The 237,596-nt window shown below is 41.0% G+C and overlaps 6 protein-coding genes across 8 annotated transcripts; 3 read left to right on the forward strand and 3 right to left on the reverse strand.

Moving 5' to 3' along the window:
* Positions 1-392: 392 nt before the first annotated feature.
* On the forward strand, positions 393-52,889 carry STRBP (spermatid perinuclear RNA binding protein; the record flags this gene model as incomplete). 2 transcript variants are annotated; one of them, XM_084238280.1, is made up of 17 exons in its annotated part: positions 393-554; positions 6,731-6,951; positions 12,536-12,701; positions 16,010-16,154; positions 23,097-23,188; positions 23,720-23,815; positions 25,354-25,465; positions 26,108-26,205; positions 26,419-26,530; positions 29,917-30,009; positions 30,412-30,611; positions 35,496-35,654; positions 39,410-39,544; positions 39,764-39,904; positions 43,064-43,187; positions 47,640-47,684; positions 52,795-52,889. In XM_084238280.1, exons 1-17 carry the CDS (start codon positions 492-494, stop codon positions 52,887-52,889), a joined length of 2,097 nt encoding a protein of 698 aa, XP_084094406.1. In that variant the 5' UTR covers positions 393-491. The 2 variants fall into 2 exon arrangements, with proteins under 2 accessions (XP_084094406.1, XP_084094407.1); XM_084238281.1 differs by lacking the exons at positions 393-554; positions 52,795-52,889 and adding an exon at positions 50,312-50,388 and having other exon boundaries at positions 6,737-6,951.
* On the reverse strand, positions 24,091-24,536 carry LOC311174394 (cytochrome c oxidase subunit 7B, mitochondrial-like; the record flags this gene model as incomplete). The annotated part of the gene is made up of 2 exons (XM_084238719.1): positions 24,091-24,403; positions 24,520-24,536. The coding sequence occupies 2 exons, from the start codon at positions 24,534-24,536 to the stop codon at positions 24,091-24,093; spliced, it is 330 nt and encodes a 109-aa protein (XP_084094845.1).
* A 16,993-nt stretch (positions 52,890-69,882) lies between the features above and the next one.
* RABGAP1 (RAB GTPase activating protein 1) lies at positions 69,883-187,974 on the reverse strand (the record flags this gene model as incomplete). 2 transcript variants are annotated; one of them, XM_084238283.1, is made up of 25 exons in its annotated part: positions 69,883-70,005; positions 71,091-71,288; positions 72,445-72,516; positions 73,080-73,163; positions 73,886-73,990; positions 80,993-81,103; positions 81,522-81,614; positions 91,399-91,527; positions 91,778-91,819; positions 93,650-93,793; positions 94,369-94,494; positions 97,491-97,565; positions 102,662-102,775; positions 136,745-136,895; positions 140,549-140,642; positions 145,724-145,898; positions 149,698-149,867; positions 150,781-150,883; positions 151,567-151,633; positions 152,251-152,361; positions 156,067-156,224; positions 156,779-156,953; positions 160,898-161,102; positions 162,010-162,244; positions 187,825-187,974. In XM_084238283.1, the coding sequence occupies 25 exons, from the start codon at positions 187,972-187,974 to the stop codon at positions 69,883-69,885; spliced, it is 3,210 nt and encodes a 1,069-aa protein (XP_084094409.1). The 2 variants fall into 2 exon arrangements, with proteins under 2 accessions (XP_084094409.1, XP_084094408.1); XM_084238282.1 differs by having other exon boundaries at positions 150,766-150,883.
* GPR21 (G protein-coupled receptor 21) lies at positions 126,368-127,417 on the reverse strand (the record flags this gene model as incomplete). Its single annotated transcript, XM_084237159.1, has 1 exon — positions 126,368-127,417. The coding sequence occupies one exon, from the start codon at positions 127,415-127,417 to the stop codon at positions 126,368-126,370; it is 1,050 nt and encodes a 349-aa protein (XP_084093285.1).
* Positions 187,975-221,766: 33,792 nt separating the features above from the next.
* ZBTB26 (zinc finger and BTB domain containing 26) lies at positions 221,767-223,092 on the forward strand (the record flags this gene model as incomplete). The annotated part of the gene is made up of 1 exon (XM_084237465.1): positions 221,767-223,092. The coding sequence occupies one exon, from the start codon at positions 221,767-221,769 to the stop codon at positions 223,090-223,092; it is 1,326 nt and encodes a 441-aa protein (XP_084093591.1).
* A 3,824-nt stretch (positions 223,093-226,916) lies between these two features.
* On the forward strand, positions 226,917-229,369 carry ZBTB6 (zinc finger and BTB domain containing 6; the record flags this gene model as incomplete). The annotated part of the gene is made up of 2 exons (XM_084238454.1): positions 226,917-227,002; positions 228,089-229,369. Exons 1-2 carry the CDS (start codon positions 226,937-226,939, stop codon positions 229,367-229,369), a joined length of 1,347 nt encoding a protein of 448 aa, XP_084094580.1. The 5' UTR covers positions 226,917-226,936.
* Between the last annotated feature and the right edge of the window lie 8,227 nt (positions 229,370-237,596).

A 237,596-nucleotide genomic window follows, 5' to 3' on the forward strand; every position in this document is an offset into this window, starting at 1 on the left:
TACTTTTCCAGGTGGTACTTTTTGACTAAATCTTTGTTAATATATCTCCTTGAGTACAAGTCGGCAATATATCTCCTTGAGTATGAGTCGGCCTGTTGCCACATTGAGGCTATCAAGAGAGTCACTTTTCTGGCCATATCCCTTAGGCTCTTGGACCTTTAGTCAAAGTATATGTAAGCTTTTAGTTTGAAATGAGGTAATTTTCCACCATAAAACTGGTCCCCTTTTTGTCAGTAACATGTTTATGTACTCTACACTCAAATATGAAACTAACCGTAAATAAGTATTTATGAAAAGTTGTATATTTCTTTTCTTTTGCAGGTGTATTCCAGAAAAAAAGTCTTTAAACGTCTTTGCTGCATTGACTCTTAGCTGTCAGGGTATTCAGGCTTATGAGGAGGTATTGTCACACAAAACAGTGTCTAGTGAAGACGACGAGAAAGAGGGGAAAGGATCATCGGAAAAAGAAGCTAAAAACACTATAGAAAACCATGGTAGGTCATTACTTATATTTCCTTGATTTGGTTACAAAGGATCCTAATAGCTTAAAATTGAGTGTTAACAGTTGAGGGCAAGTGAAACTGGTGTTAATTTTTGGCTCTCACACATCGCATACAAATGGCACTCTATTTAAACAAATCAAGTGAGTTCAGATTTATTATGAGCCCTTTAAACCACCAGATGGAGCCCCATGAGCCTGCAGGCCATCAATTATTAAATACAAAGAGGGAATGCTCATGAATAATATTTTCAAATAAATCTGGCATTAGTAAACCATACAAATGGCTAAGGTCACCTTGAACTTGAAATAATGTAATTTTCTTTAGCCTTCTATCTGATGTTTCCCATGGAAATTAAAAATCTTCCATCATCCTTTAATTACTGATATGAATGGGGAGCAGTCTGTAAAATTGTGTGAGTATATCACTTAAAAAACCATCTTTCCCCACTTTTTAAAATAATACGATCAAGTGTTGAATGTGCTGGGGGCACTGAATGTTCTGTTCTGTTGCCTAATTTTTTTTTTTATTTTTTTTAATTAATTAATTTTTTTTTTTTTATAGAGGCATGTTTTATTTATTTGTTTGTTTATACAAGCACTGGGTACAGTCAGAAGCGCGGGAGGGTGAGAGAATTCACCAGAGCCAGAGCTGGGAGCAGAGCAGGTAGAAGGACTGAAGTACACTGCTGAGGGGAGCAGCGGGCCTGGCAGGAGAGGTCTGCGTGCCATGTGGGACCCTCCTCCGGTGGCCGGGGAGCAGCCGGGGTTCGAACCGGTGCCGCAGAGGCCGGGGCAGCTTCGCAACCCAGCGCTCAACCGCTGCGCCACCGGGGAGGCCCTATTGTTGCCTAATTTTTTAATTGGTAAAATGGGCTGAATTTTTTCCCTCTAGTATTTTGGTTCTGCAGGATATTGTGTGAATTTCCCCCATAGTATAACTTAGAAAAAGCTTATAAAAGATGTTAAAAGTGAGGGAAAAGGCACAAAAATATTAATAATCAGCATGCTTGAAATATGTTGTTTAGCAGATCTGATGGTATTTCTTTAAATGTTATTTGGTTGAAAATTTACTCCCCTAAGGATTATAATTTAGTTGACTTGCTTTTTACAGAAGAAATTCTATTAATATGTTCTGGCTGGGGTCTCCCTGGTTTCACAAGGGGTTAAGTCTCAGCACTATCAAGCTATTGCCAGCCATTGCAACAACAGTTCGATCTCTGGCCAGGGAGCTCTAACCCACATGATGCAGCAGACATTTCATGTCTTACCCACTGCTCCCCTCAGCAGTGTATTTCAGTAGATCTGCCTGTTCTGCTCCCTGCTCTGTCTCTGGTGATCCTGTCACCCTCTCCCTCAGCAGCTCTGGTTTACACCCTAGTTCTTGTATGCATAAATAAAAATAAATCTTTATTTAAAAAAGTGTTCTGGATGGTAGGAAAAAATGTTTGCTTGGGGTTCTCTCTGGTTTTATGGTGAGATGTAAAAAACCACTGGATTTATGTTTCTTCCCATGTAAATTATTTGCCTCTTCAGGTAACTTATTATAGACTTGATTAAAGAAATGCTTTAGATATATATATTATTTGTCGTAGCCAATGCTTATTAATTTTAAATTTAGTTTAAGTTTCTTGGTGTAGAAATTTTTTTTTAAAGATTTATTTATTTATGCAAGAGCTGAGGTACAGGTCAGAGGTGCAGGAGGGCAAGAGAATTCACCAGAGACAGAGCGGGGAGCAGAACAGGCAGACGGACTGAAAACACTGCTGAGGGGAGCAGCGGGCGAGACAGGAGAGGTCTGCCATGCCAGCCAGGAATCGAACCCTCACTTCAGAGGCTGTGGACAGCTTCGCAGTGCTGCTCTCAACCCACTGCACCACCGGGGAGGCCCCTGGTGTAGAAATTTTAAATTTAACTTATAAATTCAATTTTCCAATCTCCTTTTGCTTTGCTTCTTAGTACTGAGATTTGAATGAGAACTGTGTTTCTGCATAGTTCTTCCAATTTTAAGTTTTTAATATTTTTTAAAATATCCACTTGGAGTTTATTTGGGTAAATAAGATTCCAGGTTTTTTTCTCTTTTTTTGGTAATACCATTTATTCAGAAAAGTGTGATGCTTGTCCTGTCATATCTAGGAAGCTCTTGGATTAACTTTGGCAGACTATGATTTGTCAGAGCTGTATTAGAGATTTATGTTATGTGGCAGTATGTAATTTTGCTGTGGTGAGGCTAGTGGTACTTGAGTCTAATAAACAATCTAGCATCTCCAATTTGTTATATGGCTCTTTTGTTTCTTTGTTACTTATGTTGGGATTTATATGAATAAAAGCTCATGAAGTGATTAAAATTTCTTTGTGGCAAAAGACTTCAGTTGGAAAACTGGTTGGGGATGTTGAATAAGAAAGAAATATAGGGCCTCCCCCAGTGGGACAGGCAGTTGAGTGCAGCATTGTGAAGCTGTCCGCAGCGTCCGCAGAGCTGGTTCGATCCCGGCCAGCTGGTGAAAGTCCCACATGGCATGGCAGACCTCTCTTGCGCCTGCTGCTTCCCTCAGCAGTGTATTTTGTCAGTCTGCCTGTTCTGTTTCCCGCTGTCTCTGGTGAATCCTCTCACCCTCCCGCGAATCTGGCCTGTACCCCAGGTATGTGTGTGTGTGTGTGTGTATGTATGTATGAATAAATAAATAAAATCTTTTAAAAAAGATAAAGGTAATTTCTTAAAGAAAAAAAGAAATATAGATGGATGATATTTAGGAAAAAAAGCTTTGTGATTGATTTTAGTCCAATATTTATATGATAATTGAGGATTTCAAAGAATTTTTAGTTATAGTTTACTTCACTGTACAGGGAAGAGTGATTCTGTAATATTCATTTATTGGTGCCCAAATTTCAAGTATTGATATTCACAGCAAAGACTTTAAACAAAATATTACTGTTTATTAGCCCCTAATTTCATATAAGACGCTGTTGCTACCTTTTTAAATGGAATACTTTTGGCTTAATGGAAACTCACCAACTTATCCTTGTTCATTTGGTTATGTACTGGTACAAATGTCTGAATGGTATTTGTAAATTTGGAAATATTCAGAGGTTTTTTTGCATGTGTGACTCATCTGTGTGAAGGAGCTACTTTATTAAATTTTCATGAAATTCATTCTATTTCTGGGCTCTACTCTGCTCTAGTGATTTCTGGGCCAGCATGTCATTTTAATTACTGCTTTTAAAATTTTAGATATTTTGTTTTAGAATAATATTACCACCCCATCCATCTTTGTAAAATGTCTTTTGATATTCTCAATCTTTTTTTTTCCACAAATGGGCTTTGAAGTTATTATTTTTAATAACATTGGTTGTATCATTATATAAGTTTCAGGTGTGTGCAGCATTATCAATCAGTATCTGTATGTACTACATTATGTTCATCACCAAAAGTCTAGTTTCCACCTGACAGCATAGAATTGGCCTCTTTTACTCAATTTACCACCCCCTTCCTTTCTGGTAACCACTGTTTTGTTTTTGTAGTCTAAAAGTTTTGTAGGCTTTTTTGGTGGTTGTTGGTCATTCGTTTCTTTTATCTACCACATATGATTGAAATCATAAGGTGTTTTCTCTCTTATTTTACTGAGCATAATACATTCTAGGTCCATTCAGGTTGTTGCAAATGTCAGGATTTCATCTTCTTTTTTTATTAGTAGCTGAATAGTATTCCAGACCACATATTTATCCACCTATCTGTGGATGGGTGTTTATGTTGTTTTCAACCCTTCATTATTGTGAACAGTGTAGTGAACATGGGGTTCATATATCTTTTTAGTGTTTTCATATTCCTTGGCTAAATACCCAGCAATGGGACAGCTAAATCATGTTATTTCTATTCTAGATGTTTTGAGGAATCTTCATACTGTTTTCCATAATATGTGCACCAATTTACATTCCCATCAACAATGTATGAGGGTTCCTTTTTCTACGCATCCTTGTTTCTTTTCTTTTTAATAAAAGTCACTAACAGTTCGTGAGGTCCAACACATGTGGTTTGGGTTTGCATTTCTCTAACGATAAGGGCTTCTGAACATCTTTTCTCTTGCCTGCTGATTATCTGTATGTCTTCTTTGAAGACGTGTCTGTTCTGATCCTCTGCCCATTTTTTAACTGAATTCTTTGTGTTTTTTGTTGTTGAGGTTAGAAGTTCTTTATAAATTTTTGATATTAGTTGTCTGATATATGATTTGCAAATATCTTTTTCCTTTCAGCAGGCTGTGTTTTTGTTTTAACATTTTTTTCTGCACTGTACAGGAGCTTTTTTATTTTGGTATAAGTTGGTTGCTTTTGCTCTTGTTTCCATAAAGACATTAATAAGACTGATGTTGATCAAAGACATCTTTACAGACACATCACCCAAAGCAGTGATAGTGAAGGCAAAGATAAACAACTGGGACTACATCAAATTAAAGAGCTTCTGCACAGCAAAAGAGACATTAACAAAAACAAACAGAAACCCCACCGACTGGGAGAACATTTTTGCACACAACACTAATGAGAAAGGACTTATCAAAAAAATCTACAAAGAGCTGATGAGACTCAACAAAAACAAAGAAAATAATCCAGTCAAAAAATGGGCAGAAGAACTAAAAAGAAACTTCTCTGAAGAGGAAATGCAAATGGCCAACAGGCATAATGAAAAAATGTTCAACATCACTGTAATCAGGGAAATGCAAATCAAAACTAAATGAGATACCATCTTACACCAGTGAGAATGGCACATATAAAAAAAACTAGCAACAACAAATGTTGGCAAGGTTGTGGAGAAAAAGGAACTCTCCTGCACTGTTGGTGGGAGTGCAAACTGGTCCAACCACTATGGAGAGCTGTGTGGAGATTTCTGGACCTACTAAACATAGAGCTTCCATATGATCCAGCAATTCCACTCCTAGGTATTTACCCAAAAGACACAGAAACATCAATTCCAAAGAACACCTGCACCCCTATGTTTATAGCAGCACTATTTACAATAGCTAAGCTTTGGAAACAACCCAAATGCCCAAAAATAGATGACTGGATCAAGAAGATGTGGTACATATACACCATGGAATGTTACTCAACATTCAAAAAAGATAAACACATGCAATTTGCAGCAACATGGATGGCGCTGGAAGGGATCATGCTCAGCTAAATAAGCCAGAAAGAAAAAGAAAAATACCACATGGTCTCACTCATAGCAGGAATCTAGAAAACTTAAATATGGGACCAGGAAAAAGAATAACTATAAAAAAGAAAATATCAAAATCAACAAACAACTATGAACCAGAGACACTCTATGGGAGGTAGGGGGCGGGGAAAGGAGGAGTTGGGGTCAAAATAAGGGGGTTGTAATTGTATGGGGAATATAAAAATAAAATTTAAATAAATTAAAAAATAAGACTGATGTTGAAAAACTTGCCTCATCTATATTTTCTTCTGTGTATTTTATGGTTTCATGTCCAGTATTCAAATCTTTAGTCCATTTTTGTATGACTTAGTCCACTTTTTATGTGTGGCTTAAGGTCTAGTTTTAGTCTTTTGAATGTTTGGGTAAGTTTTAAGTAAACCATCTTGAGGGAATTTTGATTGCGCTAGAATGCATTTGCAAATAAGCTTGGGAAGTCGGTTCTTTTACAATATGTATTTTTCCGTTCTGGAATTGGAATGTTTTCTACTAATTTATTTTAAAAATATAGCCTTGAACCAAAAATTTGAACAAATAGTGAAAAATACTTTAATTATCCATAGTTTTATGGTAGTGTTGACATGTAACTTTGTATTTTTTATTATTACTGTAGTATGAAATCTCAACATTTCAAGGTGCAAAAGTATCCAGCAATTTAGAAAGGGGGGCAAAGTATTATGAGCCACTGTCATGCATTTCTAGGCACTCTCTGTAAGCTAGGAAGTATCTGTTTCTTGCAGATGTGTAATATGAATGGTCTTTCTTGAAGTGGCATTTAAAACATAGAGGTTCAGATAAAAGGTAGTGTATACATAATGAGTGTGACCTGGGTGACCTTTGCCACAACATAAATGAAAAATCTCTAAAATTTTCCAGCATGGGGTTTTACATCTCATTCGTAATCAGTTTTTTATTGTGCTCAAGTATTTCGTGTTTGGCAATTAATGTTATGAGCCAATTAATGTTTGATGCCATCCTTTTCTGTAACATTTCCTTTGTTGAAGTAATTGTTTTCTCTCTCCTCACAGAGATCTATTCGATCTTTTGCCAATGATGATCGCCATGTTATGGTGAAACATTCAACAATCTATCCATCTCCAGAGGAGCTTGAAGCTGTTCAGAATATGGTGTCTACTGTTGAATGTGCACTTAAACATGTCTCAGACTGGTTGGATGAAACAAATAAAGGCACAAAAACAGAGGGTGAGACAGAAGTGAAGAAGGAAGAGGCCGTAGATACCTATTCCAAGTGAGTGTGGCCTGACCTTTCAGGTGTTTTGCTGTAATGCCCAGAAAAGCCCAGGGTGTCTTCCCACTGGATTATAAGTGGTACATGGGTTTTCTCCTTTATATGATTGTAAACAAAGGAAGTAAATATGAAATTTTTCTGAGTTAAAACTTAAAGAAAAATGACTGAGCCAGAAAAAGAAAATGGACCTGTTCAGAATGCCTTTTGAGAGAGAGTGTTTACCAAAACCTTTACAATCTTCTCCTTTGGAGGTTGTGCTATGTCATTTTTTTCATGTGTTGGTTCTGCCTTGTAAATTCTGAAATAAACAGTAGTGTTTTTAGCTCTGAGAAATCATAAAATGCCATTTTTGTCTGGTATTTAAAAATCATAGTGTAGAAAAAAAGAGTATAGGAAAATGTGTATTTTTTACTTTATTTACTTTATTGAGTCCTGGGATTCAGCACGGTGTCTTACATAGAGTCTCATTGGATAGTTGTGCAAAGTGAAGTTCTAATGGGGGTCTTTCAACAATTGTAGCATGGAGTCATACTTTGAAACTTCTTATATCCTGTTAGGCCTAGAGTTATTGTTTAGAGCCATGTCATTATGATTGAGAGTATGACTTCCTTTGAAAGAGAAAGCTCTTTTGACTGTTCTGTTTTAATTGACTTAAAAGCATTACATTAGCTCCAACTTATAAGTTGAGGCTAGAGGTTACAGAATACCTTACCGCTTTCAGTTTAAAATAAATACGATAAATAAAGATTAGTGGAAAGGTATTGGTAAATTGATTTCCTTCACATGAAAGATAATGTGATCCTTTCATCTTCAGATGAAATAGCATCAGTTTCCAATTAATAACATAATACCTTGACTTTGCTAACTATTTATAGGTAGTATATAGATTGTGTCAAGTCATAACCTTGTCAGCTTGAAGGTTCTTGGCAGTAATTGAATTTTTTCTTGTATATAATGGCTTTAAAAAGTATTCTGTCAAATTTGGGGGTTGTGTTAATTATGTAATAGTATCCAGTAATCTAACTCTGTATATCCCAGTTCCTGTGCATATTAAATAGTCATGCATTTCATTTTTAAAATTCACTTTGAAATTTTTTTTTAAAGATTTATTTTTATTTTAATTTAATTAAATTATTTATACAAGCACTGGGTATAGTCAGAAGTGCGGAAGGGTGAGAGAATTCACCAGAGCCAGAGCGGGGAGCAGAGCAGGCAGAAGGACTGAAGTACACTGCTGAAGGGAGCAGCGGGCAGCGGGAGAGGTCTGCGCGCCATGTGGGACCCTCCTCCGGTGGCCGGGGAGCAGCCTGGGAATCGAACCGGCGCTGCAGAGGCTGCGGGCAGCCTCTGCAGCCCAGCTCTCAACCGCTGTGCCACCGGGGAGGCACCACTTTGAAATTTTAAAACTTTTTTTATTGTGGTAAAATATATGTAACATAAAATGTGAAATTTTTTGCCAGTTTTCAGTGGTTTCATTTTCAGTGGAGTTCAGGCCTTTTAAATCCATCTTCTGTTGTTTCTTCCCAAGGCAGAATAGACTTTTGCAAAGCGCTCCAGTAGACTTTTGCTTAACTGGATCAAGTCGCTGTATGTTAAAGGTTTTAAAAAATGATGTGCTCCGTGCTTTCATGTAGATTTTTAAATATAGCTCTATATGTGGAAGCTTTGATCATTTCTGTAAAATCTTTCCATATTATGGAAAGATTGAGCGCCTATCTGTGCTTCTTACCACTGGTGGGACTCAAGGAGTGCAGAATATTTGTATCCTTATTTTGTATAAACTGGATGCAAACTCATCTTCCAAGAACAGAACTGTGTTCCAGTAATAAACATGATAGTGCTCCTAATATATGCTAATTTCTTCAGAGAGCATGAAGTTGGGTGAGGGCTGGCTTCTCTTTGTTAAGTATTAAGTACCTTGTGTTGCCAGGCACTGTTATACAAGCGTGTTGTCTTAATTTACCTTTTCACACCTCAAAGTCAAAGAACTTGTTTAAGATCCTACTATTTGTACTGTTAAGGTTGTTAGGACTCTATTCTTAATTTAAGCAATGCCCAAAATTTGGACCAATTGCTCTAGCCATTCCTACCATATTCATATTCTTCATTCAGACTTAGTACTGAATTAAGACTTATTTTCTCTGTTTAGTCATGCTGTCTTCTGTGTAAGATCAAGTATATCATAATCATGATAAAGAACATAATAAGCTGCTAGTAAAGACTAATTAATAATAGCTACCATTTATTGAAGGCCAATTATAGTACCAGATTATTTTTCATATTATCTTAAAACTAACCTATATAGTCTTTATCATTATCACCCTCTGCCACCTCCATTTGATTTTCAAAATTTCCACTGCTTCAGATTTGCTTATGAAAAAAGTGACTCAGAATCATTAACAAATTTTAACTTAAGGTCACTGAATGGGTATAGATGGTGGAGCCAGGATTCATATTCAAATCTCTGGATCCAGTTATCTTACTATCTATGCTTCAATATTCTCTGACTAAAATGTGGCAGTACAGAGAGATTATTCACTGATTCTGGGGATCAGAGAAGAGCTTATTAAGTAGGTAACATTTGCAATGTTGAGGGTTTTGGCAGGCAGTGAAAGTGTGGGAGAGAAAATAAATCAGTAAAGTGAGAAGTATAGGGATTATTTAAGAAATAATAGTTATTGCTTATTGAGTTATTTATATAAGCCAGGGGTTGGACTAAGGTCATTATTTTCATCAAATTAAAAGATGTTCTCAGCATCTCTCTGTTATCCTTTCTTACAAAAGAGAAAGTAGGCTCAAAAGGATCCATTAATTTGTAATTTATCCAGTGTCACATAGTATGTGGCAGAGCCAGTATTTGAGCCAGGAAATCATGCTTCTTTCTGAAATGCTGCCCCAATATGCTAGTGTCTTCATGTTCACTAGCATATAGGTAGAGTGACAGCCATGCAGAGCTTCTGTAATGTTAGTCTGGTTGTTCTATGCTGAACACAGTATACAGTACACAATACAATAGATTGGAGATGGCAGAGGTGTCATTTAAGGCTAGTCAGGAAGAGGTTACTGAAGTAGTTTAGGTGATAGATGATTAGAACTGGAGAAGAACCTAGTTTGAATGCAGTGGTTGGAGGGTGATAATGGAGGCAGTATTTATAAACTATGATTTGGAAGAATAAAGAAGATGAGAGCACAGGAATAAAGAAGAATCAAAGATGACCAGTTCTTTTCTTAATATTAGATAATTCCTTATATGTGGGTCACTTGCTTTAAAATGCTTTTTTTTTTAAAGATTTATTGATTGATTGATTTATACATACATACATACAAACACTAGGTACAGTCAGAAGCGCGGGAGGGTGAGAGAATTCACCAGAGTCAGAGCAGGGAGCAGAGCAGGCAGAAGGACCAAAGTACACTGCTGAGGGGAGCAGTGGGCTGCAGGAGAGGTCTGAGCGCCATGTGGGACCCTCCTCCGGTGGCCAGGGTGCAGCTGGGGATCGAACCAGTGCTGTAGATACTGCGGGCAGCCTCGCAACCCAGCGCTCAACCGCTGCGCCACCGGGGAGACCCTGAAATGCTTTTCATTTATTTCTATACTGCACCACCTTTATAGTTTTCCATTGAGATAATGTTTGTTGAATCTGTTAAGTGTGCTGCCTAGCTGGACAAGTGGCTGGATTATTTAAACATTTGTCTTGTTTCTGTTGTCACAATTTCTTTCTCGCCTTCTCCTTTCTCTAGTTTAGTCTCAACTCCACTGACTTTTGCCTAACTGTTGATTCTTTGCCTCTAGCTGGAATGACCTCATCTCTGTATAACCACGTCAAGACTACTGAAATCAAGCTTTCAGGTTGTCTTGCTTGACCTCCCTCCCTCTTTTGAGCTTGGGAAGCAATTCTAATAATGTAAGAATCTGAATGCTATGGTCAAGCCAACTTGAATTTGAATCCAGGTTTTACTATTTTACTCTCATTATGAACTTGAACAAATAACTAGCTTTTCTGAGGTTCACGTTCTTGTCTTTCAAAGGCTTGTTGTGAGGTTTAAATGAGAATTAATGGCTTGCAGTTCTCACATTTTACGTACTTCCCCCTCTTAAACAGGTCACGGCATTTGTGTTTAACTACAGTGTACATCTCAGGAGCAGGAGAGAATGACTCTCATGTAACATGTTTTCCGTACTCAAACATTTGCTTACTTGTTGAATGACTGCTAAGCTGAGTTAGTTACATTTTCACTTGTGATTAAAGAAGATGAACTGATAAAAAATCTCAGTATTAAGATCAAGGATAAGTTGCTAACATTTTTCTTTTTTTTTTTTTAGTTTTTAAAAAATGTTATTTATTTATGCATACAAGAACTGGGGTACAGGCTAGAGGTGTGGGAGGGTGAGAGGATTCACACGGAGTGGGGAACAGAACAGGCGGATTGACTGAAATACACTGCTGAGGGGAGCAGCGGGCAAGTCAGGAGAGGTCTGCTGTGCCATGTGGGTTGCTCCCTGGCCGCGGAGCTACAGTGGCTGCGGATAGCTTCATAAGCTGCATCTTAACCCCTTGTGCCACCAGGGAGGCTCGCTAACATTTTTCTTAGGCACCATTCACGACGATGTCCTTTGAGTGTTCTTTTTTTATTTTCTTTTCTTTTTTAAAATTTATTTATTTATTTTTTTATTATAAATTTTATTTTTATATTCCCCATACAACTGCGACCCCCTTATTTTGACCCCAATCCCTCCCCTCCCCGCTCCCCACCCCCCATAGAGGGTCTTTGGTTCATAGTTGTTTGTTGATTTTGATTTTTACTTTCTTATAGTTATTCTTTTTCCTGGTCCCTTATTTAAGTTTTCTAGATTCCTGCTATGAGTGAGATCATCCAGTATTTTTCTTTTTGTTTCTGGCTTATTTCGCTGAGCATGATCCCTTCCAGTGCCATCCATGTTGCTGCAAATTGCATGTGTTTATCTTTTTTGAATGCTGGGTAATACTCCATGGTGTATATGTACCTTTTAGTTATTCAATTTAGAATGCATCTTGGTCTGTTCTTTCCTCAGTTCTTCATTTTTATCACATTATTCTGCTTTCCCCACAACCTTTGGGAGATTCCTAGAATCTGAAAATTACATATCTATATAGAACCTTAGCTCATCTAGCTGACAGCTGTTTTTTACTTTTATGCATACTGAGCAAGAGATACCACTAGTTGTGGAGTTCAGGTCTTTTAGATTTCTACCTTGATTCTCTTTCTCAGTACACGTTATCAAAGATTCTTAATTACTGGCAAAATAATAGAGGTTCTAAAAATGTTTGAAAAGATGTTTAAGGGATACAGTACTTTTGGATTTTCTAAGCAATACAGATGTAATAAAGAATTGAAAGACCTATAGTCTGAAATACACTCCCTATTGATTACTTGGGAAAGATATTTTATGAGCCCTTAAATCTGAGTCCTACTTTTGAGGAATTTCAGATGTCTGTAATTACGCACTCCTTTATCAGTTCTGTGTGTATCCAGAAAGCCAAGTAATGAAGTTATAGTTTGGGAAACAGGTTGTAAAAGTAATCATTCAGATTTTTATTTTTAGGGATCAAGGTGGTCGGACATTGTGTGGTGTTATGAGGATTGGCCTGGTTGCAAAAGGCTTGCTGATTAAAGATGATATGGACTTGGAGCTGGTTTTAATGTGCAAGGACAAACCCACAGAGACCCTGTTAAATACAGTCAAAGATAATCTTCCTATTCAGATTCAGGTGAGTACAGTTTAATTGCACCTGTAGGAAAACTTGTAAAAAGGTGAAAGTAGATAGTGACCTTGATGAATTAATAACAAGGGATTGTCATTAGTAAAGGATAGGTACAGACAAAAGGAGTACCACTACTCTGGGTCAATGACTCATCATCAAATTTAAAGCAAACTTTGGTGATTAGATATATTTACCAAATTAAGATTGTTATTAAGATACAGTCATGAATTTTTCAGTTGTATCTTGCTAGGAGTCTGTGTTTTCTAGACTAGGTCACTCATCATTATAATGCAGGAAAGAATTAAAAGATCAGAGAGCCTAGACAACTGGAAAATTTCATAGGTCATAACTTAAAACTAAAGGCTCAGAAATTTAACAGTCACCCATTCATTCTATTAATGGAAGAAATATTTCTGATTTCTGTTCACAAACGTTTTTTATATTGGGATGCATTTAGAAAATTTTAAGGTTGATGTGCTTCATAAAGGATGCTCCTATCAAGCTCCTCAGGACTGAAGGCAACCGGTTAGCCTGGAGCTCTAATCTTTCTAGGACCTGCTCTGTCAGCTTACTCTAAGGTCCAGTTGCATCATTGATTGGGAAACAGATGATCTTTCAAATGTGTTATCTCTGGTATAATTAGATTATATCTTATTGTTAATTTCATGTCCTTATATCCGTATTACATAAGTAGATATCAGCCTATAGGATCCAAACTTTGAGTTGTTGAATGCTCTCTTTTCTTATGTTGGTTTCTTTTATTTGTATTTCTTCTAAAAAGTTTTTGTCCTCCAAGTAATCTGAATTCAAAATTTGTTTTCACTAGCTTTGGTGGTGAATTATTTTCTGTCCTGTTCACCAGTTGATCTTCAAAACTATTGTCCTTATTTTTTAATCTATTATTTTTGACATTCAAATTTGTGTTACTTGTTCACATGTTCCCCTATATTGTTTGGAGCACTATTTTATCATTCTGCCTTAGCTCTTAAGATAGGATTTTCTAGAAATGTTTTCTGTTCTTTTATAGGGTTAAATTTATTTCTTAAAAATTAAAAAAAATTCCTTTTGTGTTTATTTGGAGAGGGAGAGTGGTAAGCAGCATGGAATCCAATACAACTTTAAGAAATGAGTGGCTCAGTAATGGGTTTCTGACTAATTATACTTTTTGCTTTTGTTGTAGTGAATATTATTTATCTTAACTATAATAAAGTAATAGAGGTTCGCGTATATTGGAGGCATTTTCTACCGTCTCCTCTTTCTGTTTGCTCTCTTTGGTGAGTCCTGTTCTTATGAGAGTGGTTGTGTTCCGCGGGTGTGTCAGGGTGGAAAACAGTTGGGAGCCAGTGCTGTAATAATTGAAGTTCTTGTTCTGAAACTTGATCACATTTCTCCATTATTAAAGATAACAGGAGATTAGATCAAGCTTCAGTCTGCGTTAATAAAGCTCTCTCTGTGTAGAGAACAACCATGTGAACTTTGCATTATTTCTCTCCTGAGTGAGGATCATTATTTCTGGGCACCATAATTTTAAAATGTTGTCAAACTAGCAAGTATGCAAGAGAACAACTCAGGAGAGAGGTCAGGCCATATAAACCACTTCAAATATGAAGAGCCTAGGACTAAAAAAGACCTAAATGTCTTCAGGTCTTTGGAGGGCTTGTTGGATGAAGGTAAGAGAGAGCTGAGCTCTTAAGATCACTGGTGGGAGTCATAACAAAGGTATTTCAGTTTAATGGAGCCAGTGGAGTTATTCAGCAATGAAACCAGCTGCTTTGTATGGTGTTTAGGTCCACATTTATGGTTACTTGGGATAAAGGTACCCAAATGGGTATGTAATTGTCAGCTATCTCAGATTTAATTGTATACACACATAGACCACTATCATGCACATAAACACAAACATTGTTATTACTAATAATATTTCAGGAAATTATTTTGGGTATAATTTCTGTGTTTACTCCTTGTTTGCCCCCCTTTTTTTGTGTTTATGTGGAAAACCAATCTTTGCTGCCATATCATCTTACTTTCTTTTGTACCATCTCCTGAGCACTTCCTATAGCAACTTTCAACTAAGTACCTTAAGTAATTGGAATTGTACCATACCTTTTTCCTCCATACATACACTTTTCTTGATTTGAAGACTTCCTTGAACAAGGGATGACCAAAACCAGAAACCACTTACAATTAACCTAGCCTAAACCTCATACCATATGTCTGTCACCTTGATGCATCTTATGGTAATGTAAATGAAAAAATACTAGGTTCAACTCATTTTCTGATGAACATCTGTCATGTTCTTATAGTAATGAAATAAATGTGAACAGTTTTCTTTTTTTTTCTCTATATTCTAGTTTATTTTTTCACAAGGTCTGCCTGACCTTTCCCTTCCTTGGTTTCCTTTCCTCTGTTCAAACTTAGAATGATGTATTTTCTTTTTTCTACCTTCTTTGGAATATTTAGTGGTAAATATTTTAATGCACACAATTCAAGATATCCTAGTGTTGCCATTCAATTGTTTCTATGAAGTAGTAGATACTAAATTTCACCGTCAACAAAGATCAAATTATGTGCTTAATGTATAATGCTATATTAAATGTAATATATGATTCTCTTAATAGAGGATGGTCATTTTGTGGAAGGGTCTCAAAATATATGTGTATAATTGTATGTTCAAAGAAGTACTGTGTGTTTTTCAGTGAATTTCACATAATTTATCCCACATGATAACTCTCACTAGGATGATCTCTGAGGCCTGTTGTCAGAGAAAGGGAGGCATATTATTTGTTTTACTAATTTTTTGCTGGTGAGTGACTGTAGAAATATTTTTTCATTCGTGCTTAGTTGATTCTCTTAAAATAGCTATATAATCTTATAGAAAAATCTACATACTCTTAATGCCCTAGCTTGTATTTAGACTGTTCTTTCAAAAAGGTACTGGTTTAAGAAAAGCATCTGCAGTGATTTATTATTCTACAGTAGTTCTCTGTAATAATTTTAAGAACAATAATTGATGCTTTATCATTTAATTAATGCTGCTGCTATTATTTTTAAAATATTAGGAAATGGTTTTAATATCATTTCATAATTATACATGTTTGGCATTGTGGTTGCTTTTTGAGGGAGGGATGGAGAAAGACGATCTGCTGGTAAGTTGAGGGGAGAGAGAATTGTTATCCCTAAGCTAAAGAATTAAAGATTTTATTCTTTCAGCACAATAATACTAATAGTTAATAACATTTGAAAACTAAGGGGCAGACATTCATTTTTTTAGATTTCACCTAATTCGGTGTTTTTGAAATCTTGGTGACTTTCAGAAACTCACAGAAGAGAAATATCAAGTGGAACAGTGTATAGAGGAGGCCTCTATTATAATTCGGAATACAAAAGCGCCCACATTAACTTTGAAGGTGATACTTACATCCCCTCTAATTAGGGACGAATTGGAAAAGAAGGATGGAGGTACACACTACATAGATATATATATATATATATTTTTTGTTTTGTTCATTTAAGAACTCTCTTGAATGCTATGTTAACTATGTTTCATGGATTTAAGAAATAACTCTTCGTTTTATGCCTCTCATTGTATTTTAAACATCTTTGTTTCTACATAATCACTGTATTTTGTGAAAACGTATACATTCAAAATATAAATTGTTAATTCAAAAACCTGTGCTTATCATCTTGGTCTTAACCCTGCTTTAATTTAATTTTGTACTATTTTGGTATTCTGTTTTACTATTTTTAGTATTGCATTGTTATCGGTATCAATCAACCTATTCCTGTAGTTCGGCTTAAAGATTTGATTTCAGGATTAACTGTGATCTAAAACAGTATTGTTTCAAATTTATTCACTTTTTTAAAAAAAATACTCATTTGCACATTGCTCTTTGATTTCTAATAACATATATCCTTATAAGATTTATGTAAGAGATAAATTGGGAGGTTATTTTTTATTTTTTTTTTTATTTTTTTTTTTTATTTATTTTTTTTTTTTTTATAGAGGCATGCTTTATTTATTTGTTTGCTGGTTTGTTTGTTTGTTTTGTTCATACATGCACTGGGTACAGTCAGAAGCACGGGAGGGTGAGAGAATTCACCAGAGCCAGAGCGGGGAGCAGAGCAGGCAGAAGGACCGAAGCACGCCGCTGAGGGGAGCAGCGGGCGGCAGGAGAGGTCTGCGCGCCATGTGGGACCCTCCTCCGGTGGCCGGGGAGCAGCCGGGGATCGAACCGGCGCCGCAGAGGCCGCGCGCAGTTTCGCAACCCAGCGCTCAACCGCTGCGCCACCGGGGAGGCCCGGAGGTTATTTTTTAAAATCAATAATCTTTAGTAAATTTTTTTCTAGGAGTTTGAGAACATGTGAACATTTTGAATATGATATATGTGGGGATCATACTTTAGAACTTTCTTCTGAAGTTAGCAAAGAACTCTCTATAGCACCGTTGGCCTTAATAAAAGTAGAGTGAGAAATCCATTTACCTTTGAGAAGTAATATGGAGTTGGCAGCTACTTCTGATGTTTTTAATCCTGTCAAGTTAACTTGTTTCTGCCTCTTGGTCCTGTCTCTAGAAACTTGCCATATGATATTTCTTCTGTGTCAGACCTTTGACCAACTGGCTTTTCTCTATCATGACAGTTTAGAGGCAGTGTGGCCTATGTGGGGACTGCCTGTTGCTTTATTTTTTCCATCACTAAATGTTCAACACATTGCTTACTCCCCTACCTGAAATGCCGGTACAGTAAGAAATATTGGTCAGTTTCTTAATTTTTTTCAAGTTGATCTTTATGTAGAAAAAACATGCTTCGTACCAGTGAAGTTGAACTTGGGGTTTTGGCACACATGACTCATAGGACCTCTTAAAGTAAAAGTGATAGACTCTTTAAAAAAAAAGTTTTGAGTAGCTAAAATCAACTATACCATACCCAACAGATTTAAACTAGACTCATAAGTCATTTTTTAAGATTAAAACGCAGCTAATCTTTAATTGGGTTTATGCCTGTACTTTTATTTTTAGGTAAAGTATCTATAACACTTTTGAAGAACCAACCTTAAATGACTTAATTTCTTTAACAGCTTTACAGTTCACCATTAATTAGAACTATAAAATGATTTCTGAAGTATCAAGATAATTCTGTTAATTCTGGTAAGCTGTGTTCTACTTCACCCTCTAGTGTAAAACCAACCATTTCTAAGTATACTTACAAGTATAGGTATTCTTAAAAATTATTTGAGTTTAAAGAGATGAGAAAAAGATTGAAGTTGCCAAAGACTCGTTTTATTATATGTTTGCTTGTAGCTGTAGGTATTCCTTCCATTTCTTTTTCGAAAGTATTAAGAGAACAGCAGGCTTTTTTTCTCATGATTTTGTGTACTTACATGAGATTTTGGCATAGCTTTGTAGTGATACCCTTAAGCTTAGTCTGATTCCTTTGTAACTTTAATTTTTGTTCAGAAAAGTGAGTGCATCCTTAACTAAAAAAGAAGTTTTAAGAATGGAATTTATAATAAATTAGAGTCATAGTTTCTCTTCAAGGTATTTGGGTTACTGAAGGACCCCAAGATCTCTTATCTCTTGGTCATGAGCTGAGGCTCACAGTTAATGTTAACATTGTGTGGGATCAGGTGAGGTGTACGAATTGGCTTGCACCTGATGTTTTACACCTTACTTCCTTTCTTTACAAATGGCAATGAGATTTGCTTTGCCTTTGTTTTTAACCTCCCAGCTCTGTTGACTCACTTGATATCCCTCATAATTTGCTCATTTTGTCTAACCTGGGCTATGTCAAAGGCAGTTTCTTGTTTTGCACTAGCAGTTTTGCATATTCTTGGGCAACTTTGAGGCTCCTGCATAACTGAGCATTTGAGACCTAGGCTGTACAATTTTATTGTACCTGTTCCTCATACTAGACAGCTCCTTCACCTTTGATGCAGTTCTTTTCAGCTGTGTAAAAAGAGGTGAAAGCATATGATTCCTTGGGTTCCAGGAATTTCTAGAACTGAAAGATACCTCTTTTAAAAAACCTCTACTCTCTTAAAATGTAAAAAATATACATTGTTACTTTTTTCAAGAAAACATTTTCCTATAGCATCTCAACTTCTAACAGACTATTCATAATATATAACTCTTGTCATTTCTGTTCCTTTTCTTCACTGTCCACATATTTGGATAAAATCTAAAAAAGGGAAAGTAGCATGGTTAAGAGCAGGTAGAACTGGAAACCTGGGGCAGCTTAGAGCATCACACTTAACCTCCTCAGGGAGTAGATCTGACTTGACTTGATTCAGATCACCAGTAATGTTTTCAGTGTCCAAAAAACATAGTGAATTTCTTTAGTATTGTTTTTTATTTCACAGGTGATTTCCTCCTATACTGTCAGTTTCTTTGCATACTCTAAACTTTTACTTGAAGGTGTTTACTGCTAAAGAAGATAGAGAAGAAAAAGCACAGGCCTTGGTGCCTGGGTTAACCCCATTAGTTACTATTGCTGTTTGACCCTGACAAGTTTCTTCATTTTAAAATGTGGGTAATAAATACCTTAAAAAGTTGTTTGAGGTTAAATGAGAGAATTTATGTAATGTGAGCTGTATAATATGCAGGACAAGTTAGTTGATCAGTAAATAGTGATAGTTACTCAACTTACTAAAAAGATTTGCGGTGTAAACTTATTCAAACAACCTTGTGTTAATGAGAATAATGTATGTATGATAGGTCTGAAGAACTGAACCTAAACAGTGAAACTTTTAAACACCCATTGAAGTGTAGTGTTAGAACCAGTGAGCTATATTAGCTGAAGGGCTTCTAATAATGAACTTGTTTATTACATAGCTTATGATTCATTGAGGGTAGGTTTCTTTTTCCCTCCCTCTAGTCTGTATCCCTAGCACCTGGAATGGTGCCAAATACATAGTAGGTAATAAAAAAAAGTTTTAAAATAATTTTCATAGCATCTTGTCAGATTAAATAGGACTGTATGATGTGTATGTACCAAATGTTAACAATGGGCAACTCAGGACTCAAGCATTATGTGTTTAAGATTTAGCTCCATTAAGGTTTATTTTATGTTGTGTTATAAACTCTTTCTCATACATGATTTAATTTAACTTACCAAAAACCCTATGAAGTAGATAATTGCCCTGTTTTATAAATTAGGAAAGTCACAATTTATCCAGTTCCTCTGACTTCCCTATTAGTGTCTGGGATGAGTGTAGGAACATTGTAGCTGATTTAGTTACTCTGCAGCACACAGTATCAGCTGCTTTTGGTGCTAATGATTTTAAACCCAAAGTGTATTTGCTATATGGGTGATAAATCAACTGTTTATTATAGTTACATTACAATTTGAAACTAGGTGCACAGGGAAACTGCTGAGTCTTTTAGACTTAGGCTAAGACAAACCTCTGCCCTCAATGTTGTGGTAGATTTCAGGGAATTGTAGAAAAATTGCCAGTCTGTTTTCCATGTGTTGGTACCAATGCGAACGTAGCAGAAGTTCACTGACGGTGCCCAGCTAGGGTGAGGCATTAGATTCTCATAGTCCAGAGAACATGACTAGGATTATAATGATGCTGCAGGCTTTTTTCCTGCCTTCCCTAACTTGTAGACCTACACTAGCCAGTGCAAAACCTTTAGCCCTTATCTTTTTAGTGGCTACCTACTGAGGCATTGTCATACCAAGCAGCATTGCTAACATAACTTAGGAGAACAGTACCCTCTATACTATCTTAGTGGTACAATTACCTACAGATTATTGTGGCCTTATGTTTTGCCTGAACAGTACTTAAAGCATAATATCCACTTTCTACAAAATCTCAAGGAATTGAGAGAAGGGGCTGCCAGGATATCTTCAGGCTAACTGGAAAATTCACCATGAACTCAGTAACTCAGTTTCATCGAGATGGTCAGGGAGACCTACATCATAACCCAGTTCAATTATATTATCTTTGAAGAGCTCAGGTTCTAGGTATAGAACTCCTATTTAACATAGTTATGTACTGGCTTTCCCCACCCCATTTCCAGCCTAGAGGCAGAGAGTTAGCTTGCACGTAAGAACTTGAGAGAAACTGACCAACATTTCCTGCAGTATAGTGTGTTTCTGGTCATTGATCTAACCTCTAACCAAATAAAATTAGGCATAGTAGACTTTTCTAGTTGATTCCATTTTTCAGAATGTTTTATGTACCTTCATGCTCTGATGCCAGGTCACTGAGCATCAAATTTTTAAAAGCTGGTTTTCTTTGCTTTTGGCATTTTTGTCACTCCTCAGTGCCCCCACCCCCATGCTATTTCTTGCCTGTTTCTTGTCACATAGGGGGAAAAAAAAGACTCATAGTTCTGTTGTCTCTAATTTGAAGACTTCAAGATGCCTTTTTTAAAATAAGAAAAGCTTTGCTTCCTCACAAAATTGAAACACCTACATTAAAATTCATATAGAAATATTAAACTTGAGATTCTGCTAGAAGTAGCAGTGTTTTCCCAGCACCAATTCTGTGATTGTTACATTAAATAACGTTTTTCTTAATGAATGAAAATACCTAAAACTGTATTCTTATATGAAGGGAATAGGCAAGCAGGGCTCAGAGGTAGCACTGAGGTGCTATATAAAGTTACATTGTTTAAAAACAAGTAACTTTGAAGAAGACAAAATGAGATGAATTATTACATCTCCTCTGCTGTTCCCACCTTGTGAATGCTGAAACATTTTTGATCTTTTGACTTGTTGACTATCAGAGCATGAAGAAACATGGCCATTCTGATGCTGCTAGAAAAGGGAATCTGGGGCAAGTCTTCTTTTTCACTGCTTGTCCCTTTCTTTTTAGTAGAATCTTCTACCTCAAAATGTTGACTGCCTGTAGCAAACATGTCTCTTCTGTCTTTTTACAAGTTTATGCCTATAATTTGACTCTGGGCTCAAATAATATATCTCAGTGTTTTGCCATTGTACCCTTTTACAAATACCTGTGTTGTGATGAGAGTGTGATGCTATTTATAAGCTCTGACCTCTGGACAAAAGTACCAGAAAATTCAAAGATTTGGGTTTGCCTTCTCTTTCCTACCCACTCTTCACTCCTCTTTTCCATTGCCCCCCTCTTCCTAATACCTCTATTTGGTCAAAAGATAAAATAAATCTTAGCTTGCGTTGCTGTTAAAGACTGAAGCCTTAAAATGGTCCATATCTTTTCTTGAGATTACATCACTCAGCAGTCAGTCAACGTTTGACATGTCTAACTTGTCTGATCATTTATTTATAGTAGTTTGTTTTTATCTGGTACATGAGCTTCACACAGATGCTTGTATTGATCACAAACATTTCTATATAAAAACATTACAATGAGTCAGTTACATGTTTTGTGTCATTTTTATAAAGACAAAATTGAACAATTCCAGGAACTATATCACCATAGTATATTTGTTTCTGTGTATACATAAATCCATTATCTTTCTTTTTGAGTCCTCCCATTTTATGAGTAAAAAAAAGGGTGTAATGGATTGAGACGCTGTGTTGTGAATTTGTTAAAAAAAGGTTAGTTTGTAACAATTCAGGTATCTGCTGTAAGCTCACCTGGTCAGAAAATAAGTGGTAGCACTCCAGCCTTAGAATGCTGCAGCCATTAATCACATGTTTAGTTTTTAATCTTGCTGATTTGAGTTATCTTAACTTTAAAATGTTAAGGCAAATCTAATGGCTGTAATTGGGTAGTATTCTTTACTGCCTTTTTATAAAAAGGTATGTGAAACTTAAAATGTATTTCCTATTTGTAGTTTTAATCGTTTTGGTTTAGAAAGGTGAGAACTCTTAGGTAACATTTATAGTTTCCACACTGAAGTTTTAATGGTTATCTTGTTGGATAAATTTATTGTTAAAAAAAAATAAAATTGCTGTGGTACTCTTGGTGTATCTCATGATATTCTTAGTGCATTTCAAATGGACTACATAAGAGGGGCCCCAGTTTTTCTTAATAACTGATTAGCAATTTAAACCCATTTTATAGAGAAGTTGTTTTGCTGTTCGCCTCAGATTTCTGTTCTTTGCATACTGCCAAAGGAAAAAGTGCTAACTACCTATTTTCAGCCCTGTGATGTCACATATATTTATATATGTATATATATATATATATGCACTTAATAAGACTCCAGATTATATGTTACAGCAGTCATTGTTTGCTGACAGATTCTTTAGTGCTCCTGTGGTGCTTGTGCATAGAACCGCTCTATGACTTTTTACTTAAGTAATCATAGTGCACTTAATTAAAAAAAAAATAAAAAATCTGAACCTCAGAATCTTCTGGGAGTCTTATTAGTTCACTCAAATGTTGCTGTTTATTTTTATTGTTTGGTAATTTGACAGGAATCCCTTGGTCAAACTGTATCTTATCTTCTTTATCCCATTTTCCCATTAGAAAAGGTTGCGATGAAAGATCCTCCGGACTTATTGGACAGGCAGAAATGCCTGAACGCCTTGGCGTCTCTGCGACATGCCAAATGGTTTCAGGTTGGCTCTTTGTTATTATCTTATTGTTTTTGTAGCCTTGTGCAGGTTTCATTTAGAACACCTGCCACTTAATGATTTCTGAGTTACATGTAAAATGGGGGTACTCTTTACCTAATAAGGTTATCGTAGGAGTAAATGAGTTAATTTAGGTAAAGTGCTTAGTATACTTCTGCTATAGTTAATGATGTATTTATTATCTTATAATCATTTTTGGTTTAGTATTCTAAAGTTCAGGTTATGACTTATACAATAAAAACATGGATGAGAAAAGCTATAAGTTAAGATAGTTGCCTGAAATGGAGTTGCCATGAGGCCATGAAAGCAAATTTAACAATGTGCTTTCTTTACTATAAAAATCTACCTTCTTAGCTAGTTTTTGCTACTTTTAATAACTTGATTTTTTGGTTTGCTTGACAATTGATGAGTTACTGGCTAATCAGTATTCACTTTAAAGAACCTATCCATGATCACTGTGCTTAAAATGAATATGGAGTTTCAACAGGAGTATTGGAATCATTTTGTTTGTTTTAGGCAAGGGCAAATGGATTAAAATCATGTGTAATTGTCCTCCGTATTCTGCGTGATTTGTGCAACAGAGTCCCTACGTGGGCACCATTAAAAGGATGGGTAAGTACTTAAACATGATTAAAAGCAAATTCTGAAGCTATATAGTCAGATAAAATTCTGTAGAAATTACATGTTACTGTAAAATAGCTATATTCTGAGCTAGATAAGGTGTGCATTTATTTTTGTTATGGAAAAATTATGTACTTTTTTTTTTTAAAGTTTCAAATGTACTTTATTTCCTTAGTAATGCCATATTTTAATGGATACAGTATTTTTACTTGGCATCAATTATAAGTTGATTTTGAAACAATTCAGTGTTACACCGGCTGGGATGATTACTGATCTCTCCATTCCTTTGGGGTGACTCTGCCAACAGGGGACAGGTTCCATTCTACTCCAGTTTGTGTTGCTGTATATGTCCACACAGCAACACAAAAAGCAGCTCCACTAGCTAATACTGCATTACCATATTTGTCATGGAAATCAGGTGTCCGTTTCTGGTGGCTCTGTCTTGCCATCATTTGCTGAATGTTTCGAACTTGGAGACGACTTAGTGCTTTTTTGGCCAAGGGAAACACCTTGAAGTTGAAGAGAATTGCGACCACTGCAGCGGCTGGCGCAACTACACTAGTACCCTTGCAAAGAGCTCTGAAAAAAATTATGTACTTTTTATATGAATTTTTTTAATGCATATAGCCTGTCTCATCTACCTCATCATATTCGTGTTACAACTGAGATATTTTTCTGACAAAAAGGCTCTGTACCTGTTAGAAGTGTACATCTTCCTGTACTTTTTTTCTGCACTGGTGCGCTTTTCACCTACTGCCAATGAAAGCTCATTTCAGTGCTACTTTCATTAAAATAAAAATTATCTGATATACCGACAAAAGACTCCCATACCCACTTTTTTTCTCCTTGAGTGTAGACACTGAAAACCAAGTTCATTTCAGTAATTAAGCAAATAGTACCCAATCATGGACATAGTTTATATTGCAAAACTTGTTGAATTTGAAAATTATTATGCCTGATTCAATCCAGACTACATAAGAACATTAGAAAACAAGTAGCGTTGAAAGGGGCCATTTTCAAACGAACATAACAGTTATTTTTTTGAAAAAGTATCATGAGTTTTTAGTTCATTCAATATGGAGATTGGGTACTTCAGTTATTCTGATTGTAGACTTGGAGCAGGCTTTCTGAAATGAAGTCTTATTGTGGTTTGAGAGCTGCCTATGTTAAGTGGGAGATAGGTGGGTCGGGTTTGACTATTAATTAGTTATTACTAACTTACATAAAGGCTTATTAAATCTTTCTTAAATCAATTAGATGATCACATATTCTTAGGCATTCCTTTCAGGATAATGGAAAAATAAAGTTTTTGAAGCGAAGTAATTTCAATATCTTATCTCAGAAACAGTTGATCTAAAAACTCTGACAAGTAAAAGTTGATTATCAATGAGAAAAGTAATTGGGACCTAAATGTTAAATTGATGTTCACCTGTTTGGACTCTGTTGTAGATAGAAATGTCAGCTCACATTTAACTGGAATCCTTTTAACACTTGGTGCATGTACTAATTTGTAATTTAATATCTTCTAGCCACTAGAGCTTATATGTGAAAAGTCTATAGGTACTTGTAATAGACCTTTGGGCGCTGGGGAGGCCTTGAGACGAGTAATGGAGTGTTTGGCATCTGGAATACTACTTCCTGGTAAGGGTTTCAAAGTCTACAGGCAAAAGAATCAGAAAAATCTCAGTTTATTTTTCTAAATATATGCTAAATCTGTGCGCTGCACAGGAAAATGATGCATAGGAGTTTGTTTTGCTTGGAATTTTAGCAACTAGAATGTTTGAATGTTGGAAAACTACTTTAAACTCTTTCAATCATTATAATTTGTTTTGTATGTACTAACATAAAAGGTACTAATAAGTTATTGTGTCTGCTACAAATTTCCTTTACCTTAAGCTCTGAATTTGAATATGTAGATGTTTGCTTGAAATGTTTGAAGTTCATTCTAATTGTAGTTTGTCATTTAATTTGTAAGTATTTACTATGTAATTAAATATGTTATTCCCTTAAAGATTTGGGGATAATTCATCATGCTATTTCTAAATTCCCAGAGTAAGGCGCAATTTGGCCTTAGATATACAAGTTACTTCCAGTCAGAAAAGGACAATTAAGTGTCAGCATTGAAAACGACAGCCTGTCCTTTTCATTCCTTTTAATTGAGCAGATTTTTAACCTACTCTGCCCCCAAACCCCAACTCCCCCCCACCCCCCCCAGCATTAGTCTGTTGAATTCTGAACTCTGTTCTAAATAGTTCCTGTGGTTCTCTTTTGCCTTTGCCATAGGGGGTCCTGGTCTTCATGATCCTTGTGAGCGAGACCCAACAGATGCTCTGAGTTACATGACCATCCAGCAAAAAGAAGATATTACCCACAGTGCGCAGGTAGATTGGGGCATATCACTGTGATCTATTAAAGGACTATCATTAACTTTGTTTTCTGAATTGTTCTGTTTAAACACATTATCTTGCCTGTTGCTGGGAAGTTTTGCCATTATAATTTCAGATTATAATCAATTTTTTTTTTTTTAGCAAGATTTTTAAGAACTTTATGAATGCCCGTTGAATTTTGAATAAATGTAATCTTTTATTCTTTAGCATGCACTGAGGCTATCAGCCTTTGGCCAGATTTATAAAGTGCTGGAGATGGACCCCCTTCCATCTAGTAAGCCTTTTCAGAAATATTCCTGGTCAGTTACTGATAAAGAAGGTGAGTGAAAAGTTCTTTATTGGCGTTGGAAATGGGCAATGGTGGAGAAGGTCATGGGCTGCAACTCTTGCTAGAGCTGAGGGAACATAATAATTGTTAATCCAGTTCATGTATGAGAACATTTATTGCTTTTCTTCCTAACTTTTTTCTCTTCTGTTCCATCTGTGATATCAGCCTACTCTTACTTGTTCTTATTAGTGATGAACTTATATAGCTCCATTGGCCAGATTCCATTACTTCATAGACTTAGGGAACATACTTTGAGAACTCTTGGTTTAAAGAAAAGAGGAAAGCCATAAGCTAGAAGGCGATATTATCACTGTCATTGATTAGTTTGATGATATTTGGCATCATTGGAAATACTGTGTAACCAAGAAAGCAGAAATACAGAGGAGGAGAAAAGTGTGTCAAAAAATTCAGAACACTCTTCTATTTGTACTAGTCTGTCTGAACTTGGTTAGTGTTTCAGCAGCAAGAACACAGACTTTGGAGTCAGTGTAACTGGGATCCAGTTACTTACTTGGTTTTATACTTTGAGATTGGCTACCTTCCCTTGCAGGTCTTTTTATTTTTCATTTCTAGAATTTTGGCTGTTATATAGTTTCAGATTTTCCTACTAGAAATAATATTTTTCCTTTTTTTTAAATATTCTAATCATTTTTTTACATTGTGAAAGGACAGGTTTATTAGGAAAAAGAGAAAGAAAACTATGCTTGCCTGCATGGTTACAGGCAGGCAGCCTACTCATTCTTTAATAAAGTTTGGTTTTTGAAAATGCCATTATTTTGGACCTATTATAAACAGACCTGTTGGTCTGTTTCTGATTGTCTGGTCCTTCCCTTGATTTTTGATCACAGTATCTTGTCATCTCATGTACCTGGTTATTATGAATGCTGAAGATTTAAAATGGAAAAGTGTAGAGAATTAAAAGTCTAGAGTAATGATATCTTCTCTAGAGAGGATTTACATTTGTTTCTGGAAGATGGCTGGTAGAGTCATCAATCCTAGATCATCTCAGTGCAATCAAGGGGTAAGATTTGAAGCTGGTCTTCAGTCCTTTTAAGATCCTGAATATTCCTGCTGCTGCTTCTCGTATGTGGCATTGCAGGGGCCTAACTCAGTGTAGGTGGTCTTGTCAGGCCTTCCCTTCTGAATAGTCTTCAAGGTTTAGTTTTTGACACCTGATACCTGAGTGTCTGTTAAAGTACTTTAGAGGTTCAGTACTGAGAGGGGGCTTTTGGATTTTGTCAAATTCCCTTAGGGGTAATGTGGCCCCCAATGCAGGGCTTCCTTCACCTCCCAGATGCTGACTATATAAGTTCATAATTCTTTATTTTTCAGAAATAGGTATTCATTCTACATTTTATCAAGCTTTTCTAAATTGCTCTTGTTAGGAGAATATTTTAATTACTTTCCCATACTGGAGGTGGAGCCTCCATTTTATTTTGTAAAACTTTCTCTATTGAAGTAGTGGCAGCTAAGATTGAGGACTACTGCCTTTTAATATCATCTGACTCTCTTCATCAATTACTTCCATCCCCTCCTAGTTCATGCCTCCTCAACCACTCTGGTGTTCATGTTGTTTCTGAGCATCTTCCTGCCTTGAGATCTCTGTACTTGCTCTTTTGTCTGCCTGGGTATCTTTCCATAAATAGTTGAATAGCTCCCTCTAACTTTCTTTAGGTCTTCATCAAAGGTCACATTATCAGTGATACCCTTCTGACTTCTCTGATGAGCGCCACTTACAAAATAGCAGCACCCTCTCCCCTTTAAGCCTCTTATTTTTCTCCACTGTGCTCGTAACATGTTATAATAGGTTTCTACTACCATATATAAGCTCTTTGAGAACAGAAACATTGTTTCATTTTCTGTTACATTTCCAGCACTTAGAATTGTCCTGTACATAGAAAATACTCAGTATTTGTTGCTAAATGAATATGTGGATGAAATTATGAGAATGATCAAAGCTCAGGCATCCTAGGGTACTTGTGAGGATTACATACATTAACATATTTACACTATTAAGAAAAGTTACAAGCATATAGTAAGCAAATCACATATTATTTAAAAAAATGTTTGCCTCTCAAATGATCACTTCTCATTTTTGGATCTTGTGGAGGTTGAAAACTACTTGCTTTTTTCCAAACAAGCCTGTTTTCCCCCTAATTTAGTGTTATGATTAGACACAGATTTTACAACCCTTTTCTAATAGCTGGGATGAAAGACTGAATCTTAATCCATTAAACTCTACTCATGTGGCTGGAGGATTTAAAGAACAGATCTACGCATTTAAGCCAGCTTATGATTTCCAGGCAATCTTTAATGTAACTTACTGATTGAAGAGTGATTGACATTGTATCTTTTAAACTTTTGTCTTCTAAAGACTGTATTCTGGAAGATAGGCACACTGTGGTTTTATGGAATGCAAATGAAACATAATAACTAAGTAGGTATAAGCTATTACTGTCTTCTGTTGAAGAGAGCATCAAAATTGATTGACCTGAGTAGTGAGTATTGATTCAAGCAAATGCTGAAGTCAGTGTTTACCCCAAGGGGCAATAAATCTTGATGATCAGAGACTATATAGTTAAATCTCAGTATTATTGCAGAGTTTCACTAAAAGTATCTGGAAATCTTATGGCTTGAATCTCTTAAGCATAACTTTTCCTTGAAGAAAAACCCAATAGCCTTTTTTTAAGTTGAGGACAGAGTTCTATAAAGTTCTTAGGCAGGTGATAAGCTTTTATTTTCTTTGTTTTTAACTTGGATAGCCAAAACTCTTGTCTTAGGCCTTCCAGGATTATTAACTATCTGTTTTATTAAAGAAATTGATTAATGTCAGTTCAGTTAGTTTTTTGTTCCATACCAGTTATATTATTTCTAAGCCTTGGGTTAGATAGTTTATAAGACAGAAGAAGGAAATGTCTTTGAATTTCATTGAGGACTAAGGAAACACAAGCTGTATATATGAAATAGGCAGTGACACAAGATCACTTTATATTTAGATACCATAGAAACCCTTCATAGAAATATTGAAAAATACATAAGTAAAAATAAATCTTACTACCAGGGATAAACTTTAACATTTTGGTATCTTTCCAGTTCCTTTTCTGTTCATGCACATGCAGATGTGAGTATTTGCATATATATAAATGTATGAATATACAAGAAGGTAAATATTCATAAAAAGGGGATAATTATTTTAAGGAAGATTCCCTTTAAAATATTTGCTCTTACAAGATTCTAAATATGATGCTGATCAATGAAAGAGTCCTATGGTTTTTGTGATTGCTGAGATTTTCCTTCCTGAACATACTAAATACACTTGATAGACTAAGAATCATCATTGTTTTGACTGATAATGAATGTTTCATAATTATTTTTAGGTCCTGGGTCTTCAGCTCTGAAGAGGCCATTTGAAGATGGATTAGGTGATGATAAGGATCCCAATAAAAAGATGAAGCGAAACTTAAGGAAAAGTATGTAAAATCTTTATTCTTTTAGAGGTGAACTGGAAACAATTTATAGTCTCAGACAGGAAAATAAAAATTACAAAGTGAAGAATTTGATTTCAATTGGGTTTTTAAGAGTAGATATTAACTAAGGAGTCAGTGATCGAAGAGCTTTCTTTTGTTTTCAAACTTCACTGCTTATGATAATTAATATTGACAAACTAAAATTAATACAGTAATCATAATTTTGCAGTCATGTTAGCATAAATTAGAAGTGATTATTTAATTATGAAGTAAAGTTAATTTGTATATGTGATTTGAAATTGTTTTTAAAACCTGGTGAATTTATAGTGGTTACTTGGAACTTACAGATCCAAAGGTTTAAAGTGCAATGGTCTAATTTCTGTTCTCATTTCTCTTTTTTAACAGTTTTAGATAGTAAAGCAATAGACCTTATGAATGCACTAATGAGACTAAATCAGATCAGGCCTGGACTTCAGTATAAGCTCTTATCTCAGTCTGGCCCTGTCCATGCCCCAGTCTTCACAATGTCTGTAGATGTGGATGGTACAACCTATGAAGCCTCAGGACCATCCAAGAAAACAGCAAAACTTCATGTAGCAGTGAAGGTACAGTATATATTTTACTTAATTTTAATAGTGCTTTGTTATTTTGTATTACAAATAGGTGCTTATTTTCCTGTAGTAAAAAGGAGTTTTCAAGATTTTTAAAGATAATAATATATAGACTTTAGTCACCCCTGGATCACAAAATTTTTCTTTTATGGCGATAAAATAATATATATTATACAAGATTTAGAAAGCACACAAAAATAAAGACATTTTTAAAATTTCAAAAGCCTATCTGTAAGAGTATTGATATTTACATCTATGTTGGTTTATTTACTTCTAGTCATTTTTTTGCTTCGTTTTTTAGGTTTGAACTCACGGTGTATATATAGTTTCATCCTCTGATTTTTCTTAGGGAATAAGCTCCAAGTTAGAACCAATCAACCATGCATGTACATTTGTAGAAAACTCCTAAATATTGGAATCTCTCGGAGGACATTTGACATCTTATAGACTAATATGAAATTACAGAGATCATACAGACTGAACATTAGTTGTGACTTGAAAAATGTTTTGTATGTAACAGTATGGCATAAGCTACAGTTCGCCTGTTTTCACTATCATTCCACTTTACAAATATTATAGGTGCAAACATTATCCTCAATGCTAAAATATAGCAGTAAACAAAATGAATTCCTTGCTCTCCTGAAGCATTCTAGTGTGGATAAGATGGGGAGACAGACAAGAAATCTACAGATGAATAAATTATATGTGGGTCAGTAATAAGAACAATGCAGAAAAATAATAACTAAGCTTTAAAAATATAAGGCAGTATATTATGTTCTGCCTTGTTTACAAAAGGAGTACTTCAAATATGATGAAATAGTATGAGTTTAAAATAAGGTAGGAAAAGAAAACCAAGAATGAGGAGGGAAAAAACAGTAAGACTAAAGATACAGTTCTTAGACTAAACCTTAGGGGAGAAGCCAAATACGGCGCAAAAGTGAACAATGGGGCCTCCCCGGTGGCACAGCGGTTGAGCGCTGGGTTGCGAAGCTGCCTGCGGCCTCTGCGGCACCGGTTCGATCCCCGGCTGCTCCCCGGCCACTGGAGGAGGATCCCACATGGTGCGCAGACCTCTCCTGCCGCCCGCTGCTCCCCTCAGCAGTGTACTTCAGTCCCTCTGCCTGCTCTGCTCCCCACTCTGGCTCTGGTGAATTCTCTCACCCTCCCGTGCTTCTGACTGTACCCAGTGCATGTATAAACAAAACAAACAAACAAATATAATAAATAAATAAAAACATGCCTCTATAAAAAAAAAAAATGTTTAAAAAAAAAAAGTGAACAATGATGTGAGAAAATAAATTGTAAAACCAAAAAAAAGAGGGCGCCAAATTCCTCAATAATTAAGATTTACCAAAAAAAGGCAGTTCTTTGTTATACTGTATGCTGAGAATGAGTTACAAATTTAGATCTAATGCATAACTATTGAAATAACAATTCATTGCTGTGACAGAACAGAGAGTCACAGTTGTTTTGATATGAAGATCAGGTAGGCATTCTTATTGGCTAGGTCTCATTAAAAGGCATAGCAGTAATGTATTTTAAAGGCTTTTGTGATGCAATGACACATTCTGTGGGTTTTTTAAATAATAAACCTTAATATAAATTTGTGGCCTCATCTCGAATTTGTAATGTAGTAAAGTTTGGGAGTCAGTAGAGTGGAATAATTTGCAATATGACAGGATTTAGATTCTATTTGTAACTTATGGTAATTCAATGGTAATAGCTGTTACAATTAATACCTTAGTGTGCATTTTTCCAAGCCTTATTTTGTAAACCTGCAACTCCAAAATCAAAAAAGCACTGAAAAAAAAGTTTCCCCCTATGTTTGATGCAAATTCATTTTGAGGGGGAAACCTAACTTGATGTGGATCTATTTTTAGTATTTATTACTCCAGTTTGTGTGAGTATTTTATAAATTTTTTGTATACACTTAAGGTAGGACCTGAGAATTCACTGGGAATTTGGAAAATACATGGCAAATGTATTGTTTTAGTTTTCTCAAAATAGTCTGGTCCCCGAGGGTTTCAGGTAAGGAATGGTGAGACCAACATAATATGTATATGAAAGATAAACTTAAAATAAGATCATGTTTTCTTTATTCATATAAAAATAGAAGTTATTTTTCTAGTTGTCACAAAGATTGCCCTCATTTTTAGTGATGGCCTAATTTCATTATCAGTTTATCATAATGTAATTAATGCTTTTAAGAAGTAGATGTTTGCAGTTAATTGCTTTATATCTCTTTAAAATTGTGTGATTATCCCCTAAAATAGATTCTGTAGTTGGAATTACTAGATCAAGAATTGAATTACTAGATTCAAGCATATTTGGATGATCCATTAATTCATTAAATATGTATTGATGTTCCTATGATAAACCAGGGGTATATTGCCAAATTGCCATCCATAAGGGTCACACTACATGTTGTAAGTTCTGTTTACAAATGAATTTGAGAGTTTTATAGCCAACATGTTTAAGAAAGTACGACTCCGTAGATAAAATTCCTTGCATTCCTTTCTTAGTAGCGGCTTGGTGTAGGGGTCTGTACCTATTCAGACAAATCACCAGTGAATCAAATCAAAACGAAACAAGACAGTGGCTACACTTCCCTTTTTCTTCTAGTCTTTTTTCCTGATAGTCTCCTACCAAGGACATCTTTACAGACATAATCAGGCATATTCCATGAAAAGAATCTTAGTCATTGTCAGCTAGTCCGCTAGAAGGTGACCAGGAGTCAGGCTCTTTGGCAAGTTTCTTGAAGCTGTCAGACCTCTATCATACAAAACCTGTGAATACTACTTTTGAGTGGAGCTCCATGGGGTAAAATGTGTTTTTAAGTGCTTGCTTTTCACTCAGCCTTGACCTTCAATCTTTGACGATATCTTCCTTAGTCTCAACACTTTTTCTAGGAGAAAAAAGGCATAGTTACATTGGTTTCTTGTTCTTGGGAATTACTGTTTTTTTTTTTTTTTTCCAGCTCCATTGATGTGCTTATTATGCTGTGTTTGCCAGATACTTGAAAACTCATATTTCTGTGGTATATCAGTTTTTTGCCCTTAACATTGATTCCAAACATGCTTTTGTTCCAGATATCTGAGATATCCAGATATCTCCATACTTTTATTTTTACTTTGTAGTACATGTTAGTTAAGAGCCCTGGGATTTATCTTTAGAAAATGACTTTGAGATTTTTGTTTGTTATACCATTTGTACACTATAGCCCTATGATTTTTCATCAGTTACATAATTTACAAATACATTGAAATGTTTGCTGCAATAACAAATACATGAACCTGATTAGTGAGAAAAGGGCAGAGAGAAGGTTAAAAAAAGATAACTCACAGAAGACTGTTTTAACTACCTTAAAGCTGTCCAGAGGCCTTAATTTTTATTAGAATAAACAAATCAGATTTACCCGTGACTCGTCTCTTATTTGTGACTCTCTCAACTTGCTGTGTTAGCTATGTTAATTCCAGACTGATAGTGCTTCTCTCAAACCTGAGATTTGTCATGGAGATCATATTTATAGGACTCAAGTGGTAGAGAATGTATTTTCTTCATGAAATATTGACAGGGATATAACCAAATGATGTTAGTATGTGTAAAACACTACCTGAGCACTTTGAGAACTGTAGATGTTTAAAAAGCGTTCTTGGCTTTATTCCCCATAAACACTGGAATTTATGATTTGAAATGTTCAGGAGGATACCAGATTCTCCATATGAACTGGGTGAATTCATTTCAAGTTTTTTTTGAACATTTTTTTTTTGTTGTTGTTGTTGTTAAGAGTAATACTATTTTATTTACACTGGCAGAATCCTTATTCAAGGTGCCATTCTTTATGAAGGTAGGGTTGCCTTGCCTGGCTTGTCATTGTGTGGCTACTGTAATATTTTTATTAGATACCTATTTGGTGCAGTTGGGAGTGTTAAGAGATAAGATGTTGCTTTTACACCTCAGGAACTTAATCAAAAGCTGAAAGAGATACAGGGTTCATTAGGAAACTATCTTCTGATATAACCCTCTAGATTGGTAACTGACAATTGAATGGCAACCTGTTTGAAAGAGGGTTATAAAAATGCTAGTGAACGTATTGTGTTGTGGACATCTAAAGCAGAGTATTACCTGGAAAGAGGTTTTAAATGCATGTTTGCAAGTGTGCCCATGTACATAGACACGTACATACACACTGAATGCTTTATGTAAAAAAACGCCAGTCATTGAATGGAAATACAAAATTGAACAATTGGAGGTAGCTATAAACTAACTAGGTCTTGAGAGATAGGGATGGAAATATAAACTTCAAATTGTTCCTGGGTTATTTTGTGTTGAAAATAACCTAGACAGTCTTTTTTCAAGTCTTGATGGTTTCAGTTAAGGCAGAGGTGGATAGCGTGAGATGTTATTTTGTAAATTAATAGGCAAATTGGTTCAAAGGTTAAAATGAAAACTTGATTTCATTTCAATCCTAGAGGACTGAGCCATAGAATTTAGAGGTCAACTAATCTGTTTTCCTGTTTTATAATTGGAAAATTGTCAGACGAGAAATGTAGATAATTAAGGCCCTTAGTTTTTCCTTTCTAGTCCAGCGTATTTTTTACAGTGTGTTCTTTCACTTTCCCCCTCACCTCTTGGTTGAACTTGAATTTTTATTTCTCACCTCCAAATTAAATGAGCCAGGAGTAACATCAAGTTTACATTCCTGAATTATATGAAACCTAACTATTTTGGAGGATGTTGTCCTCATTTCCATGGTGATGCTCTGGTATAAAACTTGTTTACCCAAGGATTTGGTTATCCTCGATATTTCATCTATTTTTTTTTTTTTGTGGTCTCTGGTGTTTGAATAAAAGTGTATCCCGATGTAATTTGCTACAGGTGTTGCAGGCAATGGGCTACCCAACAGGCTTCGATGCAGATATTGAATGTATGAGTTCCGATGAAAAATCAGACAATGAAGGCAAAAGTGAAACAGTGTCTTCAAACTCAAGCAATAATACTGGAAATTCTACAACTGAAACCTCCAGTACCTTAGAGGTATACTTCTATGTCTCTCTCCTTAGGAAAAAGTAATGTGTTCATTGTAGAAAATTTGAAAGAAAAGTATAAATGAGAACGTGTAAAGCATATACAACTATGTATTTTCTAGAGGCAGCCATTACTAATGTTTTGGCTTACTTCCATACAAGAGCTTGGGTACAGGCCAGATGTGCAGGAGGGTGAGAGGATTCACCAGAGACAGAGCAGGGAACAGAACAGGTAGATGACAGAAATACACTGCTGAGGGGAGCAGCGGGCAAGACAGGAGAGGTCTGCCGTGCCATGTGGGATTCTCGCAGGCTGGCTGGGATCGAACCCGCACTGCAGAGGCTGTGGACAGCTTCACAGTGCGGCGCTCAACTGCCTGCACCACCAGGGATGCCCCTCCATATATCTTTTTTTATGAGTATTTTTATGATGCCAATCATATTTTCATGTAATTTTTTTCTACACTTGATCTTAGCCAAAAGGCCGAGAAGTGATCATGTAATTTTTTTCTTTTTTTCACTTAATTCTAAAAAAAAAGTCCATAAGCACCTGTATATTGTACAACATGTGACTATAATCTAATTTAACTAGTGTCCCTTTTTCCTGGTCTTGGAAGTTACTTCCAGTATTTCATAATTATAATAAGAGTGTCAACAGTGAGTGAAGAGTGAAAGTCAAAAGATCTAGTGGAGAAAATCTAGGATGATTTCAAGTTTATGTGAAGCTGTGGGGGCAGTGGGTCATCGTTGGATTGCTCAACCCTGAGAAAGGTAAAGCTTGACCTAGGATGTTCCTTAGACTCCCTGTAAGTCCTTACCTCTGAGCGTAGTGTCACACATAACAGAGTGGGACAAGATCCAAATGCTGAACGTATGCAATGTATTTGCAAATTCACGGAGTCCTTTATATTGCATTCTACGCAAGGAGAATTGACTTTAACAGAAGACCTCGCATAAATACATAAGTGTATATATATTTATATTGTCACTTGTAAGAATGAATATTTATTAAAGACTTAGTGGGTGCTCTCTCTTTTTTTTTTCCCAGTCCATAAACCCCTTTTAGTACCTGTTTACTACCAACAGCAGCAGAAATTGTATACAGAGCCTCAACTTGCTTTCAGGCTAGAAGCATGAAAGAAATGGTCGTAACTAATTGTAGTGTAATATGATAAGTAGTGTGATTGACAAATGAATCTAATAATGTAAAATTTCAATTGATTGTAAAACTTACATGCAAAATCAAAGGGAGTAAATTGTGAGCTAGGTTTTAGATACAAGTAGGATTTTGCTATGTAGGGAAGAGTTGGAAAGACGGCATTGTGGACCAAAGAAATAGGAGGTATAGAGACCTGGACTTGTGAAAATAAATGTTTGAGAAGTGCATGTAGGCAAGCCTTGAGGGAACAGATGGGTGTGAAGGCCTGTGAAAGCTGTTTGTCTCTTCATGTACTACTGTGGAGGATAGAAGACTTGGCACCTGGCGTTTGAAAGGACAAGTCATTCACTAGTGGTTGTCACAGGCAGGACAAAATGTTTTGCTGGTAGTGTAGATGAAGGAGCTCTGTAGTTATGAGGCTCTGACTATTAAAGGTCAAAGGGCATTAGGGGGCCTCCCAGGTGGCGCAGCGGTTGAGCGTTGGGTTGCGAAGCTGCCCACGGCCTCTGCGGCGCCATTTCGATCCCCGGCTGCTCCCCTGCCACCAAGGAGGGTCCCACATGGCGCGCAGACCTCTCCTGCCGCCCGCTGCTCCCCTCAGCAGTGTACTTCGGTCCTTCTGCCTGCTCTGCTCCCCGCTCTGGCTCTGGTGAATTCTCTCACCCTCCCGCGCTTCTGACTGTACCCAGTGCATGTATAAACAAAACAAAAACATACAAACAAACTAATAAATAAATAAAACATGCCTCTATTAAAAGAAGAATATTAAAAAAAAAAACAAAGGGCATTAGGAAGGGGAGAGTAATGTGAATTACACTGATAGCTGTGATAGTGAATGCATCTCTGTTTTGTTTTTGTATAATGTAGTAATTGGAGAGAGCTTTATTTTTCATTTAAAATGGTAGTAAGTGTTCAGAAATGCAAATATTTTGTCTTGACTTATTTTTATAAAAGCAATTTCATATTTGGAGAGCAGAATGTAATTACCATATACCTAATTTCAAAAATTACTCATTAACTTTTAAAGATGGAGACTGGAAATTTGCCTTGAAATTTTAAAAATGTTGATAATAAAAACTCTTCAAAAAGTGATATTTATTGCATGAGACCCAGGAATGGTTATTCAACTTCAAAAATTGTACAGTGAGTTTCATTTCTACGCTATCACCCACTTTCCAAACCAGAGTACTTTACCAGAAGAATCTTTGCTGTCTGTTATATTTATCTAATATTGGATTGTCAGAAAAGTCATGACATATTTTTTCTATGTTTTTCAAGCAAAAATGCTTCATGACTTTTCTGATAATCCAATATTGTACATATATACACACACACACATAATATATAAAAAATTGTACATATGTATGTACACACATATAATGTATAAAATATATGATTCTTTTGGGCATTCTTTGTACAGCATTTCTTGAGCAGTTATGTTTGCTTGAGCAATGGCAGAATTATAGACGTGATCTCTAACCTCAAGATCCTCAATCTTTGGCTATCTCTCAAAATTTATTTTGTGGCTTGTTTTATTTTTGGTGCTTGTCTCTCTTCATTTGAGTCTTCATAGTCTTATATGAATTACTTTTCTTCTCTCTCCCTTGTCTTTCCTCAAATCACTACCACTTCTAGAGTGATTTTTCTACAATACAAATCTAGTCATTAATTTTTCCAGATTCAAGGATTTCAGTGGCTCCTGGTTGCCCATGATAAAGGAAGCTCATTTGCATGGGATATGGCCCCAACAAGGGTGTTTCTTGTCAGGTCCTGACTTCCTCTCCTCACTCCCTTATATAGTAAAACTGAACTTCTGGTTTCCAAAAGAAACATTCTTTCCTTCTTTGGGGCCTTTGCATGACTTCTTCTTTTGTCCAGAATGCCTGTCTCCTCAGGTTCCCTCTGAGGTTTGTTTGCTGTGTACCTTTTCAGGTCAGATTTGCATTTCATTTCCAGGAAAGCTACCCTAATTGCCCTAGAAAATGATTTCTTTTGCTATGTTTCCGTAACATCTATCTGTTGTATGACAGACATTGTTTTATAGTGATTATATCTGTCCCTTCCACTATAGTCTAGCTCCTGTGGGCAGGAAATAACTGCTTTTATTGTTATTTGTAAATTCCAGAATCCTTCAAGGGAGGTTGAGAGGTGCCTAAGAATATTTTTCTCCTATCTCCCTAGTTGCATTATTTCTTCTTAGCCCTAAAGTTGAAAAACAGTGAGCTCTCAGGTATTATGTGAATCTCAACTGTTCTGCCCACTTTGTGATTTAGGGTACTATTCTTAGCTCATGAACAAAATGCCACAGATTAGAACCTAGAGAGCCATGTAATGGCAAGGCCATATTGCTCTTAAATACCACACTGTATGAACAGCTCTGCTTCAAAGGCAGGCTGGCCAGATGATGACTTCAGTAGTTAGTGCTTATGGAGTGTCCATGTCTTTGAAGGTATTTTGTCCTTCATATTTAGAGGTGATCATACATCCTAGCTCCTTACTGCTTTAAAGTACAATTTTTGAGCCTCCTTTTCATTAGAGACATTATGTACTTATACTAATAAGAAATTTAATGCCCTAAAATCTTACTTGATTGAACCTCTTCTCAGGTAAGAACTCAGGGTCCTATCCTCACAGCAAGTGGCAAAAATCCTGTAATGGAGCTCAATGAAAAAAGAAGAGGTCTTAAGTATGAACTCATCTCTGAGACTGGTGGAAGCCACGACAAGCGCTTTGTGATGGAGGTATGTACTGAGATACAAACCAACCATGTTTTTTTCCTTCACTGACATAGGGTATCCTGAGCTTCATGTAAACAGTTTACATATGTGTAAACATAGAGACTGAGTCAGTTCTTCTGGTATTATTTGACTTTTGCTGTCTTCTGTGGTAAAATACATTTAAATGAAAGCTATGTAGAGAAATTGCTTGAGATAATTGCAGAGTATTATTCTTGATTTTAGGTAGAAGTAGATGGACAGAAATTCAGAGGTGCAGGTCCAAATAAGAAAGTGGCAAAGGCAAGTGCAGCTTTAGCTGCCCTGGAGAAGCTGTTTTCTGGACCCAATGCAGCAAATAATAAGAAAAAGAAGATTATTCCTCAGGTATGAGTTAAACATTAAACCTTTGTGATACCTTTGAAAATTATTACTAGAATTAATTTTCCTTTAATTTGTCTGTTACTGTAGTTTTTCCTGAAGTTATTTCTTTTTCTTGGATTTGACAATCTTATCTTTGGATTAGGTTGTGAATAATATATGATCAGTGGTTCTCTGTTCTGTGGCCTTTGTAAGCAAATTATATATTCTACTAAAGGAGGCTGTTAGCAGTGTTTTAGTTTATTCTTGATGTAGAGTGTTGAGGAATTTGCACTTTAATGAGATATTAGCCTTTGTTTAGTTTAGGGAAGCTGCCAAGGGCACTTATGGCTTACTTTTATCAGATTTGCAGATGCTCTTCCATTTCCTTTCCAGGTTTGTCCTTTTGCATTATTTATTTTGGTTTTCCTTTGGGGGTACACAGTAGAGCATGACTCTGTATTGCTTGTCTGTTCATTACTGATACTGAAAATGTCGGTGCTGCTGAAAACCCAGGATTGTAGTAAGGTATTTAGAAAAGATAGCCTCCTAAGTCCATTCAAAATATTTTCTAGATGTAAACCATGTGCATGATTTTGAGAGAAAAAGAGATATATAAGTAAATATAAAACCAGTGTAGTAATGTCTGAGTATATTATATGACAGAGACAAATCAATTAAAAATGTTAGACTAGGGGGCCTCCCTGATGGTGCAAGGAGTTAAGTAAGACGCAGCATTATGAAGGTATCCGCAACCAGTGCAGCATGAGTTCTATCCCCGGCCAAGGAGAGGTGACCCACATGGTGCAGCTCTCCTGACTCGCCCGCTGCTCCCCTCAGCAGTGTATTCCAGTTGATCTGCCTGATCTGTTCAACTCTGTCTCTGGTGAATCCTCTCACCCCCAACACCTCTCGCCTGTACCCCAGTTCTTATATGCATAAATAAATAAATCTAAAAAAAAAAAACCCTGAAATGTTAGACTAATAGAAGGAAGTGTAGATTATTTAAGATTTTGTGTTAAACAGTTTGTTTAGTTTCTTTAACATATAAGTCCATTATAGGAGGATAGAGTTTATCTCATTTTATAGCTGAGGTAATGCGGCCCAAAGGCATTACGATGCTGCGTGTAGTAACATGAATGCTGGATGGTAGAGGTTGTCTTTGAAAAACCAGGTTTTTTTCCTGCCAGAGACCAAGGGTGCTCTATCATTGCCCATTATATCCATCTTAGAAATTTGTTTTGGGTTCAGTTAAACTTCTTGTACTTACCATACTGTTTAAATTCTGAGATTCAAAATATCAAGAAGGAAAGTTAACTTTTACCGAGATATTAATAGAAGTGTTTAAACTGTAGTGGTACAATGTAAAAAGAGAATTAGTAGATTTTCCTTTCCTGCCATGATATCTTCTAATTTTTTTTAAAGATTATTTATGCATACAAGAGTTGGGGTGTAGGCCAGAGATGTGGGGAATGGTGGTGAGAGGATTCACCAGAGACAGAGCCGGGAACAGAACAGGCAGATTGACTGAAATACACTGCTGAGGGGAGCAGCGGGTGAGACAGGAGAGGTCTGCTGCGCCATGTGGGTCAGCACCTTGGCTGGCTGGGGATCGAACTCAGGCTGCAGAGGCTGCAGATAACTTCACAGTGCTGAAACTTAACCCCTTGCTCCATCAGGGAGGTCCCAATATCTTCTAAATTATTATAGAGATAATTGTTATCTTGTTTGTTTTGTGTGTATGTTTTCCATTGTCTACATTTTGTGTTTGGTCAGTTAATTTTTGTGTCTTAAAGGGGTGTGTGAGGTACTTGCTAGGTCAGCTTGGTTCTAATAGACGTGGACTTGGCTTGTGTTCAGTCTCTGCTGCTGCCAGGTTGTTGCTTCCTGACTACTTTGACTAAGCTGTGTTAAAAAAAAAGAGTGTGTATGAGGTCCACTCATTTTTAGAAATGTTCCATACTGGAAATTATAAAACTCATGTTCATGTGCTTGACACCCAGGAAGCAGTCTATTTCAGATGTGTGGGTTAGATTTTTTTCAGTCCAAAGGAAAAATGGCACTATCCCTGTGCATGATACTTTCAGCCTTGAAACTGTCTTCTCCGCAGTCATACTAGTAGCCATGCAGGCTTTCCTAGGAGGAAGAAAAGATGATTTTCCAGTGTGAGATAAATGTGTTTGTGCTAGATTGGAGCTATCTGAGGAATTGTTTGCTTTACTGGACATTGAGCTTGAGGCTCTGCACCTCCTTCCTTACACCTTGGTTTTTTTCTTAGAAAATTTTAATAGTTTCTGGCTGGAGTTTTTGTTGTATCTTATATTAAGAAAATAAGTGTGGTACTTACTTTGAAACTAGATAGTCTTTTGATTTTCTTAAAATTTTGAATTTGGATTTCCAGATTTGGAAAGGATGTTGAAGTTGTGTTTACTATTAACTTATTTCAACTTTTTGGATTTTTATATCTGTTTTCTCAGTTTCTCTTTCTACTCCAAAAATAAGGGGAACAATGTAGGATCCTAATTATCATTTTACAATTAATGGAGAGACTCCTATAGGGAGAGATGATGTGACATTACCAGAGTCCCATGATGTTTTCAAGCAATAATATAGATATGGTGTTTATTCGTTTAGTAATTGATATGCATAAACACAGAAGAAGAAGCAGGTTCAGAAAAGTCACATGATCTTCCTGAAGTCTCAGTTACTTAGAGCAGTAACTGGCACCCACATCTTTGGTTTTCTTGTCATACTCTTTTTTAACTCCACTCAGGTACACAGCTGATTCTCGCTGGTTTATTGTTGCAGTGACTTTGTTTGTGGGTGGAGAATTCGTGGATTTTGACTTGGGCTTAAAGTGTCTATAATTACTTCAGTCAGACCTAAAATGACTTTGGATGTAATTTAACTCCTGAAATTTATATATAACAAATTAACCCTTTTTGGGTAACTCTAAAATGAAAAGAATTACTTGCCTCCTTTTATATGTTCAGTATATTCTCCAGAAAAACTATGTAAAGTAGTTGTCCTTTTCACTTTCCAGATGGTAAATTGACAGTTTAGCAAAATCACGAACAACTCAATTGTCTCATCTACGGGCCAAATTTCTTGTAGCAGTTGTACAGGGATGTAAGGTAATAGTTCTTTCTTCTCTCAGTAATGAAAATGTGTCAACATTTTTAACAGGCAAAGGGTGTTGTGAACACAGCTGTGTCCGCAGCAGTCCAAGCTGTCCGGGGCAGAGGAAGAGGAACTCTAACAAGGGGAGCTTTTGTTGGGGCCACAGCTGCTCCTGGCTACATAGCTCCAGGTATAGTACACACCTTTAGAGGTCTGCCTTCTATTCTGGGTCAAAGTTTGAAGAACAGTATCTCCTTTGTTTTTCAGGGTTATGCACAGTCTCTGGAAATACAGGTATAAGATGGGTATGCACAGAAATTCAAAAGAAGGAATCTATGTAGAATGTCATAGACTTTGTCCTGCAATATGTTGAGTGACTGAAGGCTTCCTGGAGTGTGGTGACAGTTGAGGAATACTTGGTTGAGGGAACATTTTGACAATAAGGAAGCTAAGAGATATTCCCAAACTGAGAATGTCAGCTGTCTTAGCATGGTATAGTCAGTGGGACTACAGAAGACAGATCGGGTATAACAGGAAAGAAAAATTGCTGATAAAAAGACTGACTTGGGGAAAACCTATGCTTAACTCAATGTGTGAGAACCATCGGAGACTAAAGTACAAAGGGGATTATTTATCCAGAACTTTCCGGATAGCAGATACTTTCATATAAATGATTCCGCTTGTTTTTTAATCTTCACAATGTTTCCTTAAATAGAAATTATTTCCATTTTCCAGGTTAGGAAACTTAAGGTTGAGGGAGATGAGAGGCAAGTAGCCCAGTGTAAGACATCTAGTAAACAACAAAGATTTGAAAGTAGGTGGTTATAGTATAGCATCATGAGAGCATGTAACTGAGAAGTCTGAGGTGATCTCTTGGGTTCTTTAAGGCTTCCCTGAAGAAAAGACTTGGGTTGAGCTTTCAAGAATGAGCAAGAGTTAATTCAGAGAAGACTGGGATAAAAGAGTGTTGTTGTGTACAGAGGGAGCGGCAGGTGCTGAGACCCAGGGGTGCTAGTGGCAATGAAATTGTCTCATTTGAAGAATTAGAAGGTCAAAATATGGTGTGAAGAGTGCTGTGGAGGTAGGGGTAGTAGGAAGTGGTTTGATTAAAGCTCGGCTCAGTCCCATCCTGGAGGCCGTGACTTGGACTTTGGTCTTAGAATCCTGTGTGTAGTGGGAAGACACACAGGTTTCTGAAGAGAGAAGTGACAATACCAGATTTTATAAAGATCATTTAAAGTGTGGAGATTACTTTGTGTGGACAGAAGTGGCATGCAAGGCAAGTTAGAAGGTTACTGTCAAGTAGTAGGCCAGACAAGAAACAGTGGTGGTGTCTCCTGTGGGTGACAAGAAGTGGATAGATTGAAGGAGTACTTTGAAAGCAAAAATGATAGTTTACGGTGGAAAATGAAAAAAGGAGCTGGGCTTGATGATGGTGCCATTTAAAATAACAGAAAATGTTAAAGGATCAAGGGGGGATTGTCTGTGGGGGTTGGGGGGGATTTAGAGTTTGATACAGTCTGTGTCCAAAATTAAGACATTCTTTTATCTGTTTCCATTGAAATTTATTTTTTTTGCCTCTTCCAATATATATATATATATATATATATATTTAAAGGTTTACTTATTTATACAAGCACTGGGTACAGTCAGAAGTGCGGGAGGGTGAGAGAATTCACCAGAGCCAGAGCAGGGAGCAGAACAGGCAGACTGACGAAGTACACTGCTGAGGGGAGCACCGGGCACGGCAGGAGAGGTCTGCGTGCCATGTGGGACCCTCATCATGTGGGACCCTCGTCGGCGGCTGGGGATCGAACTGGCGCTGCGGAGGCTGCAGGCAGCTTTGCAGCCCAGGGCTCAACCACTGCACCACCAGGGAGGCCCTGATTTATTTTTTTTAAAGAGTTACTTATTTATGCGTATAAGAACTGGGGTACAGGCCAGATGTGGGGGGAGGGGTGAGAGGATTCACCACAGACAGAGTGGGGAGCAGAACAAGCAGATCGGCTGACATACACTGCTGAGGGGAGCAGTGGGCGAGACAGGAGAGGTCTGCTGCACCATGTGGGTCAGCTCCCTGACTGGGGATCATACTTGTGCTGCAGTGGCTGCCCATAGCTTCATAGTGCTGTATCTTAACCCCTTGTGCCACCAGGGAGGTCTCCCAATGTATGATTTAAGGAAAGCATCTTTTCCTCAAACAGAAACAGGCACGTTACTGAGATGAATTTTTCTTGCCTTTGATTTTGTTCTAGTGGTGTTTCTTAGTGGTCTGTGGTGCTTGGTCTTGGAACATCACTTCTAGCTTGAATAGTGAGCAGCCTGTCTAGTGGCAGGAATCCTGATTAGAATCACTTGTGCCTGCTTGTTCCTATGCTCTTTTGCTCTATAGTACCTTCTTTCTTTATTATTGAGGTGACATAGATTTACTACTCTGTGCATGATTCAGGGTGTAGGATCACACCTCTTCAGATGTTTGTTACCATACCCACCCACCACCACTTAACTTTTTTTTTTTTTTTATAGAGGCATGCTTTTATTTATTTATTTATTATATTTGTTTGTTTTGTTTATACATGCACTGGGTACAGTCAGAAGCACGGGAGGGTGAGAGAATTCACCAGAGCCAGAGCGGGGAGCAGAGCAGGCAGAAGGACTGAAGTACACTGCTGAGGGGAGCAGCGGGTGGCAGGAGAGGTCTGCGCACCATGTGGGATCCTCCTCCGGTGGCCGGGGAGCAGCCGGGGATCGAACCGGCGCCGCAGAGGCCGCGGGCAGCTTCGCAACCCAGCGCTCAACCGCTGCGCCACTGGGGAGGCCCATTAACTTCTTTATCATTGTATTAACCTCTGTGCAAGGTCTGTCTCCTGATGAACTTCTTTTCTAGCTAGAGAAGAGTCGTTTTAGATTATGAATAGGTTATATGACATTTGTAAAGTATATTCTGTGTATCAGGGAATGTGATTAAGTATTTTTACAGATAGGATTTAATTCCCCTGCCAGCTGAATTACTGCAGCAATCTGTCCGCTCACAGAAATTAAATTAGAAATGTTTTCAGAGTACCTTGGAAGAAAAGGTGAAGTCAGGATTAGGGCCTCTGTGGCCTGACCAGTGGCCACCTTAGTAGAGTTTCATCTCTCATTTAGGAGGTTCTGGTAAAACCCTAGAAATTGTAGCTGTACCAGCTGCCTTTTCCTGGAATAGATTTGATGCGCAACCTTTTTTAAGCATTAATTTCTCTTGGCCTCTGTTCCTGTTCCTGTTCTATCTCCTGTTCCTATTATTTTGGTTGCATTACATCCTCAAGAAATATACGATTTAGTGAGTACTGACGACTGAGACTAAGTTGTACTGCCCCAGTTTTACATGACTTCAATATAGAATATAAAAGTGAAACATTTTCATCTTTAGGAAATGTTTCATTAATCCCTAAAAGCACTTTCTTTATTCAACATACATTTTACCTCCAACATGAGATTTGGTACTGGGCATTCAAAGTGGATGACTAAGACCTACCATCTACCTCAATGAATGTCTGGGGTAGGAACAGACACTTGAGTAAACAGCATGTGGTATGATGAGGTGGGCAAAGGAGTCAACTGCAAGGCTGGAAACTTCATGGAGGAGGTGATATTTGGTCCTACTCTAAAGGATGAGTTGCAGTTGGTAATCTGGAGGAGGAGAAATCAAATCATTCTGAGCAGCAGAAATGGTTGTACAGAAAGGGGTTATAATGTGAAAGAGCGTGATTTGTTTGGGTACGTTGTGGAAGGGCAATGTAGGTCTTATGCCTTTGTTCTACTTTAAAAAAATAATGTCCCCAGAGATTTTTGTACCCGAGTGATTTTATATTTATATACTTTTAAGTTCTTTTACTGAAAGAGTAAAGATTAAAGTTTCTATTAACATAAAATTTGTAATCCCTAAAACACTGTAAGGCAACTTGGGAAGTTTCCCATTTTGCACTTACGGAAATGATCAGCAGTTGTTTGTGTAAGGAAGTAGAGCCACTGAACTAATTGGTTCAGAGACTTCCGTGTTCTTTGTACTTGTTTTTATTGATAGCCTTTTTCATGGTACCAGATATACTAATGTCAATTTCATTAACTTCTGTCAATTCATATCAGTTGAGCTCCTATCAGTTGTGTTCATACCTCAACCCATGGCAGTTGAGGCTTCGACCTACTCTGTCACTGCTTTCTGACAAGTTCTGTTTTCCAACTTTGAGAAATTGATAATTTGAATAGTTCTAAGTATTTTCTTCAACAAATTATATTTAGTGCGTGGTTCCTATGGGTTAGACACTGCCAAGTTCAGGTGATGCAGAAAGTTGAATTAAGACTTGGTTTCTGTCACTGGTGAGGAACACAGACAGGGAGTTGATTAGTTACAGTGCAGTGGTGAATACAGTGAGAAGAGGCCGAGGATATTCTGGGAGGTCAAGAGAACCTGTCGGTGGTGGTGAAAGCTGCTGCTCTAAGCATGTAGGAGGGACTTGTAGGCTAGGGCCATTGTGGGAATGGTTGTGGTTCCTTCAGCATCTGGAAGAAGTACTCGTGGCCTAAGGTGCTTGTGAACGAGGCCAGTGTGGACTGATTGCCCTCTGTCCTGGACTAATCTGCTTTCTTCTTCTCTGATCAGGCTATGGAACACCATATGGTTACAGCACAGCTGCCCCTGCCTATGGTATGTACATCATCTTACTGACTTCTCCTGTTAGCCACTTTGTCACAGCAGTCCAAAGCACAGTTTGTGTCTAGGGTTTCTTTAAATGAATTGGAGGATCTCAGACCTATTCATTCTAGTGACCCAACTTAAATTCCCTTTGAAAATGCCACAACCTTGTGGTTCTTGGTTTGGTTGGAGTTGCTCTTCTCTCTGCTTTGCCTGATCGAAGGACTGCTTGTTCTAATTGCCTGTTTCTGACCATACTGAAATTAAATATTTTAATTAGTTCTTCTTACAGCCAACCTATACTCCATTCAAAGGCTACTGAAGGGCCATCCCCAGTTTCTAGTGTGGCCGCCTGCCAGTTATATAGCTGCATTTAAGTTTCTGGTTTGAAATTTGTGTGAACTGTGGGTGTTTTGAGTTGGGAATAGGAAATGCTTATTTCAAATTTGTAGTCATCATCTTTTTTGCATAAATTTTGTTTTAAAGGGGAGCAGATGGGTCCAAGAGAGGAGATGATAGGAGGGGGTATCTTCAGGAGTGTTACTTAAGTTCCCATTACAGAATGTCTGTAGTACATGTTAGACAATCACAGGAATATCTCCCTCCAAAAATAAAAAATAAAAGCAAATGCTAAAATGAATCTTAGTGGCCCTTTGGATAACTTTTGAATGAGGTTTATGTGGCAATGGAGGCAGTAGGTTTGGAGTCAGTGATATGCTCTTTTAGACATTTTTTCTAACTCAGGTGCTACATGTTTATAGAATCAGCCATCTTCAGGATGTTTGTCACTGAGAGAAGAGAGCGAGTGTGTGTGTGCATGTAGAGGGTGTGCGTGCTTTTTCAAATGTAAGCGTGCACACGTGAGTATATGTGTATCAGTGCAGCCCCAGGCTGGGCATGCATGTACACAGGAAGGGAACACCTGGAATGCATTGCTATTTGTGGCACTAGTCCTCTACATGAGCCTCAAGATCTTTCATTATTATTATACTTTTTTCTCTTCATGCATCAGCTTTTCCATTTTTGTTTGGATGAAAATTATGGGTCCTTAAAATGCTGCTAAGTTGAAGATTCATTTGATTTCATAACTGTAGAAATAAGTAGAAAGCGAATAGTTTGATCATTTTCCCCACTAAGACAGACAGTTTATAACCTGGAAAGGTATGAAGAAACTTCAAGGGTCAGTCTTTTGGGCTGAGTTTTCTTTAAGGGAAAGTGGAGTCTGGAGTGTCATCCTTTCCCTGAATGTCTTCTCTGGCACCCCCAGGTTTGGTCACCTCTTCCCCATATTCTCAGATATGTGGGGATTAGGAACTGGGGACTCATCCAAGAATATACTTTCACCCAGAATTTCTTCTAACTTCAAGCTCTCTAACTTTTTTTGGATTTGGTCCTTTGCTTTTACCACTCAGCCAACTTCTGGGTATCCCAGCCAGTGCATCCTTCCTGTGAATTAGGTCTGGTCAGTTTATCCAAAAACATTTTGACTCACTAGACCCATTGTCATAGGTTCTATGTGAACATCAAAGCATCTGCCTCCTGTGGCAGGTTCTTAAGTCTGTGTCTTTCTTAAGACATAAGAAGTCACATTCTTTAGTACGGGTTTGCAAGAGCTGACTTTCCCCCTTTTAAATACATACATATATATATATGTATATATATATATTAAATATACCCTACATATAGGCTTGAAGCTACATTCATGTTTTTCCTCAATCTTTTTAATTTTTCTTTCTTGTTCCTCCCTTTCCTCTAACATATTTTCACCTGTGGCCTCTGAGGCCCCACTTCAGAAGGCTCCTCTCTTCCATGTGCCATATAACTGACTTCCAAAGCTGGTGAAAATTGATGCCCCCATTTTTCACATAAAAGATTTGGTTTTTAAATGTTACTGTGATGCCAACCTACTAAAACGATGCTTTATTTTGGCTGTAAGGTAAATATGTCTTTTGGCCTTTGTAAAGCTGTTGCATGTGGGGTAATTTCCCTCTGATCATCTGGTGCTCTTGAATACCTGCTGTTGCTGCTTTGTGATTTCTCCATAGGTTAAATATTAGACTAGAAATAGGATTTCAAATCATGTTTGAGTATGCAGAAGTTTGTGAGGCCACAAGAACTTATTAATTACAAAATTAAGAGAGTAATTAATCTTTCCAGATTTGCCATGCCAATATTGGCAATAGCCACGATGACAATTAAGCTCCTGGTCACGTGGGAACTGAGGCCTGCATGGAAAGCTGTGCTTTGACTCTTGACAATCCCTGTTTGTCCTGCAGTATGTGATGTACCACATTGAAAACTAATATGGATTTCTAGAGTCACTTTAGAAAATGAATCAATAGCATTGCTTTTGATCGTTAGAATTCATGGCAGCTCACTGAAATGAAATTGCTTTCTGAATAGCATCCTTCTTATGTTGTAATCATCTTAATTTTGAGTTGAAAATAATTATCAAAATATTAAGAGCAAGTTCAAAATAGGAGATCCCTGAGAGACTTGTGGGCCTCTTCCAAAATGGTTCATGTTGACTGACTAATCTGGAAAGGGTTAATGATAATTACTGTAAGATATTTTTTACCTGAAATTTTTATTGGATTATTAAACTTATTTGGAGTCCTCTCCGTTTCTTTTCTCTGTAGGTTTACCCAAGAGAATGGTTCTGTTGCCCGTTATGAAATTCCCAACATATCCTGTTCCCCACTACTCATTCTTTTAGCAAATGACAGAAGCTAATTCCTATTGAACAACAATACCGTACAATACAGAATGTTAGAGAAAAAGCCTTTTTATTCTGCTTTCTTTGAACACATACTTGATCAAAATTATTTGTAAAGAACATCTTTCCTACTTTTTGATTTTAACAAATGCAAATTTAGTTCTCTAAAACTTGAAAACAAACAAATAAGAAACTAGTTCTGTGAAACGGTACCTCATTTCCGGAAAATAACTTATACCAGCCCTTCTGTTCTAGGGAAATAAGTCTAGCAGTTCAAAGTTTAAGTTTTAAGAGGAGTATCAGATTATGTAAAATTAAATTTGTGAAGGATGTATAGAGTCTCAAACACTGATCACAAATAAATGGCTTTGTTGTAACACAGAGTACTGCCTGGTTCCTGATGCAGTCACTGGTCCTTAGGCCGATTGATATGTGTTTGCCCCCGGGCACTTTAATTCGGGCTGTAGTTATTTTTATTAATAGAAACTTTTCATTTAAACTTTGTAAATAATAAAGTGTGTAATTAAAGCCAATAAAATATGGGTTTGGATATTGTTTTAGCTTATTATTTTTTATATGTTTTGGTATCAAATTACAAGGGACTGAAAACTAATAATAACGTAGCCCTAGAAACCCATTCGTAAGCAAACCGCTAAAACAAAGCAAAGGCGATTGTTAGTTTGAGTCAGTCCACTTACTTTGTAAGCCTTTCGTACTCCTGTTGTACAAGGGCACGTCCATGATAAAGGTATATTCTGTTATGCGAGCATCGCTTATTAAAATGATGGCACTACCCAGAGATGGGGAAGGAGGAATGTGATTACTTTAGTTTCCGAATTTCCAAGTTTTAAAAAAATAATAAATTAATCGATCAATCACCCTCTTCGTTCTTGTGGCCTTCTTCACTCTGTAAGATACTGTGTTCACTCCCTGACTTTTTTCATGCAAATAGAAGATTAGCTATTTTTCTGGGATTCATTGAAGGGTCTTGTTTCCTCTTCAATTACATCAGAATCTAAAGCAGCAACAGGGTCCCCATAAAAACTTGCTCTTTGATTGTCCCAGTTCTTGTTGAGTGCTGCTGTGAAAAGTGACAGGTTTCAACCATGGGTCAGCATTTATTTTTAAGATACCTGATTAAGTTGGTGAAAATGATCAGTCAGTAACATTGTGCTGTTCTGTAAAGGGTGCAGACCTAAGTCTTCCACGTGCATTCTCACCTTGTTTGGAAAGCCTATGATGTTACTAGAAGGTAATGGTTTCATTAAGGTACCCACCCCCATGACGGCAATAGTGTGTCCCATGCTGGTGTTTACAAGTTGCTGTGTCTTCAAATTGGCTGTTTTTAATATGAATTAGCTTTCCTCTCCCCTCTTAAATTTTGTTTTTCGGATCAGAACAGTGCCCAGAACGGGCTTCACAAATATGCAAATTTATGTACCAGCTTTCTTTGGGACCACTAAATGAGAATAAAATGGCAGTGTAAAAACAAATGCTAAAAAAAATTGCTAAAAATGCTAGTGTCATGTCTCTGATGTATATTTATTAAACAATAATTTTATTACAAAATAGTTTGTTACCTTTGTTCATTGACCTTTTTGTCTTTGTTAGTGGTGGGTGATACTTTAATAAAACCTCATCACTTGCTAGAAATAGCTGTGAACTTACCATTCTCATCCTGCGCATTAGTGGCTAGACATAACCGAGAGGCCCACCTCCTCTGGGAGTGTTCATGTTTCATTGATTCGTTTTGCTGACCTATGGATGAAACAGAGCCATCACTGAGAAGAAAAAGCATGGCTGGTAGTGTCCAGGTTTTATTAATTAAACATTTACAATAGTGCTCTCTGTTTTTGGAATACTATTAATTGGCAGCTGCAGCTGTATTGTTACTTGAAATTGATCATCAAATTTGCATTCCAAGTTGGAATCTCTCTGGAGATTTCTCTTTAGAAAATTATTTCGAAGTAGCTGACTCAGCTTTATAACGTAACCCCTCAATAATGGCAAAAAGGGAGCTGTGCTGTTTTCCACCATGATGGCAGTCATTTCAAATGGTTTCTACCAAGTCTTTTTTTTTTTTTTTTAATTTTGTTGTTTGTTGGAAGTTACTAACCATGTTGTAAACCTGCCCAGTTGCTGCAAACTTTTACATTTCTCTGCTTTACTTAAAATAATTGAGCTGTCAGTCCTTTGTTAGAAGTGGTAACCATGCAAGTTCAACTGTTTAAATTTTGTAATGAATTAAGTGTCCCTCCCCCCTTTGCCCTTCCCACCCCTCCATTTTGTAATGAAAATTCCACTTACAGCTGAAAGAGCAGAGAAATATAAATGAAGCTCTTGGCTTCACCAAATTCTGTGAAATTAACACGAAGTTTTGCTTCTCTGCTCTTTTCTCCACTGTAGGTGGTTTTTTCATTGACAGCCCCTATTGCCAGCCTCTGAGCGTCGCACCATTTATTATTCACTTGGGCCCTCAAGATTTCTTCTCTGACTTCTAGAACCATCAGGTTGTCTGGCTTGAAATGGCAATTCCTATGTCTTGGTCTTAAGAGCAATGTGACCCCTGAGGCTTTCCAGCTTTCAGATACACCACTCTGACACCTTCTTTTGGAAAGCAATGACTGAGCATTTTAACGAAGAGCAATACTTTATTCAAAGCCACGGTGTCTGTTTTAAAACTTTTCCTTTGGAAACCTAGCAATATCTGTACTCACCCCTCCTAGCGTAGTCTCTTGTCAGGGAGTTTACAGACCAATGTAGAACTTAGAATTAGTGTGTGAGCTGTGCAACCTTCAGGCAGTTTTTAAACTTTTTTAGCACATAAATTGATAGTTGCATTCCTGACTGTGTCAGCTAGTGCTATTATAATTTCTCAGAGATAGGGGTCCTCCTTGAAGCCATATTCTTTGCATGGGGGCTGGTGTCCAGCCAGGGATGTGGCCTGCAACCCGTTTCTCAGGCTGCAGGAGCACCCCTCTCTTCTGCGAGGTAACTGGTCCAGTAGATTCCCAACATACCTCATGCTGACTAGATTCAGCGCATGGCGCAGGGTGGTAAGGAGCCGTGAAGGCGTTTGCAGTGTCACTCAGGTTGTTAACCTGGGGAACAAACCACTGATAGATTTTGCTGGTGTTAGCCTTTTCTTCTTTTTTAAAAATTTGGGTGAATGTTTGAAAATCATGAGTCAGTCACCGTTATTAATTGAAGAGCTGGGAATACCTCGTTAATGTATTTTTAAAATTGGTGTTGGACCCTCTGTGTATTTCAGGTTAATACTTTTAAGCAGTTTTCAGCACGTTTATCTCACTTTATTCTCGTTCTCCTCGGACCTTCGTAGCCATATCACTTGTATAAAATAGGCTGAGATATAGTGACTGTAAGCTGTGGTCTCAGTATACAAAGGTAAGCTCTTTTATTTTCTGATTAAAGAGAAAAGTAATTAAAATTCAATGAACACAACATGCATATATGACAATCATATATGATGTATTTGATCACTTAGGTCTTATGTCATCACATTACCTTTAAAATTTTTATGATCTAAATGTAAAATAGTTATTTTTCAGCATTTGTTTTAATGCCCTTGTAATTACTTTTTATTCAAGAAGGACATTTCACTTTTGAAAAGGTGTGTGTGTGTGTGTGTGTGTGTGTGTGTGTGTGTGTGTGTAGAAACTTAAGATGTAACATAAATGTGAAGTACACACCCGTACCTGTTTAAATAAAAGAATTCAGTGGTGGGAAGGTTCACGAAGATCATTTAATGTCAGGGCACACTCTTTTTGGCCAAAGTGCTGGAATTTCATAAGCAGCAAGATTGGTAAGAGTGCTGGTAGGATCCATTTTCCTGTAGATGTTACACAAAGTGTAACAAATCAAGCTGTTATAAATTGAGGAGCAAAGTGCCAATTTCTCGAGGAGAGAAATTTCTCTGAGAAATTAAAATCTCTGATCTGTGTTGTATGCCCCAGTACAACAGCAGCAAGAAGCCATAAATTTTAAAAAAGCAATAGAAAATGAAGAAAACCAAAATATTAAGGTAACTATCGAAAAATTATAGTCAACTGAGTTGATAACTATTTATAGAACCAACCTTGACAAGATTCAGAATGGTGTATACCCAGTCTGCAGAGACCAAATAGACTTAGGCAATTCATCCGTCTCTTCTAGGTTAAGTAGCTAGTTGATTTCCGTGCCCCCCCACCTTTTCAACCATTGTGGGGTTCATATAAAAGATGTAGGGTTAGGCCAAAATTTTTAATAAGGTTTGCTTCGTTTAGAGTGTCCCATAAATGAATTTCATATATGTTAGATGTTCTATGCTAAAGCTGTATTTGATATATATAGATTAAAATGAATTTTATGTTTTATATTTGTCTCTAAGTAGCAGTTTTCTTTTTATTACTAACTTTGAAGGTTGCTGGAACAACCCCCCCCCCCCCAATACAGAATCTGTATGTATGTTGAATGTGGCTTTGGCATCTATAAACGTTTGTACGAGGTCTAGCTAACTGGTACCAAGTATATTCCAGACCTGATCTAAAAGCCGAGTGCCCTTATGTGTCAGCTTCTTCTCTGGGTGCTAGTGAGTCAGAGGTTTGCCCCAGTGGAAGCATTGTAAGTCTGAGTGACTCTTTGCTGGTGGAATTGGGCCTACTATAAATATCCCAGGTTGGGAGGCAAATTATGCATTAGCAGTGTCAAAGATAATTAACGTAGTTAATAGCTTATTTATGAATTATTTAATAGCATGGGCCCTCTGACATCACTGAAATGATATCATTTGAAAATTCACTTATTTTAAATACTTTCCTGGCAGTTTTGAGCACTTGAAACCAACTCTGATTTATGTTCCTGGACCTCTATCCAAATATGCAAACTTATTGAAAGGAATGACAAATACCCCATCCCTTTGTAAAGCGATTTTTATAGCAGAACAGAGAACAAAGTGGTTAAACACACACTGCGGTTTTTTTTTGGTTTTTATTTTTTGGATGAAAATGAAGGGAATTTTATAATCAATCAATCATAACTTCCCTGCTTCTTGGATTTCATTAATAACCACAGTGAAAGAAAATCTTCAGTAGTGAGGGGAATGGACTAGGAGATCCCCGCCCCCAGGCCCCCAAGCAGTTAGATTTCTAGCACTCTAAAGCCCCCAAGCCAGGAGTATTCAGAGCAGTGAAAGCTCAAAACAACCTGCTCTGTGACCAGTTTTCTCGTAACCGCCACACTTCAGTGTCTTCTTGGTGGTGGTGAGATAAGAACAGGGCTCTTATGAAGTTGTCTGGAATAAGAAAGGTTCTGTTGTATTCAGACTGTGCTCCGTAACTGTCTGACGCCACGCAATCCAGTGAGCATGGCTTTCTCAGTGTTACTAGGCCTGGGAGATGGGTGGTAAGTGAATAACAACTGTGAGCCCAAAAACTGTCTACTGCTGAGGTGAGTTCCAATATTGATGTTTCTCTCTTCTGGTAATTTATGGAGCTTAGAGCTAGATTTCTTACATAAGAATGAGTCCCTTTCCTAATAGCATCTTCCAGAAATTCCCGTGGAGTTAGTTGTAAGAATAGATACCCTTCCCCATGTTATCCTTTTAGGTAGAAGCTAACATATTCCATTGATGCTTGATGCAGTGATCTTTAGAGAGTTTTAAAAATAGCCCTACAATGCAAATTAGGTTTTGGAAGCTTTAGAGCACAGCTAGAAATAGGGAATGGAAACCATGAGGGAATCTGTACCAAAGCATTTCTTTTCCTCCCGCAGATTCCCATGGGTCTTGGGACCTAATTGAGTTAATACGTATACTTTGAATGGTACCTGGCACATAATAAGTCCTCAGCAAACTGTTGACTGTTCTGGCTGTGGTTGGCTGAAGTGGCAGGAAGTATGTGTGGCTGGCAAGGCTGAGCTGACAGGTAACTGAGAAGCTGGCGCACGGCCTGCTTGTGGGGAGATGAGGGAGCGAAGCTGTGCTGGCTCCTTAGTGCTGACAGATGTGGGGCGCTCCCAGGTACAGGGAGGGGCTCCTAGCACCAGGAGGTTAGGCGGGAAACACTTGGTGAGCACTGGCATGGGGAGGTCATTGCAGGTCATGCTCATGTTCCAGTGGGGTAGTGAAATCATTGGCCAGGTTGCCACCAGGGGCTCATAAATAGTCACTTTGGGATTTGAGTGTACTTGGAACTTAAGGGCTGAGCTTAGACTATCGGCCTGCTGATTCCACGTTTCTTACCAGTGCAGTACTAAGAAAGAAAGTGTCTTTGATTATCACCCAGCATTCAGAGGTCACCAGTGTTTGGCAGGTAAAGAGCAAGTCATAAACCACAGAAAACAAAGAGGAGCCGGAATGGTGTGGGGGGACTCTTGCAGCCTGTTTCTTCCAGTTTGTTTTGACACTTTGGGAAAAATACCCATACTCATGACCACGAGGCCTCCCTTCTGTCTGTTACTCTTAGAAGAGGCATACCTGTCTGTCTGTCCATCCATCCATCTGTCTGTCTCTGTCCATCTGACCATTTACCTGCCTACGTAGGTAGGTTGAGAAGTTGCTTTTCAGCAAAAGGAAAAGTGAGTAGATGGTGAAATTGCCATTTTGGGGAGTGAGTACAGGATGCCGCTCACATTCCTTCCTGCTTGCCTGTGTCTGCAAAGACTGTAGGAGCTTCTGAGAAAAGGTGGGCAGAATGTCCCTGTTTCTTGCTAGGAGGTGAGCTGAGCATCTGATTCAGATTGAGTTCTGTGGTGCTCCAGGGTTGTAAAAACTGTGTAGACAAGGATTGAGTGTTACCTTAAGCAGATTATACAGATTTGCATTATAGCCAAGAGACTTCTTAAATATAAGAGATATTGTATAATGTCCTGGCAGAAGTTAGCCCTTCCTTAGCTGTGGCTGCATGGTAGAATCATTGCCTCACTGAGCCAAGTTTGGGGGAGCACCCTCCCGCCCACTTTTTTTTTTGTCTTAACCAAGTCAATTGTTAACATCTTTAAGTATTTGGTTTTTAAGGAGGGTCTTGGTCTCTCCTGGTATGATTCTGCCAACAAACCCTGTTGCCGCCATTGGCGAGTAGTGTGAAGGTCTCCGCCATCTGCCTAGGGGGCATCAGCATGTCTGCTCCGCACATCCTCACAGGAGATGCAGGCTCCAGGGTCACCTGTCCTGTTGCTTACAGCAGGAGGAGGGCGCGGGATGAACCCAGCTGCTGGGAGGACGTGGCTAGGACAGTCGCCTCTGTGGGTAAGCTTTTCCTCTTGATCCTTCTGTACAGTTTGGATGGTGTTCAGTGTCAGCTGAATGCACCAGCAATTAAAGAAGCCTTCAGTTTAGGTCATTTGGGGTTGTAGGCAGAGATTGAAGCAGCAGGAATGGAAGAAAGAAAAGAGGGACAAAAGATGCTAAAATGGGTATCTTGTGTGTCCTTGGCATGTGGACATCCTTTTTAATTCTCAGCCTTCTGGGAGGTGGTATTCCTAGTTTGCTGATTAAAAAAAATCTGAGGCTCAGAGTTAAGGTAGAACCAAGAACGAAGCCCAGTCCTGCAGTGCCAGACCCTCTCCATGCACGCCGCCACGATCTGGAGCACGCGGGGACAGGCTGGTGGGCAGGACTGGTGGAGCCGCAGGAAGGGCCTGAGCACAGGCGAGGCCATGCTGTCAGGTTTGTTAGCTCACGGGCTCTCGTGCAGCCGACCCTCCAGATTCCTGTGCGGCAGCTGGGCTTTCTGACTTGGTTATTTCAGACCAGATACCCCTTCCTAAAATAGGGCTTTTTTTCTTCTTCTTTTTTTAGAAGTGTGGCTGTATAAACAGAGAAAGCTTTTGTGTTTGAAGCTTGTTTTTTTGTTTGTATGTCAAGGGGAAACTGAGTTACATTTTTTCATTTAGCTAATGGCTTCTGAGTCACTCTGTCCGGCCCGAGATTGGTGATGGGGAGGTCTTAAAACATCTGAGGCAGCCTCTGAAGGCTGGTGCGGGTTTGGCTTCCTGGGTGGAAGGAGCAGCAGCAGCCAGGCCTGAGTGGTGACCATAGGGAGAGCAAGTGCTAAACAGATGGGGAGGGTAGCTGCTGTCTGTGGCCTGTTCTAATCACTGGGATTTCCTCCTACAGTAGACTTCAGAGGAGGCTGTTGGCCAGGAGTGAGCGGGCTGCCCTGCATGGTGGTGGCCCTGCCTGGGGAGCCTGCTGCTCGCCAGCCGCTCTGCTGCACTTGTCTGCTGCTCTCTTCCCAGCAGACGCTCCCCAGCTGCTCCCTCGTGCCAGCCTGGTCTCTGCTTAGGGGTAGCTGAGGGTGGGGATGGGTACAGGTCTTGTTCAGAGAAGGGTTGCCGACACCCCGGTTGTCGTCGTCATGGCAGTTGACCCTCTTTCTGAGCAACCTGCCATAACCCTGGAGGGAGGGGAGCAGCAGGAGGCCCATGTTCTCGAGCAGCAGTGGGAGAGTGAGAAGAGCTCTGCTGGCAAAGGCCTTTCGCAGTCATTCTTGCACTGCCTGCTCTGCCCATGCAGACAGGAGCAGCAGCGATGCAGGGGTGCTGTGCCCCTCATACGGATAATAATCTGAAGCCAGAGACCTCTCTGAGCCACCCGGTTGTTTGTGGCAACACACTGTGGCTCCTAATTACGGCTTTATAACCACTCTGAAAAAAACCACATTTCCTCTGCTGTTACTAGGGAAAAACAGAGAGCCTTTCTTAGGGATGACTTGAATTCCACCACAACTGTGGGATCTAGAAACGGTCTCCTTTCTTGGAGGAGGAGCTGGAGGCTTAGACAGAAATGACACCGTGCGTGAGTGCACTGAGCCCACGCTCAGCGCTGGCCGCTGTTCTCCAGTCTAGCCGGTGCCAGTCCTGTTCCAGCAGTTTGGCTGCAGCGCCCTCGCCTCTCTGTTATACTCCACGTCCCTTTCTTCTGGAACATGTTCTTTGTTCCCATCTTCCCCTGAGCCTTCTTCTTTCCACTTAACCCCGGGGGGAAAAGGAATCCAGACTTTTGAGGCTCATTTTTCCTCTGATTCCTTTGAGAGAACTGTGTGTTCCTGGCCAAGGGGCTGACTGGCCAGCCTTGGGCTGAGCAATTTTGTTCTAACCTGTTGCGCCGTGTCTTCATACTGTAAGGAAGTGCAGATCCTGCCATCGCCAGTGGAGGGGCCCCGCGGTTGGACATGGGAGGGTGTGCTGTGTGGAAGTGTGATTTCTGTGTGTCATCTGTGTTCTGGTTGGTGGCTGCGAGCAGTTCCTGGCCAAGCCTTCGGCATGAGCTCTGACCCAAGGGGAGCCTCCTGGTTGGCACTCTGAGCGTGCACTGACCCCGGGATCTCATGGCAGCCTTCCGTCATGTAGACAGTTGCCAGAGTTGTTCAGCTTTCTAACAGCCCTCAAGCTCTTGGTGGGCACAGTAGGGGAAATGTGGTTATCATCTGGGAGGCGAGAAACCTCTGGAAGTTGGCACCTGGGGAACTAAAGAAAGCTGAAAGCGCTTCACAATGAGATGGCAGGACTGGGATTGTTGAGGCTGGTAAAAGGGAGACCTGGGGTGAACATGGGTCTTTCCAAGTCGGCTGTTTTAAGGGGCTATAGTTACTTGCTGTCTGTGGCCCACGAGGATAAAGACAGTTACAGAAAGCCCTTGGGCATTTCAGGCTAACTTGGCTTCCCACAGGGGTAGGGGGGCTGCCTTGGAGAGTTGCGCAGTGAGTCGCGAGTGCCATGTGACCTGGAGCATGTCAGCAAGAAGACATTGGTTTGGATGGTGACAGGAAATGTCTCCGTGGGAGGTCAGTTTGGACTTAATGCCGTTGCCACTGGTGACGTGGCCAGAGCTCATCTCCCCTTTCAGGCACGTGGTTTCTTGGAGCAACACTCATTATAACCTACTGTTCACCAGGCTGTGTCGAGGGAGAAGGAACAGTTGGAGAAAACATGAAGTTTCCACTTAGACAGCTGAGTTGAAGGTGAACCCACTGACCACAGGAAGGGGGAGGCGGCGGCTCTGGGGCTTGAGCAGTATCAGAGCCGTCTGAGGTCTCCCGTCTCCTGGAGAGGGTCGTGCTCGCTGGCCCAGGGCTGGGGCTTGCAGGCCACATCCCAGGTCTCCCAGTCAATTCAGGAGAGGTGCCAGGCTGGTGAAGAGACTGGCACGCAGGAAGAGACGTGCTCAGGGCCCAGCAACGTGCAGAGGGTTTGAGGGCTGATGGAAGGGGCAGAGGCTCCTGTTGAGACCGTCATCTGAGCTGGATAGGATCTGTCTGCACAGTGTGAGGTTTCGGGACAGCACGGAGCTCCTTGTCAAGGGACCTCGGAGGGTGAAAGGCAATGGGATGTGTTGTTTGGGCCCCATCCTGAAAGGCCCTGGGTGCTGTGCCCTTCCGTGATGACAGCCCTTCAAAACATGAGGGAATTCTGGGGGTTCATTTGCACAACTACACAGGGAAGGACAAGGGCAGAAAGCAGAGGCTATTGCCTGGGCGAAGGATGAAGGGGAGGTAGCCCGCAGGGAAGAGGTCGAGAGTCAGCGCAGGGTCTCCTCACAGGCCAGACTCCTCTCCTGAAGTGAACCGGAGGGGGCGCCCGCGGGCCATGTGGCCCAGCACCTGCGAAGGGAAGTGGTACCTGCCCCAACAGGATTCCTGCTGCTCAGTAGGCGACTGAGGAGACCGTGTTGCCTGGGACCAAGAAGGCAGGAGGAGGAAGATGCTAATGCCAGGAAGGAGGTGACAGGAGCGGGGGTGGGGTGGTGGATGGAGAAGGGGCGGCGGGCAGAGGGGTGAAGCCTTGCAGTGTAGCAAGACCATGTCTTTGGGGTTCCGAAATGGAGTCTTGGTAAACCAGATATGTGGGTGGGGCTGTGAAGCCCCTTCTGGTGCTCTCTGGAAGATCTGGCAAGGGGAGAGCTTTGCTGGCTGGTCTGTCAGCATCTTTCTTCCCCTTTCCCTGGTTTGCTACTCTGCTGGGTTCATCGCCAAGGGGAGTGACGGGTAGTGGGTGTTTGTTCACACGGAGGCCTTCTGCCTTTTGAAAAACAGTGTTTTGATTTCTTTACCTGGACGAGGGCTGGAGCTCCTGGGGCAAATCCGTAGAACATGGTCTTGGGCCAGGGGAAGGTCAAACCTTCTCTAGAGTCCTTCAAGGAAGGGAAGCTGTGAAACTGGGACTGAGGGATTGCTTTGGGCCTCAGTGCTGTTTCAGTCCTGCCACCTCAGGTGGTCCTGGACGGGTGGTCAGGGTCCCTGGGAGGAGTCACGCACGTTCTCTGCCTGTTTCTGTAGCTCTGCTGGGGTGGAGGGTGCCAGGTGCAGGAAGCCGTGGTCCCTCCCCTTAGGCTGGCTCTGAAAGGCTACATGCAGACTGCCTGTCGCCCCAAGGGACCACAGAGACACCACTTGTCTGCACGTGTCAGTGCGGGAATATATGGGAACTCTGCCTTAGATATGGTGTCACCAACCTCTGTGTGTGAAGGGCCATCTTCTAAATCTCTCAGGTTTGTGACGTTCGCTCTGTCACAGCAACTCTGTAGCCTAAGGGTAGCTGTAGTCAGTGTGTAAGCACTTAGGAAAACGAGTAGTCGACTCCTGCCTTCAACTATAGAGATTACTCATCCTCCGGCTTGTGACTGGAAACTTCCATCTGCCTGGACCCATCCATTTCCCATGACAGCTTCCTCAGCATCTTTTCTGTGAGCCCCTAGAATGAGGAAGTTGCTGGCCCTGCCCACAGCTCAGGTTTGAGAGAGAGGTGGGCACTGACAGGGAAGCGCCAGTGTCTGAAGAGAGGAGATGGGAAGGACTGAGGGCAAACCAGGGCTCTAGGAGGAGGCAGCTCTGGAGAAGGGATGCAGGCCCTGGGCTGGGCTGGGCTGGGCTGGGCTGGGGCTGTGAAAGTGGTGCTCAGGAGGATTAGGTGATTCCAGATGCTTCTTGGGAGTGACACTCTGGTCATGAGAGGCCCGATCTGTGGTGATCACTGGCATCTTTCAGTTTAGTCTGGACTTTTTAGCCCAGAGAATTGGATGGTTTTTCTGGCACTGGCTTTAGTGTGCCAGTGAGGACCAAAACTTCTTTTGGTATGGCAGAGCCTGACAGGATCCTCCATTTTCAGGCTTTTTCTCTCTTGCTCTCCTAAAGGCCAAGACAAATGCAATGTTCTGTCTCAAATCTTAATGTTGGCCTGGGGCCTTGGTATGTGAGAATAAATTGCTAGAGGCCCATTGCTTCAGCATTGAATCCTCCGGCAAGAAAGCTTTATGAGCAGATTCACTCCTCCCTGTATGTTCCAGGCCAGCACACGGGCGGGTCTTCAAGAAGCTGAGCAGACAGTCTGGCCTCTTGAGAAGCCTACAAACTACGGAGACAAGCTAAGTGTAACAAGTCGTAGCAGACACTGCCCAGGGCATCACCAGCTGCTCTAGGTCAGGCCTGACGTGAGGCAGACACGGTGCCTGCCCCAAGGTGCTCAGTGTAGTTGGGGCCAAAAACCCACTACAGCTGTACACATCTGCAGGGCTTCGTGCTCTGCAAGTCCCTTCTCCACCAGCGAGGTGTCCCCGGCGGAGCGGCCCCATCGCTCCTGTGTGTGAGCGGAGGAGGCAGTGCAGGCAGCGAGGACAAGGTCAGTGCAAGGACAGTGCAAGGACAGGTGGGGCTAGAAAAGGAGCCCTTGCGTGTGCACAGCTCGGGCTGGGCTGTGGGGGGACTGGCTTCATGGGCGCCCAAAGTGGCGCCCTGCTTGCACCAGAGGCCATGGGCCTGTGGACAGACTGGCCTCTGGGGACCAAGTCTGGAAGTGAGGGTGTCGGTGCTGCCCTGAGCAGCTGGGAAGGCGTGTGGGAAGGGGGTGGGGCGCTGCAGGCAGGAGCCACTGGAAAGAAAGGCAGGGAACGGAATGCTGCTGCTCAGCCACGCTCTTCTCCTGGAGGCGCTGCCTCAAGCTGACCTCTGGTCTCGGCTCTGTTGGAGGCCGGGACGCTCGGGTTTGGTGGTCGGGTCTGGCTTGTCATCTCGAAGGTGCGCGCCCGTGTTTCTAGTGCACGCCTGTTTCTAGAGGCTTTTCTCTTCTCATGGGTAGGGTTGAACCGCCTGTGCCGGAGGTGCCGTCTGCCCCAAGGGATGCCCGACGTGGCCCGTCAGGAAACTGGGTCCTCACCGTGGCTTTCATGTCGGAAGGCACGGGCTCTGTGGCGCGTGAGCTGCCCAGGCCGTTGCCCTCTGGCCGCCATCCTGCCTTCACGCCGCCTTCTGCTGAGGGGCACAGGTGGTTGGAAAGCGCCTTGATCTTAACCTAACTCTTGCTGCTGCTGCGGGAGCCGGGTGTTATCTGACGGCTCTGCTCGTGGGGATGAATCAAGGGCAGGGACGGGTTTTAGAGAGCTGAGGAGAACACCCTCTAGCCCTTCCTCCCCCCGAGTCTGGGAACATGTCAGTTCCCCTTCCACGTGGCTCGTGCTCCCGCCTCCTCACAGACACTCGTGGGGCTGAAGGAGTCTGGTTTGCTTTTGGTGGGCGCTCCCACTCGCTTGTTTGTGCCCCTCTCAGCCGGGAAGCGCCTCCTCTCTCCCGCGCCCCCCCGCGGAGACGACAGCCAGCGCCAGTGTAAGTCCTGATGTGGCTTTTAGCTGGGCAAGCCCAGGTTCCAAAAATACCTCCTCTCCAGCAGCTGTTAGCGGCACCCCTTTCTCTGACCATGATGGCATCTCGTGCTCAGGCGGGGTTCACACCCCGCCCCTGCTTGGCAGAGGGGACACTGAGTGTTGCTCGTTCCTCCACGTTGTGACCGGCCGCAGCTGTGGGAGGCAGCTTAGCACCACGACTGCCCCCTTTCCCAGAGGAGAGACTCAGATGGCTAGCGCCCTCCTTCCTGTGTCTCCCGGAAAAGGTGGCTCTGGCTGTCTTGCGAGCTGTCTGCAGCCTAGAGATGGACTTCCTGAGGGCTTGAGGAGGTGGGTATCTTCCATCTGGTATTCTTCTCATAGTCACGGGCCACCTTCCATGGGCAGACTTCACATTCTTGGCCTTTGGCAGCACTTCTGCTGTTCCCCCGAGGATCTTTTCCCTCAGTCCTTTCGTGCAGCACCCTCTCAGCAGGGCCTCTGTGCTGAGGCTTTGGTCTCTGTACATGACTGGGCTGTGGTGGCTGATTGGGGCCCAGCCACAGCTGCAGAGGACAGGTCTCTAGAGGTCACTCTGATTAGGGCGAGAGCACTTCAGTAGCCTGACAGGCCCAGTCCCAAGGCTGCTCGTGGCAGGAGCCGGCCGTGCATCCTGGCCCATATGCCCAGTAGTTCCCGCACAGCCTGGCAGGCCTTGCTCCTCACACAGCCCAGGCAGACTCCTCCTTGTCTTGGAAAGAGGCAGGAGACAGCCTGTCCAAGACCAGAAACTCTGGGCTGTTCCAAAGGGAGCATCCCTCACCAAGGAGCCAGGTAGCCCTGCTCAGCCTCAGCCCTTCCTCTGCCCCCGCATGGGGGTACAGGAGGCAGGGAGGAGGCTGAGTTTAGTTGTGGGCTGAACGCCTTTCCCTGCAGCACGGTGCACACACGACACTGGACTCCTGGCTGTGGCTTGCTCGCTCTGGTCTGGTGATGGCCAAGTTAGTTTTTAGCAATCTATTTAAGATGCCTGTCTGTACCTATTGACTATGTTTTCTCTGAATTCGCGAGTGTAAATAGTATAGTATGCAGTGCAAAGTCCTTGGCAATAACTCTATGTTGTGTATGATGTTGAAACACATTGGAAAGCGTGGCCACCATGGACTGTCCTTCCCCTCTGGGGCAGTGCTTACATGTGGGACTCTGAACTTTAAACCTGCAGCGTGGTCGAAGCCGCAGCCTGCGTGCGTGGACTGGCACCAGCGCCTTGCCAAGAGATGCCTGGCCTTCCCCCACAGGGACGCTGCCACCCCGACGCCCACAGTGGCTCCTCCGTGCTAACTGTGCTGGACGCTGCCGTAGACTGATCTTCCTGTCTGGCTGCTGCAGTGTGTCTGTAATGCCCTGACATGTTACACTTTCCGCATCTGGATGAATAAAAATAAAAGCTTCTGTCTTAAACAGCAAAGGCCTGGACTCTTCTCTGCAGGAACTGCTCTGGCGCAGTGAAGGCTGCCTGGAGGACACCTTCCCAGCCCTGGCCAGCTCAGTGCGTGTTGCGGGATCGTCCCTTCACAGAGGGGGTCCTGGGGTCTCCCGGTGAGGGCCAGTGTGCTGGGCATTGGTGCCAGGGCCTGAGTCCTGTGTATGGCCCTTAAAACCTTGCTTCTCTGCTGACGGTGCGGGAAGGTCACTCAACCCTGAATTCCGGCCGGCACATGGCACGGTGAGTGGTAAGTTACTAGTGCTGAATTTGAGCTTCAGAATTGACTAGATTTTCACATACCTCACTCACCCCTCACAGCGGTTGCCCAGGGTTGACCTGACCCAGCTTGTCCAGACCGAGGGCTCAGGAAGAAGGGAGAGTGGAGCTTCAAAATGGCAGCAGCAACTTGAATCCAGAGCTGCAACTTCCTCCGGCTGCTTCCCCAGGAACTCCAGGAGCCAAGGACCACCCTTGGCCTCGGGCCCCCGGACGAATGAGGACAAAGGAGGTGTGGGCGGTGGGCTCAGGGCAGCGGTCTTAGGGGGAGCCAGGCCAGGCCCCCTGCCGCCCTTCAGGTAAGTGGGGAGCTGCGTGGACAAGGACCACGGGTTTCTTCACGACTCGGCCCACGTCCTCCCGGCACAGCGTGGATGGGTCTATCACCAGGTTAGAATGGACTGAGGCGCTGGCCGGGCAAGCCCACCACTGCTCCCAGCCTCATGCCCAAGTGTGCCCTTTAGAAGGGGAGCCAGGCTTGCCCACAGGTGGCACAAGGAACAGCTTAGCGAGTTGAACTGGGACTAGAGGGAGCGAGCAACACCGTGTCTTGCTGTGGGCCCTGGTGGGAAATACCGAGACCTCAGAGGGCGGGCTCAGGGGCCAGGCTTCCCCTCCCCCTGCAAGTCTGGGAAGAACGTCGCTTAACTCGCAGGGGCATCTGATGACTCGAAGGGAGAGAACCCACGAGAAGAGTCGAGCCCACGAGAGGCGTCGGCCCCGCACAGCTAAGAAATCAGCAGGGTGACGTGAGAAATCAGCAGGGTGACGTGACTTTCGGAACGTCCCCGGGCGCCGGGCGGGAGAGGGGGTGAGCGCCGTGTGGCCCGGGCCGGGGACACGGCTCCACCCGGGCCAGGGGCAGGTACCGTAGCCGAGCCCGCACCCTGCTCTTCCCTCCGTGGTCCTGACCTCACGTCTTGTTTCTTCACCTTCCCGTACTCGAGACTCAGGCCCCAGCTGCGTCTCAGGAGGCTGCGCCCGTGTCAGGACCCGGCCTGTCCGAGCAGGTGAGCCACTACAGCCCCGGAGCAGCTCGTCCCCAGAGGGCAGCAGCTCTTTGGGCCAAAAGCTCCTCGCTCCTCCCCCCCCCCCCCCCCCCCCGCAGACTTTTTCCCGTGTCTGCGGAGTGCAGAGCTGGAGTGGTGCCCCAGGTGTGCCTGGTTGCGTTCCGCCCCCATCCCTGCTCACTCCCTCCTGGGGGGCTTGCCTTTCACTCTAAGCCACCTCCTCCCCCCTGAGAGTTTTTAACAAGCTTCTGGGGATCAGCTCAGGTGGAGTGGGGCCAGTCACGCGCTTCCACAACCCGCGAGCAGCCCCGGGACTTGTGTCCCCAGCACGAAGCCTTTGCTCCTCGGCACTGGAAGTGCCCACTGCACAGCCGGGCTCCTTCGAACCTCCGCGGGCTTAGCTCTGCTTCTCCCCACCCCAGCAGCACCCCATTACTAAACCAAGAGCCTTTTCTGATCCTGGCCTCACCCCAAAGGAGACCTTGCGCCTCCTCAGGTCTAGGCTCCTCTCCTGACGTGGCCAAGGGTTTTCAACCAGGTGATTTCCCACACCCCACCCCTGGGATGACTAGTCGGCACTCCCTGGGGGTGACGTAAGGTGTGTGCTGAGGATGCTACTGGCACCTACTGGGTGGTGGCAGGTGACAGCGTGCAGCACAGCCCGAGGCCAGGGGGCCTGTGCCCCACCCGAACGTGGACAGCGTGGCTCCCCTCGGCTCACCAAGGTTTGCCTTTCCAGTATTTTCCCCCCAAATCTGTCCTTTTACTCAAGACACTAATTCCTACCAGTCCTCCTGCCCAAAGCAGCAACAGGAAATGTCCCCAAGGTCGTTTTTTAGCAACACTGGCTTAAAACTCTCCCCTGGTTTCCCACCATCGTTTGTCTCCTTGGACAGGATGCCCCAACCAGCCTGCTTCCCCCTTTTGTGGAGTCCGCCCCCATCACAGCGCCCCGGGCCTCTGCGCCCTGAAAGCCGGCGGGAGCCCGCAGGTCCGTAGGCAGGCCGACTGCGCGCATGTCTCCCTGGGCCAGGGTGCAGCTACCCCGAGGAGCTCTGCTGCGTCTCGACCCTGCTGCACGCACGCCCCTGGGACTGGACCCGGCCAGTGAGGTGGACCCCAGGAACGTGCCTTCAGCCTGGCAGTGACAAAGGGACCACCCCTGTGCTCTGGAAGCCCTGTCTGGACAGGGGACACGCACCACCTTCCCTCCAAAGGTGGGGTCCTGGAGGGCAGGCTGCGAGGGGAGGGGAGCAGCGCCGCATGAAGACGATGGCCCAGCCGGGAGGTGGGAGGGCTGCCCGTGGAGAAACAGGTGCTTTCTAAAGGTATGTCTGCCCCTGCCGCCGCCCCTCCTGCGTTTCAGCGAGGCGCAGTGGGACCCAGGCCCTCCGCCTGTTCTCGGCTCTTCGTTTCCCTGGTCGGCATTGTCTTTCGAGGCGCACTTGCCTTGAACACACGGACAGTGTGTTGCCTGTGAGCGTAGCAATGTGCTTCTCAGACAGGAGCAGCGCTCACGACGCAGGCACCGGTGGGTGCTCGCACGCACCCACCTGACGGCAGCACAGGGCGGGCAACACGTGACGATAAAACTGGCTTTTACACAGCAGTGCTGTTTGTACCAAAATATTTAATGAATATGCTGTTAAAATAAAACCAACAAAAGAAATAGTAATACAATTTTACTGGTTTATATTTCCTAAAGTTGACACACTGACACTACCCTAGCACAATGGCCACGCACCGCGTCCGGATGGGCCTGCAGGTGTTCTGGTAACAACCAGAAAGACACAAAGTGGTGGAAGGGGGGACTGGGGAGGGTCGGGGTTGCCACGTGTTAAGTCTCCCTTAGCACTGATGACCCCAGCAAGCGTTAGTACAGTCAACAGGGAAAGAGATACGAAACCACCCACGTGTCTTTATATACAAACCAGGGCCTCGGGACCAGCATGCCCACGCTGCGCGCCGAGCGCCGCCGCCATCCGTCTGCGAGAGCCTGTCGCTACATAAATTAAAAGGTTTAAAGGTGCTAACCCCCCATTCCGTAGTGTTGACGTGAGAACGTGCCGTCCGCCCGGACAGTGAGGTCTGCACCCGGCCACGCTCCGGGGGAGGCCCAGGGGACGGGGGCTCATGGCACAGACTCACACGGACGCCCACACACACAGCTTCCCGTCCTCCTCACTTACACGACCTGATGTGCAAAACCACTAGGAACCTTGACGTGAGGGCGCTCGCGCTGAGGAACGGCAGCGCCCGGCCGGACAGAAACCAAGGGCCCGATGAGCACAAGCGCAGTTGTGCAGGTCAGGCCTCGTCGGGGAGGTCAACACTATCGTCGAGTGCCTTGGGGCAGGGTCCTTATATACACGTATGTACACGCACAACACGGTGAGGAAAATAAGCTTTGTCCACGTGATGACGACTCCAGTCTCACGGTCAGTCAAGTCACCCGCCCCAGCCCTGGGAGTCCATTTGGCAGCTACCACTAAAAAACAACAAGAACTATAAGAGTTGCATAGAATTGACCAGAAACGTGAGTAATGCCAAACCCAAAACCTACGCCTCGTCTATTTAACAAAACTAGGTGGCTTCGACTACAACCATGGACCCTCCTATGTCAAACAAAGTGCTTCTGCATCTCTACCTGGGGACCCTCTGCCGGCACGGAGACAGATAAGACTGACTTGAATTACTGCGCCCCTTCCCCCCGCCCCCTATATATATATTATATATATATAATATGTATATTTAAAAAAAAGATTAAAGGTTTAGAAAAAAACCCAACAGCCTGAAGGATCCCCAAACTCGGACAGCGTCCACTCAGCCTGCGGGCTGGGCGCCCGGCTGACCTCCACTGCGACGTGGCCTGGACGGTCACACAAGGAGTGATTTTTCTAGAGCGTGTCCAGAGCGCTGGCGCGTGAGCAGGCCTGTTAGTATCAGTAGTGAGGAGAGCCTCCTCCGGAGGCCGCCTGCTCCGCGCGCTCCGGGCCGGCGACCTACCAGCATGCCTCTCTGGTCTGACTTCGCCACATTCTGGTCCTGGACATGTCACGGAATCACACATCTGGCCAAAGAAGGCAACAAAAGGTGTCGTGTTTTCTGAAGATGTCTAGAGGCAGCAGCTGCTCTCAGCAAGTTTCCTTTCCTTGAACCCCGGTTGCCGTCTTTATGGAGCTCAGCGTTCGGTTAAACCACGTCTTCTTGGCCGCCTGTACCTCGTTTAGGGCGAGGCCTAAGTGGTGCTCCAAGTCCTGCAAGGGGAACGGCATGGGTGAAGACGCGGGGCCGAGACAGGGACTCGGGCTACATAGACGGCTGGAAACGCCCCCAGGCTCACACTGCATAGAAAGACCAGGAATGTCTCACATTGGGGGCTCTTTTTCAGTTAAGACCTCATTTCTTGCCTAGCTGCTGTGTTAAAACAGCCTCCCCTTCGCCCACCTGCTGCACACTAGGCAGACAGCGAATGCCCTGACTAGGAGGGCATCGCTTGTCCACTTCCAGCAGGAATCTTTCTAGTCGAGACTTCCCGGCACAGCAGCCGTGCTGTGGCGCGCCCCTGCTCATCCTCCATGGCCCAGATCCTGCCTCCTTGGGGGCCCCTTCCCGAACGCGCTAGATGGTCACACAGCTGCACGCTAGCCTGGCAGCCCAGCACCTGAAGCCAGGTGTGGCGACGTGGGGACCTACGCTCTGCACTGTCGTCCTACACTTGCTTCTTCCCCAAGGCTAGTGCCTCCCGAGGGCTCGCTCGGTTTTGCTGTGGCGCGAACTAGCAATGCGGGTATCGTGAGAGACGACCAACAAAGTCGTGGTTTCATCTGGCATGAAGACGCGGATAAAGCTGGTTAGGTGACAGAGCAGGGACAAGGGACAGGCGGCAGAGGGCCCCCCCGCCGCTGCGCTCAGCCTTCTCCAAGGGACCCTGAACCACTGGGTGGGCCTTGGCGCCGCTGACACATGAGCAACCGGCCGTGTAGAGGTTAATGCACCAACCCGGTCAGCGCTGGGCGGTACAGCTGCCATCTCAAAGCCTGTTTTCCCTATTCCACCGAGAAGATTCCAAGGTTGATGGGTCATTCTCAGGAAAAAGTGCGGCCCTCAGAACGGGACAAACACTGACCCGACCTCCGGTGGCAAATGATAAGTAGTGGGCTCCTTCCCGTGAGGGTCACGGTCGGAGTTTAAAAGGGGAGAAAACCCAGATCTAAAGGTCATTTTCGGGGCTTCTACTCTCCCAAGCCCACGCTCCGGTCTGAGCCCCACTGTGCGGAGAACAGGCGGCGCTGCGGATGGGGGGGGGGTCGCGCGGGGGGCGGGCAGGCCGTGTGGTTACCTGTATCTTACACTCAGCCTCCACCAACTGCAGCTTGGTCTGTGCCAGTTCCAGCTCCATCTCTCTCAGCTGGTTCTTGAGTGTCTCCTTCTCCTCATCCGTGTCCTCCCCGGACACTTCCTCAGCCGAGCTGACACCCTTGATCCGCCCTTCTTTGTTGAAGAACTCCCGGCAGCGCTCACAGTCGTCCACTTTTTGCTGCAATTGGACGGCAGTGTAAGAGGCAACGAAGAGAAACTGGCCCTTTAGAAAAGTGGGAGCAGCCTCAGAATTTTCTGAGGAATTTCTCCTGACATGGCACGGCCTAAAGGCTGGGCGAGCCGGGACACAGAGGGTGTCCACGAAGGAGGGTCCCAAATCTACACGCATTTCATCAAAATAAGCAGCCACTGACAGCCTATGTTCCTCCAGGCAAATATTCCGCCAGTGAGGCCATCAAGTGGAAAACAGGTCCCGTTTTCAGAGATGGAAATGTAAAATGAAAAAATATTTTAGAACAAGTAAAATTTTATCTATGACTAAGAAAAACAGACTGAAAGGCTATTCGCCCAATTAACAAAGGGGATGTCCTCTGCGGCTGATAACATAAGGGTGTTTTGTCTTCCTCTTCTTTTCCAGGGAACATTATTACTCTTAGAGAAAATATTTTATTTCAAAGACACAAACTGCTGCTCGGACACGAGCTACGTCCTCGCGCTCAGGTGAACCGTGTCTGTGGACAAGGCCGTGAGCACAGACTCGCCCACGCTCGGTCCCCTGACGGGGCCATAATAAAGCAGCTTTCAGGAGCCCGCTCACCTTCGTGAAGTTTCGCAGGACTCTCGATCCAGTTTCAAAGAACATCAGGTTACTAAAGCCCCCACATTGGCAACGTAACCTTAAAAAGTCCTCGCTGTATTTGGAGTCAAAATCTCAGCAGAAGGAATTCCGCTGGGGTGGGGAGTGAGCAGCGTCCCGTGATTCAGAGGGGCTCGACGGGGGCCTGAGCACCGCAGTCTCCCCCTGAGCAAAGCCTCCAACTTGCGGGCCTCCCCCAGCTCAGAGGGCACTGCCCGCCCACCACACCGGTGCCACGTGGGCGCCCGGGGGCACTTTCCTCTCGGCGTGTGCAGTCAGGTCGCCCAGAGGAGGGCGTCCGGCGCGCCAAGGGAAAAGGCACTTGCCTCTTGAGAGCTAAAGCCAAAGCACTCTGGCCTGCCTGGTACTTTCCTGCGGAGGAGACGGGCCTCGACACAGCCCTGGCTGGCGTCTCCCACCTAGGAAATCTGAGTAAACGTCCCCGCCCGGCATCCGCTGTGCTGAGTGAGTGCAGACATGACACTGGGGCGCGGTCTCCGGCAGCTACACGACTTACCCGGATTTTCTCAATTTCCACTTTGTTAGCTGTCTGCTGCTTCTCTAATCTTTCACTCAGCTGAGAACAGATCTAAAGAAACAACACAAAACGACAGTCACTTCAGCCAGGTCACCATCTGCGTGATTTGGGCCCAGGACGAATTCCACGGAAGACGCATGGGGCCGTGGGCGACGGGGGCAGAGGGCCCTGGTCCCCGTGTCCACTGGCCTGGACTCGGCCACCGCCCCGCGATGCCCTCGAGAGCCAAGTTTCTGAGGACTTGCCAGATTCATGAACCAGTGAGAGATGCCAGGGCAGGAAGAACGAGACCCACTCAGCCGTGTCCTGAGCTCACCCAGCCAGGGCGCGATCACGTGCCCCCGGGAACACGAGGCCGGATTCTGAATCTGAAATGCCCCAGAACCGAACGCGGGCTCGTCGGCGAAGCACCCGCCCAGGCCCGCTGCAGACACGACCCCTGGCAAGTCCTCCTCACGCCCTTCCGGCAGGGGCCGGCGGCCTTCTCCCTGTCACCACCCTCCGCCAGGGCCGGGACTGGTGACACGGCCGGGACAGGCACAGCAGGTGTCAGCACCCGGGTGTGGGGGGACACTTCCCCCAGGCCAGGGGGCCCCACCTGGGCTCGGACCCACCTGCTTGTAGTCTCCGATGATAGAGCTGTTTTTCTTAATCTCTGACTCTGCCTTGTCGAGTTCCCGACGACACATTTCTTTCAACTGCAACATTTAAAAGAGCAAACGTGAGTTTTTAAGGGAAATTTACAGGAAGCTCTGAAACTAACTGCTCGGAGCTGGACTTGGCCCAGTGTGCCCGCGTGAACTCTAGAAGGGCCCTGATCCGCCGCCTTCTTCCTCCCTTGGCAGCAGTAACCCCGCTGCTGAAGCCAGGAGCGCGAGAACGGGCACAATTTGGAAAACATCAAACCACATTTCCGCCTGGGGCTTGTGCTGAAGCTCCTCCTGCCAGTGCTACCCAACCTACAGCCAGAGCTGGGCACTGGCACAGGCCAAAGCCAGACCAGAACGCCCTGCCACCCGCGGCCTGCCTGTGGCTTCTGCAGGAAGTGCTCGCCACCGGTGGCCGTGACTCTGACAGGCGGGCACGCCCCTTGGGGGGTGCAGTGGGGACACAGAAGGGCAGCCAAAGCTTGGCCTGTGGCTAACAAGTCTGTGCCCCCCCGACTAAGGATAGCTGGCTCAAAACAGACCTTCCAGAACCTGCTTTGGGGGGTGTGTGTCCATGGGCAGGCAGGGGAGAGGCCGGGAGAGTGATGCCGGCCTCCCCTGGCATAGCGCTACCGCTCCCGGGCATCTCTCCTGCCCTGCGCAAGGGTGGGAAGGCTGTCCCTGGGTAATTCAGTGCCAGCGGGAAGCCACCAGCTGAACTGTTCTCAGGCATCTGAGACGCAGGACTGGGGAAGGAGCCCAGCTTCCTTTACCTGCGCTGACTCTTCTTCTAGCCTCCTTTTCTCTTCTTCCGCATCAATCAGCTTCTGTTTGGTCATAAGCAGCTCCTTGTTCAGCGCGTCTGCCTTCTCCTCGGCCTGGAACAGGAAGAGAAGCTGTCACAGAGAGAGCCGAGAACCGGAAGGAATTCCACACATCAGTCCCGCCCCGACGGCGAGGCCGGGGCACCGAGGCAGAGCAAGGAATGACGTCCGGGGGACGCAGGGACGGGACTCACGGAAGCGCCTGCGCCTGCGGCCCAGAGGTAGGCCGGGCCGTGGCCGGGGGCTCAGCCTCCGGCATCAGGCATCCCGAGCTCAACGCCCACCCCTGATGGCCACACGCCACGCGGACAAGCGACAAGAGCCTCTCCGGGGTGAGGCTCGCCCGCGAGGAGTGACCAGAGTCCTGGGCATGGGCACTCTCGGGCCATCCAGGCGCGTCGCTCTGGCACCGCTAAGACCCGCTGCTTTTCTTCCAACTCCCAGCGCTCCCCTCGCCGTCACCCCTGCAGCCCTGGGTAAGGCCACCCCTTCCCTGGCTCGCTCGCTCGCTCGGAAATGGGCACCCTCCCTTCAGAGTTTCCCTAAAGCGTGCGGGGGCCTGGAGGGCAGATCTGGGGCCTGGCGAAAGGGAGCCCCCGTGCCCGACGGTGCAAGGGTGACCCCGGACGCGCGCCGGCCCCCAGCCGCGGGTCATCTGACATGAGCCACGGTGCCGGCTCCCGCTGGCCGCCGGAAACTAGTCCTCCTGTCACCCGCTGCGGGCCCAGCGGCCGCGGTCCTTCCCCGCCCCCTCCCCAGACTGTCCTCGAGGAAGGGGTTCCAGGAGGTCTGGGGGCCGGGGAGGGCAGCCCCGCCACGCAGCTCAACGTCATGACTGGTGAACTGCACGTGCAGCCAGGGGGGCCCAGAGCTGAGGCTTGTCCCCCAGACGGTGGCCCGTCCCCGTCTCTAGCACCATCCCCCTCTCTAGCTCAACCCGAGATGCAGCCCAAAGGGGAACGCAGGAGTCAAACAACAGGGAGATGAGCAGCAAGGAGAGCAAAGCCCTGCCGCAGACTTCGTTTTCCTTGAACCAGCAGAACCCCCTCCCCACCGGGAGTCAGGCCACATCTTCCAAGAGGGCTCTGGAGCCAGGGTACCCCCTGGCGCTCGCGCCTGCTCCCCCCCACTGCCGCAGGGACAGGGGACAGGAAGCCTGCTCCTGAGAAGTGCGGCATGGCCCTGCCCCCGCTGATGCGCAAGCTGGGGTGGAAGGGACCCCCCAAGCTGTCATCTGACCCGGGTCACCGGGCGTGAGGCCGGCCTTCTGCCCGGCTGACGCCACCGACACGTGTGTGGGGAGAGCATCTGGTGACGATAAACACGAGCCCAGACTTCCACTTCTGGTCGCGAAGACTAGCAGGGACCAGGTTTACCCTCCAGTGTCAACAAAAAACTGGACAAAACATTCGAAACTATATTCTGACGTGAAAACAAATGAAGAATGGTGGTTCCAGACGAAGGACAAAAACCAACAAGGTGACTCCTGGCACCACCTGAGTTTCTGCCTGGAGGGACATTCTGGACCAAGAAGCACCGCGAGGGGCTAAGGAGGCAGAGCTGGGGGGGGGGGGGCAGAGAGGCTGACGTGGCTGCAACCTGGGGCAGAACTTTGGAGACGAGGCGCCCCAAGCAGCTCACTCGATCACAGAGGAGATAAAGTGAAACCATAAAGATCTCCAGTGAATTCAAGGGCAGAAAAGGGAAGGAAACAAGCAAGAAAAAGCAAGCGGAGAACAAAGAGCAACGGGGCAGACTCGCACCCACCCAAATTAGATAAAGTACATTAAGAATCCATCAATTAGATAAACAACTTCCCTAAACGTAACTGGCGTAAACATCCCAGTTCTCACACACACACAGCCAGCCTGCGTGAACGTGTGTGCACACACTGCTTTGAATTCTCTGGGATAAATCGCCAGTCATGCGTAAACGGCACATGTACGGTCAAGCTGATTTAAAGACTGCCAGAACAGTTCCCAAAGTGTTTGTGTGTTTGACTTTCTTACTGGGAGCCAGTGGCTCCACCTTTCTGCCAGGACTTGGTATTGTCACTCTTTACACTCCAGGAGTAGACAGTGGGATTTCACTGGCATTTTAATAGGCATTTCCCTTTTAACTAATGATGCTGAGCCTATTTTCATGTGCTTTGTGGTAATTTTATCTATCTATCTATCTATCTATCTATCTATCTATCTATCTATCTATCTCTTTTGTGGTATATCTTTTACTCATTTTACATTAGGTTGTTTGATTCCTCTATCTGATTATAATGTCATTGTGTATAAAATTTCTGTACACAAATGTTTATCAGATAAAGATATTGCAAATATTTTCAAATAAATAAATAAAAAGAGAGTCTCAGACTGAATTTAAAAAGCAAGATCCAATTCCACGTGGGCTATAATACACCCATTTTAAATATAAAAACACGGATATGTTAAAAGTAAAAGGGCAGAGGACCTCCCGGGTGGCGCAGAGGTTAGGTCTCGGCACTATCGAGCTATCACCAGCCTCTGCAGCACAAGTTCGATCCCTGGCCAGGGAGATACCCACCTGGCACGGCAGACCTCTCCTGTCTCGCCCGCTGCTCCCCTCAGCAGTTTATTTCGTCAGTCTGCCTGTTCTGTTCCCCACTTTGTCTCTGGTGAATCCTCTCACCCCCCCATACCTCTGGTCCACACCCCAGTTCTACACAAAAATAAATAAATCTTTGGAAAAAAAAAAGTAAGAGTGCAGAAAAGGACATGCCATGTAACAGCAAGGGAGCTGTTATCAGTTACAGATGAGGGAGATTTCAGAAGAGAGGATTCCCAGGCACCAAGGGGACATTTCAGAGCTTTAAGAGTCATTCCAGTAAGCGAATGTGATCAAGATGTATGATAAATTCACATTACAGGAAATAAAGACTACCATTATTAAAAGAAAAAAAACATACACCACTAAAGTTTACACAGTGCTCTCTCAGTTTGAGCAAGAGAAAAGTGCTAAGTCTGTGGCAGATGTGAACAGTGTCACCCCACATGTCAGAAATGACATGTACAGAATAGTCCACCCATAAGAGAACTCACACACTTCCCAAACCCTGTGGGACATTCACCCAAATAGAGCCAGCAGTGGGCCCTAAAATAGGCACACATATATTTTAAGAGAATTAAAATCATACAAGATTTGTACTCTGATCAAACTAGAATTAGGAATCAACAACAGAAAAATTCCTGGGGAAAATCCTTACGAGTTAAAAATTAAAGAACATGCTACTAATTAACTCAAAAAGAAGAAATCACAAGAATGGAATGAAAATGAAAAACACATCGGAATGTGTGGGATGCGGCTGAAAGAGTGTTTCAGGGAGATTTACAAGTTCAAATACTTATTTTATAAAAAGGCCAGTCCAAAACCAGTGATTCCTCTTTAAGAAGCTAGAAAAAGGAAATTAAACCAAAAGAAAGTAAAAGGAAATAATAAAAAGGAGCAGTCAATGAAGCCTAAGCTTTTGAAAAGGCAATACAATTGGCATACTCCTAGCTAGATCAAGGAAAAAAAGACAAATTATTCACAGGTCCTTTAAATAGCAAAAGAATAAGGAAATGTCAATGACTACGCCAAGACATTCGACAACTGGGATGGTAATTATTGAAAAATACATGTTATCAAAATGGACATAGGAAGATTTAGAAACTTTGAATACTTCCGTATCTGGAAATAAATTTAAATTCATAATTAATTTCCCTCCAAGAAAATCCCAGCCCCAGGAAGCTTCACTAGGGAATTAAATATTTAATCAAGGAACAATCCTACTCAAAGTCCTTAAGAAAACAGGAAGGGAACCATGCCGGCTGATCTGAGGAGGCCGGCAGTACCCTGTTATCGAAACCAGACAAGAACATTAAAGAAACTCCAGAAAGATATTCTTCATGAACACAATGATCTTCAGTAATAAATAGAAACCCCCAAGTTTACTAGGAATGCAAGGTTGGTTATAGCCATTTAACTTGACTGCAGTAACAGGCTGAGGAGAAATACCAAGTTAGCGCCACGGCAGACGCCGGAAGAGCGCCTGACAAACCCACGCAGGCCCATGACGAGAGTGTCGGTGAGCAGGAAGAACTCCTCGGCCTCACCTGTGACACACCAGCATCGAAAACAAGGCCACGAGGCCTGCCCTCACCCTTCCACACTGCTCCCAGGTGCTAGTCAGCGCGGGCAGGTAAGGGGGAAAGGCAGGAGCTGAAAGGAAGAAAAACTGCCTTTCTTCAGAGATGATCGTGTGTGGAAAATCTTACAAGAGAAACAAAAAAGCTGCTAGAATCAAAACTGGATTGAGCAAGGCCACAGACCTTACATGTATAAGGTCATGTAAGTAACTGTATTTCTAGAAATCAGCAATAAATAACTCGAAAATACAATCAACGCTGCCCTTTACAGCAGAGTAAAATATATGCCAAGTCTGACAAAGGGAAAACGAGAAATCACTGCTGAAAATGAAAAAGACCTGAGAAAATGAAAATTTAGAAGGAAATTTAACGTTCATGGGTGGAAGGTTCAATTACTGTTTAGATGCTTGTTCTTCCCAAGCTGATTTGCAGATTCAATGCAATCTCACTCCAAATTCCAGAAGGCTTTTATTTCTAGAGTTTGACAAGCTGATTCTAGTATTTATAGACATGCAAATGACTCAGAATAACCAAACAATTTTTAAAAAGAACAACAACGTTGGAGGACTCGCATACCCAGCGTCTAAGACGGCGCTGCAGTCACCAGGCAGTGGGGGGCTGGCAGCAGGACAGACGCGTGACAGATGGGGAGACAAACTGAAGAGACCCAGACATAAATGTCAGCTGAGTCCTGATAAAGAGCCCGTAGGAGCTGAGCGACGTGCTCAAGGTCACAGAACCAGCATCAGTGGAGCCAGAACTCAGGCCCAGTGCGGGGGGGGGGGGGCGCCTGGGCCTGCTCCCCGCACTCTCCCAACACACGTCCCAACGTGGAGAGCACGGTGAACTGGGGGCCATCCCGGATCACCTGCCTTGCACAGGCTCCCTCTCAGCCTGCAGCACCAGTCAGGTCTGGGCATCACTCCCACTTCACAGAGAATGCTTGGCCGGGGTCACCCAGGGCTGACGAGGAAGCTCTCCATGCCTGCAGCGTGACGAGTGATGACAGTGATGGACAATTAGATGGAGACACAGAGTGTAATGACCATCCCCGAAGATGCACTGAACATTTCTTTCAAAGGCAGAAAGGGAAACGAGTTGAGAGAGTCCTTTCAACAACCTGAGTCTCCAAAGTGAAGAAAACAAGGTGGGCGGTTCCTATCCCCTCACTGCAGAACTTTGTTGATTTCCCGGGGTGACGCTAAAGAAACCAAAGACGAGTGACCTGGGAAGGGACTCCGGGCCCATCTGCCTACCCGGCATTTGCGGGGGGTGGAACCCCAGGATGGTCTCCCTGCCCTCATGGATGTGGGGCTGCTGCTCTCAGTGAGTCAGGAGAATGGGGTCATCCAGCCCCTCAGTAAGATCTGAAGCTGGCTGCGACCCCCCAAGGTATGGAACCTCCTCCTGCTTCAGGCTCCTCACCAGTGACGTAGGGATCATAATCACATCCCTCATGCAAGGGGCTGCCGTGAGGATTTAGTAAAATAAGTTCAACACAGCCCAGGCGGTGCCGAGTGCTGATGCCCGGGGAGCGTGGTCTGTCCTGGCCAGTCACTGCCCTCCTGACGCCAGTGGTGAGCCCTGGAGCAGGGAGGTCTCGCGGTTCTGGCTGCTGAGGGTAAAGACCTTGAAACACCTGCCTGCAAACACTGGTGAAAGCAGCCGGCCCAGCGTCACATGCAGTTACTTGGCACTGACGATCGGGTAACTCAGAGGAAACTAAGCCTGCCTGTGCTTATTTTTTTCCCTTGTGGTGCTCTTCACGTACCCCAAATCCTGTCATTCTCACCGTACCCTGGGACACGGCTGTTATGCCACGACATGTTACAGGGCACCCAAGGTGAGCCGAAAGGGGCACAGCTAGTGTTAGAATCTAGGTCTGAAGATTTTTGCTCTTACTCTATGACTAAAGAGAAGCAAGAAGAAATGGCAGATACTGCCCTTCTCGCTCCAGCTGACATGTGAACCACTTTGACTTTCAAAGCACAGACTTCCAAAGAAACACACCAGCACACACTTTGCTGTCCGTGAGATGAATGTCAAGGACCTCATGAAGTCCACAGACCCTCCGGGGTTGAATACATCACATAAGGCCCCATAAGCCCTTAGCTGCCTAGTCTACTTCTGCAAGCTGAGGAAAACTAATGAGCAGAAAAGCAGTCTTTGAGGCCTGACGAGGAAGTCAAAGTCAGGGGTTGATAAACTCCAGCGGGCCACATCTGGCTGCCACCCATCCCTGCGGCGAAAGCGCTACTGGAGCGGCCACGCTTGCGCGTGCGTGGTCTACGGGAGAGCCACTGGGGTGAGGTTCAAAGCCCCGCTATGTACTGACCGTTCCTTTACAAAGTCTGCCAGCCTCTGACCTAAAGCCACGAATGAGAGACTACAATTCTTCTAAGAGAAGTTTGTTACAGAAAATGCCAGAAAAGCCATCATCTCCAAATTTTTAAGATCAGGAAGAGCAAAGGAAAACACAAAGGAAGAGCAAAGCTTCTGCCAACAGGAGCTACTGATGGGGTCAGCTGTATCTCCGCTGGCAGCCTGACTCAGCAGCCTCCGAGACGCAGAGCCCCACGGTCTCTCCCTGTTTGGGGGCAAAGGGAAGGAAGCCATAGTGATGTGCGGCTGCCAGTGGTGATGACCTCTGAATGAGCCAAAAGGTCTTTCAATCAATGAGAGACACACGAGACCAAGGACTGCCGGAACACCCCCTGCGGTGGGGAGGGCTGACGGGACAACGGCCCTCTCCGAAGGAGAAGCGGGACAGAGAGCGGCAGGACAAGCCCGTGACGAGGGAGACCGCAGCCAACCACGCAGAATGACACGCACTGAGGGGGCTGTGTGTTAAAGGAGAAGCTGCCCAACTGACTCGATCCCGCAGGGGAGCTGGACTTACGTTGTCCAGGTCCTTCCGCAGGGCAATCTTGCTGGTCACCAGCTCGTGGGCTAAGTCGTCATTTTCCTGTTCCAGCCTCATGTTCGCTTCTTGTAGACGCCTATTCTCCCGCTGAAGGGGAGAAAGAAACCAGCAGAAGCCACATAAAAATCAGATGAAATGATAAAATTTTCAGGGTTCATCCTCCAAACTCATTTCTGAGGCCTACGGAAATCCCAAATGGGAGACATGACTAGTCCTAGTGTGCTGCGCTTCAAGACTTTACTTTCTCCATAAAGAAACACTTAACTGAGTCAAGTGACCTTGTCAAGCAGCTACTTCTTATTAACTGTGACGAAAGGCCACTGAGCTGTAACAAACCAGGCAGCTGGTGTGAAGTAAAACGTATCTTGCTTTCTCATTTGCAAACTCAAACTGAAACTTGGACCCTGAAACAGTGCAGCTGAGTTTTAAGACCTCAGCAAATCTAGTCAGGGCACAGGCCCACCAGTGAAAGGGCAGGAGGCCCTCCCAGGCCATGGACAAGCACCTCAAATCGCTCGATGGGGTCTTCCTGCTGGGCCTGCTGCTCCCTCATGGTGTGATACTCCTTTTCATATTTCTTCAGCTTCTTCTGACTGATCTGTAGGACAAATCACAGCACAAATCAAAAAGTTTTTGAAAACAGGGGCTTCCTCAGGGCTGCAGTGGGCATCCTCAGCTAGCATGGAAGTATTTCCTGTTTGGAGAGGCAAATTTTCAGCATGGGGCATATGCCCAGGACCCAAAACTCTTTCTCAGTGACCCCTATTGTCCAGGATTCTGTCGGGGGTATCTGGTTTCTAGTAACCAGTGCTAGCATGGATACCCCCCAGGTAGCCCCACCTACCTGGGTTCTGGGTTGGCCGCACCTCATCACTCCTTTTATTTAGCGCTTATCAGCACTGCTGCGAGGTGCTTTAAATCTGTGGCCTCACGGCTCCTCTACACGCGACAGCACTACCATCCGCACCTCACAGGCAAGTTAACTGAAGTAAAAGGTGCTTATGTAACTTGACCAGGACAGTCCATCAGGGCCCAGCAGATCTGGGGCTTGATTTGAGGCCACTAAGCTCCCCCAGAGTCCACGCAGCAGCCCCTCACTCTCCTGCCATCGCCCTCTTCCCCGCAGGCTCAGCCTTCCCACGGGCACGATGCTCTCTGCCCGGACAAGCAGTGACGCTGACTACTAGGCTGTCCACGTTCTCTCAAGCCTCTTACCAACCAGTGCAAACCACAGGCCTGCATGCTCACTTCCGGTGCTCCGCGGCCTCGCTCAGCAATAAAAGCTCTCAGTCAGGCTTCGCCGAGGCTGCCTGCCAAGCACCCTCCCGGAGGCGACCGCTGCTTTCTTTATTCACTCCATCCAGCGGCCCGATCGCTCCCCAAAACACTTCTCTGACACTTTTGTTTGATTCCTTCCTCTAACCCACGAACCCACCACCTTTGGTGTTTTATTAAAAGGCAGTTACAAAATTATGAACTCGCACAGTGGTAAAGATGCTCAGCGGCTACGTGCAGCTTGGAGAGTGATCATGAAGCCGGTGCTCGTCCCTTCCCAGAGCTTCAGAACCCCAGCACCTCGCGGCGGACTCGCAAATCTCACTTTCCATGCTCCCCCCACCCCCGGTTCTAGGTCAGCAGGAACCCCAAAGCCAGTGTAGTCCAGCCTCCTTATTTGACAGATGAAGAAACTGAGACTGAGAGGGGCAGGCAGGCCCACGTCTGCGCTGTTGGTGTCAGCGCCCCAATCCCTCTCCCGCGACGCCTTCCCATCCTCCCCAAGCGGCTGGGGTTCTCCTCACCGACTCTGCCCCCTGCCCTGCTGATGTTCACTGGGCTGACTCAGAACATCTCCGGGAATCTGGCTGCCTTCCAGGGGGAGGCGGCCAGGAGCACAGCGCGCTGCCCGGCTGCAGCCTTCACCAGGACGTCCATGAGCCCTCAGTGAGGCCACAGTCCAGGGAGCGACATCTCTAAACCCAGGTCTTTTGCGGTTTTCAGGCCAATGTCAGGGTAAAAGTTGATTATGTGCCCAAGTGATTCACAGAGAAAGGATCTAAATAAAATGTCTGTGTGATCAGTAAATTTACAAACAATCCTAACATCAATCAGAGGAACAGAAAATAAATGACGCTTGTGGGCAGCAAACGCTCCCTCTCAGAGCTCAGTTTGGGGAAATGACAAGGGAGCGAGTGGACAGCAGGCGCCCCCTAGTGCCTGATAAAAAACCAGACTCGGCTACCAAACAGTCTGTCATCAAGAGCCTCCAGCTTTTCATGCTCAAGCTGGGGTGCGGAGGAATTAGAACCCCTACCCCCATAAGCATAGAAGGCTAATTGCAAAATAATTTCTTCTGCACTTCATGAGGAATTTATAATTTCTCATCTGCAGAGGAAAGGCCTGACGTGCCCTCGGCACAAGGACAGTGGGTACGGCCTGTGCCTGGTACACCCCGGGCTTCACACAGGCACCCTCGGCTGCTTCTCCTGCTCCTGTGACAGGATGCAGGCATTTCTTCCCTGTGTTTTCTGCTCTGTGCATGCATGACTTTGAAAATATGTTATCATACAGTTATAGGAGTTATTTTTATATTTTACAATGTAACTATATTTTTATAAATATGCTGTTGAAGAACAAATCGCATAATTATTCTGGGTCTAAGCAGCGCCACACCCGGTTCACCTGTGGTCACCTGTGGGGGCAGAGGTCTGTCGCACTCTCCCCAGACACCGCCTCCCCCACCAGACAGTCTCTCCCCCGCGGCTCTCGCTGCGTGGCTACATGGAGACAATGCCCCACGTCCATCTGCGCAGGCCCATGCGTGCACTTGCTGGCCTTCCCCGAGGCCACAGGCCACACCCGCTCTGCTCACCAGCACCGTCCAGCGCCCAGCGCACGCGTGGACCGTGATGGGGACGTGGTAACCGGATGCTGCACACAGCAAAGCTGATTTTAACCTAATAAGGATGCAGCAGGGACAGTTATTGCCCAGTATTGCGCACTGCTACGTGTGGTATTTTTTGTAGACATCAGCAACACAGAGAAGTTCACAGACTGCAGTGTGCAAACCCCACAAGGGCAGGGCCTCGCGTTCACTGTGAAACTACTGAATCAACCAGACGTGGTCCCCTCTTCAAAGTCCAGGGTTCATTCTAGTTCTTACTTATACAAATAACATTTGAAGTGCACCCAGGAAGCAGGGAGGCGACGGGATGAGCCCCACACACCCCCTGCTGGTGCCTCCTATAAGAGGGCCGAGCCTCAGCATCTCCTCAGGCATTTTCACTTTCAAAGAAGATTAAATTAGAAATTTGTTGTTGGGCCTCCCCGGTGGCGCAGCGGTTGAGCGCTGGGTTGCGAAGCTGCCCGCAGCCTCTGCAGCACCAGTTCGATCCCCGGCTGCTCCCGGCCACCGGAGGAGGGTCCCGCATGGCGCGCAGACCTCTCCTGCCGCCCGCTGCTCCCCTCAGCAGTGTACCTCGGTCCTTCTGCCTGCTCTGCTCCCCGCTCTGGCTCTGGTGAATTCTCTCACCCTCCTGCGCTTCTGACTGTACCCAGTGCTTGTATAAATAAATTAATTAAAAAAAAAAAGAAATTTGTTGTTTAGATATTTACACTTGTTCTTTAAAGTGTTCTTTTGGGGAGGGGGCGCTCTAATAATTTCCTGGGACTGAGTCTGTAATTCAGGTAAAGATAATATTACATCTCACTGCCATTAGCACAGTGGCTCAGGACACTCAGGGCAGCGCCATTCTGCAAGGCTCCTGAGCCACAGTGCCCAGAAAAAGCCCCGTGCCCATACAAGAGCACAGACACCAACGCTACCCCCGCCCACCCCGGCAAGCAACCTGCTACTCCCATTTCAGAGGGTTCATCGCTCCCTGAGGCCCAGCCACAGGTCCAGGCTAGGAAACTTTGAATTAGAGAGACGGTGGAGACGTGGAACACGGCGGTGTGGTATCTGGTGGAAGCACAAAGCTGGGCCAGAAACGCCTCCGCCTGGGCCGCTCACCCGCTACTGTCATGGGAGTAGATTGTGATCTCTTCTAAAACCTGCGCTCCTTGCCCTGGGAGAGCTGAGCCTCATCCAGCTCTGGAACGGCCATCAACCGCGGGAACAGTCATCAAGCTCGGGAACAGGCAGGGACGAGGCCCACCCAGGAGAGGCAGGAGTGACGGTGCTGCCAGTGGGCTGGGAGTGGGGGCGCGCTCTGCCGCGACGAGCTTGGGTTCTCCAGGTGGACAGGGGACGGGGGAGTCTGGCTCTGCCAGGGGCCGGAGGACAAGCTGTCTACACTCGGCCTCGGCCACCTCAGCTGGGAGAATCCCAACAGTCCGGAAGAGGACGACAGGACACGGCACACATACTTTCAACAGCGCGGGTGAGCGCCTGGCACCAGTGAGGACTCTGCAGTCAACAGCAGCTACTCCTCTCACTGCTCTCTGCAGTGGAGTCTCCAGTGGACAGTCAGCCTCTGAACATGTGCTGCAAATAACGAGCCTTTAAACAGAGTCCATTTAACGCACAAGAGCAGGAAGCAGACTGCTGGTAGACGTAGGCTGATTTCCAAGTTTGGCTTAAGAAACTGTGCCAGGGGTCACCTCCCCACTGGGCTGGAGGTGAAAGGCATCCAGCAAAGGTGGGAAGCCGAATATTCGCTCTGCCAGGCAGGGCAGGGCTGAAGCAGGTTGTTAAGGTGGCTGGGGGGCCAGGGACAGATCCAAGCCCCAGAGGCCTCGCTGCTAAATTAGAAAGCCTGTCTTCTTTTAGGACACCTGTGCAGGGGCTCTGCTTTCCAGTTACTGAGTGACAGAACCTGAGATGACAAAGGCCTTTCAAGAGAACAAGATACTTCCCAACCATTTTATTTAATCCTAGAAACAGGGATTATCATCCTTGTTCTAATGACGGTGAAGTGACACCTTCCGAGGTGAGTGACGCGTGGGGTGTGGGCCAGCGTGCTCAGCAGCACGGGCATGCAGTTCTTGCTGCTCGTGTGCCATGTCCGGTACTGAGCCCGGCTCGTGGCACCCGAGGAAACGTGTGATTCTTGTGGGCTTGCACTGACTTAAGCAGTTCAAGTCAGAGGAGAGCAGGGGAGGCAGGACACTGGGGTTTGAGAGGACAATGGCCGTCGGAGGCGCAGCAGCGACTCTGAGGATCTTCCTTCTCTCTACAGCCTGGCGGTGTTCTCCTCCTCTGGTCACTCAAAGCGCAGGGCAGAGTGAGAGCGAAGCCCGTGGGACTCTGAGGTCTGCACTCATAACCTCATGAAACAAATCCATGGTCTATTTAATTTCTGAGCCTTTTAATTTGTTCAAACAGTTGAGACTCAACTCTATCAACGATGGTGAAGCAGAATTAGGCGTTCCTGTTCTACCATTAGAGTGTTTTTCTAAAATATAAGAAGCAAATTAGTAGCAGGGGGCCCAACCAGATAAGGAGCAAGACCAGCTTATTGAAAAAAAGCAGTGGCCACTGCTGACCCTGCAGCAACTGCAAAATGTAGGGCTCCCTGCAGAGAGAGAACAGTCACTCGGAGTCTCCTCACCTAACCCCGGCAAACCCAGCTTGGCCTGGTTACAAGATCCCCGGACTTAGGGGCAGTGTAGAGGAAAGCTCAACTCTGACAGACACCGAGTCACCCTTCATTACGCTGTCATCACATGACAGCCATCGCCCAAACGGTCCAGTACAGGTGGCTCTTGTCCATCTATCCAATTCCCCATCTACAGTAAAGCACGCAAAGAGTGAGCACTGATTTTAGCATCTGAACTTCCTGGGATCCTATCACTTTTCTCTGAGCTTCAGGACACACGTGTGTAAAATGACTTCACACGGTCACTGTGAGGGTGAACTCACCGCGTGTGCATGATTCTGCCAACACAGCAAGAAACTCGACTGGTCAGTCCCTGCCATCCCAGCTTAAGCTCCTAACTCACGAACTCCACGAGTGATCCGAGCAGAGAATGAAGTTCAAGTTAGTGGTGCTTTTAGCTCATGAATAAAAAATATCCTGAGGGCAAATAATTTACCAAATGCCAAGTGATTTTCTGTTTCTCCAAATAACAAACGGTTGGGATTACGTTTGCCGGGAGATGCTGCTGTTTGGTATTTGTGGTGACATCTTTTCTTACAGAGGCTGAAGTCCAGCACACCCCCTTTTTGCTGCAAGAAAAAACTGCCGAGAAACGAGGGTTCGGAGATTTCACCCCAGGGTGACTCTGGAGTAAAAGAGCCAAGTCTTCAGGTTTTAGCTAAGAAACCCACCACCACATCTCTTTTCGCATCACTCCTGCCTCCTCCAAACTAGCCTCAGAGAGCTGATTTGTTCTCAGAAATCCCTGTAGAGACAAACAGTTGTTCTCACATATTTCTTGAGTCAAAAATTTAAAGGACTGAAAATCTATGTTTTCCACTATATCCCTCTATGAAGTGCTGGCACAGCTGTGAGTATTAAAGGGGGGCAGAGCTGCTGGGGCCATTCATGATCTTCTAGAACAATCCACTCAAGTAGATTTCATACCAGAAGTGGAAATGAGTTTTCTACCTCGGGACACTGACCCATAAGGAGGGAGAAATTCAATGGACAGCCACGAGTTTTGATGTATGTTGTTAAATTTTCGATTAAGAGCAGGAGGGCCAAAACCCAAGAAATAAATATATTAGTCCTATAAAAACTAAGGAGAAAGAAGAAAAAAAAGGGAGAAGTGCAAGAAAAGAGAGAGGCAAGTGATGGCAGACACAGAAAGGGCTACGAGGGCAGGAAGGCGCCGGCCAAGAGGAATGCAGACGCCCACCTCTGGCCACTGCAGACACTGCCACGCGGAATGTGTCTCCACCAGAGGAGCTTCCCACGAGAGGAGCAGTGGGTGGAGTTGACGTGTGGTGGCAAAAGGTCCGATCTCCACCAGGGCAGCCGTCACTGTCCGGCCAGTACAGATGGCTAAGTCGCTAGACTTCCATGTGCCTCAGCTGCCACACTTGATTTGCACAAGGTATTGTGAGGGGCAATTAAGATGCTTATAGGAACACACAAATATCAGAGATTACAACCACGATAACACAATTGTTAACACTGTGCAGGTATCGTCTATGAGGAGTGGCACATGAGGTCAAGAATCTCCAATTCCCACCTTAATAACAAAGTACACGTGAGTATACCTATCAGAATCTTTTGAAAATAAAAAGGAATGGGATTTCAAAATGTTAGTGTCTCTAAATTCTACCTCGAAAGTCCAAAAGCTAGTTTCCAAATCATTCACATAGCAGGATCCCCTTTTTCCATGTCGAGAGGGGGTACCAAAACCCCAGGTGAACACATGCACACGCTGTGTGAATGAGGCCCTCCGGCCATGCGTGGTCCACCTCACGCAGGGCTGCTGACTGAACAAGCCAAGGATGGTTCCTATTTTTGAGCTGGCAAATTAACAGTGTGACTGAGGTTCTTTGTCAACAACAGCACAACTATTTCTGCACCTCCCTTCACATTTTTTGGTATTAAGTAGAGCTACTGGAGCATAGGGAATCCTCACCGACTAAACTGCACACACCACCTCTCACCTCGAAGCAGGAAACCCCATTCTTTCATGTCCTGGCAAATGTGTGCTTTTGCCATGCTTTTAAGTCAGTTTCCAGAAAAATGACCATTCTTCTCACCCAAAACCATGTGCAAGTAGGAGAAACCATCCAAAGTGCACCCAAGTCATGCAGCGTTCTCCGGGGCTTTTAGGAATTTACCTAAGTGCAAAATAAGTGTGTTGTGCAGCCTCATTGACCTTACACCTTGAAAGCATAGGCAAGCAAAAGAGACATGAGATACCTCCCGTCAGGACTATGGAAATAAAGGATCCATTTATTATTAAAGTGTTTTAAGCTAATGAAAACTCAAAAGATAAACCTTCAGGGGAAGCTATTTTTAAGTCTTACCCAAATCCATGTTAACTCTTTCTTGTTGTAAAACACTTAGTAGAAACTCAAGAGTGTATTCATTTATTTGCTCATTAACTAATATTTACATATCAGATCTGGTTCTTGTGATGAGGATTCAGCAGTAAACAAAAGAGAGAAAGTCCCTTTGTGAAGAGCTTAATTCGAGTCGGGTTGGGAGGTTGAGTAAAGACGACAGATTATGCAAGCAAACATAAAATTGAGGTAGGCAGCTATAAAAGACAGGAGAATAGTAAGGTGAGGAGGGAAGGTGTGACAGGTTGGAGGGAGCTGCTACTTCAGACAGTGGAATTAAATGGCATGGGACTTAAGCCTGACCTGGAATGAGGTAGGTGACTGAGAAGCCACACAGACATCAAAGAGAACATTCCAGGCAGAGACCAGTCAGTGCAAATGCCCAAGGGGTCAACATGTTCTGCCAGGATACCCAGCATTTTAAGTGGGAAGGTCGGAGGAAGAAGCAGTGGGACATGAAATCAAAGAGATGGCCAGAGGTCAGACTGTGTCAGTTTCTATAAGGCAAGACAAGAACTCTTGAGTTTTATTCTGAGATAAGAAGCCATTAGAGGATTTTAGGTGCGAGAGAGCGAGGAATGAGAAAGGCATGGAGAAGACTACTGTGAAAACAGGAAGACCAAGGACCTACTGGAAGAGGCCAGAAGAATAGAAGTGGTGATGGCAGTGACAGCATGTGCTGGCGATGAAGGTGGTGCAGAAAGTGGTCAGATTCAGAACACAGTCTGGTGACAGGGCTTGGATGAGGAGGGAGACAAAGAGGAGTTGAGTGGACAGCCAGGTTTTGGGCCTGAGCAAGCAGGTACCACAAACTGAGGTGGAGACACTGAGAGGGGAATAATCTTTGAAGGGAAAAAGTCCTGACCAAGTTAAGAGCCAGCATCCTCGTTTGCTGAAACAAGTGGAGGTGGAAAGGGCCTCAAATAATCTCAGAGCTCATTTGGTTTTGTGCTCCTTGCGCAAACCCATTAATCCTTGAGATATTACCAAGAAGTGCTTGGTTTCTGCTTGAAAGACCAGGGAGGAAATAATCCCAGGAGTAGCCATCATCTCTCAAACCTGCAGGAATCGCCAGGCACCGGAAAGCACTAACACCCATTGCAGTGAATCCTCACACCCAGGAAAGCTACCCACAGTCTCTGGCACATGGTAAAATAGCAGCAAATGTTAGTCATACCACTTGTGAAATACATAACATTTCAAGTTAAATAACTTTAATGATTAATTTCTAGAAGTTCTATTTCCTTGTTTTTTTAATCTCCCATTCCATTTATATTATAATTTCTGTTGTTCCTCATTTTAATAGGTACAGTTTCGGTGTTTGTGGGTCACAAATAGGGCATTCATCCCAAGGTCCTAAACTTCATGCAGAGGTTTCAGTCTCAATTGCCCCTGAAAGCCCAAAGCCCCAATACATGTCCACGTGATTATCAGGCCCTAATACCCAGCTCCAGTCCCACATCCCTCTGTGATGAGGCTGCTCTACCAGTTCACATCAACTAGCTTCAAGCTCCTTTATTTCAGGTCCCTGCATATCTTCTTTTTTAAGTTCATCCACGCATGTAAACATCTCTTAGATTATATTTTATTTAGTATCTCCAAGGGCTTTTAAAAAGGTAGCTAGCTCAGTCTGCCATATAACCCAACGAAATGTCCGGTATTACTTTACAGACAATCAATTGTGCCTTAAATAGGTAAAGAAACTTTGAGCTTAGATCTCTCTGATTCCAACTCCATGCTCTCTATTCAGGAGACATCTGCCCTGACACACTGACCCCAATTGCACCCGCTGGAGTCACATAACGTAATTAGGATAGTCAGTCTTTCACGTATCTACAATGATCCGACCACAACTATTCTGTCACCAACTGGCCTTTATCTGCAAATATCAAACAAAATCCCTCAACCACATTTTCTTCTTTAAGCACAAAACCTTATTATAACATAACACAAGGTGATGCTACAACTTTTTATATTAAAAAAAAAAAAAAAACACCTCACAAATCATAAATGCCCTTGCAAGTATAAAATGGAGTGGGTCTCCTTCATGTATTATTGGTTTCATTTTAGGGAATTTCTGACCGTAACAACTAATACCGGAAATCAGAGGGCAGCACAGGAGCAGCCACGAAACAGGAGTCCTGCCACTAGCAAGCTTTATGACTGTAGGGGCTACAGCTTCTCGGTGTCTTGGTTTGTCTGTAAAAGGAAATACCTTATAGTTCACAAGTCGGGGATGAGGTGAGGGGAAAAAGGCTGTGAGATTTAATGTACAGAATATATGAAAATACTTGGGGAAAAAAGACATAGTGTAAAAGAAAACATTATTAATAATGTGATCTAAATGTTAATAGTTTGATCAGAATTATGACATATTAGCTGAACCAAAGAATCTAAATGAGTACAAAAATTGCCTTACCTTCATATTGCATGCTAGTTCCATTAGCTTTTTCGCATTTTCTTCAGAACGGTATCTCTTAGGAAGCTGAACCCTGAAGAACTTCAAGGCACCTTCAAAGTCTGTCAATAGCAAGTCATCCTTGGAAGTCTTGAGGAGAAAAGGAAATACAATCATGTAAGAAAAGGTTTTTTTTTTTTGCTACGAAGATGCATAAGAAGCATTTTATAATCCCAACAGAGGCTTGGAAAATACTTCTCAGCCTTTTCTGGAGCTGAACGCATAAGTCCACTAGCAGGGACAATGGTGGACAGAATGGCCGCTGAGAATGAGATTAAGACCAAGATATTGCAAATACTGACTAGCGAGCAATGCTAGGCAACTAAGAACAAAAGTGTACCTTTAGCAGTCCGAGGGCGACATTAAAAATGACACTTATTCCCTAAAAGAGAAAACACAAAAGAACATTTCAGTATTTATATCTGGGATATTACTGTTGGTCCTTCCACAATTTTAGAGAATTGTAAAAACATCGAGTATCTTGAAAATATCTCAGAAAATACAAATCACATGGCTACCACTGAGAACCATTTAAAATAGACCCAGTCTCCCATTTTTTTCTGAGAGAAGAGCTTCTGTAGCCCCTCACTCATGTTCAACAAGAAAGGACGCCTTTCCAAAGTACGCTATGCTTCCAGTACAAAGCACCACAGTCATAAAATCAGGCTCGATCAGGAATAACTCCTGGGGGCCCTTCTTTCGCTCTGCTGCACTTCAAGTACAGACAGCCCTCTGTCCGTGAGCTCTGCACCCCAGAGCTGAATGTGCTCTGGATTCCCTCCAATCTGCCTTTCTTTATCTGACCATTCTGGAAGGGGAGCTGGGGGGAAGGATAGATGAGAGGAGGTACAACATCTGCTGATCAGTTAAACTATTTAAGTTTCTGGGGCTCAGTTTCCATAATATTCTCCTAAGGGTTTTCTGAACTCATTAGAGCAAAAGATCATGTAAACTATTTAGCCTTTAATTGGGCCCTTAGTATCCACTTACAAGTGGTTCTTTTATAATAGAGAAAAGCAAGATAATTTAAAGGTTTGATTTTAGGAATTGATTATATAAATTATGATATACCCAAACAATGAAAAATTTCACTGCAAGAACAATGCTATATTTGGGTAAGGTTACTTCGTATGTTTCAAGCTGACAAGAGGTCAGCTTGAAAAATTTTAAAGAAATTCTTTAATGAATTTCTGTATCTCTTAAATATGGTATAATTAAACAAAAAAGATGGCACAGATGTCCATGTGTCTACAGATGTTCCAGAACATCTATAGACATTACCAAACTATATATATAACAATCGTATTTTAAACAATGCACATGGAACTATAATTGTATAATATTCTGTATTACATTAAATATTACATTATATAATACATTCCATTATATAATATTCCACATTAAAAAACCACTGCATACAGAAGCCAAACACATATATATGAACAAAACAAGGCTGAAAGAATATGAAGCAGAGGTGCTCTCTAGACAGTGGCACTAGAAATACTTTAAGGACTTTTTGCTTGTGTTTTTTACAGTTTCTATAATAAGCATGTATTACTTTGGAAACTAATGACTTCTTTCTGAAACAAACCCAAAACTATGCAAATACTTATTTACTCTAATATTTATTCTTTCAATAGCAGACTCCCAGTTGTTAGCAAATTCCTACTCAGCTTTAAAAAAAAATACTCTCTTGCGACTGCATGTGCTCACGGACCTAAGTTCTGGCCAAATTCTACCAAGGAAAGGTTAAGTGGAAGGAGGGTAGAACTTCCAGAAGTTGCTTCTAAAAAAAGATGGATGCGCCCTCTCCATCTGCTGTTCCTCCCAGTGCGAAGAGGGTGGAGGGGCTGGGGGACTAGTCAACCCTCAGGTCTCCCGAGAGGGCCACCACCCACCCCTGACTTCTTTCACATGAGAGAACTAAACCTCTGCTGTCTTTAGTCACTGTTATTTTGGGCTTCTTCATTAAATGCAGTCAAATTTAATACTAATTAAAACTAATGGCTGATAGGTGGGTGTGTTTTTTTTTCCCTCTCTCTTCAAAGCAAGAGGCACCTTTAACAAAATGTGATTATTAGCTTTCGCCCAAAAAAGAGACACTTCAACCTGGATTTCCCAGAACAATAACGAAGAACAAATTGTGCTTTCACAGAATGACACAGGAAAGACCTGGGATGCCACGCCCAAGTGCCGTGGCCCGTATACGCACCTCACAGAGAAGCAGGTCGATGATGTGGAAGACCATGTAGAGAGGGAATTTCGCTGTGAAAAGCGTCAGAAACCACTGGGAGGCATACATGTGTGCTTCGAGGCTGATATCCAGGAAGTGGTTGTACAGGTCAGGAATGTATTCCTGAAATAGCAAACTAATTAGTTTCGGGCACATATGCAGTTGTTCAACTCCCACACAGGAGGCTCATAAATCTGCCACGAACAGCCCCAAAAAGTCAGATATTTATATTTTCCTCAAACCTCCAAAGTGTGCAGAGGAGCATCCATCATCTCCGTTTAAACTGGCACTCAGTTCTTTTCCTAGTTCACAGACTAGCTCTAAAGGGGGAGTCCCTAGAATGGCAACAAACATTTGGAAGGTTGTTTTCTTGTTCTAAGTTATGAAATATTTGGGAAAGTTTGTTTCACTTTTGTTATGCGGTTCCTACCCAGTCAACTCCAGAACCTTGGTGAATATTTCTTGACTGAGTTTTCTAAGTTACAGGCCCATAGTCACCTAACCTGTATGTTTTTGAGATTGAAAACCCAGAACACACCCACCAGGTTCACACCCTGTTAATCTTGCATCTTCAACACATTGTCGGAAATGAAGGGATGGCCAAGGCGATCACACCGCTCCTTGGCACCACTCCATCAATCCACTGCTCCTCAGTCCTGCCCTCTTACAGGTCAATGCCAGCTGGCTTCTCTTTTTACCTGCATGAGGCGCTCTAGTTGGTAAAATTTGCAATGTAAATCTTCAAAGTTTTGCTTGAAAAGTTCCCTGAGGCCATAGTCAAACATGATCTTGACCAGAACACTGAAGGCCTGTTCTTCAGGCATCTGTAACAGACAGGGAGGGGGCGGATAATAAGACAAGTACACAAGTTTCCTCAGTATACTAAATTCATTCCTCTGTCCTCTTATCTAGACACCAGGAAATTGGGTGGATGCAGTAACGCAGGCCAGAGCTATGCTTTGTAGCATTCACTCCCTGCACCAGTATTTACTGGCACTGCCAATGTGGGACATTGCCCCTGTCCTGGGCAGCCTCCCTCACGGGTGCACAGAACAGGAATACCGAGCAGCTAAAAAGAAAAGTGGGTGCACAAGGACAGGAAAGCTTTGGTGTGCTGAGGAGTCAGGGACAGGCTCTGCAGGGCGGTCAGGACCTGAACTGAGTGGGAACAGGCCAACATGCCAGTGGAGATTTCCTATTTCCCACATCCTGAGACCTTGGGTCACTCATTTTACCTCCTCAGCTGCTAGTTCATTTTAGTAAAAATGTTTTTCTTCCTCATTTGTTAGAGATATGGCTAGTTAAAGAAGAACTTACTTATTCTAAGGATTGTGTAATGCTTAATATACCACGATACACTTGCGGTGGAGCCTGAAGTATTATAAAAATCCTGCTTTACTTATATTTACAGAAACTAGCCATTTATGATAAAACTTGCATTTTCCATGGCTTTATGGAAAAACACTCCTCCAAGAAACTGGCAAAATGTCTAGTTTTCAAAATAGGAAAAAGTACTGGAAATGTTATTTAAGGCTTGGTGTGACTGTAGCAAACTTTCAAAATGTCAAGAAGGTAGGCGGGCTTCTGTGGAACAAGAAGATGGAGGTGGGCTAAGCGCAGAAGTCACTGGGAATAAGGCAGCGCTAAAGAGCAACTCAGATTAAGCAAAAAAGAAGAAAAGCATAGCGAACGATTATTAGAAAGGTAGGGTGGGGGGGGGGGGAGAAACAGACCTCTGAGGTCTTTGTCATGAGGCAATTTCACTCCTCCACATGCTGAAGGAGACTTTGGGTAGCACATCTGCCCCCACTCAAAATAAGACTTATGTTAACACCATGGCGAGCAGCATGGAGTTCAAGCCAAACATTACAGTACATCTGAGAGAGAAACCCATACGAAAGGGGTTGGTCTTAAATGGGGATAAATGTCCTTGAGATGAAGCTGAGAATAAATCACGTAGGCTTCTGAGACTTTGAGATATAAAGTCTAATTAAAACAACAAAATTTAAAAACCATACTTCATGATCCATTATTAATTAGCCCGATTGTGCTAATCATTTCAAAATGCACACATATATCAAATCATCACACTAAGTGCCAGCATGCATGCGTGCGCTCTCTATTTATATATATATATATAAAAATATAAATATATATATAAATATACAAATACACACAGACATCAGTTGTCAATTACACATTTAAAAAGCCAGGAGAAGAAACCTGATCTCTTTATTAATGTCATAGGTTTACCATATTTTTATATGTGAACCCAAGTTAGGTTCACAATAAGACAAATCGTGGTTTTTCTTTTACTTATAGTGCAACCAACACAAAATGTTCTAAACCTTTTCAAAAGTTTTCCTTTGCTTAGGCAAAAAATCCAGACTCCTTAAAAAAAAATCCAGCCCCAGGCTGGTCCCACTGTCCTCTCCTCATATCTTTCACTCATGCGTCCCTTCCACAAGCCACGTCCCTTCCATGAGCCCAGTTTTCCCCATTCCAGAGCTTCCATATATTATACTATTCCCTTTGCTGGGAATGCTCTATTCTCTACTTTCTTGCTTTTAAATGGTTTTATTATTTTCACAACAATGAAAAAACAAGTTAGATACAGAAGAGTATGAAAGAAATACCCCTTCTTGTTTTTTAGGTTTCACCCTAAAGGTCACCTTCCCAGAGAAAGCCTGTCATCTTACATAAGACTCCCTCTTCATAATCCTGAATCAAACTTTTCACCAAACCTACACTGTATCCTTGAAATTACTGATATAACTATGTGACAGGTATTCTGCTAACAGCTTAGTCAGCTCCACTAGCTGTGTCCACGGAGGACTCGCTCCTGATCTCCAGCGCAGTTTTAAACCATAACAGGCACTCAGAAGCTCTCTGGAACATCACCTGTATGGCACTTGTGTCAAGGATTTTAACTTGAATCATAAGGAAGTTATCAGGCAAATCAAGAATGTGGATGCTTTACAAGACAATTTGCTTGAACTTCTCAAAACTATTGATGGCTTGAAATATACAAGAAAGGCAAGAGAATAGTTTAGACTAAAAAAGAGAGAAATGACAACCAAATGCAGTGCTTGAATCCTCAGAGTTAGAAACAAAGGCTTCACAGGGCTTTCCTGGGTCAACTACTAGAGGAAACTGAACGTGGCTGTGAGGCACTGATGAGCCACATGGAATCTCTGGATGGGACTGTGGTTATGTCCTTAGGACATACACGCTCAGTATTTCAGAGTAGAGTATCTTGATGTTTTCGCCTTAAAAAAAAAATTGAGATTTTTTTTTAGGTAAAAAAATTGTGTGTAAAAAAGATAGAAAAAGCAGTGTGGAAAAATATTAATTGGTAAATTAGATGAAAAAGTATAGGTGTTCAATTTTTCAATTTCGCTGTGGCTCTGAAGGAACATCAATGACTTACAGGCTAAAGGTCTCTGATGAATGAGTGAATGATGGAAGGAAATGGCACCAGAGGAAGCCAATTTCTGTGCCTCCCCCTCCCACTACAAAACATAAATCCCAAAACAAGTATTAATGACAGTGGCCGCTTTAGATAAGATAAAACATTGCCAAGAGTCCAAAACCAATATTCAGTCTATCTACCACCCTGTACTAGTTTTCAACATTGTCATTTATTCTCAGCATGTTTCGCTTCCATGATGACACTGAATTAAGGAATGGCTTTCCACAGAGGAGTAAAACTCATGCCCTAGAGTCTGGCCAAAGCCAATACAGAACCAGACGCAAGCCCAAGACCAGTGTGAGCTGAGGCAGGCCAAATGTAAGTCGTAACAGAGACCCAATTACTCACATGGAGAAGCAGAACAGCAGCGAGAAATGACTGACCCTGGCAATAGCCGATTTCTTCGTCATACACGGAATACGCCTAGAAAGAAAAGGAAAAGGAAACGCATGTGGGTGCTCATGGGCCACAGCTGCCCTACAGAGTCTTGTATGCAGGAACCTGGAAGACACTGCCCATACCCCACAGTGACATTCCGATGGCAGGGAGTCATGTCAGCATTTCTTTCCAATCCCAACTTTTTCTTTATATGATACAGTTATCATGCCCCTTTTTGTAGCCAAGGAGTAGGGACAGTTAAGCAAAAATGACTTCAGCACAAAAAAAAGATTGTAGTATCTCCTTATCTTTGCTCATGCTGTTCCCTCTGTCTGGGAAGTCCTCATTTCTCTTTTCTGTGTGAAAAATGTGCTCTAGACATATTCTGTTCTCCATAGCCCCCTTTCTGTTCTCTATGGCACCTGCACCATATGTATGGTTACTAGAGCTGTGTTTCAAATGCCCCTCCTCTTGACTGGACTGGAGCAACATAGGGGCAGAAACAATGTCCTGTTCAACCCATCCAAAACCCCAACAGAGCAGGCACTCACCAAGCCCTGCTAATGTTATTCATTTTTCTTTCTGGGAAAAAGACTTTTGGCAAAGACAACAAAATACAATTCTTTCCACAATGCCAGTAATAACTTTTCTGATAAGAGGGATTACTCTGAAACCAGCTGTGGGTTTCTCTGGAATTCTTATTTTTGTATTTTTCTTGGCAGATGATAACTAACCATCTCTTCTGAACATTATCTTTAATAGAATATTGACATCTAACATTCCTTGTGGTTTACTCTTTGGTTCTTTAGCTGTTTTTTAAAGCGTTGCTTTTATGGTTCATATTTGTATTTCTTAGGCAAGGTGTGATGAAAAGAGGAATTCCGATGGATTCAAATGCTATTTCCTTTTTGACAAATTTATCTCTGGTGAAATTCCCTTTATTCGTGTGCGTGCGTGTGCGTGTGTGCGTGCATGTGTGTGTATCTGTCTGTCTCAAGGTTCCTGAGCCTTAAAAAAGCAATTTACTTTAAATTTAGGTATGTTTGCAATTCTGCTCATGTAACTAACTGATGCTAATGCTTATTTGATGACAATTAAGTCAGTATATACCCATTTTGGGCCTCCCCTGGTGGGGCAGCGGTTGAGAGCTGGGTTGTGAAGCTGCCCGCAGCCTCTGCAGCGCCGGTTTGATCCCCAGCTGCCGACAAGGGTCCCACATGGCGTGACAGACCACTCCTGCCGTGCCCGCTGCTCCCCTCAGCACTGCACTTCATCAGTCTGCCTGTTCTGTTCCCCGCTCTGGCTCTGGTGAATTCTCTCAGCCTCCTGCGCTTCTGACTATACTCAGTGCTTGTATAAATAAATAAATAAATCTTTAAAACACACACACACACACACACACACACAAAATAATTGTGTGTTCATGGGCCTCCCCGTTAGTGCAGCGGGTTGAGCACAGCGCTGTGAAGCTGTCCGCAGCCTCTGCAGCACAGGTTTGACCCCCGGCTGGCCAGGGAGATATCCACATGGCGCGACAGACCTCTCCTGTCTCTCCCACTTCTCTCCTCAGCAGTGTTTTCAGTCGTCTGCCTGTTCTGCTCTCTGCTCTGTCTCTGGTAAACCCTCTCACCCTCCCGCACCTCCGGCCTGTACCCCAGCTCTTGTATGAATAAATATTTAAAAAATTATTTTAATAATTATGTGTTCATAAATTCAGGGAGCCTCTAATATAGTCTCATTGTATCTCCTACTTCATCTGTTTATCTGGTAAGAGGGCTGGAGAATGAGAGACATACAGACTTATCCAAAGACAAGATGTGCAGAGGGCTTTCAAAATCATTTGTTTATAATAAAACCAGGTAGCCTCTGCAGCTATCAAATTAATAAAATAACTAAATAAATAAAAAAAACTAGTATTAACACCAATGTTGTTGAGACTATTAAAAACTAGCATAAGATATGCCAACATAGCTCTTTGGAAAGCAGTTTGACAACATCTGTGAAGGAATCAATCAACAATTGACAGGCAAGAAAGAACAGAGACGTCAGGGTTAGGCAGAGTTGGGCTGAAATCCCACAACTGCTAATGTCTGGGTCTGTTACTTATATTCCTTGTTTGTAAGATGAGAATAATCATGGTATTTATACCACGGAGTTGATTTATTACTCTCCCTTCTCTCATGTAAAGTGCTCAGCATGTGGCTCGGTCAATTATGTGCCAGGATAAAAATGTACTGAATTTCCAGAGGTAGAGTATGGAGGGAAGCTCATTTTACACGCCCATGGAAAAGGACGAAAAAAAGTACTTGATACATTTGAGAAATGTTTGAAGTGTCAGGTTCATGGAGACCATAATGAAATATGGGGAAGAAAAATCATTTCATTAATTCACTGACATTTAATGAGCACCTTCTGTATACCAATCACTGTGCCATGTGCTACACATGCTAACATATGTAAGAAATGATTGCTTTCCTTCAGAGTTGGGACATTTAACAGGTAAATCAACCGGAGAGAAGTCCAATGTGGTTGAAGTATAAAATATTTAGGGAGTAAGTCAGTATATATTACAAAATACTAAGCTAAAGAAACCAGCATCAGAAAATAAGGAATTTTTATTTCATTCTGTGGCTCATGGCTTTAGCGGAGGACACTGAAACGATCCAGTTCTGGAGCTTCTATGGAGAAAATAATAAATAAGCTAGCACCCCTAAAACGGGAACACTAATAAAGGTAGCTTTTGTAAAAGTATGAGCAACATATGACAGAGACTTGTATCAGGGTAGTGAGCAGAGACAGAAGCTTGGCTACAAGAGATCAGCCATCAAATTCAATGTGACCAAACGAAAGAAATGAAAACTAACAGAAAAATGATTGTATCTTTAACAAATGGCAAGAAGGAAAAAGGAGGAACGTTTAAATTAAGAGATAAAACAACTCAATGTAATATGGATATTACTCAATCCTGATTCTAACCAAGTGTATTAAACTACATTTAGGGAAATCTGAATATCAGTGACTACTGGATGGTACTGATGGATAATGATCTTAATTTTTAGAAAAATGTAGTGAAGAATTTAGGATCACAATATCTTAAGATATGTTTTAAAGTACATCAGGAAAATTTTTGAAAGCAACAGAGTACTATGCCAATAGATAGTAAGTACTAAATCTGGTGGGGGATATATACAAATTAATCATACATTGAAATTTAATCTATGTTTGAAAATTTTCATAATAAAATGTTTTTAATAAACTCTGTGGTTAGACTTGTGTGTTTGATGTATTTGACAAGTTTCTGGATGGAGACCAATGAGCAGCTAGAAATTTAGGCCTTGAGCTAGTGCAGATTTGGGAACATCTGGGCAGTGTCACAGCGAAGCTTGGAGGTGAGAGGGTCACCGGGGGAGGAGGTGCAGAGTAACAGAAACGGCTGGCTGAGGACCTGGAGAAGCCCTGTTTCGGAAGCAGGCAGAACGATGAGATCATGAAGAGGAAGGATGGCTGTTAGAGAAGTGAGAGCATCCTGAGAAGGGCGAGGAGTCAAGAGCAGACGAGAACTGCATGAGCTAGAAACCAGACAGTAGGGGCAGGAGGATGCAAGGACTCAGAGGCAGGGAGTGTGGAGTTTCCTTCTGGGAAATCTTGCAGGGAGGGAGGTGAGAGCTGGAGGGAGGGAGAGGAGGGTGGGAGAGCTGGACTGGCTGCTTAAGTGGGAAGTGCAATCAAAAAGGAGCCATAACAGGCTGTTTGGAGAAGAGTAGAAACCAATTTTGTGCTTCCTATAGGGACATTGAAACAAGCCCAGGAAACATATCTCTAATTTCTACATGCCTTCATAGTTAATTTTTTTTAAGATTATTTTTATTTATTCATGCATACCAGAACTGGGGTATAGGCTAGAGATGTTGGGGGTGAGAGGATTCACTAGAGACAGAGTTGGGAGCAGAACAGGTGGCTCTACTGAAATACACTGCTGAGGGGAGCAGTGAGCGAGACAGAAGAGGTCTGCTGTGCCATGTGGGTTAGCTCCCTGGCAGGGGATCGAACTCAGGCAAAAGTGGCTGGTGATAACTTGATAGCGCTGAGACTTTAACCCCTACACCACCAGGGGAGGCCCCTGCCCTTATAGTTTAAAACTCAAGCTAACCTTTATTATTAACCAGTCCTAAAACAAGTGGTTAAGAGTCTCCCCTTTTCAATCATAACATGTAAGTCCCTCATGGACAGGTTTCATGCGTGTCTATGCTTCTCACATATCAGTAGATGTGAAATAGGCACTTGATTAGTTTTGGGGAGAAATATTCTGATACAGAGGAAGGCTGGAAGAGCTCTGGTTCCTCCTTTCAGACAGATGGCTCCTCAGTGCCCGGCCCTACTGAAAAACAGATCACTGACAGTGAAGAAGCTGTCATTTCCTTTACAGCTTTCAGGGACAGACCTTTGAAAGACGTCAGTACTTCCCAGTACTTATCAAGTGATGAATGTCTACCTGGACATGGGCGCTCACCACTGTAGAGTGTGTCTTAAGTTACAACGTCACCACTTGTGTGAACAATGAAAAGGAGTTTACAATGTGACAGGAATCACGAGCTTTTAACATAAAACCAATTTTTAAAACTCTAAATGTGGAGCCAGGGGATTGTCACCTGAAAGTCCTATATTAAAAGGGTAGCAGGAACAGGGCCTCCTTGGTGGCTTAGGGGTTGAGTCTTAGTGCTGCCACCACTGCAGTCTGAGTTCAATCCCTGGTCAGGGAGGTGACCCACACGGTGCAGCAGATCTCTCCTGTCTTGCCTGCTACTCCCCTCAGCAGTGTATTTCAGTAGATTCACCTGTTCTTCTCCCCATTCTGTCTCTGGTGAATCCTCTCATTCCCTGTACCTCTGGCCTACAACTCTTGTATGCATAAATAAATAAAAATAAATCTATTTCAAAAATAAATAATAAAAGGGTAGCAGGAACATGGCCACCTTATTTCCAGTTATTTCCTGTTTATGAGTCTAAAATTGTGCTCTTACCTTTGATGTTAGTCTTTTCTCTCCTTTTTTACAAATATGATCATATACTTTATCTTTTGCTTAATTTTATAGAACTAGAACCAACACTCAAAAGTGAGTCTTTTTATCAACATGAAATACCTTGCATATTTTATATAAGGAATCTTGTCCATCTCCTCCTGTGTCCTTAAAGTAATCATGGGCTGGAAACGTCCGGTTAATATCCCGGGTGATGGCGCTGTCCTGGGGAGACTCCTGTGGAAACATAAAGAAAGAGGAGATTTCGTTTCAATCATGCATGTACTTGTTTGAGTTTATGCAATTTATCTCATTGAAATGCTTTAAAATATTGCAGGGACCTATATACATATACACGTGCCTAGAGTTACTATTTCTTCGGGGACCAAACACTTAAAAGCAAAATCAAGTATTAGGGATTAAAAAAAAAAAAATGGGAGAAAAGCAACCCATTTCACTCTACACACGGCAAGGAAGTGTCCCTGTTGCAAGGAAGTGCAGCTAGTGATTTGCACTTTCCATTGTAAGAGGGAAAATATACTTTGCAAAATGGATTTCCCACAGGAAAAAAAAACTCAACCTAATCACAGAAGAGAAGTGAAAGCATTTCCATTAGAAAAAATTGAGTACAAAAATTTGTTATAATTGATTCTTTGGCAGGAAGCCCATGTGTTAGGTTCTCAAATAGAAAACAGGATTCCTTTTACTGGGGTCTATCCTAGAGGCATTTGGCATAAAAATGCACACAAGCAATGTGCTCTGTCTAAAACCAGACTACCAAATGCCAGGGAATCCAAAGAGGCTACAAAAAGTAGCTCTTACTTTTGCCAATGGAGAAAAACTGTTTCCTCTTATATAACGAGTTAATGAAAACTGAATGTCAACAATCCTTCATCCAACTATTTCTAATACCTTCCTCTCACTCCATTTTATTTGCTCACATGCTGAAGAACCGGAGCACAGAAGCATGACCTCCCAGGTTAACAATGTGCTGTCTTCCTAGCTCAGACAATACTCTCCATTCTGCTTGGTGAGACATATTCAGAGCACCATCCAAGAGTCGGATGCTCCTGTTTGAAGATGAAAATTGCGCATGATAGTCTTCTCTTGTCTAGTAATTTCTCTGTTTAGCCTTTGGATAATCGTGTCCCCGGAGTCATAAATATTTTACTTGTGTGATTTCAACGAACTTTAAAGTCTAGGTTCTCTCTTAACCAGTAAATTATTTAAACCTTTCAAGATATTCCTAAACTGCTTTCCAAAGAACTTTTCTGGGCTACATACTATTACTTTTTAACAGCAGGTAGAGCAGCTCAGAAACACAGTAAGCCCAAACAAACCTCAAGGTGAGACAGAAGATAACAAATGACTGCCTGTTTCCAGTTCTCAGCACAGAGAGAGAGAATGGAAACAGAGTTGGGGGTGGGAGTGTCTCCCTGAGGGGAAGAGATAGCGTGCAGAATTTGGGGAAGGCAAGGCAACTGGAATTTGGAGGGCAAGAGTACTGGACAGGAAAAGGTGAACAAAAAGAGACCTGCAGAGTTATCTGTCCACATTGGCTCTTTCAGGTCATGAATCATAAAAGAAAAAATAAGCTGAACATCATTAAAACTAAAATCTATGTGATACTGGAGTTATAGCCAGATTATGTATCTCTGAAACCAAAAAAGGAAACAAGTTTGTGATTTTCTAAAAAGGGGAACGGTAGTAAAAGACTGAATAGACATGTCACAAAAAAAAAGATACGTAGATGGTACATGTGCATGAAAAAATTTCATTATCATTAGTCATGAGGGAAAAATAAAACCACAATGAGATTCCACTACACACCCACTAAATGCAAAAATTAAAAACACCCAAGTGTTGGTAAAAAGGTGTAAAACAATCAGAACTCACACATTGCTGGTGGTAATGAAAAATGGTACTAATATTTTGGAAACAGTTTGGAAAGTCCAATAAAGTCAAACACATACTCACCATACAATTAGTGATTCCACGCCTATGTATTTATCTCAGAGAAATGAAAATATAAATACATGGAAAGACTTGAACTCAAATGTCCATGGCAGCTTTACTGGTAATAGTCAAAACAGGAAACAATACAGATGTACTCCAATGGGCAAATGGGTAAATAAATTGTGATACATCCATGTGGTAGAATACTACTCAGCAATAAAGAGGGAAAACTATTGAAACACATGCCATGGATGGGTCTCAGAAGCATTATACTAAGTTTCCTTCAGAAAAAACTAAGTGAAAGAAGTTAGACCATCTTTTATAACTCCATGTATATGAAATTCAAGAAAAGGCAAAATGACATGTTTGAGTGTGACGAGGCCAGGGTTAAAAGGAGAGACTGATTCTTTAGAGACATGAGAGAACTTCTGAAGTAATGTAAATAGCATTCATCAAATATATGGTGATAATGAAAATGTATTGCATAATTCAGTTAAAATTGGTACATTTTATTATATGTAAATTACATCTGAATAATAGCACTTGTAAATGGAAAAAAGGATACTCATACAAATGAAAAAGAGACTCAGAATGATTCACAAACCTTTTCCATTAAGAGTTCCTACTCCTACTTTAGATGCACAAACAATAAAAATGATGTAAATCCACATTTACCCGAAGACCTTAAAACCAAGGTCAGCTTAGAGTCAGACATTTCTTCTGGCTCATTCTCTCATTAGCTAACTAGCTTTAGGTAAGTTTCTTATGTGCCCTGGGTAATATCTACCTTATAAAGCTGTAGTGAGGGTTACATTAAATGTCTATATAAATTATTCTTTTTTTAAAAAGATTTATTTATTTATGCATACAAGAGCTGGGGTGCAGGAAAGAGGTGTGGGAGGTGAGAGCATTCACCAGAGACACAGTGGGGAACAGAACAGACAGACTGACTGAAATACACTGCTGAGGGGAGCAGTGGGTCTGCTGTGCCATGTGGGCCAGCTCCCTGGCCGGGGATCAATGTCATGCTGCAGTGGCTGTGGATAGCTTCATAGTGCTGCGACTTCACCCCTTGCGCCACCAGGGAGGCCCTCTATATAAGTTATAAATAAAGTGCTTCTAGCAGAATGTCTATAGAAGTATATAGAAGACACTTGATAAAAATGAAAGGACACAAAATCCAGTGCTCCTGAGAGCTGGGGCACAGATTCACACACATGCTACTGATCTACAGAATAAATACACATACACATATGGGACCTAAAATAGATATTATTTTAATTTTGTCTATCTTACCTTCCTTATGAAATGATTCATCTTGGGATAGAAAATGTGACTCAGTTTTGTTACCACTACAGAGTCTAGCTGAATGCATGGCACATAGTCAATGCTTGATAAATATTTTAAATAAAAGTGCAAGCCCTTTTTTAGGATGGAGCAATGGCAATGCTCATGTGACATGAAAACTGGCCTACCCAACACAGGGTGTCTAATACTAACACTTAATTCAAGCCCCATGTGACTGCGGCACCAAACTAAATCAGGAATGAACCTTATCAACTGAATAATTCAAATGCTTTGCCAGCTAAATATCTGAAACAAACCAAAAATGCTATTAAGGTTGACTCATTAGTTGCCTTCACACTGTGTAAAATGCAAGCAAGAGAAAAAAACTCTGCTAAGCGAGAACAGAGATTATATAGAAAGTAAAGACTTTTGAGTCAGCTTAAAATGCAAAATAAATCAAATCTTTCTGCAATTATCAAGAGAAATAACAAGGAAAGAGGACCTATACTAAAAATATATGCTAAGTTACTGTATGTTATGGGATTTCTTTTTCACCTAGGATCATCTGAGCTCAGTCATAATTTAACAAGCACATATAATGTGAAATAACAACACAAACACACAGACCCACAGGTGTTGCAACAGGAACTCTGTGAACACAATGAGGGATACAACAGTCGGGGAGCAGGTTTGCAAGGCAAAATTCTGCTACTTGAGCACAAGTTCTTATGCCATGTATTGAGAGCACATAAGCTAGTAAAAGCTGATCATGTGACAATGCTATGAGGAATAAAGTCTGGAGGGTGGGACAGGAATGGGGGACAAAGTTTTATGAGGGACAGGGAAGAGGACATCATAACCATGCGATCTGTGTATGGTCATTTGTGCCAGCCAAGTATTTGATGTCATCACAGGCAGTTACTCTGATACCACCATGGAGACAGTCACGTAATCAGGTCAACAGTGGCTTAGGTGCCCCGGGCCTGCCTTGTGATATGGGCTATACTCCGCAGGCAGTCGAGGAATGTTCTGTTTTGATTTGCAGATAGCAAATAGGTCACAGTAGCCCATGAGTGGCCAGGTAGTAGCCAGCTCTTAGGAGCCCACACACAGGCATACATTATTTGCTAGGAAACTAAGAAATCTTTATCACTAATAAATCTATAATTTTAAAAATCCATAATTATTTCATAAATAGCTCACATAATCAACAATGTACTATAAACAGTCCCAACTTCCCATTTGAATCCACAGTGTAAGGAATACCTCACTGTGAGCATCATCAGGAGACAAAACAGACTGGGCTATATTAAGGTTTAATTTTTTCTGCTTCTGAAATACAGCATTAAGAAGCATGCAAGCAGTGTATGTATCTGAAAAGGAACTATATCAAGAACACAAGAAAATACGATGTAACAAAAGAGACAAAAATCCGAGCAGACACTTGATAAAGGAAAATATAAAAGTGGCAAATAAGCAAGTGAAAAGGCACTGCCAAATAAGCCATAATAAATGGAATACTACACAACAGTGAAAAAGAGCAACTAGTGGCTCCAGGTACAAGATAGATGGACCCGGAGGTGCCTGATAAGTGAAATAAGTTAGGAAGATAGATATTGGATGGTTTCAGTCATCTATGGAATATAAATAACCAAGAAATATACACTGGCAAAATACAGTAGGAACAAATCTTGAACTCAGTGGAAGAATTTAATGGTTATCAGAGGGAACAAACTGCGGTAGGGGAGGGAAGTAGAGGGGTATTGGCACAGGTGGTATGGTGAAGGGTGAGTGGAACATACACATATGGAAAAGCAAAAAATGTAATCCCAAAATTAAAAAACAAATATTGTATATATAAAAATATACAATAAAGCCAGCCAAAATGATTATCTAGGGGAATCATTTCTTGTGCAAGGAAAACAGGACTACTACCTCAAACACTCAAAAGGCAGTAAATCAATTAAATGAGGCTCTGAAAAATCTGAATTATAATTTGAAAGACTGAAGAGGATACAAAAGCAGCATTAAGCAATTTTTGAAAGGATTTGAAACTCGGTGGATGGGGGGTGGAGGAGAAGAAGGGGGATTTGAAACACTAAAACAATGAGTAAGGTAAATTTTAGTGTGATAACACTTTGTAGAAATGATGAGCAGATGTATTTTTGACTTACATTCGGAGTGCAGCTATAAGGAATTAGTCTGGGAAAAAACAACTGCTAATTCTATTCTTGAATATGGCTCCATTTCTAGAGAGGATTCTAATTTTTTACATTCAGGAATTTCATGAAACAACAAAGCTCTGCAACACGCTAAGAATGGTAAGATTTGGGGTTGGGGGGAGGCAACTTTATTTATTCCTTTGTTTATTCCAAGAAAAACAGCTGTAATTGCCTGAAGAAAACTAAAATGCCAGATGATTATGCAGAATTAGCATCTTACAAACTTTTTCTACTTAGAGTCAGAGAGCAAATACTTTTGTCTTTGTGGGTCATTCAGTGTCACAATTCCTCAAGTCTCCCTTTGTAGCATGAAAGTACTATAAGAACATATAAACAACATTTATGTATTACGATAAAACTTTATTTCCAAAAGCAAGAAGCATGCTGGATTTGTTCCCCCTCCCCCCAAGGGCACAGCTTGTCAAGCCCAGCTCAAAATATACAAAACATAGCAATCTGTCATGTCCAACATGACCAAAGCGAAGATTTTTGTAGTGATTTTAAATATACCAATATGCTATTGTTAATTAATTTCACACATTTTACCTGTAGAAGTTCACAAATGCAGTAACTTGAAATATGTATATCTTTTAACGCATGCTTTTTTTCCATGTAGTGATGAATGTTAAAAATTTTTGGTGCATTTTATAAAAGTCAGTTCTCCAAAAGTCTGTATATTTCTATATCCAGAAAGTAGTAAAGGTTTAGAGGAGGCCCTGCAATTAGTGGTAGAGCCCCTACATTTCAAGCAGCAATACAGACAGCAGGACAGCTCAGAAATTACAGATGCACTCACTGAAACATATTAGATTGGCTTAAAAAAAAGACGCCACCAAATATTGGTGAGGATATGAAATAACTGGACTCTAATTACTGCTACCGGACATGCACAGGGGGACCACCCCTTTGGCAAATGGCACAACAATTTCTGATAAAGTTAAGCACACACAGTACCAAGACCCAGCAATTCTCCATCTAAGTATTACACAGGACAGGAGAAATGAAAATGTATTTCAACAGAAGAAGACACATACAAAAAATGTTCACAGTAACTTTAATTGTAATAGTCAAAAACTAGAAACCTCAAGAAAAAGATAAATTATGGTTGGTTCACATATTGGAATATATATACTTCATACATATATTTACATATAAGATACACACATTGCTTGAAATACTTTTATTCAAAACTGCACTCTAAAATAGCAGCACTTTTAAAATTTATTCATTAAACAAATACTAAGAATTAACATCACATTAAAATCCAAATCTTTTAACTTTTCCCTTTTCCCACACCCCTGCCAGATGGCACTACCACTGTTCCCCAAACATAATCCAAAATCAATGATAGATCCTACTGCATTTTAAAAGGAAAACGCATAACTTTTTATTTGTATAATAAAAACATTGTCTTCTTATTAAATAATGCCTTTCTGCTTACTGATAATAATGGGAGGAAGTAAGAAAAAAGATAATTTCAGAGCTCTGAAGTAACTGTGGCTAATGTTTGCTTGGCATCTGCCCAGCTTTTACATAATTATTTTTATGTAACAAATTTATACTGCTTTGAAAATGAACTTTTATTAACTGCAAAACGTACGCATCTTTTTGTGTCATTTGACAATTAACTTATCCAATCAATTTCAAGACACAGCAACATGCCCCAGGACTGTAATGTAACTGACCATGCCACATCACTACCGCAAGAGAGTTCAAGTTGCTCTGCTGCTTTTGCTGTGAACCAACCTGTACACTGGAGCCAAGAAAGCTTAAGACAGAAGAGACAGTTTCCACAATCACTCCATCTCCTCAAAGATCTAACATAACCCTTCTTTTTTGGGTTCTGAGTTACAATGCCAATTTGCCTTTCAGAAAAAATTGCACCAATTCTCTAACACAGAAATCACCCTGCTGTTTTGGAACACTCATCTGTTTTTCTTGCCCTTCTTCTAGTGAAGAAGGATTGAACCTAAAGTTGCAAAAAACTGCACACAAAGTTCACTGACTTACTTCATTTCCCCTCCAGTGCCATCTGCTGAAATCACACATCTATCCCCTTGCTTTGATAACTGGGAGGGCCCAGAAACACCACCACCCAGCAGCAGTGAGCACCACCCAGTACCAGGATGTTGGTTTCTAAATATCAGTGTACCTGTTATTTACCAATGAAAGGAAGCAAGGCTTCTTGGAGAAATGGTTGATTCCAGGATTGGGGCATGAAATATAAAGATGAGCCTGGAACATCCAGCAGTGCTGAGGAGTCGTGACTCCCTCCTCCCTGCCTCCCCCACCACAGAGAGCACAAGCCCCAAAAATGGAGCATGCCAAAGGCACACAGGGGCCCAGTGAGAGATCCCAAGGCCAAAGCTGGAACTTTTTGATGAAAAAAATAAACGTAGTGTTAGATTGTAATCTGAAGTATAAAATAAATATCCAAGAGTTTATACTTACATAAATAAATGACTGAATAAATAAACAGGGGAAGAAGGACAAATCCGCCATGCAGAAGAACTTCAAATAACTTAGGCAGACACCCTGCCATGTTATGGAGGGAGCCCTTTCCTTTGTAGGTCGTGCATGGCCCTTTGGAAGAGTCTAGTATGGGGCTGCGGGTGGGGATGAGTAACTTAACAGTGAAGAACCTGGACAAAGTCACCCTAGTCAAATGATTAAGGTCAGCACCTGCAGTTATATCACAGTGACAGTACCTACACTTTGATGTAAACTGATGAAGATGGGCACTTGACCTATGCTGCTGCTTCACCCAAACTCATAATGTCATGAGAAAAATATCAGATATATTTCAGTTAAAGGACATTATACAAAATACCTGACCAATAATCCATTCAACTGTCAAAAGTCACCAAAACAAGGAAAGTCTAAGCAACTATTAGTCAAGAGGGACATAAAGAAACAAGACTAAATGTAATGTAGTATCCTCTTTGGATTACAGAAAAAGATCATTAGGCAAAAACTAAGGCAATCTAAATAAAGCATGGACTTCTATTAATAGCAATGTGTCACTACTGGTTCATTGAATGTAACAAATGTTCCATATTAAGGTAAGATGTTAATCGGGGAGGAGGCAGTGCAGGATATGTGCACCACCCTATGTCAGTTTCACATTATTTCTATAAATCTAGAACTGTTCTTAACAATAAAATTTATTAAAAGAAAAAGGCATAACCTTCTTCCTATGCAATATGGAAATTTAAGCTTAGAAAGGTTAAACCCCACCCAAGTTCAAAGACCACTAACAATTGTACTTATCAGGTACTCCATTAAAATGCTGGTCTGAACTTTTGTAATAAAACTGGTGAGATGAACACTGTAGGCTGAGCAGTAATCAAATGCAAGCTCTGTTCCTGTGACTGCTTTTTGGGTGACTTTTTCTTTGGCCACGATTCCAAGTTCTGTAGTGTATGTATATGATAAACAATAGTGAGGCTCTGGGCTCTGTTACTTTCTTAAATTTTAAGACTCTTCTAAGACAATCTGCACAGAGAAAAATCTAAGGAAATGGTAATATTTGTGCTGTTTTTGCCTTCCCATCTTGATTTTGAGAGTCATCTATTAGTTTAAGTCACAGTGGTAATCTTTCTGGACTATTTTTATATCTTGCTGTGAGAATTGGCCCACTGGGTAACTTCTCAGGATTAACAAGGTACTGGGAACTGGCGGAAACCCTTTGAATACACACCCTTTGTAAACTCGAGTTGAAAAATAGAAAGCTAAGAATGGCAGGAAGAAAAAGAAAGTACCCAAAGAAAATGCAGTGGAAGGCTGCCATGAGAAATAACAGCATAGGGAAGATTATTATTTCCAAAGTAGCTTGTTGTCTAAAGAAAAAGCTAGATTCTGAGACTGGTCTGGAAAGTGATATATGCTTTAATAAATGTATCAAAAAATAATAATAAATGTATCATGTATAGCTTCAGAAAACCAAAACCTCACTCAGACTCATGATAACATATCTTATCTCTACAACATGCTTTACAGAAACAAAAGTTTTTGTTACATTTTGCTCTGAAAAAGTTATCTACAACTTGTCAAAAGTGATTTTGTAACTTAGTTTTTTAAGTCCCTAGGATAAAAATCCAAAAGGAAGAAAATTAAACTGAAGGGATGCTATGCTTAAGAGTGAATGAGGACTGAAAACATCCCTGAGATAAAAATCATTATCTTTTAATTCCATCTAACTCGTCGTCATAAGTTAGTTTCTTAGGCTTTGGAAAAAGCAGAATTGCTTAAGTGAAAAGATAACACAAAAGAATTTTAAATCTATTTAAAAATAAATGTTCTTGTGCTGGGCAGGACCAAGAAGATTCTACAAAATCTGGAAATTTTATTTCCATCAGTCACACTAAATCACACAGCATTTCTAATTTGATAGAGTAAAAATGGTAATTAAGAAAAACAATAACAATTACTTTCTTTTAAACAATAACTTTGTCTTTTAAACAATAATTTTGTCTTTTAAACTCAAACACTAGACCTATCTTAAGTGATACTTTATAGGAATTTGGTAAAATAAAACAAGGTATGCACAGTGTTCTTATCCTGAGATTTAAAAACAGACTATGGTTACCATAAACTCCCTGCCACTATGTAAAATTTTGCATCTATTTTTCAAGAGTGTTCAGGATCTTAAGAGATTTACTGGAATGTTTCATGACAGCAGAGATCTCTATATGCTCACATGCCTCACCGTCCTTTAGAAGTGTGCCTGGCAATTAAGGATTTGTTGAACAAATCAATTCTTGAGGATATATGGCACACATAAAGGTTTAAAGTCACTTAGCTTCTGTTAACAAATTCACCTTTATAGACTTAAAACTAATTATTTAAGCAGCAATTAAGAAGAGATAGGATGGATCTGTGATCATTGCTCTAAGTAGCTTATATACAAATAGGTTATACAGATCGATTTATCTTAACCTTGTGAAACGGTTTATATTACTGCCCCCATTTGATACATGAGGAAAGAAGTTACATCACTTGGGTCAATAGTGAGGAGCTGGGATTAGAACTCAACTAATTTGGTTTGGTTTTCTAGCCTACATTTTTTTTTTAAATTATTAAATCAACACTAATTTACAATGCTGTATTAATTTAGGGGAATAGGTTCTTGCCTACATTCTTAACCCCACCCAAAAAAAATATGTTATAAAAGTGAAGACATTCTTATCAGTGGTGTGATTTAGAATTCATAACATATTTAAAATGTTTGTCTTCCAGGGCCTCCCCTGGTGGCGCAACGGTTGAGCGCTGGGCTGCAAAGCTGCCCGCAGCCTCTGCAGTGCCAGTTCGCTCCCCGCTCTGGCTCTGGTGAATTTTCTCACCCTCCCGCGCTTCTGACTATACCCAGTGCTTGTATAAATAAATAAATAAATAAATAAATAAATCTTAAAAAAAAATTGTCTTCCAGACTCCTAATTAAAATCGCTATGACACAGACTCTGAAAATGTGTTTTCTTTATACTCACATGAAAAACTGAACGAAGGCTGTGCAATATTTATGAAAAAGCAGAAATAACTATGGCCCTAATGACATGTAGATGGAGACATATACAATGCTTTTAAACATAAAAGCAAAGTAAAAAAGATCTCACCATATGGTATTTCTGTGAGTTACAGATGACTTCCAGCATGTATCTTAACCATTTCTCATAAATAAAAATCTGTACTCTTTCAAATATTCTGGGTTTTATTCCTGGGTTAGGGCTGACCAATAGATAGATGTATTTTTACATCAAAGTATCTTGGCCTCTCAAAGAACCATGTTGAAAAACTGTGTTATTGGCATGTTTTAAGATCCTGTGTTTGGGGCTTAGTGCTATGTAGGGGGATCTGCAACTTTAGACAGCATGCAATTCAGAAACCAACTGTATATCATCAATATCATGATTAACCAAATAAAATCATAAGGAAGATAAATGAGGTAGCAAAAAAATTGACAGACGAAAAATAAACGGTACAATAAGAGTGTTCTTTTTTTTAAAACCCATGAATCATGTTAACCCAAACACTCTAGGGCTTTTCCAATTATCTTTTATTCTTTTGAAATCATTTCTCAGAGGCAAAAATCCATTTGGGCTCCTCTGTTATAATTGTCTAATTTAAAGGAGCTCTTCTATTTCAAGACAGCCAACTGACTATACCAACCTCAAATGCCATGAATCCTTTACTCTTCTCTTCCCACCCAATAAAAAAAAAACCTAGCCTAAATACACACAACAAAATGACAACTGTGTACTACAATTGATGAACTGCCACACACTTTTCATTACAGAAAGCAGACTCAGAAATGGGGTTCCAGCAAAGTTTGCCAAGTAAGCGCCTCTCACTATAATACATACTTTAACACTATGTTAGTGGAACAGTTGTGTACTTATACTGAATCCATAGCCTACAGTGTAATAGGAAAGCAGATGACTTCTTTAGAAGGGATAGCTTTTTAATAAAATAATGTACTGCTGCTATCACATTGTTTCAATCCAAATATGGCATTATAGTACCATTCTAAAAATAAATCTAAGTCCCATGTGATATGCAGTCTTTTAGCTATGTTCATTTCCTTTTAGGGCTTAAGTTTCCCACAGGAAAATTATTCAACGTTTGGCAAAAATGTTCCAAATCATGTATAGATAAGGCGTAAATGCTAACTCCACTGTCAACCTTTTCCTGTGTTGCTATTGTTGTTTTTCCTTCACAGAGATCCATCAACAAGAGGCCCAAGAAGCAGGAAATAATCAAGAACTGTACCTGACAAAGTGGACACAAAAAGTGTCACCTTGAGTAAAAAGGTGGTGAGGGAGGCAATTTATTTGTCAGCTACATTTAAAAACACAACATTATCATATACAAAGTCATATTCCAAACAAATGTTTTGAGTAACTATGAAGATTTGCAACACATATTTCAAAAGTATTATTTATATTGAGAAAAACTGCACGTCAAATACTTTCTAAGTACATCTTAATACAGGTCAATACAGATTGCTTTGTTTTGATGTATTATTTACTTAAAGATTTTATAAAGAATTATATACTAAGAATAAAATCTCAAAATCACCCACTCATAATATACCATACACGCATAATTCACATTCCTCAAGTTATATTTTCTATAACCAAACCAATCAAATTACAACTTTGATGATGATGTATGAATGCTTTACAATGCTTAACAAATACTCAGTTCCACCTAAAAAAAAGCTGGTGTCTTCTGAAAATGACAAGTCTTAGTCAAGATTTAAGTGGGCCTACTTAATACCAAAAATACAAGACAACTATAAGATGCCTAGCTATATTAAAATATAGCTTCATACTAACAGTTTCCTGCTCTTCTAACAGTGAAACATTAAGTGGGAATCTACATTTGCACAACGTGAAATGCAGAACTGCACTGTGGACGCCATAGGAGACCCGCCTTCATAAACATATTCACACATGGCAGGTTGTGGTCTGGCCTCAATGTTTGTTTTGTTTTTTCAAAATACGGAACTCAATGAATTTGTCTGTCATCCTTGTGTAGGGGCCATGCTAAGCTTCTCTGTTTCACTCTAATTTTGGTGTATATGCTGCCAAAGCACATTTAATTATATAACTCTGCATAGCTTTGAGACATAAATGATGTCTCCATGAACCCTAATATATAAGAAAAATCATGTTTAAGACTTTAGCTTTTTTTTACTGGAGAACCAATCTTAAGAAACAAAGTTAGGGCCTCCCTAGTGGCACAGGCCGTTGAGCGCAGCGCTGTGAAGCTGTCTGTAGCCTCTGCAGTGCTGGTTCCCACTGGCTGCGGAGCAACCCACATGGCATGGCAGACCTCTCACGCCGCTGCTCCCCTCAGCAATGTATTTCAGTCAGTCTGCCTGTTCTGTTCCCGGCTCTGTCTCGGTGAATCCTCTCACCCTCCCACACATCTGGCCTGTACCCCGGTTCTTGTATAAATAAATAAATCTTTAAAAAACAAAAGTAATAGTTTATTAAAAAAAAACAAAGTTACCTTATTTCATTAATGTAAAAAAGCCATAATTACTTATTTTACTATTAAAACTTCAAATTCATCAGCACATAGTAAAACTAAACAAAAGTCTATAGTATCTATGAAGTAATGCTAACTTACCATATAGGCAGTAAAAATGCTCCTGGAAGTTACTTAATTAAGGTTTAAATTTTGAAAGTTTTAAAAGAAACTTTAAAAGGTATTGGAGAAGCAGTGATTTTCAATTTTATTTAAGCAAAGATTTTATCCTCCACTATCACTAGTGATACAAATACCATAAATACCAATGATGGCATTCTAGAACCTCACATTTCATATAGTTTTGCTTCCCCTAACATCTCTCAGGTGGTTGTGCTTGATCAAGAGCACTTTCTAATGGTGATTCTGTATGGAGCTTGTCCTCTGCCACCATGCACAAGTCTACATACTTAATAAAGGCAATATCTACCAAGGGCCAGAGATTACGAAAGCCATGCATTTTTTATTACCTTCCCCTTCATCTCAGAGAAAAAAGTGATCCAAAAGTACAGTTATCATTGCAACAGCTACAATCGAAGAGCTTTACAGTTCTTATAACCTGCTTCTGATCTTGAGCTGACTCCTATAATCCTCACTTAAAGATGAGTGTCATCCTCATTTTCAGACAGATTTAGACCACCTAATAAACTGACAGAACTGGGGTCTTTATGCCCAGTGATCTCTAGGTCACAACACACCCCATCATGCTGTTAATAATGTGTGGTGTGAACAGAATCTAAGTGGGAATGGTTTCAATTCCCACACATATCAGGTCATGAAGACAGGGAACTTTTAAAAGCGAAAAAGCCTTGAGTCAGAGTCTGTTCCCCAAGGAGCAATGAAAACAGAGACCCACAAATGGCCTTATTATTTTTTTTTTGTCTACCTATAAAGAAATGGCTTTGGCAGTGGGGATTTCCCCAGCCTTTCTGGAAGAAATTTCAATAAATCATGCTGTCTACATGCTGTAACTTTTGCTTTCTCCCTAAAATAGCCTTACTAGTATTTGTTGAAAACTGACAGACACAAAATTTAAAGTTTTAAGCTAAAAAGATTCCGATTTTGTTCAAAGCCAATATAATCTTTTTATAACAGACCAATAAATCTTTCATTAAGTGACTACAACTGATATTAACATAGAGATGCATCTTTAACTTTGCAAAGGGCTTTCTCTTGCCACATGTCATGTGATATTTGTAGGTCACTTTATTAGGGTCTTTTGTATAATGATCCTTTGGGTTCCTTTAATCCTGTCTCCAGCTGGATAGCTGAAGTCACTCTCATTCAAGGAGAAATCCCAGAGCCTCACCTATGCATATACTGCCTTTTAAGGAATCCACCTACCAGGTGCCTCCTCAGCTATGTGTACCACATAGCACTTTCTATTCCTCTCATGATCTCATTTCTTGTATTACAGGAACTTACATTCCAGTAGGGGACATACTGTGTACTCCTCAAATACACACACGTTTGTTTTCATGTATTCCTTCCCATAATATCCAAGAAGATGCTTTCTAGTATCTGCTGTCTTCACTGTGTATAAAACAAAATTTAAAAATCTAGAAAGATCCAAACTGTTAATAAGGGTGATGTGGCAGATTACAAATGAGAAAGGTCTTCCTTTTTGGAAATGGCCCTGGAACTCGGTTTCCACAATAATGAAAGAGGGGCAATACTGCCTTCACCTTTCTTCCCAGGAGTACAAAACAAGGGGAACAGGCACCTGCTTTGTAAAGGGCCCATTGGTCACATCAGGCCTCAGCTGTCCTTCAGCACATGCTCCAACCTACACTTCAGGTTTCCCTCTTCTCCTAAAATCAGTCCTTTCTGTCTACAGCCATACCTCCCCGAACACGCGGTCTCTCATCTAAAATTTGTCTTTTTCCAAATGTGTTCTATGCTTTCATAAAAAAGCACAGACCACATAATTGTAAAGGTCCAATCATACAAAACTTAGAGTGAAAGACAGCAGACCCTCCTCCTTCCTCCCACTCTGCTCTTCAGAAGCAATCATCTCCACCATTCCTTAAAAGCTGTTTGCTTTTTCTTCGTATACCTGAACAAAATGCTTAAATTGCTATTTTCTGGGTTTTCCTGACTTCCTGGTACAGGAGGCTACCACAGATCTGTTATAACCCCCACCCCACACACATAACTCCTTTGCTTCATCCTGCCTCTCAACATAGTTTTGTTACAATTTTTGGTTAAACCAATACTGTTCATAGCTGAATGATAAAGAACGTGATAAAGAACGTTAAAGAAAGTTTCCTTCTTTAACTTTCTATTTTTTCAGAAGTTATTAATTGCCCTTTTCTCTTTGCCTCAGTAACCTACATATCTATCACCACTCTTCTACAATCTGACAGAACTGGAAATTTCTCTCGGTTCCTAAAGATCTATCTTCTCACATCCTCCTGCCTTCAGCTCCAATGAGTTGCCTTCTGGGACGGGTACGCAGATGGATTCCCCCTTCACCGTGGGATTCTCTGTACTTTTCTCTTATTGGAGTTCTTCTTAACTGGGCTCTCCATTTACCCTTTTCTTGGTTTCCTCCTTAAATAACTTCTAGAGAAAGGATGTAAGACAGGAAACAGCCTGAAACCTGGCATATATCAAATTAAGTTTATTCTACTCTCATGCTTGAATGAAAGCTTGATGGCGTTCATAGAAGTCTAGGTCAAAAACCACTCCTCAAAAAGTCCCATGCACTTCATGCCTGTACCTAGGGTCCCACTTTCCCTTCCCTGCTTCAGATCCAGATGTTCTGGGAATTTTCTTTATCCCCAGTGGTTTGCAATTTTATAATGATTCGCCACCATAGTCTTTTTATTATATTATGTTGGTCCTTTTCCTTAGAGAAATGCATATCCTTCAGTTCTGGAAGTTTTTCCTTTGATAATTCTTTGAGAACGTCCACCTTTCTTTTTTCTGTTTCTGAAAATCATGTTAGTCAGATAGTGGACCTCCTTGATTAAATCCTAATTGTCTTGCTTTTTATCTATTTTGTTTGTTTTACTATCTGTCCTACTATAATTTTATCTTCTAACCTTTTTGATTATAAATTATATCTAAAGAGCTCTTTATTATTCTTAGTTACAATTGGATTAAAAACAAAACATTTCTTCTAGACTTTCATTGTTTCAATTTCCTCTGAATTTTTTTCCTATGGGCTCTGCATTTTCTGTGAGATCTTTCTCAAAAGATCCCTGGGCTGGCTGTTAATATGAAGAGAGTAAAAACCTAACTGGAAGCTCTGTATGCAGGGGCAGGATTTGTTGACGGATGGATGTCAACTTAAACTGACTGAGTAGGGAATGTGACCGTTCACCATCAGTCCCCAGACTAGACTCCTCTGAATCTCCTTAGAAAGTTTATGTCTGACTGCACACATTCTGGGACTACTGTGGGATGAGACCCATTATTTAATATGCAGGCTTTGTTTTGACACTCAAGTTTTCAATAAGGCACCTTAGTCCCATCCTCAGTTATACAAAGCAGCCAGTTTTTGTGGTTCAGCCTCTCCAAAGCGTAAAGCTCTCATCTTTAGAGATGGTGAAAAACCAGTTGCCTGCCTGGGCTAGCTTGGGTGGGGTGGGGTAGAGATGTGGCGGGGTGGGTGACTGTAGCTAATGTTTCTTTCTGCTTTCTAACAATTCTTCAGCTTCCAGCTTCATATTACTTACTCTCTGCCTGTAGAAGTAGCTCAGACTCTAATTCTCAAGTATTTACTAGGCTCTACAGGCAAATGCTTTTTGTTCCTCCAGCAACTTGACATTAGGATTCAGCTATGTGGATTCTGCTGAGTCAATTATCACTTGTCCACTGGGTTTCTTCTATATTCCAAAGTTCTGCTGGCTTTATTCATCTATCATCTCTGCTCCTATTCTCTTTGTTCATCTGTATTACCCCTTTGCTTGGCTTTTCAGTCAAGTGACAGAAATTCTATATTCATTCTGCTATAGTTAGCAGAAGTCTAAGAGTTAGCTTATATATAGTGATAAAAGTTTCTTAATCTCTCTAAGCTTAAATTTCCTAACCTGTTAAGAAGGGTTAATAAAAATCTCTACCTGACAGGTTTCTGTGAGAATTAAACAAAGAATGTAAGCTTTTGAGTCACAGGCCTGGGTTAGAATCCTAGAGTTCCTACTTATGAACTGTGACTCTGACAACTCTCATCTCAGTCTCCTCATGTGTACAATGGAGTTAACAAGTCACTACACCATACAGTGTGGGAAGGATTAAATAAGACAAAATTCTCCTAAAACTTATGAAGCTTGAATTAGCATATTGTTGCTCACAATGCTTCTAATACCTATGATTATACACATACACACAGACCTCATTTCAGTCTATTTAAATCTTATTAATTCAGAGTCTGGCTCAGTGAAGCCAGACTCAGTGGCTCTAATTCCTCTGCAAAAGTAGCATGGCATAATAGGAAAGCAGAATGAATTAGCAGGAAGTCTGGATATTATCATAAATAGATGGATGGCCACTGGACTGGTTTCCTGCTGTATAAGAATCAGATCAAATGATGGCTCTCAAATGTCTCTCTCCTTTGTTAGACAAGATTTGATATTCAATATATTCAATGTTTCCATGTAAACTGGCTGGTACTGTTAATTTTTACAGGTAGTTCATGTCTGCTGTTTTTCCAACTAGACATGTATACAGACATTACATGAAAATTGTAAGTCATTTCCCAAACATAAAAGAATAAGGTCATCCTTTGATTATTAAATCATAAGACAATATATTTTATGGTAAAAGGTAAGATCAGTATTATAAAGTCACCCCATGAAGAAAAAGAATGAATATCAGACTTGGAAAACTACTCAGACAAGGTTTTTACTAAAAGAAATAACAAAAATCAACTTAACTATAGAAATAATAGGTCAATTAGAAGGCAAGCTGATGAGTGCTGAAGCAGGGATGATTTCAACTTTTATTATGATCCCAATGGCCAGGTTTTCTGATTGTGGAGATGGAGCACTGGTCTTCATCTAGTACCAGTAACGGTTTACATTATAGAACCATATCCTTCCCAAGATTACACCTTCGCCAAGGAATATTCTGAATAAGGTTTGGCTTCCCATGAAGATCTGCCAATAAGGAAAGGCTACTCCCTATTTCTAACATCTATTTCTTTTTTTATGACTTTTTTTTAAAATTAATTTATTTATACAAGCACTGGGTACAGTCAGAAGCGCGGGAGGGTGAGAGAATTCACCAGAGCCAGAGCGGGGAGCAGAACAGGCAGAAGGACCGAAGTACACTGCTGAGGGGAGCAGCGGGCGGCAGGAGAGGTCTGCGCGCCATGTGGGACCCTCCTCTGGTGGCCGGGGAGCAGCCGGGGATCGAACTGGCGCTGCAGAGACTGTGGTCAGCTTTGCAACCCAGCGCTCAACCGCTGGGCCACCGGGGAGGCCCTAACATCTATTTCTTATTTTAAACTAATAAACTGACACTATGATGTTGTACACTGGCATCATGAGAGCTCACCCCAAGAAAAAGATCCACAATACCAACCATCCCACCACTTGGCCTTGGCAAATTCCTCCAGCCATCACTATATGAGGTTTCAGAAAAGACAGTCACAGAATTTTTCCATATGAAACACCTAAAAACGACAAAGTTCTACAAGAAAGGAATATCGTGATCCTTCTCTCCACCCTCTCTGAAGCCAGCTAACCCCACTGTCTGATATACAGCAGGGCGAGCAGTATAAGTGCTTCATCATTACATCTTAAACTTTCCCTAAAAACCACTGCTATTACATAAATGCAATTCCCCACACCCTCAAATACAGAGCATGTTAAAAGAAAGGAAGATGGAGTTAGAAAACTGCTCAAGACTAAATAAATGGGAGACAAAGCAGAAACAGAGAGGTAGAACTATTTAATCAAACTAGTCTATCACTCCTCTTTCCTTAGAAAGGATCATTCATTCATTCAGTCTGTAAAACTTCTGCTCTAAGCCAGTGTTAGATTCTTGAGATAAAGATATGAAGAGATCCTGTCCCTGTCTTCAGAGTTTGCAGACAAGTATGGGATGCAAGTAAAGCAGTTAAAATGAACAACTTACGTTTTACTGTCGTTTTAGAAAGGTGAGGCTTTATCATGCCTCTTTTCTCAAATTTGGGACTGCTCAGTAGCATGAAATTGCCACCCGGCATTGAGCTGCAAAGATCTGAATGTGGGATAAGGTCACATCATTATGTATGACTTCCTGAGAGGTAAAACCATGGCAGATACAATAGTAGAGCCAGTATCTTCGTTGTACAAGGTGGGTAGTAAGACAGTTCTGTTAACAGTCAACAGAAAAGAACTTTTACATCTGTTATCTAATTCAATCCCCGAAGAAGGAAAAAGGGCTGGTAGTCTCCTTTTATAGAAGAATTAAGCATTTAGAGAAGTTACTTGCCCTTACTAGTTAATTAGTAACAGAAACCTAAATTTCTGATTTGCAATTTAAACATCATTTTAATCATTTCCTGATACCCTCTCCCCTAAATTTTGAGGAAAGTCAAGCAGCTAATTTAGAGCCTTGAGACATGTCTAGAGTATCCCCAGATTAATATGTTACAAATATATCAATAACATGTACATTTAATAGAAAAGATTTGGTTTTTCTTGAAACAGAGAAACTATGCAAAAATCAATACACTGAATTGTATGAAGACTTTAAACAAGTCTCATAGTGACCATGATTCTCTATTCCTTTAAGCATCCGCAAATCTGTTCATATACAATGAATTCTGGTTTGCCAATAATTTATTTCACAATTTTTTAATAATACAAAAACACAGTGAAATTAAAATATTTCCTAAAAAGTTGTGCAGATTTTTCATTCAAACCTGAAAAGCTGAGGAACCTCTCCCAGAACCCACTCCACTATCTGGGAGCCTGTAACCCTGTTGCTTCATTTTCAAGTTTAAAAATGTGGACAATGCATTTATGGTACAAAAATTCAAGTTTTCCCAATCCTTAAAACACTGAAATTATTATTCAAGTAAAAAGGAAAAGCCATTATAAAAGGTTCAAAAAGGATTAACTAGCAATAAAGCTTAAAGAAAACCCTTTCCAAATGGAATTTAGGTTAAGAGCCAATAGGCTCATCAAAATCAAAACACTCATTCTGGTGGGGGGGTTGTTCTTTCATTAAAGTGGAGGTACACTTGTCCTTTTATAATTGCTTTTCCACTCTAAGAGGAAAAAAAACATACCCTCACTGAAATCACTGTATAAAAACACACAAATAATTTACAAGTATGATTAGTATACTCTTATTTTAAAATTCACTATTAAATAATTTCTTTTTTTTTAAGATTTATTTTTATTTATTTATGCATATAAGAACTGAGGTGTAGGCCAGAGGTGTGAGGGGTGAGAGGATTCACCAGAGACAAAGTGGGGAGCAGAACAGGCAGAGCTACTGAAATACACTGCTGAGGGGAGCAGCGGGTGAGATAGGTCTGCTGAGCCATGTGGGTGACCTTCCTGGCCGGGGATTGAACTCAGGCCACAGTGGTTGGCAATAGCTTGACAGCGCTGAGACTTAAAGCCCTGCACCACCAGGGAGGCCCACTATTAAATAATTTCAACAAAACTTCTCAAAGGTTCTTCTTCCTCTGATCGTATGCCATATAAAGTTAAATGCACTGTCTTGCAAAAGCCCAAGGTAACTGATACTAAAAATATACTTTTTTTCCTCATTCTAGTCAGACTGGTATTTAAACCAAATATCAACAAATGTTGCATTAAATATGCCAGCATGAAAAGGTTGCTTAAACACAGCTCTCCAAATGGATCATATAGAAACATCTCCCCCATCTCTGAAGGTTAGAGAATTATTTCCAACATGCACCCACACTGGAAATAAAAATAAAAAAGCAGTGAACGTGAGAACAGAATTTGTACCTGGGAGAAACAGTTTATATACTCCAATGAAGCAAGATAAACTGGAAAGACAGTGATATTAAGGGAGGGGATGTTTTTCTCTAAAATGACTACATCTACTTAGTTTCTACTTTAGTTTTAGACTGAGACATAGAGATTCTTATATCATCTGAATCTAGCATTAGGACAAAAATCTATTAACAAAAGCACTTATTAAAAGTTGAATCTTTCCAGTCATTAAAAGACCAGCTTAACAGCCATTTCTAGAAAATTAAACTTATTTTCTATTTTCCATTTGCTATTTCAGGAAAATATTAAAAGGGCTCAGCCCCTCTCCCAAAGTAAAATCCATGGATTTAACACCAGTTCCTTATAAAAAATTAAGTATTTAAGATTCCTCTGTCTGTTGAGCTAAAAATTCACAAGCGTACCATACAGATTTGAATAGGTTACACTCTTCAACATACACGATAATAAAGGAAATACTGTTTTTTAAGATGTATGCCACTTCAATAAAGGGGAAATGTGTACATCTATTTTTCAGAATCCAACAGAAAAGGCTTTCCACTTGAGAAAGCAATTCAACAGAGTCATTGCTAATGTAAGTTGCATTGCAATGAACTCTAAATTTTGAAGCAGCTTAGAATTAAATCTTCTAATACTAAATATAAGAGCAAACATGTTTTGGGAAAGAACGTAGAACCTGAGGTTGAAATGTTTATACAACGCGTACTTAAAAACAAATTTAAGTAGAAGACATCTGAGGTTTAAATGAAATCAGTATCTTAAAGCCTAAAATCTTAAGAATGCTGCCCTTTATTTTAAAATGGGGGAGGAGGTTTTCCAATATTATCATGTAAAACCGAAGCATAACTGCCAGTTTTATAAATATCCAAGTCCTTTCTGGGATTCAAAAATCGACCTGCTCACGTCCTTTGGCCTCTCCCATCTCCCTGAACACCAGTGTCAAATTCAGATTACAACACCAAGCTGAAGGCAGAGATCAAGTCAGTCCCCTGAAGACATCCAAAACATTAAAACCAGTAGAATAGCAGAGGAAATACTCTCCTGCCTGGAGCTGCTGAGAAAGCTTCCTTCCTTTAGAAAACTAAATCTCTTGCCCTAAAGATAATCACTTTTAAGAACAAAACACCACGACTACACTCAAACACACAGTGTTATCAGTTCGTAATTCTATAGAATAACAATAATAAATTCCTATAGATTTTGCTAGACCTGTGGCTTAAAGAAAAAACAAACCACCACCAAACAATAAGGAAAGAACTGTATTCCACAAAATTCTTTTCCAGAAAGAGAAAAGTAATAAGAGATCAAATTATCAGATTTTCTCCCTTCCTCATGCCAGTCTGAATCCCTTAACAATAACTAAAATAATGTTTTAAAAAATTATTAGCTACTTTATTACTTGATTCTGTAAAACTACAAAAAGAACATCTCAATTAGCCCCCTGCTTTTTAAAAATTTAACTAAAGGTATGGTATATTTTCTGACTTAGTTCCTTAGAACACCTTTCTCCCTGATATTCTAATATTTCAAAAGTCTTTGGATAAAAAGAACAGGAAAGACTAATGACATACTTTTACATAATTTCATCACTATAAAAATGGCAGCCAATATTATGATTATTTTAAGCTTATTAAAACACATTTTGCTGTAAAAGAGAAATCTAGTTCAAATACTCTAAATATACACGTACAAAGGCAAAATTACTGCAACACAAGCACTTCCTATGTACACATTTCTTTAGATCTCTGTGAAGCATAGCACAAAAAGTAGCCCGGTTTTTCATAGTTTTGCTGCACTTTTGCTTCACTGCAAAGTTTTAAAATTAATGTTTAAGTGTTCACATTATTCACTGTAGAGAATTCTCTCAAGAGAATAAGACATAAAACATTTGGCTTTCTAAATGACAGTGTTAAAACTTTCAGTGTAGTTAACTTTGGCACACACACGATTTTATAACCCTGTTAATTCACTGCATATTTGAATATTTCCTGTTAAATCAATTGCACATGAAGCCCAAACAGCTGGAAAGAACCCAGAAAAATGTCAAGAAAACTATGACTTTTAAAAATGCTGACGGTCTTCACACCCAGGTTCTGTCATGCCAGCTGGAGAGAGGTGTTAGATATGGCTTTATTCATTTTAAATGCGAGAACTGTAGTCATTTCCATGACATTACAAAAATTTGAACCAAGAGCAATTTATCTTCATGGTCCTGATACTTCTGACTTAAAAGCACTTTTCAGAAAATCATTTCTGCAAACTTAGAAGACATTTTGGATGGATCATTTGTTTGCTATTGCTTGCATTCAAATTATTTTGTCCCAGATTTCCTACTGACCTGGGAATACAAAGAGATAAGAAGACACATTGGATCACATGACAGACAGTGACCCAATATCTGAACCCCTTCAGATGTGGCATCCGTTAAGGTTGCCTTTGCTCCTAACTGTGTAAGGATCTTTGCCTATGGTCTCACTTGCACAGGAAGTACACATGGCCCCTGAGAGGTGTTTCAGTCCCCTTTGGAAGACACTGTTGGAGAGACTATAAATGACACAGTTGCAGAAACTGTTACTAATAGCAAGCCAGGTGGTCAAGAAGGATGCAAAGCGGTTGCTGTGGCCAGTGGAGCTCTCCAATAAGAAATAGATGATGTACGGCAACCAGAGGATGTAAAATACACTAGTAATTCGGAACAGGACCATGGCATAACGCTTATCGGGACAGGCCTGCACCTCCCCAGTCTCCCCACTCTGGCTGCCGAAGCGGGCTTGCCTTTCGCTGATTTCCTTTGTATGTTGTTGGCAGATGCGGAAGATGTTGAAATAGGTGAAGCACACAATAAGGGCGGCCGGGGCATACAACATCATCACGATGAACAGGGTGAAGTAGGGGTTGGTGTGCCAGGACTCAGCACACCACTGAAACACATCTCCATGATATCCAGGCTTGCCCCAGTAGAAAAAGGAAGGTAGGAAGACCAGGGTGGAGTATAGCCAAATCAGGAAAATACACAGGCGCAGTCTCCAGGGTGTGACCAGAGTGTTATAGGTTAAAGGTTTAGTGACGGCGATGTATCTATCGATGCTGATACAGGCCAGAGAGGCCATGGAGACACTCTTCAGAACTGATACTACAAAGCCAAAAGCCTGACAAGTCAAAGACTCCTCTACTGGAAGTGGGTAGTGGAGGAGTGACAAAGAAGGGACCAGGCAGCTGACCCCCACCAAGAGGTCAGCATAGGCCATAGTCTGGATAAAATAACTTGTAGTGTGGTGATTTAACAAAGGTGCACAGTGGAACACAAAAATCACAATGATGTTGCCAGAAATGATCAATACAGTTAGAAAAACAATAATCAACACTTCCAAAAGGCAAAAATTGACAGTTTCCAAATAGTCAAATGCCAAGAGGCAAAAAGGGTGGCTGCTCTGATTACCATCCAAGGTGGAGTTCATCTTGAGCTCAGGAGTGATCTCTCACTTCATGCTGCCGCTTGGCTGCTACCAACAGTTCAAAGGAGCAGTGGCTGTCATTGCGGTCAGCTTTGTGTGTGTGTGGTAATGCCAGAGAAGCCTTAGTCCCCAAGCTCCTGAAGCTGCTGCTCTGGTGCATTGCCTGTAGTGCAATTCCCCTTTAAATCCTCCTTGGAATAGGGAGAGCCAGCAGCAGTTGTCTGGCCAGTCCCAGATGAGGCCACAGTACCAGGTTTACCATACACATAGCACCAGGGGGTTAAGGCAAACTCTGGGTACAATGTCTTCAGGCCAATGAGGATAAGGATTAGGGGCAGAAGAGAAGGGAGGAAGATTAGGAGCTTCAGCAGGAGTTGTAATGAGTCTCCTCTGAACAGCTGATAGAAGAAAAGGAGAGAGCATTTTACATTTTGCATCCAATGCCCTAATCAAAGACCCTGGCTAGCTCAGGCTGGTACCACCCCTCCTACTCCATCCCATTGCACCCAACAGAACTATTCATAGCTACCCCCAGGAGCACCCCACACACTGGTCCTTACTCTACAGAGGCACCCGCCACAACATCAAGCTTTCACAATAAACATAAAACAAAATCAATCGCAATCAGCTCAGTCTATTCCCGCTCCCTTTCATTTGAGCCTTTTGGGGGAGAAAAAGAATCTGCTGTTGCATTTCTGAAAACATTTGACTATAATTACTACTACTAACAAAATTAACTGAGATAACTTATTTTCTGATTCTAATTTAATATTTTGCCTCTTTGAAAACATTACAACAGAATTTATCTGTCTAGCCCAATTTCAGTGTTACCTGTAATTCTGCATGCTGCAATCCAAACAAAAGCCACAAAACATCCTCAACAGAAAGCCTTGCAAAGCAGGAATGTGCCTCAGCCCCGTTTACTGCAGAACTGAGACACAGAGGGAGGGGATAAAGGAGTAGGAGGGGAAATAGGGAAAAGAGGGGGCTTGGAAAAAGGAAGAAAGGGAGGAGGGGAAAGAAACGCCAGTGCACGCACACACTCTGGCATCTTCAGCAGCTCATTAGAATGCATCGCCAGAGAAGTGCTCCCTGATTTCCAGACTGCACGGTGGGGGAATAACTTAATATGCCTGCAGTATAGCATCTAAAAGTTGTTCCTCTCGTCTGTCTGGAATCCCCCTTTTAGTAGAGGAGCAGAAATGAGACAGGATAAAGGGTAGTAACCAGGACAGAATGCTAGCCTGAAACACGCTGCGAGAAGGGTAATGGTGAAAAACTCCCATTTTCTTGTAGCATTTTCTAAGGAACAAAGAGCAATGTCAAAGAGTAAAAGTAAATTAACAGTGCAAGGCATCTGGGGTATCATAATTCAGCTGCAAGAGAAGTTCTAGCTGTAAGACTAAATATTCAGCATTAGTTTCTCTTATGATTCCCCAGATACTGGCCAGTATCGAAGAAATGACCAAAATGACAAGCAAACTGAGAGAGCCCCTTTTCAAGAGAAAAATAAAGAAAATCCCATACTTTCTGTATATGGCAGAAATAGCACACAGAGCTAAGAGGAATTTCATTGTTCCCATACTTGACACAATCCTATAGTTCTGAGATGCCATTTCTTGTTTCTAGTTTCTGAGAAGCAGCACACAATTATACAAACAAAAGATGAAAAGTAAATGTATCCACTTCCACCCAAGCTGGAAAATTACAGGAAGTTTCATATACAAATTCACCTTTGTGTCTCAGAACACACAGCCTTGTCTTTGCCTACTTAAGACAATGCAAACTGGGATTATTTGGGGCTCTTTTGATAATTTCATAAATTATGACAATTTTTTGATAATTAGAAAGTGTGTATTCTTTCGTCCTAAGGTGTCTTAGGATTCTCAATTCGTTCTGAAAAAAGTTCCACATATCCAGCAGAGTACAAGAAAAATAAACAAATGTTGGCCTTTGTAAGTATTCTGGGAGTTCTGCACACCTGGGGGAAGGAGACATGTGACATGATCCAACTTTCTTTCTCTTTTTTTTGTTTCATACAAATGCTTTCTCATTGTAAGCAATAATCAGAATTCAATTAATTACTTTTTAAGATATGAAGCATTGTGCTTAATACACAAAGGCAAACAGCAATTTTAATGATTAAGCTGATTGTGGTTTCCAGTTTTTATAATTCAGGAAACCTTCAGAGCCCCTGGGGCTATCTGACTTCAGAAACTTGCTACAGGGGATGTGACTTTATAGATATGGGACATGGGGACTCAAAATTACTTTCACAACCAACAATTAGACGGAAGCTTTTCTTTGTTAGGGTTGCTAAAACAAAAACCACACAGTTAAAATGATTTATAAAACAAGAGATTTCTTCTCAGAGTTCTGGAGTCATCTTTCACTATGTCCTCACATGGTGGGAAGGACTTTTTTTTATAAGTCCACTAACCTCATTCATAAAGGTGACACCTTCTCTTGACTTAATCAATGCCCTACCTACAGATGCCTTCACATTGGGTGGTTAGGATTTTAATTTTAATTTTGTGGGGACACAAACATTCAGTCTATAGCAGAAACTGCTCACAACCTACATTCTTGTGGAATTAAATAGCAAGAGGTCTCAGTTGTTAAACAGTAGAATCATCAGGGGGAGGGGCAGAACTTAAACACATTACTTAATTTTCAGAATGTTAAAGCCATTTACTTCAGCAACCTCATTTCTCATTTCAGAAGAGGAAAAGAATGATCACCGATGCAGAGCCTCATTTAAGTTCACATCAGAGAGCGGCAGAGCTGAAACCTGTATGTAGATTTCCTAACTTCATGGTCAGTGCTTTTTGCTAAACTGACACCTTTCTTGGTTTGGTATCCACAGGCGGGTGATTAAATACTGAATTCCTGACTGTAACTAAATTTATCTGAGAAAGATTTTTAATTAAAAGTCTGCTTAGGGCCTCCCTGGTGGTGCAAGGGGTTAAGTCTCAGCACTATGAAGCTATCCACAGCCTCTGTGTCATGAGTTCCATCCCCAGCCAGGGAGCTACCCACATGGTGCAACAGACCTCTCCAGTCTCACCCGCTGCTCCCCTCAGCATTGTATTTCAATCCATCTGCCTGTTCTCCTCCCTACTGTGTCTCTGGTGGATCCTCTCACCCCCTGCACCTCTAACCTACAGTTCTTGTATGCATAAATAAAAAAAATAAATCTTGAAAAAAATCTGCCTAATGTTGAAATTATTAGATCTTTATATTATTTTTTCCAGATCAGAGAAACATTAGAATATGTTGCTATTTCATTATTTTCTCATTAAAGCTTCTGTTGTGCAACAGTTTTGATGTAAAATTTTGCTGCTAAGCAGTGAATAAAAGGAACAGAGTTATTGACATAAAAAGTGAAAGTAACCCCCCAAAAAAGGGCCAAAGAATGATTCTGAAAGCTGAGACCAGAAAGTACCTACTGTTCCCCTCATTCTCTAATTTTTCTGACTTATCAGACCCATACAGCTGTAAGCCTTATAACTAGGAGTAAGAGACACTAGGAGAGTCCCTGTGGATTACTCAATTAACTTCTCTCCCTGTGCCTGTCTCACAATTTCCATCTAGAGACCATGTTTGAGAAGCTCTTGGTCAAAGACCAGAAATGGCGAAAAAAAGAATCTGGGAATGCTTGGTTATAGAAACTCATTCCATGAAGCCAAGGGTAGTTCACTCCAAGATGTCTATCACATGTTATTATCTTACATATATACTCTAACAACAGCTTAGAGAAAATCATATTCACTGAGTATTGAAAAAGCTCTTAATAAAAGTCAGCCAGATATATTCCTAATAAAAACTCAAAGTGAGAGGAAAAAAAATCACTGAAATAAAAATTATTTATTTAAAAAAAGCACACTTTCAAAAAAGAATGAAAAACTAAAACCATTTTAGTTACAAATCAAGAACTAGATAGGAAAGCTAGTTATCACCATCATCACTTAACACCATCTTGATGCTGCCAACAAATGTAAGAACAAACCCAAGAAAAATTAGTAGCCTGGAAAAAAGAAATAAAAATTTCTCCTGCTAATTTCACTGTACACCTGAAATTTCTATAATATGCTAGCATAAAATTAAGGGATAATTCAAAATATCAAATGGTAGATGGATAATTTAAAAAAAAAAATCTGTCTTTTCTTTACTGTAGCAATTAGCATTTAAATAATGGAAATCAGAAAACAATAGGCAATTTGCAGGCAAAAATAACAACTTTTAGAATAAACTGAACACAAGACATATATGAAGGTAACTCAAAAGACATAAAATAAGAGGGGCCTCCCTGGTGGCCTAGGGGTTAATAAGTCTCAGCATTATCACCATGTGGCCTGAGTTAGCCAGGGAGCTAACTCACATAGGGCACAGCAGACCTCTGCTGTCTCGCCCACTCTCCCCTTAGCAGTGTATTTCAGTAAATCTGTCCATTTTGCTCCCCACTCTGTTTCTGGTGAATCCTCTTACTCCAAGTACCTCTGAGCTACCCCCCAGTTCTCTCCAACCTCTCTCTCTCGTTCTCTCTCTCTCTCTCTCTCTCTCACACACACACACACAGTATTCCTAGCTATGAATATATAACAATGTAGCTTATACCCTAATTATTATGCAAATAAATTAAATGCCATTAAAATTAGAATGCTTATAAAACTTAAAGAACTATTAAAAAAGATTGGAGAAAATGATTTTAAGGTATGTATGGAAGATTAAATACTCAAGGATAAGAAAATCAGGAAAGAGGGAACTGAAAAAAGCCTTGCTTCACCAGCTATCAGAACATAACTAACAGATTAATAAACAAAACAATCTAGAAATTAACCGCAGTATACATGAGAATAGGAGAAATAACAAAGATGGTAGTTCTATTTAGTAAGAAATTAGGAGTAGCACAACTGCTTATCCATCTGGGAGAAAGTAAAATTGAACTGCTGTCTCATGACATGTACAAAAATAAATTCCAGATGGATTAAAGACATAAAATATAACACATATAATAAAAATGTTGCAAGAAAATCTGGGAGACCACATTTACAAAATTTAGAGGTTGGAGAGACTTTTATACAATTTTCTACATAAAAACTGAGAACACTTTGTATGCCATGAAACTATAAAGTCAATAAAATTCACATTTTAGAAAGATATTTATAAATAAGATAAAAAGGACTAATATACATGATCTAGAGAGTGTGCCCTAAAAACTGACATGTTAGAAAGACTTATAGAAAAACACGAACGGTATGTGAAGAGGTAATTCACAGGAGGACACCAGACAGGAACTGCGCACTGAGGATACGGTTGCACTCCAGGCACGGACAGCAACATTAACAGTGTGTTTAGTGCTGTCTGGGATATGAGTCAACAGGTACTTTGCCACACTGCCAGCGGAAATGTGAACTGTTACAGCCTTTTGAAGAAGAAAAGTGGATGTGACCAAATTAAAATTGAAAATTAAATAATCAGTTTAAGAAAGAAATTACTCTTTGATCCAGCAATCACACTGAAGACAGATTCTATGCCACCGAAGTACGAGATTTAAAACATGTGTAAGGATGTTTAGTCAAACACTAGAGGTTAAAAATCAGAAACAAAGTAAATGCCCACCTACAGAATAATGGCTGAGGAAGAAATCACCCTTGAAAACAAAAATATATAACTATACTTACGTGTTTACAGGAATTACATGAGCGCATGCCTATATAAAGAAATTTTTATTTAAGTTCAAGGACAGGCAGGTTGGAAGTAGGTAGTGGAACAGATAGGAAAACAGAAGGAAGAAAAAGAACAGAACAGTTTTGGAGTCAGTTTTATAAATCCTGCTTCTATAATTACTGGCTGAGTGATTAGAATCAAATTACTAAGCTTCACTGAACCTGCTTCTTCATTTATATAATGGAAATAATAATTACCACTTCTCAAGGATTTTCTTAGAATGAGGTAATAGAAATAAAGTGCTTGGTATAGCATTTGACCCATATTATATGTGCTTTAAAAATGCAATTATTATGTTTTTTTTTTCCCTCTAGATACAAAAAATTTTCACTTAAAAAAAGAACAGGGAGAAAAATGCCTTTGAACTCCATCGCTTATAAAAATAAACAATACCATAAAAACAATGTATTTTATATTACTGAAAGGTTGTCCCTAAATTATAAAAAGACACATGGAAAAATTCCTCCAGTATAACCTTTACAAGACAGGCTTGACAAAGCAAGACAATGACATAAGCAGCCATCATTTAATTTTTTGACCTTTATATTATAAGTCAATTCATTCTTTCCTGTTTTAAATTCAGACTTTGGGGCCTCCCTGGTGGCGCAAGGGATAAGACGCAACCTATGAATCAATCTGCAGCCACTGCAGCATGAGTTCGATTCCTGGCCAGGGAGCTATGCACATGGCGCAGCAGACCTCTCCTGACTCACCCACTGCTCCCCTCAGCAGTGTACTTTAGTCAATCTGCCTGTTCTGTTTCCCACTCTGTCTCTGGTAAATCCTCTCACCCCCCCACACCTCTGGCCTGTACCGTAGTTTTTGTATGCATAAATAAATCTTTAAAAAAAATAAATTTAGGGGCCTCCCCGGTGGCGCAGCAGTTGAGCACTGGGATGCAAAGCTGCCCACAGCCTCTGCAGCGCCAGTTCGATCCCCGACCACCAGGCGAGGGTCCCACATGGCGCGCAGACCTCTCCTGCCGCCCGCTGCTCCCCTCTGCAGTGTCTGCCTGCTCTGCTCTCCACTCTGGCTCTGGTGAATTCTCTCACCCTCCCGCACTTCTGACTGTACCCAGTGCTTGCATAAATAAATAAATAAATCTTAAAAAAAAACTTAAAAATAAATAAATAAATTTAGTCTTTGAAGACGCTAAGCAAAAAATAAAACAACAAAAAAATAAAACCTCTAAGGCTCTAAGGCAAATATTACATGTGAAATTTCAGAACATCAAGCATGTATCTGGCAAAGAACTCATGTCCAGAATAAATAACTTCTAGATATCTATAGATATAAATGTTATTGTCCACATATGTATAATAATGTATATAAATCCTGCTGTCTGTTCAGGTTGCAGTTAAAAATCCCACAGATGACATGGCTTATGAACGACAGGAATTTACTGCTCATGATTCGGAGATGGGTCGGGGTCCCTTCTAGGACAGAGGCTGCCTCTGTATCCTCCCACGGTGGGAAGGGGCAAAGGATCTCTCTGGAGCCCTTTTATAAGGGCACTAATCCTTATCTGTTCTTATGACCTATTCACTTTCCAAAGACCCCACTCACTGCCTAATAGCATCACCTTAGAGGTAAGGTTTCAGAATATGAATTCTGAAGGTCACAAACATTCATACCTTAGCACTTGCTAAGCAACTCATAGGGAGCTTTATGCAAAAAGCTGAAATCGAAAAAAGGAAACATCTTTTCAGATTCTAGTCATCTGTACAATAAATGTGAAATACATAACATATAACAAAACAACTGATCTTTTTATACACTATATAACTAAGATGTTCCTATTTGAAAAATAAATGTCACAACTTCCATGAAACCATAAAAATAAAACTCATGTCTTTAAATTACCTGTATGACAAGCCAGACCAATTATCCCTAAGAAATCATTTTTAACCAAACATTTCAAAGGACTTTAAAAGAGGAACTAGAAAGTTAGAGTAAAAACTAAGAATTATATATCCACAATATGAACTGCCAACCAAAGGAAAAAAATCAACTAGGTGTGCCTTTGCCAGCTGTACATGTCACACATCTTCTTTCTTACACAGCTTCAGTCACACTACAAGGACAACGCTCCTCCACCTTTCCATGCCCCAGGGAACTCTTTTGTTCAATCTGTCTTAAAAGTTTTATTCTTGGGGCCTGCCTGGTGAGCAGGGGTTAATGTCTCAGCGCTATCAAGCTATCGACAGCCACAGCTGCATGAGTTCAACCCCAGCCAGGGAGGTGACCCACATGGCATAGCAGACCTCTCCAGTCTCACCTGCTGCTCCCCTCAGCAGTATATTTCTGTCATCTGCCTGTTCTGCTCCCTATTTGGTCTCTGGTGAATCCTCTCACCCCCGACACCTCTGGTTTACACCTCAGTTGTTGTATGCATAAATAAAAATAAAACTTTAAAAGTAAAACCACAAAAAAGTTATATTCCTGGTACAAACTCTCCTGCTCTCCCAGGCTGAATCAATCTCTCTTTTAGATGGTTCCCACTATGCTTTGCCAGATTATCACAAGGCAGTTCTAACTTACGCCAGCTAATTGCTTTGTATTTGACCTCCTAGCTCATTTGATTGAGGGCTCTGAACAATCCACTAACCAAGTTTGAGATTTACATATCATTGGAGAAACTGCTTCCTAAAGAAAAACACTTCAAGAATTCAAGAAAAAAAAATCAAGAATTCAAACCAAAAACACGGATACAAAGGCACAAACTATCGTCCAACCTTGCAAAATCTTAAAATCCAATGTGCTTATATACATAAAAGTTTTTGTTGTTTTGCTTGAAAAACCTAGCGGAATACTTGAACTTGAGGAGATACTAATAAAAAAATGAGAATTCCTCATTTTAGGGGAATGAACTAAAAGGAAATATGGTTTTAGATAAAAGAACCTGTTCTTCCAATTGCAGAAACTAGAACTAGGCATTACCTACACAGAACAAATTTATGAGACATGTGTAAAGTTATGAACAAAAAAATAAAGGTTTGGGCCTCCCCGCTGGCTCAGCGGTTGAGCGCTGGGTTGCGAAGCTGCGGCGCCGGTTCGATCCCCGGCTGCTCCCCGGCCACCGGAGGAGGGTCCCACATGGCGCGCAGACCTCTCCTGCCGCCCGCTGCTCCCCTCAGCAGTGTACTTCGGTCCTTCTGCCTGCTCTGCTCCCCGCTCTGGCTCTGGTGAATTCTCTCACCCTCCCACGCTTCTGACTGTACCCAGTGCTTGTATAAATAAATAAATAAAAATTAATCTTAAAAAAAAAAATCCATTAAAAAAATAAATAAAATAAAGGTTTGCTTACTGCACAGCACAACTGATCTAACTAATCATGTGATTAAGGTCGAAAGGAACTTTGACACGCAAGGGGCCAGGAATACCCTCTGCCCCAGCGGCGTGGCCAGGCTGGGGAGAAAATCTGTACCTTCTCCTTTGTGCCAACATAACAAAGGACTCTGGGCTCGAAGCCTCATAGCTGTATTCTTATATTAGATAAGAGAATTATAAGAATTTCTTGGAAATCAAATAGGCACAGCGATCTTTTCAAAACAAATTTCTAAAAGGATTAACGTTGAAGTACAGTGGTCATCCCCTTACCTTGGTGATGAGGATTCGGTATTTTTCTACCAGGTGGTCGTTGTTGTGACAACCTGCTAGCAGCTGCCAGACTTCTCCTCGAAGTGCTTCGGGAACACCACTCCTCACCAAGGGTGACAACTGCTTTGGCCTCACGCTCAAGTTGAGATGCCTGGGGAAAAAAAAGCCAAAATTTTCAAGTGCGTGAAAGAAAGATTCCCGGAAGTGTATTATTTTTGTAAAAACCAAACTTAATTGATACACAATGACTTCATAAAGGTAATGTGCTAATAAACAAAATAATAATAATGATGAAGTGCTCTCAAATTAGATGTGGCCAAGATAACTAAAAGACTAGGTGGAGGGGGCCTCAGTGGTGGTGCAGGCAGTTGAGCGCAGCGCTGTGAAGCTGTCCATAGCCTCTGCAGTGCAGATTTGAGCCCGGCCAGCCAGGGAGATACCCACATGGCGCAGCAGACCTTTCCTGTCATGCCTGCTGCTCTCCTCAGCAGTCATGCCTGCTGCTCCCCTCAGACTGACTGAACAGTCAGTCTGCCTGTTCTGTTCCCGGCTCTATCTCTGGTGAATCCCCTTACCCTCCCGCACATCTGCCTGTACCCTGGTTCTTGAATAAATAAATCTTTGGGGAAAAAAAAGGCAATCTTTAAAAAAAAAAAAAAAAGTTAGGTGGAGGAAAGAATAAAGTCTACCTAGATTTTACAGTCAGACTGCTTCCTAAGTATCTTTCAATTATTGCCTTTCAAAACAAAAAACAAAAAGCAAAACTGGAAACCCTAGCTTGATAGTTGTGGTTCATGTAAGAGAGAAAAGAAAATTCCAATCAGTGGACACACAGCCAAAGATATGGGGTGGGGCCCTGCATCAAAACTGAAGGGTGTATTTTTATGTTCTGAATTAAAATAAATATTTGAAGTGATACCAGTAGTTTTTATGATACTTTGAAACTTTTTGAATGACTGTGGAGGATAAAGTTTCTATCGTGCAAAACCTCTTTCTAGAAATCAACTTTTACTGAAATACAACTATTTTTATTTGTTCATATATTGTCTATGACTGCTTTCACATGACAATATAAGTGCTAAATAATTACTAATGAGACTATTGGTTTACAAAGTCTAAAATATTTACATTTGGCCCTTTGCAGAAAAAAATTGAAAATCTTAGCTTAATTTTTATTGGTAAAGTTATTTTCAGAGTAATTTTACGTCACGGATAATATTAACTTTATCCAACTCGGCAAACTTTATAGTGATATTAGCTCTCTTACCCACTGAACTGCACTAAGATGAATGTGGAAAGTTAAGACTTCAAAGGAACTATTACTAGCTACTAATGCTGAGACCCGCTGCAGAGCTAAACAAGTCAGCTCTGGGAGCCGGCCCTGATGGTGCTAAAAATTCTGCACCTGTCATTTACTAACTAGAATCGCTGACAATCTCTCTGAGCCAACTTCCTCGTCTATAAAAATTGAAACTTAGGCCTCCCTGGTGGTGCAGCGGGTTGAGCGCCACACTGTGAAGCTGTCCGCAGCCTCTGCAATGAGGGTTCAATCCCGGCCGCAGGCAAGAATCCCACATGGTGCGGCAGACTTCTCCTGTCTCGCCTGCTGCTCCCCTCAACAGTGCTTTCCTTCCGTCTGCCTGTTCTGCTCCCCGCTGTCTCTGGTGAATCCTCTCACCCTCCCACGCCTCTAGCCTGTACCCCAGCTCTTGTATAAAAATAAAATTAAAAAAAAAATCTTAAAAAAATAAAATAAAATAAAAATTGAAACTAGTTCTGAAGATTGTTAGAGCTGAAATAGAACACATAACTTAGCACAGTACTAGTCCTATAATAAATTCATTAATTCTATAGCTATTGCTACTGCAACATCCATTATTTTTAACTACAATAATCCTGAATGTTTTAAAGGCTTGTGTTTTCTAAATGGAGAAATAAATGCAAAGGAGTTAAGTGACTTGCCCCAAACCATACAAGCTTGGAAGCAGGACAAGTAGGAATTGAAGTCATCTTCACTAAGCTCTTAAATTTCCTGATAGCATGATGCTTCCTATCTAAGCAAGATATAAATAATGATGAAAAACAAAGACATACTGAAACAAGCAAAATCAATTTTAAATACCCTGAAGACAGCTGAAACAGATGGAAACTCAGTTAACATAGCTGAGGGAATAGAAGAGAAGACACCACTTAATTAAATGGGTTAAATGAACAAAGGTTAACAAAACAAATTCTAAGCAATTGTATAAAATGACAATGAGTTCCTCTAATAAAATCTAATTCTAGAGTCTAAGTGCTGTATCTGGATGATTTTAAATATAATATTATATAACCAAGTCAAGACTCAATTACATTTCTATTTTAGAGCAGAAACCTTTTTCTACAGATGAAACCCAGCCAGCAGCAGTCCAAACACTCTAAGCTCACTGCACTGAAATTTAACTGTGACAAGAGCATCAGCAGGCTTGTCTCCTGACTGCTAAAGGAATATCAGAAATAGATGAAAACTCTTCCCCTGTTTTTTTTTTTCCAGCATTTTTTTTTTCCCATATTAAAACCACTGTGGAAGGACAAACCATGCTTTGGTTTGCATTTTCCTCCTGTACATATTTGACATTTCCCAATGTGAAGAGCATTTCACCAAAAATGAAAAGCATTGTGAGAGTGCAATCAGCAGATGATGCCCATTTGTAGTCCTATCCCTTAAGGGCATTAACTGTTCTTAAGTGCCAACACAGACTTTACTAAGAATAGAGTGAAAGGCCTCAACAGTTAAAATTTCTGAGAAAAATCAACCCCCAAAGTAATAGGCCCATGGGGAGCTTATATGACAACCTCATACCCACAAAGTTAGAAATAAAGAAGAGCTCAGATCGTTTTCAAGCTTAGCCTTTTCCAGCATCCTACAAAGGGAAAGAAAAAACTACATGTCTCATCACTTGATTTTCCAGAGTGCCTCTGGGTCCATTAACAATTACCTGAAGGTAGCGGACTTCTTTTAGACACTCTGGCATACTGCTCCTTAATATTGTTTTCAAGCTGTCTCTTAAGCTAATAAGAAATTCCTGAATCTGGGCCTCCCTGGTGGCGCAGCGGTTGAGCACTGGGTTGCGAAGCTGCCTGCAGCCTCTGCGGCACCGGTTCGATACCTGGCTGCTCCCTGGCCACCGGAGGAGGGTCCCACATGGCGTGCAGACCTCTCCTGCCGCCTGCTGCTCCCCTCAGCAGTGTACTTCGGTCCTTCTGCCTGCTCTGCTCCCCGCTCTGGCTCTGGTGAATTCTCTCACCCTCCCACGCTTCTGACTGTACCCAGTGCATGTATAAACAAAACAAACAAACAAATAAATAAATAAAACATGCCTCTATTAAAAAAAAAAAAAAAAAAGAAATTCCTAAATCTTACAAGTGTTAGCAGGAAAAGCAATTTATAGAGTAGTTAACATATATCTTCCTCATAACACTCTGCTGTCACTCTAGGTACCTAACACAGATAAGGAAAAATCCCCACCTGGGAGCTCGACTGTAGCGCTAAGATTTCTGTGAGTTAACCTTCTTTAGTTAACTGTTTTAACTGCTGTATATTATCTTAACGAGTCAGGGGTTCCTAACCTCTTCAAGAAAAAGGATCACTTCCCTTACTTGGCTTCAGATCTTCATTACTATCCTTACAAACTTGTAAAAATAAACTAGCAACACAAACCTCATACTTAAGTTTCTATCACTGGCTCTAAGACTGAGTACTGTAAAGATTCCTTATCATAAAATGATAATTACAGATGAAAGAAATGTTCTATGATAACTTACCATTTTGACAGCAGTTCTCCCCACGTTTCAAGAATTTTTTCGGCACATTCTTTGGATACATCACCAGATCCACTCAAGAGAGGTTCATCATTATCTTTAATAAAAACAACATACAAAAAAGGATAACAGAGTGATTATGCTAGCCAAGAATGACATGGAAACTTAAGAGTCAAGTTTTGAAAAATAGTCATTTCTTTCTTTTAGTATATAAGTATAAATAAAAAGAAAATATAAAAGGTCCTAGGTTGAGGGCCTCCCCGGTGGCGCAGCGGTTGAGCACCCGGTTGCGAAGCTGCCCGTAGCCTCTGCAGCACCGGTTCAATCCCCGGCCGCTCCCCGGCCACCAGAGGAGGGTCCCACATGGCGCGCAGACCTCTCCTGCCGCCCGCTGCTCCCCTCAGCAGTGTCCTTCGGTCCTTCTGCCTGCTCTGCTCCCCGCTCTGGCTCTGGTGAATTCTCTCACCCTCCCGCGCTTCTGACTGTAACCAGTGCTTGTATAAATAATAAATAAATAAATCTTTTTAAAAAAAAAAAGGTCCTAGGTTGAAAGTTTTTGCAATCTCTTTAACTCTATTTTGCTTTCTATACCGCTCCATATCATGTCAACTGCACCAGAGTCATTTAATTATAAAATCACAAGACTCAAAGTATGGTATAGCCTCTAATTTCCCAAAGCAAAGTTTCATGCATGAAAACATATAGCAGTCTTATTTAGAAAAAATTAAAATTTATAAACAACCCAAGTATCCAACAATAGGACAGCAGAAAGCTCAATAAATTTTGACCCATGAACACACTGTAAACTGCATGCTGACATCTGTTCACACAATAATATGACAAGATACCATATAAAAGTATTAAGAGCTAAGGCTTTGTTATGATCTAATCCATGTTTAAAAATGGAAAACAGTCTGGAATAAACTGTTCCAGGATGTTGCAATTATTGCCTCTGAGTGATGGAGTTACAATTTTTTTTTCTCTCCTCCTTTATATTTTTATGACTTTTTAAATATTCTACAAAAGGACTGAAATGAATAATTTCAGACTTAATTCCAGGTATTAGGAAAAGAAAACTCAAGATTATAAAATATATGATTGTAAGACAATGAAAACAGTTGATATCTGACAAAGGCAAGAGAAAGGTATTAGTATCAGGATGGCATATCTCATTGCTTTCACTGAATATATGCCCGGGGCCTTGCTGGTGGCGCAGGCGGTTGAGCGCAGTGCTAGGAAGCTGTCCGCAGCCTCCGCAGCGCAGGTTCGATCCCAGCCAGCGAGGGTCCCACATGGCGCAGCAGCCCTCTTCTGTCGAGCCCGCTGCTCCCCTCAGCAGTGTCTTTGGTCCGTCTGCTTGTTCTGTTCCCTGCTCTGTCTCTGGTGAATCCTCTCACCCTCCCACGCATCTGGCCTGTACCCTGGCTCTTGTATAAATAAAAATAAATCTTTGAAGAAAAAAATTAAAAAAAGAAAAATGAACATATGCCTGGAATTTCAGAGTTCAAAATTGGCTTCTTACTTTCAAGGACTTTTAAATTTACTGACAAACTGCCTTCCACAAGTTGGGTACAGCAATACTTCCCCTAGTTGGGTACAGCAATAATTGTTTCCACATGTCTCCACCAGTTATTTCTAGATTTTTTGGCTTAACCTACCTAAATGAAGTTTGGATTTTCACACCTCTGATGATGACATCACGAACTTGTACCCTTAGCAGAGACAGCAACTGCCTAATTAAAAGCACCAGTCTTAAAGACTCAGAAATCCATGATACTAATTATTAAACTCCTTTCCTTATACTACCTTAGGCATTATTAACAGTTTTCATGGAGAGATGAGAAAGAAACCAAATGTAAAAGACACATCATTTGTGGATAGATGAATGATGAAGAGAAGACACCAAGATAAACCTCTCCTACTTCGCTATTTCATCAGGATTGGCCCCACTTCCTAATGCCTCAAGTAATTCTCTACTTACTAAAATATCAATATAACACCACAAGTCTTTGGGGGAGTCAGTTATAAAAAATGTTATTAAAATTTACAAAAGATGACAATTCCTTCTAAGACATTAGGAGAAACTATCTTACTGTCCTATATGCTTTCAACAAATCTGGACAGTAGTAACTTGTAATCTGAGCGTTCTTGTGCCTAATGTTGGGGGTACAATACAGTAGGGAGTGAGCAGGCGATCTCAGTTTCAGGATGTGGTTTCTGAATACCTCCGCTCTTTATAACTGCTGACTTCCAGCCTGACACGCACAAATGCCCTATGGATAAGGAGCTTCTCTAGAGGGCTACTGCCAATTCCTTCTGGAGAAAGAAGATATCACAACAGGATGAGTTTCCCTGGTGTCTAAACTGGGTTACAGAGAACTGTAAGATGGCATGGCCATGATCTTCTTCAGTCCCAGGTCGCTTGTCATTAGCTTTTCTTTATGGAAATGGATCCCAGAGAGGTTCCCTGTCCTACCAGTATTTACTAAGCATCCACGACATACCAGAAATTGTGTTATATACTAGGGAAACACTGTGGGATAAAGATGGACTCTTTCGTCCCAGAGCTTATTTTCCAGTGTACCTGATCATCTCTATTATATTTAAAAATTATATAATTATATTTAATTATATTTAAAAATTATTATATTTAAAAATCAATGTGCTATTTTGATTTTTAGATGATTTGATTTATAGATTAGAAGGACTAGATATCAGTACTGTATTATTCTCTAGTTGGGTCCAAATGTTTTGGTAATGGGGTTCTTTAAAATCTTTAGTATGGAGATTTTGAGCATTCTCTGTTTCATAATAATCTTTCTCAATTTGGGAGGCTTTTGTTTTTATGGCTGAATTTCAGGAGAGGGAGTTATATAAACTTTTGATTCACTGAGCGGTGTTGACCCGGAAGGGAAACTGCAAGTCTCAAAACTACCAGTTACAACACAGACCATCTCAGGCAGTGGGAACGACTCCACCTTTCCCAGCATTAATATGTCTTAAACTGGCTCTTCAGGAAGACTTTAAAAGTTGTCTTTTTTTTTTTTTTTTTTTTTTACAGAGGCATGTTTTCTTTGTTTGTTTGTTTGTTTGTTTTTTGTTTATACATGCACTGGGTACAGTCAGAAGCGCGGGAGGGTGAGAGAATTCGCCAGAGCCAGAGCGGGGAGCAGAGCGGGCAGAAGGACCGAAGTACACTGCTGAGGGGAGCAGCGGGCGGCAGGAGAGGTCTGCGCGCCATGCGGGACCCTCCTCCGGTGGCCGGGAAGCAGCCGGGGATCGAACCGGCGCCGCAGAGGCCTTGGGCAGCTTCGCAACCCAGCGCTCAACCGCTGCGCCACCGGGGAGGCCCCCTGCAGGAAGACTTTAAATTGCATCTCTGACTTCTCTAAAAATAGCACATGTACTTTCTCTGCACTTCAAGACGCTGGATGTGAACTACATGCACTCAGACAATGACAGAAGGGAGAGTAGACTGTTCACTCATATACCTGGATTAAAATCCTCCCTGGCAATTTCTAGCCATGTGACCTCAGACAAATTTACTTTCTGAGTTTCCATTTCCTTAAGTGCAAAATGAGAACAATACTAAATTGCAAATTTTAGGACTTTTGTGAGGATTATACAAAGTATTTTACTTTAAAACAAAGTACCTGCCTACCTCATATTAAGTATCAAGTATTTGGTGGCATTAATATTACCAGCAAATAACTCATCCATACTGAAAGAGGAAATTATAGAGAACAATGAGAACTGGAAAGTTAGAGCTTGCACTCAAACTAGAAAAGGACATATAATCTTAGATATCTATTTCTTCTAACCCAGTCAATCACTTGTGCCATCTCCATGCCTTAGTTAATGCATTTTCTTAGCAATAAATGCCCAAACCAGCCCATTTATCCCCATTGAATTTCCCTTACATTTTAAAAGTCCCAGATCATAAACAGCTCTTCATAATACCCCATCACACTCCCCACTATGAAAGATGGATTCGCTCTAGGAGTTTCCAGAATACTTCCTGTTCTGGAAGTATTACTTACATAGACACCTCCCTTCATAACTAGCCTTTTATTCCCTTAAGAATAAGGCCTGATGGGAGTGCAAACTGGTCCAACCACTATGGAGAGCTGTGTGGAGATTTCTGGACCTACTAAACATAGAGCTTCCATATGATCCAGCAATTCCACTCCTAGGTATTTACCCAAAAGACACAGAAACATCAATTCCAAAGAACACCTGCACCCCTATGTTTATAGCAGCACTATTTACAATAGCTAAGCTTTGGAAACAGCCCAAATGCCCAAAAATAGATGACTGGATCAAGAAGATGTGGTACATATATACCATGGAATATTACTCAGCATTCAAAAAAGATAAACACATGCCATTTGCAGCAACATGGATGGCGCTGGAAGAGATCATGCTCAGCGAAATAAGCCAAAAAGAAAAAGAAAAATACCGGATGGTCTCACTCATAGCAGGAATCTAGAAAACTTAAATAAGGGACCAGGAAAATGAATAGCTATAAGAAAGTGAAAATCAAAATCAACAAAAAACTATGAACCAGAGACACTTTTTGGGGGGTGGGGGCCGGGAGGGGAGGGATTGGGGTCAGAATGGGGCATTTGCAATTGTATGGGGGAATATAAAAATAAAATTTATTATTTAAAAAAAAAAAAAGAATAAGGCCAGTTACTAAATTATAAATCAAAGAATGTCTCTCAAACTATCACCTTCCCTGTGATGCTTTCTTCCATTTCTCACTTCTATGTTAGTATATTTTAACATAAACTGAGTTTATTTTGGTGTATATTTAATAAGGTCATATGTGGAAGCCACATTTTGGCAAGTAAACTTATTGTTATAAGATGAATCAGTTGGGACAACACATTTAGTCAGGGGAAAGATATGTCAAACATGCTCTGAAAATATGCTAATACACAAAAGTTAGTAAATAGGCTGATATTTAAAAGACACACTATAAATTTCATTGATTACAATTAAGGAAAATCAGATATTATTATTGATTTTTGAGTGCTTTGCCTGCAGTAGATTTCTCATACTAGTAATTTAAAGCATTCCAAATATTACAGCACATCATCAATTTCCTGGTAAAAGTATAATAGTCTGCATGGTCCTCTGCCCCCAAAGAGAAATTAAACTCCCCCTACAATTTACCTTCCTCTTCATCATCTTCTGGAGGAGAAGGTATCATTGAACTCTGAGATCCAGACTGTGGCAGGCGAATTGAGGGACTGGCTGTAGTTTTCCTCCTCTCTCTCTCTGATTCGCTTTCCAAGCACACAACTTCATATAAAGTGTCAGTATTGTTCTTTCTCTCCTTTTGCTTTATCTTGAAAATGAAAAAGTGTTATTAAACATAAATAAAATTCTTCTAATTTTTTTTTTAAAGATTTATTTATTTATTTATACAAGCACTGGTACAGTCTGAAACAAGGGACGGTGAGAGATTTCACCAGAGCCAGAGCGGGGAACAGAACAGGCAGACTGATAAAACACACTGCTGAGGGGAGTAGCAGATACGGCAGGAGAGGTCTGTTGTGCCATGTGGGACCCTTGCCAGTGGCTGGGGATCGAACAGTGCTGCAGAGACTGCGGGCAGCTTCGCAGCCCAGCGCTCAACCGCTGTGCCACCAGGGGAGGCCCCTAATTTTTTTAAATTAAGGACCACATCTGCTTTCATACAGAAGGTGAGAATAAAAAGGTGTTACTTTTAATATCTACACTAAAGGTAACCTTTCTAAATAAAAAAATATATGTTTACATTTAAAAACCCTTAGGGAAAAAAGAATGCCTAGTGAGCAGGACGCCAAAGCGACATTTTCATTTACTGTCTTCAGACTTTTTCATCAAATACCCAATTACGGGGCCTCCCTGGTGGCGCAGCGGTTGAGCGCTGGGTTGCGAAGCTGCCCACAGCCTCTGCAGCAGCGGTTCGATCCCCGGCTGCTCCCCAGCCACCGCAGGAGGGTCCCACATGGCGCGCAGACCTCTCCTGCCGCCCGCTGCTCCCCTCAGCAGTGTACTTCGTCGGTCTGCCTGTTTTGCTCCCCGCTCTGTCACTGGTGAATCCTCTCACCCTCCTGTGCTTCTGACTGTACCCAGTGCTGATATAAATAAATAAATAAATCTTTAAAAAAAAAAATACCCAATTACCAAGGCATAGAAAGGGTAACTGCTGTCTCTACCAAGTGGCGTTAAGGTGTCCTTCAAGGTTTCTTATATAAAACTATGCCAAAGTTGAGCTGGTTCCAATGCCTGGTAAGATCCCTAGAGCTATTCAGAGCTTGAAAAAAATAGCCAACAATACCAAAACTGGTTGCTTCAAACAGCTCACAGTTAAGGAAGCGCTCACTGCTGAATGGCTTGGGGGTCAATGACGTGTGGATTTGGCCTTATTGTCAGTGAGATCACAGGCAAGCGTGGCCTCACTGGTTATGATGTTTGAAGAACAATCTTCAACATCTGATTGTATTTGGTGTATTATTTGAGTGTTCTTGGACCATGTGCAATTAGACTGGCATTTGAATGTGTCAAAAAAAAGTTTAGTTGATCTCTTATTCACTTTAGGTTACTCCTAGACCATTTTCTTCCTCTTTTAACAAATGGTAGCTGAAAATTTAAATCCAAGAAAGCAATCCTACTTTCCCCACTAGTTTTAAAAGTTTCTTCTCTAATATATAATAACCCCCACTGTTGGCATGGCTTTTAGGCTAAAAAGGAGTTACTGAGTCACCAGATAATTTTAGTGAAAGGAAAAAGGCAAATTTTAAACAAAGTATTAAACTATTTTTCTATAATTATTTTCCCACACTGGAGGCAATAACTATATATTATACATTTAAAATATTTAATCTGTAGTACTGCTTCCTTTTCTTTCTAATGAGAGCTGCGAAGATGTTAAAATTCTAAAATTATGCTCCATTTAAGTAAATCCTAAAAACACTCTTAAAGAAAAAATGACAAAAGGAGAGTGTGAAGAGCCCAGGGTGAAACTCTTAGAAGGTTTAGGGATGCATCAACACTCCCCAACCTCACCCCAAAGCTACTATTTTACATCTGTGGATCTATAAAATGAGAACATGGTCCTCCCTCATGGAGCACTGTGAAAATTACTAAGACAGAAGTGCAAGTGGCTACCAGAGTGATGGTCACATTAGGGCCATGATTAGTGGTAACTATTACTTTCTAATGCCATGAAAGTAAAAGAAGGAATAAACTTAACTCATTACATTATAATGAGTGATTCCATAGAATGCTAAGTCAGCAAAATGTTTAAATTCTTTACACTGTAGCTCTACTTTCCCACTCACTACCCTTCACACACACCCCCCTCCTTAAGACTACCAAATAAGGAGAAAAATGAAAGCTCATTCTCAGAAATTCCCTGCCCTCCTCCCAGCTTCCACATATAACTTCTACTTTCCACAAAGAAAATATTGACAACTCAGTCTATGTTTAGCTTGTAGCCTTAACAGAGTGTCTAGAATAACCTATCAGGCTATGTCTCAGGTATGCATGTTTTTGCCTAGTTTACCCACCTAAAGCCATTTGTTAATCGAATTAAAAGTATATTTTAATATTTAAAAACACTGTAGGCCTCCCTGGTGGCGCAGCGGGTTGAGCGCTGCACTGTGAAGCTGTCCGCAGCCTCTACAGTGCAGGTTCAATTCCCAGCCAGCCAGGGAGATACCCACATGGCATGGCAGACCTCTCCTGCCTCTCCTGCTGCTCCCCTCAGCGGTGCCTTCAGTCCATCTGCCTGTTTTGCTCCCCACTCTGTCTCTGGTGAATCCTCTCACCCTCCCGCATATCTGGCCTGTACCTCGTTCTTGCATAAATAAATATCTTGGAAAAAAAATATTTAAAAACTCTGCATAGGAATAATATTAAATGAATTTAAGATACACTGTTCTAGATAATGTACCTACATATGTAATATTCCTATAAAACCATGTCATCTTTGAATCCAAAGTTGTATTAACATAAGACCTCAAGGTAAATGCAAGATCAGGGAACTCTGATCTATATTAAGTAAGACTAAAGAGACAGAACTCTAGTTAAAGAGAATATCTATTTTGTTATATACAAATTTGTACCAAAACATTATAAAATTAATTTATATTTATCACCTTTTCCCTAGAAATTTTAAAAAGCTATTCTCACTAACTCATTTTTTTAAAAGATTTATTTATTTATGCATACAAGAGCTGGGGTACAAGCCAGAGATGTGGGGGAGGGTGAGAGGATTCACCAGAGACAGAGTGGGGAACAGAACAGGCAGACTGATGAAATACACTGCTGAGGGGAGCAGCGGGCGAGACAGGAGAGGTCTGCTGAGCCATGTGGATTGCTCCCTGGCCAGCTGGGATCGAACTCGTGCTGCAGTGGCTGCAGATATCTTCATAGTGCAGTGCTTAACCCCTTGCACCACCAGGGAGGCCCCCTCCTTAAACTTTTAAAATGACGTTTGTGAAATGGCTTTCTTTCTAAAGCATTCTTCCTCTGGGGTTGATCATCCATCTCATTTTGATTTCATTCTTTCTCTGTGGAACTAAGATCCCACAGTTCCTCTCAACAATAATTGTTATAACGTATAAAGAACATACTATTTGCCAGGAACTATTTCAAATTGGCTGTACAGTTTCTCAGTGTCACAATAACCCTATGAAGAAGGTTCTATTATCACTGTCATTTACAACTCAGTAAACTGAGGCTCAGAGAGTTGAAGGAACTTGCTCAAAGTCATTAAATTAGTCAATGGTGAGATCTAAGCACTCCAACTTCAAAGCTATGCCCTACATAACCCTCTGCTGATCCTCTCTGCTGGCACATTAAAGAGCTGAGAGATCAGTGCTGAGACTCAGGTTTACTTTTGTCCCTACGATAACACTGGAAAGAAATCTCTATTTCTGTTTTGCTTCCTATCTTCCTAAAATTGTAACTATTTCTAATGTAGCTTGTCCTCTGATTTGTTTCAAGAACATTGTAGGTCTCTAAATATTTGTTGAAGTGATTTTATTTACGTACAACTTTGACCTTCCAAAATTATACTGTTGTATGTGATTTTATGTGAATATGATTTTCTATATTAATAAATATTTTTGTTTCAGTATGTTTACTTAGCGTACCTGTTTTAGTTTCAAAAAGAAATTTTCAGTGGTACTACGTTTGCTGAAGGGCCAGAAGAGTCTTTCGTTAGGTGAGCACACCCGAACTTTTGTTTCTAGGAGAAATCGAACCGGCTCCTGCACTTCTGTTATGACCAAATCAACAGCTGTGGTCATAAACAGCACTTTGTCTAGAGAGAGAGGTTGGAGAGCAAATTTCAAAATTAAAAATATATTTTCTATATGACTAATGTTAAAGTAACTACTTCCATTATAAACTTTCAATATCTTCATGCAATCCATCAATTCAATAAAATAATCAGTTAAATAGTTGCTTTGAAAATATTTCTCTACCAAGAAATGTTTTCTTGGTTAAAACCACTGAAGTGGAATTAGTAAGTGACAACAGTATATATTTTAAAGTTTATGAAATGTACTGTCAGATTGTTTTGCAAAAGAGTTTCTTATACCACATTCAACAACGGAAATTCTCAACTTTTAAAATCTTAGTTAACAATGGTAACTGTATCTGTAACCAATTAGCTACAGTACCATAAATAACAAGAAAAAGCGATGTGAAAACAGTAAGAGGCTCATAAAGCAAATTTTCAGAAAAGAGTATTACTCAGGGATTAAATGACATGTAGGAAAAATATGAGCTATCTTGGAAGGGGTTGTTTATCAACAGACTATCTAAAAAGCTACACAGGAAAGTAGTCACGTCAGCCCCCTTTGGGGTGGGGTCCTATGGACTGTGGTAGATTTTTACTTCCCTTTACACTGCTTGAATTTTTAATCATATGTGCATAGAGCATCTCTTCACCAAATTAAAACTTAGAGTCTGTAAATAAATAAGTAAATAAATAGAAAAGGAATGTGGGGAAGGAAAATGTAGAAGAGACAGAGTGGGTAAACTAAGTGGCAGAAAATGATACTTTGTTTATACGTCAAATTTAGTAATAAACTCAAAGAACTAACAAATATTTTGGTTTCACCAAAATTAGGTAAACATTGGATTATTTGTCAAATAAGTGGGCCTAATTTTTATCAATAGTATGTTCTTAGGATAACTGTGTATGTTAAGATGACAACAATCTATATTACCTTTAGGAGTTTCTTCATTGACAACTTGAAAATGTGGAGATTTCGGATTCCAGCTCCCAGTAATTACATAGGACTTTCCATCTGAACTTTTGCCCATAGATTCCTGAAACATAGAGTAAAACAAACACAAATAACAAAATAAAAGAACAACATAACCTCCATTTTGCTGCCTTTAAAAAAATAGGAACTACAAAAATATAAGAACATGAAAGGGGATCAGGTATGTAGGCTTTTATATGAATAATTATGGTTAAAATGAAAAATCTATCAATTACTTATAGTAATTATTACGGACAAGTTATAAGCTTGTAAATCATATCAAATTGTATAAACATTAGGTAAATTCACTACCTGAAACTATGCTCAATTCTTCTGTGAATAATTAACATATTAACATATTATTAACATATTAATTGAATAATTAACATATAAACATTTTCATATAATAGCAATAATACTAATGCCTCCTACTTTTCTAAAGCTCATGACAGTTTACTAAGAATTCTGTAATAAATTTTCTCCTTTGATGTGCACATCATCCCTAAATGACAGATAAAGAGATTATCGTCATTGCAGCCAAGAACAAGATGAAGTTGACTGAGGGGCAGACTAATAAATATCAAGTCAAAATTAAGAAAATTCCCTTATCTTTTGTTAATTGTTTTAATGACAAGAACACCTTTATTAACATGTCAACAAGAGATTCAAATGAGAGTGAGTGAAATAGCCTTGAGGAAACAATGCATAACTTTAAAAAAAAAGAGTAAGAAAAAAAGCAGTCCTCACCAAATCTAACAAGTGCATGTCACTATTCCGTACATCTTTTCCGGGGCTGAGGAGAAGACCAAAACACCTACACAAGAAAAAGAACCAATGGTTGGAAATTTGGAAAAAATGCAACAAAAAAAGTTTCAGTTCTGTTACCTAAAAAAATTCTTGTAAACAAATGAAAGGGACAGCTAAAACTAAACCAAAATAAACCCTAGAAACCTGACTGCAGCATTGAGGCCACCAGAGGGGTAGGGTGGGCTGAGATGTGAATGACTGGGCTTCGGTGGTAGACATGCTATGGTAACATACATCTGAAGAGGTATAAACCTACACCCCCAAATCACTATAGTGCTGTAAATCAACACTACTACCTCAACTGAAAAAAAAATACAATTATAAAAATATTCTTAGGATGAAAAAAAGGACACATTAAAGCTGTGTAACAGCATAGCCAAAACAATCCTTACTTTCTGGAGAACAGCAAATTCCATAGTTACCTTTCATTATCCCATAGTTAAAGTCAGCATATCAGCTGAAAACTTAGGAGAAATAATTAAAAGTGAACAAAGTCACTTCAAAGCAAAACAATTCCCTAGGGGAAAATATTTGCAAATACATTTTTTAATAGTATATGACTACTCCATTAGATTGATCAAAATCAAAATTCTTATTTAAGCTGAACTTACTAAACTTACTTACCTTTCAATGGCAAGTTCTTTATTAGTTGTTTGTTGCACATAGATGACAATCTTCTTATCAATCCCTTGCCGGAGTTTAAAGCATTGTCTATCCTTGTCTTTGGGAACTGCACTGTAGAAACAACAGTTTTATTAATTTTGCAAAGCATTTCATACATATACTACAGTAATTTTTGTTATGATTTGAAAATCATGTCCAGAAAACAACCACAGATTTTATTATTTTCTGTGCCTGGTTTTCAAATCATTACAAAAAATTTAAAAATCATCATCTGCCCCTTTATGTGAAAATATTATCACTATATTAACCCATTAAATCATCTATGAAAGCTAGAAAAACTATTCCTATGCCTTCTAAAATGTGGCTTTAGTTTTATCTCTTTTGCTTCTCTGAAAATGAAATATTTGTAAAGCACCTAACATTGCAACCAGCACACAGGCACTCAAAAAATGTTTGCTTGCTTTTCTTTCTCTTTATAGTCACTGGTTTTTACAAATAAATTACTTTTGCATTATTTGTTTGCAAATAATGTTTAACTAGGTGATGAATAAGATACTTAATCATAGTTCCTTTGTATTTTAAAACAAGGTGCCTTCAAAAATGACAGGTGAGGGCGTTGTGGCCTATAGTCAGCTACTGCCTAGCAATGCCCTGAACAATAATTATATGAATAATGCTAATAATATAGTTAATAAAAATCAGCTTAAGAAAAAAGTTGAAAATATTCTTTAAATGACAGTTTGCCAAAATAATCCATTGGTTTCCCACACACCAGGTTCTCTGGTTCCTTTGTTCTCAAATGAGAACATCTTCCTATGGCAATCAGCCAATATGCAGCCAATTGAAATTTTACCTTACTACTGGACAATTTTCATACAGTGGCAATGGAAATGTTAGAAGATACTATAAAAGGTTGTGTGCTCAAGAATAACTCCTCCAACTAAAAAGTGACTGAAGAGGGCCTCCCCGGTGGCGCAGCGGTTGAGCGCTGGGTTGCGAAGCTGCCCGCGGCCTCTGCGGCGCCAGTTCGATCCCCGGCTGCTCCCCGGCCACCATAGGAGGGTCCCACATGGCGCGCAGACCTCTCCTGCCGCCCGCTGCTCCCCTCAGCAGTGTACTTCGGTCCTTCTGCCTGCTCTGCTCCCCGCTCTGGCTCTGGTGAATTCTCTCACCCTCCCGCGCTTCTGACTATACCCAGTGCATGTATAAACGAAACAAACGAACAAACAAACAAATAAATAAAACATGCCTCTATAAAAAAAAGAAAAAAAAAATAAAAAGTGACTGAAGAAATAAAATTAGTGTGAAATCCAGCTACACTAATATATTAACCAATTAAGGAATGACTGTAGCAGAGATTGGAAGATCAAAAAATTCTTAGAAATGACAGACATGCAAAGAAAAACTTTTGTACACCAAAATGTCAAATTTGTGGCTAACAGAATTTTACCTACAAGATTCTGGACAAGTCTCAATTTTTAACTGATATTAGACTGTATTTACTTAGATGATGAGATATAAAAAATACTATCTCTTAACAGTATTTAAAACAACAATGGATATACAGTTGTGTCTGGTGTCCTGAGTCTGGAGGGCAAGAAAAAGCTACATTAACATGAAGCAGATTGGAGTTTAGGTAATCAATCCATGAAAGCTCACTTTACTGATATGAGGGAGTCTAGATTGTATTTCTGGCCCAGTCACTATATCACTGAATGGTCTAAGTAATTTTACATTTTATTCCTATTGTATAAATTAAGAAACTGAGGTACGGGCTTAGCATCCCTGGGGCTTTCATTTTAACCTACAGAATAAAAAATAAAACATCAATCTCTCTCACGATGTTACTGAATAGATTAAAAAGAAAATAAAAACAACATAAGATGTTATAAATGAAAAATTTCCATCTTCCTAAGGGTTACATTGAGAGGCAGGTGTTTAATATTAACAATGAAAGAATTATACTTTTTCTGGAATAAAGACAAACATTAATTTTTGCCACAGTATTTTGTCTACATTTGCTATGGTAAAACACAATATAACTTGGGCGATGGGTAATTACATATATCTCCATGTATATATCTTGGGTAGTGATAAACTCTTATGAGTATACCATTATATTTTAACCATTCTAGCCAATATTAAGCTACCACTTTTTAATTTTCTTACATATGTAATGTTGAACAGAACATTTATGTTAATAGCTCTTTGAACACCTTGATGTCTACTTGTGTAGATAAACTCCTTGGCGTATTATGGAATCACTAAATAAAAGCAATTGTGCTTGACAACTTCAAATTTGACAAAGACAGGCTTACCTCTCTATGTTCTCATTACAACATTAGGTTACACAGTACTATTTTTACTATAAACTAGACTAAACCACACAACAAAAAGAACAAAGTCCTAACAAATCTGAAAAGCAAACCTGACCACCCAGGAATTTTGTGCAGCATCTCTGTGGTATGAGGGTAAGAGGATAGGGGTGTTTGTGATTTTGATTGTGCTGCCCCAACTATGTCTGATCTCAGAAGTTATGACAGTGTCTCTATAATCAGAGGGCTTAAAAATCTTTCATATTACTACTGAAATTTACATACATGACCTACACAGTGTCAACAAAGGGGGGAAAATACAATTTATAAGAAACATTTGTTTTTTAAAAGAAAAAAAATATTAAAAAGCTTGCAATGACAAATTTACTTCCCAGGCAGGCATGTACACTGAAGCACACATCACTGTGCTGCTGTGGGAACAGAAATACAGCTAATGGAGAAAGCATTACTTTCTTACAGCACCTCTTACTTTCTAGAAGCAAAGCCAAGCTATGTTGCACAGTACACTGAACTAGCCAGCAGATGGCATGACTATTCCAAAAAATCTGAAAGGAGACCAAGATGTATCCATTTTCCTAACAAATAAACAAGTAATAGCGCTTTTAAATTCAAAAGTAAAATGTCAGCTATCTTTCATAGCTGACATAATTTCACTTTACTCACTTTAGACAGTCATAGAGGAAAGAGGCTTCTATATGCAACTACTGATTAAGATCCCAAGAAGCACCCATTTTGTGATATGGGCTATGCAGAAAAAAATCATCTTGCAACCACAACATATTCAAATTAGAAAGGATTTGAGTCTAGCCACCTCATTTTATACATAAGGTTAACTACTGTCAGGATATTACCTACTGTCAGGTTAACTACTGTCAGGATACAGATGTAAAAGAATTTATAAAAGGTGACACTGTTAATAGCAATGAATACACAAAACTTAAGTTTTTTGTTATTATTCCCAGGTTCTTTTCACAATACAAAGAAGTATCATTTTACTTAAAAACCCAAACTAGCTACTTCTAACCCCATATGAATTGGACACAGACCTCATTTCTCACCTTTCAGTGTGTTCAGATAAACTTTAATTACAAAACTTGATTTCAGTAACTGTGATCTTTAAATGATTAAAATAAACCAGCAAAAACTTTTTTTTAAAAAGCCCAGCAAAACAAAAAGAGCTGCAAGTCTAGCTGACTTAGCGTCTATCATAGTTCACATTACCAGTCATCTAGGTACTCTGACCTGACTGAAGAAAATGGTAACATGATCTGTTTCTCCACATGGAAGTTTTTTATTGTTTTAAAATTCTTCAAATTTTACCTCTGCATATTTGCTTACTTTATCACTTAATAAAACTCTCCATCTAGAAAGTTATCATCTTAATAGTATGAAAGTTATATAACATAACATAGTTTTCTGTGAACCACAGATAACACAGAACGTTAATATGAGCAAAAGGAGTAAAAACAAGATGCTCTACCTAAAATAACCTTTACCATCATCTTCTTTTATTTCTAAAGATACGGAGAAGGTAAAGATGTCACTGTCAGGAGTCTGGGGTGCCGCAGCAGCTGAAAGTGGGGTCTGCTTGGCTGAACGGCGAAAGGCAGTGGCGAAACTGTAAAGAATCCGGCTTACCTAGAACCAGATGGGTTAGGAAATGGGCTGTTATCACAAGAAATAAACATGTCTTAATATGAATGAAGGTTACCGACTTTGTCAGGGGAAGTAATTCATCTTTCCTCACTGATTTCCCTGTAACTGTGTTATACCTATAAAGTAAGCAATCCTACAAATGACAGAGAAGAGGTTTTAGAAGTGGTAATAAATGTTAGAAGTTCAACTGAAAATGATTTCCTACATTGGTAGAAACTATCTGAATACACTGAATAAAACTATCTTTCAAGTCCAAATAAAAGAATGATTTGCAAATGAGTGATTGCTACAACCAAAGCACCTAACTAACCCCAAAAAAGCAGCAGTCAAATAGTTTCTGACCCTCATAGCAACAGCAAGGATCTGGTTAGCCAAACTTTCAATTTATGTCAATATTTCAGCCTATTATTTGGAACAAAGGGAGCACTAGCAGAGAATTTCACCTGGCTTATAAGTGTTCATAATAGATAATGCAATCATTTCAAGAGAGTGAGGGCACTGGGAAGCTTCATTGACAGTTTCTCAGAAGGACTTACAGCTTCTTGTATTTCACACCGGAAGACATGTATTCTGAAGAGCTCTGCATTGTAGTGACTTTCAGTGAAAGCAAAACAGTCACTCTCAGGAGTTCCATCATGGCCTCTGACACAGAAGAGGATTTTGTAGATAGGGTAGTTTGCTATTTCTGTGTTTGTCTGAGGATCTAAGAGTCTGTTCAGAAAAAAAGATACAAAGAGATTAGAGGAGTTATGGATTATTTGCACTACAATCATATTAAGATTAAAGACTTCTAGCAAGAATATATAAAAATCACTTTTTTGAAAGCTAATCATGTTACTCCTAAGTCCTCACAAATAATTATATGTGAATTCCTGAAGTTATTGATTACATAAAATACTACTTAAAACCACATAATTCCCTCTTTGGGGGAGGCAATCAGGAAAGCATTAACACTATCATTAAGGACACATTTCTAACAGTCTATAACTAAATAACTAAAGGCTATATCAGGGCAGACAACCAAAACAGAGCATTAAAGCCATGGAATTGAAATATATTTTTAAAAAGTATAACTTCAGTTGGGGGAATAATTAAGAAGAAAATAGCAGGCCTCCCCGGTGGCGCAGTGGTTGAGCACTGGGTTGCGAAGCTGCCCGCAGCCTCTGCAGCGCCGGTTCGATCCCCGGCTGCTCCCGGCCACCGGAGGAGGGTCCCACATGGCGCGCAGACCTCTCCTGCCGCCCGCTGTTCCCCTCAGCAGTGTACTTTGGTCCTTCTGCCTGCTCTGCTCCCAGCTCTTGCTCTGGTGAATTCTCTCACCCTCCTGCGCTTCTGACTGTACCGAGTGCTTGTATATATAAATAAATAAAAATAAATCTTAAAAAAAAAAAAAAAGAAGAAAATAGCAATGAGAGCTAATAAATTTTACAAATTAGCACTTGTCTTTGTGAAATAGTTCTTTAAATACTCAAAGAATTACATATGCAAATAACTGGAATATGAAATATTTAACTATTATCCACATAAAGCTACTAACCTAATACCATGAAAATTCAAAAATGCTCCTGGGGGTAGAGAAACAGGTATTTTTATATACTGATGAGAAAAGTTAAAGTATATCAATATTTCTACATGGTTACCTGGCAATGTATCACAAGCAATAAAAATGGGCAAACCGTTGACCCAGTAAGCTAGGAATTTATCCTAAGGAAATCCTAAAAAAACACAAAAATTTTTCTCAAATATATCTAGTCATAAGAAAATCAAAGTACTTATGTACCCATATAATAATACTGGCCATTATTACCAATGCTCTTTCCATTAAAAAACTAAAATCTCACATTAGAGTTCAATTATTTCTGAATAATCCATCATGTGCCACTATCAATTAAAATGTTTACTACTCATTGATATGAAAGGAGACTCACCATATAAAAATGAAGAAAGCATGTTACAAGATAGTGTATATAATTCTATTGTTACATATGCTAATTCCAAGGATTATAATTAAACATGTATATATGTGCAGGTTTATATACATATGTTCAAACATACACAGATAAATGAAGAGGATCTTAATAAACCAAGATGTTAACTATATAGCAACTGGAGGATAGAATTAGAGTATTACCCAGGATTTTTATTTGTTCCTAATTTTTTCTGAAATAAGCATATTTTTGTCATTGAAATAAAAGCTCTTTTATTTTAGTTGTGCACATCTGACTATTTAAAATTCTGTATTAGGCTAGTCGATACAGACATCTGATTGGTTATCTTTTACTATTACTATGTTCTACTTAGTATAAACAAAACCATTTCTAGAGACTTTTCTGGGCCTCAGTTTCCTCACCTTAAAAATTAAGGATCTGACTGTTCTGGAATAGTTAATATCTACCAACAAGTTTATGTAATTTATAAAATCAGCATGAACCTGTAAGCATATAGAACCAATATGTGAAGCTAGTATTTCTATTGGGGGAACACGAGAAATATAAATCAATTTTATAGAAAGACTCTTAGGGTACACATTTCAACTAACCAAAAACATTTACCTTTTTTTTTAAAGATTTTATTTATTTATTTATGCATACAAGAGCTGGAGTGTAGGCGAGAGGTGCGGAGGGTTGAGAAGATTCACCAGAGACAGAGTGGGTATCACAACAGGCAGAATAACTGAAATACACAGCTGAGGGGAGCAGCGGACAAGACAAGAGAGGTCTGCTGCACCATGTGGGTCAGCTCTCTAGCTGGGGATTGAACTGGTGCAGCAGTGGCTGCCAATAGCTTCTCACTGCTGAGACTTAACCTCTTGCACCACCAAGAAGGCCCCTCATTTGAATAGTTTTTAATAATCCTATACCAATCCTGGTTAACAACACATTAGAAATGTAAACATTGAGGGGGGCGTCCCTGGTGGTGCAGCGGATTGAACATAGTGCTGTGAAGCTGTCCGCAGCCTCTGCAACATGGGTTTGATTCCCAGGTGGTCAGGGAGATACCCACACGGCACAGCAGACCTCTCCTGTATTGCCCACTGCTCCCCTCAGCAGTGTTTTTGGTCCGTCTACCTGTTCTGCTCCCAGCTCTGTCTCTGGTGAATTCTCTCACCCTCCCGGGGCTTCTGGCCTGTACCCCAGTTCTTGTATAAATAAATCTTTGAAAAAAAAAAAAAAGAAATGTAAACATTGGGGCTTCCCTGGTGGCATATGGTGTTAAGTCTCAGCACTATGAAGCTATAGGAAGCCACTGCAGCACAAGTTTGATCCCCGGCCAAGGAGCTGACCCACATGGCACAGCAGACCTCTCCTGTCTCGCCCGCTGCTCCCGTCAGCAGTGTATTTCAGCAAATCCACCTGTTCTGCACCCTAGTTGTCTCTAGCGAATCCTCTCACACACACACCCCACTCATCCCTCTGGCCTACATGCCAACTCTTGCATGCATGCATAAATCTTTTTAAAAATACTATTCAAGGGGCCTCCCTGGTGGCACAAGGGGTTAAGCACAGCACTATGAAGCAATCCACAGCCTCTGCAGCACAAGTTTGATTCCTGGCCCACCAGGGAGCAATCCACATGGTACAGCAGACCTTTCCTGATTCGCCTGCTGCTCCCCTCAGCAGTATATTTCAGTGGATCTGCCTGTTCTGCTACCCACTCTGTCTCTGGTGAATCTTCTCACCCCCATCTCTGGCGAATCTTCTCACCCCCATCTCTGGCTTGTACTGCAGGTCTTGTATACATAAATAATCTTTAAAAAAAAAAAAAAACTACTCAAATTGTTACAGGGCAAACCCCGATATTAAATGTGGTTGCCTGACTGTGGGTCCCTACCGCGTGCTTAAAGGGAACTTACTAATGCTAAACTGCAGACATACACAAAAGGTTGATAAAAGGTTTATTTACGAGGGAAGGGGAAATGAATAACTCAGGGAGATAAGTTCATAAATGCGTCCTGCCCTTTCCACTGACCTGGAATCCCAATGACCCGCCAAACTGGCAAAAAACCAGCATGCTGTATACCCAAGATGGCGACCCCTGGCGACATGGCCAGTTAAATACTCAAACTGAGAGCCTAGTTGCTTAACTCCGCCCTCAGCTCCTCACAACCTTCCCTTTGGGGATCATGGGATTTGTAATTCCCAGTGTCATGGGGGTGGAGTTCACAAAGCCTGTATGGAGTTTGCTCAGGAAATCCTTTCCCCCTGACAAAATGAGTGACTTTTTCATTAGAGTCACAATCCTTAGAAGTCATAAGTAAGTGCCATATGAATTAAACATTACATGAATAAAATAAGTATTTCATTCACTAGTGCTGCTTCTTAAAACAATGGGTCAAGGGTCTCCCTGGTGGCGCAGGCGGTTGAGCGCCGTGCTGTGAAGCTGTTCACAGCCTCTGCAGCACAGGTTCGATCCCAGCCAGCCGGTGAGAATCCCACATGGCGCGGCAGACCTCTCCTGCCTCGCCTGCTGCTCCCCTCAGCAGTGTATTTCGTCAGTCTGCCTGTTCTGTTCCCCACTCTGCCTCTGGTGAATCCTCTCACCCTCCTGAGCATCTGACCTGTACCCTAGTTCTTGTATAAATAAATAAATCTTAAAAAAAAAATGGGTCAGAAATCTAATCAAATGTTACAAACGTTTCAAGAAGTTGGTCTTACCTCACAGTTCCTTCAGATACATTCGGCACCGACAGGGTTACATCTAGTGAAATCTGCCACTGGCTTCTTAAAATGGACATCATCCTTAAGGCTTCCACTTCACTCCTGGGAGCATTGACTGAGGCACAGCCTAAATAAGTTAGTTTACTGAAAACTACACTGTCCTCATCGGCCACTGGTGTAAAAGGACTAGATCCTTCAGAATCTGAAAGAAACAGAAATAAGATGGGTATTTTCATTTTGATATGCTGACATGAAGACCAAGTAAAATTCTCTAAGTCTCATTTCAGTTCTAATATTAAATACTGATGAAATAATAGGCCATTCTCAGAAGAAATGTCTGTTAAAGTCAGAAATATCACACTAGAACTCTGTCACTAACACCTAAATTTTTAGGTATTGTTGTCAAGTCAATTCTAAACCTAAAAAGTGACCTGGGTTTCAGATCTGATTTATCTATTTCTTTTAATGTTTTGACTTTATAATTTACAGTTAAGTCAAAAATACATGTAGTATTTTACCTCTCTGAAAAGTCCCAAATCTGTCATATTTTCTGACTTGCACTCAAATAATTTATTTGTAATCTTAGTCACTTCTTTATGTTCTCTCAATCCCTTAATTTCTCTCTCTCAATAAACACCTACAGTTTTAATACCCTACTTTTCCCAATGAGCCTTTATAATTGCCACTTCCCTCCTCCCTTGTGATGCCTTTCAGCTCCCTTTTTCAACTTGATATAACCATTTCTACAAAGCTTTAGTTTGGAGCAGGTATGGAGCAAACATATCTTCACCAAGCATTATTCCTCCACCTCTCTAACATTGTACTCAAATTCCTTCTTTCCTGGAAAAATCTTTAAATATTTAGAAAAGACTTCCTCAATGTCATTTAATTCCTGTTTCTCTTTCTTTGGTATAAATGACATACTTTAAAAGGAAAGCAGAATGAAACATGTATTTTACTCCTCCCACCTCCCATTAAAATGAGAATCTGGAGAATCTAGAACATAGGTAACGAATTTTGCTTGCTCAAAATCAAACATGGTACAAGGTGGACACTCAAATATTAAAAACAATAACCTTCAGTTACGCAAGCAATGCAGCAATCCTAACCTCCTTGTCCAGATTTTACTGGCAGGCTCATCTCTGGCTTTTGGAGCCCTACTAATGGCACAGGGTTAATGGTGGATGAAGCTGAGAGTTGATTAGAAAGAGGCCCATCTCCTTCGCCATCCAGTTGTGACCTTTCCACAAGCTCCTTGTCCCCTGGCTGGTCGTCCACGGGAGGATCCATCAGCACATCTGCTAGCTCTTTTTGCAGCTGCTGCTCACTTCCATTCCCTATAATCTAAGGGTCACAAATACATGCAATCAGCAAAGTGAAGAACAGAGGCCAGTACTGATTAAATGGGTCTGTATTCTAGAGAAAATCATCAGCATTTCTTTTGATACAAAGATATCTTCTGAATTTAAAAAAAAAAAAAAACAGAATAAATCAAGATCTGCAATAAGAGCTGCAGCTGTTCTCTTAATTCTGGTTTTCATGAAAAAGTATACAGTGAATTTGAGACTAATACCCAGAAATATGTAAGTTTGTCAATGATACTAAAAGTTTTCTACAGTGCCCTAAATTAACAATTGAAATATTTGCAATTTCAATTGTCTGGTAAGAAATAATACCTTTAAGAATAGCTTTAGCGGCTTCTCTTATTGTTAAGAAAAAGGGAAAATGTGTTTGCTTCCCAAAGTTATCAACACAAACATACTTATGATGTAATAAATTTTCATATGCATTTTCTCCACTCCTGCTATAAGTCTCTCATATTTCTCAGAGCGACTTCTCTGATATGAAAAGGTCCTTATAGTTCACATACATTTGAATAAAGCTGGAGAGATACATGTATAAAACATCCTGGAGTAAAAAAGCACTCTTTCAATAATGTCAAGCATTTTCTGAAGTCATGACAGTTTATTATTAGTTGCTCAAGAAATAAATAATTGACAAATCAAAAGAAAACTGCCCAATGCTATGGAAAACACAAGTGACAAAACCCAGTACTGAAACTAAATGCTTATTCAAGAATTACTAGAAGAAATAATTCATTTAAGAAAAGGAAGTCATGAGAAAAAAGGGGGGAGGGGAGAAGTGATGATTTAGGAGGCTCCTGATGACTGAAACTGAAAAAAAGTTAATGTGTGGGGTGACGAGATTTTTAAACAGAATGAGGTCTTCCCAGTAAAACTTACACTGAAGTTTGGAAGCAGAAGTCCAGTAACAGAGGTATCTCTGAACTACCAAGGAACCCAGTTCAATTATTACCTTATACACTATAAATTTCTAGTTCCTTTTGCTGTAAATTATGACTGAGAAACAGTCTTGAGTCTTTTTGAAGACATCTTCCTGAGGATATTCTGACATGGCAGCTACTCATGGCCAGAGATAAGGGCCAGACAGATAGATGCTCAACTTCTTGGCTTCAATGACAACTCTTATTTATGTGAACTTCATGTTATGGTTATAGCCACTGTGGTGGAACTTTTAAGTGGGCTAGGTAATTTTGACTTTGATATGCCTGTTCCCATACAAGTGCAATCAAATTTATTTCTTTCAGAAACTTTTCTTTCAAAGGTTTTTCAAAGCATCTAAAAACTGAACTAAAACTTAATTCTCATCACCCTTGTCTCTTTCAGAAGAAATACTGTATCACTCGTAGTAAACAAGATAGAACCTAACTGAAGCTAAACTGTTTTCCAAGCAGAAGGGGAAATGACATAAGTAGGATAGTTATGGCTTCATGAAAACAGATGGAGAAAAGATATTAGAGCTCATGTTTAAGCAATTAGTAATTATAACTGGGAAGGCTATCATTAAAAGAGCAAAGTAAATTGAAGAGAAGACATTATATGGTATATACTGTGAAGTATCATTCTTTGGTATACAGGGTTCGGGAAACCCAGCTTTTGTAATGGGAGATCGCCTACATTGTAATATTTCCACCAATCACAGAAATATACCTAACTCTGAAAGAAACTGTTTTGTCTTTCTGTTTATACATGTTTATCTTGCACTCTTCCCTCATTTATAAATTCTGTAAACAATAAGAACTGTCTTCTATTTCCTTAACTCTTCCTGAAAGGTTAGGGGCAAGGAAAAGAAATGTACACACATAAAAACATTGATTTTTAAAAGGCTTAAAAAGTCACCTAACATACACCTTGGGTAGACAGATCCATACAATACTCAACAATTACTGTGCTATATCATTTATAAACCTTCAATCCAATTTCAAAATTACTGTCTGTGACATTACACTATACATACTTAGAGTTTTTATATAAGACAGTTAATTAATCTTCCCTAGGCCAATGTGGAAAACATTGACCAATGATTTTCAAGGCTCCCACATTTTGGCATGCATCATAATCATCTGGAGAACTTGCTAAAACACGAGCTGTTGGGCCCTAGAGTGAGTTCCAATTCAGTAAGTCTGAGCTGAGTCTGATACTTTGCATTTTTACAAGGTTCCCAGCAAAGTGTAATGCTACTAGTCTGCACACTATACTTAAAATCTAATCTTTGATTAAGGCTCTTCACCATGACTATACAACACAATTACTAATATTTCACAGGAGTTTGTTAAAATTCAAACACCTGTTTCTCCCCTCAAACTAGTCTCAGAAGTTGGGGTTGGACACATGCATTTTGAGAACCTATGCAGGTGAATTACAAAACAGGTGACAGGCTGTAGTCTGTTGGCCCCCGGTACAAACAAGCAATTTCAACAAACCAGCGACTGCTTACCTCTAGAGCACTTGTAATAGAAAAACAGACCCCCCACTATTAGCATGGATTTCTGTTCCTTGCTGCCACTAGTATTCCTAACAGACACCACAATCATCTCAAAAATAAATGTAGTTTCAGGTAAAGTAATGAAGGCATTGTAGTGTTAGCGAAAGGGAAGACACACAGATCGAACAGAACAGAATCTAGAAGTAAACCCACATAGGCATAGACACCTGATTTCAACAAAGTCAGGAAGGTAATTCATTGTGAAAGGTTATAAAACAAATTGTACTTGTTAATTAACCTGGATTCATACAAATGCAACTGAGTATCCGCCAATACATCACATGATATACAAGCTTGAAGTCAAAATGAATCATAGGTCTCAAAGTAAATCTTAAAAAATGCAAAACTTAAAGAAAACAGGAAAAGATGTTTGTGATGCTGGGGCATAACAATTTCTGAGAACATAAAAATTGATAAAATGGATGTGATCAAAACCAGAAATTTCTACTGAAAAAACACACTATTATGAGAATGAAAAGACAGCCAGAGATTTAGAGAAACTATTTGTTAATCATATGTCTAGTAAGGGATTTATATCCAAAATATACAGATAGCTCTCAAAAACCAATAAGGAAATAAGCAACCCAGCTTTAAAAATGGGCTTTTCACCATATATGTTCTGATGGCAAATAAGCACACGAAAGAAACTCAATTATCATTAGTCATTAGGGAAACTGAACCCTCTCTGGGATGCCTCAATAAACCTATAAAAATGGCTAAAATTAAAAGAAAAACAATGGGTTGTATCAAGGGTGTAGAATAAGTGAAAAACTATCATACATTGCTGATGGGAATGAAAAACAGTAGTTGCTTTAGCAGTTTTTGTCAAGCTTCATAAAGTTAAATATACCTTTTCCATATGACTCAATCTGAGGTATTTACCCAAGAAAAATAAAACATATCTATACAAAGGCCTGTTTGTGAATGTTTATAGCAACATTATTCATAATCACCAAAAACTAAAGAACCAAATGTTCACCAAATGGTGAATGGATAAACAAACCACCATATATACACAAACACAACAGAATACTATTTAACCATAAAAAGGAATGAACTTCTAATACGTGCAAGTAATGTTGATGTATCTTAAAATCATTATCCTAAGGTGACACAAAAGGGTACATTCTACATGACTCCATTCATATGGAATTCTGGAAAAGGCAAAACTATAGGTATAGAAATCACATCACTGGTAGCCAGTGTCGTCAAGGGAATAAGGGGATTAGTTAAAGAATCATTAATGGACTTTCTGGAGTGATGAAAATATTCTATATCTTGATTACGGTGGTGGTTACTGAAAAGTTTACATTTGTCAAAGCTCTTAGAACTGTATCTCTTAACGGGTTATGTTTTATTGTTTGTAAATTTTACTTCAATCAACTTAAAACAGAAAGGGAATATTGACAATAGATGCATATGTAGGGGTGCAGGTCATACAGGAAATCTCTATGCCTTCCTCTCAATTTGCTGTGTATCTAAAACTGCTTGAAAAAATCAAGTCTATTTTACAAAGTAGAAAAAAATGTGATTTCTATAAAAGACATAACTTGAGACTACAAGTGTCCCTTGAAAGTCATCCAGGGTTCTGCTTTTGACAATAACGTCTCTTTATAATCTGCTGTGCCATCTCATGACCCCTAATCTAGACCTATAATCCCTTCCTCAACGCTCTTCTGCACAAACACTGTCAACTAGATACTGCCAAATTGCTGTGTCAAACTCAAGTCAATGTGTGATCCTCCTCCTGTATCCACTTTTCAAAACAAATCAGTAAGTTGTACTGCTAGCCGCTGAGAAGCCAAAGGATCACAATCACTTAAGTCCTCTCATTCCCAAGTTACCTCCCAAATCCTAGTGACCCTTGCTCCGTAGGCATGTTTTTTTTCCTTCTATTTCTGTATAACTAACACCCCAGGACAGTTTCTGTCCTACTGCAAAGCCTACTGCAAAGGTAGTAGTTACCCTGTCTCACACTTCTGACCTATCTTCTCATGGCCATTGAAGTAACAATTGCAAATCTTAATTCTGATCAAGCACTGACTTATTTTTAAAACCTTTCTATGGCTCCTCAATGCCCGTAAGATAAAGTCCAAATTTACAACTTATACCCTATGAGATTTTTACAGCTCCGCCCAATCTACCTTTCTATCTCTTACCACTTAACAACAAATTACTCCACATTGCCAGAACACATCACAAGCTGTCAAATATCTAGATTTTGCGTAGATTGTTCCCTTTCCTGGAAAGTCCTCCTCTTTCTCTGTGCATTTTTTAAAAAATATTTATTTTTGCATACAAGAACTGGGGTACAGGCCAGAGGTGTGGGAAGGTGAAAGGATTCACCAGAGACAGAGTGGGGAACAAAACAGGCAGAACGACTGAAATACACTGCTGAGGGGAGCAGCAGGCGAGTCAGGAGAGGTCTGCTGCGCCATGTGAGTTGCTCCCTGGCCGGAGATCAAACTTGTGCTGCAGTGGCTGCAGATAGCTTCATAGGTTGTGTCCTAACCCCTTGCGCCACCAGGGAGGCCCTCTCTGTGTATTCTTTAAGAGCAAGCAAAATTTCTGTTACCTTCTCTGGGAGATCTTAACCACATCATATGGGACTTAATCACGCCCTCCTTAGGGACTGTGGCGATAATACTACCATACATGTTTATTCTAGCATTATCACTTGTTTCAGAGACTACTTGTGTAGTGAGCTCCTTAAGCCAAACTATGCATTACCAGGTAGCACAGACCATTTTAGGTTATCTATTTCCAAAGCTCTAAGTAGCAACTGGTATATCGTACACCTGCAATACATGTTTACTAAACTGAACTTTATAAGCAAAGACTTTAGAAGTCAAAGTAGTAGTATTTTATCCAGTTTGGACACTGGATATTCTACAGACTTTGTTTCAGTTATAGAAATGCAATCTGAATGATTCGGTATACCTTTGTTAACTACTTAGACAATGTCATCATTTCCTATTATTTTGGCAGTGCTGTTAAGGTTAATATTCACAATACTTAGTAAGACCAAATAACATGCTGCAAAGCACAAACAATAAACTTTGTTTTGAAGTCTAACAAAAACTTCTAACTTAATTTGGCACAAATGTGAAAATAAAAAAAGAAAGCACATATATATATGGATGATACAACTAAGGGCCACATTTAGATTTGTGTTCATCTCCATGTCCTTTGCATCAAGAGGCAGAGAGGGTTCTCTGGGAAACAGCCCTGAATTGAGAAAAGAGAAAGAGCAAGTATAAAGTAGTCAATTTAATAGCCACCATAAACACAGACATAAATGTATACAAGGGCAGAGATAACATAGTGAATGATTTATTCATAATTTTACTTACAAAGCAAGGAAGGAAACAGGAAAAATTTGGGGCTAAGGGCTGGCTTGTGGCACAACTCCCCAGGGATCACTCACTATGATCAGTGCCTCCATGGGATTGTAAAGAGTGTCCCTACACAACTGCACAGCACCCCTACTTGAGCTCCACCATAAAACAGACGTGGGTTGGAGACATGGCTTTGATGAACTATGGGCTGTGGACAACCTCTGAAACCACAAATATTTCATCTCTAAAACAAAGACATTAGCATCTATCTTACAGGGTTGTTGTGAAAATTCCATGACACAATAATAGGATTATTGGACACATGATTTATTTCAGACACTATATAAAGACATTTGTCAGGGATTTTTTTTTTTCTATATCCTAGTACCTGCCAATCTGTAAGCATCCCATCAGTATCTCCCTGCACCACTTTCAGTTGTTTATTTCTAAATAAACTCTGATCTACCCACTACAGTTGAAGTTTGAAAAATGAAACACCTTAAAAGTAGTTTTTCCACTTTCCAAAGTTCAGAGAAAACTAAACACACACCCACTATTCATATGCAAAAGCACCTTACTGTAATAACATCTGTCTTTTCTAAATATCTGTCTTTTCTAAATATATCAAATAAAGGTAGTAACTTATACGGCAGAATTGGCTACAAGTCTATTTCCTTGAGAGCAAAATGGAACTTATGGAACCAGCGGACAAAATGTTCCAAGGGCAACATGCAGTCATTTATTTCTTGGTCTTCATTTTCTACTTGTATCTTTTGTTTTTAAAAGATATTTTTTCATGCATATACGAACTGGGGTGCAGGCCAGAAGTGTGGCAGGGTGAGAGGATTCACCAGAGACAGAGTGGGGAGCAGAAAAGGCAGATCTACTGAAATACACTGCTGAGGGGAGCAGCGGGCAAGACAGGAGAAGTCTGCTGGGCCATGTGGGTAGCTCCCTGGCCGGGGTTTGAACTCGTCCTGAAGTGGCTGGCGACAGCATGATAGTGCTGAGATTTATCCCCTTGCGCCACCAAACAGGCCCTCTACTTATATCTTTACAGTCCCATGTCCCTTCACTGCAACAATACCAAGAAGACCACACTTGATTTGCCTGTTACACCAAGTACTTTAGGCAATCTGGGACCCTTTTCCAACAGAGATTTTATGTCCTCAAGAAAATGTGCTCAGGAGTTTGTACTTATATCCACAGACACTCAGAGAATTAAAGTCATATTCCTGATCATCTATACTGCCTGTGATTTGTGTCTTACCACAGTGAAAATATGAATGAAAATAACTCAAACTGAAAAATTTTGCTCAGCTTCAGTGTAAAAGCTGAGCCATTCTGAGACAAGTGTATAAATTTCAGTTTGTCAGAAAGCAATGCACAAAATAACCACAAGGACAACTGGACACAGGACGGTATAGCTACTAATCTCAAAATCACATACGTACTTGTTTTGTGATCTTGAGAGGTCACTAAATCTATTTGGGCTTCATTTACAAATTGCAGCTATTCTGATTATCCATCTGTTTATTTTACTGTATAAAGGAAAAACCAGGGAACAACCTAAAATTGCAATTGGTTTAAAATATAAAGGGGATGAGGAAGAACAGAAGCTTGTGAATGCATACTAAAAAGTCAACTAAAGAAATACCCCAAATATTTATTATTGTTTCACTAAATAATGAGATTTTGGCTGGGTTTTACCTACTTTTCTTGTCTGAGTTCTCTATCATGCACACATTATTTTTATAATTAGAGAAAAACAAATGACAAAAAATGAAAAGCAATTACAGCCAACTCTACCAGCCCTGACTCTACACCCGGTCAAGCTTCTTGATCATTCCACATCACAGACTCCCTTCTTGGGGAAATTTTTAATCATTCTTTAAGGCTTTGCTAATTATTATGTATGCTCTTAAAGTTTTCTTTTTCAGGCAATTATGGTCTAATATAATTCTGTTCAAACCTACTGTAGCTATATTCTAGAATATACATTCTTAGCGCTTGATGACTTTCAATGATGAAAATTATTTATGTGACTCCCCACAACCACCATGATGCCCTTAATTAAACAATGTGTTGATGGTTCAGTAACTTTGCTTGCTCAATACAAGATCTGCATCACAGAAGACAAGATCACCCGATTCTAAAATAGGATTAGGGTCTCCGTGTTGGCACAGCGGTTGAGCACTGGGCTGTAAAGCTACCTCTGCAGCGCTGGTTCGATCCCCGGCTGCCGGACGAGGGTCCTACATGGAGCACAGACCTCTCCTGCTGCCCGTTGCTCCCCTCAGCAGTGTACTTCATCAGTCTGCCTGCTCTGCTCCCAGCTCTAGCTCCGGTGAATTCTCTCACCCTCCCGGGCTTCTGACTGTACCCAGTGCTTGTATAAATAAATAAATAAATCTTTAAAAAAATAAAATAAAATAGGTAATATCAGAAACCAAGTCAGAGTCATTTAAGCAATACTAAGTGAGATGGAGCTTCTGTATCTGCTATTTTTTTTTTTAAAAGATTTATTTATTTATTATTTATACAAGCACTGGGTACAGTCAGAAGTGCGGGAGGGTGAGAGAATTCACCAGAGCCAGAGTGGGGAGCAGAGCAGGCAGAAGGACCGAAATACACTGCTGAGGGGAGCAGCGGGCGGCAGGAGAGGTCTGCGCGCCATGCGGGACCCTCCTCCGGTGGCCGGGGAGCAGCCGGGGATCGAACAGGCGCTGCAGAGGCTGCGGGCAGCTTCGCAACCCAGTGCTCAACCGCTACACCACCGGGGAGGCCCATCTGCTAACTATTTTAATAAAGTTTGGCAACTGTCTGTTGGATTTTTCCAAGCACTGTCTATGAATTTTTCAAGAAAATTCTATTTTTTTTCCATTTTTTTAAAGATTTTTTTTTTTTTTTTAATACAAGAGCTGGAGCATAGGCCAGAGGCCTGGGAGGGTGAGAGGATTTGCCAGAGACAGAGCGGCGAGCAGAACAGGCAGATGACCGAAATACACTGCTGAGGGGAGCAGTGGGCACAACAGGCGAGGTCTGCTACGTCATGTGGGAATCTCCCTGGCTGGCCGGGAATCGAACCTGCACTGCAGAGGCTGCGGACAGTTTCACTGCACGCAACCCGCTGCGCCACCAGAGAGGCCCGAAAATTCTATTAAGATAAAAACACTAGGGACTCCCTGGTGGTGCAAGGGGTTGAGACACAACCTATGGGGCAGTCGGCAGCCACTGCAGCATGAGTTCGATCCCCGGGCAGGGAGCTACCCACATGGCACAGCAGACCTCTCCTGACTCGCCCGCTGCTCCTCTCAGCAGTGTATTTCAGTAGATCCACCTGTTTTGCTCCCCACTCGGTCTCTGGTGAATCATCTAACCCCCCATACGTCTGACCTGTATCCCAGTTCTTATATACATAAAGAAATCTTAAAAAAGAAAATAAAAAAAATAAGGGTATTAAGAGTTCTACACCAGGGCCTCCCCGGTGGCGCAGCAGTTGAGCGCTGGGTTGCGAGGGTGCCCCCAGCTTCTGCGGCGCCAGTTCAATCCCCGGCTGCTCCCCGGCCACCAGAGGAGGGTCCCACATGGTGCGCAGACCTCTCCTGCCGCCCGCTGCTCCCCTCAGCAGTGTACTTTGGTCCTTCTGCCTGCTCTGCTCCCCGCTCTGGCTCTGGTGAATTCTCTCACCCTCCCGGGCTTCTGACTGTACCCAGTGCTTGTATAAATAAAATATAAATAAATAAATCTTTAAAAAAAAAAAAAAGAGTCCTACACCAGGAATTAGGTAGAAAAACACAGGTGATCTAATTTATGTAAAGCTCTCAGACTCTGATGTACATCAAGACAGTTCATGAAGAAAAATGTGATTTTTATAATTATGTGTATCATATAAAGCTTTTCTTTATTAAAGGCCCTAACGGAAGCATTATTCTCGCCAAGAAGCCTCCCTGATGACTCTCCCAAGCTGAGATAGGTTTCCAGCCATTCTATTTACATCACCCTTTGTTAATCTCCATTGTGGCATTTAACTACGCTGCTGTTGAAAATTAAATATGGCCATAAAATCTCTACGAAGGAGTAGTGGCAGAAGTGACACCATGCACTTCCAATGCTCAGCCTTAAAGAGGTCTTCTCATTCCACATATGTCCCAAGACCACCATGCTGTGCAGAAGCCTAAGATGAAAGACCAGTGTCAAGGCTAATTTATTTTCTTGCTGTGACTGTAAGCAAATTATTTTTTCTCAAGTCTATCCTTTCAGTTAGGATATAGCCCTAGAGGGTGCTTTACAAAGAAACCTTAGTTCCAATATCTCATTCTGTTAAACCCAAGCTTTTATTTCTTACCCAATTTAGCTACTGAATCCTAAGTTCATGGTTTGATAAAGAATAGCAAATTTCCCCACTGCAGTCCCAATGATGTCTCATATGTATAGTTCTGGCTTTCAATTCCCTTGGCTTTTGTTTCTTGGAAATTTTCTTTACTTTCTTGTGAATATAGCCATGTAATTAAAAGGGTGTTTATTATATTTCATCCAGCTTTCCTAAGTATTTTATGTTGGGCTATTTTTAGGTTTTCTAGGTCATATTTCCAAAAATGGGAGTCCTTATCCTCAGTGCCTGAAACAGCACATGACAGATTTGTAGCTGACAAATGACTATTAAACAAAACACTCAATTGGGATTTTTGCCGTGGAACAATGACAGATTTAGAAATGTATTTTCTAAATCCAATAAAATTTTAAAATCTACTAGTGGCTGAGAAAACTAAGTTTCAAAAAGAAGATTGAGCATCACTGAGCCAGACATTTCCTGTGATGACAGTTAACTTCATTCTTCACTTACCAGTTCTATATATATACTGAACAGACATACTATATACATGTACTGAAATTACATGGAAATACACAAAGAAAAACATTTTCAATTTGCAGAACCTGGTGCTTAATTTCATCGTCTACAGAAGAGAAGTACCTTTCTGGTAAACAAGATGAGAGAGCAAGAAATTTATCTGAAGGAGCCTTGCATACACTTCCCATAAATGGTTCCTCAAACTAGAAACAGGAAAAATAAGTCAAATGGTACTGCAAAAATTAACAAGAAAAATTTCAACTGGAAGAAATCCAAAAGAAGACAAGACTGACCTATCTGCATCTATACTCATTTACACTATCTTCCTTCCCATTGTTCCTAGGCTGACCCCTCCACTTATGCAGTGGAAACCCTTCTCTCTCATCCAAAGACTGTTCCTTTGTGCTAATAAAGCCCTTTGCTGAGTATTTTTTATCAGCATATAAATATCTGAAATTCTTCCCTGGCATCCATATCACCCTTCAGTTTCCACCTTTTCTGCTCATTTTTAGCAACACGTCCTGAAACACTGTTTCAAGAAACCAATATTTATTGCCACTTTATCCCTATCTCCCATTTACTATCCAACCCACACCAGTCTCTCATCTCTGAGAACAAAAATACACTCTTCTTCAGAGTTACCATCTAATTCAATCTCTGAGCCAAGTCAAACATAACTGGTTTCCCACACTTTCTTGAAACACTCACTTCCTTTGTCTTCCAAGGTACCCCAATCTCCTGGTTTTCTCTACATTTATTATTTCTTCTTGGTCTGCTCTGCTGGCTTCTCTTCATCCCAATCTCTAAATGCTGACCTATTGGAAGGGCCAATTCTTATCACTCATCACTCATTCAGTATCTACACTTTAATCTCAGTTCTGAATATTCAACTACTGTTCAAGTCAACCACAATCTCTTGAGCATCAATCATCCACATTGTAGTGCAACAACGAGGCGGAGGGCTGGGGGGTGGGAGGGGGTGGTGGAGAGGGGGGATGCAGGGGGCAGGCAGGCCTCCTAATCCCTAACAAGATATTTACTCTCTCTGGGCTCTCTCTGACGTCATCTCATGGTCCTGACTCTCTGTAGCCACTCGTCCTCTTGTAGCTGTTCTCCATGGCCATCTCACTGCCCCTGTTCACTCAGCGTCCAGGCTCAGGTGTGCACATTTACGCATGCCTACACTACACTCCAGGTGTCCACAATCAGGCATGCATGCCCCGCACCCACTCTCTCAAGTGCCTCCCACATTCAAGGTGATAACCAGAGGCTAGCAGAGCAAAACCTCGACCAATCTTCAGTTACTTTACACACATCCAACTAACTACCTGACATCTAGAAATGGACCTGTAATAGTCACCTCCATTTTAAGATGTCCTAAAAAGGACCTCTGATTCACCTGCCCCTGCCTCAATCCTTTTTCTTTCCCATCCCAGTAAATGGCACTACCATATTCCTAATAGCTCAGTCCAAAATTTAGGACTCATTGTTTACTTCTCTCTGCCTCAAATCCCACATCTAATGTGCAAGCACAAGGCAGGCTCACCATGGATTCAGGCAGATGGCTAAAGGAGTGTTCCAGAGTCTTCAGTGGATTTTTCAGGCATTAATGCTCTCAGGGAACCAGGTACACAGGCACACCACGCAGGCAAGGGCTATGCAGGGGGGGCTGGCAGGTAGGCAACCGAGCCTCCCAGCCCCCCAAGAATCTTTGCACTTGCTTTCTCTGGGCTCTCTGGCGTTCTCTCGTGGTTTCACCTCTTGAGTAGTCACGTGTGCTCTCTTGGCTGTTCTCCAGTGGCTGTCCTCTGAGTAACGCTGCCCTTATACGCCTGGCCTCCAGGCTCAGGTGTGCATATTTACGCATGCCCACACCCATACCATGGCCACAATCAGGCACATGCTCCCAATTGCCTTCTGCATTAACACCATCAAGGCTACAGGTGATAGCCAGAGGCTAGAAGTGCAAAAAGCCTGACCAATTCACTTACCCTGCATGTGCCCACTCTAATATGGTCAGTTCTACATTGAAAATATACACTAAATCAGAGCATATTCACCCTCTAGTCCCAGCCAACATTCTCCCTTTCATGTCTAGATAGCTTCCCATCTGCTCTTCTTGCTACCAATCTTGCTACTTTACTGTAAATTCTCCACAGAGCAGCCAAACATAATTCATATACAATTCACCCATTTAAAGAGCAAAGGTAATGATTTTGAGCATATTCACAGACATATGCAAGTATCAACAGTCAATTTTAGGATATTTTCCTTACATCAAAAGGAAACACCACACCCTCTTAGGTATCAACTTCCTATTCCCCTATTACCTACAGTTCTAAACAACCATGAAATTGCTGCCTGCAAAGATATGACCATTCTAGATATTTCATACTAATGGAGTCAAGTAATTTGTAGTCTTTTGTGTTTTGCACTTCAATTAACAGTCAAGGTCCATCTATGTTGTAGCTTACATCAGTACTTTATTCCTTTTTATGACCAAATACTGTTCCATTACACAATGAAGTTTATAGATACTTTACTCATTTAGCAGCTGATAAACATTTAGCTCTTTACATACCCTAGGTACAGGTACCTTAAAATTTGCAAATATTGGGCCTCCCCTGGTGGCGCAGCAGTTGAGCGCTGGGCTGCGAGGCTGCCCACAGCCTCTGCAGCGCCGGTTCGTTCACACACACTCAAAAAAAATTGCAAATATTTTCTCTTCTTCACTGGACTGTCTTTACACTTGGTTGATAGTATTCTTTGAAGCAAAAGATTTTAAAGTTGCTGCAGTCCAATTTTGTCTGTTTTTGTTGTTTCTGCTGCTTATGCTTTCAGTATAAGAATCCACTGCTAAATCTGAAGTCATGATAATTTACATTTTCTTCTATGAGTTTTATATTTTTAACTCTTAGTCTGATGCATTTTGAGCTACCTTTTGTTTATGGTATAAGAGTATAAAGTTCATTCTTTCCAATGTAGCCACCCAGCCATCTCAGCATAATAGGTTGGAAAAAATCCATCTCCAATTAGTATGACTTAAGTCAGCTGACCACAGAAACAGGGTTCTACATCTCAACTCTCAAATGTATTAGTGATCTATATGCATACCATATGTATCACATGTCTTGATTGTAATTGTTTTATAAGCTTTGAAATTGCAAAGTCTGAGTCCTTCAACTAGATTATTTGGATATTCAGGATTCTGTGCAATCCCCTATGAATCAGTCTGAATGACAATCTCTACAAAGATATTATCTGGGATTCTGACAAGGATTGTGCTGAATGTGATTTAAGGAACACAGCCATATCAACAATAAATTTTCTAATGCAGGAGCATTATTGTCCACCTATTTCTAGCTTTAATTTCCTTCATCAATTTTTTTCAGAGTTCAGAGTAAAACATTTGCACTAAAAAAACCCCTGAGAATTTAATTCTTTTTAGTGCTGTAACAATGTTTTCATTAAGATTCATTGCAAAGGTATAAGAAGGAAGTTGATTTCTTGTATTTAGACCATGTACAATGATCCTGCAATCTTGATGAACCTAAGAATTACCGTTTAGTCGATTTCTTAGGATTTTTCTGTATATAAGATCATGCCATGTGCAAACAGCACCTTCTTTCCAATCTGGATTCCACCTGGAGTTTTGCATGCCTAACTGCTCTGGTAATAATCTCCAGCACAATGCTGAACAGGCATAGGACTCAAAACTCTGAAATCAACTGGAAAGAGTTCACTGGTCCATTCACGCGCCGGGCACCATATTCAAAAGGGAAACCCCGGCTGCTTCATGCAGATCTGATGTGCACCGAGGTCAAGGCAGGTCCATGGGCAGGTGGGCTCATGGGGGCTATAGCCAGAGCTGGCCTAGAAGGGGGTCAATGCTCCTCCCAGTAGTCCCCAACCAGGGATGGGGGCTGTAAGCCACCACCACAGCACCCCACTCAAGTGGCAGGGCCCCATTTTCAACTTACAGTAAGTATGGGATCCTTGAGCCTGAACTTAAAGGAAATCAATTCTTTCATCAGCAAGCTGATGTAAGCTGTGGGCTTTTCACAGATGCTACTTATCAGGAGGAGGAAGTTCCATTCTATTCAGTTTGAATTGTTTTCTTGTTAACTTTTATGAAGAGATGTTGGATTTTATAAAATACTTCTATGTGTACTGAAATAATCAGGTGGTTTTAGTTTTTAATTCCATTGATATGGCATATTACAAAAATATATGTTGCTGAATTAAGTTGGCCAGCACTTTGATGATTACATTTGTGTCCACATTTATAAGAGATATAGGTTTGTCGTTTTTGTGTTACGTCTTTGTCTAACTCTCGCATCAGAATGGTAATACCTCTTAAAATGAGTGAGGAATTATCTCTTTTATTATTTGGGAGAGTTTGTGAAGAACTGATAATGTTATTTTAATATCTAGTAGATTCAGCAATGATACTATCTAGTCCTGGCAGTCCTCTGTCGGCGTATTTTTTTTTTAAAGATTTATTTATTTATTTATATAAGAACCAGGGTACAGGCCAGATTCGCTGGAGGGCGAGAGGATTCACCAGAGACAGAGCGGGGAACAGAACAGGCAGACCCACGAAATACACTGCTGAGGGGAGCAGCCGCGCAATAGGAGAGGTCTGCTGTGCCATGTGGGACCCTTGCCGGCTGACCGGGATCAAACCAGAGCTGCAGAGGTTGCGGACAGCTTCACAGTGTTGCACTCAACCGCCTGAGCCACCAGGGGAGGCCCCTTTGTTGGCATATTTTTGATAACTAATTCAGTCTCTTGTTTCCATGTATCTATTCATGCTATCTTATCAGTTGGTGTTTTTCTGGAGACTTATCCATTTCATCCAAGTTATTTAATTTACTGGCATAATACTGTTCATAGTAATCCTTTAACAATCCTTTTATTTACGTAAGTTTGGTAATAATTACCCCCTCATTTCTGATTTTAGTAATTTCTTTCTTCTCTCTTCTCCATCAATCTAGTTATGAATTTTATTTTTTTCAAGGAGCCAGTTTGTAGTTTCATTGATTTTCTGGGTTTTTTTTTTTTTTTTTTTTACTGTTTCATTAATTTCTGCTCTAATCCTTTTTTCCCCTTACTTCTTTATCCAACCTCTAAGGTGGAGGATTGTTACTGATTTGAATTCTTTTTTAATAGAGGAATTTAAAGGTAGAAATTTTTCCTGTAGATATTACTTAAACTATATTCCATAAATTTTGGTATGCTGTAATCTTCATTTTCATCTCAAAGTATTTTCTAATTTCTCTTTTAAATCTCTGACCCATAGGTTATTTAATAATACATTGTTTCAGGGCCTCCCCTTGTGACACAGGTGGTTGAGCGCAGCACTGTGAAGCTGTCAGCAGCCTCTGCAGCGCAGGTTTGATCCCTGCTGGCCGGCGAGATAACCATATGGCATGGCAGACCTCTCCTGTTTCGCCTGCTGCTCCCCTCAGCAGCGTATTTCATCAGTCTGCCTGTTCTGTTCCGCACTCTGTCTGTGGTGAATTCTCTCACCCTCCACTCCCACACACCTGGCCTGTACCCTAGTTCTTTTATGCATGAATAAATCTTTTTAAAAATATATTGTTTCAATCCATGTTCTAATTTTCCAGTTGTACATCTATTATAAATTTCTAGTTTCATGCCATTGTGGTTGGGAAATTACTGTAGATGCACCTGGGAAAAATGTATATTCCATTATTGGGGAGTGTTTTATAGATGTTAGGCCAACATGGTTTTTTTTGTTTTTTAGATTTATTTCTTATACAAGAACCAGGCTACAGGCCAGATGCGCGGGAGGGTGAGAGGATTCACCAGAGGCAGAGCGGGGAACAGAACAGGCAGACTGACGAAATACACTGCTGAGGGGAGCAGCGAGTGAGACAGGAGAGGTCTGCTCGCCATGTGGGTTGCTCCGCAGCCTGCAGCGATCAAACCGGCACTGCAGAGGCTGCAGACAGCCCCACAGCGCTGCGCTCAACCGCCACCAGGGAAGCCCTGCTTAGCTTTTCTATCCATTATTGAAAGTGGGTTTTTAGTCTCCAACAATTACAGTTGAATAGTAGATTTCTCTTCATTTCTGTCCCTTTTTTGCTTCATATGTTTTGAAGATCCTTTATTAGGTATATAATCTTCCTGATTCTTTGAAGATTATACAATGTCCATTTCATCTCACTGAAATGTTTTTTCAACCAAAAAATTCTTTTTTTTTTTGGTTTTAAAGTCTATTTTGTCTGATATACTCCAATTTACTTGTTGTTGTGTTTGCACATATTTTCCCATCTCTTTACTTTAAATCTTGTATCACTGCATCTAAAGTATATCTACAATAGAAAGCATACAGTTGGATCATGTTTATCTATCCAGTGCTGACTGTTTCCATTTGCATGTTGCAAGATTTTCTATCTATTCACATTGAATCTATGTGTGTCGTTAAAGGTAAAATGAGTCTTGGGCCTCCCTTGGGGAGGGGTGGGGGGTGGGGGGTGGAACGCAACCTATGAAGCTGTCCCCTGCCTCTGCAACATGAATTCGATCCCCCCCAGCCGCCATGCCTCTGGCCATTGCCCCAGCTCTTGTATGGATAGATGAATCTTTAAAAAATAAATAAATAAATGAGTCTTTTGTAGGGCCTTATTTTTAATCCTTCAGACATCCTAGGTCATTTGAAATTTTTAAGTCATTTACATTTAAAATAATTATTGATAGGTAAAGGCCAAATACTAACATCATGTTGTAAGTCGTTTTCTGACTATTTTGTAGTTTCTCTGTTCCTATCTTCCTCTCTTGCTGTCTTTCCTTGTGAACTGATGACTTTCCACAATGGTATGCTTTGGTTCTCTTCATTTTATCTTTTCTGTATCCTAGGTTTTTGCTTTGTGGTTACCATAAGGCTGACATGTAACATCTTCATCTGTAAGAGCATAGCTCGTATTGGTAACAGTTTAACTTCAATCACATACAAAAACTTTACTCTCTACACATTTTATATTTTTGTTTTGCTTTGTTTTTACTAGCAGGTGAAACATCTTCAGTTATCTTTAAAATCACAAAAGACACAACATTCTTCATATAAAATTATTAGCACAGATACCCATAATTTCTAAAAAATGATTATATACATGTTTCCTACAGGAAAAATGCTTCCATTTAATGGTGCCAGTCAGGTTGTTTGGGATAAACTTATATTTGAACTGATTGCTAAAATATTCTATCACTCTGCATCTTTTGGTTCAAAGTACAGATTATTGTCATCAGTAAATGTTCTTGCATTCTCACATATTTTATAGAATGCATATAGACTAGTTCATAACTTACTTTTCCATTGTCTCATCAGTCTTGCTATTGTTCCAGGTTGAGCAGGCTGTGTCTTTCTCCACAGCCTTTCTTCAAGGCATTCCAGTAATGGAGACACACCATAAACATCATAAACTGTAAGCTCCAAGTATTTACCAACAATTTTAATGGAACATTCTTTGTAGTTAGATCTTGTGCTGCAGGAAGTGTCTCTCATTAAAGCATGCAGACATGTTTACTCAGTACATTCAACCTGCACTCCATAAACTCAGACACATCTCTCTCCAAGTAGGAGCTGATTGAGAACAGGCTCTTAAGAACACAGGTCTGTAGTCAAATAGTCAGCAGACAGTTTGGAAAATGCCGAGGGCCTTTATCCTCATAAGCATTCTAAAACCATATGGTCTCTGGCTATATTGTTGCACTGGTATCTGTGTCTTGCTTCCAATGAGACATACAAGATGAGACACAAAAATATTTCTGTCAAATACAAATCTAGAATGCAATAGTGCTGGTGCATGAAATTACACAATAGTCTAAGTCTTGCAATTGAGATACCATATGGTTGTCAACATGTAGACATTTTTGTTGCTGAACTGCTAGCTCTCTTCAATGCAATCCACACTGTACTGTACAGGTTTTTTATTTCAGAACTGTGGTAGATCCTTGTTTGATAGCTCTCATTCCATATTCTATTTCATGAATCCTCGGGGCTCCAAACACTGATGTCATTGTGATATTGGTTGCAAAACATGGTTCCAGTATGGGCTTGCCTGTAGTCCATCATAAAGTTGCAGATAAAGAAATGTTGCCAATTTGGTTTTGATGTCACAATCCATCTTTTTTAAACTGTGTATTCATTACAGCTATAGTTACTTTTAATAATTTTTACCCTTTAACAAGAGTCAATTAATCAATACACTATTGTTATGAGTATCCTGAATTTGGCTATATACTTAACTTTTCCAGTGTGTTTTATATTTTTTATGGGTTTTTTTTTTGGGGGGGGCAGGAGCAAATCATTTTGATGTTTTTTTTTTCCTTTTTTAACAAATACACTAGATCATCTTGCAATGCTGTCAGCAATTAATGCAATTCTGAGCCATACATCTGCACACTCTTTTGCAACTGGTCCTGTGATGGAAGGATCTTTCATGTGGTTTTTATTTTTTACTGTGACCCCAGTGTTATATTCAAAGTAAAATACTCTATCTTTTCGGGGCCTCCCCGGTAGCGCAGCGGTTGAGCGCTGGGTTGCGAAGCTGCCCGCGGCCTCTGCGGCGCCAGTTCAATCCCCGGCTGCTCCCCGGCCATTGGAGGAGGGTCCCGCATGGCGCGCAGACCTCTCCTGCCGCCCGCTGCTCCCCTCAGCAGTGTACTTCGGTCCTTCTTCCTGCTCTGCTCCCCGCTCTGGCTCTGGTGAATTCTCTCACCCTCTCGCGCTTCTGACTGTACCCAGTGCTTGTATAAACAAAACAAACAAACAAATAAATAAAACATGCCTCTATAAAAAAAAAAAAAAATTAAAAAAAAAAATACTCTATCTTTTCTTTGGTAAAATTTTCATTGTAAAAATTACACTACTGGGCCTCCCCGGTGGCACAGCGGTTGAGCGCTGGGTTGCAAAGCTGCCCGCGGCCTCTGCGGCGCCGGTTCAATCCCCGGCTGTTCCCCGGCCACCGGAGGAGGGTCCCACATGGCGCGCAGACCTCTCCTGCCGCCCGCTGCTCCCCTCAGCAGTGTACTTCGGTCCTTTTGCCTGCTCTGCTCCCCGCTCTGGCTCTGGTGAATTCTCTCACCCTCCCGTGCTTCTGACTGTACCCAGTGCTTGTATAAACAAACAAACAAATAAATAAATCTTTTAAAAAAAATTTACACAGCTGACGGTGTATTTCAGTCAGTCTGCCTGTTCCCTGCTCTGTCTCTGGTGAATCCTCTCACCACTACCCCCCACATACATCTGGCCTGTACCCCAGTTCTTATATGGATAAACAAATAAATCTTTCAAAAAATTACACTGCTGATGTACCTTCTTTGTCAGCTCTGGTTTGCCTTTCTTGACTACCACTGTGTCCCCCACACCAGCAACAGGATGTTTGTTCAGTCACCCTTGATACCCTTCACAGAAAGGATGTACAGATTTCTGGCTTCAGCGTTATCAGTACAGCTGATCAGAGCTCCCACTGGAAGACTCAAGAAAATCTGCAACTTTGCATCAGAGGAACCAGCATGTCCTCCTTTCCTTATCCTGAATGCTGGGCTGTTACTAACTCGCATTCTCTCTCTACAGGTTGAAGAACTCCTTTCAGAATTTCTTATATCATCTATTAATGATTAACACCCTCAGTTTTGTCCTAGGATTATCTCCCTTCTTTTCTGAAGGACATCACTTCTACCATCTTAATTACTGAAGGGCAGCTTTGCACAGTAAAATATTCTTCACTGGCATCTTTGTTCTTTTGGCATTTAGAACATATCCCACTCTCTATTAGCCTGCAAAGTTTCTCTTGAGAAATTGCTAATGGTCTTATGGTGCTTCCTTTGTAATATGGGTTTTTCTCTTGCAGCTTTAAAAATACTTTTAGACATTGACTGCAAAGTCCTACTCCAAGAGATTCTGATTCAGGAGACCTGGAGAAGATCCCCAGAATTCACATAGTTAACAAGTTCTCAGATAATGCTGATGCTGCTGGTCTAGGAACTATATTTTGAGAACCACTGGTTTAGATTATTTGCAACTTTCATACTAATACTTAGATGCTATGTTGCACTAATTACCTTAATTTTTCTTCATGAAAAACCAAGAGATTCCACAGAGTCAGATGTTAAAAGAACAAAATAGTAATAAAAAAATTGTATCTCTGAAAATAAAAAAAAAAAAATACTTTTAGACATTTTTATTATGTCTTGGAGAGGCTCACTTTGGGTTGAAATTTCAGGAGAACTTATAAGCTTTGTGAAGTTGTATGTCTGAATCTCTACCCAAATGCTGGAATTTCTCAATCATTATTTCTCCAAGTAACTTACCTATCCAGATCTTCATCTCTTTTTCTGTGCTTCAATAGATTGCTTACTTTACTGGCATGCCACAGTTAATGTAAGTTTTCACATTTTTCTTTTTTTTCTTTCATTATGCAACAAGATCATTTTAAGTCATTCATCTTCTACTTCACAAATTCTTTTTCCTGCTTGATCCAGTCTCCTGCTGATGATCTGTATCAAACTTGCTTTCCCTAGGTGGTAGTATTTAAGTGTGTGGTTTCTCCCAATTCCACAGAATCAGGCTGACTTTCTACATGTGCACATTAGCCAACTGTGAAGACTGGCTCTTACCACTCTTGCCCTTGTTTGTGCACACAGAGGCAGTTGCAGGGTAGTGCTGTGTTGGTTGAGGTCTGAGGGCCTAGGAGGTGCCCATGGGCAAGCTGAGGGACAGTCTGTACATGAGATGTCCTCAATGGCTTGTAGGATGGCCTCCTGAAGGAGTAGGATTCATGTCCCTTTGATATGTTCCGCTCCAAATCCTGGCTATTGTTCTCCCAGCGTGACTGTCCACCTTTAAGTCCTGCAGTTCACAACTCAGTACCTCTGGATGGGGTGAGAAAGACCTGGGCCTTTGGGGAGCATCCCACACAGTAAGAAAAGCCAAGCACTGAATCACATGCTCTCATTTTCCCCTGTGGGAGAAATCCCAGGTTGAGTACTCACTTAATAGTGAGTTATGCTGCCTTGAGGAAGAAGTGACATAGATAAAGTGAAACTATTCTTCTTATCATCTTCAATGGGTCAAATCTTGGATCTTTTTGCTCCGAAAGTGTGCTGGATCTTCTAGTTGCACTCTCAGACTTCCACAAAGGCACTCTAGTCCATAATCGATTCTAAATTCATTTTCTTTAGGGACAGGATGCTAGAAAACTGCCATTTCAATAACATCACTGCCCACTAAGTCATTCTTTTGCCAGCTGAAATTCACTGTTGAGCCCTTGGTGAACTTTTCCATTCAATTTTCCACTTTAGAATTTCCATTTGGTTCTTTTTTTTCCTTTTTTGTAATTACGTCTATCTCCTTAATGACAATCTCTATTTAATTTGACACTGTCATAATTTCCTTTATTTCTTTAAGCAGGATTTTATTTATTTATTTTTTAAAGATTTATTTATTTATGCATACAAGAGCTGGGGTACAGGCCAGAGATGCAGGGGGTGAGAGGATTCACCAGAGACAGAGCAGAGTGGGGAGCATAACAAGTAGACTGACCGAAATACACTGCTGAAGGGAGAAGTGGGAGAGACAGTAGAGGTCTGCCTCGCCATGTGGGGTGCCCCCTGGCCAGCCAGGGATCGAACTTGTGGTGCAGAGGCTGCAGATTGCTTCGTAGTACGGTGCTTAACCCTTTGCGCCACCAGGGAGGCCCTAAGCAGAATTTTAAAAAGTTCAATGAACATATATTAATAGTGGCTATTTTGACTAGTTTACTCATTAAATTCAACATGTCACTCTCAGAAGCAATATCTACTGCCTGCCCTTCTTATTTAATTTTTCTAGTGGTAACTAAGTATTTCAGATGATACATTATACCAACTGCTCTCCCCACTCTGGGATTTGTAATTTTTTTATGCTTGCTTGTTCTCTATTAAGCGGTAGTTTATTTCACTAGATTCTCTTCCCTCTTTTCCATAGTGTTAAACCTCTGATATTGTTCCTCTGGGAACTCAGATTTGGATTTGCCAACAGTCATTCTGGGATTAAAGTTTTGGCAGGGCACCCTGTATCTTTCACTCTAACCACACCTAACTGTTGTACTCTACTTATTATGGTTAATTGCTCTCTAGTTTATTCACAGTGCACTCAGGTCTAATCCTTTCACAGAATAAATCAATCAAATTAAGATTACTTTGAAGGGAATGTTCAGTGTTTGAAATTTGTTCTGATTCCAGCAAACCTACAGCGTCTTACCAGCAAACTTACCATGAAACCTGTATGTTCAAACCATCTACCAATTTCCTCCCAATTACCTTTCACCATCGCCTCCATTATTTTAGAGAGTCACCTTAGGTTTAAACTTTTCAGTGTTGTTGTAAATAAGGTTAGTTCTTTTGAGAAGAGATCAGATATTTTATAGCCTACCTCTCATTAGAGGTAGAATCTCTGAGTCATCACTATGAGGTTAGAATGCCTGTGTCTGAATGGCACCCCATCTTGAAAAGCTTAGCACTTCATAGGTATGGGAGGTGGTACCATACACTCAGGATTTCTTGGCTTGCCTCTACTGATGTGAAACTACTACCTCAAGTGCCAGAGTTAGAGCAAGGACAATCAGGCTCTTGATATTTTCAAGAGCACTGTATTCAAAGTAGAATCTCCATGCTAAAAGTAATGTGTGGGCAGGAAAAAGAAAGCCTCACCACACAGTCACACTTGGTCAGCAGAAGGTAGGTAGAGGCAGGATCAAACCTGCCATCCAGCTCTTTCCTGGACGACACCCTCTAAATGGGAATGAGGGCTAGGGGTGGGAGTAAGGGAGCACTGTCTTTTTGACTGTACCAATCTGGAATAGAGTGACCATCTTGCTCAGCTGGCAGAGAAGAGGGAGGAAATGAGTCTTCATTTAAATATCTAAATTACTAAATATAGGGCCTCCCCGGTGGCACAGCGGTTGAGTGCTGGGTTGCGAAGCTGCCCGCAGCCTCTGCAGTGCTAGTTTGATCCCTGGCTTCTCCCCGGTCACCGGAGGAGGGTCCACATGGCGCGGAGACCTCCCCTGCCGCCCGCTGCTCCCCTCAGCAGTGTACTTCGGTCCTTCTGCCTGCTCTGCTCCCCGCTCTGGCTCTGGTGAATTCTCTCACCCTCCCGTGCTTCTGACTGTACCCACTGCTTGTATAAATAAATAAATCTTAAAAAAAAAATAAAAATAAAAATAAATAAATTACTAAATATAAATCACTAAATTTAAATTACTAAAATTCACTTCCAAAATAATTATCTATATGTCCTTTAAAACATTTCCAGAGACCTAAAATGCTTGATTTTTTTGTAATTGTGCCCAGTTTTGCTGTCATGATGGAAAGTCTTATCAGCAATTTTTAAAATGCAAATTAGATCATATCTCCATTGAAAATTCTCTAAACAGTACCTTCACATTGCCCCCCCCCCCCCCCCCCGTGGCGCAAGGGGTTAAGCACCGCACTATGAAGCAATCCGCAGCCTCTGCAGCACGAGCTCTGCAGCACGAGTTCGATCCCCGGCCGGCCAGGGAGCAACCCACACGGCACAGCAGACCTCTCCTGACTCGCCCGCTGCTCTCCTCAGCAGCATATTTCAGTCAGTCTGCCTGTTCTGTTCCCCACTCTGTCTCTGGTGAATTCTCTCACCCCCCACACCTCTGGCCTGTACACCAGCTCTTGTATGCATAAATAAATAAATCTTTAAAAAAAAAAAAAGTACCTTCACATTTATAACAAAGTCCAAATTTCTACCAAGCCATCAAAATTGCACGTGGATTAGCCCTTACCCATCATTGGTTAAGCCCTTACCCATCATACTTGATACATGTATTCTACTTTTTTTTTTTCCACAACACCTAACTTTATGTAACATATTTACTTCATTTGCTTAAAGTCTGTATCCCATTAGAATAAAAGCTCTAGGAGGGTAGGGAGTTTTACCTGTCTTATTCACCACTGGATTCTTAATCTTTCAACAGTACTTGGCATACAGTCAATACTCAATAAAGAATTGGAGCCTCCCTGGTGGCGCAAGGGGTTAAGCACTGCACTATGAAGCAATCCGCAGCCTCTACAGCACGAGTCTGATCGCCGGCTAGCCAGAAAGAAACCCACATGGTGAAGCAGACCTCTCCTGTCTCGCCCACTGCTCCCCTCAGCAATGTATTCCGTCAGTTTGCCTGTTCTGTTCCCCACTCCATCTCTGGTGAATCCTCTCACCCCCTGCATCTCTGGCCTATACCCCAGCTCTTGTATGCATAAATAAATAAATCTTTAAAAAAAAAAAAGAATTGATATTTATAAACAAGAATTGAAACAGTTAAAAATCTACTTATATTTTTAAAAATATTAGCAGGTAATTTATTTTTCTTTATATCCACAAAGAACAAAACAATAACAGAGAATGGGAAAAGTATCTATCTATTTGAATGAGAAATAATAAACGAGAAGTAGTTAAAAGCTAGGTACTCAAAAAGTTCTGTCTCAAGAATCCTAAAACTCACTTTTAGAAAACCTACTTTTATTATACTACGTACACCAGACCCAAAAGAAATGATCGCCTCTAACTCAATGTGAAAGAGAAAACAATAGTAACATGACAAATGTTTAGAAATGACCACTACTACTTCGACAAGCAATAAGATTTAGAGACTAATAAAACTGAAAATTCCTTAATCGAATATAGATGTCACTATTATTTAGAGTAAATAAAAATCTTCAACACTGAAAAAGGAAGGATACTATTTCCATGTCCTCTTTCTCACTCCATGTACCTTCCTGTTAAGGCCAAGTTATAGAATGCGCTTAGCAAGGCTAAGCAAAAGAACTTAGTTGATGATGGAGTTTACCTTGAGTCCTGTTTTCTCGTCGTCACTTCCATTATTTGTAGATGGTGTCTCATCTCCTTGCCTGGAAACCAAGACAAAATCTTCACTATTAAGAGTAGACACTGAGTCTGAGGAGACACTGATTTTTCCAACAGAAGCCTTGTCATCCATGACTCAAGAATGAAGCTCAACTCATGAATGATTAAATATTTTAAAAATGCCTGAAAAACAAAAACCATAAAGATACTCATATAGAATGTCTGCCAGGTATTCAATTATGTTCTTAATTCTTACAAAACACATTTGGAAAAACAAAAAAATTCCTTCCAACTATATTCCTAAGACTATCACCACTTACATTTTAGGCAAATTCTATGTAATAAGGGAATCTGATGTTATTTGGGGTGAAGATATTTCAGATTCAAAAAAATAAACAAAACATATTTCCTTAAGAATAACTCAGCCTACCTACGTGATTTCTTTGGCATATGTTGTGACTATTCTTGGCCTCTAAAAATAATTAAGTACTCAACTTTTGTTTGCAATCTTTTAATTTGTAAAGCTGTACACATAAATGAAATTGAAAGCCTTAGGATATTAACTAAGGTTTAACTAAAATTATCGATTCTTAAACTGAAAATACTAACAGCATGTTTTTTACTAAAGAAAATTTCACAGTAACTCCAAAAAGAAGTTCAAAGGAGGGCAGCATAAATCCTAAAGCTGGAAAGTCCCTTAAAAACTCAATCTTCCCATCCCATAGCTTCTTAGAGCTCAACTGCAACATTACCAATAAGAGTTTTGTGCCAAAAATTCCCGGCAAGAAGTATAAAAATGTGTCACTTATAAAAAGCCATTCAATTATCTATTGACTGCTGGAATCAAACCCCAACTTATCTTACCATTTAAAAAACTGGTTCTGTATACTTTGTGGCAATGTTCCCATTTGGTTGCCACAACAGCAACAGAACAAACAATATATTATACTGGCAGAGCTTTAACTAATTAACAAAAGTAGCTCTAGCTCTGTGCTCATTTTGTACCTCAAAGGGGTAAAGCTCTCAGTTTAATCTCTCCAATTAAGCAGCCTTGATCTATGCTTTGGGGTTTTAATTGAATATATATTTATTGAGCATACACTCAATAGTGCCAAGCACTATTTTCTCCTCAAAAGTTCTCATCTGAAGACCGGGCAGCAGGATTTACACAATCCCTGAACATTATAGTTGAAAGAAACTTAAAGGCATCATTACTGATAATCACATAAGGAAATGGCAACCCCAGAGAAGTAAGGTCACTTAACTAGGCCTACTTATGGCACAAACCCTGAACTGCTTTCTATCTAATTTCCATGCTGAAAGGCTATCACAGCGCTACAATTCACAGGACTAAATCTAAATGCATCGTATAGCAAATGCACACAAATGTACTTTAAAAAACTTAAAAAAAAATGGAATCACTTTTTATTGAGGCAAGAGTTTACAACACTATATATGATTTAAGGGTACAGGTTCACACCTCTTCAGATATATGTTACCACATCCACCATCAAAGCACCAATTGTCCTCTACCATACGGCCCCCTCCCGCTTTGGTAGCCTCAATTCTGCAATCAGATGTCTGGGCTTGTTTCTGTAAATTTTTTTGGAAGTTTTGCTTCATCTATTCCATGAATGCTGTCTATAGTACAAAGAACAGAACATGGCCAGCAACAGAAATCAGATTCTTGCCCTAACGGAGCTTACAGTTTAGTAGAGAACAGAGGCAAATGAAACAAGTTGATAAAAATAGGTTGATTTAGGATAAAGAAAAGTAAGGAGAGGGGCAATCTTCAACATGGAGAGTTAAGAAAAATATCAGAGGAGGTAATGTCTTTGTTGAGAATGTACACCTAAGTAGTTCCAGGTTGATACCTCCTAAGACCCTCTTTCTAAGCGGTTTACTGGCTTCTGTCCCCCATCAACTCCAACTCACCACTCATGGTCTACCCTCCATTTTCTTGTAGGCTTCTGTCTACCTGCCTGGTGTCACCCCAGAGTCAAATGAATTGACTGACTTATTTTTATTTCCATAGCATTTTACATTTTTTATAGTATCTATGGTTGTATTACATGTTGATGGTGAGAACTTCCTAATTTAATCCACACTGATCTATTTCATAGATGAGGAAACTGTGGTTTAGAGAAATGTTATAATTTATTAATGATACTGATTTTAACTGGGTAGAGGCAAAGCTAGAAACTGAACCCAGTTATCTGTGATTCCAGAGGCCATGCTCCTTCCATTAGATTATAAAGCCTTTCCAATGCCACTATTTGGGGTCTTGTCCCCCAAACACTCAACATTGGGCAAAGGAGTATTCATATTTAAGAATCTGTACTTTCAGAGCTTACTCCTTTTCTCCACCTTCTATAAAGTGATGAAAAGAAGAACAGTGGCAGGCCTGGGAAAGCCCTCTAGAGCTATGATGTAGTCACTGACAGCTTCCTATAATCCTCTGGACTCAGGAAGAATATACGCTGGTATCTACACTATGAAACTGGGAAGATTTGGCAGGCTCAAAGTTCAATTTAATTTCTTTGAGGGGGCGATAAGAAAATGCACTTTATAAGATAGTGCAGTTTGTTTTGGCACCTGAAAGTAACTGAATCACTCAGTGGGTATGAGGTTTACCAAAACACTAAGCAGTACAGGGAAAGTTATATAAGACGACTCCCCTTCGCTGTCCTACATGGGCAGATGGGAAGGGGGGAGTCCATGAGCTCCATGGGCTCTGGATAAGACTAACCCTTCTCTGGCCTTCACATTAAAAGGAAATGTCTAGGTAGTGTATTAGCAAAATCCTGTCATATTCACAATCTCTGAGGTTTCATTTTAATTCCATCAGTTACACAAGAAGCCCCGATTCTAACTCCTTATCTGTCAGACTGTAATTCTAATTCTCATACAGTACAAACTTCTGCCCCCCAAATCCCTCTTTCTGCCTTTCTCCATACCAACTATCACCATTAGACACACTTTACATTTTAATCCTTTAAGCATCACATTAGCTAGAACCTAAGCACCCCAAGGGCAGAGACTTTTTTTGCCTGTTTTATTAAATGCTGAATCACTTTACCTGGAAGAATGTCTGCTACATAGTAGGTGCTCAAATATTTGCGAAATAAATGAGACAAGTGAAAATGGAAATGAACACGAGCCACCCAATGAATAGGTAAATCCATATGGACTGACAAGTCATATCTGTGATGTGACTCAATTAGAAGTTGGGAAAAGCCCAAATTAGAACACTGGTTCTGCTTCTTATTAGTGTGAGTTTGGTCGCTTTGAGCCTCAGTTTCAGTAAGTGAAATGGTATATTATTTACCTCCTAGAGCTACTACAAAAATTACTAAGAGGATAAATAACACATGGAAAACTCAGCAATGCACATAGATGCTGTAAATTCACAGTAGTTAGTTTTTCAAAATCTTTCAATTTTAAAAGAATTAACAAATATCAACTGATGTAGATAATAAAATTTAGGAAATGCAGTATTAGGGCAAAATACATAGCTTTCCTAATTCCACATTCTAATTTGCTTATATCTACATAAATGCAAAGGAATACTTGGAATAAAAAAATGATTACCTTTTTATAATAAACTCTTATATAGTAATGTATCTATAGCATACGTTATTTAACTCATTTTATCATCCTAACAGTTCTATATAGTAAAGGATTTTCACTGCATTTTAAGTAACACATATATGAACTCCCTGGCATCTGGGAGGCATTAAGAGTTTGTCCCCTTTTATGCAAGTGACAAGCTGAGACCCTTATAACATGTTCAGTTATGAACAGAGCCAGATTGATGAGTTTAAGTTCCTTCTGTACAATCCCTTTAATAAGTCACTTTACCTTTTTTTTTTTTTTAATATTTATTTATCTTTGCATACAAGAACTGGGGTATAGGCCAGAGGTGGGGGCAGGGGGGTTTGAGAGGATTCACCAGAGACAGAGTAGGGAGCTGAACAGGCAGATCTACTGAAATACACTGCTAAGGGGATCAGCAGGAGTGACAGGAGTGGTCTGCTGCTCCATATGTGGGTCAGCTCCCTGGCCAGAGATCACACTCAGACCACACTCAGACCACAGGTGATAGTGTGATAGTCCTGAGACTTAACCTGTAGGCCATCAGTTAGGCTCTAATAAATCACTTTAAATGATCAAGTATGGTATTTATGTACCTCTACATTGTACCCAAAGTTAGATCATGATATGTATTTTTTCATGTTGTATTTTTTATTGCACCTATTCTTTCGTTACTTTTACCCTTAATAACACAAAAAAATCAGTAGAGTATTATTGAAAAATGGTTTCATATCGAAACTGTTAACTGTTCATTTTTGCCCCCAAGTCACTCCTCTGAGCCATAAGTGACAATTTTATGCACCATGAACTTCTGCAAAGACCACAGGAAATAATGCACCTCAGTCTTGCTGAATGAAGATTCCTTTTTTCATTTTTAACCTACTGTTAAACACTCTAGACCCAGCTAATGGAGAGTGAAATAGAGGACTGCTGATCACAAAGGCTCTTTTGACGGTTATTTCAAAAGCAGTCATTTCTGGATGATCCATGTTTACACTTTAAAAACTTTTATTTTAGGGGCCTCCCTCCCTGGTGACTCAAGGGATTTAGTCACAGCACTACTAAGCTATCCTCAGCCACTGCAGCACAAGTTCCATCCCGTGCCAGGGAGATAACAAACATGGCGCAGCAGACCTCTCCCGTCTTACCCACTGCTGTGTATTTCAAGTCATTCTGCCTGTTCTGTTCCCCACTCTGTCTTTTTTTTTTAATTTATTTATACAAGAACCGGGGTACAGGCCAGATGCGCGGGAGGGTGAGAGAAATCAGAGGGGGAACAGAACAGGCAGACTGATGAAGTACACTGCTGAGGGGAGCAGCGGGCGAGACAGGAGAGGTCTGCTGCGCCATGTGGGACCCTCACTGGCTGCCGGCGGACAGCTTCACAGCGCTGCACTCAACTGCCTGCGCCACTAGGGGGGGCCTTCCCCAATCTGTCTTAGGTAAATCCTCTCACCCCCCCTCCCATGCCTTGGGCCTGTACCCCAGTTCTTGTATTCATACATAAAGAAATCTTAAAAAAATTAAACTTTTATTTTTGGACAGATATTTCTATTGTTTCTAGGTACTTACATTCGGAGCAGTAACATAAACAGTGAACTTGCAGTGGCGTGAATTTGCTAAAATGCAATTAGAAGCAAAAATCATCTCCCAATTAAGTGACCTACTTAGCTTGATTAAAAAAACTGAACTTGACATGCTTCAGAGAAATAAAATGGCCAGTTATGAGTCATTAGTCCAGGGTTCAAGCTCATTTTCTAGGTTTTCCTGAAGTTTTTCCTGAAAGTGGTATTAACTGCCTCCACCTGTAACACTTCAATGGGAATCCCCACTCTCACTGAGCAGACACGCTCAAAATTCTGACTCCTCTACCTCTCACCAACTCTCACTGAACCGCCTTTAAAAATGAACAACAGAAACTTTCAAAACCAAAAAGTTCTTTTCCGTTCTCATCTTGTACTAACTGAAGTAAACGAAAATGCTTACTTTTTCCTTATTTTGAAACTCGATGTTTTTGTTTCAATTTTCTACTTCTGACTGCCTTTTTTTCTGCTGTCATTTTGCTTCCTTTTCTTCTGTCCATTTTAAAAGTTCCATCCTGTCCCATTCTTTTTCCATACTTCTCTGCTATCTCTTTGAGCTCATGTGGTTATGACTTTCTATTGTATGCTGATGATACTGTTGCCTCGTCTTTCCTGCCTCATTTCATGGGGATATTTATGTTTTCTATTCAGTATTGTGTCTGACACAGGCCAGGAACTAGGCATAGAGTTATGGTAAGCAATAATAGGTATGCTTTACCTTTGACAAGCTTACAATGGTAGAAAAAATAGACAGGTAAACAAGCAGTTACAACAGCATGGTGCTTGGTATAAGAGAGCTAAGAGAAGGGTGTTATGAGACTACACAAGCGGGCTGTGCTGTCTGTGGCCCTTGGCCATTTCACAATTGATTCCATGTTAAAAACAGATACATCTCCCATCACATAAACATATTCATTCTGGCAGGTTCCCTATTCAAGTTAGAAATGTAAAAAAAAAACAAAAACAAAAACAAAAAACAAACCTGACTCATTTTCTCATTCTCCCTTGGAACGCTTAATGGATTATAGTTCTAAAACATACCCATGTCACTACACTACCCTTTATGTCACTGACTCGTGAGAACTTCATTCTCTTTCAACTTAGCTACAACATGTGTCACCCTATCCAAATTAATTCTGGCCCATTGATTATTGAGGCCCCATTAATTTCTAAAATTCGGGTCTGGGGGCCTCCCTGGTGGCAGAAAGGGTTAAATCTCAGCACTATGAAGCTATCAGCAGCCACTGCAGCATGAGTTCAATCCAGGCCTGGGAGCAACCCACATGGCACAGCAGACCTCTCCTGACTCACCTGCTGCTCTCCTCAGCAGTGTATTTCAGTCAATCCGCCTGTTCTGCTCCCCACTCTGTCTCTGGTGAATCCTCTCACCCCTCCGTACCTCTGGCCTATACCCCATCTCTTGTATGTATAAACAAAAACTTTAAAAAAATAAACAAAATTCAGGTCTGATCTGATCTACCTCTTCCTCAAGACTTTATATTGTTTGAAAACAGAATGAAACCCAAACTCCTCTTATCATCAGTTCTTCAAAATGTGGAGCCAATCTACCATTCTAGTCTTACCTCCTTCTATAAAATAATACCAAACAACACACCAGATTTTCCATGTACTTTTGTTTTTAAGCAATTTTTCATGCTACTGGCTAAGCCAGGAATGTGTCTTCATTCCCCCAGTTAGTCTTTGTATACCACCAGCAATCTGGTGATACAATTAAATAGTCAACATTCTTCTTTCTGCAATATTTGTATTTTTCCTTCTAGAACCCTTTTGTTTAGTTTTTAATTCTATCACAGAACTAGAGCACTGATCACACAGTAAAATTGTATCTTTTATCCTCCCCATTACATTGATCCATCCATTCCAGAAACAACTATAAATACAAACACCATGGTAAATGGTGGGAATACAACTAGAGTATGCACAACCCCTCTGAACTACATATGGGTAGGAACCTTACCCTTTTATTCATATAATCTTCATGATTTTATTCACTGCTAGTGCTCAGTAAATTTGTTTGGCTGAGTAATAATCCTCCACCAGTATTTTAATTGGTAGAGCCTGAATAACATGAGAACAAATGACAAACAAGTTCAATACACACATATGGTCAAGGCTGTGGAAATAGGTGACTGGCATGAAGGGACTCAGGAACTATTGTTGAGTAGGTCTGACTGACTCTTCACCAACTTTCCAACTGTCACTGTGCCATGAAACATACCTTGGATGCCCTCTGAGCCAAAATACTCTCATCATAACTGCCAAACCCCATCATTTTTGTTGTTCAACCATGAGCAAATAAGTACAGTTTTAGGGAAACCTAAAGGGGACACTTAAATCATCTTGCTAAATCTAAAGAGATACACTTATTATTTCCCAAGTGCCAATTATATGCCCAACATGGTTCTAGGAAGCTTTACAAGCATTATTACTAGTCTTGACATCAACCTCGCCCTATCACAAAGTGAGGCATAGGTTGGTTCAGTAATTTGCTTTAGTTCAGAAAAAACTATGATCCAAACCCAGGAATCTAGGTGTCTCCTGAGCCGAACCCACGTATCTAAGCACCTCTGTCCTTTACTGGATTGTATCTCTCTCTGTGTCTCTACTGTCATTCTCTCTCCCCATTCCAGTCCATTGTCTAAGCTGCTCTTAGCTGTATCCTTAAAACACATCTTTAAATAAGATTACTTTCCTTTCAGAAGTACAAGACAATGAACAGCAAACGGAATCAAGGCCCGAAGATGCTGTAGTAGGCCAATTCCTATGGGGTTGCAAACTTAAAATTTGCACAAGTAGAGTCTTACAAATTATATTTAAAAATCACACTTGGGCCTCCCTGTTGGCACAAGCAGGTTGAGCGCAGCACTATGAAGTTGTCCGCAGCTTCTGCAGCACGGGTTCAGTTCCTGGCTGGCCAGGGAAATACCCACATGGCACAGCAGACCTCCCATCTTGCCCATTGCTCCCCTCAGCAGTGCTTTCAGTCCATCTGCCTGTTATGCTCCCTGGTCTGTCTCTGGTTAATCCTCTCAGCCTCCCGCATCTCTGGCCTGTACCACCTCTTGTATAAGTAAATCTTTTTTTTTTTTTTTTAAATCACACTACATTAATACCAGCTTTTTCCTTTTTTTCCCTGGCTCTGAAGTTTGTTGCTGGGCACTAGTTTTCACATGAATTTTTCACAGCCTATCAGTGGGAAGGGCAGGACAACTAATAAAATTCAATGGAAAATCATCCCTTCTTTATAATAATAAATCCCTTTCCATCATCACTAATTGCTACACAATAGCTGTGTCTTTGTTTCAAGTCTGACTCTGAATTTAGAGGCTGTTTTTCATTTTAGAGAACTAAGAAAACCATATTAATTCAAGCCTTCTGAATAATTTCAGCTTAGTTTAGAAAATTAAAAATCATTTAATCATCTTGGGCTTCAATGCAAGAAAAAAAGCTTATTTTAAAGTCACTCTTTTATTTATTTTTATTTTTTATTTTTAATTTTATTTATACAAGAACTGGGATACAGTCAGAAGCGCGGGAGGATGAGCGAATTCACCAGAGCCAGAGCAGGGAACAGAACACGCAGACTGACAAAATACACTGCTGAGGGGAGCAGTGGGCACAGCAGGAGAGGTCTATGTGCCATGTGGGACCCTCGCCAGCGGCCGGGGATCAAACTGGCGCTGCAGAGGCTGTGGACAGCTTCGTAGCCCAGCCCTCAACTGCTGTGCCACCAGGGGAGGCCCTCTAAAAGTCACTCTTAAGAAAAATTTAACCTACAATACCTATGACAATTTACTTCTTTAAACTAGATACACTAATTCTAGAAATGAAGGAATTTGTAAAACAAAGTATTTTTAAAGCTATCTAATTTTTTTAAAGATTTATTTATTACAAGAACTGGGGTATAGGCCAGAGGTGTGAGAGGATCTACCAGAGACAGACCAGGGAACAGAACAGGAAGATAGACCAAAGTACAATGCTGAGGGGAGCAGCAGGTGAGTCAGGAGAGGTCTGCTGCACCATGTGGGTAGCTCCCTGGCCAGGCATTGATCTCATGCTGCAGAGGCTGTGGACAGCTTCACAGCGCTAGGCTCAACCCCTTGTGCCACCAGAGAGGCCCCTAAAGCTATCTAACTTTTGGAAATTTTTTAAAGTAATCTTAAAATTGTGGTTAAATATACATAATGCTACCATCTTAGCCATTCTGAAGTGTACAGTTTCTGTGGCATTAACCATATTTACACTGTTGTGTGATGTCAGCCCCATCCACCTCTACAATGTTTTCATCTTCCCCAACTGAAACTGTTGCCATCAAACACTAGCATTCCTGCCTGTTAACCAAAGTCTACTTACTTTTTATCTCCAGGAATCTAACTACTCCAGGTATCTCACATAAATAGTAGAATTATACACTAATTTTTCCTTTTGTGGCTAGTTCATTTCACTTAGCATAATGAAGTCAAAGTTCATCAATCTTATAGCTCAAGTCAAAATTTCCTTTTTCCTTTTTAAGGCTGAATGAATGCCATCCCATTGTATGTATACATCACATTTTGTTTATCCATCCACTAGTCTTAAGTTTGTAAAGCCTGATTGTAACTTTAAGGGATTGTTTAGGATATAACTCATAAAATCAATACAGTGAAATACCTAAAAAAGAGATTTAATGTTTTCAGTTATTTCTCCCATCATTGTGAGTAATCAAACTTTAAGACTTTTAAAAGTTAAGAGTCTGGGGCCTCCCTGGTGGCACAAGGGGTTAAGATGCAGCACTATGAAGCTATCTGCAGCCACTGCAGCACAAGTTCGATTCCTGGCCAGAGAGGTGACCACACGACGCTGCAGACCTCTCCTTGCCCATTGCTCCCCTCAGCAGTGTATTTCAGTGGATCTGCCTGTTCTACTCCCCACTCTGTCTCTGGTGAATCCTTTCACTCCCTGAATCTCTGACCTGCATCCCAGCTCTTGTATGCATAAATAAAATCTTTTTTAAAAAAAAATCTTAAAAAAAAAAAAAAGTTAAAAGTCTGGTGTAAGAGCGATCTGAATTTTTTCTACTGCAAATCAGAGATATCCAGGAAAAGAAGTGGGGGGTGGGGATGCCAGGTGCTTGCCAATCATAAACTATAAAGTAAGCAGTAACTAGTTACAGTTTTACAAGTGAAGAAACTTGGTCATTAAGTAGCTTACATTCCCTCATATGCTAAGTAAGTCCAAGTCTTCAGATATCTTTCTGGTATTTTGATAGCTCTAATAAATAGTACAAGAGGTAATAAAAGGGGATGAAATACACCTAAAACATTTCATTTAACTGTGTTGGTTATTCAAGTGCAATACTATTAACACCTGAAAAAAAAAAATAGCCATGGTTTCCCCATGTTTGTTTGATATTTCAGGAAAATGCACTTTGATTTTTTTCCAGAACTCCAGGTATGCTGGATTCATGCCAATTCGAGACAGCACCTCTGAAACTAAATATTTAAATTATTTGGATACCATTTCCAAAACAGAAATCTACCTTTGGGAATGGCGAAAATTACTATCAATGTATTATTTATTCACACAGATTATATTTCTGACCTTACTAGCATAGATTTGAAAAAGTACACTTGTCTTTCCCTTTCTAGATGACTTTATAAAGCATAATGTAATTTACATTTGTGCTTTATAAATATAAAATACGAATATTTTTAGCAATGCAGGATTGTCCAAAGACCTTTCCTCCTTTTGGGACATTAGTTAATATAGTTCTTTCTCTTCCACATCAAAAAAATAAATCTATTCCATTTAGATTAGCAACTTTTCCATGCTTGGATCTGAAATGCTTCTTTTACTCATTTCTCCTGAAATTATGCATTTTTTTCTTATTCATTTTGATGAACAGCATCCAATTCAGAGCAAATCTCTGCTTCTTTTCCCCTTCCCCAAATCATTTAACACAAGCCCAGTTTGTAAGTTCTTTCTTACATGCTCTTAATGAGATGATGCTTGGTTTTCCATGTTGCAGGCTCTCTCTCAATGCAATAAGTAAATGAAATCACCTTTATTCAACTACAGCCGTGCTCTTGGTGGTGCCTGATGGTTGCAAGGTAGATGATATCCAAAAAATACCTTCAGCACGATTTGTTCCTGACCCAATCACCTTTTATCCAGTTTGAGCAGAATAGAAGCCTGTAATTTATCTTCAACTCCAATCCCTTCATTTCCCAAGCCTTATCTATAGACTCATTTTGTTACCACTGCATCAATCTTTGTTCAAATTACGAGTATTCTTAGACAAGTTCTATGGTTCTGTAACAGGCTTCTCATCTTCCATTTTTATTCAACCAGGCAGATTTTTTCTAAAGAACCAACATAATAATCATGTCTCTCCTTTCCTTACCACTTTTCTACTAGTTCCCATTGTCCTTACAAATAAGACCAAAATTCTTAAAATGTCTTATGTTATCATAAATTTTTACTTGCCTTGCAGAGTCCTGATTTATTCATGGGATCCTAGAGAACAAACCCAGCTTTTGCTCTCAATAGTATAACAGTTTAGGTAAGGTGTATGGTCACAATAGTCACAGGGACCTGCACTGATTGTCTGGTTTGTACACACATCTCCATTCTTATGTTGCCCTCTTTCCACAAACTATATGGATTTAATGTTAAGCAAGAAAATCATCTGATTGATGACCAAAACCAGGGGAAGATGCAGAAAACAAGGTTTCATTTTTCTATGATCTCTGATTTTCATAGGAGTGTGTAGAGGGACACCATGAATGAAAGAAGACACATGTTTTCTGCACCTTCCAGTGTAAGAAAGCCCTGGTGCAGTTACACAACCATGGTGAGACATTCAGTAAGTGTGCTGAATGAGTGGGCAATCCATAAATATTTACTGAGCACCTTCACATTACTGGAACAGGCACTGTGTAAGAAGATAAAAATTTCGCAACTATTTCATTAAGTTCTATAGTTGTTTTATATCTATCTGAAAAGACCTTTTTTTCACAACCAAAAAGCAAAACTAAAGACTGTTTCTACCAGGGAATGATATATTAGGTTTTGAGGCTAAACAGAAATCAGATTGTTCCCCAATTCACAGAGAATTCAACAGGCTGGTATAATAAGGATACAACTGTCCTGCAGATATAGCACATCTGGCCATGGAAAATCGTGAGGCACAGCAAAGGAAATTTCAGAGACATTCTCACAATTGCCAGAATCCGTTTATCAGTATACTTTCAAGGGCAAAAGAAAGTTTATTATCTCCATGGTTAATATTAAAATGATTAATTCTCCTCAGTAGCACTACATAAATGCCTATTATCTAATTCAACTTAGCTTTGAATGTTGCCTCTTAAACTGAGGTTTATATTAATGACATTTGCTATTTAAAATGTTCCCAAAGAAAGATTTTGCATTATCAATTCCTTTTCCTGATAGAAAAGCCACCCTCAAAAGCTGGAAAACATGATTATAACCACAGGTTGTGTTTACCAAATACATGAGAAAATGGCAAGAAAGAAACTTTACGGTCATATTGTTATCTGCCTTTAAGAGTTATTATTTTGCTAAGTTACTATAAAACCTAATTTGTTAATGTACCTTATGAAATGCCATATTTTTGCAGGAGAAAACTTTACTGCCACAAATAACACTATCAGATAGATTCCAAGGGCTGTGATTTACAGCACACTCTCATGCAATCTTAACTAGAGACACCTAACAGCCACACAGCAACTCTCAGAAACTTGCAGACTGCAGTGATGGGTGGCCCAATTGTACAATGAAGAAGTTATGTATCTTCTGTGTTTGAGCCCAGGTGATACACATCATTTAATGTCAAGCATGAACTCAAAAACAAATTGAGGGCCTTAATTTTACTATTTAATGATTTCACTAAGCTAGAATAATCTTCCAAAAAAATCCCCATGGATAACAATCTCAGAATGATTATATGGCTGCTTTGGAAATAGGGAAACTTCCAAGCTAAATTCTATAAACTAAAGTGTTCATGACTTGCAAATGGCTGTATTTGGAACCTCAGTCTTTGCACATGGAACAAGGGTGTTGACAAGAGTGGCTACATTTTAAGTTGAAATGTTTACCCAATATTGTTTTGACTCACAAGTTTTCAAAAGAATAACTATCTCAGGATCAACACAAAACCAGGTGGGGGTGAGAGAACCAGGTAAACAGTTTATGCAAAGTAGAAACAGCTGTTAAGTTGATAATGGGTTTTTCATTTATATCCACGGAAATGGAGTCCTTAGCTGGATTATCTTTCTTCTGGATCTAACTACGGAAACCCAATAAAACAAGACATTTACATACAAAGTATCCACATGTCAGGCCAAACTCTGCTTTTTAAATTGGTTAAATTAGCACTTCTTTAGTAACATTTGATGTCTACCTCGAAGAAAGATTATTTCAGGAGTCTTCCTTTCATTTATTCCATTTGATAAGTCTGATGACATAATTATATGGAAAACAAAAGCAACATTATGGGCAGCCTTTGTGAGAACCTCAGCACACCAGTGTCTAAAAGACACTCAACAGTAGCTCCAATTTAAACTATTTTCTGAAGCCTGTGCTCAAAGGTCACTTGTTAAAACAATTACTGTGAAATGAGACCTTCAAAGTAGGCTTCAGTTCAGCTGGAACATACTCAATAAGAGGCAATGACGTCTTTTAAATAATCTGAGCTGTAAAGTTCAGTTGTATTTGTGGAAATTCACCCTCCTTCATGTATATGATGTGCATCTTCTATGCAGTAGAAAAGATAGGAAACAGGTGTCTTCACTTTTACAGAGGCCCACTGAATTATTATTTAACCCAGATTAAGCACCTGTAAACTGCTAATAAAACACAATGCCAATGACAAAATGCACGTTTGATAGGTTAACCCTCCTGACTGGTATGTACCTTTCGTATCAGTGGCTTAATTTACTGTAAACAATTATAAAACTGAAATGAAAAATGTACCACAAAGTTGCAATAGTTCAATTTTAATTACCAACTAAGTTAATTTGTATTAAAGTTTCATATACATTGTGTTACCAATAAATACAAATCAATCAAATCAATCAAGGATTCAATTTTTATTAATGCAAACTGTGGTCTACAAAGAAAGACCATGAAGAACGCTCTCCCTGTTCTTTTTTTTTTTTTTTGGGTCCCTGTTCATTTTTATAAGTAAACTCTATCCGCAAAAACCTTCAATATAAGCTAAAATAGTACCCTATACCCGTCTGGATTAAGGCCAACAGGTCTTTCGCCCAAAAAAAAGTTGAACGTCCACTTCCTTGTCATCTAGGCTTTTTTCCAACTACTTTACAAACATCAATTTTATGGGACAGTTCAAGTCACCCTCCATTGGCTTCTTCCTAAGTAAAGCAGTTGGACACACAGGCACTCACTACAGTCATGTCTGTAAACACACGTGTTTTATTTGAATGAAGATATCCAATGACTTGTAAATCCCCATCCCTGACACAGTTTTCCCCCACTGATTACAAACGACAAAAACCAAAGCGCCTCAATTCAAGTTGAAACGTGGCTGTAAACTAATGCGGCACAAGCGGTGCGGGCCCGAGAGGCATGACGCTGAACAAGGCATCCTCCTAAGACATTCGCTCCCCGTGTCAATTAAAGGACTGGCCGGAGAGCCGGGGGGACGGGGTGTCTGTGAGGGCAGGGGCAGGAGCCCGCGCGGCAGGAAAGCACTGCCGGGCCCTGGACCGCGAGCTCCTGGAAAGGAGGCGCGGCCTCGGCTGGACTCCCGGGCCCCTCAAGGCCGCCGAGACTCGCCAGACAAAGCAACGAGGTGCAGGGAGCCGAGGCGCGGGCGGACGGGAAGGGCGGGATGCCGGGGCCGCTCTGACTCCGGCGGGGAAGGAGCGCGAGCGACGCCGGCGGGAAGGCGACCCTGGACGCGAGGCCCCCCAGCCTGGGCGCCCGGGGGCCGGCGAGGCCGCGGCCAGGCTCGGAGCCGGCGCAGTTCCCAGGTGCGGCCGGGAGAAACTGAGGCGGGGAGACGCCCCAAGACGCCCCAACCCGAAAGCTAAGTCCAGAGGAAAACCGGCTTTTCTGGGGGGCGAGGGCCGGGCGCGGGCGGCCGACACCCGCCCAGACAGGGGGAACCGGTTCGGGCAGGGGCGCGGGGCGGCCCCGCCTGCGCATGCGCCTCTCCCGCGGCCGGGCTCCCCCTCCCCCCAATCACGGCTCCCCTCAAAACCCGGCTCCGCCGAGGAGCGGGGCGCCGCCTCGCCGGCCCGGCCCCGGGGGCTCCGAGCGCGGCCCGGCCCGCCGCGGGGCCCCCCGGGCTGGGTGGGGGGTGAGGAGGAGGACGCGGGGGGGAACGCGGCCCTACCCGACCCGCCGTCTCCTCCTCCGCCGCCCGCCGTCCGCCGTCCCGGAGGCTCCGCCGCCTGGGCCTCCGCGGCGCCTCCCCGCGCCCGCCCCCCGCTCACGTGAGCGCGGCGCTTCCGCCCTCCGCCGCGCCGGCCCGCCCCATAGGCCCGCGGCCGGCCCGCCCGCCCATTGGCCGCCCGGCGGGGGGGGGGCTCCCCGGCCCCGCCCACCCGCGCCTGCGCGGAGCCCCGGCTGCAGCCAAGCTCGGGCGCGCGGGGCCGCGGCCGGGTCTGCGGCCGGGCGCGGGGGCCGCGCGGACCTCCCCAGCCCGAGCGGGCCCAGCCGCGGAGGCGCTCACCTGTCGGCCCACTGCCCCTGCCAAGCCAGCACCTGCCCACGCTACTCAGTCACCTGGCCGCCGGGGAGGGCGACAGGGCGCCTGGGATCGCGATCGGCCCCTCTGAGCATCCCGCGGGCTGCGCCGCGCACGGGGAGGACGCGGGTTTCTCGGTCGCAAACACCAGGGCGAGAGGCCAGATCGCGCCTCGCAGTCAGAACTCCTGGTTCCTAAGTCCAGGGGCCGCTGGCTACAACGCGGCTGCCTCTTTGAGGTTTTTGAGACACAGACTAGGACAGAAATGAACCAGGCTGTTTCAGAGGGTTACTTGAAGATAGGGCTGGGGTTCCATTTAAAAAAATCCTTCAAAACCGGTATACAGAGCAAAGACAATAGAATGAAGTTTAAAGTCCCGGTCCTGAATGAATTTGCAGTGTGCTTGGGGAGAAAAAAAAACGATTAAAGGTGCTGCTTAAATCTTGGTAAGTTACAAAACACTTCCACGGCCGCTCCCTTACTCCTTCCCTTCCTTTGTTCAAGCAGAATATGCTCTTTTCCTGGTGAAGTGAGTCATTCACAATGTTTTCCTGTGGATATTGCATCCAAGTCAACCAAAGAAAAAGCAAAAAAAGCTATGCTCTGTTGCTCTTTGTGACTTGTCTCACAATAGATTTGGCTGCACTCCTGCAGGAAATATCTTTGTTCCTTTTCTCTAAAAAGTTATGTAATAATACACACCCACTTTTAAGTATCCAAATAAATAGTTTTAGAAAGTAAAATCTCTTCAAATTTTGAAACCCCGACAAAATCACTTTAATATTTTGGTGACCATACTTATATGGATTATTCATATGTATACCCAAATATGTATGTAAATCTTAACAAAACTTAAATTTTTTATTATAGAATCATTACAGTATGCCACGTAGATATACGCTAAAAAAAAAACCATCATATATCCACCACCAATGTTAATACCTTAATACATGCCTTCTGTGTGTATCTACATATTTTCAAAATTAGATCACACGGTTCAGCAATCTGGTTTATTCAATTAACAACTACCTTATCATTTCAGTAAATTTACCTCATATAATTCCTACATCCCATTCAAATTTTCTATCCACCTAAAAATATTTCAACAGCTGGCTTTCCCATTTCAGTAAATTTTATTATCATCTAATTCCAAGCTATAATAAAAATGTTCTGTTAACCAAAAAAGATTATTTTACACTTCATTTTCCCCAAATCAGTATCCAACCCACAGCCACACATTGCATTTGGTTATGCCTTTTTTTTTTTTTTAAAGATTTATTTATACAATAACTGGGGTACAGGCAAGATGCTTGGGAGGGTGAGAGGATTCACCAGAGACAGACAGAGTGGGGAGCAGAACAGGCAGACTGACGAAATACACTGCTGAGGGGAGAGGCAGGTGAGACAGGAGAGGTCTGCAGCACCATGTGGGATTCTCGTGGTGGAACCCGTGCGCTGCAGAGGCTGCTGACAGCTTCACAGTGTGGCGCTCAACTGCCTGTGCCAGCAGGGAAGCCCTGGTTATGCCCTTTAAGTATTTTTTTTAATCTAGCCCCTTAGAAAAAAACTAGAAGGCACTGATTTATTAGAGAAACCATTTAAAGAGCAAAATTTCCTACTTTCTGGGTCTGTCTGGTTGCTTTCTCAAGAGGTCGAGTCTGTACCTCTAGACCGGCTATTTCCTGGGAACTGGAATTGTATCTCAAGTTTCAGTGATCAAATATTGTGAGCCAGCTCACTTCCCAGGTGATATGTTACACTTCATGTTTCAATACACTGGATACAATACCAAGACTGATGCTACTGTTGACTAAATAGATTAGTGATAACATCCATAATGTTTTTATCAGGGAGTCTTTTCTAAAAACAGACTGTATCAATAGTCTACTTCAATGCCTACCAGTGCGAAACACTTTAATAAGTTAGCCAATCACAGTAAACAATCTTGGGTCATAAATATGCTCAACATTTTACAACACAGAGCTCAGAACATACAGTTAGGTGTAAAAGTAGAAGGTGGGACTGGTGTGAGGTAAAGTGATGTGGTAAGTTATAATCAAAATGAGAAGGATCCTGAATGTAAAAATAAGGAAAATGAAACTAAGTCTATACACACCGGGGTACACTTATTTGATTGGTGTTTAAACACAGATTAAATATCAAATTTGGAATTTTAAAAAGATTATTCTGATAGGAATAGAATAGGCAAAGTAGAGGGATAGATAGAACAATTTGAAAGCTGCCTAAGACTAGAAAGGCTTGAAGTAGCGCAGAAAAACGGGCAATAAATTAAGAGTTAGAGAAGTATTTAAAATTGACATATCTTCAACTTCTTTGATTCTTGTCTGAAATCTGATTTTGAACAATACTAATGAATTTTTTACTTTACTTTCCAACTTGAGAATTTCATTTAGGTTCCTTCTTATAATTCTTGTCTTGTTAATTCTTTTTTCCATACATCATTTTCCTGACTTGTTAATATTTTCTTTTACCTTAGTGAGCACCTCAAGGCAGATATTGTAACATGTTTGTCTAGTCAGATATCTGAGATTTCTCAGGGGTGGTTTTGTTTGCTTTATTTTCTTTGAATGGATTAATCCTTGTTTCTTTGTATGTCTTATGATTTTTTTTTTGGCTGAAAAATGGGCATTTGAATCTTAAAATGTGATAACCCTAGAAATCAGATTCTTCCCCTTCACTAGGGTTTGTACTTTGGTTTTTAATTGTTGAAAGGTGTCTCTGTGCTGGAGATCAGGATCACCCTGAGGTGAAAACTTGAGGTCCACTCAGGAATTTTGTGAGCCTGTATCTTTCTCTGGCTAAGTGATGGCTTTCTAATTTTCCCCATATAAATGGTTTCTTTTGAACATACTAATCCTTAAATGTTTGGTTGGGAAAACAACCAACCAACCAACCAAACAAACAAAAAATAGGTGCTGTTCTTTTAAATGCCTTGGAAATCAGTTCAGCTGATGAGGTAAAACAATGGCAGCCAATCTCTGTGCCTGCAACTCAGAATTCAAAAGCTGCCATTAGAACAAGAATCCCAGCATTTAGAGAATAAGGTTATTTTCTATTCTGGCTCCAACAAACCCTACCAAGAATGTGAAAATGGCTGCCTGCCACAGGTTAAGAGGTAGGAGATGGGTAAGTGTTATATCACACTAGAGGCTCACATTGACTGAAATGAAACTCAATTTATCAACCAAGCTTTCCCCTGGAAGATGCAAGCATTCAAATAAGACTCCAGAATTCCAACATAGTTATTTCAGGCAGATACTGCCAGTACAATTGTTGTCTAAGTAGAAAAGTGGATTCCATGTGCTTCCTACTCCATCTGAGAAACAGGAAAACAAAAAATGAATGAAGAAATGTGAATAATGAGCAGAGCCTGTGAGATCTGCGACACTATCAAGAGCAAGAACATATCACTGTGGAAGTCCCAGGAGGACAAAACAGAAGAAGAAGAGAAAAAATAATAAACTGAAGATTGACAATCTTGAAAGCATAAACAAGCGTGTATGTGAAGAGACTTGTCAATATAAGGGATCCTCAATAAGATTATCAGCCCATTTCTCATCTTAAATCTCGGAGACCACAGGGCAGTACATCCATAAGATTCAAAGTGTGGAACAGGGGCCTCCCTCCTGGCTCAAGGGGTTAAGACGCAGCAATATGAAGCTACCCACAGCGACTGCAGCATGAGTTCAATCCCCCACCAGGGATTGAACCTCTCCTGTCTCGCCCGCTGCTCCCCTCAGCAGTGTATTTCAGTCAATCTGCCTGTTCTGTTCCCCTCTCTGTCTCTGATGAATCCTCCTCCCCCCACCACGCGTCTCTGGCCTGTAACCCCAACTCTTGTATGCATAAATAAATAAATCTTTTTTTTTTTTTTTAAAGTGTTGAACAAAAAACTGTTAACAGAGATTTTTATATCTGGCAAAACTGTTCTTTAAACATGAGGAAGAAAGTAAGACATTTCTTGATTTAAAAGAAGTTAAGGAAATTTGTTACCGCTTAAATCTGCCCTTATGAAATGCTAAAAGAAATCCTTCTTTTTGAAATGAAATGAAAGGATGCTTGAAAGTAGTATGAAGCCATATGAAGAAATGACTATCCCTGGTAAAGATAAACACTTTGGCAATTATAAAAACAAGTATTACTACAATTATGGTTTGTAATGCCACTTCTTATTATCTACGTTATTGAAAAAACAAATGCCTAAAATATAACCCATAGTTTTGGGCACATACTGAATAAGGATTAAGACTATAATATTAATAACAGAAAAAGGGAACAGACCTGTATATGTGAGTTTTTGTATGAAGTTGGTATTAATTCAATTAGACTGTCATAACTTTTGACTGTAAAATGTAATTCCCATGGCAACCATCAATAAAATATCAGAAGGAAATCGGTGAATCGGAATGGTTTACTAAAAAAAAAAAAAATTTAAGTAAACACAGAAAAAAAGCAGTAACAGGAAATAAAGGATACAAAAATTATAAGGCCTATGGCAAACAAATAGCAAAATGGTTGAAATAAGTCCTTCCTTGTCAGTAATTACCTTAAAAGTAAATGGCATGAACTCTCCAATCAAAAGACAGAGATAGGCAGAATGATTTCTCAAAATTAGCCAATTGCATGCAGTCTAGAAGAAACGCACTTTAGCCCCAAAGATAAAATGGTTAAAAAAAAAAAAAAAAAAGATTTCACGTAAATAGTAATCAAAAGAAAAGTGCTGGTTGTACAATACACTCATACAAAATAGGTTTAAAAAAAAGTTGCAAGAGACAAATGACATCATATATTAGGTTGAATAAAGATAGTGTAATAATTATAAACATTTGCACACCTAGTAACAGATGCTCAAAACACATGAATCTTGGACAGGAATCTAAGAGAGGAATACAAGTAGGTATATGATGCTTCTCAAAAGTTTGCATTATGCTACTTTGTTTTTATGAATAACCTGCATTAGTATGTCTTCACTAACTGAAAGAAATCTAAAGATGTTCACTTTTGATTTAGTTGCCAAAGGTGTTCTGCAGGGAGCCTCTGCAGCAAGCGTTTACAGAGGCAGCACAGAGCCTGAGCACCAAGTACTCAAGCACTTGAGTACCACCAAGCTTCTTCCCTAATAAAGAATTTACACAGAGGCCTCCCTGGTGGTGCAAGGGGTTGGGATGCAACCTATGAAGCTATCCGCAGCCACTGCAGCACTAGTTTGATCCCCAGCAGACCTCTCCTGTCTTGCCCACTGCTCCCCGCAGTAGTGTATTTCAGTCAGTCTGCCTGTTCTGTTCCCCACTCTGTCTCTGGTGAATCGTCTCACCTCCACGCCTCTGGCCTGTACTCCAGTGCTTGTATGCATGAATAAATAAATCTTAAAAAAAAAAAAATTTTTTTACACAGGCTGTGTTTATCATGTCATTCCTGCTTTAATAGTATTATTTTAGATCTATATGTTACTTAGCATGATCTGGTTTATTGTTTTTGGGTCTAGAAGCACTAAAATTTTTCCTTATAAATGGGTAATAATTGCTTCTTCGCAGATGCCATTTCAGTTCATACATGGTTTTATAGGAATTCTCTACTTTTGGATAATGGGAGAAACCTGTAAATGATTTTATAATAATAGGGAGACTTCAATATCCCGTTTTCAATAGTGAATACAATCACCAGTTAGAAGATAAGTACTTAAATAGAGGACTTGAGCATCACAATAAAATAATTAGACCTAAGAGACATACACAGAACATTTCACCCAACAACAGAAGAATAAACATTCTTTTCAAGTTCATATGGGACATTCTCCAGGATGGCCATATGTTAGATTTCAAAACTAGTCTCAAAAGATTAAAAGAAGAGATATTAAGAATCTTCAACCATAATGTGATGCAGTTAGAATAGGTAACAGAAGGAAAATGGGAAAAATCACAAATATGTGGAAATTGAACAACATGCTCTTATTAAACAACTGATGGGTCAAAGAAGAAATCAAATGGGAAATTAGAATATACTTAGAAAGCAATGAAATAACATACCAAAACTTACAGGATGCAACAAAAGCAATGGTCAGAAGTAAAATAATAGTTGTAAATGGCTACAATAAAAAAAGAAGAAACTTTCAAAGCAGCATCTTAGCATTATGCCTTAAGAAATTGAAAAAAGAAGTGCAGCAAACAAAAAGCTAGCAGAAGGAAGGAAATAGTACAGATTAGAGTGCAGATAAACACAATAGAATAGAAACAGAGTGGGTAAACAGTCAATGAAATCAAAAGCTGTTTCTTTGAAAAGATCAACAATATCAACAAACATCTAGCTCGACTGACAATAATAGAGAATATGCAAATAACTAAAACAAGAAAGGAGAAGACATTACTTCCACTATTCCAGAGATAAAAGGAATTATAAAGGAAAACTATGAACAACTGTATGTCAATAATATACAACATAAAAGACAAATTCTTTGAAACTCAAAATTACCTAAACTGATTTAAAAATAGAAAATTGAAGCAATTTACAACAAGAGAGATTGATTAACCAAAACAGCCCAACATCAAGCCATCCTGCACCAGATGGCTTCACCAGTAAATTGTACCAAACTTTCCATAATTAACACTAATCTTTCTCAAACTCTTCCAAAAAATTGAAGAGGGAATGCTTCCAAACTCATTCTATGAAGGCTTTATATCCCTCATGTCAATCAGATGAACCCAAGTAAAGAGAATTAGAACCCATTATTTATTAATATAGATGTAAAAACCCTCAATAACATATGCAGATCAAAGCTAAAAGCATATTTTTAAAATAAATAAAGGTATGTTAAAAGAATCACCATGACTAAATGGGATTTATGCAGAAATGCAAGTGTGTTTTAACATGAAATAGATCATTGTAATATATCACCTTAATAAAATAAGGGGGTGGGGGGATAAGCATCTCAAATGACGCCAAAAAATGGCATTTGACAGAATACAATAGACTTATGAGATCTCAAAAAATTATAAAAAATTCCTCAAAATAATAAAGATATTAATGAAAAACCCACAGTTAACATCATACTCAATACTTCAAGGTTCCTCTCTAAGATCACAAGTTAAGAATGCGTACTTTCACTGTTGCTGTTCTACACTGTACCACATGTTCTAGCTAAAGCTATTAGACAAGAAAAAGGAACAAAGGTATCCAATTTGGAAAGAAGAGGTAAAACTATCTCTATTCACAGACAACATGATTATACATAGAAAAATCTCAGACTCCACAAGAAATTTACTAGAGCACATAAAGTCACCAAAGTAGCTGGATATAGGGCCAACACACAAAAATCAGTTTTGTTTCCTACACACCACGGAAAGGAAATTAATACAGCAATTCCACTTACAATAGGATCAAAATACCCTGAAAATTAGAAAACAGCTGAAAAGTTAATGAAGACCTAAGTACATGGAAATATTCCACATTCATAAACAGGGAGATCTAAAGTTAAGATGACATTATTATCCAAAGTGATCTACAGAATCACTACAATCTCTATCAAAATTAAACAGCCTTTTTTTTCCCTCAGAAACTTTAAAGCTGATCTTCAAATTCTTATGTAATTTCAAGGACCACCAACAGCCAAGATAAACATGATAAATACTAATTTTGGCCAACTCAAGACTTCTTGACTTCAAAACTTACTACAAAGATACCGTAAAAGACTATGGTACTAGCATAAGGCTAGACATTTAGTCCAATATAAAGGAATAGAGAGCCCAGAAATAAACCCTCATACGTATGATCAGTTCAACAAAGCTGCCAAGACCGCTAAACAGGGAAATCAGTAATATTCAACAAATGGTGTTGGAAATACCATGCAAACATGCAGAGAATGAAGTAGGGTGTAGCAACAGCGACGGTTACATATTATGAAGGTACTTAACGCCAACAGACTTCATATTTACATATAATTAAGATGAGAAAAACTATTTTTGTTTAAATGCAAGAACCGCCACTCTCCCTCAAAAACAAACAGGGAGACCACAGCAGCAACTGCATTGGTGAGAAGGAAAAGGACTCCAGGATGCTACTCAAGTTTTCGGCTGGGCATCATCCACACGGTGGATGACACAAGGACTACGGGAACTACAGAGAAGCAGCTCTGCAGATGAGCCTGGGCTAACGAACAGGTACATTAAACCTCGGGACCAGCCACTGGACAGGTCTCCCAGGCAGTGGGCCCAGGAGCTCGGAAGAGCTGTCTGGGGTGGCGAGAGAGATCTGTGGCTGGTTAGCCCGTCGCAGCTAGCGGAAGCATAGGGAAGGCCAGCGATCCCTGGGAAAGACCAAAATCCCAAAGCGAGGAGAGAAACCCGCCTGCGGCTTTTCGGGCCCCAACGCGGTGAGTCCACATCCCGAGGCGGGAGGGACTTACCGAGGCTTAAGTGCAGAGGCGCCCTTCAGGCCCACGCAGGCAGCGGACGGTGCAGGCCCAGCTCAGAGCAGCCGCTGCGCTGACCCGGGGCGCAGCGCGCAGGGCCCGAGGGCCGGACGCCGGGGAGCCGCGGCACCGCGGGGTGGCCAGCGCGGCCGCTCGCAGCCCGTCGCCCGAGCACCCAGTCGGCGCCCGCCCGCCGCGCGGAGAGCCCCTCGCCCCGCCCCTGTCGCGGTCCTGGCCCCGCCCCTGTCGCGGTCCTCGCCTTTCGATTGGCGGGAAGGGCCATGGGACCCGGAAGTTGTCTTTGTCCGGCGAGGGCTGCCCTTCCGGTTCCGTCGGGTCCCCCTTTGGCTCGGGTTCCCTGCCCCTCCCCCTTCCCGGAGCCCCGAGGGGCCGGAGCTCCTGGCGGTGCCGGATCCAGAAGGCGGCCTTCCCCCGGGTCTGTAAGTGCGGAGGCGGCCCGAGCGCCGGGCTGGGGTTCGGGGTCTCTCAAGATGGAGCCCCCTTGGGGCCCTGGATTGGCCGGGACCTGGACTGGGATGGGGGCCGAGGGGCTGGCCTAGGCCCGAGGGGACTTCAGGAGCCCTTGGCCCGGCCCACAGCGCGCCCCGCCCCTTTCGCTTCCCCGCGCCGGGAATGGGGAGTCTAAAAATTTAGCCTTAGGGACCTTCTCTTGGGACCCCAGCCTAGGGCCCCACACTTGACTCGACGCCCAACTCTGGCATCTTTAGGAAGTGCCAGAGCTGAAGTCCTGGCAAGGCCTCAGTGCCAGCCCGCGAGAATCACTAGGAATGCTGACCTAGGTTACCCTTTCACAGGGGTTTCCCCTAAATTGGCTCCTGGCCACATCACCTTTTATGTTGCCTGCGCTCGGCCACGCACTGGGGATCCGTAAGATGCCGTTCCATATTTCAGGGTCCAGGGAACCAGATAGAATCAAAAAAGTGCTTCTTCGACATATGTATCAGCCACATGTGCGTGAACTGTCCAGGGGGAACTTGCTGGGAAGGCTGAAGAAAGACAGTGACTTCTGAGTTGTACTTTTTGGAGAGAATAAGGTGGAGAAGAGCTTTTCAGGTAGAAGAAACAGTTGCAGTTCTGGGAAGAAATGACTGAGCACAACTAGGTGAAGAAGAGAAAGTGTGGGGTTCCTGTGCATCGGATGAGATGTGAGGGTAGGAAGGAAGCCTGAGAAGATTTAATCCTAAAAGAGATGAGTAGTTTTTGAAGAGTTTTGAGCAGGAATCTGATATGGGCAGATTTGCACTGTAAAAAGACGTGTTGTTTTGGAGATAAGCCTATAGAAAAGGATTTCTTTAAACTGATTCTGGACTTAAAGTCTAGGTACTGTTTTGGAATAATGGGGTCCACCTAGTGAGAGGTAATGAAGGCCTGACGTGAAGTTATGACATTGTTATTGGAAAGACGGCAAGAGTGCTGGAGTGATTGGTGCAAAGACTCCATGGTAAATTGGATGTTAAGGGTGAAAGCGGTACCAAAGCTGATTCCTAGGTTTTAGACCTTTGGTATTTGAAGAGTGTCGCTGCTATTATCAGCTGTAAAGTGATAAACGTAGTGTAAGTTACAAATTTGTTTTCGGGAATAGCCATATGGAACTGTCCAGCAGAGAATTGGAAATGGAAATCTGCAGCTCAGCCTAAATGTTGTGACTAGAGTTTGAGTCATCAGTGTAGAGGTGGAAGTAAGCCATGGGAATAGCTGGCTTCAGGAAGAGTATTGAGAAAAATGGGCTTATGTGTGGGGAATGGTTTCACTTGTGAAACAGAAGGAGGAATTGGAGCCAGTAGTAGTTGGTATAGAAGCAGAAGCAGAGATGGAGAATAAAGTATAAGAGTGCAGGGTTACAGCAACCAAGAAAAAGAAATCTAGAGAGAATTTTGAGGTGGTTCCACTGGGATGATTTATGTGAAGCATTTGGAGAATGAGAATAAAATGTACTTCTTTATTAAGGGAATGTTAGTGACCTTTTAAAAGTCAATTTTAGTAGAGCTAAGAGGTGATAAAATATATAAAGGAGACTTCAAGTGGTTTGGTGTTAATTAAGAATGAGAACGTCCAAATATGATAATTTCACAAAGAAAACTGACAGATTATGGTGCTTTTTGTTTGTTTTTTACATTTTAAAAGAACAGGATTTTTAGAAAGAGGAGAAAGAGAAAGGAGACACCTGCGTAGACACAGGTGGGCAGAGAGCTACCACTGCTGCTACTTTGCCCAGATTTTGTTTATCAGCAAATGCTGTGGAGCACTTTCCAAGCACTATTCTTAGCTCTTTTAAAAAATTAATTTTAAAATTTAACTTACTTTAAAAGTTAATTTCCCATAACAGCCCTTTGAAATAATGTTACTAATGACAGATGGAAAACCTGAAAAGCAGATGTTTTAAATAACTTGCCCAAGGTCACGGAGCTAGTAAGTGGTTGCGCTGGATTTTGATCCTAGAAACATGACTCCTGAATCCATGGTTTTACCCACTGCACTAGGCAGTGACTGAATTTGGGAGTCAAAGGAGTGAGAAAATTTTAGGAAAGATAGGATCATTGATTAAAAAATGGAAAGGCTTGGAAGGAGATCCAGATTGAGAAGAAGGTAAGTAATGGATTTATGTTTGTGTTGTTTATTTGTTTTTTATTTCTTCCCTTCTTCAATCCCTTTCCAATCTGAGCCATTTTAGGTCAGTTTCTTCCACAATTACATCAATTTATGTCATGCTTTTATGTATCACTTTCTATAACCAGGTCTCCTCTTCAGCTTCAGACCCACATCCAGATGAGGAATGCATTTTCCCCTTGATGTCATGCGGGTTTATCCAGATCCATGATGCTTCCAGTATTCTCTAGCTTATTGAATGATACTCTGTCAAAAGATATCTGGTCACGCAAACCAAATTCCTTGATGTCATCTTGACCTTTCCTCTCTTGTTCCTCACTTTGGTCACTAAGTCCATCAGTTCTTTGTTTGAAATATCTCTGGAATCTCTTTCTTCTCTCCATACATGTAATTGTTGTTTCTCCCAGGCCCTCATCAATACCCTCTTAATTTGTTAACGTATACTAATGGTTTCCTTGTCCACTGTTCTCAACGCCATTCTCCATAAATTTTTATATTTTAATTATTGAGTTTAAGACAGTGCAAGATTAGGTATCATGCATTTCAAGTGATAGAATAGTAGCCTCATGCAGGAATTTTGAATAGCTTGAATTGAGACTGAGTTTAAGGTTGGAAATTTGTGAATTTTTTAAAGAAAGGAATAAGACACTGTGCCCAGTGCATGTATAAACAAACAAACAAATAAATAAATAAAAACATGCCTCTATAAAAAAAAAAATTTAAAAAAAAAAAAAGAAAGGAATAAGACATTGAGAAACCAGATGGTGTTTTTGAGAAAGTAAGCCTTGAGAAAACAGTAAAAAGTGAAGGACTAAGCTTGGAAGGATATAACAATCTTTACACAATGTAGTGAACCTTCAAGGAACAGACTAACAGAAGAATGGTGGAAAACTGAAGCCTGTAGTTAAGCATCCTGCCCACTTTTGTACAACAGTTTGAAAAAACTGAACTCAGTCTGTATTTATGCAACATCAATAGCTCTTAAAAGCAATAAATGGGAAGAGAAAGTTGTAAAACAATATGTATAGTTTATATATAAGAAACCATTTTATATTTTCTGTGACTTGGTACTGGTACTTAGCAATATTTTTTTTTTAAAGATTTATTTATTTATTTATACAAGCACTGGGTACAGTCAGAAGCATGGGAGGGTGAGAGAATTCACCAGAGCCAAAGCAGGGAGCAGAACAGGCAGACTGATGAAGTACACTGCTGAGGGGAGCAGCGGGCGCAGCAGGAGAGGTCTGCTCGCCATGTGGGACCCTCGCTGGCAGCGGCGCTGCAGAGGCTGCGGGCAAATTCGCACCCGAAAGTGGGGAGGAGGAGAAGCAAAAGGAGTGAGAATCTTGAAGGATAAGATTTAGAACAAACTTGACCACTTTGTGGAAGGTGGTTGGGAAAGAGGACTAATTTATAATATTCAACAATTTTTCAGGACGAGTTTATTTCTTTCCTTTTGTTTTTTTTTTAAAGATTTATTTATTTTTATACAAGAGCTGGGGTAGGACAGAGGTGCGGGAGGGTGAGAGGATTCACTGGAGACAGAGCAGGGAGCAGAACAGGCAGACGACAGAAATACACTGCTGAGGGGAACAGCTGGCGTGACAGTTGAGGTCTGTGGCACCATGTGGGATTCTCGCCGGCCGGCTGGGACTGAACCGGAGGCTGCGGACAGCTTCACAGCACAGCACTCAACCCACTGCGCCACTGGGGAGGCCCACAAGTTTATTTTTGTATATATTACTTGCAAGTAAAAATAAAAACAAACAAGAGAGAGAACTTAGAGAATCTATTGTCGTGCAAGTTACTCAAAAGAAAAGAATGAGGCTTATAGAAAGAAAGGTTATGGTATAATGCAGTCTCTATTAAAAGTGGCACATAATGTTTGTGAGTGCCACAGAAAGATTTCCTTGTTGCTGTGAGTGCTAAGTTGAAAGATTAGGGACTTTTATGAGGTAGACGAGAAAACAGACAGACTTACAGCTTAGGAGTTCATTATTGGGAACGGAAAAGTTTTCCTTATCAGAAGTTATTAGAAGCATTTGAGATAAGAAACTTGGATATTTTCTCACCACTCATAGCACAGCTATGAATATTGTTCAACCTAGAAGATTCACAAATATTTTCTGGTCACTCCTCTTTGAATAAAAGGAATAAAAGGAAATTTTCAAAACAATTGGCGTTTTTGGTATAGAAATAATTATGGAAGAATCACATAAATATAAAGAGAGAAAGTGATCTGGGTCATTGAAAACATGCTAATAAAAACTTGGCAGGATTCAGACATACTTGCAGTAAACTAGGTAATAGATGATAAGGACCTGGATGGAGGCAACAACGGTCAGATTAGAGAGAGACAGTCTGGAAATGGTTCTGAGGGAAGAATCAACAGAATATGGTGACCAACAGTCTATGCTAACTCATGGGGTCTTTACTTTCTTGAATTTACTTACTAGAAGTTCTGCTATAATCTAGAATTACTTGAGTGGTTTTTATGAAAGTGATAGAATAATTACCACTGTGTTTCAAAGTTACCTGTAATTGAGGCTTCCGAAATTAAATATATTTAGAATTCTTCCTTTTACTTTCATTTGCAAGTAGCATTGTTTCCCTCTACAAAAAAAAAAAAAAAATACACAAAAGATGGGAAAATATTGTAACATTTAAATAGGTGAGAAAATGGGGCCGCCATGGGGCCTCCGCGGTGGCGCAAGGGGTTAAGACACAACCTATGAAGCTGTCTGCATCCACTGCAGCACGAGTTTGATCCCTGGCCAGCCAGGGAGCTACCCATATGGCGCAGCAGACCTCTCCTGACTCGCCCACTGCTCCCCTTAGCAGTATACTTCGGTCAATCTGCCTGTTCTGTTCCCCACTCTGTCTCTGGTGAATCATCTCACCTCCACACCTCTGGCCTGTACCCCAGTGCTTGTATCCATAAATAAATAAATCTTTAAAAAAAAAAATAAGTAAGTAGGTGAGAAAGGAAGGTAAAACAAAAGGGAAATTAAATGCAATCAGAAATATGACTGATCTAGGTAACACAAATTTGGCTTTAAAATTTGTACAGGGCCTCCCCTGTGGCGCAGCGGTTGAGCGCTGGGTTGTGAAGCTGCCCGCAGCCTCTGCGGCGCCGGTTCGATCCCCAGCTGCTCCCCGGCCACCGGAGGAGGGTCCCACATGGCGCGCAGACCTCTCCTGCTCTGCTCCCTGCTCTGGCTCTGGTGAATTCTCTCACCCTCCCGCGCTTCTGACTGTACCCAGTGCATGTATAAACAAACAAACAAATAAAAATAAATAAAAATGTCCCAAGTCTAGTGCCTCTTTAAAAAAAAAATAAATATAAATAAATAAAATAAAATAAAATAAAATTTGTACATTTTGTTTTTAAATATAAACCTTTTGTTGAGCATGACCAAAACACAGATGATATAAATTACAAGTGTACAGCTGAATAGATCTGAGGAGGCAAATCTGAACAGCTACACAGCTAACGTTATCCACAAGATAAAGCTTTAGCTATCCTAGTTTTTATATATGTGTATTTGGCATCATGCAGCTTGGACAAAAGTTCTAGCCCTAACACTTAACAGTTTCTACCTCTCTTAAGTTGAGCAGGTTATTGATATTCTCCAGGCTTGAGAGTTTCCTCATGTACAAAGTGGGGATGATGATAATACCACCTCAAAAGAAATTTGAAGATTAAGCCAGACAATTTAGATAAAGCATTTGTGTCCCTGCAACACACAAAGGACTCAGTAAAGAATAGCTGCCATTTCTCTTATTTTTAAATAAAATAATTCAGTTCATAAGAAAAAAAAAGGAAAAAGCAATTGTTCCTTTTTATTTTGACATTTTTAAAGACTAAAAAAAGTGTGTAAAATTTGGTCTTGTATTGTCAAAACTGGTTTATAAACAAATCTCTGGAAAAACATGTTCCCAGGGCACTTAAAAGAGGAGGTCATGAAAATGAAGAATATCTTTAACATAACCCAGTAATCGTTTCCTAGGGAACTTGAGGAGTTAATTATTTTGCTGTTTATTGTTGAATGATTGTAAAATGCTAAAGTTGGTCCTTACCCTTAAATAAGTAGCAGCCTGTTAGAAAGAGAAACTAGGGACAGGAAACAATTAAGTATAAACTATGTGGCCTGGAACTAAGAGCTTTTTAAGAGGAGAGGATAGAGCAGCTCATATTAGGGGAAACTTCGTGAGATAAACATAATAAATTTTCCTCACATTCTGGGACTACAGCAGACAAATCAAAGCAAGCCCTTTCCTAGGATACCTGTTTGGCAGCTCCTGGTAAGTTTCCGGAGACTGATGGATGGGAAGTAAATGAGACCAGACCTCAGTTCCTCCTCTTTGGGGCCTCAAGGAACAATTATCCCTGAGAACAGTTGTCTGTAGCATCATGAGTGCTTGCACACCACCGGTGGAAACAATGCACATCTTGGGATGTGAGTAGGAAAATACTGACCCTAGGGTAGATTGCGGACAAACTAAACTCTAGAGAAGAATGCCCCTTTTGTTTAGTCACTGCAAGCAAGTCATTTTTATAACGTTGCTTATGAATCAGGACGTTCGAATACATTAAGCTATTGTAACTGCTAAAACTGAATCAGTGATGATGTAGTTTTGCGTTGTAGGTCCTAGGTTTTTAGTTTTTGATGGTCACTATCTTAATGCTACATTTGCTTCTTACATCCCTCCTCAGTGCATTATCTGTACATTCAGAATGCCACACAAACTTAAAATTTATGCATGTCTATTTTTGTTAATATCCGTGTGCTATTACAGATCCCCCTCTCATATTTCATCTCCTTTGATGATGGTCTCGTTCTGCTGAGTTCCTTAGTTGAGAACCTTTGCACATTCCCCCCCTTTTTTTTTTCATTCTCTGTATCCAGTCAGTTGCCAAGTTCTTTGAAGTATCTCTGATTTTTCCTTGCTCCTTACCCCATTTCTATTCCTTTCTAGGCTCTCATGATCTCAGACCTTTAATGCTTCTGCAGTTGAGCTGCTCTTCCTAACAGCTATTCTTCCTTCTTACCGCTGTCAAGCAGATCCTCTAGGTTCAACAAATGCAAAATGACCACCTGCCATATGTTTTGTAGAATATTAAGGGATGGGGAATACACACTAGTTTTAATGGCCAAGGGTTTGGCCAGTAATGTTGCTTCAGTAAGTGGAATTGGAAGCAAAAGCAAAGAATGGAGACATTTCCCTCTAATGCCACAAAGCTTAAGTTTGAATGGGAAGAAACTGTTTCATGAAGTATTTTGAGTGTTGTGATAGATTTACTATGATATGGGTCCAGTAGAGACAACTGTTCTAGTTTAAAGAGTAGAGAAGGATCTCTCAGGAAAATCAAGGAGTCAGAATGGGCTCAGAACTAGTGTTCTAAAGAAATCAATGTGTCAAGCCTTGGAGCCAGTAGGCGCTGTCATTTGCCAAGCACTGAGCAGTGTGAGTAAGACCTCCATTCTGACTTCCGGGCTGGTGTTCTGTGAGCCTCTCTGTAAGTCAGTGTTATAGAAGATAGGATTATAAAGATTGGCCTTTGGGATCCAGGTGTGGCTGAGAGCAACTGGCTGTCTCATTCTCAGCTATGGAATTAATGAGTCCACAAAGTTCAAGGTGAATCTGTTGGTGCACTGAATGTTACACCTTCTAATCTCACAGAAGACTGCTATATTGACAGGGTGCCAACTGAATATTTTCACAATCACTGGCTGAACTGGAATTATTACATTGGCATGGCTAATTTATCCTTCCCTTTCGAGAGGCACATGGGGAGCCAAGTCTTGAAAGTCATTTGACAGCATGAAATCAGAACATGGGGATTTTCTTCTCCAAAGGAATTGATAGATAAAGGGGAAAATATACAGACATTTTTGGCAAAGACTTCTCCTCAGTGGGTGAGTGACTTCTGTTGATGTTTATCCTATTTATTGTTAGGTTTACTTCATCAGTTTATCCTCTGGAGGTTAGTCTTCATGGAGGAGACAATGGGAAGTTACAGAGGGATTTTAGGCAAAGGTTTGGTATATTCAGATCTGTGTTTTAGAAAGATAATATGAAGTTTTATGTTAAAGGTGGATTAGAGAAAGTTGAAGCTGGAAGCCAAGGAAGCGTTCATGAATCGGTGGTCCAGATCATGAGTAATGATAGATAAATAGGAATAAAGAGCAGAATCTAGTTTGGGATTAATTAATTAGGTCCACTCTGCTCCTACTGAGATTCCTACCAAGTGGCTCATGTGATTTTTCTCTATCAAATGTTTTATTTACTTTCTATATCAAGAAACATTCTTAATAGAGAGTTTGGATTTGTCAAGAATGCAAAGGATAAATAGCTATGCTTTTACTACTGTTTAAAGTTGTCCCTTAGGCCTGTGGCTTTTGTTTTACTGCAAAAATACTTGGATGGCTACGTTTACTTCAGTTTAAACAGGAGACGGTTTACCCAGGATCGGGACAAGCAAACTCACTGTTCTTTAAAATACAAAGAAAGGAAAAGCGTGTTTTGTCTTAGAAGAAAAAGCAGCTCACAGTATCATGTAAAAGAGAACAGTTACTTCATTATTACTCATTGGTATGTTTGAGTTTATTTTTGAAACCTGATAGGAGTCTCTTAAGAAGTGAAAATATGTTCCTGGAGTAGCTCAAGCACTGTTCTTGTATCAAGTATCTTAAAGAATTGAATAAATGCCAGACTATTAACACGATTCAGGTCCACTCCCTAGGTGCAGTTCACACTTGATGTTGGTAAGGAGTAATTTTTAACAGCCTCTGGAAGCTGTTTTAATAGCTTCCTCTTTCAAGGAAGATTTTATTAGTTTACATACAGTTATGACAACACAAATTTGTTTTTTGGAAGGAAAATCCAGGTTTCTTAATTGTTTTGAATTTTCTTAAATTCATCCTTTTTACATTTCTGTTCTTTAGGTCTGCCAAAATGTCTGAAAGATCAGATTTCCTTCACTTCAAGTTTGAAAATTATGGAGATTCAATGTTACAAAAAATGAACAAATTAAGAGAAGAGAATAAATTTTGTGATGTTACAGTTCTCATAGATGATATTGAGGTCCAGGGGCATAAAATTGTGTTTGCTGCAGGTTCCCCCTTCTTAAGAGACCAGTTTTTACTGAATGATTCCAGAGAGGTGAAAATCTCCATATTGCAGAGTTCCGAAGTGGGCAGACAATTGCTCTTATCCTGTTATAGTGGTGTGCTGGAATTCCCTGAGATGGAACTGGTAAATTACTTGACTGCTGCGAGTTTTCTTCAGATGAGCCACATTGTAGAACGGTGCACGCAGGCCTTGTGGAAGTTTATAAAGCCAAAACAACCAATGGATAGTAAAGAGGGATGTGAACCACAGAGTGCTTCTCCCCAGTCAAAAGAACAGCAGGGAGATGCCAGAGGCTCCCCAAAGCAGGACTCACCTTGTATTCATCCATCTGAAGACAGTATGGATATGGAGGACAGTGATATTCAGATTGTTAAGGTAGAGTCTATTGGGGATGTATCAGAGGTTAGAAGTAAAAAAGATCAGAACCAGTTTATTTCTTCTGAACCCACTGCTTTACATTCATCTGAGCCCCAGCACTCCCTGATAAATTCAACTGTGGAAAACAGAGTAAGTGAAATAGAACAAAACCATCTCCACAATTATGCCCTCTCTTACACAGGCAGTGATAACCTCATCATGGCCTCTAAAGATGTCTTTGGGCCTAATATTCGAGGTGTAGACAAAGGCCTACAATGGCATCACCAGTGCCCAAAGTGTACCAGGGTGTTTCGTCACCTGGAGAACTACGCCAACCATTTAAAAATGCACAAACTCTTTATGTGTCTACTCTGCGGCAAGACTTTTACTCAGAAAGGCAACCTTCATCGACACATGCGTGTGCATGCCGGCATTAAACCTTTCCAGTGTAAGATCTGTGGGAAAACCTTTTCTCAGAAGTGTTCCTTACAGGATCATCTTAACCTTCACAGTGGAGATAAGCCCCATAAGTGTAACTATTGTGACATGGTTTTTGCACATAAGCCAGTTTTGAGGAAACACCTTAAACAGCTGCATGGCAAAAACAGCTTTGATAATGCCAATGAAAGAAATGTGCAAGACCTCACAGTGGATTTTGATTCTTTTGCATGTACAACAGTCACAGACTCTAAAGGGTGTCAGCCACAGCCTGATGCAACACAGGTCCTGGATGCAGGTAAACTGGCCCAAGCTGTCCTGAACTTAAGGAACGATAGTACTTGTGTGAATTGAGTAGGAGCTTTATGCTCACAACTAGAACTGACTGAAAACGTGGCAATAGTCTGAGTCTTTGTAGGAGTGATTTTGCTAGTTTGACTACTCCAAAGCCTCTGTGCAGGTTGTAGGGGTGAGTCAAAGCAGAACAGACCGGTCGGCTTACCTGGTCTGGCCTTCTTTTGCCCTCTCCTGTTCTCTGTTTTGAGTTATTTATCTGTTGACGTCTATTTTCCTTTCCCAAGGAGTATTCCATTTGTCTACCTGACATTGACTTATGTGTGGGATTGACACTATTTTAGGCTTTTCACTGGGCACATTCTGAAGGTACCAACAAGTTAATAACTTTACCTTTTCTCTACTTGGATGCTTTTAGCTCTGCTAAAAGAAGTGAATAATATTTTTCTTTGGCAGAAAATAGGCTGATATGTAAGATGGTATTGCTGTTGGCCTGAATATGTGATAGAACTTCTGGTTGCCAATTGATAATTCATGTTTGATTAATGAATGAATCTACTTCCCACCATTTGTACTTGTCTTAGAGACGGCTATAAAGTATTTTGTTGTTCTGTACTCTTTCAACAGTATTTAGGGCCCAACTTCATGTCATTGAATTGTTCCCATAGACCAGAGTACAATCTTTTCATCAGCACCTGCAGACACATTGTTAAGGGTCACCACGAGGAGCATAAATCAACGAAGGATCGAAGTCCAGTTATACAACAGTACTTACATAGTGGGTTTTCCCAAAGAGAATCCAAATGTTGTAATTAATGTGTAATTGACTGATGTTTTTGACGTTAGGATTGCTCCAAAAACACTTAATATATGATAAAGTATGGTGGCTATTTGGGAGTCTCTGGACTCTTAGAGCTTTGTCATCAAAAGGTGAGTTTGGCCTTCAGAGTGTTGTTCAGTGTACTCGACTAGTCTCTCAATTCTCATTTCCTCATGTACTTAGTTTCCAAAATGTTTGGAAAAAATGGATCCCACAAAGAGCAGTCAGACTGCTGCATTCAGGTATTCCTATAAAAGTACACAGTCCCACCTTGCCACCTTTGATAGATTGCTAATAAAAATTGATCTTCCAGTATGGAAAAAAAAAAAGTTTTTCCTAAAGCACATGTTATAATTCAGAAATAAAGTTCTGAGTCTTACTAGTTCTGATCCACGAGTTAGATTTAGGTAATAGAAATGTTAGAGTCCTTAGAAATGCCTTTTAAGTTGGGGTATCCCAAGGCCATAGAGGTGGCCTGGCCACAGTTGCCCAAGTAGATAGGACTAAATATGAGCTAATGTCTCCTCACTTCTCACTAGCCCTTGACTTAAGTAAATTTAGTACATGGTCAAGAATAATACATTAGCAAAAATTTCCCAGTTTATGACTTGCCTTTGTGAATCCCTGTTGGCTTTTTGGAGACAGCCTGGATTTTGCAAACAAAGTATCACAGAAGAATTTATTTATATTATTTAATTTGGGGGGAGGGGTTTAGAAGGAATATTAAATTCTTCCCAAACAAGTGACTGATTTGCTGGGTGTTGGTCAGGGAGGGAGAAGACGAGTCAGAATAATGTGAAAATGATCCAAATGTGAAGCTGATTTTGTCTGAAAATAGTGTTTACTTAGTTTCCATCAGAATTTTCTGTTTTTATTTTTGAGCTATGAGAGCACTTGTACAAATAAACCAAAAATTAGGTGTAACTTATTTAGTCAGAATGTTTTAAATTGTTATAATTTGATGCATTTAGATGTGATTCTGATTTGAGATAAAATTTCAACCTTTTGTTAAAAGATTCGAAATGAAAAAGAAAACAATTGAGTGATAAGACTAATAGATATCTGATGCCCAGTGCCACTTATTATATGGTCTAAAGATGTTTCATAGCATTCTGATTTTTTTATTATCCAGCCAAAGAGTACCAAGTCTATGCAACAGTGAGACACTAACATGTTAAACCAACGTTTCACGATTTTCTCTCACATCATTACATCGCAGGGAAATTTCAAGTTTGAGTGCTTCCTTTGCTTACATTCATGTCCAGTTTTTGTTACTGGTTTGAAGACTAAAAGGCATGAGTTCAAATAAGATTGGTCTCTTTGGTTGGAGACTATTTCTGGGTTTATTCAGTCATTCAAGAACCAGATATTGAGCACCTCCTGTTGCCAGCCACTATGCTAGATACAGAGGATATGAAGGTAAGATCGCTATGGTCCCTGTCCTCACAAAACTTACAGTCTCATGTGGTCTTAGTGAGATAAGGTGTCAACTTGATTTTATACTAGGAAGAGTAAAACTACCTTGCTTTCTTTGATCACTTAAAGTCAGCATCTTGATGGTTTTGTATCAGTAAAACGTATAGTTGTCACCTTTGCAACTGCAAACCACTGAAGTGATTTACAGACTCCTCCACTTCTTGACTGGAAAAATGTTCTGTTTCTGTGACACATTTTCTTAAAGTTGGGAGGACTTGACATGTTAAGATTGTATTGCAAAGTGGTCAAGTTAATGATATCAGGTGTTTTATAGGGGAAGATGACTTTCAAAACTAGTCATATTCCTATAGAGGAGGATTTTTTAAAATCTTAGTTCATTCAGGATTTGTGTTTTATGGATTCCCAGAATAAGTAAAAGGGAGAGAGGACTCTCTTTACCATAGTCTGTTGTTGTTGTTTTTTTTTAATTACTTTGTCACAGTTATTTATTATTTCATTTTAAAGACAAACTCCAATCTGAAGTGGCTCTGAGGTAAATCGGATGTGGTTTTGTTTATGGTTTTGAAGATCCATAAATGGAGGTGACCGGTGCCACTGCTTCTAAAATATTGTCCTAAATAAACAACCCAGAACATTTCATTTCAGCTGGTGAATAGCTGTTCTAAATCTGTTGTATGTTAGACATACTATGAACTACCTCTTCACTTATTATGGGGAAGTTTCCTTAATAAAAGTGTCACAGTTAAACCTCTGGTGTCAGTGGTTTATTTTCTCTCTCCTTACCAGTTTCTCTTTTCAATTGCTTAAATTTGAATACAGGAATACCTTCACTCCTATTCTTTATGACACATACTAATCAAGCGTGCTGAGTTAGAAGAAAATCTGACTTAACCAGAATTGTTACTAGGGTCAGTTACTTCCATGAGAACCTGTTGACTGAAGGGTAGAGTAGCTGCTTTTTAAGAATTGAGTCAGACCTTTCCTTCTTTGACAAGAACTTGATGCCTGCCAAGTGCCAGGCTTTGGGGACTGCTGAGATCAGTACGCTGTGAGTCCACCTAGGTGGGACTCAGGTTTTAATACAGGTGTGAAAATGAAGGTAACCAAAGGGATGCCAGGTCCCAAATGGGAGCCAGTGAATCCAGGGGTAGTTGGGGATGTTTTCAGAGAAGATGGAATTTATAAAAGTCATTTTGAAGGGTGAGAGGAAGGCCAACAGTTTATATTGAAGACCTGAATTTGCCTGGGAACTTGCGGGTAGGGAGGAGGGTGGAGGGGCGATAGATCCAGTGAAGCGAGACCCACATCTTGATGGAACATTAGGCCGAGTGGACCAGTGATGCTCAGGGCAGTCTCCTCCCCACCGCCAGCTTCCGAAGGCAGACGGCCTGCCAAGGCGAGGCCCCGGCCCACAGTAATCCTCGGCGGCGGTCCAGGGGTCCTGGCCCCGGGCACTCTGACAGTGCGCTGCGCCCCGCCTGCCCCACTGTGGGATCCGGGCTTCTGGGAAACCAGGGACAGCAGAGGCGCGGGCGGCCCGAGCTGGGGTAGGGGTAGGGGCGGGGGGCAGCGAGGAAGGGAGGGTGGCTCGGATGTCCTTCCGGGGCGCCTGCCGCCCCAGGGGGGAATGAAGCTAGTTGACACCGGATGTGTTTCCTTCCTCGGGCCTGGGCCGCCACTGCCGTGCGAGCTGGGCTCTGGTCCTCCGGGTCGGTGAGTGAGCGCGCTCAGCCTCGGGCAGGTGGGGGAGCAGCCGCAGGAGGAGGGCGGCGGCGAGCGGCCCGACCGGTGCTGCAACCGCCTGGCAGCAGGGCCCGGCCTGGGCATTGGCTGGCTGGACGCCGAAAGACCTGTGCGGCGAGCTGGGCTTCTCCCGGGTCACCTGGGTCCGAATTCAGTTCAACAGTTGTCACCTCCCGACTCCTGCTCTGTGCAGCCCCTGTGCTCGCTGCAGGACTCAGAGGAACCAGGCACCATTTTGAGGTGCACTGGGAGCCGCCGACTCCATGGGGGACACAGGAGGAGTCAAAGTCTTAATTTTATTTGGGCCTTAAAAGAGCCCAAATCACTGCCCGAAAAAAGGACCTGGAAGCGCGAATGTCACACGAGCAAAGGTGTATTCGGGTCTTTGTGTCTGAGCAAAGGTGAAAATCCAAAGACTGAAGAAGCGTCGAGTGAAAAAAGGGACAAAAATAAAACGTTAAAGGTGGTTAGGACCGAATCGTGAATGATCTTCTAGTTACTAGGGAGTGTAGGTTGTTCTGGAGGTACAGGAGAACAATAGAGGGTTTAAAATAGAAGAGAGTATTCTTAAGTTTTTAAAGAGTTGTTCCTTGGAATGCCACTCAGGAGGATAACTGGGAATAAAGATGAGTGTGGTATCAAGGAACAGGTTGGAAGACATGGCCGTGGTCCAGGTGAACAGAATGTGCACCTGCAGCAGTGATGGGTGTAGGAAGTTTGGAGATTACATTAAGGTTTCTAAATTGAGATACTATGTTAAATCTATTTAGGCTGAGCATGATCACTGTCTTAGACCACAAGGCAACAGCATTTAGCCAAGGAAACAAACACAGAAACGGTTAAGTACAATGCAATATAATGAAAAATAGGACCCAAGTTCATAGCAAAATGCATTTTAAATTTTCTGGATTTTGAGATGGCAGTATAAGGTTTCACTGTCAGTACCCAGTCTTTTACCCAGTTCGGGTTTGGGATTTTTTCATGTGCTTTTACTGTGAACAGAATAGGGTAGCATTTCCTGTTCTCACATCAATGTTTGTGTTTTATTTTGCTTAGATTGTGACCATGGCTGCTGAGTCTGATGTTCTGCACTTCCAGTTTGAACAGCAAGGAGATGTAGTCTTGCAGAAAATGAATCTCTTGAGACAGCAGAATTTATTTTGTGATGTGTCGATTTATATCAATGACACAGAATTCCAGGGGCACAAGGTGATTTTAGCTGCTTGCTCCACTTTCATGAGAGATCAGTTTCTACTCACGCAGTCGAAACATGTCAGAATCACCATCTTGCAGAGTGCAGAAGTTGGCAGAAAATTGTTGCTCTCTTGCTATACTGGAGCACTTGAAGTTAAAAGGAAAGAACTTTTGAAATATTTGACTGCTGCTAGTTATCTTCAGATGGTTCACATTGTGGAAAAATGCACAGAAGCTTTGTCAAAGTATCTGGAGATTGATCTTTCTATGAAAAACAATCAACATGCTGACCTCTGTCAATCCTCTGATCTCGATGTTAAGAATGAAGAAGAAAATTCAGATAAAGACTGTGAGATAATTGAAATTTCAGAAGATAGTCCTGTAAACATAGATTTCCACGTTAAAGAAGAGGAAAGCAGTGCTTTGCAATCTACAGTGGAGAGCTTGACATCAGAGAGAAAGGAGATGAAGTCACCAGAGCTGTCATCCGTAGATATAGGTTTTAAAGACAATGAAATTTGTATCCTCCATGTGGAGTCTATCAGCACCGCTGGTGTAGAAAATGGGCAGTTTTCACAGCCTTGTACCTCTTCCAAAGCAAGCATGTATTTTTCTGAAACACAGCATTCATTGATCAATTCCACGGTTGAGAGCAGAATGGCAGAAGTCCCTGGGAATCAAGATCAGGGTTTATTTTGTGAAAACACCGAAGGAGGTCATGGTGCGGTGAACGAGCTTCAGAATCTGGAGGATGCTTACTCGCTCAGACACCAGTGCCCCAGGTGTCCTCGAGGATTTCTGCACGTGGAAAACTATCTGCGCCACCTGAAGATGCATAAACTGTTCTTGTGCTTGCAGTGCGGAAAAACATTTACACAGAAGAAAAACCTCAACCGGCACATTCGAGGGCACATGGGTATCCGGCCCTTTCAGTGTACTGTGTGCTTGAAGACATTTACTGCTAAAAGCACACTTCAGGACCACTTGAACATACACAGTGGGGACCGACCATACAAATGCCACTGCTGTGACATGGATTTCAAGCACAAATCTGCCCTCAAAAAGCACTTAACCTCTGTCCATGGCAGAAGTAGTGCTGAAAAACTACCAAGGCATGATCTCAAAAGGCAAAATCTATTATAATTAGAATCACACCTTGCTGTGTAAGTCTTATAGCATTCTGTTAGGCAAATCTTTCTTTAGAAATGCAGCATTTGTAATATTGCATTTCCCCTCATCCCCCAGCTTTGGGTCTTATTTTTGGTATACCCACAAGTTATTCTTTCTGAACTTCTACTACCAGTTCCGAAGTTGGGGGAGACATAAGGCTGATGGGATTCTGTCTCATCCCCTGCGTTATGTGTAAGTCCAAGGGGTATACCTAGAGAAATGTTTCTCACCTAAATATTTTTGAATCTAGTGAAAAAGGATCCAGCAGTATTTCCAGATTCTGTTTTGAGTCTAGACTGATAGAAGTGTAAAGTGTAACCATATCCTAATTAGTGAATCAGGATGAGAAACTAAATTTTACAACACTGTTGACCATTATTAGTCACTTTAGAAACAGGTGGTCTAATGGATATTTTTTTAACTGTTACTGGATTCGGAAGCAAACATCAAGATACCAGTTGTTTTAAATTGCTAAGAAACACAGTTCAAATTCACTTGGGAGTTTTCTCATCTTTGGGCCAATATTCCTTAAAATTTTCATTAGTTGTTTGCAAACATATTTTGGAAACAAATGATTGGACCCACATTTCTTGATTTTTATTTAGTACAATTTCATTTAATAATTTTGTGTCCAATAAAATTATGTCATTGGCATACAGCTCTGAAAAATGACTTCTTACGAATCCCAATTTTACCAAAGATTTTTGTCATACTGTTCACTTTTTAAAAAAATTATTTTACTTTTTAGTTAATATCTAGTAAAATTGACCTTGTTTTGAGTGTACAGTTCTGTGAATGTTAATACATGTATAGATTTATGCAGTCACCACTGCAGTCAAGATAGAGAACATTCCACCACCTTCTAAAACAAAAACTTCATGGTACCTCTTTGCAGTCAACTCCTCCTTACTTAAACCCTGGCAAGAGTTCTTCATTGTTATAATTTTGCCTTTTGTGGACTGTCATAAGTAGAATCTTAAATAGTGTGTTCCCTTTCAAGAAGCTTTTTTTTTCTCCCAGTATAATGCCTTTGGGATTTGACCATTTTGTGGTGTATATCAGTAGTTCATTCCCTTTTTCATTTTGAATTGGCAATGTCTGTTGATTTTCTTGTCACTAGATGAACAGTTTAAAAATAGGAAGTTATTAGCTTTTTCTTACTTATTAAGAGCTTTTTTCATTTGTATTAACGCAACTTTCATTTCCTAGTTTGTTAACAAAAATCCTAGTTTCCCCTGGAGTTACATTCTGTGTTTCCAGAAATGTGCCAAAAGCAAAACCATGATTGATGGTTATTTTAATGAGAGTACTATTTCAGATTGTGTTATGAGCCGTGCTCTCTAATGTCTCTGTCTGCATATAAACCAAAACTTTGGTTATTGTCGTAACAGAAATTGTTATATATTGCAGGGCAAATTCTAGTCTCCAAAACGCAGAAACAATTAGTAAAGAAGCCACACTGGATGCATGTTATTTTCAAGACACTCTGTTTCTCCTCTGCTCACCTCTGCTCTATGTAGAATTTCTGCTGTGTTTGTTTCTCTTAAAGCACTTCCCTATTTTCAAATATAGTAAGACTTTATACCATTTATAAGAATTTTGTGATGAATCACACATTGTTATAAATGTTAAATATTCTTTTTGTGATACTTTTGTGAACAATATATTCTCCGTAGAATTTTAACTCTGGGAGATATTTTAAAGAATCAGCTCTCATATTTAGTAAGAAAAATGTCTTCATAACCGGAGTTAGTGACATTGGGCAGGTCACCTCTCCTTGATCTTCTTATAAATTTATATTTAGAATAAAAACTTTGATCTTGATAATTTGTAAACTCATTTCCAGGCCTAAAATTCTATGATTTTATACTCAGATCTTCCTGGGTTCCTAAGAACAGAGAAGAGGGGAAAGCAAGAGAGGAGAGTTTTGTATCTTTATGAATGTTGCTATTGAGTGCTCCATTAGAGAAGGAATTTTTCTAAATAGTGTTTTTCTTCCAATGGAGAAAGTGATAGCTCAGCATTTTATTTTATTTTCCATTTGACCTATGATTGGCCATTTGTAGGCATGAAAATATTCCCCTTTCAGAAATAGTTTGTGATTGAAGTACTTATTTTTGCTTGCTAGGATGAAAGTTCATGGAGAAAGGGTGGGGAGGGGAGGGTAAACAAATAGTAATAAACTTTTTTTTAGGAATTGGTATATATCTTTGATTTTTTTTTTGAAAAAAATTATGGTTGAACTATGTTTAAGTATTATGTGTGCCTTGTCAGATTCTTGTGAAATTTTTCGTAAGCACTTTGAGATTTTTGCTTGGGGGGAAGGGTGTTTTGTGAAAGTGATGGTTGTTATTTATTATTATTTATTCCTGTTCGGTAGCACAGAGTGATCTCAAAACATTCCTAGGAGAGTGTCTGTTTGCATGATGTGTTTAAACAATTTCAGGAAAGTGGAATCTTTTTTTAATTCAAGTAAGGAAAAGTAAAGTGTCAAATTTATTCATTTGTAAAGTTCACTTTGAGTTTGTGTTTCTGATATGATGGGGAAAAATGCAATACATTTGAGTTCAGCCTCTTCATTTACTGCATTTATGTACAAAATATCTTGGAAAGATAGTTGTTACTTTGGTGTAAGAAAATCCTTACCCTTTTTCCCTTGGATGTAACGATCCTTTGTGTTTACATAAGAATAAACTGGAGATGGGAATTGAAATTTGTGTTTTGTCTCCATCTGGGAATTTTAAAGAAAACTTTCTCTCCCTATTTGTTTCATTATTGAACAGATCTTTGTTGAGTTCCTACAACATATTCACCTATACTGGAAATTACATATATAGTCAAAATACCTGCTCATGAAATTTGTATTTTTTTTTTTTTTAAGATTTATTTATTTATACAAGCACTGGGTACAGTCAGAAGCGCGGGAGGGTGAGAGAATTCACCAGAGCCGGAGCGGGGAGCAGAGCAGGCAGAAGGACCGAAGTACACTGCTGAGGGGAGCAGCGGGCGGCAGGAGAGGTCTGCGCGCCATGTGGGACCCTCCTCCGGTGGCCGGGGAGCAGCCGGGGATCGAACCGGCGCTGCATAGGCTGCAGGCAGCTTTGCAACCCAGCGCTCAACCACTGCGCCACCGGGGAGGCCCCGAAATTTGTATTTTAGTGGGGAGAGATAACACTAAACTAATAACTCAAATGGATATGCCAGATTTTAATAATGGAATTGGAGAAAATAAAGCAGGGATAGGGCATGCCAGGGAAGGGGGATTGTAATTTTATATATGGTGATCAGACCAGCTTTGATGAAACTTTGTATCCAAAAGGACAGATTTATTATAAGAAGGAAGAGAAGGATGATTGCACTGACACATTGGGCAGAAAGAGCTGCACCTGAAAGGGGTAAGTTTTTTAAGGAGGCCGCATAGGCACAAGTGGGCAGGAGAGTTGCTACCAGCTTTGGTAAAACTTAATGGGATTATAGACTACTTTTCAGTGGAATGGAACTATCTATGTAGGTATCTTCACCACTATCTGGTTGAGTGGAAAACAAACCAGGAACACTGTTGGGAAACTCTTAAATTGGCATGTATTTTATGAAGAAAAAGAATGAAAGGGATAAAAATGCATGGCAGAAGTCTGGTGACAAATGAGTATTTTTCAAGACATTGACGTTCATATACTATTTCCTGTCATACAAGCAGTAGTAACCATATATATTTTTTAAAGATTTATTTACGCATACAAGAGCTGGGATACAGGCCAGAGATGGGGGTGGTTAGAGGATTCACCAGAGACAGAGTGGGGAACAGAAGAGTTGAACTGAAATACACTGCTGAGGGGAGCAGCAGGAGAGAAAGGTGAGGTCTGCAGCATTATGTGGATAGCTCCCTGGCCGTCCAGGGATCGAACTCGTGCTGCAGAGCCTGCCAATTGCTTCATAGTGCGGTGCTTTACCCCTTGCTCCACCAGGGAGGCTCCCTTAACCGTATTTTTTAAAGGTTAATTTACAAATTTTTCTATATCGCTTCTAATTCTAATTCCTGGTGGGTTTACTTCTGTAGATGCTTTTGTTAGACATCTGGGTATCTGGGTTCAGATTGGAAAATATCTTGAGTTTGATTAATTTATGTCCTTTTTCTTAACCTGTGCTTTTCAGTTTTCCATGAGTACCAAATACATGGCTTCTGCCTTTTAGGATTATTTTGATGAGCAAATGACATATAAACAAAACAAACAGTAAAAATGAATTTTTTTCACTTAACACTCCTTGAAAACTTCATACTTAGTAAGCAGCCCATAAACCTTCATTCCCTTATCTCTATTCCCAGTCTGACTCTTTATCTAGAAACACAATAAGGATAATTTCCACCTTACAGTTTACTGTGAAAAATCCTTCAATAAATGTGAGATTTTAACCTCAGAATTCGTGCTTTCCGGCTTCTGAGGACGCGGTTTTCTTTTTAGTAACTGTCAGAGCCTGCTTTTTTTTTTTTTTTTTTAAATGGGGAGATTGCTTGAACCTATGCGGGGGAACTGAGATTGGGTCAGCAGTTTACTACGGAGCATGAAGTAGACTATAACACGTCGGCATCAGCTCCTGCTCAATGGCTAGCGACCACGCTTTGTAAGAGTCAGACGCGACGCAAACGAGCGCCCAGGAGGCGGCCTCAAGGCGCAGATGAAAGCGCACGGAGTTTCCCATCATCCCCTTCGCCCGGTCCGGGCCGCCCAACAGCGCCTCCCACAGTGCTCCGGGGCTCGCAAGTCACGTGCAGAGGGTGGGCCGGCTCCCCCAGCGCCCAGCTGATGCGCAGTCCAGGCGGCGGGGGTTACTACGCTCTTCTTCCACCGCCCCAACTCCCGGTCTTGCGTGATCTCGCGTGAAGCGGGGAGTATCTTCTCGCGAGAGCCGGCTCGGGATCCCTCCAGGTCCGCCTCCGTGGTGAGGAGGAGGTGGAGGCGGAGGAGGAGGAGTAGGAGGAGGAGGCGGAGGGAGGAGGAGGCCCCGTCGCGGCCTCCGCCGCCGCCAACGGGGCTGTCCCTGTAGCTCCCGATGGAGTTTGAGGTCGTGAAACCGCCGCCGAGCTCTGCCCCGGCGAGACGAGGCGCCTCCGTCGCCGAGCCGCGCCGTCGCGGGGCTCCCGGGAGCGGCCCTTAGCGACCCCGCCCGGGCCCCTCAGGTAGGGCGGGGGCGGGCGCGCTGCGGCTCGGGCCCCGGCCGGGTGCGGGTCCCCGCGGGCGGGCGGGCCGGCGGGCGGGCGGGAGGCCGGTGCCGGCGGGGCCTGTCCGCGGGCGCCCGGCGCCGGGGTGGGCGCCGAGGCCGCCCCTGCCGCCCGGCCGCGGCCCGGGGAACGGCCCCCAGCGGGCCCCGCGCCCCCGAGGGCTCCCCAGCCGGCGCCCGCGGCCGCCACCCCTCGCCGCCGCCGCGGGGACGCGGCTGCGCCCGGGCCCTCCGGCCAGGCCAGACTTCCTCCCGGGCCCGGGCCCGCCGCCGGGGGAGAGGCCGGCCCCCCGAGCCCGCTCCCCGGCTCCCCCGTGCTCTGCCCGGGGCTCCCCGCGACCCCAGCGCCGGGCTGGTGGACGCCGAGGGGGAGCCGGGGAGCCCGAGCAGACAATGCCCGGGGAGGGCTTCGCCCCGGGGGGATGGCGCGGCCGGCGCTGCGCCCTGCAGGCGACCGGGCCGCGGCGTGAGCGCAGCCGGGGGTTCTGCTCCGGCTCGCCGCTTTCCTCCCCTCATTTTTCCTTGTCGGGGAAGCCTCCTAAGGAGACTCTTCCACCATCTTAGAAGAATGGGAGAAAGCATCTTTGTTTTCAGAGAAGCAGCTCTACTTTTCGCTGCCCCTGGCTCTCCGGAGGGGACAGGCTGGAGATAGCTGTCATTTCCAGCCTCGGAATCACAGGAGAGTTTAAGATGCCGGCAGACAGAACTTTGACACCCAAATCCTCCCGAGTGATCACTAGCTTGAAGTCGATCCGATCCTGTGATTCCCAGCCCGTTCTGTGTTTTAAATTGCCACCCAGGTTCACACTTTGAATGCTACTTTCCCCCCTACCCTTCGGCTCTTTCTTGTTCGTGGCTCCTTCCCTTCCCCCATTTGCTGTTATTCGAATGACTTTGGATCACGAATCAAGTATTTAAGTCATCTTTTTTTTTTTTCCCCCCAATTTTGCATTAGTCAAAGTTTTAAGCTTAATGGGAACTTTCGAGTAACCCAGGAAAGCTCAGGTTGCCATACTAAATGGATAAAATTTCACCCGAAAGCAAAGAAACAAATGTTTTAGTCTGTGCGGCTTTTTATAGTTAAATATACAAATTTATTCAGGCTTTGAGACATAAAGAAGCGTTAACAGAGTCCCTCATTATTACCTTCTTTTATCTGAAAAACTACAAACATCACACCCCTTTCTATATTGTTTACTTCCACGTTGAGTTATTGAAATAGAATCCATTATGTCCTGTCAAAGACCATTTTTCAGTATTGCCATTTTTGTTGATTTGGAGATTCGTGTTTTCCAAATTTCAGAGTTTGGGAAATTGCTAGAACAAAATATTAAGTATATAATTCCTGACATGTTAAGAAAAAGCAGATGTTAGAATTCAAACTGGCTCCTATTCTTTGAGGATTTAATTGCAGTCATGTTCATTAGTGGATCCTTTGAATTACTCCTGATCTGTTATTACTGTTGTGTTAACCTGACATGTAAGAAGACTTATGTCCTTTGTTCATATGTTTCATTAATTCACTCTCTGCTTTGTAGTTTGCTATGTCTTCCAGCTTGAAAAGTTAACAAAAATTCTTTTGGAAGAAAGCATTTTTCTTTACACAGAATTTCATATTTAAATACAGAACTATATTGTATACTATCTAATAGAAAATAAACTTATAACAAGGGCTTTTTGTAATTAGTGTTTGCTTGCTGTTTTGTTGGGACTGGGTTGAAGTTTCTCTTTCTAATGATGAAAAAAGGAAGCGTGTGGTAAAATAAAACTAGCTGAGAATTTAAACTATTTTAGTATTTTGCATCCAGTCTCATGTAACAAATTACATCTTTATAGTCATCAGGGGTCTCTAATTTTATGAAAACCTTCTTAAGAGTAGGGGCGATTTTCACTGCAAATTCTTTATAATAGTTAGATTTGTGTGTTGCTTTATAATTTTAAGTGTTCTAGGTTTGGCACTGTTTAGTACTAGCCAGATAGACACTGAACACTAGAAATATGCCTGCCATGAATTGAGATGTGCTGTAAGTGTAAAATACACATGAGATTTCAAAGACTTAGTACAAAATAATTTTAAATTTTTAAGATTTATTTTTATATAAGAACTGGGGTACAGGCTAGAGGCACAGGAGGGTGAGAGGATTCACCAGAGACAGTGGGGAGAACAGGCAGATGGGCCGAAATACACTGCTGAAGGGAGCAGCAGGCTAGACAGGAGAGGTCTGCTGCGCCATGTGGGTATCTTCCTGGCCAGCCGGCCAGGAATCGAACCCGTGCTGCAGAGGCTGTGGACAGCTTCACAGTGCTACACTCAACCCGCTGCACCACCCCCCAGGGGCGTGGGGGGGGGCGGCGGGGTGTGGGGGTTGCCAATTTTAAATTTTTTATCAATTTTTTGTATTGATTATATATTGAAATATTTTGGATAAATTGGGCTAAATAAAGTATTAAAGTTAATTTCACCTGTTTTCCCCTTTTCAAATATGACTAGAAATTTTTGAATTACTTGTGGCTCACAGATTTCTTTTGAACAGCATTGTTCTAGAACAGCACTATTCCAAGAAATAAATTATCTGAATAAACTTAGAACCGTGAAAACCAAAAATTGCTGACAGAGTATCCTCTTACAGTCAGAATAATTAAAAATATAATGACATTAGAAATATGAAGGATGAAGTTATCCAGTAGCCATTGTTAGGCACAAGTGAGTAGTTCTGTCTGAAAAATAAGTATTTTCAAGTCCACTGGCCACTAAAGAACCACAACATTTATTGTTACATAAATTAAAATGGGAGGGCCTCCCTGGTGGCACAAGGGTTAATTAGGCACCACACTATGAAGCAATACGCAGCCTCTGCAGCATTAGTTCGATCCCCAGCTGGCCAGGGAGCAACCCACATGGCGCAGCAGACCTCCCCTGACTCACCTGCTGCTCCCATCAGCAGTGTATTTCATTCAGTCTGCCTGTTCTGTTTCCCACTCT

The sequence above is a fragment of the Talpa europaea genome (genome assembly GCF_964194135.1).
Source record: "Talpa europaea genome assembly, chromosome: 7".
Lineage (NCBI taxonomy): Eukaryota > Metazoa > Chordata > Mammalia > Eulipotyphla > Talpidae > Talpa > Talpa europaea.